This window comes from Balaenoptera borealis (genome assembly GCF_965194805.1).
Source record: "Balaenoptera borealis genome assembly, chromosome: 1".
Classification (NCBI taxonomy): Eukaryota; Metazoa; Chordata; class Mammalia; order Artiodactyla; family Balaenopteridae; genus Balaenoptera; species Balaenoptera borealis.
In genome coordinates this window covers 193,716,935-193,939,357 of record NC_138860.1, presented here as the reverse complement: position 1 = coordinate 193,939,357, position 222,423 = coordinate 193,716,935, and the positions used below count along the sequence as shown (strand labels likewise).

At 62.9% G+C, this 222,423-nt stretch overlaps 20 protein-coding genes and 3 long non-coding RNA genes across 67 annotated transcripts; 8 read left to right on the top strand and 15 right to left on the bottom strand.

Annotated features, from left to right (window-relative positions):
• Window positions 1-4,808: 4,808 nt before the first annotated feature.
• On the bottom strand, window positions 4,809-16,787 carry LOC309629145 (uncharacterized protein). 3 transcript variants are annotated; one of them, XM_082392858.1, is made up of 3 exons: window positions 16,361-16,787; window positions 8,528-9,325; window positions 4,809-8,171 (listed from the first exon to the last, which is right to left on the bottom strand). In XM_082392858.1, exon 3 carries the CDS (start codon window positions 7,255-7,257, stop codon window positions 6,202-6,204), a length of 1,056 nt encoding a protein of 351 aa, XP_082248984.1. In that variant the 5' UTR covers window positions 7,258-8,171; window positions 8,528-9,325; window positions 16,361-16,787; the 3' UTR covers window positions 4,809-6,201. The 3 variants fall into 3 exon arrangements, with proteins under 3 accessions (XP_082248984.1, XP_082248983.1, XP_082248985.1); XM_082392857.1 differs by lacking the exon at window positions 16,361-16,787 and adding an exon at window positions 10,944-12,058 and having other exon boundaries at window positions 8,528-9,415; XM_082392859.1 differs by lacking the exon at window positions 16,361-16,787 and having other exon boundaries at window positions 9,261-12,058.
• Window positions 16,788-28,273: 11,486 nt separating this feature from the next.
• Window positions 28,274-29,653, top strand: LOC309629180. The gene is made up of 2 exons (XR_014244910.1): window positions 28,274-28,359; window positions 28,831-29,653. It is a non-coding gene; the product is annotated as an uncharacterized lncRNA (long non-coding RNA).
• Window positions 29,654-30,228: 575 nt separating this feature from the next.
• LOC309629163 lies at window positions 30,229-42,651 on the bottom strand. 6 transcript variants are annotated; one of them, XR_014244898.1, is made up of 5 exons: window positions 42,539-42,651; window positions 37,533-37,637; window positions 36,276-36,491; window positions 33,989-34,087; window positions 30,229-31,213 (listed from the first exon to the last, which is right to left on the bottom strand). It is a non-coding gene; the product is annotated as an uncharacterized lncRNA (long non-coding RNA). The 6 variants fall into 6 exon arrangements; XR_014244899.1 differs by lacking the exon at window positions 30,229-31,213 and adding an exon at window positions 37,019-37,099 and having other exon boundaries at window positions 31,623-34,087; window positions 36,276-36,579; XR_014244900.1 differs by lacking the exon at window positions 30,229-31,213 and having other exon boundaries at window positions 31,623-34,087; window positions 36,276-36,579.
• Window positions 37,019-56,143, top strand: TTLL10 (tubulin tyrosine ligase like 10). 5 transcript variants are annotated; one of them, XM_082392845.1, is made up of 14 exons: window positions 37,019-37,645; window positions 39,587-39,990; window positions 40,470-40,550; window positions 40,631-40,763; window positions 40,880-40,998; window positions 41,080-41,209; window positions 41,923-41,994; window positions 42,502-42,587; window positions 42,939-43,110; window positions 44,045-44,216; window positions 44,733-44,873; window positions 54,775-54,891; window positions 55,241-55,334; window positions 55,657-56,143. In XM_082392845.1, the coding sequence occupies exons 1-14, from the start codon at window positions 37,155-37,157 to the stop codon at window positions 56,088-56,090; spliced, it is 2,646 nt and encodes an 881-aa protein (XP_082248971.1). In that variant the 5' UTR covers window positions 37,019-37,154; the 3' UTR covers window positions 56,091-56,143. The 5 variants fall into 5 exon arrangements, with proteins under 5 accessions (XP_082248971.1, XP_082248972.1, XP_082248970.1 ...); XM_082392846.1 differs by lacking the exon at window positions 41,923-41,994; XM_082392844.1 differs by having other exon boundaries at window positions 40,880-41,209.
• Window positions 56,144-61,366: 5,223 nt separating this feature from the next.
• On the bottom strand, window positions 61,367-65,064 carry TNFRSF18 (TNF receptor superfamily member 18). The gene is made up of 5 exons (XM_082392888.1): window positions 64,190-65,064; window positions 63,219-63,341; window positions 62,279-62,366; window positions 61,901-62,103; window positions 61,367-61,835 (listed from the first exon to the last, which is right to left on the bottom strand). Exons 1-5 carry the CDS (start codon window positions 64,362-64,364, stop codon window positions 61,708-61,710), a joined length of 717 nt encoding a protein of 238 aa, XP_082249014.1. The 5' UTR covers window positions 64,365-65,064; the 3' UTR covers window positions 61,367-61,707.
• Window positions 65,065-68,718: 3,654 nt separating this feature from the next.
• On the bottom strand, window positions 68,719-71,860 carry TNFRSF4 (TNF receptor superfamily member 4). 2 transcript variants are annotated; one of them, XM_082398868.1, is made up of 7 exons: window positions 71,399-71,595; window positions 71,017-71,139; window positions 70,467-70,574; window positions 70,143-70,209; window positions 69,311-69,507; window positions 69,019-69,147; window positions 68,719-68,919 (listed from the first exon to the last, which is right to left on the bottom strand). In XM_082398868.1, the coding sequence occupies exons 1-7, from the start codon at window positions 71,538-71,540 to the stop codon at window positions 68,849-68,851; spliced, it is 837 nt and encodes a 278-aa protein (XP_082254994.1). In that variant the 5' UTR covers window positions 71,541-71,595; the 3' UTR covers window positions 68,719-68,848. The 2 variants fall into 2 exon arrangements, with proteins under 2 accessions (XP_082254994.1, XP_082254995.1); XM_082398869.1 differs by lacking the exon at window positions 70,467-70,574 and having other exon boundaries at window positions 71,399-71,860.
• A 2,773-nt stretch (window positions 71,861-74,633) lies between these two features.
• SDF4 (stromal cell derived factor 4) lies at window positions 74,634-87,609 on the bottom strand. Of its 2 annotated transcripts, none has more exons than XM_082398830.1 (7): window positions 87,470-87,609; window positions 84,023-84,374; window positions 81,046-81,182; window positions 80,376-80,560; window positions 76,229-76,382; window positions 75,851-76,026; window positions 74,634-75,182 (listed from the first exon to the last, which is right to left on the bottom strand). In XM_082398830.1, exons 2-7 carry the CDS (start codon window positions 84,325-84,327, stop codon window positions 75,006-75,008), a joined length of 1,134 nt encoding a protein of 377 aa, XP_082254956.1. In that variant the 5' UTR covers window positions 84,328-84,374; window positions 87,470-87,609; the 3' UTR covers window positions 74,634-75,005. The 2 variants fall into 2 exon arrangements, with proteins under 2 accessions (XP_082254956.1, XP_082254957.1); XM_082398831.1 differs by having other exon boundaries at window positions 76,229-76,387; window positions 80,447-80,560.
• A 45-nt stretch (window positions 87,610-87,654) lies between these two features.
• Window positions 87,655-89,996, top strand: B3GALT6 (beta-1,3-galactosyltransferase 6). The gene has a single exon (XM_082398858.1). It carries the CDS (start codon window positions 87,730-87,732, stop codon window positions 88,702-88,704), a length of 975 nt encoding a protein of 324 aa, XP_082254984.1. The 5' UTR covers window positions 87,655-87,729; the 3' UTR covers window positions 88,705-89,996.
• A 10,570-nt stretch (window positions 89,997-100,566) lies between these two features.
• C1QTNF12 (C1q and TNF related 12) lies at window positions 100,567-104,911 on the bottom strand. The gene is made up of 8 exons (XM_082354675.1): window positions 104,513-104,911; window positions 102,462-102,578; window positions 102,270-102,381; window positions 102,020-102,171; window positions 101,520-101,628; window positions 101,178-101,268; window positions 100,902-100,980; window positions 100,567-100,758 (listed from the first exon to the last, which is right to left on the bottom strand). The coding sequence occupies exons 1-8, from the start codon at window positions 104,678-104,680 to the stop codon at window positions 100,660-100,662; spliced, it is 927 nt and encodes a 308-aa protein (XP_082210801.1). The 5' UTR covers window positions 104,681-104,911; the 3' UTR covers window positions 100,567-100,659.
• Window positions 104,912-107,740: 2,829 nt separating this feature from the next.
• On the bottom strand, window positions 107,741-119,128 carry UBE2J2 (ubiquitin conjugating enzyme E2 J2). 4 transcript variants are annotated; one of them, XM_082346215.1, is made up of 8 exons: window positions 118,922-119,128; window positions 118,014-118,103; window positions 115,123-115,253; window positions 112,442-112,482; window positions 109,610-109,712; window positions 109,392-109,530; window positions 108,995-109,075; window positions 107,741-108,394 (listed from the first exon to the last, which is right to left on the bottom strand). In XM_082346215.1, exons 3-8 carry the CDS (start codon window positions 115,251-115,253, stop codon window positions 108,110-108,112), a joined length of 780 nt encoding a protein of 259 aa, XP_082202341.1. In that variant the 5' UTR covers window positions 118,014-118,103; window positions 118,922-119,128; the 3' UTR covers window positions 107,741-108,109. The 4 variants fall into 4 exon arrangements, with proteins under 4 accessions (XP_082202341.1, XP_082202340.1, XP_082202339.1 ...); XM_082346214.1 differs by lacking the exon at window positions 118,014-118,103 and adding an exon at window positions 115,652-115,897; XM_082346213.1 differs by lacking the exon at window positions 118,014-118,103 and having other exon boundaries at window positions 118,922-119,125.
• A 2,061-nt stretch (window positions 119,129-121,189) lies between these two features.
• On the top strand, window positions 121,190-128,496 carry SCNN1D (sodium channel epithelial 1 subunit delta). Its single transcript, XM_082378604.1, is given in 13 exon segments — window positions 121,190-124,826; window positions 124,828-124,874; window positions 125,432-125,538; window positions 125,541-125,632; window positions 125,708-125,898; window positions 126,075-126,206; window positions 126,208-126,485; window positions 126,488-126,528; window positions 126,730-127,323; window positions 127,327-127,566; window positions 127,568-127,582; window positions 127,665-127,905; window positions 127,908-128,496. Coding segments are annotated over 13 exon segments (3,096 nt in total). The 5' UTR covers window positions 121,190-124,283; the 3' UTR covers window positions 128,483-128,496.
• A 433-nt stretch (window positions 128,497-128,929) lies between these two features.
• ACAP3 (ArfGAP with coiled-coil, ankyrin repeat and PH domains 3) lies at window positions 128,930-135,349 on the bottom strand (the record flags this gene model as incomplete). 3 transcript variants are annotated; one of them, XM_082342755.1, is made up of 14 exons in its annotated part: window positions 128,930-130,395; window positions 130,486-130,596; window positions 130,745-130,854; window positions 131,058-131,278; window positions 131,362-131,460; window positions 132,469-132,573; window positions 132,742-132,947; window positions 133,026-133,120; window positions 133,239-133,308; window positions 133,388-133,605; window positions 133,756-133,951; window positions 134,025-134,125; window positions 134,364-134,415; window positions 134,502-135,349. In XM_082342755.1, 14 exons carry the CDS (start codon window positions 135,347-135,349, stop codon window positions 130,248-130,250), a joined length of 2,580 nt encoding a protein of 859 aa, XP_082198881.1. In that variant the 3' UTR covers window positions 128,930-130,247. The 3 variants fall into 3 exon arrangements, 2 of the variants coding, with proteins under 2 accessions (XP_082198881.1, XP_082198882.1); XM_082342756.1 differs by lacking the exon at window positions 131,362-131,460; XR_014231666.1 differs by lacking the exon at window positions 128,930-130,395 and having other exon boundaries at window positions 130,527-130,596; window positions 130,745-130,811.
• A 76-nt stretch (window positions 135,350-135,425) lies between these two features.
• Window positions 135,426-143,876, bottom strand: LOC309606229 (arf-GAP with coiled-coil, ANK repeat and PH domain-containing protein 3-like). Of its 2 annotated transcripts, XM_082343046.1 has the most exons (10): window positions 143,354-143,876; window positions 139,491-139,548; window positions 138,658-138,777; window positions 138,396-138,449; window positions 137,172-137,230; window positions 136,554-136,737; window positions 136,074-136,118; window positions 135,836-135,931; window positions 135,681-135,755; window positions 135,426-135,562 (listed from the first exon to the last, which is right to left on the bottom strand). In XM_082343046.1, exons 1-10 carry the CDS (start codon window positions 143,398-143,400, stop codon window positions 135,542-135,544), a joined length of 759 nt encoding a protein of 252 aa, XP_082199172.1. In that variant the 5' UTR covers window positions 143,401-143,876; the 3' UTR covers window positions 135,426-135,541. The 2 variants fall into 2 exon arrangements, with proteins under 2 accessions (XP_082199172.1, XP_082199173.1); XM_082343047.1 differs by lacking the exons at window positions 135,426-135,562; window positions 135,681-135,755; window positions 135,836-135,931; window positions 136,074-136,118 and adding an exon at window positions 136,125-136,244.
• A 152-nt stretch (window positions 143,877-144,028) lies between these two features.
• PUSL1 (pseudouridine synthase like 1) lies at window positions 144,029-147,377 on the top strand (the record flags this gene model as incomplete). Of its 5 annotated transcripts, none has more annotated exons than XM_082342917.1 (8): window positions 144,029-144,230; window positions 144,503-144,560; window positions 144,671-144,858; window positions 145,018-145,167; window positions 145,256-145,429; window positions 146,206-146,260; window positions 146,340-146,502; window positions 146,854-147,377. In XM_082342917.1, exons 1-8 carry the CDS (start codon window positions 144,166-144,168, stop codon window positions 147,375-147,377), a joined length of 1,377 nt encoding a protein of 458 aa, XP_082199043.1. In that variant the 5' UTR covers window positions 144,029-144,165. The 5 variants fall into 5 exon arrangements, with proteins under 5 accessions (XP_082199043.1, XP_082199047.1, XP_082199044.1 ...); XM_082342921.1 differs by having other exon boundaries at window positions 146,831-147,022; XM_082342918.1 differs by lacking the exon at window positions 145,018-145,167.
• Window positions 147,096-159,968, bottom strand: INTS11 (integrator complex subunit 11). Of its 2 annotated transcripts, none has more exons than XM_082342827.1 (17): window positions 159,811-159,968; window positions 156,826-156,923; window positions 156,404-156,477; window positions 155,860-156,088; window positions 150,744-150,842; window positions 150,622-150,656; window positions 150,209-150,347; window positions 149,682-149,746; window positions 149,325-149,514; window positions 149,078-149,161; window positions 148,559-148,648; window positions 148,283-148,445; window positions 148,064-148,171; window positions 147,914-147,975; window positions 147,701-147,843; window positions 147,495-147,624; window positions 147,096-147,411 (listed from the first exon to the last, which is right to left on the bottom strand). In XM_082342827.1, the coding sequence occupies exons 1-17, from the start codon at window positions 159,836-159,838 to the stop codon at window positions 147,349-147,351; spliced, it is 1,800 nt and encodes a 599-aa protein (XP_082198953.1). In that variant the 5' UTR covers window positions 159,839-159,968; the 3' UTR covers window positions 147,096-147,348. The 2 variants fall into 2 exon arrangements, with proteins under 2 accessions (XP_082198953.1, XP_082198954.1); XM_082342828.1 differs by having other exon boundaries at window positions 150,239-150,347.
• Window positions 159,969-160,048: 80 nt separating this feature from the next.
• CPTP (ceramide-1-phosphate transfer protein) lies at window positions 160,049-164,038 on the top strand. 3 transcript variants are annotated; one of them, XM_082343068.1, is made up of 3 exons: window positions 160,049-160,141; window positions 162,191-162,323; window positions 162,487-164,038. In XM_082343068.1, exons 2-3 carry the CDS (start codon window positions 162,202-162,204, stop codon window positions 163,007-163,009), a joined length of 645 nt encoding a protein of 214 aa, XP_082199194.1. In that variant the 5' UTR covers window positions 160,049-160,141; window positions 162,191-162,201; the 3' UTR covers window positions 163,010-164,038. The 3 variants fall into 3 exon arrangements, with proteins under 3 accessions (XP_082199194.1, XP_082199195.1, XP_082199196.1); XM_082343069.1 differs by having other exon boundaries at window positions 160,058-160,161; XM_082343070.1 differs by having other exon boundaries at window positions 160,099-160,122.
• A 110-nt stretch (window positions 164,039-164,148) lies between these two features.
• TAS1R3 (taste 1 receptor member 3) lies at window positions 164,149-169,333 on the top strand. Its single transcript, XM_082343121.1, is given in 9 exon segments — window positions 164,149-165,804; window positions 165,807-166,120; window positions 166,197-166,512; window positions 166,515-166,923; window positions 166,925-167,253; window positions 167,256-167,306; window positions 167,309-167,704; window positions 167,707-167,950; window positions 167,952-169,333. Coding segments are annotated over 9 exon segments (2,811 nt in total). The 5' UTR covers window positions 164,149-165,527; the 3' UTR covers window positions 168,427-169,333.
• DVL1 (dishevelled segment polarity protein 1) lies at window positions 169,298-181,240 on the bottom strand. Of its 5 annotated transcripts, XM_082342785.1 has the most exons (16): window positions 180,947-181,239; window positions 175,523-175,592; window positions 175,274-175,395; window positions 174,888-174,991; window positions 174,507-174,645; window positions 174,184-174,277; window positions 174,036-174,105; window positions 173,814-173,953; window positions 173,662-173,738; window positions 173,511-173,578; window positions 173,224-173,376; window positions 172,472-172,603; window positions 172,220-172,387; window positions 171,926-172,132; window positions 171,188-171,227; window positions 170,525-170,658 (listed from the first exon to the last, which is right to left on the bottom strand). In XM_082342785.1, the coding sequence occupies exons 1-15, from the start codon at window positions 181,114-181,116 to the stop codon at window positions 171,217-171,219; spliced, it is 1,725 nt and encodes a 574-aa protein (XP_082198911.1). In that variant the 5' UTR covers window positions 181,117-181,239; the 3' UTR covers window positions 170,525-170,658; window positions 171,188-171,216. The 5 variants fall into 5 exon arrangements, with proteins under 5 accessions (XP_082198907.1, XP_082198908.1, XP_082198910.1 ...); XM_082342781.1 differs by lacking the exon at window positions 171,188-171,227 and having other exon boundaries at window positions 169,298-170,658; window positions 180,947-181,238; XM_082342782.1 differs by lacking the exon at window positions 171,188-171,227 and having other exon boundaries at window positions 169,298-170,658; window positions 173,299-173,376; window positions 180,947-181,237.
• A 2,835-nt stretch (window positions 181,241-184,075) lies between these two features.
• On the bottom strand, window positions 184,076-188,415 carry MXRA8 (matrix remodeling associated 8). 3 transcript variants are annotated; one of them, XM_082342886.1, is made up of 10 exons: window positions 188,271-188,415; window positions 187,214-187,237; window positions 186,810-187,115; window positions 186,616-186,717; window positions 186,036-186,515; window positions 185,746-185,904; window positions 185,525-185,561; window positions 185,368-185,444; window positions 185,194-185,274; window positions 184,076-185,017 (listed from the first exon to the last, which is right to left on the bottom strand). In XM_082342886.1, the coding sequence occupies exons 1-10, from the start codon at window positions 188,317-188,319 to the stop codon at window positions 184,947-184,949; spliced, it is 1,386 nt and encodes a 461-aa protein (XP_082199012.1). In that variant the 5' UTR covers window positions 188,320-188,415; the 3' UTR covers window positions 184,076-184,946. The 3 variants fall into 3 exon arrangements, with proteins under 3 accessions (XP_082199012.1, XP_082199013.1, XP_082199014.1); XM_082342887.1 differs by having other exon boundaries at window positions 184,076-185,014; XM_082342888.1 differs by having other exon boundaries at window positions 184,076-184,972.
• Window positions 187,687-192,176, top strand: LOC309606257. Of its 2 annotated transcripts, none has more exons than XR_014231734.1 (3): window positions 187,687-187,845; window positions 187,955-188,140; window positions 189,625-191,405. It is a non-coding gene; the product is annotated as an uncharacterized lncRNA (long non-coding RNA). The 2 variants fall into 2 exon arrangements; XR_014231733.1 differs by lacking the exon at window positions 187,687-187,845 and adding an exon at window positions 192,092-192,176 and having other exon boundaries at window positions 187,852-188,140; window positions 189,625-191,351.
• AURKAIP1 (aurora kinase A interacting protein 1) lies at window positions 191,493-205,607 on the bottom strand. 10 transcript variants are annotated; one of them, XM_082342966.1, is made up of 5 exons: window positions 205,480-205,607; window positions 205,048-205,137; window positions 204,328-204,773; window positions 192,089-192,327; window positions 191,493-191,762 (listed from the first exon to the last, which is right to left on the bottom strand). In XM_082342966.1, the coding sequence occupies exons 2-5, from the start codon at window positions 205,097-205,099 to the stop codon at window positions 191,699-191,701; spliced, it is 801 nt and encodes a 266-aa protein (XP_082199092.1). In that variant the 5' UTR covers window positions 205,100-205,137; window positions 205,480-205,607; the 3' UTR covers window positions 191,493-191,698. The 10 variants fall into 10 exon arrangements, with proteins under 10 accessions (XP_082199092.1, XP_082199091.1, XP_082199089.1 ...); XM_082342965.1 differs by having other exon boundaries at window positions 205,345-205,540; XM_082342963.1 differs by having other exon boundaries at window positions 205,331-205,534.
• A 1,693-nt stretch (window positions 205,608-207,300) lies between these two features.
• On the bottom strand, window positions 207,301-215,638 carry CCNL2 (cyclin L2). 3 transcript variants are annotated; one of them, XM_082342876.1, is made up of 12 exons: window positions 215,158-215,638; window positions 214,688-214,762; window positions 214,301-214,410; window positions 213,406-213,526; window positions 212,395-212,459; window positions 209,841-209,940; window positions 209,549-209,653; window positions 209,325-209,466; window positions 208,769-208,880; window positions 208,591-208,683; window positions 208,094-208,459; window positions 207,301-207,435 (listed from the first exon to the last, which is right to left on the bottom strand). In XM_082342876.1, the coding sequence occupies exons 1-12, from the start codon at window positions 215,449-215,451 to the stop codon at window positions 207,321-207,323; spliced, it is 1,698 nt and encodes a 565-aa protein (XP_082199002.1). In that variant the 5' UTR covers window positions 215,452-215,638; the 3' UTR covers window positions 207,301-207,320. The 3 variants fall into 3 exon arrangements, with proteins under 3 accessions (XP_082199002.1, XP_082199003.1, XP_082199004.1); XM_082342877.1 differs by having other exon boundaries at window positions 208,094-208,444; window positions 215,158-215,637; XM_082342878.1 differs by having other exon boundaries at window positions 215,127-215,263.
• Window positions 215,639-218,479: 2,841 nt separating this feature from the next.
• Window positions 218,480-221,119, bottom strand: MRPL20 (mitochondrial ribosomal protein L20). The gene is made up of 4 exons (XM_082343111.1): window positions 220,946-221,119; window positions 220,750-220,860; window positions 220,014-220,091; window positions 218,480-218,899 (listed from the first exon to the last, which is right to left on the bottom strand). The coding sequence occupies exons 1-4, from the start codon at window positions 221,030-221,032 to the stop codon at window positions 218,726-218,728; spliced, it is 450 nt and encodes a 149-aa protein (XP_082199237.1). The 5' UTR covers window positions 221,033-221,119; the 3' UTR covers window positions 218,480-218,725.
• Between the last annotated feature and the right edge of the window lie 1,304 nt (window positions 221,120-222,423).

Here is a 222,423-nt window from a genome sequence, read left to right as displayed (position 1 = left end):
TCAGGGGTCCTGGCCGTGCAGCCTTGCCCAGGTGCCCTCTTTCCTCACTGCCCCTTGGGTGACCACCATGCCAGCGGGCAGGCCCTGAAGGGCCTCCCCGGCATGTGTGTCCCTGGGGTTTATTCCCAGCACGGGCCTGTGGCTGCCCAATCCACCCTCCTGATCGCCCGCTGTGCCTGAGTAGAGCCTGGGGTGTGCGGGGGTCGCCGATCGCCCGCTGTGCCTGAGTAGAGCCTGGGGTGTGCGGGGGTCGCCGATCGCCCGCTGTGCCTGAGTAGAGCATGGGGTGTGCGGGGGTCGCCGATCGCCCGCTGTGCCTGAGTACAGCCTGGGGTGTGCAGGGGCCACACGCTACCGCAGGAACGTGGGGACCCCGGTCGGGCGGGGTGGCGGGGCCGCTCTCCTGCCCCACCTGCCCAGGCCCCTCGTGTCTGGCCTCCCTGATCAGCCTCACCTCTGGCTGCTGCACAGGAGCCCCACCCCCAGCCCCGCGCCAGCTCAGCCTCCAACGCGCAGGGCTCCCTCGGGCGGGTCCTGGGGCTCTGAGTCCAGCGCCCCCGTGGCGGCACAGAGCTGGGCCGCCTGGACCCCCGTCCTCTGGTGGTGGTGATCCCGTGTCCTGGGGAGTCCAGTGCCCTCCCTCACGGGGTCAGTGGGCCTTGCCTGGGCCACCTTGAGCGTCAGTCACTCCTGTCCCAGAGCTGGAGAAAATCGAGGTCTTTTTCAAGGAAAGCCCTGGTTTCCGAGCTCACTGTGTGAAGGCCATTCTGGGGGGCAGGGGGGCGGCCAGACTGCCCCTCCCCCGTCGTGGCCACAGGGCCCACAGGAGCTCGAGCGGCCCCTGCCACGTGCTGCTGCAGGGTCACGGGTCCAATCTTGGACGCGCACAGAGCTAACCGCAGGCTGGAAGCGGGCGTGCAGGGTGCAGGGGTGGCACCGGCTCGGCTCCAGCAGTTTGAAATATGAGGCTGTTGGAAGAAATCGCAGAACGGGTGTGGGGTTAGAGGCCAGGGAGGTGGGTGCTGCGGGTGGGAGAGCAGTCGCCGAGGCGGTTTCACGTCCAGAGAGCGAGACGAGACCGGCTTGCTGCTCGCCTGATGGCCAGCCGGCTCCCCGAGCCCTGTAACCACTTCTTCTCTTCTCCTTTCTCTTTTTTAGCCAAGGCAGGTTTCCCTGTTACTATTGAGGGCTTTGCTCCTGAGCGAAAGCCCCCTGGCATTCTGTGTAGACAGACACTGCACACAACCTTGGTTTTCTCCCAGGCAGAAGTTAAAAATTATTCAAGGCAGAATTCCTGGGCTGTGCCGCAGGGGCCGGTTGTACCAGGCAAAGGCTTCCACCGCATCCCCCGGCCGGGCCGCGATAAGGCAGCCGGGGAGCCGCGTCTCGGCGACACCGCCCGCCGCCCTCATGGGGACCAGGTAGGACTGCGGCTCCCAGGCAAGCGCTGGGGGGAGCTTGTCTCGTGGGGTCTGCGTTTCCCCCGTGGCTTCTGAGCACAGCTGGCTGGAAACATCCCTTCCCCCCAACTCTAAAGCTTTTCTTTCTGAGCGGCCGTCCAGCCCTCGGTCTCTGGGGCGTCCCGGTGGGGCCACTGGGGACGTCCCAGCGGTGAGCGCAGGGGCCATGCCCTGGGCCGGGGGCGCCTGTGGGGAAAGTGGGGGTCTCTGGGAGAGCTTTTTTCGGCTGGAGGGGTTTTCCAGAGAGCCATCTGTCTCTGCTGTTTGTTGGGCAATGGGGTGGGGATCGTGCCCTCGGCACACATTTGGGGGAGGTGGAAATAGCTGGGCAGGCTGGAGCTCCCCAGCGGGCGACGGGGGACGTTCCGCCCCACTTGAGGAGATCCCTGGGCTCCCCCAGGAGAAGTTGGGGACCTCGGTGACGTTTGTGGGTGTTTTTGAGCTTCCAGTGGGCAAAGGTGACTGTTAAGGCCTGAAACTGTTCATGGGGCCTGCCTTTGACCAGCCACCTCTGAGAACAGCCCAGAATCCAGGGCCCAGTAGGAAGGGGGCAGGTCTCAGACACCTGAATTTACATGACAGTGGCCAGAAGACTCTTGTAAGGGAACCAAATTTATTCCACTTAACAAGACGCGTGTGTCTGTGAATTACCCCAGAGGTGTGGAATTCGGAATTGGCTAGAGCAGGACCAGCTTCCTTCATCAAAGCTGAAATTCAGTCCTACCCCGGGTGTCGCGGTAACAAGAGGGCACAAAAGAAATAAGACGTGGGCCTAAGACCCGGGACCGCTCCACCACAGCGCTCGCCCCGGGGGTCTCCTGGCAAGGTGGGCAGGATGCGGCGGAGGCAACAACACCTGACTGGGAAGGTGGACTCGGGGTGGAGGTGCTGGACCCCACGTGGCCTCATGATGGGAAAACCTAGAGAAACGGGCTCTGTCCCAGCAGAATATCAACTGTCAGAGAAGAGGCGGGGAACATGGCAAGGTCGGGGATGCAGAAGAATTGGACAAGGTGATTAGAGACACAACCCAGAAAACACAGTGAAAGCAAACAGGTCCACAGCCAAGTTTGATCACAGGTCCTTCCAGCATTATGGAAACAGTTCCCGGGCCGCAGAGTGGGGGTAGGGCACCAGATGAGTTTTAATTTCATTTTTGTCAAAGTTATACTTGGTTTAAGAGTCAAGCATTTCTGGGCTTCCCTGGTGGCGCAGTGGTTGAGAATCTGCCTGCCAATGCAGGACACACGGGTTCGAGCCCTGGTCTGGGAAGATCCCACATGCCGCGGAGCAACTAGGCCCGTGAGCCACAACTACTGAGCCTGCGCGTCTGGAGCCTGTGCTCCACAACAAGAGAGGCCGCGATAGTGAGAGGCCCGCGCACTGCGATGAAGAGTGGCCCCCGCTTGCCGCAACTAGAGAGAGCCCTCGCACAGAAACGAAGACCCAACACAGCCATAAATAAATAAATAAATTAATTAATAATAATTAAAAAAAAAAAAAGAGTCAAGCATTTCTGCAAGATTCAGACAAATGCAGTCCCCGCCACCCAGCCACGCCGGCCACAGGGGCCACCGTTTCTGTCTCCCAGATAATTCCTGCACTCTTTACCAGCATCTATGCAACAGCATGATTGAATGACAACTTCTTGGGGTTTCAGATTTAGGTATTGTCTATTGAATTCACCCCAGGGAAGCTGGGTTTATTTCTTCTGCCTCGCCCCTCTCCCCCACATACTCGGGTCCCCCTGTTTTTCCAAAGGAATGACGTTATAATTTTAGTTAGCTCTGAATTCAGAGGTTAGCTTTGTGTTCCCGCCGGGCCTGTGACAGGCCATGGTTACTGTTCCAATCAGAACATGTGTTGTTTTCAACACCTGTTGAAACATGTGTTGAACACATGATGTTAATCATCGCCTTCCTTTTTCATGCGTGCTGAGTTTTCTCTGCACTCATGACTAATTCATCCTCAGACTCTCGCCAGTGGCTTAAGTTCAAGCACACGGGTATTTCTGAAATGGTCCGTCCAGGAGCCTCCACCCTTTGCCCCTGGTGGCCCGTCCTCCGGGGTCTACATCAGGGCTGCTCCCTTCACCCCTGAGATCTCCCCTGGCCTTCACCCGGAAGATTCCCTTTGCTTCTCCTGGTTGGATTTTCCTGGCCCCCACACCCTCCTTTTTCTCGGTTCCCTCCTGCCCTGGTGGAGCACGGCCTTGCTGAGAAAGGTCGCCTGGCAGACATGTGGCTTTCGATGCCTTGTCCCTCCCCCGACGTGGAGGCACGTTGCTGGGTGTAGAGCTCCAGCCCAGAGCCACGTCCCCCCACAGTGGGACCCCAGCTTCTGAATTTACCTGCTGCTGTGGGTAAATTCAACCCCACTTTAACTCCTGATCCGTGGTGTGAAACTGGCTTGTCTTTTCTTTTTCTTTTATTTATTTATTTATTATTTTATGGCTGCGTTGGGTCTTCGTTGCTGCCCACAGGCTTTCTCTCTAGTTGCGGCGATTGGGGGCTACTCTTGGTTGTGATGCAGGGGCTTCTCATTGCAGTGGCTTCCCTTGTTGCAGAGCACAGGCTCTAGGTGCGCGGGCTCTAGTAGTTGTGGCACGTGGGCTCAGTAGTTGTGGCTCGCGGGCTCTAGAGCACAGGCTCAGTAGTTGTGACGCACGGATTTAGCTGATCCACGGCATGTGGGATCTTCCCGGACCAGGGCTCGAACCCGTGTCCCCTGCATCGGCAGGTGGATTCCCAACCACTGCGCCACCAGGGAAGTCCTGACTTGTCTTTTCTTCCTGGAAGTTTCGAGGCTTCTTTTTGTCTTCGGTGTCCTGACAGTTCGTGCAAATGACCTTCGTGTGGGTTCCCTTTCACCCTCTGCCAGGTGCCCCATGGCTCCGCCAGTCTGGAAATTCTTGTTCTTTATTTCCAGGAAATTTTCTTTAATTATTAATTTTAAATTGTTTCCTGGCTTCTGTTTTCTCTGTTCCCTCTTTCGTGGTAAATATCACTGAGATGTGGGGCCTCATAGGTGGGACCCAGGGACCCGATCTCCTTTTCTGGGTCTTTCAGCTTTACTTTACAACTCCTTTATTGAGGTTCATGTTTGAATATTTATTTCTAAAGCATTCTGATCTTTTTCCGTGATCATAATACTTTCTCTTGTCTCTTTGAGGAGATCGATAATAGTTGTGTGGGGTTTTTTAAAGTTTTCTTCTCCTTGTACAGACTCTGCCTGGAGAACTGCAGTAAATAGATTTTTCCCCTATTTCCTTACAGTTACACTTACTATATCAAAGTTAAAACTTGAACGTAGCAAAATAATCCATAAGCAAAGTCAGCAGACAAATCATCAATTTGAGAAAATATTTTAATGTATGTGACACATGGTTAAAATAAATATTATATTAAGAACTTATAAACTGTCAAGAAAAAGACAAGAAACTCTGCGGAAAGATGGATGAAGCCTGTGACCGGGCAATCCACTGAGCAAATCCAGGAGCTGTTAGACTTGGGAACGTCCAGATTCGCTGGCGTCAGGGAAGCGAGAATCGCGGACACCGGATCAGTGTCCAAGGAGCAGAGCCTGGGACGGGGTCCTTGTGCGAGAGGCATGTGGAGAGGGCTCTCGGGAGACGGCCTCAGGGAGCAGGGAGCAGGCCAATCTACCCCACCTCAGTATGGGTCACCGCCCCAAGGGTGACCTCCCAGGAGGCCTCAGAGAACCCTAGGCAGCAGGGGCCGTGCACCTGCCAGAAGGGGGCCTGGGGAGGGCACCTGGCTTCTTCAGAGGTGAGATATTGCTGGGGATACGTCACACTGGCAAAAATGAAAAAGCAAAAGCACGTATCACTGGAGGGGCCGGAGCATGGGGAGCTGGCTCTCACTTGTAGAAGAGCTCAGGGCTAGGCCGTCTGGTCACATCACACGATTAGAAGCATCTGCAAATCCCGACTCTGCGGGATGCCTTCAAGGACACCAAGCAGGGGTGATCCTGCGGCACCTCGTGGCCTCTCTTGGCGTGGTGGGTGCAGAGTGAGCGCCGGGTGTGCAGTTGGCCTGGGGTGCCCGTAACAGAGTGCCACAGACCCGGGGCTTATACAATAGAAGTTAGTTTCCTCCCAGTCCTGGAGGCTGGAAGTCTGAGATCAGGGTTCTTGTGAGGCCTCTCTCCTCCGAGTGCAGAGGGCTGTCTCCCCATGTCCTCCCGGGGTCTGTGTCCTGATCTCCTCTTCTTATAGGGACACCAGTCAGATTGGATCAGAGCTCACCCCATCGGCCTCATTTTACCTTAATCCCCTCTGTAAAGGCCCCATCTCCAAACACAGTCACATTCCGAGGTTCTGGGGGTCAGAGTTTCAACATATGAATCTGGGGAAACACAGCTCAGCACAACAGGGGGTTAGTGTGCAGCCCCTCCAAGGAGGGAAGGCGTCCAGGTGGCCTGGAGGTGTCAAGACACAGGTGAGAAGTGGGACGTTTATACAACCCGTCATTCTTGCAAAGGCCCCAGTAAAAATCCATAGTTACAGAAGCATACGCTGCAGATCACACGTGCTCATGTTCTACATGTAAGTATCGAGTTTTGTGCACAAGGAGAAAACACAGAGGAAAGCGAGTTGGAGTGACACCTGGGGACTCGGGACATTGGTAGAGGGAGGGGGCAGTATGGGCCACCCACACGGTCACGCGAAATGATTTGGGCACACGTGTCTCTGTGAAGAACAAATACATTAAAATGCCATTTACAAGAAGAGAGAGGGCAGATGCATGGGGTCCAAGAGGTGACCGAGGTGGAGGCCCTGGTCTCTGCGTGGGGTCCCAGTGGGGGCTGGTCTGTACGTGGGGTCACGGTGGGGGCCCTGGTCTGGCTGTGGGGTCCCGGTGGGGACTGGTCTGTCTCTGGGGTCCCGGTGGGGGCCCTGGTCTTCCCGTGGAGTCCGATGGGGCCCTGGTCTGTTTGTGGGGTCCCGGTGGGGGCCCTGGTAGCACCGTGCTGTCTCAGTGCTGGCTTGTTTACCTGGGTATCCCGGTGGGGTCCCTGGTCTGTCTGTGAGGTCATGGTGGGGACTGGCCTGTCTGTAGGGTCCCAGGGGGGGCTGATCTGTCGTGGGGTCCAGGTGGGGACCCTGGTCTCTCCTTGGGTCCCTGTGGGGGCCCTGGTCTGTCAATGGGGTCCCGGTGGGGGCTTGTTGGTCTGTGGGATTCCGGTGGGGGCCCTGGTCTGTCCGTGGGGTCCTGGTGGGGGCCCTGGTCAGATTGTGGGATCCCTGTGGGGGCCCTGGTCTGTCTGTGGGGTCCTGGTGGGGGCCATGGTCTGTCTGTGGGGTTCCGGTGGGGGCCCTGGTCTGTCTGTTGGGTCCCGGTGGGGGTCCTGGTCTGTCTGTGGGATCCCCGTGGTGGCCCTGGTCTGTCTTTGGTGTCCTGGTGGGGGCCCTGGTCTGTCTGTGGCGTCCCGGTGGGGGCCCTGGACTGTTGTGGGGTCCCGGTGGGGGCTCTGCTCTGTCTGTGGGGTCCCATTGGGGGCCCTGGTCAGTGTGTGGGGTCCCGGTGTGGGCCCTGGTCTGACTTTTGGGTCCCGGTGGGGGCCCTGGTCTGTCCGTGGGGTCCTGGTGGGGACTGGTCTGTCTCTGGGGTCCCAGTGGGGCTGGCCTGTCCTTGGGATCCCGGTGGGGGCCCTGTTCTGGCTGTGGGGTCCTGGTGGGGGCCCTGTTCTGTCTGTTGGCTCCCGGTGGGGACTGGCCTGTCTGTGGGGTCCCAATCTCTCTGTGGGGTCCCGGTGGGGGCCCTGGTCTGTCCATGGGGTCCCGGTGGCGGCCCTGGTCTCTTCGTCAGGTCCCGGTGGTGACTAGTCTGTCTGTGGGGTCCCCGTGGGGACTGGCCTGTCTCTTGGGTCCTGGTGGCGGCTGGTCTGTCCGTGGGTTCCCAGTTGGCTCTGGTCTGTCCTTGGGGTCCTGGTGGAGGCCCTGATCTGTCCATGGGGTCCTGGTGGAAGCCCTGGTCTGTCCATGTGTCCTGGTTGAGGCCCTGGTCTGTCCGTGGTGCCCGGTGGGGGCCCTCATCACTCTTTGAGGTCCCGGTGGGTGCCGTGGTCTGTCCCTGGGTTTCCATGGTGCCTGTCTCCTCGCTTTGGCCCCCGGTGTGTCCGTCCCTAGTGGGGTCACTGTGAGGATGACACACCCACCTGGGTGGGTGTCATTTGCTCCATTCCACAGGGAGGCTTGTGAAGGGCTGGGAGCCGGCCAGCGTGCGGGCCTCCCCGCCAGCCTGGATCTTCAGTGGACGCCAGCACCAGGCCAGCTGCCCCAGGGGACTAGGTCATACTCTGGACGTGGTCTCCGTTCCCAGGCAGCGCGGGGGAGCAGCCAGCAGGACCACTCATGCTCCCTCCTCCCCAAGGAGTAACCCTGGACGGGCCCTTTAACGAGAAACCTGCCCCCAGGAGCAGCCCTTTCCGTCTGGCCCGTCGGGTCTGTGCCGGGGTCAGAAGCAGGAGCTCAGGGACGGCCAGGGTGTCTGTCTGTCCATGAAGGGGTTTGGCACAGGGTAGATCTGTCCCCAGTCTGTATGGACGAGCCCAGCGGTTTCTGGAGTGCGAGCCAGTGGGTGGGTGGTCTGGGGAGGGGAGGTGTCCTAGAATGTGGAATTGGTGTTCTGTTTTCTCGCAAAGGAACAGTGTGATCACGGTGCCCGTCTTGGCTGTGGGTTCCCTCACCTGTGAGAAACGAGGGGTCGGGAGGGCTGACGTCTTCTCTCCCTCCTGAGAGAGAGGCCTGGTGTGAACCGCACGGGGCCACCGCCTCACCGCCCGCAGCCCGCTCCCCTTCCAGGGCCACGGTGGGCACCCCCGACCCCTCCGGCCGGCTCCCCCTCCCTCCCCACCCATCCCCCTCCACCAAAACCAGGACACACCAGCAAGCCATTCCTCACGTCCTGTTAACACCAGAGGGGCCACTGGGCCCCCCGGGACGTCACACGTGGTCCCCAGCAGGCAAGGTGACCTCGAGGGAGCAAGGGGCCCCAGCACTGCGCCCCACACAGGCAGGCAGGCTTCGGGCCACGGGGTCTCACCCTGTCCTGCGGAGGTGCCTACAGGACCCCAGGTCCTCCGTGGGCAGGTGCCAGCGTTTCCCAGTGTCCTGCTGAGCAGGTGTCCAGACCGTGGCCACACAGAGCCCCCGGAGGAGGCAGCTACAGCAGGGGCCTGCGGCAGGACCCACGTTCGTGTGGGCAGAGCTCTCCCCCAGGAAAGGGGCTGAGGTGGGGGGGCCACTGCAGCCCTCGGCCTATGGCGGGGGAGGGGCCAGCTGCGCTCTGAGAATCGGGGGTGGGGGGCCGGAGACGCGGGGGGTGGAGGAGGTGGCCCTGGAGGGCTCTGGGCTGAGTGTTTGGGGGGCGGTGAGTGGAGGACTGCGGGGCCGCTGGCTGGGCCGGTTGGCGGGTGTTGGGCAGTTGCGACCACCTGGCAGAGAAGGGCGAGCTCAGCCGTGGTCTCACTGGGAAGGCGGTGTGGAGGGGCTGCTGCGTCCTGGGGGGCTGGGGCCTGGGGGGACGGTCAGCCTGAAGCCTCAGAAGCAACGTCTGAGCTCCAGGCCTCACTGAGCGGGGTTTCTCCCTAGAGGCGGCTCTGGTCACGCCCAAGGACAGAGCACGGGGTGGGGCCCTCAGCTCTCGGGATGCAGCTCGACCCCGGGGCTCCTGGCAGCATGGGGGGAGGCCTCTGGGCAAGCACCCCAACCTGCCCCAAGGTAGAATGGAAACACAGAACTTTGAACTGCTCTGACGTAAGCAGATAGACGCCCACCTTCCACGGCAGGTTGGAGGTGGTGCCGGGGCTCTGGTCCCTGGGGGTCCCCACCCGGGCAAGGCCTGTGGGAAGACAGGAGAGGGTCCTTTTTCTGGTGGGATGCATGCAGTCCCGCCTTCCTTTGCCGGGTGGATTGGAGCGCAGGTGCAGATCTGCAAACAAAGGTGCGGTCGGCCAGGCCGGCTTAACCCTTCCCTGGGGTGGGGCAGAGCAGTGGGGGCAGAGGCCAGCGGGGCCAGCGGTGCTTTGCCCTGGGCGCCCGGCCACGCGCCCTCAGTGGGGATAGTGGAGCTGCACCCGAGCCCTGGCCGAGCAGCCGTCTGCCACCCCCACCCGGGCCTGCCCCTCGGTGGTCCTGCTGGTGAACAATGCGGGCGGGAGCAAGCGCCCTGCGGTGGCCTCCCTGTGGAAAGCGCCCCTCCCAGGGTAGGGAGGGCGCGGCTGGGCGGGGAGCTTTGTGTAAGGAAACCCGAGCCCAGCCAGGTGCCCAGGTGCCCAGGTGCGGGGGCGGGGCTGGGTCTCCGCTCAGGCTCCGGACGGCGCGCAGGAGGGGCGGGAGGGGAAGGGGACTTCTGAGCGGCCGAGGTTCTCCCCAACCCCTGCGAGGCCCCTCCCTCGAGCGCAGCCCCGCACCCGTGAACCGCAGGGGGCTTGGAGCAGGGCAAGCAAACACTGGCTCCTCGGGGACCATCCTTTTGGCCCCGTCACCAAGTCAGTCTCGGAGAGGGTTCCCAGAAAAGGTCAGACCTTTAGGTTGAAGGGGCTTTGCTGGTGGAGTGTCCTGGCTCCCCCTCCGCCCCCCTTCCCAGCCCTCTGTGGATCCTGGGGCCCCTCACAGGCCCTGGGCCCCCTGGCCCTCTCCAGTGTCCAGAGCCGTGGGTCCTGCTGGGACCTCGGGAGGGTCCCAGGCGCACGGGACACCCTGAGCCTGACTGTAGGAGCATCTCCCAGGGGGTCTGGGGACCACGGGGGCTTCTTGGAGACAGGACCCCTCCAGCCCCGCGTGGCCCACCCCAGGGGTGTAGCACAGCCACCACTGGGCCCAGGTTCAAACCACTGTGACCTGGGGAGGTCCAGACTCTGCTGTCACAGGAGTCAAGGGAAGCCTTTGGGACGAGTGGCCGCAGGCATTAGGGGGAAGGGGGTGGGGTCTCCTGAGGCTCTCGGTGCCCTCTGGGCACAGCCCACACCCCCAGGGGGTCAGGGGTCAGGGGCCCCTCCTCCTGTCCCTTCCCAGTGACTCTGCCTGCTTCCTCCTCTGGGTTCCTCACGCTCCCCATCCACACACACGCTTCGGTCACACACCCACAATCCCACATTCCCCACGCACAGCCTCGTGCACACACGCACACACGCACACAGAGGGGTGTGCAACTGTGGCTGGCGGCCGGGTGACAGCGCGCTGCAGACGCTCCCGGCCCCGTCCTGGATGCCCGTCTCATTCAGCCCTCAGGACCAGGGGCTGGGCAGCCCCACTGAAGCCTCCCAGAGAGAAAGGTCTCACCAGGATGGGGCTCTTGCATGCTCTCGCCCGGCCGGGCGGTCGTTCTCACCCGAGGCTCCACCTGACTAAGCCACCGGCTCCTTTCAGCCTCCACCTTCTCCAGAAACAGGGCACGACCCCTCCTCCCCCCACCCCAGGTCGACCCCTTCAGGAAACCCTCCCTGACTGTTTCCTACCTTCCATCACACGCTGGACATCCGGCAACCTCGTCCACTCCTGACGGCAGTGAGAAGACAGAGCAGAGGATTCAGAGGACGAGGGGGCGCGGGGGAGGGAGGTGCTGGCCGCAGGTCTGGAGACCCACAGCTGCCGCCCCTCGCTCACCGGGGCTCCTGGGCAGTGTAGCGCACCTGCTTTTCCAGGAAGCTGAGTTTAAACTTGTGCCCCTTAAAGGCAGCATCCTTTGTCCTAAGACCGCGTGCCCCCCACTGTGAACATGTTGTTTGCTCTGTAACATGTGGGCTGAGAGATGGTGGCATTTGTCAATGTCAATGTCCTTTTCGTCAGATTAAATACGTGCTGGTCCCCAAAGTCCAGGACAGTGGGGCTGGGCCTGCGCTTTTGAGGGGAGGGACAGAACAGCAGCCAAAAGCTGGGCTCCAGTGTGACTGGACGGACAGATGGAGGACGGGGTGCCTCCCGACGTCTAGAGGGTCCAGGGGCGGCCCTGCCTGGGGCCTGCCAGTCGGGAAGCCTACTCACTACCCAGCTGTTCTCACGGGTGTGTCCGGCTTTGGGTCAGCACCATCCTGAGTGTGGGCGGCCGTGGGGAGGGTGGTCCTGGGGAGGGTGCGTCCTAGAGCTCAGGGTGCCGGTGTGGTGGCCACCGGCCTGAGGTCAAGAGAGCCCGCGGGCAGCGTGATCTAAGACGGCAGGAGCCACCAATTCGAATTTAGATGCTTTGCTTTTCGATAGAGATGTGCTTTGTTTCTATTCACCAACCTGTGTAACAATAAAAGGCTTTGGGCGGAACCCAAAAGCTCTGGGCTTTCAGGACGTGAACCCCCTTCACTTAGGGCTGCTTTTTGCTTCCGGCTCTGGCCCTCAGCTGGGATCTGCTTTTGAAAAGACAAAAGGCAGAGGAAGGGGTGGGAGGAGGGGTGGGGACTGCGGGAAACGAGGCGTCTCAGCTCCTCTAGGTCTGTCCTTTCTTCTATCTCCCCCCCTCCACCGCCGTTTACCACCCCCCTTCTTCCTGCATGAAATCCCACACCCTGTGGGTCTGTTTCCGGTCTCTGCTGGGGCCACTGGCCTGTCCTCCTGGACTCGGGCGAATGCCCCCACACTGCCTTTCCCTCCAGGCTTGTCTCGGCTGGTTCTGCCCCACCCCCCACCCCCGCGCTGGCCCCGGGGTCCGTCCTGGTGCCGCAGGCTCCTCCAGGAAGCGTCTCATGCGGCCCCAGCTCAGCGCCCCGCCCTCCCCGCAGCACCCGTTCCCAGGCCAGGGCAATCCCTAAGCCCTCAGGCCGGCACCCCTCCCACCCTGGCAGACCCCTGCCCAAGGCGCCAGGGCCTGAGCTGGTCTCCTCTGGGGACCTCTGAGGAAAACTGTCACTTTGCAAACAGGATAGGAACGCAGAGGCTCGTGCCAGGTGGACCCCCCTCTGCCCGGCACCTCTGATGCGTCGTGGTCCAACCCTCGACCCCGAACACCACACATCCACTTCTCCTTGGCCGTTACACTCGAACACCCGAGGGGGATGCCCCGGGGACACCCCCACGTGCACCTACCCTCATGAGCCTCCCTGAGTTGACACACTTGTGTCACACACCGGTGTGCAGCCTTGGCTCCACCGCCTGCACCCCAGGCCTGAGCGCCGTCAACACAGCGTCGGATCAGGACCACGGAACCCCAGACGAGCCCCTCAGAGGTGCTCTCTGGGTCCGTCCACGGGACGCTGGGGCCCAAGTGCACTCCTGTGTATACCTGCACCTGCCACCGAAGACCCCGGGGTGACCAGATGCAAGAAATAGGTCGATTCCCCAAGGGGTCTGGGGCAGCAGCCGGGGGTGAGAGCCCATCCCTCAGAGGGCAGGACAGGTGACTCAGACCCCAGTGGGGTGGAGGAGACCCCTTCCATGGATGTGTGATGATGGGGGTGGGGGCCATGTACTCCCTGGGGGGGCACAGGGGTGCGGCCTCTCCCCTCCTGCTGGGGCTCTCTCCTCACGGGGTGCTAGACCCCCTGAGAGGCAGGACCCCCGCATCTGACTGTGAGGATGGAGGGCAAGGAGCCCGGCTCTGAGCAGCAGAGCGAAGGAGGGCTGGCAGCGGCCCCCCCTCTGGCCCACCCCCCGGCGCTCTCAGGAAATGAGGTGCAGTGCCTGGCGCCCACAAAGGGGACCTGGGTGCCCCTGGCTGTGGTCACAGTGGCTTCTCCCCGACAAGGCAGAGCCCGGGGCCAGGCTCAGCCGGGCGGGGGCTGGGGGCACAGCCACCCCACTCGGGGGAGGCTCTGGGAGTCTGTAGGGTGAGACCTGAGGGGGGAAGCTCCCGGGGGGAGGCACAGCCATGTGGGGAAGGGTGGGACAGGTCAGTGTCCTGGGGTGACTCGTGTCATCTCGTGGACACAGGGACCCTCCTGGGCCGTGGGCGGGCCGGGAGGAGGGGTGGAGAATCCCCAGATTCTTTTCCCCTGAAAGACCCGGAGCCCGGATGGAATCCGGCAGCTGAAGGTTGAACCGTGTCTCGAAGCCCCTTCCCAGTCGCCCTTGCAGCCAACGGCAGGCGCAGGAGTGTGGAGCCGGCTGCACGTTTAGATTTTGTGAGCGTTTTGCCCACGAGGTGTAACATTGTCCTGAAGTCCACGCTCCCTGCCAGCCTGCCCGCTGGCTCCAGTGCAGCTTTATCAGCAGCTCGCGGGTCCCCACGCCTCGCTGCGGCATTTCACGGTGGCAATGACAGTGAGACACCTCTGTGCTTTGCTCCCATGGTTCTGGAGCCGGTGGGGCCACACTGGGCCCCCAGCACAGGCCAGCAGGCATCGTGCCCCGCCCGGCTTTGTTCTCTGCAGCCCGGGACGTTACTTTGGCATCCAGCCCCGCCCCACCCAGACAGGAGCCCTGTGGCACCAGGCTCCAGGGGCAGCCCCCACGGGCCAGTAAACAACCAGACCGAGTGGGTGGAGGGTCTTCCAGAGGCTCCTGCATCCCTGGGCCCTGCCCCGGCCCTGCCCCAAGGCTGGGGGCGCCGTGGATGCTGGCAGAAACAGGTGGGGCCGCAGAGGACGTAAGGAGCCGCGCTGGCTTGGGGTGTGAAGGCCCGTGCGCCTGGGTCCCCGAGGCGTGGTGCCAGGCAGGGCCCTGCGTTGCCCCTCAGACTGCGCCTGGACCTCGGGGAGGGGGCGGGGTCCACCGCCAGCGGGGACTTGGGGCACCACCCAGCCCACCTGCTCCTTCGGGCCGAGCAGGACACGGGCCCATCGCCATCATCAAAGCACCCCCAGCGTCTCCCTCCAACTGTACCCTCCCCCCTGCCCCCCGAAGGCCTCCATGTCCAGAGCTGAGTGCTGGCACACCCCCTCCCCCGGCCTGCCTCTTCCTGGGCCCCCCACCCGTGCAGTTCTCCCAAAGGGCTCTCACCGCGTCCACCGCCCCCTCCCCCATCCTCACCTCCGTGGGCCGAGCGTCCAGCCCCGTCCGAAGGGGCCTTCCCACACCCTCTCATCACTTGCTGCACCCACGGGGGTCTCTCCACTGGGCCCTCGGACCCCAGTGCCCTGCTCGCCCCCCAGGCCTGGCCTCCCGGGCTGCAGCCTGCAAGGCACCCCACTACCCGCAGCTCACTGCCCCTCAGGGTCAGTCCGTGCTGCTCCCCACAGCGTGGTCGCGGCCTCAGGAGCACAGGACCCTGGCTGCCCCTCGGGGGGACCCCACCCTCCCACGGCTTCTGTCGGGTTTGCCCCTGGTCCCCAGGCCCCACCTGTGCCCGCCCCTCCCGGCACCATCTCAGCTCCGACGGCTGACCGACGGTGGCTGCAGGAAACGCCATCCGGCAGCCTCCTCCTCATGTGATCAGGCCCAAGCCATCCCTCGGGGTGAACGCCATGCTCCTGCGAGGGAGCCCCACTGGGCCTGTTCGGGGGCCTCCTGGGGACCCCACTCTCCCACCCCGTCGTCTTTAACCCCCCCACCTCAGAGGCCCTTCCAACTCCTGCCCCCTCTCGGCCTGCCCCCCCCGCCCCCCCCGCCCCGTCAGTCTCCTCCCTGCTGCTGCTCAGCCCGCACCCTCTCCAAGGTCACAGTGACCTTCCTCCCCCTCCTGGCCTGGCCCCGGCTTCCTCCCCCCGCTCGGTGCTGTCCTCAGATGCTGCCAGGCCCCTCCCGCTCCCCCCACCTCCCTGCCGGGGCCATCTCTGCCTCCCCCCACCCCCCGTAACGTTGCTGGCCTGTCCTGGCCAGGGCTGTCCCTTCCCCAGCTCCTACATCCCAGACCCGGGCCCACCAGTGATGCTCGAATCCGGGGCTAGAGTTCCTGAGTGTCTCGGAACAGGCCAGACCCAGACCTAGTGCGGCCAGGCTCCTGTGCTCCATTGCCCCGGCCCCCCAGCCCCCACCTCCCTGTCCCCACCCCCGCCCTGCCACCACCCCATCCCCTCCGGGCCGCTGGCCGCAGATTTAAGCCGAGTCGCGTCCACCAGGGAAGGAGCCTCAGCAGCCTTGGTCCTTGTCATCAGACCTCTCAGCATCTTTCTTAAAATATCAACCAAGAGATTCTTTCCCAACTGCTGTCGCACATTTGGGGGTCCCAGCTTTCGGTGCCCCTCCCCGTGTCCAGCGAGGGGTCTGGGCTCTCGTGTCCAGGGGAGTGGACTCCTCACCGACTAGGTCTGATGCCCATGAATCTTACGGGAGCTGACCCTCCAGCCACCAACACCTCGGGGTCAGCTGGCCGGCCTTGCAGGCCTCACCTGGCTTCCAGGCCCACAGACCCACTTCCCGCCCTGGCCCCAGCTGACCTGTCTCACCATCACCTCGCACTTACTTGCCCAAAGCTGGGACCTTGTTTCCCCCAACCCTGCCCGCTCCCCTCTCAGTCGCCCCACCGGCCCCATCCACGCGGGGACCCCTCGCTCTCGGGGCGCCCTGCAGACCCCACCACGGCCCTTGCAGGCTCCTCGCTGCCTCCTCTACTGACCATGGGCGTCGGGGCCCAGACCATGAACAAGCGGCGGGTGAGGGGATGCCGCGTCGCCAGCCGTCTGGCCCAAAGGGCAGGCGGGGGTCTCCTGCTGGAGCCTTCAACAGCATGGGGTGGAGGAGAGGGACCAAACTGAGCTGTGGGCACGTGGGGTCCATTGATGGGGACGGGACGTGTCCAGACCACGAGTCCAGGAAACGGAGGCACCGTGGTGGTCCCCAGGCTGCAGGGCTACCTGGTGGGTTTTCCTTCAGGGCTCAGGAACTGGATGCAGGTGGTGGCCGCACAACGCTGCGAATGCACGAAGTGCCCCGGAACCGCCCACTCCGAAGCTGTTCATCTTATGTGAACTTCACCTCCATTAAAAAAACAAGCTCCCTTGCGAAACACGCCCCCACCCAATCCCATCAGACTAGGACCCGGGGGCTGCATGGGTCCCTCCCCACGACCCACCCCGTGGCGGCTGCCCCCCACCATTTCTGTTTCAGGGACCCCCTGAATGATCCCTGGGCTCAGAAGACCGCCTTTGCCCTGGAAACAGGGAAGCCAGTCTTCCCTCCCGTGCATCTTCCAAACAAACCCGCTCAGTGCCAGGTGGGCGGCCCCAGAGCACAATTAGACTCCAGCGAGTGGAAAAATAGGGGTGTAATTTTTCTTGAGCCCCATCCCCCGAGGCGGCCCCGGGCATCTCGGTGACACTTCCCTGCCTTTGGAGACCAATTACCCAGGCGGAGGGGATGAGCGGGCCCAGTGGCCTTGTTAACTCACTGCCCCCGTGGGAGGGGGCCCAGCGAGGGCGGCTGGTCCAGGGCCCTGGGGCAGCTCAGCGGGGCCCCAAGGGCCTGCAGGTGCAGAAGGAGCCTGGCTGCGCCCCGGCCCCCCGGCGGGCTCAGGCCCTGCCAGCAGGAGCCTCCCTCCCCGGAGGCTGAAGGCGACCAGCAGAGCCCTCCCCGCCGTGGCAACAGCCCAGCTGGTGCCTGTCTCTCCTGGTGACTGGGGTGCTTCAGACAGGCCGCCCCACAAGGGCCCTGGCAGCCCCTGAGGCCGGGGATGCGCCCCGCCCAGCACACCCGGGCCCCCGGGCCCAGGCCAGAGCTGCCCGGGCTTCCAGGGCTGTGAGGGCCCCCGCCTCGCGGGCTGGGCTCGGCCTCCCTCGGGATCGCCATAGCGGCCCCTCCTCCCCTGCTGCCGCCCAAGCTGCTAAATGCAAGGCTTCTGGACGGTTCCCTCTCTGTCCTCTGTGAGGCAGCCGCTCAAACTCAGTCAGGGGCAGGGCCAAGCTACAGGCTGGCTCTAGAACAACTTCCCCCGCGTCCACTAACCCCTTAGAGACCTCTCAAACTTCCCGTAGCCGGACCCAGCATCCAGGGCCCAGAAGCAGAAGAGGCCCAGGGTCTCACTCCCCGTCACCAGCCCCTGCCCGGTGGCACCGCCCTCCTGGTGGCACGGCCCAGGGTCTGGCTCTGACGGCCCCGCTCTGTCCCCCTCCAGGCAGAAGGGGCCACAGACGGGCATTTGTGGGCAGAGGTGGCGTGGCTCCAGGACCCTCCCCTGGCTCGGGGCAGCTGCTCCCCAAAGGGCGCCCAGAAAGTTGAAGGGGGCCTCACCCCACTGCACACGTGGCTCCCTGCCCTCCCTCCTCCCTGGAGGTCACCCCACCGACCCCATGCCCCTTCTACGCCAGCCGCCAGCACCCCCGCCCCCAGGGCCACACCTGACTGTGACTCAGGGCACAGGATGAGGCTCGGTGCATCCAGTCTCTCCCCCTGCACTGTCCGTTCTGCCCCTAAGAGGAGACCCCGTAGAACAGGCCCCTGCAGGGAGAACAGGGCAGAAACAGCCAAGGGGCCACCCGGGAACGGGAAAGAGGGGTTCCCAGGTGGGACCCCAGAGAAGGGATGGAGGACGGGGGGCTGCACAACCCAGAATGATCCCCTTGCTGACCCTGACTGACCCCTCCTTGACCTTCTTGCTGACCTCACTGACCTTCACCCCGACCCCCTCCTGACCCTCTTGCTGACCTCACCTGACCTCCTCCTGACCCCCTCCTGACCTTCTTGCTGACCTCACCTGACCTCCCCCTCCTTCCTCTGACCAGGATTTCCGAGCCCTCACTTCCCGCCGGCGCTGGGGACAGTGGGCTCGTGGGGCCTGCAGCCTGCTGGGGGTAGGGAGCTAACAGGGAGAGAGAAGGGGACCCTCCCAGAGGAAGGGCAGCGTGTCCACCGTCCAGGAAATCCCCCAGAAGGCCATGGCTGGGGCGGGACGAGGGTCGGGTAGAGCCAGACGGAGCGGGCAGTGGGGCCTGGGCTGCAAACGGCGGGCGCTCGGGGCTCTGACTTCCGCTCGAGAGGGTGGGTCAGGGTGAGAGGGGAGAGTCTGCACTGCTGGCAGCCACGTGGGCTGAGCCAGGCAAGGACCAGAGGCTGGACGCCAAGGAGGCTGCAGACCCCTACGGGCACAGCTGGGGAGCTCCTGGGCCAGCACCAGTCCAGGCGGGGGTCCTGCTGGCCCGGGACCCCATTCAGAGCAGTGAGGGGACGAGGGAGGCAGACGTCCCCTAGGAGCCCACCGCCCTCCCCGCTGTCCGGGGGCTGGTGGGCAAGCTCCCCCATCATCAGTCCACCCTGGCTCTGGAGCCCCCACCCTCTCCCCCGAATCTGAGAATTTTCATGCAAATTAGATGCTAATGGTGGCTGCAGCTGATGATTTGGGACGCAAATCAGAACCACCTGCACAAACGCTGCCGCCCATCCTGCTGGCCTGGGTGTGGCCGCCCGGCCCGGCGAGGGGTGGGGAGCAGAGCGGAGTGGGGCGGTGGGAGAAGGGGGGGGGTGTGCCTCTCTCAGGCTCCCCAGGAGGCAAAGTGGCCCCCGTGGGTGGTGGGGCCACTGGAGTGTGGGCGCCAGGAGGGGCAAGCGTCCCTCACGATCCAGGGCCCTTCCCAGGTGCCCACCCCATCCCTGCCCGCCTCAGAGGGGGGACTCTGTCTCCTGACCCCGCCTGCCCTGTGGGGCCAGAGCCGGGAAGCCCAGCCTGTGGGAGAGGCCGGAAGTCCAAGGCCGCTTTTAAGTAAAGCCAGCCCTAGTGGAAAGTCGGCCTTGGATGCTCGCTGTCGCTTCACCTTGTGGGGAAATACCAAGACCGTCCCTGGCACCTGGCGCCAGCGGGGGAGGGGCGCAAAGACCCACCCTCCCATCCCGTGTGCTCCGGCCCGAAGCTGGGCCTGCGCAGCTTTGCGTGTCCCCTCGAAGCGGTGGGAACTCCGGCGTCACTCACTCACTCAGCCGTCACCTGCCCACCCATGGGGGCAGCCGCGCCCAGGCGCCTGGTTAGCCGTGAATGAGGCCAGACCCACATCCCACGGGGCACATAACTGACGAACGCCGTCTGGGTGCGGCTGCCGGGTGGGGTGCGGGCCGGGCTCCAGGCAGCAGGTGCCGAGGCCGCACTGAGAGGTCACGTGGGGCAGAGACGCCCAGGGTGGGCGTGAGGGGCCCCGGGGGGGTGGGCGCTGGCGGGGGGCAGGGGCCGGTGTGTCTCGACTCCGCTGGGCCGGCGGCCTGCAAGGGCAGATGCAGGGGCAGCGGGGCCGTGGCGCTGACCCAGGAGAGACGGCAGCAGTCAGAGCGGACGGTGCTGGGGCCGGGGCGCTGCAAAGGCACAGCCAGCACTCCCAGGGCTGGGGCGGCAGAGTCCAGGGGACCGGGGGGCTCCTGATGGACACAGGGTGGGGCCGTGGGGGGCAGGTCCAGGAAGGTTAGTGTCTATTAGACACGGCAGAGGCAGAGGACACGGGGCGGGGCGATGGGACTTCCTGGGCTCAGCGGCTGTGTTTTGGGGGGGTCCTTGTTCATCAGACAAAGACACAAGTGTCAGGGGTGAGGGGTGTCCAGCTAGCAACTCTCTCTCGAATGTCCTAGAAGAAAGAAACGGTATTTGCTGTGGGCTGTGCCCCCCGAATCCTTGTGTCGAAGCCTTGACCCCCAGCGTGATGTTGTCTGCAGGTGGGGCCTCGGGGAGGTGATCAGGGTGAGGGGGCCCATGAGGGGATCGGTGCCCTGATAACAAGAGGAAGACAGAGACCCCCCTCCCTGCTCACACACCAAGGCAAGGCCAGCAGGACCACGAGAAGGCGGCCGTCTGCAGGCCGGGAAGGGCCCTCACCAGAGGCCGGATCTGCCGGCACCTGGGCCTTGGGCCTCCCAGCCCCGGTTCTGTGAGGAACAGTGTCTGTCTACGCTGCCCCGGCTGTGGCCATTGGCTACAGTCACCCAAGCTGACTGATTTGTATTGTACTTGCCACTTTTCTGTAAGTTTGGAGTTATTTCTAAATAAAAAGGGTAAAAATGCCAGGAAGGAAAGACTGAACCAAACAAGACCCCAGACAGTGCTGGGCCCTCCCCGGGGCTCAGCAGGCCTGTGCCCGGTGGGGTGGGGAGGTGCGGCAGCGGGGAGCTGCGGGGAGCTCTGAGGGCACTGTCGCGCAGGTAAGGCGTCGGGACCCTTGGCGGGAAGCAGGGAGCGAGAGGCCGCCACTGACACCATCCAGGAACTGACACCGCGTGGCCTCGGAGGCGCCACGTTCAGTCTGGGCTAAAGGCATCCAGAGACGGGGGTGGGCATGACCCGAGGGCCCCGGAAGCTGAATGGAAGCGGGGAGGGAGGCCCAGGCAGGAGCGGGCCTTGGCGGCTGGGGGGCCAGGCTGCCATGTTGGGGTCAGGCTGCGGGTGGCCAGGGAGCCTGGGGCTCCATGTGAAAGAGTAAAGACGTTGGTTTGGGGGCTGCAGTGGCCCCCAGGCTGTGAGGAGGGCATCTGGCACTCCCCCACCTGGAACGAGGATGAGGCCTGGGGCCTGGTCTGAGATCCCGAAGGAGGCCAAGCGTGTGCTGGACGGCTGGCGATGGAGCTGGGGCTGCAGGGGCACCCCCCACCCCCCCCGCTCCAGGCCCTGCTGAACGGTGGAGAAACGGGGGCCTCGGTGGATCTGCCGAGAGGGAGGGCTGTGGCCCTTTTCCAGAGGGTTCCTGCAGGGCCGGCAGAGGGACATGGGCGGAGGCCTGGGGCTCCCCAGCCAGGCCACCCCTGGGTCCGAGGCCCCCTGTTGCACCCGGCAGATGGGGGCCGCTGTCAGTGCTAGCCTCTGGGGAGGGGCCAAGAGGAAAGGGCCACCCCTCCTTTCGTGAGTGCTGGGCTTGGGGCTGACGCCCATGGAAGTGGGCTCTCTGGGAGACAGTGACGTTCGGCATCTCTGGCTTTGGCCGAGGGTGGGGCAGCTGGGGCTGAGCTTCCGGTCTCCTGAGGTAAGGGCGTGACCTCAGGCCGGCCACACCCCATGGGCAGCGAATGCAGGTGCCCAGGTCATTCCAGCCCCAGCGCCAAGGGCCCCACTGCCCCCAGGCTCTCTGTTTCTTCCTGGGGTCTGCTGAGTCACTGGGCCCGCCCCCGCTATGAGGGCTGGACCCCAGGCCAGGGCGGGCCAAGCATGGGCCCCGCAGGCCAGGAGAGGGCAGGGGGCTGCCTGCCAGGTTCCTGGCATCAGCCTGAAGCCTCTCAGTGCTGGCAGGGCAGGCTCAAGCCGTGGCCTGTCCCCCCAGGGCCCTGCGCGGCCATCACCACCAACCAACAGCACAGCGAGAGCCGGCTCTCGGGCCCTGACCCCTCCCCAGGGCCCCTGTGAGCCCACAGAGCGTCCCCACCTGCCCAAGGGCACTGGCCTCACCTGCGCGGTCAGGGCCAGAGGAGCCGGAAGGAGGCGTCACTGAGGGCCCAGCAGCCCCTCAGCCTGGCTCCGCTTGGGGCCCTCAGTGCCCGGGGCCTGCTGGACACAGCCTTGCCGGACAATGAGAGGCCTCTGGTAGAGGCGGATCCCCCACCTGGCCGGCCAAGCCAGCAGGCAGTTAGAAACAAGGGCCAAGCAGAGAGGAGGCTGGGAAGGGTTGGACGTCACGAGGCTGGGGTCAGCTGGTCTTCCTAGCCGTGGGGTCGGGCCCCACCCCGCCAGGGCCCCGCCCCAGCCTCTCTGACCTGGGGGCTCCTAGGGGTCCTGATCTGTGGGGCTTTGGGGGAGGTGGGTAGGACGCCCCTTGCTGCCCCTCCAGGGGGTCCAGACAAGGCCCCAGCTCTGTGGTCAGCTCTCCCAGGACAAAAGGGCCACCCGCAGGCCCTCAGACCCTGGGCCGGGCTTTGCTCGGAGCCTCTGGGCGAGGGGTGCATGGGAGCCCGTAGGCAGATGCCCGCATCAGGCCTCGTCTCCAGAGTTCCCTCTGGACCTCCCAGAGGTCAGAGGTGAGAGGAGGCATGCAGGGCCCAGGCGGCTGCAGGGGCAGCACCGCCCGTGGAGTTTGCCTGAGTCATTTCCCTCTGTGCCGAGATTGCCCTGCCAGAGCCCACCCTGCAGCTCTGCTTCTGGCCAGAGCCCCTCAAATGGATGCCTGTGAACCCCTGAGGCCCAGGAGCATTGGCACACAGCTCTTACTAAGCGCCCACGGCCCTGAGGTCCCTGCACATCCTTGGAAGGGCCCTTGGTTTGGTGTGCAGGTGCCCTGGTCCAGATCCTCATAGCTCACGGTGTGTTGGAGGACGGGGCCTGTGGCACCTGGGGTGGGTCCTGGCCCGTCTGCTCCACCGGAATCTGCAGGCAACACCTGTGCGCTCAGCCTGACACCTGGGGCCCCCGGCTGAAGGGCCTCCCGGCTCCCCAAATCTGTCCCCTCCAGGGCCTGCTCCCAGGGCTTGCCCTCCTGCCTGGCCAGCTTTATTTCCAATAGTTTCAGATGTGCAGAGCCATTGCAAATTCCCGTAGGCCTACAGCCAGCTTTCCCCGCTGTCAGTGTCACAGTGATCCCACGTAGGCACGTTTCCACGAGCTCAAGCCCCACCTCACTCGGGTTTCCTCAGTTTCCCCTCGTGTCCTCTTCACACCCGGGACCCCACATGACATTCAGTCGTCATGTGTCCTCGGGCTCCTCTGGCTGCGACAGCCCTCAGATGCCCTTTGTTTTTGTGACCTTGGCCGTGTGCAGGAGTGCTGGCCAGGTGTTGGTCAACGGCCCCTCTGTTAGGGTTTGTCTGATGTTTTTCTCACGCTTAGACTGGGGTCAGGGGCTTGGGGAGGACCCGTGGAGGCGCCGCCCTTCTCATCACGTCACGTCGGGGCACCTGCTCTCACATCACCAGGCGACAGGGCCTCGCTCACCCGGCTGGGGTTTTTCCACCAGCAGGACTTTTTTATTGCCTTATATTTTAATTTCAAATACTTTCGAACTCCACAGTTCTGGGTCCTCCCTAGCTGTAGACCCCAACAGGGTATACCTGCTCCCTCCATCCCCACAGCACCAGAACCCCACCCACTGGCTCCCAGGGTGCCTTGGTCTCAGGTGGTCGAGTCGGACAGAGGCTCTACGAGCAGAGTGACCAGCTGCTGACAAGCTGGCCAAGGAGGTCCAAAGGGCTGACCACTGGATTTGGCCCCTAGAGGCCTCTGGGGGCCTCAACATGTCTAAGAATAATGGACGCAGGGTTTCAGACTTCTGGCCCAGTGTTTTCTGGACACTGTGACCAGGTGTGTCCCTCAGGGAGACAGGCCTTCAGACAACACAGATGCTTCCAGGTCTCAGGCGCAGGGGGTCAAGGTCAAGGCCGAATCCGGGCGCAGGAGCATGCCACAGCACTGGCACGGCCTGCGGGTGTTGCCGCCAGGCCCTGCCTGAGCGCTGGGGTCTGAAAGCGTGGCCCAGGGCGGGGAGGCGGGGACGAGGGGGCCAGGACACATCCAGGAGGGCCAGAGAGAAGTCCCAGCTAACCTGGGACTAACTGGGCTACCCCTAACCCTGCCCGTGGGCACCACCAGGCCCCCAGGGCAGCTCGGTGCAGCCGAGGAGGGACCTGCAGTGAGAGCGGGCCAAGCTTCCTGGCTTGAACCCTTTCACCCTGAGCTGGGGGCGACCAACAGGTCCTGTGCCCTTGGGCCAGGTGGGAGGAGCTGAGGCCAGAAGGGGTGGAAAGAGAGATCAAAAGGCCGGTGAAAGAGTGTCCGCTCTCTGTGCAGCAGTTAATTATGGCAGGGCCCAGCCTCCTGCACCAGGCCCAGGCTGTGCTCACCTGTCAGCACAGTGGGAGGGAACGGCCTGGGCAAGGAGACACCTGGCCCCACAGATCAGGGGCAGGAAGCGACCGGAGAGCAGGTCCAGGGGTGCAGGCGCTGCAGCCCCAGCCCCACCCTGGAACACAGCGGCCCCTGCACGGCCTTCCTGCCGACGTGGGAGGGGGTCTCTGCTGCATCAGACACCTCAGTGTGGGCAGGGGTGTCCCCGAGGAGACAGAGTGGGTGCCCCATGGGGAGAGCCCTCTTCCTGGGCAGAACCTCCAAGTCCGAACCCCAAACACCAGGGTCCTGCCCTGCTGGACCTGTGACTAGACCTTTCTCCCAGTTTCCTGACACGAAGCTGCCTGTCATCTAGGGCAGTGCCAACTGCAGTGGCCAAAGGCAAAATTAGCCACGGCCCCTCCCCAGTCCAGGGCAACACCCTTGACTCGGTGGAGGGCCAGGGACGGGTGAGCGACAGAGCTTGTCCCCCGCCATGGGGGGTGCTGATCCCAGGGACAGCCGCCCAAGCAGGCCCACATGGGGCTAACCGGCAGCCCCAATGTCTAGCCACACCTGCCCCAGGTGTTTGCTCTGCTTGCAAGGAGGTGGGCCTGAGGAGCCTGCAGAAAATCCACGGCCTGTGCAGAGGAGACATGGCCTGTCCCAACTGGAAGTGCAGGGACCGGTGAGGCGACTCGGAGCTTGTGTCCCCTAGGAGCCCAGAGCTGGCTGAGAGCTAAGTCCAAGGCTGGGGCGGGATGGGGGGGGCAGGGGGCGCTCCAGGGCCCTCCCCCTGCCCCAGCACTGTCCCAGCAGGAAGGCCATCCCTTGGCACCGAGGCCTGAGGCTGAGCCCTGGGGGTGTGGAGAGCCTGCGCCCAGATGGCCGCCATGCCGGAAGTAGCCGGGAGCCACAGCACAATGGCCCTTTGTCTCGCCTGCCCCGCCCAGGGAGGACTCAGCCCCAGGCAGGGCTGAGGGGCTGGGGGCTAGCTCACCACGAGCTCTACCACCAGCCTGACTGCGTCCCCAAGTGTGTGTGGGGGGCTTTTGTCACCCCTCCCAGTTCGGGCCTCCCTGTCCCTGGAGAGCCTGTCTCGCTGGCCCCGCCCCCTCCTGCTGCCATGACAACATCTGCACCCAGCAGGTGGGCCAGGCTGGAACATTTGTCTGGTGGCCACTGGTTTCTCCAGTGATCCTGGCACCCAGTGCAGCTGCTGCCCGCCGGGCTGGGATGACATGGGTCTGGTGTGCTGTGGGGACAGCCCCACGCTGACCCTTCAGGGCTTGGGTGCCTGCCTCTCCCTGGCCAGTAGGACCAGCACACCTCTCCCCTTGGAGGAGGGCAGAGGCCCCGCCCCGCTGACCCCCTTGACCACATCTATCCTTGCAGGGTCAGGGTGCTGCCTCAGAGGGACCAGGGCCTCTGCACAGGGCAGGAGCCAGGTCCTGCTGCAGCCACAGCTGCTCCGCTAGGAGTGACGGCCCCAGCTCAGGGCCTCGAGGTGGCCATCATCAGAGCTCAGAGGCGCCAGAGCGTCCTTGAACCCAGCCTGGGCTGGTGGGGGCTGCCTGCAACGACTATAGGGGCAAAGGGAAGATCTCAACTGATCATTCGTTGGAAACCGGGGGATGGGACGCATGCAAACCCTGCCAAGACCCCCTCGGTCATCCCGCCAGCACAGGGCCCAGTCTTGCCCTGGGTCATTTTTCTTCTACTCGAGACTTAGGCAGAACAGGCAAGGAGAGCGCTGAGTGGTCACTGCAAGGTCAGGGGTGGGCGGTCAGCCAGACCAGAATCGTCCTCTTCAAAGTGATGCACCAGAGGAGACGGTCAAAATGGCTTTCGCTTGCTGGGGGCACTCGCTCCCGGGGCACTCGCTCCCGGGCCACGCTGCACATGGGCAAAGCTCAGCTGCTTCCTGACCTTTCCGACCCTGGGCTAAGAGCAGGCCTCAGCGGCACAGCTCTGGTCAGCTGGGGTGGCCTCCCGCCGGGACCTCAAGTTTCCCGAAATAATTGTCTATGGCAGGGGGGTCTCCCTCGCCCCCAGGCGGCTGCCTGGTAGAGCAGCCTCAAGAAACTCCCACAGAAAACCGTGTGGCCTTTTAGCTTCGAGTGAGACAGACACAGACTGTGCCCAGGTGTCTCTGAGTCAGCGTGAGTGTCTGAACTGGTGGGAAAGTGTCCCCACCTGGTGACAAGAGGATCAGAGCCACAGGCAGCCCACGCCGGCCAGAAACTCAGAGGTTTACTTCTGCCTCAGGCCAGGCGATCGGTCAGTCGGCCCCTCGGTCGCCCCCCTTCCAGGGGCGGGGGCTCCTCCCACGTCCGTCCCCCTTCCTTGACACCAGCTCATGCTCCTTCCTGGCAGAGCTGAGCAGGGCCCCTTTGGTCCCCACTGCGTCCCGGCCCTCGGGGCTCAGCGGCCACTGGCCACGGCTCCCTCTGGTCGCCCCTCGTCCTCCTGGGAGCTTCTGAAGTCTGGCGACACCGTGCGCATCAGCCCCAGCCTGACATCTCTGGGCTAAGCCCCGTGGTTCGGACGCGTCCCCCCGCCCCCGCCGGCCCAGGCAGCGCGAGGAGGGCAGGGTGTGAGCCTGAGGAGGGGGTCAGCGCCAGCAGCCCCTCCTCCCACTCCCAGCCAATGGCAGTGCCTCAGTCTCCCCAGAATGTGGTCCCCACCGGAGACCTGTGTCCTGCCCCACCGCCACACAAACGCGGACACCTGAGTGGGCATCGGGGTGGGCGGGCGTCCTAACAATCCCAAGGAGGGGCTGGGGGCTGGAGGGCTGGCGGGTTAGAGGTCACCGATGCTCCCAGGACTGGCTTCCAGATGCCCTGCCCCTCTCCAGGGGCCCGTGGCGGATTTCTGGTTCCCCCACCGTGACCACAGTGATCCAGGCCCACGGAGGCTCCTGGGGGCCGTACCTCCTCTGGGTCCCCCGTGTGGTGGGCACGGCGCCCCCTGGAGTTGTGCGGCTGCACCCCCTGGAGATTTCTGCAGCGGTGACTCAGCCATCTGGCCTCGTCCATCCTTGGAGGACAGCCTCTGGGCCACAGAGCCCAGCTCCCAGGGTGGAGTGAGGCCAAGTGCCGGTAGCCCAGGGACAGCCCTTGTCGCTGTGAGTTTCCAGCACAGCTGCCGGGTTCGTTACGGAAAGTAGTTGGCCCTATGGGATCTCTCCGCTGGTCGGGCTAATTACTGGGATCACAGTCGTTTCATTACAGGCGCTTTTGTCAGGAGCAGGGAACAAGCATGAAATCCTCAGGATGTGTCCTGCTGGACTGGGGCCCTGTCCCTCCCACCCCGTGGCCACGGGCCCCCAGGCCCTTCCAAACCCCATCACAAAACCTTGCATCCCTAGTCCAGGGGTTCCCAAATGGGGGTCCCAGGGGCTGCCGAGGCCTCGGTCGCCAGACAGGCCCCCAACCCTGCAGTGGGGCCCCCTTCCCGGCAGCCTGGCTCCCCCAGCGTGTGGGTCAGTGTGACACATGACCTGATTCTGGGGCCACCTGCCCACAGGGGTGGGGCTGGGGGCACGCAGGAGCAGGATTCTGAGAGATCCATGCAAAGCAGACCCTCCGCTGCCATCACGACTGGGGCTGGGGGCCTGGAGCTGAGGGGTCAGGTCCAGCCTCTGCCCTTTGTCACTGGGAGGCCGCAGCCCCAAGGGGCAGGGGCGTCGCTGGGGCCACCGGGCGGCAAGCAGGGGTGCAGGGCGTGACCCCCTTCCACTCCCTCCCTGGTCCAGCGAGGCCACGCCCAGCGCCTGGACAGGAGCTGCTGCCGCCGTCCCGCCACCAGCTCACACGCTCCACTGCAGCCCCTGCCCTGGTGTTTGTTCAACCTGGCCCGGCGGGCGGGCGAGTCGGGCGAGGCGGGGGCAGGAATGTGTGCAGGCCCGGCGCCCGCCCTGCCGCTGCGTCACTAGCTGCCTCCCTGCCGGCCTATGGGAGCCCGGGGGACACACCTGTCGGCCGCCAGGAGTGGAGATTGGTCGGCCCGGAGCAGGCACCTGCGTGGGGAGGGGGGAGGCCCTACATGTAAGGCGAGCCGGGGCCTCGCTGCCTCTTCCCTGCCCTGCCCCGCGCCACCTCCATTGTTCCCAGTCGCTCTCAGCACTTTCCCCAAAGGCCCGGCGAGCCGTCCACTGCACACGCGTGGACCTCGGGTTCCTTTGTGCGGAGTCTCCGAAGAGGGCGGCGGGCCGCGGGTCTCCCCAGGCAGCAGGCGTCCCATCTTGGTTGTGGGCAGGTCGGGCCGAAGCCAGACCTGGGCGCCCAGGCCGCGGACCAGGGGCTGACAGGTACTCGGGGCGACCAGCACCAAGGCTTCCCTGGCGTCCGTGCACAGGCCCGGTGGGTCCCAGGTGCAGGGACGGGGCTGGGCTCGGGCCGCAGGCAGGGGTGGGAGCGGCCTCCCACCCTCCTCCTCCAGGCCCAGAACCTGTCGGGGCAGGTCAGTGCGGGAGGTGGAGGTGGAGGAGCCTGAGGGGGCCGCCCTGGGCCGCGAGCCTCCCCCAGCACCGTGGGCCCCTGCGCCGCCCACCCCGGGAGGAGGAGGGCGAGCGACGGTGGCAATGGCCCATTGGGCCGCAGCGTCCGGTGGGGCCAGGGCTCGGGGAAGGGGGGCCCTTCCTCTGCGAGAAGGTGGGCCCCGGGGCCGGGTGCGCCGGGGGCGTGGGGCGTGGAGCCACCCCACGGCCCAGGGCGGTCAGGGTGCGCAGGCCACGTCCGCAGGGCCAGCCCCGGCCGGTGGGGGTCTTCCCGCCCAGCCAGAGGGCAGCCTGGGCTTGCCAGCTGAGGGTTCCCGCCTTCCGCCCGCCACAGGACCTTCTGGAAAGCCCTTTCCTGAGTCAGCCACCGAAGTGCCGGTCCTGAGGTGTCTTTCCGCCCGGAGCCGGGCGCCGGGAAGGCCCGAGACGCGGGTGCTCTGGCCGTGGGTGTCTGTGCGTTCGCTCCCGGGCAGGGCTCGGTTTCGCCAGTGGCCACGCTGGTGACGGCCGGAGCGCGGGCCGCAGCCGGTCTGGCCCGGATTCGTGCTCTTCCTCACCTGCCCCCGTCTGAGGCTCCAGCTAGGCCGGAACCGGCTCGGAGGAGGTGCAGGCCGGCCCCCGCCAACGACTCGGTTACTGGGGTCAGGTCCAAAGTCTGTTCTGAAGATCCTCCACCTGAACTCGAAATAGCAGCCTCTGCAGCAGCCACGCGAGCACCCTGTCCTGGGAGGGCGGCCGCGCTGCCTCGGCGGAGCACACCCAGCGCCGAGCCAGGCGGCGCGACAGCGGCTTTCACAGCCCAGCCGCCGGCTTTCTTGAGCAGCTTTGAAGTTCAGGAGACGATAACCTCGATGTGACAGAAGGCCAGCTCTCTCTGAGGCATAATATAGGGTTCATTGTTCCTGATGAACGAAACTTCTAGGGCAGAAGGATAGGCTGTTTTAATTAATCCACTGGCAGCATTTTAGGCCTTTTTAGGCTGAGCATCTAGAAAAATAGGTCGGTTTGGTTTTCTTTTACTTTTGTCTAGTAACTCAGATGAAATGCTTCAGAGTTAGAGCCATTGGCAGCACGCTGAATCAGGCAAAACAAGTTTTCCATTTATGAAAATGCAAAACACCATAAAATATGGACGCAGTCTACTGTGCATTTTCAGACATGTTGATCACTTGCAAATACCTTATTTGCAAAATCTGTTTGGTGAATTTAGGAGACGGCAAAACAGCCCGTGGAAGCCACCAGCCTCCTGAGAGGCCTGCTCTGGCCTCTGGTGTGGGGAGGGCGCCGCAAAGGGCTGAGGCGGGGAATGGCGGCCTGGCCTCAGACGCGCAGCTCCGGCTGTGCCCTGCGTGCAGACAGGCCAGCTCCGGGCCACCCCCGCCCCAGCGTCTCCTTGCCCGCTCCGCGCACAGGGGTTGGGTTTCTGTGCTTTGTTCTCTGTGCGGCCTCACCATTGATTAAGGCCCGTCGGGCAGGTTAACCAGCCTGTTGGTTTTTCACGCTGGGATCGTGTTCCCCACCCGACCCTGTCCTGTGCAGGTGGGTCCTGCCGGGCCGGGCAGGCTGGGCGCCCTCCCGGTGGGCTGTTTGCTCTCCAGACAGGAGATGCTCTGATTCCTCGATGTCCCCGCCTGAGCCTGGTCGGAATGGTGACGGTTAACCACACCCCGCACCCAGGGGCCACACGCTGGCTTCACTCCTGCCAACTACTGGCTAAGAAAGCACCGTTGGGGGCACTCACAAACAGGCTACGTTTATTTTCACTTTTCATTTCAGCCAGTAAGACTCGCCTGACTGCCCCAAGCCAGGCACACGGCAGTCCAGGCCCTTGACCCACACGTGAGCTGTGCTGGGGCCCAGGCTGGGCCGTGGTCTTTCCTTGTGTATTTACGGGTTCTGGGTTCAGGAGGAGAGTGGGATTCTGTCCTGGGGCTTAAGAAGGAGCACTCTGCTGCCCACCAGCCCCCGGTCTCTGCCTCCGAGGGGAGAACGTAGCAGCCGATACGCTGGTGGGCAGCGGAGAGCGGGACTGGCCTATCCATCTGGCTTGCAGCCAGGCTGGCCGGGGCCTGTGGGGTCTCCCGGGCCCTCGGTGCTCCCCAAGTAGGGCTGGCCGTGAGCAGCCGAGGGCGCTGGAGGCCAGGCAGGGGAGGCCACCTGGCACGGTGGGCTGTCTGCAAGGAGGGATGCTGGGCCCCTGTCCCAACCCTGTAGCCTGGCAGCCAGGAGTGGAGCTGAAACTGGAGTCAGCTCTGAAAGTGAAGTCTAAGTGGTTTCACTTAGCTCAGAAAAAAGTGAATTGACTTTACGGGTCTGAAGGATGGACACTGAAAGGCAAGGTTGAGCCAGGAGGGGCCGGAGGGGCAAAGGCCTGGATCCCGGCCATGGGCACCACTCTCTGAGCCTGGACGTGGCCGCCTGGAGGGTCCGGGCACCTATGAAGCCCACTCCCCGTGTGTGTCCCCCAAGGCCAGGCCTAAGTCAGGTCAGGCCCTGTGAGAAACGTCGCCTGTTCCCGAGCATGAAGCCAGAGAACCGGGTGGACCTGGCTGAGGCCCGGGGCTGGGTGGACGCAGTCTTTGTTGTGGTCAGTCTGGCAGCCTCGGGTGGGGGGGATCAGCACAGGGCCCAGGCCCTCCCCCTGCAGCCTCTGTGGGTGGAAGTTGCCGGAAAACTTGAGAAGCTGCTCTGGCCAGCTCTCCAGGCATGCGTGCCACCTGCATGGGGACAGGAGAGAGGACGGGACCCCTCAGTCCCCCAGGGCAGGGTGCCGGGGGTCTGTCAGCTCCCTGCAGGGGCCCCAGGTGTGGACCCTGAGCAGGGCAGGGCCACACCTGTCCTGGGGGTGCCTGCGAGATTGGCTTGGCCGCCGCAGGCACCTGGGGGTTGTTGCCCTGTATTCTGCCTTTGGGGGCTGCTGTCCCACCTGCTCTGGGGCTGGACCTCAGACCAGTGGGCATACAAGCCACAGTGACCGCCAGGCGCAGTCTGGACCGGGCTACCTCTCTTGCACCCCTCCTGCAGGCCCAGCACCACCTCGCCCGCCCCTGGACCTCACAGCCAGCAGCAGCCAGAACCCCAGGGCCACGCAACAGTGGGGCGCTGGCGACAGGCTGCTCGGTGAGAGGTGGGGGCCCTGGGCCCCGGGAACACCATCCTGCTTGCTGGGTGGGGGGCTGAGGAGGGCGGGGCCTTGGGAGCCATCCTCCTTCCTGGTCCCGACGCTCGTCCACGCTCCTGCCAAGGGCGGGGCGGTGGGCACTGGAGACTGTGCTGGGGCTGCACCCGAGAGACAGAGCCTCATACACGCTCGTGCTCACCCAGGACCCCGGGGCTGGGCCTGTCCCTGGGTCGGCTCAGAGGGAGGGTCCCGCTCTGCTCCCGCCCTTGGGCCCTGGCCTCCTGTGGGCAGGACACCCTGCCCCCCACAGGCGCCCACCCCATGCCCGGAGCTGGTGGCCCCACTGGGCCGGCCAGGGCTGGCTGGGCAGGGGTCACCCTGCGGTCCTGGCCTCCGGGGGCTTCTAGGTGCTGCAGCCCCGCCTCCCCCCGGGGCTGACCCCCCACAGATGGGGCCTGCCTGGCACTGTGGCCTCAGGGCACACACTTGCTCCAGCCCCGGCCATTCCGGGTCCCTCCCCACCTCAGTGCCCTAAGACGCCACGGCTCCGCCTCAGGCTGCCGGGCGCCCCTCCATCGAGTCCCCGTTTCACCCCAGGCGGGCGGCCCCCAGACCCAATTCGGGGCGGCCATCGCCATCTTACTGGGCAGCATTGGATGGTGCCTGGTCTCTAATACTGCCTGGTAATGATGACGGTGGGGCCCTGCTCGCAGCGACGGGGCCGCCCTCCCCCAGCCTGGCCCCGGGCCCCGACCTCTCCCCACGCAGGCCCCATGCCAGCCACAGCCCCTGACACCCTCAGTCAGCTCCCCACCCTGTCCTGTCCCAGTGGCTTCCGGGTGGGGCTCTAAGGCAGAAAACTGACTTCGGGCAGGCCCCTTCCCCAGGCCCGACGTGTCTGCGCCCCTTCTCAGCCTCCAGAATCAAAGGCTTCCTGCAGCTGCACCGGGTGCCCCGCCCCCAGTGATCCAGGATTAGGATGCTCGGGTTCCGGGCCCTGCATGGCGCCCAAGCAGGTGCTGCCACCACACCTGGCAGGTGTGGGCCAAGCGGAGCGGCAACAAAGGCCTGGGCCCGGGTGGGTGGGCCACTTCACAGGCCAGCAACACCTCCGGCCTTGGTCCCGGGTCCGCGGCCCCAGGTGCCCTTGGCTCTGGGAAAACAGGGAGCAGCGCGCGGGCCTCCCTGCCTGCACCTGGGCCCTGCCTGCGGGCTGTGGGGCGCTCACGTCTGTCCCGCGTCCTCGGGCCGAGGCGTACCGGGGCCTCTGTGGGCATCTTACTGGACAGTGCTGGATTTCTCGGCTCGACTCTAACACTGTCTGGTAACGATGTTCAAAGGTGACCCACCACCTGCCGGGAAGTGGCCCGAAGACACGCGGTCCTGAGCTCCTGGACTCCAGAGCTGGGCCGAGCCCCGGGCCAGCTGGGGGACGGGCAGACGGCCTGTCTCAGCTCTGCAGCCCGGCCCAACCAGGGAGGCCTCTGCCGACCGCTGCGGGGCCGGTTCTGCCACATCGGGGCCCTCGGTGCCCCCCAAGGGACTCGGGATGCTAGGGCCTGAGACGGGCCGCCAGCCTGCAGGCTCCTGCGCGTCTGCTGTGGCTGGGCCTGGGCTCTGCCCACAGAGTGGCCGGCGGCCTGTCAGCAGCCGCACAGAGAAGCGCTCACCGCTGGGAGGTGGCCCTGCCCTGAGAGGTCCCAGTCAGCTGGGGCCGTGGGCGGTCACCTCTCTTACTCCCTCGGTCCACTGGGGACGCGGGGGACAAGGGTGTGTCCGGGTGCCTGGAGCAGTGGACGTTCCGTGTTGCTCTCCCCGCCCCCAGCCCCCGCAGTGTCGTAGGCGAGACTGGGAACGTTGTCCCAAACCATCAAGGCCGGGATGATCTTTTGTTTTGTCTTTTTGATCTGAAGCCAGGACACCAGCCCCCAGACCTGCCGGCGTAGGCACAGGGGTGACCCTTCTGCCCTGGGCCCCGGTGGCTCTCCCACAGGAGGAGGGTCTGCCCCTGGCCCGGCTGTTACTCATTAACCAGCCGAGGGCCGTTCAGAAAGCTGCGAGGGTGCCACAGCCACCTTGACCCGGGACCAAGAGCAGGGAAGCCAGACTGCTCCCCAGCTGCGCCCACAAACACGTGTTTGGGCTGCTGCCCAGACGGGGTCTGCAGGAAAGCCCTCCTCGGAGCAGCCCTGGGCCAGGCCACCAGGGCTCTGGGGCCGCTCCACAGACTAGGGGGCTCTGGGGGTCTTGCCGCTGAACCCTCCCACTTCCTCGCGGTGCGGCGGGACAGGGGGTAGGGGAAGCCGCAGGCCCTCCCAGAAGGGCCGCCGATGAGACTGCCTGCACCAAAGCCTGCCGATGGGTGTCTTACCAGACACGGTTAGATCTGGTCCTTCTGTCTAATACTGTCTGGTAATGCCGTCCATCCATGGCCTGATCGCCACCGGAGGAGGGGCTGCTCACCGGATGCCTGGTGGAGGGGAGGCCGGGGTCCGTGGGTCCCAGCAGTGGGCCTGAGCCAGCTGTACACTCCTGCCCAGGCGCAAGCCCTCGTGTGCCCCCAGGGCACAGGCCACGCCTGACCACCCAGCGCCAGTGTCCCTGACTGGGGGAGCCCTGTGACGCCCCACGGGGGATTTCCGTTGCAGACACAACAGACTGTTGGTGTAATAGTGGGGGGAGGGCTCCACGGGCGGTGGGCCCCACGCTGAAGGCTGGCGAGCAGTTGGTGCAGCCCCCGTGCTGCTGGCACTGCCACTGGGACGCAGGCAGCCACACTCCTGGAACCCCCCAGGAGCCTCTCCAGGAAGGTGCCCTCATCCCTTGCCACCCCCCACCCATACCAGGCAGGGGTGGGTGGGTAAGGAGGACAGGACAGAAGCAGCCCCGGCCCCCTAAACCCCCAGCCCAGGCCGTGGAAGGGTGCCCGTGGCTGGCAGTGCCCCAAGAGACGCCCCAGGATGCCCTCTCCCCAACCCCAGGTGGCACCAGGACGCTGGAGGGTGCTAGGTTTGGAGAGCCCACAGGTGAGACCCCTCTTCTTCCTTCCCCTGGGTCCCCACAGGCCCGACTCGGGGCTTGGGCGGTCGGGGGACTCTCCAGGTGCCGGGCCAGGCTGTCACCCACGCACGCTGGGCAGAAGGCCTGGCAGCCCCTGCCCGCTCCCTTTTACCCACAGAGGCTCAGCAAGACGTCCTCTGTCTACAGCTGCCCCCAAAACCAAGCTTCCGGATGCTGGTCCCACTCCCAGCCTCGTGGGACCAGCCCCTTCTTTCCCCTGAGAATTCCAAGAAGGTCCTAGGGTCCCAACCCACGGCTTCACAAGGGACTGGCAGATGCCTCCGACCCAGGGCTCTGCAGCCAGAGTCAGGGCAGAGGGGCCCGTCCCTCCTCCCTCCTCCCTGCCTTCCCTCCCTCCTGAGCGCCCTCTGGGAGCCGGTGCAGTTCCAGACACTGGGGGTGGGGGGGGGGAGGAGGGATGTCCCTGAGAGGGAGTCACAGGCAGCAAGGGGGCTCCGCAGGACGAGTCAGCTGCAGGGGCTGCCGGTGCTGCAGAAGCCAGGGCAGTAGAGGTGGCAGCAGGGTGGCGTGGGGTGAGGGCAGCCCAGGAACGTCTCTCTGAGCAGGTGGCCAAGCGGGAACCATGCAGGAGCCCAGCAGAGGGGCCCGGAGGCCGCACGGGGGCCGGTGAGGAGGGCTTCCTGGTCCAGCCCTGGCAAAGGCACCAACTCCCCGTGGGGAGCCAGGGCCTGAGCCTGCCTGAGCCAGGGCCTGAGCTGACCCGCACCACAGCTGCAGGAGGGGTGCTGGGCCTTTACCCAGCGGGGCTGGACCGCCCCTTCTGCCTCCAGGCGCTCGGGCCGAGCCCAGCCAAGCCCTGTGGCACCCGGGGAGAGACATCCGCCCTGCGGGGCTGGCCGGTTAATGATTGGCTGCCTTGCTTGGGGCTGTAGATGCGACTGATGGCCCAGTCCCAGGCCGTCGTGGGAAAGGCTGCCCCCGGCCTGGCACCCACACCAGTTTTTTTGGGTTATCAGGCAGTTTTTGAGTTTGAGCTCTCGCTGTCACCACGTGGGCAGGGGGCCGCCTCCCCAGAACCCATGGGGAGTCATAGGGCAGCAGGGTGGTGGGCTGGCCCAGCTCCTAGGGGTCTGGGCCTCTAGAAGGGATGGGGAGTGGGGCACGGGCTCCGGGGGAGGACGACCTGGGGGTTCTGAAAGTCTGTGCTCCAGCCGAGGGGAAGACAAGTGGCCTGCAGGTGACCAGGCGCCCCACTGCCCGCCCCCGGGTGCTGCCCCCAGCAGGCCCAGGCAGGGGGCCACCAGCTCCTGAGGTCAGGCTGCCCCTCAGTCCAGGACTTGGCTGGAGGAGCTCTCCGTCCCTCCAGACTAACCAACAGCTACTCTCGGGCAAAGGGGTGTCAGACCACAGGCCAGCAGAACGGAACCCGGCAGGCCCCCAACACCTGGCGCAGGCAGGCACACAGCTGGGAGTGCGTCAGCCTCTGAGCGGGGTCAGGGAGGCCTCCCCACAGTGGGGAATGCCACCCGGGACCCTCAAAGTGAGGGGGCGCTTAAGGGGTGCATTAATTTTCTGGGGTGGCCACAGCAAATTACACAAACTCGGTGGCTTGAAACAACGGAAATGTATTCTCTCACGGTTCTGGAGGCCACCTGCTCCCTCCGGAGGCTCTGAGGCGGGTCCTTCCTGCCTCTCCCAGCCTCTGGGGCTCCAGGCGTCCGGGAGCTTGTGGCCGCGTCCCTCCGGCCGCTGCCGCATCTTCAGCTGGCTTCTCGCCTCTGTGTCTCCTCCGCTCTCCCTCCCTCTCCCGAGGCCACTGGTCGCTGGATTTAGGGCCCATCAGATAATCACATCTGCTAGACGATTTTTCCAAGTAAGGTCACACTGCACTTTCTGGGCCTTAGGACGTGGACACACATGGCACGGGGGCCACTATCCACCCTACAAGAAGCAAGTGAAGGCTCCCTAAGGAGAGACCCCCGGTGACCCATGCAAGGCTCCGGAGGACGGAGCGGGGGCTGTGCACGGCAGCCAGCGGCCCTCCCACAGGCCCTGGCCTCCCAGCCCTGGGTGTGAGCCCCTCTCAACCCCTTGGGGAGGCGTGGGTTTGCTGAGCGCCCACTTTCTGTTCTGTAAAGAGGCCGTGGTAAGGGGAGATGAAATAACGCAGGTAAAGCACACTGAGCACAAAAACATAATGGGTCAGGTCTGGGGTCCTGGCACAGATTTGGGGATCCTGAGAAGGCTCAGGAATGTCCCGGGAGGACGGAGGGCCCAGGTGGGGGCTGTGCCCACGACACCCCTCCTCCAGCCTTGGTCGCTCCCCCTCCCCGCTCCCCCTGGTGCCTGGCCTCCTGCGCCTCCCCATACACCTGCTCACCTCTGGGCCACTGGGTCATGGTTGCTAGGAGACAGTTGCCTGGTCACCACTGTTGTTTCCCTGGCACAGGGCTCACACCACCTTGTCAGGCAGGTAAGAGGGGCAGGCGGGCCACCCGCGGGGGTCCTGGCTGGCCATGAGGGCTGGGGCCTGCCGTCCCTTGCCCCGCCCAGCCCCTCGGCCCCAGGAGCCCTGTGGGTCCTCTCGGGACTCTGCCCAGGAGCGTGAGGGAGGCGAAGGAGGGGAGCGGAGGGGTGTCTGGCTGGGCAGAGACCCCCAGGCCGGGCTGAGCAGGGCAGGCCTCCGGGGGTGGCGGCCCCTCAGGACCAGCACCTTTGCTCAGGACCAGGTCTGTCTCCCAGGACCGACCCCCAGAAGGGACGGCCTCCTAAAGTTTGCGGGGACCCACGTCCCCCCAGACAGCTCAGCCCTGGCCAGAAGGCACCAGCCCGACGAGCAAAGTCAACACCTCCTTAGCACCCCACGTCACCAAACGTGTATTTGGAGGAAGGACCTGGCAGGACACAGGCGTCATCTCGTTTTCTTGGATGTTTCCTTCAGGTTCTCGAGGGTCTTCCGTTCATCACACCGGAGCGCCATTTCCCGCCAGTCTTTTTACCTGACCAGGTAAAAAGTTTATTTAAAAATTCGTTACAAAGTTGCTTCCACCGACCCCTCCCTGCAGTCCTCACGGAGGTCCTGGTGCCGTCACCCCCCTACCCCCGGGCAGGGCCACTGCAACCCGAGCTTCACCACCATAGATAACGGCTCGGGAACACCTTTCAGCACAAAGCTTTCTATTTAGAATTAGTCCTTCAGAGAGACTCTGAGAAAGGCGATTGCTCGGCCAAGGCTCTGACCCCTGACCCCACCCGCAGCCCCGCAGGCCACCACGTCCTGGCACCACGTTCACCACACGCGTGCACGCCCAGGGTACGGATTCTTTTTCTTAATTTGTGTTAACTTGAATGACAAGAAATGGTAATTCATGGCCTGTTTAATTCTTCGTGGAAGTAATAAGATATACAGAGTTAAGACGAGGCAAACAGAGGCACAGGCTTACAAGGCTTGTTCTGAAACCCGGCAACTCCACGCCCACCTCCCGGCTCCTGTTTCCCGGAGCACCCACTGCCGGGTCCGGGTTACCCCGCAGAAGTTACACTTCGCTGGGCTGTGGGTGCCAGGGGCTCCCTCCCACCCCCCACATTCACACTGTAACCCCCAGTAACGCCCCTTGCAGGCGGGTCACCGCCCTGCTCGGCACCAGCCTGGCCCTCTCCGGCCTCACCGTCGTCACACAGGCCCTCCTCCAACATGGGTGACCAGGCAGCTGTGGTACTCCCAGCCCACTCTGCAGGTGGGGAAACCGAGGCACAGAGCTGATCCACACCACAGCCCCAGCTTCCTTTCCCAGGTCCGGCTCCTCTCAGGAATTCCCTGAGGGGGGGTCTAGAGACCTCCCACCATGCTGGGCGGGTCACAGGAGCCTTGCCTGCGGCTCTGAGATGTCTCCAGGCTCCCGCTGGGTGCCTTTCCTTCTTTATATTTTCCTTTCCAGCACACTTCCATGCCTTGAACTTCTCACAAGGCTGTACTGCGTATTTCCATGAGCTCGTCCACCTTGTCTGTCCCTTTGTTCTAACCGTCCAGCCCTCTTCTCGGGTGAGGACTCTTGGTCCTGCCCCACGGTATTCCCAGGGCTGCGTCCTCTGCCTCGGGCTCCGCCACCACCCCCACCCCCCGCCCCCTCCTCGCAGGGCCCTGTCTCTCTGTCTCTGGGTGTCGACCTGTCGCTCACACCTGGGGGCCTCCGTCAGATGTCTGTTGACTCAGTAGCCACTCACGTGGGAGTGCTGAGGGAGAGTACTGACCGTCATCCTCCTCGGGGGCCCCCATCCCCAGCAAGGTGCGGGCCTCCCAGGCAACGTGGCGACCCACGCGCACGCGCACACGCGCACCCTCCTGTGCTCAGCAGGCCCCCATCCCCGCAGTCATGCTGGGCGGGGTCCAGCCGCCACAGAGGAGCCCTCCCGTTCTGGGTGGGGCAGGGCTGGGGAGGAGGCTCCAGGTCTTCCTCGTGGCTCGGCCCACCCTTGGCAGGAGGGTGAGACCCTCCCCGCACCCGGCCCCGCACCCAGGCCCTGTAACCGTGTTGACAGCTGTTCTCAGTTTACCCTCTTCTGTTCTAAGTGGGGACAAAGGTCTTGGTCAGCATCTCTTGGGTGACCAGCTGGTTTGTTTGCAAAGCGACTGTCCTCTTTGGAGAGCACTCTGCCAGCTCCTGGTATGCAGATGCAGGAGTCCCTCTCTGCCTGCCAGCTCCCAGGGTACTGGCCTTTCCACTGCTTGTGTTTCTTCAATCTTTCGGAAAATCCTAGCCTCCCAAGCAGCCCCCAAACTGGGAAGGACCTGTCAAGGAATGGCTAAAATTCCCTAAAATGTTCCCGAGTTAGCCACACAGGAAAGGAGCCCTAGGGAGGCATCATCCTTGAGGCAGGGCCTCCTCACGGCCCCGCCCCGACTCTGGGAGGGGCCTGCTCAGGGCCGCCGCCCCCCCCAACCCCACAGGCCTGACAGCAGCCCTCCCTACGGCCGGCAGGGAGGCCAAGCCCAGAGATGCCGACGCCAGATGGACAGTCCCTGCAGGCCCGACAGTCACCACAGAGACGGGAGCCACCCACAAGAGGAAGCCCAAATCCAGGACGCTGGGCGGCACCCCTCCCCGGGCAGGGCGGGCCTGACTGTGTGCCCAGTTCAAGGGCTAGGACCACGGGCTGCCCGAAGGGCCCGCAGAGGGGTGGGGGCCGCGTCTTCCCAGAGATGCCCCCGCCCCAGTGCCCCAGCATCTGCGGCCCGCAGCCGCACCCACTTCCTCCACCGCTGGGGACCGCCTCCTCGGACCCAGGTTGGCACAAAGAGAGGCAAGCGGTCAAGGATGGCAGGGGTCCGGCGGAGCCGCCCCCGGGCAGCAGGTGAATGCAGCCAGGGCCTCCCCAGGGACTGGCACCCCATCCCCAGGAAGGCCTTCTCACGGGGGGACCACACAGCCATGCCCTGGGAGAGGGGCCAGCAGGAGGCCATGTGCCGGGTGTGGGATCTGGGCCAGCCGAGTAGGGCAGGGGACAGCAGAGTCGGGGTCTGAACAGGCGGAGAGGGGTCTCCCCTGACTGCTGTGGGTCACCCATGATGTCATGATGGACATTGTGACCCCCACCCTCTGGGCATGTCCCTGCGTCATGTCTGCCCCCAGCTCCAGCCTCACACCTCAGCCTCTGCCCCACACAAAGCCCCTGCCGTTGGTAAGGAGGGACCCTGCCCCCTTTCTCCTAGGAGGCCCTCTGATTGGGCCTGAGACTGGGCTGAGATGGGCCGAGACGGCTGGGGGGACTGCCCAGGGGCTCCGGTCAGATTCTGAGTGGACGCCCCCTGTCTGACCCCACCTCGTTCACAGGCTGGGCCCATGAGAGATCAATGGGGAGCCACCGAGAGGAGGGGCTCCTACAGGAGCTAATCCAGCTGGACCAAGATGCAGGTGGGCTCGGGCAGGGCCCAGGAAGGGGCAGAAAAGCCACCAGCTGGGCCAGAGCCTCTGACCACCCACTCTGCCCGCAGAGCTGGACGATGCTGACACCGCCAGGCCCCGGGCTGCCCTCCTGGAGAAGCACCCGCTGGAGGGGGAGAAGCAGCCGCCCGGCACCGGGCAGGGCCCCTTCTTCTACATCGGAGGCACCAACGGGGCCTCAATGTGAGTGGGGGCCTCAGGCTGGGTCCAGCCCCACCGCCCCCAGGCCCCGGCCCAGCCTCGCTCCGCGGCCCACAGCCCCGCGGCCCCCAGGTCACCGCCGCCCCTCGCCCCTGCAGAATCAGCTCCTATTGCAAAAGCAAGGGCTGGCAGCGCATCCAGGACAGCCGGCGGGAAGACTACAAGCTCAAGTGGTGCGAGGTCAAGTGCAGGGACACCTACCGCAGCTTCCGGGAAGGTAGGGGCGGGGCCGGGCTCAGCGGGCGGCCCTCCACGCGCACATGCGCGGTCGCACGCTGCCCGGGCTCTGTCGCGCCAGGCGAGCAGCTGCTGTACCAGCTCCCCAACAACCAGCTCCTCACCACCAAGATTGGGTTTCTCAGCGCCCTGAGGGAGCACGCGCGGGTCCTCAGCAAGACCAGCAAGCCGGCCCCCTGCGCGCAGGCCAAGTGAGGATGCCCTGGCCCCCCGCCCCCCACCCTGGCGGCGCAGCCCGCACCGGACGCGTCAGTCGCTGCTCCTGACCGCCCTCCACCAAGTCCGTCCGCCTACCCGCCTTCCCACTGACCCAGCCGCGTGTCACCCATCTGTCTCCACCCCCAATACCGGCCACCATTCCAGCCACCCAGCCCACGGCCCCCAGCGGTCCTCACACGCTCGCCACAGAGCCGCCCACTGGTGTCCTGCATTCAGTCACCACTGCCTACCACACCCACTGCCGTCCACTGCACACCCATTCCTGCCCTTTGGCCCGCCCCCGCCCCCCCGAGCCGTGCCTGACCCACTCGATGTGCCCACTCCTCATCCACTCACGGCCCGGCCATTCACACGTCCGCCCACCCATGCAAACAACCACCTACCATCTGCCTCCCCCGTCCACCCCCCACCAGGCAGGCAACCACCCGCTACCTGGTCATCCACGACACCACCCAATTCTGTCAGCAGTTCTGGGCCAATCCCCTCCAGGCATCCGTCTGCCCACCAGACCACTTGCCCAGCCACCTACTTCCATCCAAAATCCACTTATCCGCTCCCCACCCATCCACACACCACCAGTCTACCGCCAAGCCCCCACCCACTCCCCACCTCTCGACGCCCCCCATCCATTCCCCACACACTGAGTAGCCACTCAGGCCAGGTCCTGTGTCCTCCTGGGGCACAGATCTGGAAAGGACACGACAGCCGCCCCAGAAGAGCTCATGTGGAGCAGCCCAGGACGCCTTGGGCCACAGAGGTAGATGCACCCAGCCATTCTGCCCTAAACTGAAGGATGGCCTGGTGGTCGGTGAAAGGGGTTAAAGGGCATCCCAGGCCAGGGGATCCATGCCGACCGCTCATTGCATGCTGGGCACGGTCCTGGCCTGGAGACCCAGCTCTGAACTGACCACTCCCGAAGGCCCTAGAGCAGCAGGGGAAGAGCAGGGAGGCGGGAGGGGTTGGGCGGTGGGTGAGGCAGCCTGCAGAGAAGCCAGGTGTGCAGAGCCGGAAAAGTGTGCCTCTGGCCAGGGAACAGAAGGTGCAAAGGTTCTGCAGAGGAAAGAGCTGGGGGCCGGGGGTGGGGGGGTGGCGTGGGGGTGTTTCAGAGGAAACCAAAGGGGGCAGGAGTGCCTGGAGCCCAGCCCAGCTTCCTAGCAGACACTCTCCCTCCAGCCTACCCCAGGTCAGACCCCTAGAATGGCTGGCCAAGCTGGGGGAGGGGGACAACCCTCCCAGTGTCTTCCCCACCTCCCTGCCTCCCCAGGGTCCTGAAAAGGGAAGACTTTTTCCCAGAGACCTACCGTCTGGACATCAGGGATGAGAGAGAGGCTTTCTTCACCCTCTTTGATGGTGAGAGGCCCCTGGACGCCAGGCCCTCTCTGGGTACACCGGTGCAGGGCTGGATCAAGGTGGGAGCGTGATTAGGGCGGGGCCAAGGCCCTGGCGGGGCCGCGGTGGGGCGTGGTCAGGGAGTGGAAGGGTGGAGCCAGGGTGGGTGAGGTCAGGGCTGGTGCTGAGGCGATGCTGGGGAGGGTCATGGCCGGACCTTAGTGGAGGCCGAAGCCTGCAGGGGCGGGGCCGTGGCTGGGAGTGGTCAGGGCGGGGTGGGGCTGGGAGGGGCGTGGTTGGGGCCAAGGCGGGGCTTTGGCAGGGATGGGCGGGGCGAGGCAGGCTCCCTGGCTCAGGTAGTTCTCTCCGCAGAAACCCAGATGTGGATCTGCAAGCCCACCGCCTCCAACCAGGGCAAAGGCATCTTTCTGCTCCGGAACCAGGAGGAAGTCGCCGCCCTCCAAGCCAAGACCCAGAGCATCGAGGACGACCCCACCTACCGCAAGATGCCCTTCCGGGCGCCTCAGGCGCGGGTCGTGCAGAGGTTTTGCGCATGGGCACCCCGAGGGGCGTTGGCCGGGTGGGGCTGACCCAGGCCCGCTGGTGCCTGTGAGGCTCGTGGGCGTCGCGGGGCCCACAGAGGAGTCCTTGGCGGTGGAAGGCTGCGGTGCCCCCAGCTGGGCCCCTGTGTAGCCAGAAGAGGTGGGGTTTTCACATCCAGTCAGGATCTCAGAGGATGTACCCTCCCCCCACCCCCCCCCACACACAGGAGGCTCCTGGACGGTGTGGGGCAGGGAGGGCTTGGTCAGCTTGTGCCCCAGCCTGGGTCCTGCGCCCTCTGACCTGCAGGAAGCCCGGCTTCTCCCCCATCCCCCACCCATCCAGCTGCAGCCTTCAGGCCCACAGGCAGAGCTGACCACCCTGCCTTGCTCCCTCTGCCTCTGGGAGGGGTCCAGACCCTCAGCCTCACACCAGGGGGCACAGTCTAGCCTGAGAAATGTCCCTTCGGACTTCCCTACCTGCCAATGTGGACCTCACTCCTGCCGCAACTGCTGTCTGCCACCCCAAGCAGCTGCTCCCAGCGGCTGGGTCTCTAGACCTACAGCTCTCTCCACTGGGATGTCCCCTCCCTGCCTCTCCAAAGCCACCTGCCCTTCAAGGCCCAAGGTCACCCCTCCCTCCTCCTCCAGGCAGTCTTCCCAGTCCATAGGGCCCAGTCTGCTTCTGCCTCCCAGGCTTCTAGCGAGGGCTGCGCCCTGGGGCGCCCCAGACACACACCAGTGGGCTGTGCTCTAGGGGCCAGGCCCTCCTTCCCAATTCCCTGACGTGTTCAGGCTCGGAAATGTCCCCTGACCAGTGGACACTGCACCCAGCCAGGGTAGGGGACCCACAGCTCACACCTGAGACAGGTGGCAGGGGTGCTGAGGAACTGGCAGGCCCAGGTGGGGGCACGGGCCAGGCTAACCACGCCTACCCAGGTACATCCAGAACCCGCTGCTGCTGGACGGAAAGAAGTTCGACGTGCGCTCCTACCTGCTCATCGCCTGCGCCATGCCCTACATGGTCTTCTTCGGCCACGGCTACGCTCGCCTCACCCTCGGCCTTTACGATCCCCATTCCAGCGACCTCGGTGGCCATTTAACCAACCAGGTAAATGCCCCCCACAGGTGAGGGCCCTCCCTGCAGCCTTGGACAAAAAGCACTGCTCAAGAATGGGAAAAGAATCCCGCTGTAGACATGGCCCAGACCCCGAGGTGGCCTGGGCTGCCCCCGCCTGCAGCCAGCACTGCCTCTCATCTTCAGCCTCAGCTGGGCATCCTGGTGGAAAGACTGAGAGCCGTGGCCGCGACCCCCAGCTCAGCTCCCTCTGGGTGTGGATCAGGCCCAGCAGGGGTGGGAGCCAAGGGCAAGGGCCTCCATGAGGACCTCAGTGCAGGGATGCTGTGGGCAGAGGTCTCCAGGGAAGGGTCTCAATGGGAGGTGTCTGGGCGGCGGCCCTCCGGGAGGATCTGGGGGTACTTCTCAGGGGCAGGAGGTGCTGGGGGACAGGCTCGACGTCCCGGAGGAGCGGGACCCCTGTGGGGTCGCTGGTGGCCGCGTCGGGGTGAGGCTCTTGTCGGGGCCCCCCGTAGGGGCAGGGCCTCCAGGCGCTGCCCTGCCTCCCAGTTCATGCAGAAGAAGAGCCCCTTGTACCTGCTGCTCAAGGACGACACGGTGTGGAGCATGGAGCACCTTAACCGCTACATCAACGACAAGTTCCGCGAGGCCAAGCGCCTCCCCCGGGACTGGGTCTTCACCACCTTCACGGTGCGTGCACGCCCCGCCCACCCGGCATTGGGAGGGGCCGGGGGTCAGGACCGGAGGGCCCGAGGGCTGGGGGCTCTGGGCCCCAGGCACGTCCGTCCCTGGGCGGGGCTGCCGTTGGGCGTGCGCGCAGCGGTGGGTTCCAGGGACCCTCTCCTCTCCCTCTTTCTGAAACAGATCGTTCACACGACACAAAAGTCACTCTGTGAAAGTACAGTTCAGTGGTTTTTAGTGGATTCTCAGAGTTGCAGGGTGATCACCACTCTCTAATTCCAGAACGTTGTCACCTCCGCAGAAAGGAACTCGGTACCCACTGCCCTTGCCAGCCCCTGGCAACCACTAATCCACTTCCTGTCCCCATGCATTTCCCTGTTCTGGACATTTCATGTCAATGGGATCACACAATATGTGGGTTTTCCTGGCTTCTTTCACTGAAAGCATAACATTTTCAAGATTCCCTTCGTTTCTTTTTATGACTGAAAACTATTTCATTGTGTAAATGGACCACGATTTACTCGGATAAACATTCGTCAGTTGATAGACGTTTGGGTTGTTTTTACTTTTTGTCTATTATGAGTAATGCTGCTATGAATATTCACGTACATGAACAGATATTTTCAGTTCTCTTGGGTATAGGTCTAGGAAGGGAATTGCATGGTCGTAGGGTAACTCATGTTGAACTTTTTGAGGAACTGCCAAACCATGTTCCACAGTGGCTGCAAGGTTTCCCATTCCCACCAGCAATGTATGATGATTCCAATTTCTCTATATCCTTGCCAACACTTGGTATTTTTCTTTTTTTAATAGTCATCCAGTGGGTGTAAAGTGGTATCTCATTGTGGAGTTGATTTGCATTTTCCTAATGATAATGATATTGAGCATCTTTTTACGTATTTGTCGGCCATTTTTGTATCTTCTTTAGAAAAACTTCTGTTTAGATCCTTTGTTCACTCTTCCTTCTTAGGCTGTAGAGCTCTTTATATATTCTGAATGCTAAACCCTTATCAGATGTGTGATTTGCAAATATTTTCCCCCATTCTGTGGGTTCTCTTTTCACTTTCTTGATAATGTCCTTTGTTTATTTGTTTTGTTTTGTTTTGTTTTGGCCGTGCCCCTCGGCTTGAGGGGTCTTAGTTCCCCGACCAGGGATTGAACCCCCTGCAGTTGAAGCGCAGAGTCCTAACCACTGGACCGCCAGGGAATTCCCCATAATGTCCTTTTTTGCATAGATTTTTATGAAGTCCAATTTATCGATTTTTTTCTTTGGTTGTTCATGCTTTGATGTCATACCTAAGAATCCATTGCCAAATCCAAGGTTGTAAAGATTTACATCTATGTTTTCTCGTTTTGAGTTAATTATTGTGTATGGTGTGAGGTAAGGGACCAACTTCAGCCTTTTGCCTGTGGCTATCCTGTTGTCCCAGGACCATTTGTCAGAGAGACTGTTCTTGGCGCATTTTTGAAAATCAATTGACCAGATATGTATGTGTTTATTTCTGGACTCTCAATTCTATTTCATTGGTGTGTATATCTGTCCTTAAGCCAGCACCACACTGTTTTGGTTGCTGTAGCTTCATTCTCTTAATGTGCTGTATCACATAAATTGATTATCATGTGTTGAATCACTCTTGCATTTCCGGGATAAATCTCACTCAGATATAGCATATTGTCCTTTAAATATGCTGCTGGATTGGGTTTGCTAGTACTTCGTTGAAGATTTATGTGTCTACCCTCATAAGTAATATTGGTCCACAGCATTATTTGCTTGTATGTCTGTCTGGTTTTGGACATATTCCCTTCTCTTCCATTTTTGGAGAGTGTGTGAAGGGTTAGTGTTAATTCTTTAAATATTTGGAAGAATTCACCAGTGAGGCTACCTTATTGTGAACTTTTCCTTTGTGGGAAGAATTGTTATTTTTATTATTATTACTAACTCAACCTTTGTTAGAGGTTATTCAGATTATCTATTCCTTCTTGGGTCAGGCTTATTAGTTTGTCTTTCTAGGAATTTCTCCATTTCTCCTAAGTTGTCTAATTTGTTTGGAATACAGGTACTCATGGTATTTTATGAACAATTATAATCGTTTTCATAATCATTTTCATCTCTATGTAAGGTCTTTCTTTCTTTTTTTTTTTTTAAATAAAGGTGGGATGATTTTATTTATTTATTTATTTATTTATTTATTTATTTATTTATTTATGGCTGTGTTGTGTCTTCGTTTCTGTGCGAGGGCTTTCTCTAGCTGTGGCAAGCGGGGGCCACTCTTCATCGCGGTGCGCGGGCCTCTCACTATCGCGGCCTCTCTTGTTGCGGAGCACAGGCTCCAGACGCGCAGGCTCAGTAATTGTGGCTCACGGGCCCAGTTGCTCCACGGTATGTGGGATCTTCCCAGACCAGGGCTCGAACCCGTGTCCCCTGCATTGGCAGGCGGATTCTTAAGCACTGCGCCACCAGGGAAGCCCCAAGGTCTTTCTTTCTTGATTTTAGTAATTTGAGTCTTTCCTCCCCTTTATCTTGGTCAATTTAGCTAAAGGTTTTGTTGATCTTTTCAAAGAGCCAGTGTTTGGTTTCATTGATTTTCTCTGTTGCTTTCTATTCTCTATTCCATTAATATCCACTCTAATCTTTATTATTTCCCTCCTTCTTCTTGCCTTGGGTTTAGTTTTGTTTTGTTTTGGTTTGGGTTTTTTGTTTGGTTTTTTTTTTCGTTTTTTTTTCTTCTAGTTTCTAAAGGTTGAAGTTTGGGTTATTGATTTGATTTGAGATTTTTCTTCCTGTTTAATGTAGGTGTTTACAGCCATAAATTTCCCTGGGAGCACTGCTTTCACTGCATCCCATAAGATTTTGTGTGTTCTGTTTTCATTTGTTGCTTAAGAGTGTGTTAATTTCCACATATTTGTGAATGTTCTAATTTTCTTTCTCTTATTGATTTCTAATTTCATTCCATTGTGGTCAGAAAACATACTTTGTATGATTTCAACCCTTTAAAAAGTATTGAAACTTGTTTTATGTTCTAACATATTGTCTATCCTGAAAAATGTTCCACGCACACTTGAAAAGAATGTGTATTCTACTGTTGGGTGGAGTGTTCTATAGATGTCTTTTAGGTCTAGTTGGTTTATAGTGTTGTTCAAGTCTTCTATTTACTTGTTGATCTTCTGTCTAGTTGTTCTATCATTGAAAATGGGATACTGAAGTCTCCAACTATTATTACTGAATTGTCTATTTCTCCTTTCAATTCTGTCAGTTTTTGCTTCATGTATTTTTAGGCTCTGTTGTTAAGTATATGTATGTTTATAATTATTACATATTCTTGACTTATTAGAAAATGTTCTCTTTTTTCTTAATGGCCTCAATTTTTGTCTTAAACTCTATTTTATCTGCTATCAATATAGACATTCTAGCTCTCTTTTGGTTACCGTTTGCCTGACATATATATATTTTTTAATTAATTTATTTATTTATTTTTGGCTGTGTTCGGTCTTCATTGCTGTGTATGGGCTTTCTCTAGTTGCAGCGAGCGGGGGCTACTCTTCGTTGCTGTGCGCAGGCTTCTCATTGCGGTGGCTTCTCTTGTTGCAGAGCATGGGCTCTAGGCACGTGGGCTTTAGTAGTCATGGCATGCGGGCTCAGTAGCTGTGGCTCAGGGGCTCTAGAGCTCAGGCTCAGTAGTTGTGGCGCACGGGCTTAGTTGCCCCGCGGCTTGTGGGATCTTCCTGGACCAGGGCTCGAGCCTGTGTCCCCTGCGTTAGCAGGCGGATTCTTAACCACCGCGCCACCAGGGAAGCCCTGATATATCTTTTTTTTATTCTTTTACTTTCAACCTATCTGTGTCTTTGAATCTAAAGTGAGTCTCATAGATAGCATATGGGGGGGAGGGGAATGCATCTTGACAGGGGGAGGGGAATGCATCCTGACAATCTCCGTCTTTTAATTGGAAAGCTTAATTCATTTATATTTAACATAATTACTGATAAGTTAGGATTTACATCTTCTATTTTGCTATTTGTTTTCTCTTTTTTTTGGAATTTTTGAATTTTACTTTATGTATTTTTTTATACAGCAGGTTCTTATTAGTTATCCATTTTATACATATTAGTGTATACATGTCAATCCCAATCTCCCAGTTCATCACACCACCCCCACCCCCCACCACTTTCCCCCCTTGGTGTCCATACATTTGTTCTCTATATCTGTGTCTCTATTTCTGCCCTGCAAACTGGTTCATCTGTACCATTTTTCTAGGTTCCACATATATGCGTTAATATACAATGTTTGTTTTTCTCTTTCTGACTTACTTCACTCTGTATGACAGTCTCTAGGTCCATCCACGTCTCTACAAATGACCCAATTTCGTTCCTTTTTATGGCTGAGTAATATTCCATTGTATATATGTACCACATCTTCTTTATCCATTCGTTTGTTGATGGGCATTTAGGTTGCTTCCATGACCTGGCTATTGTAAATAGTGTTGCAGTGAACATTGGGGTGCATGTGTCTTTTTGAATTATGGTTTTCTCTGGGTATATGCCCAGTAGTGGGATTGCTGGGTCATATGGTAATTCTATTTTTAGTTTTTTAAGGAACCTCCATACTGTTCTCCATAGTGGCTGTATCAATTTACATTCCCACCAACAGTGCAAGAGGGTTCCCTTTTCTTCACACCCTCTCCAGCATTTGTTGTTTGTAGATTTTCTGATGATTCCCATTCTAACTGGTGTGAGGCGATACCTCGTAGTTTTGATTTGCGTTTCTCTAATAATTAGTGATGTTGAGCAGCTTTTCATATGCTTCTTGGCCATCTGCATGTCTTCTTTGGAGAAATGTCTATTTAGGTCTTCTGCCCATTTTTTTTTTTTTTAATTTTTATTTATTTATTTTATTTTTAATTTATGGCTATGTTGGGTCTTCGTTTCTGTGCGAGGGCTTTCACTAGTTGTGGCCACTCTTCATCACTGTGCGCGGGCCTCTCACTATCGCGGCCTCTCTTGTTGTGGAGCACAGGCTCCAGACACGCAGGCTCAGTAATTGTGGCTCACGGGCCCAGCCGCTCCGCGGAATGTGGGATCCTCCCAGACCAGGGCCCGAACCCGCGTTCCCTGCATTAGCAGGCAGATTCTCAACCACTGCGCCACCAGGGAAGCCCCTTCTGCCCATTTTTTGATTGGGTTGTTTGTTTTTTTAATATTGAGCTGCATGAGCTGTTTATATATTTTGGAGATTAATCCTTTGTCCGTTAGTTCGTTTGCAAATATTTTCTCCCATTCTGAGGGTTGTCTTTTCGTCTTATTTGTAGTTTCCTTTGCTTTGCAAAAGCTTTTAAATTTCATTAGGTCCCATTTGTTTATTTTTGTTTTTGTTTCCATTACTCTAGGAGGTGGATCAAAAAAGATCTTGCTGTGATTTATGTCAAAGAGTGTTCTTCCTATGTTTTCCTCTAAGACTTTCCAGTCTTACATTTAGGTCTCTAATCCATTTTGAGTTTATTTTTGTGTATGGTGTTCGGGAGTGTTCTAATTTCATTCTTTTGCATGTAGCTGTCCAGTTTTCCCAGCACCACTAATTGAAGAGGCTGTCTTTTCTCCATTGTATTCTCTTGCCTCCTTTATCAAAGATAAGGTGACCATATGTGCATGGGTTTATCTCTGGGCTTTCTATCATGTTCCATTGATCTATATTTCTGTTTTTGTGCCAGTGCCATACTGTCTTGATTACTGTAGCTTTGTAGTATAGTCTGAAGTCCAGGAGCCTGATTCCTCCAGCTCTGTTTTTCTTTCTCAGGATTGCTTTGGCTATATGTCTTATATCATTTTGTTTCTCAATTCCTCCATTACTGCCTTCTTTTGTGTTAAATATTTTCTAGTGTACCATTTCTAGTGTCATTTCTTTTACTACATATTTTTGAGTTATTCTCTTAGTAGCTGCCCTTGGGATTACCATTAACATCTTAATTTATAACGATCTAGTTTGGATTACTACTATGTTAATTTCAATAGTATTTTTTTAATTGTTCCTATATAGCTCTGTCTCTCCCTTTATGCTGTTACTGTCACAAATTACAACTCTATAAATTGTGTGTCCATCAACATAGATTTATAATTATTGCTTTACACAATTGTCTTTTAAATAAGATAGAAGGGAAAAAAAACAATTACCAAAAAATGAATGTATACTGTCTTTTATATTTAACTGTGTAGTTACTTCATGGGTGCTCTTGATTTCTTCATGTGAATTTGAATTATTGTCTAGCGTCCTTTCATTTCAGCCTGAAGGACTGTAGGGAAGTTCTACTAATGATAATGGGTTTTTTTAATATAAATTTATTTATTTTATTTATTTATCTTGGCTGCGTTGGGTCTTCATTGCTGCATGCGGGCAGCAAGCGGGGGCTACTCTTCGTTGCAGTGAGTGGGCTTCTCACTGTGGTGGCTTCTCTTGTTGCAGAGCACAGGCTCCAGGTGCACGGACTTCAGTAGTTGTGGCACGCGGGCTTAGTAGTTGTGGCTCACGGGCTCTAGAGCACAGCCTCAGTTGTTGTGGCGCATGGGCTTAGTTGCTCCGTGGCATATGGGATCTCCCCGAACCAGGGCTCAAACCCATGTCCCCTGCGTTGGCAGGCTGATTCTTAACCACTGTGCCACCAGGGAGGCCCTAATCTATGTTTTTTAAATTTGGGACTGTCTTAATTTCTTTTTCATTTTTGAAGGATGATTTTGCTGTATATACAATTCTTGGTTGACAGTTTTTTTTTTTCCTTTCAGCATTTTGAATTTGTCATCCCACTGCCTTCTGGGCTCCATGGGTTTTTTGTTTGTTTGTTTTGTTTTTTAATAATCTTTATTGGAGTATAATTGTTTCACAATGCTGTGTTAGTTTCTGTTGTACAACAAAGTGAATCAGCCATATGCATACATATATCCCCATATGCCCTCCCTCTTGAGCCTCCCTCCCACCCATCTAGGTCATCACAAAGCACTGAGCTGATCTGCCTGTGCTATGCTGCTGCTTCCCACTAGCTATCTGTTTTACATTTGGTAGTGTATATATGTCCACGCCACTCTCTCACTTCGCCCCAGCTTCCCCTTCCCCCGACCCCATGTCCTCAAGTCCATTCTCTATGTCTGCATCTTTATTCCTGCCCTGCCACTAGGTTCATCAGTACCATTTTTTTTAGATTCCATATATATGCGTTAGCATACAGTATTTGTTTTTCTCTTTCCGACTTACTTCACTCTGTATGACAGACTGTAGGTCCATCCACCTCACTACAAATAACTCAATTTCATGTCTTTTTACGGCTGAGTAATATTCCATTGTATATATGTGCCACATCTTCTTTATCCATTCATCTGTTGATGGACATTTCCATGCTTTTTAATGAGAAACTGGTTGTTGGTCTTATCGAGGAGCCTTTATGATGAGTCACTTCTCTTTGCTGATTTCAACATCCTCTGTTTGTCTTTGTCTTTTGAAAGTTTGCTTATGATGTGATGGATCTTATTGAGTTTATCCTACTTGGAGCTCACTGGCCTTCCTGAACGTGTAGATTACTTTTCATCAAATTTGAGAAGTCCCACTGCCATTATTTCTTTAGATATTCTTCCTGACTCTTCCTCTGCTCTCTTTCTGGATCTCCTTATGCATTTTGGTCTGCTTGACGGTGTCCCACAGGTCTCTGTAGCTTTATTTTTCTTCATTCCTTTGACTTTCTGTTCCTTAGACTGGATAATCTCAATTGACCTATCTTTGAACAACTCCAATGGACTGTTGAACCCCTGTAGTGATTTTTGTTTTCAGTTCCTATAATTTTCAACTCCAGAATTTCTATTCAGCTCCCTTTTATAATTTCTATCTCTTCACTGGCATTCTCTATATGGTAAGACATTGTTCTTGTATTTTCCTTTAGTTCAAGTGAGGTCTACCATGGAACCATCAGACACATCACAACAAATGACTCCAATTCTTTTTTTTTTTTTTTTTTAATTTATATTTATTTTTGGCTGTGTTGGGTCTTCGTTTCTGTGTGAGGGCTTTCTCTAATTGCGGCAAGCAGAGGCCACTCTTCATCGCGGTGCGCGGGCCTCTTACTGTCGCAGCCTCTCTTGTTGTGGAGCACAAGCTCCAGACACGCAGGCTCAGTAGTTGTGGCTCACGGGCCTAGTTGCTCTGCAGCATGTGGGATCTTCCCAGACCAGGGCTTGAACCCGTGTCCCCTGCATTGGCAGGCAGATTCTCAACCGCTGCGCCACCAGGGAAGCCCCCTCCAATTCTTTGCCAGACAGGTCTATTAAGCTATCTCCAGTACCGAGAACACAGGATTTTTTCAAGGCACTGAGCTGGGATGCCAGGGATAAAACCAGGGCAAGTTAAAATGCTACAAAGCTTGCTGTTCTTACCAAGATTCAAGATTTTACTTGAGTAAACACTCTTCAGGTTGCTGGATGCCTTTGGTTAATTTCCAGCATTTTGAGAAGGTTAATTCTGACAAATTTGGCCAGTTTGGGCTGTTTTTATGTTGTCTCTCTTGAACCTGCTCAGCAAAGCTTCTCCCTGTTGTCTCGCTGAAATGCTCGCTGGAGTGACCTCTATGCTGTCAAACCCAGGGGTCAGTCCAGCCCTCTTCTCCCTGACCTGTCAGCCAACTTTGGACACAGCTCTTCACTCCCCACGGCTTCCAGGACCTTGTCCACCCCCTCTCCGCCCCCTGTGCTGGCCCCTCGGCTCCGCACAGCTGCTCAGGAGGCCCAGGGCTCAGCCTGGCTCTACTCTTTATCTGCTGTACCCACTGTTATCTACTCTTTGTCTTTATCAGACAACGCCTGAGTTTAAATTCCATCTATGTGCTCAAGACTCCACATGAAACATCCGGCCCTGACCTCTCCCCTGAACTTGAACCATGGCCTATCAACACCCCATCTGTAAGCTCACAGATGTCTCAGACTCCATGGGCCTCCTCTCCTTCTCCGTTGATGGGGGCTCCATCCTTCCAGAGTCTCAGACCAAACACCTAGGGATAACCCTTCATTCCTGTTTTCACAGCTCACCATCCTTTCATCAATCAACCAGGTTGGCTCTACCCCAACACAGACCCAGCATCCAACCCACCACCTCGGCTTACACAAGCCACCCACATTTCTCACCTGGATCTTTGCAATGGGGCCCTTCAGTCTCTCTCAGCATAGCAGCCAGAGGACCCTATTAGGGCACGGGTCAGATATGCCCTCCTATGCTCCACCCTCCAACAGCTCTGACCTCAGGGTGAAAGGCAAGGGCTTCCCATGCCCCCGAGATGTGACTGGTGCCACTCTGGTCTCATCTCCCGCTGCCCTCCTAGCTCGCTCGAGCCACAGCAGCCGCACTCTGTTCCTCCAACACCTTGGGCGTGCTCCCACTTACAGCCGTTGCTCTACTCAGGTGTCCCATCCCCACCCCACCCCACAGCTCTCCCCTTCACTCTTCACCCATTGCTCACTCTCTGGCCCGCCCAGATCAGACCCCTTTCCACACCACCAGAACCCCCCACCGCTCACCCTGCTTCATCTTCTCCATCAGCGTGTATGGCTTCATGTGCTGTGCAGAGTGCGTAACGACTTACACATCACAGCTGTTGTCTCTCCTGTGAGCGAGCTGCCCGAGGGCAGAGACTCCTCGTCAGCTCTCTCTACTCTCGACCCCAGTACCTGCCTGCCGCGCAATAGGAGGTCCACACGTTTGTGAAATGAGTAAAATGAGCGTGAAGGAGTTTCTGCCTGGGAGCCTGTGACCCTGAGAATGTGGAAGTGCGGGCACTGGTGGCATGGGGCTGTGGCTGTCCAGGCCTGGAGGGCGTAATCAGGGCCCACAGGTGACATCCTGTCTCCACCCCCTCCCCCGCCCCCACCCCCACCCCCACCCCACCCACAGAAGCGGATGCAGCAGATCCTGGCCCACTGCTTCCTGTCTGTCAAATCCAAGCTCAAGTGCAAGCTGGGCTACTTTGACCTCATTGGCTGTGACTTCTTGATCGATGAAAACTTCAAGGTGCTGCTGAGGCGTCCCGGGGGGGGCGGGGCCCAGCAGGCAGGTGCAGGAGGCAGGGGCCCTCTGTGCACACCCTGACCACTCAGGCGGGCCCCTGGAGCAGGCAGTTAGGCACCCTCCCTAGCCCTGGGGGTGGTGTGTCCACAAGGCTTCGCTCTTCCTGCAGCTGGGGCAGCCCCCAAGGCCAGACTCTCAGACCCTCAGAGTCTTAGCCCCTTGGGCAAATGGGGGAGTGAGGCCATGGAAAAGAAGTGACCTGCCCGGTCACCTGGCTTAGTGGGGACCAGGGCCTCAGCCTCCTGCTGGCCAAGTGGCCGGTGGGGAGGCGTGCTGAGCAGTGTTGGCCCAGGTGTGGCTGCTGGAGATGAACTCCCACCCTGCCCTGCACACCAGCTGTGAAGTCCTGAGAGAGGTGATTCCAGGCGTGGTCATGGAGACCCTGGGTGAGGCCGCTACCCAGCCCCCAGGCCCCGCAAACCGACCCCTCTGCCTGCCCACCCTCTCCCCAAGTTCAGATATCCACAAACCTAGCTCTCCAGCACCCGACAGGCTGCATGGCCACCCCACCCTCTGCTCATGCCCCCACCTCCCAGCCAAGGCGATGCCCGCCCACACCTCACCCCAACCCCGGTCCCACCCCTCACCCCCCCACGCCCCGTAAACTCCAGCCCCGGGAACGCGATGCCGGGGAGGCTGGGTGCCCGCCCCTCCCTTCCCCCCACGCCTCCCCCGCCCAAGCCGGGCTCACCCCCAACTCCTCCCCAGACCTGGCACTCGAGACCTTCCAGAAGAGCCTGCGCAGCCAGAAGATGCTGCCGCTGCTGTCCCAGCGCCGCTTCGTGCTCCTGCACAACGGCGAGGCAGACCTGTGGCCGCGCCTGGGGGGCTCCCGCAGCGTCCCCCGCCCGCCGTCGCCGCCGCCCCCGCCCCGGCCCGCCTGCGACGCCGCGGCCGCCGCGCCCCCCGCTCTCCGCGCCGCCGGCAGGCCGGGCGCGCGCAGGCCCGCGCCGCGCCGGGGCCCCAGCGGCGCGCCCGGGCGGCCCTCCTCCGCACAGCGGCGCCCCCGGCCTCCGACACCCGGGCCCGACGGCGCCCAGCGCGGGGACCCCGAGGCCCCGGGCGGCGGGCAGCCGGCGCGGGAGCCTTCCCCGGGGTCGGCGGAGGAGGAGCGCAAGAACGCGGGCCACCGCGGCTCCTAGCGGGCGGCCACCGGCGCCCTCGCGGGGACCTATAAAAGCTGCTTTGTTACAAACGCGACGTCTGCAGCTGGTCCGCGGGTTCCCCGCACACCGGGCCCCGAGACCCCCTCCGGCAGCCTCCCTGCACCCCGTGAGCTGCTACTCCACTGCTGGGGCTCGTCCTTGGGAGGACACGAGGGCAGAGGGATGGGGGTGTCTGCCCGGCAGGAAAGGGAGATGAGGCCCCCCGCGCCCCTGACTCTGCCCACCGTGACCTGCTTCCAGTCCCTGGGCCCCATCACCTACGGCCCTCGTCCACCCGCCCTGCAATCTCACAACCCACCTGACCTCTACTGCCTGGGTCGGTGGTCCCCAGGAAAGGCGCCCAGTGTCCCCCAGTCAAGGGTCTAGAGCCTCACGGACCCCCCTCGATTCCCATAGGAAGGCTTCCTCACACCCAACGTGTTCCTCCAAGCTGCGGTCCCCGCCCTGCCCAGGCTCAGCTCCTTTCTGGGCCTTCCGAGCGCCAGCACCCTGAGCTCTCCTCCACCTGCGACGCCCGGACCCTACGGCAGGCAGAGCCCTGCGGAGGCCGGGAGGACCCAGGCTGTGGGTGACGGGCGCATGGTCGTGGCAGGACAGCGCCCTGAGGGAAGTGCCGAGCCAGCAGGTCCCTGTGTGCCCTGTGTGCCCTGTGTGCCCAGCCTCGAGGCTGCTAGGAGATTCAGGGCCTCTCATGTGTCCACGCCCCCACCACCAAGCGTCCTGGGGCAGCCATAATCCCCTCTTCACCCCGGCCTTCCCCACCCACCCCAGCTGTCACACCGTCCTCCCGCACTCCCTTTCACGTGCCCTGCCCTCACCTCTCCAAACGGTCACCACCAAGTCACATGCCCTCCTCCTGCCCTGCCCACCCTCGCTCAGTACCTCAGTGGGCTCTACCAAGGTGGGAGGGGCTGCCGGGACCCCTGCTGTGCCTTGCATTGGCGTGCTGGTGGGACCTGAGGGGCAACGACCTGTCCTCCCCCGCTGCCCCCCCTACTCCTTTCCCAGGGAGGCAACGGCCACAGCACTGCTAGAGGGCGGGGGGCACTGACCACCGAGCCCCAGGCCAGCCCACTGGAGGTATGCAGCCCGGGAGCCAGGGAGAGAAGAGCCAGATGGAAAGCGGGGCTCAGAGAGGTAGAGTCACAGAGCCAGTGAGGGGCCCAGGCCAGGACTCACCTGCCCTGTCACCCACAGCCCGCCCACCCTCCCACCACCACTGCACCCCCTCGTCGTCCTGCTGCTGTGGCCCAGAGTGTGGGGTCCCCAGGCCAGGAGCACACTTGTCACTGGGTGACTGGGGTCCAGGAACCCTGAGTCCCCTCCCAGTGCGTCTGGTGGTCTCTCCATGAGGGGTCAAGCTCAGCACTGCGTCCTCTGCAGCCTGCTGGCCAGCTCTGTGCCCGAAGACCCGTCTCCATCAGGGAGAGGTGGCCTCCTGGGTGGGCAGAGCACACCCAGGTCTTTGTAAAACCCACGCCTGTGTCTTCGGGGTCAGGACCACTTTCCTTGCTGGCATCCAGGACACTACACAGCCACGTCACCTCGGGGTCACCTTGGGGTCACCCCCTTAACTCGCCCGAGGGGCCTCTATACCCCATGTCTCATCTCTGAGGCCTCTCCCACCCCCTCCTCACATCCTGCCCACGGGTCCTCTGCCCACGCTGTCCTGTGGCTCATGATGTGGCTCATGATATGGCCCGTGGTGGCAGCAGTGCTGCGCCAGGACCTCCCAGCTCTCCTCCAGCCTCGGCGGGACTGTTCCCCTGCTGGTCAAGGCGGTGTCTACGGAGGCGACCCGACCCTCAGGGAGCAGCTGCCCCTGCCGCCTCCATCACGCCTGGGCCCTGCGTGGGTGCAATGGCCCGCGGGGACCGTGATGGGCCAAGAAGTGCACATCCTGACTGGGCCTCCGTCCCCGGGATCCCCCAAAGCCCTGGACTGTCTGCTGCTCTTGGGCGCCTGGTACCCCGAGAGCCTGGAGTTCAATAAATGAGGTTTCCTTGCTACTCATTCATCCCCAGGGGTGATGGCCACACCCTCACACCCCCATCTGGATCCTCTCCTAGCCCCACCCAGCCCGCAGTTGTGCTCCAAAGTGTCCTTGCCAGAACTGTGAGGGCTGCCAGGGAGAGGCGGGCAGGGAACTGAGTCTGGAGTGCTGTCGGCTATGGGGCAGCTGGGCATCTGGAGGTACAAGGTGCGCCCCAATATTCAAATGATGTGCTGGGCGCCCTGTGGCAGCTGAGGAGCAGCCTCAGCAGTGGGGAGGTGGGGGGGCGAGGCGGGGGTGGGAGGGGGGCACTCCTGGTGCCTGGGACGGAGCTGTAATCCAAGGTGAAAGCTGAGGGCCTCTGCTTCCCCTCCCCCTCGTCTACCTGCTTTGAGCCAGCACCACCCAGGGACCCCCACCATCCCTGCAGCCTCCACTGGAGGCCCTCACCCTGGCGCCCACGGGGCCTCCCTCAGCTCCTGGCAGTCAGGGTTCTGCCCTGGCCAAAGAGCCCACGAAGCCCTGAGGACTCAGAGGACCCCCCTCAAACCACTCTTCCCTGGAATGTGTCTCCAAAAAGAGGGGTCCGGAACAGCCATGGCCCGAATCACTGTCTCTGGAAAGCACCTCAGCCCCAAAGCGTCCTGTGAAGATGTCTGCCTCTCCACCGAGGCATGGCTACTTCTTGGTGGGAAGGGGGGATCCAGGGCCCTGCAAACCACAGGGGGCTGGGAGCTCAGCCCAGCTGCTGGAGGAGTAGCCCTGCTGCTGAAACCGTGGCGGGGGAGCGGGGGGAGGAGTGGTGACCCCAGGTCCTGGTCAGGGCCCTTGAATGGCCAGGCTTGGCACCCAGGTCCTGGTCAGGGCCCTTGAATGGCCGGGCTTGGCACCATGGACCTATCTGATAGATGGGTTCACATCCCAGCACCTGGGGGCAGCCAGGGACCACCTGCCCTTGGAAGGCCCCCTGAAGCTGCCCTAGGACTGGGGCTGGGAGGGGCTGGCACCCAGTTCTGCTAGGGTGGGTTCCCTCCCTGTGTCCCCCAGGGGTCTCTCGGTCCGCTTGGGGAGGGGCCGTGTCTCACACCGGCTGAGTCCAGATCTCGGTAGAGGGAGGGTCAGGGCCTTTCCCAGCCAGGTGAGGCGGCGTGGCTGCGGCGGAAGCACTTCTGGGAACAGAGGACGGCCTCTCGGCCCTTATCTGAGGCTGAACAGACACTGGATTCCGACCCCAGGGGGAGGAGTTGTGGTTTTCCGGAGCAGCTGGAGAGCCCCTCTGGTTGAGGGGGGGGGGGTTTCCCGGGGGGAACAGCGAGGAGTCTGGAGCTGGCGTGGGCAGAGTCTCATCTTGGGGTCTCTCTTGGGCTTGGTGACCCAGGTGGGTACATACCAGGAAGCTGGGCTGAGTGGGGGTGGGAAGGAGCCCCTCGCAGCACCAGCACCCGCCGTTCCCCACACACCAGCACCCTTGAGTCTCCTGCGCTTCCTGCTGCCCTGGGGGGGTCTCCCTCCTCAGCCTGGACTTGCTCAGGCCTCCCCCACCCAAGTGCCTGGTGGTAGCCTGTGCACACCGGGCCTGGGTACCCCACCTGAGCCTCCAGCCTTGGCCTTTAACCGAGCCCCTCCCTGCTCTGTGGGATCCCAGCTGGGGAGGGAGGTGAGTCCGGGAGGGAGGGAGAGCGGGAGTGAGATGCAGCTGGGGTGCCCAGGGTCGGGGCAGGCCCGGTGGGGGAGGCGAGCGCGGCGGGAGGTGGCGGCTTGGGCGGCAGCGGCTCCCCGAGCCCTTCCGACGCGCTGAGCTCCCTGGGCAGGACCCCCTCCCGGCCCCCCACAAGCCTGGCCTCACCCTCCCAGTCCCTCCGCTGGGCTGGGCTGGGCGAGTCCCACCGTCCCCGCCCCCCCGCGGGGCAGGAATCCCCCCGCCCGCTCCGCGTCACCCCGCTGCCCCCGCACTGACGTCCCAGGTGCTTGTTCCACGCAGGCCGCCCGCGAGGACTTTCCGCGCTGCGTCAGCAGAACGCACTCTGCCGCCAGGCCCTCGACACCTGATTCACAGCCTCAGCGGGGGCTGGGCCAGGGCTGGGGACCCCTTTCCCATACGAGGGAGTGGGGCAGTCAAGGGACCCAGAGGTGGGTGGCGGAGGGGTTGGCAGGACAGGAGATCTGGCCTGGGGACAGAGGGGCCAAGGGGTGTGGCCGGCAGGTCCTGGATCACCTGGCTGTCTCCCCTGAGGTTGCTCACTTGGCCCCAGGGGCTGCCCAGAGCCAGGAGCCAAGGGGCTGGGAGAAGGGTTTGAGGGAGGACTCCTTCCCCTGTGGGTGGTCCCAGAGCCTCCCCGCCTCCTTCCAGGGGTGGAAGCGGGCTGTGCCCCATGCGGTGGGGGATGGAGGACGAGGCAGAGCCCTCTCTCCTCCACCTGCCTGCTGTGAGCTGGGCCCACCTGCCCACCGGGACTGGGTCGGGGTCAAGGGGCTCTCCTGGGCAGCGCGCAGGTGGGAGGGGAGGGCATGGTGGGTGGGGGAGGTGCGGTGCTGGAGCACTGGAGCCACAGACAGACAGGTGGCCGGGTGGCCAGGTGTGCCGGCACCTGGAGAGTGCCGCTGCTGAGACCGGCCTCCGCTGGCCCGCCTGCCACGCCCCGGATGCCACGGACTCCTTATCAGACTCCCCAGGCGTCAGCCCTGTCAGGAGGCTGAAAAAATACTGCTCGCCCCTGCTGGGCAGGACCCCAGGACCGTGCCCCGAGGGAGAGGGTCCTGTGAGGTGATGGAGGCCAGTAGGAGGGCTTGGAGAGAGGGCGGGAGCCATGCCAAATGAACCAGGCCATTCTGAGGCTGTCCACATCCGCCAGGAAGTGTTGGGTATAGAAACTGACCTTGCCCCGGATTGGGGACCCCAGTGACGCAAGGGCCGGTGCCTCACAGGGGCCAGCAGCATGTGCAGCCAGCCCGGAACCAGAGGCCGGAGCAGCGGTGGCCCAGAGACCAGACACACACCGAGGACCCCAGTGTCCCAGCAAGTGCCAGGCAGGCCACTGGAGGACAAGGGTTGGACAGGGCAGCCAAGCGGCACAGACGGCACGTGTGCAGCGCAGCAGGCCCGCCCGTGGTCTCGGCTGAGGGCTTGTGTCTAGGACTGGAACGGCCCTAGCTTCTACCCCAGCCGCTCTCCCACCCAGGCTGGGAGGGGGCTGTGAGCGCCGGCGGGGGAGACCCCGGAGCCTGTCCCCTCCCCGCCCCAGCACACGACCACTCAGGCCCCTGGACGAGCGTTTATTGAGTGGCGCCTGCGGCCAGGCCCTGCGGTCTCACAGCCTCCCGTCCTGGGAGCCAAGGACTCACAGGCCCCACCCCGGCGGGCCCAGCGAGAGAGGCAGGCAGCCACGGTGCGCCTCTGTCCCCCTGGGGTCCAGCCACAGCTGCCGCCTCTTCTGCGTGATCCGGGGCACTGGTCACCGTCACCATCCCCCACCTGCTTCTGCCATTGAGGGGAGCAGGGCCGGGCCCAGAGCTGGGGCCCCACGGCAGGGCCCAGAGCCCTTGCTCCTGCGGGCCAGCCTGGGCCAGCTCCGGGAGGGTCTGGCACGGGCCCTCTGGGCCTCACACCCACAGGTCCTCCAGGCGGCCCTTGTTCTCCGACAGCGGCTCGCCCCGCTCCTCCTCAGGGAACGGGCAGCTGCAGGCGTCCTCGGGCGGGGGTGGCGGGGCCTCTAGGAGCAGCTGCGTCTCTGCAGAGGGGCTGCGGTTAGCAGGCAGGCAGGGCCCCCCTCCCCGTCCCCAGGGCACAACTGACCTGGGGGCCGCGCTCTCTGCCTCCTCAGCTGCCAGATGTGCAGGCTGAGCTGGGTCACGGTCACGGCCAGGATGCAGGCGGCCAGGGCGAGGAGGATGGCGGTCAGCAGGCCGTGCGGCTCCGTGGGCGGCAGCCCTGGGTTGCACACAGCATCGTGCGTCTTGTTCCCGGGGAACGCGGTGGGAAACCCAAGCTTGGAGCAGCTGGGACGCACGGACACAGAGCCCTCGGTCAGCCCTCGGCCACCTGAGCAGCCCCTCAGCAAGGCTGCTGCCCTCCGAGCCGTCTGGGGGTCACTGCACCAGAAGGGACAGCAGAGGCCCCACCCTAGAGCCCGCCTGGACCACCCGGCCACCGGAAGTCCCCACCAGGACTCACTCTGCCCAAGGTTTGCAGCGGCCCTCGCGGCCCCCAGAGAAGGTCCCCGCAGCACAGTCGATGCACTCGAAGCCGAAGTTGAACTCCCCTGGAGACAGACGGACAGACAGACACAGGCTGCAAGGGCGGCTGGGGTGGCCGAGGTGAGACCCACCTGGTGTCTGGGTCCACAGCACAGGGACCCCCACCTCATCCGTTTGACAGGGGCCCCTGGTGGCCACAGGACCGGGACCTGGGATAAATCAGGTCCCCCGTGTGCCCCTTTCCAGGGCAGGCCATGACTCTGGGCTGAGTGGAGGGTCCCTGAGGGGATATGGGGGAGGGGAGGGACCTGCCTGCAGAGGCTGGAGGGTGTGTGGCGGGAGGAAGGGGTGGAAGCCGAGGCCAGGCAAGAGCCAGGCTGGGCCTTCGCTTGGTCCGGAGGCCGGAGGGCGGGAGACTGGGGAGGGTCCCGGAGAGAGGGGTGAGGCTCTGCCCCAGTCTCCTCTAGGCCCGGCCCCGTCCAACCTCACACAGCCCCCCCTCCGCCCTCACTCCCCCGGCCCACATGTGCTCAGCCAGGGCTCCCCCATCGGGTCAGGGTGGGTGCAGGACCTGGGCGTAGTCAGAGCCAGGGCCTAAGGGCCAGACAGCCTCTGGATACCCCCACTGTTCCTCACAACCAGCACTTAGGGGGATCGTCTCTGGATGGAGAAGCTCAGGCCAAGAGGGAGAAGGAAGGGCTCCCAGAGCCACACCAACAGGAGGCACTGTGACCCCAATGTGGGCTGAGATGCTAAAGCCAGAGAGCGCCCCCCTGCCCCGCCAGGGCGCTGCGAGACCCCCAGCGCTGGCGCCCACCTGCCCGGAGGACGTGTCCGTACCCCCCACTTGCGAGCTTCCTTGCACACCTGCTGCTGTGAGCTCCGGCCTGCCCGGGCCACCCCCACCTGCCACTTACCTACAGGCCGCGCCCACTGGCCAGGCGGACAGGAGTAGTACTTGCAGCTCTTACACTGGGGGTCTCCACAGTGGAACTCAGGCTGGACACACTGGCAGCCCAGCTCAGGACAGACCCCCTGAGCTGGGCAGGGGACAAACAGCCCTCTGAGCGGCTGGGCCGAGCCGCCCTCCCCGGGGCGCCCCGCTCCTGGCCCTCCAGGGAGATGGGGGTGGCAGGGCAGCACGCCTGTCTGGCAGCCAGGGCCCTGGCTCGGTCCAGCTGTGCCCCTCCCTCCTGGGCACCCAGCTCCGCCACCCACCAGGCCTGGCTGCACCCCCCAACTCTCCCAAGCGCTCCCACCCAGGGTGGCCATGACTCGGCATGTGACCCTGAGCCGCTCCTGCCGGATAAGGGAGTCGCCTGGGAGACCTACTCCCCCTCCCCTGTCCGGGTCCTGCGCTGCCCTCAGCTGCCAGGACCCTTGAGGCAGCCTGCCCGTCCCTCCCTGACCGCCGTCCATGGCTCTGCCGAACTGAGACCCGGACTCTCAGAGCCCCCTTCCCACTCCCCACGTCCTGGCAGGGGGACACTCTGGGTGTTTTCCCTGCAATACTGTCCCCAAACTGACCCATTCCACCTGCCCCTCACCCATAGATGCAGGTCTGAGGCAGGGAGCTGGGAGAAAGAGGGGTGCAACCCCAAACCGGGCAGGAAGTGGCCTGAGTGATGGCCAAGGGCTCGCTCCCCACTCGGAAGGAACGGGGACAGCCCTCCTCCACCTCGGGACGCCAGACCTGCCTTGCGGAAGGCTCCTCCACCCCTCGCCCCCCACCACCCTCCACCCCCAGGCCACTGGCCCGGTCTGGGCCGCTTCCGCCTCCCCAGATTGCGCTGGGATCAGGGCTCTGGACCCGGAAAACTCGCCCTGAGCACGGGGGGACGGGGCGCCGCGCTCTGCCCTCCGCGCAGGGGCTCCCGGCCCGCCTTACCTGGGGTGCACGAGCGGCAGCAGCGCGCGCTGGTCCCCGTCCCATGCAGATGGCGGCCGGGGCCGCAGCTCAGACCCCCGGGGGGGCGCTGGGCCAGGCCCAGCGCGCAGAGCAGCGCGACGCCGCACAGGGCTACGCGCGCGACCCTCGCCCCCATGGCACCCGCGGCACCCATGGCCGCGCGCGGCTCCGCGGTTTTAGGAGGCCGGCCCCTCCCGGACACGCCCAGACCCCGCCCCGCAGGCCGACCTGCCTCTGCCACTCCCCAAGGGGGCCCGAGGAATTGTTCCCGTGGGGGACCCCCAAGACTCTGCGACTCCAAATCCAGGGCATGGGCAGAGGTTTGCGGCAGTGAGACTGCTCTGGAGAGTTCCACGGCGGGCACGTGTCATCACACGTCTGTCCAAATCAAGGGACGCACGGCACGGAGGGACCCTGGTGTCAACTAGGGACTCTGGGTGACATGACCTGTCAGTGCAGGTTCGTCGTGTGTAACAAATGCACACTCTTTGGGGATATTTATGGGGGGTAGGCTTCCCCTCACTGTTGCCGTGAACCTAAAACTGCTATAAAAGATAAATTCTTTTTTTAAAAAATTCAAGGGATGGGAATTCCCTGGCGGTCCAGTGGTTGGGACTCAGTGCTTTCACTGCCATGGGCCCGGGTTCGATCCCTGGTCAGGGAACTAAGATCTGGCATGCCCAGAGGGACCCCAAGGGAGAAGAGAAGGTCCCATCACAGGCTGCAGAGCACCTGAACACGGAGGAGGGGGCGTGCGGGAGACCCACGTGGGGGGGTGACCTTGGGGGATTCCTAAGTGATCATGGCCTTTGGCCCAGGCATTCTTGTCCAGAAACTAAATATGACCCAAATGTGTGTGCCTGTCGGGGGAAACACCGCACGTACCCCAAGCCACATCGTGGGGGGGGGGGCGGGGGGGAGGGAGTCAGAAATGTTTTCTATGTAAAACTTGTGGCCGCAGGGCCTGAAGGAACTGGAGTGTGGGTGGGCACGGGATGCGGGGTGGCAGACGGTGCCCTGAGTCATTGGGGGTGGGGTGCACCCCCAACAAGGGTGGACTCAGCCGGGGCCATTCCTGGCTGAGCCCCCTCTCCACCTTCCTCAGGGGGACCCCATGGGCTTTTAAAGATCTTCTCTGACGCCCAGAGCAGATGGGATGAGGCACTTTATCCTCTGTGAAGCCTCCAGACCCCAGACCCCACACCTACCAGAAGTCCTCGAATCCCAGCACTGAGCAGCCTCAGAACCCATCCAGGCATCAGGACAAGCCCCCTGCCCCCGCTTTCTGGAGATCAGAACAAGCTCCCCGCCCCCCGCCCCAAACTGGCCAATTGGGCCTGGCCGGGCTCTTGACATGCAAGCCCCCTCACAGCCACACACACACCTGTGGGCTGCAGCCTCGCTGCCTGCTGGGAAGAGCTGGCGAGGAGAGACCAGGGCATTGATCGAACCCTGACGCTCGGGGAAGAGGGCACTGCCCAGGCTGCAGCTCTGCTGGGCAGATGTCAACCCAGATCTCCCTACACAAATCCAGTCATCCTGGAGGATGTGGACGGCCGGCCCCGACGGAGCTCTTGAGCCACAGAGAACTCAGCCTCCAACTCACCGTGAGACTGTCTCTTGTCTGTCTGAGCCTCAGTTTCCCCACCTGGCACCAAAGGGCTTGGGGGCCCGGCCTCCCACAGGAAGCCTCCCCAGATTGCTTGGCCCTCCAGTTGAGGCTTGGTACAGGAGCAGGTGGAGACCTCTGGGAACGCTGCAGGGGTGGGCAGTGGGGTGCCAGGAATGTGACTCTGGTGGCGCCCACGGGCTGGAGGTGTGTTGCCGGCTGTGACCTGGTGACCTGGGCAGACCCAGAAGACTTGGTTTGAGACCCTTTGAGACCTGCAGCTGCCGCCTCACCTGATGGGGCAGCTGTCCTTTTCAGAGGGAAATGACAGGGAGTAGCAGTGTTGTGACTCAACTACTGTTCTCAAGTCCCAGGAAGCGCAGGGCCCTCCTCAGAGAAGCAGCTGGGCCCTGCAGGAGACGGAGCGGTCTCCAGCACAGCTCCGGCTGCTAGCGGGTAAGGTGAGGCCACGCTCTCGGAGGAACCCCCAGACCTCGGCTCAGCTCCTAGATGGGGAGGAGGGGCTGAGCCATCCCTGGACCCCAGGGAAAGGTGAGGAGTGGAGAACCCGGCAGTCCTGGACCTTCTGCGTGTGTTAAAGGCCTGAGCAGTCCGGTCTGTACCAGGATGGCGTCACCCCAATTCTGGTAAGCGCCTGAGAAAATATGATAAATCCCCTACAAATGACGCTTGTCCGACGAGGTCATATCTGGTGGCCCTTCTGGAAGCTGGGCCAGCCCAGCAGGCACCAGGGGGCAGCTGTCTGCCCGAGGGGGGCTGCCAGCCGCGGCAGCAGGAAACCAGAGGCAGGGTTGTGTGTAACCAGAGGCAAAAGCGCCGTCGGGGACGGGGGCCGGCGTCTGCCCCCCTGTCCCTGAGGCTCCGGAAGGCCCCTCCCACACAGACACAGGGTTACTGCGGAGCTTCTGTAACCAGGCACTGCGGGGAGATGACTTCTATCTGCTCGCGGTATTTTCCTGTACTCTTTGAGCAGCTCACCACATTTTTCATCATTTGTCTCAGCTCACACAAGTGACGCGCGTTCACGGGGCAGAGGGTCCCAAGCAGAGTCCAGGGGTTAACCTGGAGGTCTGTGGGGGGGGGATGGGGAGCCAGGCGGGGCCCTGGAGCAGGGAGGGGCCAGGGTGGGTGCCTGTGGGCCCCCCGGGGGGTGGGGGGAGCTCTGGCGGGGTTTCACGCGGGAGGGGCGGTTGTCAGCAGAGACAGGGAGTAGAGAGCGTGCTTAGCGGCAGCAACCAAGGAAAGTGAAGGTGACCAGCCTCCTTCCACCCACCCGTCAGCTGTTCAGAGGTGGAGCCACCAGGCCGGGGGCAAGGTGGGGGGGCTCGTGGCCTGGGGAGCAGCTGGGAAGTTTGGGGAGGAAGCCCACGACCTTGACCTTCCATTCCCCAAGGACCTGGCCCCTCCCCCAGGCCCCTCCATCAGGTCCCTTAGCCTCTCTGCACAGCCTGTACACTGCCCAGGGACCACAGGCCCCAGGCCAGTGGTGCCTATCTGCTGCCCATTTCCAGGGACGTATTGTGTTCACCGCTGCAACCCGAGATCTTTCCAAGAACACGTGGATGGTTCGGTCTTCCCTTTGCCCCCGGGAGGTCCGAGGGACCAGCCAGGGGTCAGAGGTTTGAGGAGAGGTGGGAGGGCCTCCAGGGCAGCTCGGCGGAGAAAGCCAGCCTGAGAAACTGGGGGGCGGGGGGGAGGCGGGGCGGGGCGGGGGGGGGCAGTACACGTGTCAGGGGCGGACCTTTGGGTGCTGTGAGGGCGCTGGCCTGTGGCATGGTGCCCAGTCCTGGCCTGCAGGTGGGTGAAGGGAGGGAGCACGCTGGGAGCTCAGAGGTGTGCGTCTTTGCCAGGTCCACCAGCGGGGGGCCTCGGGTTGTCGCATTTCTCTGCTCCCCCCTCCCACCCCCACCCCACGCCCAACCCCCCCCCCCCCCCCCCCCCGCCCAGCACCACGGTGGTCTTTTATTTCCGTTCGTAGTAGCTCTTAAATCTATCACAAACCCCGAGGGCGCCAACTATGGGCTGTCTATGGGCTGTGGAGCGTTTCCACGCTGGCCCGGGGCTCCCTGCGCTCAGCTGAGCCGTTTAACCCGCCCGCCTCGCCTGCACAGAGGGGCGCTGGGGGGCGGGGGGCGGGCCACAGCCCACAGCTCAGTCCTGTGCCCCCGGGGCGGGTTCGGCCCCAAGTCTGCGCAGCTGCCAGAGCAGGGGCTGCCCCCAGTGCCAGCCAGCGGTCCTGTCCGACCACTCGGCCTTGTACAGCCGACGCTGGTGCCCACGGACGCTTGGGTTTCCCACCCGGGAACCTTTTCACATAAAGCTGCACACTTTGTTCGCGCCCAGGGTGGACGAAGGGTCAGCCCAGTCAGGGCCTCCAGTTTCCCTGAGACACGGAGCTGGCCTCAGGGGACTCAGGGGCCCTGCAGGCATCAGTGGGGGTCCCAGGGTCACCACACACCCAGGTCTAACAGGGCGTGGGGTTTGAGAAGAAACAGACACTCGTGCCCCCTCCCGGGAGGGGCCCCAGAGACCCTGAGGGCATGTCCTAAAACCCCCTTTGGGACCAGGGCCTCAGGGTTCCCTCCCACTCCCGCTAGCACCCAGCCCAGCAGCCCCTGCCGGCCCCTCCCAAGTAGCCCCGGAGCGGGAGCCTGGGGTCCACTAGGCCGGGTTAGCGTAGCATAGCGCTTGACAGGCAGGGCTCGCGACTCCCCAGTGCACTTAGTTTGGCTGCCACGCGCCCCAGAGGCCCTGGGATGTGCCCGGGGAGCAGGACAGCAGCCCCGGAGTCTCTGAGGGAGCCGGGCGAGCCCCTACCCCACGCCCGGCCCCCGTGGTGTGCAGCCCTCGGACCACTGGTGCCAGTCAGAGGCCCACATTCGCCAGCGTCGTTTATTGGGGGCCCACCCTGGGCGGGGAGTATGCACAGCACACGTAGCGGGGCCCGGGGCGCCTAAAACGGCACAGGGCGGGGGCGGGGCGCCAGCTCCTACGCCAGCGGGCGTCGCTCAGACCTTGGCCGGGCTGGACTTGGCATCGGCGTGCTCCTCTTGGATGGGGGTCCGGAAGCTGTTTGCCCCTGGGGAGGAGGACGGGGTGCGAGGTGGGAGGTGGGAGGTGGCGGGGGTCCCACGCCTCCCGCGGGCAGCGTGCTCTGGGGCCCGCTACGAGCACTCACCGGGGGGCTTGGGGGCGTTGGGCGTCAGCCTCCAGGCCCTGTGGTGCAGGAGCAGGGCCAGCGCGGCAGCCACGGGGGCGAGCAGGCCCAGGCCCAGGCCCAGGCCCAGGACAGCGGCCAGCTCGGGGCCTGCGGGGAGGCAGGGCCCGCTGGGGTGGGGTCCACCAGGGAAGGAGCCCACCGCAGGAGGGCCGCACCGAGGCCAGAGGGCAGCTCCACCGGCCCTCCCTCCCCACCCCACCCCCCTTGGGCTGGGGGAGGGCCCTGCTGGGGCGAGGCCAGGCCCCCTTACCCTTGGGGGGCTCTGCGTGGGGCGTGGAGGGCCCCTGTGAGGCCCTCGGCCAGGTGGTGGTGGGCTGAGCGGGGGTGGACCGGGCTGCGGGGCCCTGGGTCTCCCAGGCTGGTGTGAGTCGGGGGCTCCTGTCCTCACAGACAGCGTCCGAGCTGTTGCTGGCCGCCCGCAGTGTTCGCTTTCCTAACGAGGTGCAGCTGAGCGGGGCAAGGGTGTTGATCAGGCCAGAGTGTCCCCCACCCAACTCGTGCCCCACCAGTGGGACGGGCCGAGAACGGGGGCAGGACCAGGGAGATGTGAGGAGCGACGGGGGTCCACCGCGGGTCACTCAGGCAGCATCAGAATCCAGCCCAAAGGCGGCGAGGAGAGAGGCCAAGGGCCCTGCCAGCCCCCAGGAGCCTGGGCCCCCCGGCCTCCCCCGCCTGCTCAGCCTGCTCCCCACACCCGCTCCCCTGACCTGTCCCCGCCTGCGCCTCTCTCTCCCAAACCCCCGCCTGCTCTTTTCCTGCTCCCACCGGGTCAGCTCAACAAGGACGGGGGCCCCTCAGCTGTGAATGAGTGAGGGTCTCACACCCTCCCGGGCCTGGGCTGGGGTCTCACGGGCTCCCCACTCCAGCCCAGCAGGAAGGCCAGTGGGAGGAGGCTGGGCCAGGGCCGAGCAGGGGTCATGGGGGCGGGGCAGGGACCATCGTCGGGGGGCCTATCATGGGGGGGATGGGGCCACGGGGTGCCGGGCCCCGGAGCTCCCAGCCAGCAGCCTCCTACTCCCAGACCTGACCCCTGGCTCCCAGACCCCAGGCCGCCCAAACCCTCCAGCCCCGGGGACACTCACTTGGTCCAGGGCTGGCAGGCCTGGTCGTTGCCCAGGGAGAAGTGTCCTGGTGGGCACGGGGCACAGTCTGCAACAGAGTCAGCAGGCTCTGCCCATCTGCCGCCCCTGGGGGGCCCAGACGCTCACCCCCCCAGGGCCTCCCACAGCCCCTCTCTGCCTACATGCCATCCACTGGCCACGACCCGGGAGGCCCCCAGCCCCTGTCTTGGCCTGACCTGCTGGGGGGAGAGGGCACTCGGCCAAGGCTGGGGTCGGGGTGCTGAGGGGAGGTGACAGCGTGTGAGGGACATGCTCCTTCCACATGGTTCCAGAGGCCCCCCTCACCAACTCCACGCTTGTAGCCATAGCCGTCCTGGGGCTGGGTGCCCGGCCTGCAGCCGCAGACCGTGTCTCTCGTGGGTGTGCATCTCTGCTTGGGCTCGCTCCCACTTCCTGGGGGTCGGGTAGGGTGGGCGCAGTCAGTGGGGAGGCCAGAGGCACAGAGCAGGCTGGAGGACCGAGGCTGAGGGTCTGCAGCTGGCTCCCCCAGACCAGCAGCCCCCTCGCAGCTGGGTGGCCTCTGGTCCTCTCCCATCCCCGGATGCCATGTCCCTCTTGGCCACACGGCCCCAGGGGTCACCCCGTGGCAGCTCTGCCCGCCCTTGCCACCCCTCCTCCAGCCTGCACAGGACCCTCTGTGGTCCTTGACTCTGGGTCTCACCCACCCAGCCACGTGGCCCTGGCCCTCTGGGAGGGGGAGGTGCCCTGTGGGTGGCCTCAGCTGACTGTGGGACTCTGGGGCAGGGGAGGGCAGACCCCGGCGTGGTCTGGGGTTTGCTCCGAGGCCCCGTGTGACGTGGGCACCAGCGGGGCCGGGGCGCCTGGCGGTGCTCACTCTGGTTGCACTGTGTGCAGGGCTTGCAGGCCTCGTAGTTGACCGCCTCGTTGTAGAAGCCGGGCTCACACGGACGGCACACCGTATCCCGGGCGTGGGTGCAGCGGCTCTCCATCCCATGACCTGCCGCGGGAGGCCGGGCTCAGAGTTCCCCACGGCCTGGCCTTCCCCGCAGCAGCCCCCGACCGCCTCTGGCTGGCCCACCATCCCAGGCGTGGCTCCAGGTCACCCACTCGCCCTAAGTCCACACGCCCCACGATGCCTGCACCACGTGACCCCATCTGTAGGTCCCTACCTCTTCATCCCTGTGTCCCCTGACCCCGTCTCCTCATCCTGGGTCCCTGCAGGCACCCCTCCCCAACTCCACGTCCAGGCCACTCACCTGGCTGGCACTCCTTACAGCACCTGCTGCCACTGGGGTAGGTGTCCCCAACACAGCTGAGCTGGGCCGCAGCGCCCAGCGCGAGCCCCAGCAGCAGGAAGGCCGAGCCCGGCGCCCTGGGTGGCTGGGCTCCCACGCACATTCTCGGCTCCTCTCAGCCCCACAGCTCGGGAGTCTGGGGTTTTTCCTTGCAGGATGTGGCTATAAGGGCTGCGGGGGAGGGGTGGGGAGGGCAGGAGGAGGGGACCAGGAGGAAGGAGGCCCCAGGAAGCGCTGGAAGGCAGCCTGTCTCCCGGCTCTAGGCTTCTCTTCTGCCCTGGGCGCCAAGGCCCCCAACCCGGCAAAAATGGCCATGGGCCTCAGGCTCGGCCCAGCCAGCAGCTGCAGTGTGCAGATCTGGGGCCTGAGTGAGGACCCACAGCCCCCCGACCCCTGCCAGGGCCACCAGGCCAGGTCCTCCAGCCCAGCTGGTCTGCACTGACCCCTCCCACTGGACCCCTCCCACCCCTGTCTCACGGGGATACTGGAGCCCCTTCGGCCAGGCACGCTGGCTGTCCCCCTGCCCTGGCCTGCCCAGCCTGGCCACGCTGTCCAGACTGGGATGGTCTTGGGATCCCTCCACCTGGCTCACTCCTGCTGGGTCCCCCCTCTCTCTGCAGGGCAGACCCCTCAAGAGGAGCGGGGGGCCCACACTGATGCCAGTCCTCACCCCTGCCCCACAGAAGTGTGCCCAGAGCACATGGGGGAGCCAGGGCAGCACACTGGGTCAGGCATCAGGTGCAGGGGGAGGGCTGGCGGTGTCCAGGGCTCCAGGGCACGGTCACTGGCCCAAGTGTCCGAAACTAGCTCGGACCAATGTCCGCAGCTCTGGTGGGTCAGGTGCCTCATGGCCAGTGCCCACAGTGAGTGCGCAAGCACGTGAGGACGTGTGTGAGGACGTGTGAGACAGAGCAGCTGAGCATCCGTGACCACAGCAGGCAACAGGGACTGAACTCACATTAGTGCCCTAAACCCACAGGTGGAAGCCTGATCCCCGTGCAGCTGTACTGGGAGACGGGGGCCTCTTAGGAGGCCATAAAGGCTGGGTGGGGTCACAGGGTGGGCCTGATCCAGTGTGACCTGTGTCCCTACAAGAGGAGGAGGTCAGAGCACAGACACGCACAGGGCACGACCACGTGAGGACACGGGGAGGAAAAGGGCCTCAGGAAACACCTACCCTGCCCACTCCTGGGTCTCTGGACGTCCAGCCTCCAGGACTAGCAGAGGGCAAACGTCTGTGCTGCAAGCCACCCGAGCAGACCGAACATGTGCTGCTGGGCAAGCCCTGCCCGGTGCCCTGGGGGTGGCGTGTGCCTGGGGGCGTGTGCCAGACGTGTGTGCAGCACGCGTGTGTGGCGCGGGCTCCACATGCCGGGATGTGTGTGTGCTGCTCCCATGAGCACCTGGGCATATGCCCGGGGCGGGGGGGGGGGGTCCCGTGAAGACAGACTCTCTGCTCTGCCCCCTGGCCGGCCAGGGGCCGTCTCCCTAAAAACTCTGGAGGCCAAGCCAGGCTCTCCCTGCGCCACACCCACCCCGGGTTTGGGGTGTTCCCACAGCACTGCTGGGACAGGAAAGAGAGCTCCCATGTCCTCAGGACAGGTGGGGAGGGCCTTTGTGCCGGCCCCCCGTGGGGCACGAGGGAGAAGGAGCACAGGTGCCCACGCACACGTGTGCACATGCTCCCTCCCAGGCGAAGCTCTGATCCTGGTGGCCCAAGGCAGGGAGGCCGTAGTGTGTCTTTGGTGCTTTTAAATCTGAACCACGAGACAGGATTATCTGCTTAATGGTTAACCTGAAGTTTCAGGCTTGTTGTGGGGGGGAGGGGGGGCCTCCCGCAGTGTCTGGAAACCCCCCTCCTCCTGGGGGCACAGGTAGGATGTGGGGCTCCCTGCCCACCTGCGGGAAATTCCGCCAGCCCGCTCCGCCTGCGCCTGCGGGCAGGGGCCACCGCAGGGTCACCGCCCTCAGCCTCCAAAGAGAGGGAGGGTCCACGGGGGAGGGGCAGAGCGCCAGGCGGCCTGCTGTGCACACGTGTGCGTGCCCGTGTTGTGCCCCGTCTCCCACTGACGGTGAGAAAAATTATCTTAAGACAAACCATAGCCGCTGAGGTGGAGGTAACTCGGGGTCTGGCGGGCAGCACCCCACGCCTTACGGGGGCCATGGTGGGGGAGGCCGCCCGGCCCCTGCCCAAGGCCCCGACTCCGGGCCGCGCACGGGCAGGCCCGCACCTCTGCCCCAGCGTCCCACCTGCTGGTGGCCACCCGCCCACACGCCCAGAGCCACGGGCCCCGCCCTCCCAACCCGCCTTCTGGTCTCAGTTCTGAAAACAGTCTTTCCTCTTGTTTGTCTGGAAACCGGCCCAGATGTCGCAACACCCTGCTCCTCTGCGGCGGCCCCTCCCCACGCTGCTCGGAAGCAGGTCATGTGGGCAGCTCAGGGCGGCCCCTCTGCCCACCCGGCCCGAGCCTCCGGACCCCCTGGCCCGGTGAGCCGTCCACCGAGGCACCATGGGCCACGGCTCAGGGCTCTGAGGGGGGCCCGGCGGGGGCGGCGGGGGGCCAGGTTCGTGGGTACATAGAGTGGAGACCCTCCCTTGTCATTTAACCCTCACTGCCCACACTCCCCCCAGCCCGCACCCCAGCCAAGCCAGCGGGCATGCCAACCCCGGGGGAAGGGCCCGGTGTGGTGGTGGGACCGCAGCCGGGGGGACCAGGTCTCGCCCCTCCCGCCAGAGGCTCCTGACCCCCCAGGCCGCCCCTCCCCGCCCCCCCACCACGCCCCAGGCCAGGACTCTGGGCGGCTCTTGGGGACTCCCCCAGTTCTTTGCCCCCAGCCCCGCGCCCTGGGGGCCCAGGGCTTGTCCTCAGAGCCCCCCCTCCACCCCAAACTCCCATTTCCTCCCAGCCCCTCCCAGGTGGCCTCACCCAAGCCTGGACTCCAGCTCCTGACTTTAAATCTGCAGCCCAGACCCCCAACTCCCACCCTGCAGGCGGCCCCTCCCTGTCCCCCACCAGGACGCCGTCCCGCCTGGCCGGCCCCATGTCGTCCTCCCCGGTGTCGCAGGTGACCACCGGCGCTAGCAAGCCCCTGTTCTAACCAAACCGCCCACCGCAAAGCTTCAAGTGGAAGCCGCCTGGCCACAAACATCCGAAGTATCATCTCCGTGTTTTTTTTCCCACCAAAAAAATGAAGCTGGGAGAAAAAGGCAACTATATTTTAAAGTAAATTAATGTGATTCCTGTCACCAATATTCGCGTTTCCTCGGAGACTGAACGCCACGGGGCCGGCGGCTCTGAGGCCCCTTCCTGACCCCCCAGCCGCCGGCTGCTGGTTTCCAGCAAAGCCTTCATCTCTCAGTTTTCAAGGAAACGGCAGGAGCTGCGTTATTTCCCACGCTGTGGCGAGCCTGCAGGGCCTGATGTGGTCAGTGCCTCCGGCACAAGGGCTCCCAGTTCTCAGAAGCGAGAGGCAGCGAGTACGCGGGAATGGAAGCGCAGCCAGCCGGCGAGGGCGGCGGGGGGCCCGGGGCGGGGGGCGTGGGGGGCGCGGGGGGCGCGGCCGCGGCTCAGAACTCCTCGTGCACGCTGCGGGCATAGTCCACCAGCTTGCTGCCCGTGAAGAACTCGCTGTACTTGAGCACCTCCTCGGGCTCCAGGAAGTGGTTCTGGTTCTCATCGGCGATGGCAATCATCTGCTTGGCCTCGTTGAGGGCGCTGAACTCGTTCATGGGGTCCATGTAGTCCTGCAAGGGCACCGGCTCAGCCCCGCCACAGCCCGTGCCGCCCCAGGCCGAGGCGTCTCCTCACGTTCAGCCCGCGCCCGGCCTCGCGGCCGAGACCCCCCGCCCGGAGGACGCCCTGCGCGGGCTGGCACCCCTGCCTCGGCAGGGCTGTGACGCCACAACCAGCTACAGGAGGTGAGGCCTTGTTTGAAATACCCCGTGAGCTGGCAGGACAGAAGCTGCGGGGCAGGGAGGTAGGAGTGTTCTAGAATGTTCTGGAAGGTGGGCGCCAGGCCGGAAGTGGCTCAGGGCCAGGCAGCCTTCACTGGCATGGGTAGCTCCCCGCCCACATCAGGGTGCCCGGCCACGGAAGGGCAGGACAGGGAGGAGGCTGGCCCTGGAGCGGGGCACACGCACGTGGACCAACTCGGCCGCCGGGATGGCAGGGCTGACGGGAGGGAGCTCCGGAACCAGAGGTCCCGCCAGCTGTCAGCAGGGATCAGAGAATTCTGGCTAAAATGAAATGACTCATCCAGCGATGGGGAAAAACAAGCCCCACGCAGCACCTACACACGACACCAGTGAAGACACTCCCGAGGCAGGAGGTGGGTCCAGCGGCGCGCGGCCTTCCTGCCCCAGCGTCCGGCCAGGCCGACCCTGCTTCCCGGAGCGGTGGGCCCCACACCCACCTCCAGCTCCGCCATGGTCACGATCCCATCGTGGTTGGCGTCGATCAGCTCCTCGAACTCTCTCTTCCTGTCTCGCACCCAGCCGTCATCCACGTCCTGGCCCTGCTGGTTCTCCACGGTGCCCACGGGCAGAGAGATGAACTCGGACAGTGAGAGCTTCTTGTCACCATCCTGGTCTGCGGGACACGGGGGCAGTCGTCAGACTCCAGCGGGCGCGGGACCACCGAGGCCACTCAGGAGAAAACTCAACTGATGGGGCTTTGCTGCCAGGTTTTCAGTTTGCGCGGTTTCGGCCTGACCCCAAACAGCGGCTGGACAGCCCCCCCAGGCCACCCAGCCCAGGACCGGCCCGTGCTGCCCTCCGCGGCCGGGCCTCACCCAGGTCCCGGATGATCTCCTTGACCATGAACTGCAGCATGCCGCGGCTGTGCTCGGGGTGCAGGAATGACAGGAACTCGCTCTCCGTCAGCAGCAGGTCCGGGGGCGGGTTGTCCGCCTGATACCAGCGGTCTTTGAGGTTCTCCAGGACTTCCTGTGCTGAGAGAGGCGCATCCGTCAGGACCCGCGCACACGGGACCCCTGCACGCATCCAGAAAATTCCGAGACACGCAGCCCGAGGACGGGGGCGGTCAGCTCGGGATGTGGAGGCACCCGGGGCCAAGGGCCTTGCCCTCGGAAGGGTCCTCAGCCCCCGGGGGGCAGATACACAGACGCCCCAAGATGCAGACGCAGACCCTCAACCAAAACAGACCCCCACCCCGGACACAGACCCCCTCAGACACAGCCCCGCGCCCGCCCGGCCCCGGGAGGCGGGCCGCCAGCTCCGTGGGAACAAAGGCCCACCTGCTTCCCTTCCATCTCCGCCCGTGTGCGCACTGTCCACCGGGCAGGGCTCTGAAGGAAAACTCAGTTTCCAGATATGACTCACGCGTCCCCTGCGCGATCCCCGCTACCCCTGCCACTGTGGAAGGCCCGGCGCGGGGCCCCTGGGGCCGGTGGTCGGTGACGACCTGGGTGTCCCGCCGGGGAGCGGGGAGAAGCCGGCGCAGCGCTCCGCACGCTCACCCGGGGCCCAACTCCAGCTTCCGGCTGAGAACAGGGACGCCCGGGCCCGGCCCGGTCGCGACAGGGAGAATCCCACACAACGCCTGTGGCCTCACACCTCGTGCCTTCTGACGGACAGAAGAGCCGTGGCAACTACAGGTTCGCCCACTGCCTACCTGCCCGGCCACGGGGACAGGAGTGGCGGGACGGGCACAGGCTTGCCGTGTCTACCCGGAGCCTGCGAAACGCGACCTGATCTGGAAAAAAGGTCTTTGCAGATGAAATTAGTAAAGGATCTTGAGACGAGACCACCTGGGATTCAGGTGGGCCCTAAGCCCAGGTGTCCTTGTATAAGAGGAGATGAGATTGGAGAGCAGTGGCCACAAGCAGGGACGCTGGCAGCACCAGAAGCTGGAGGCGGACTGGAGGGACCCCGTCCGTGGTGCAGGGGACGGCGACCCCGGGGGGGCCCACCGAGCTCAGCCCTCCCCCCCACGCTCTCCCCCCTCTGGGACCCTCGACAGCTGCTTTTCATTTCTGATGCCCCAGAGCTGCTCACCCCCCGTCCCAGACTCATGAACACACGGGAGTGAGGTGAGGGCTGGGCGGGTGGAGACACCATGAACTCCAGATCCAGGAAGAACACGTCCCGACCCCACACACCCCCACGGGAAAGGGCGCTGAGGACGGACAAGCAGGCACAGGCGGCCGGCAGCCGCCCCAGGAGCCAGTACTAAATCCCCAATGCTGGCAGGAGGACAGGGGCCCCCCCAGGCACCTCTACAGGACACGTTCAGGGGACAGCCTGAACCCAGGACAAACAGTGGAAACACAAAATGGAGACAAACATAAAAATGGCCAACAACCATTTCAGGAAGAAAATAACATCTTATTTACAGGGTTTAAAAACCAGCAGAGGGGCTGCCCTGGTGGCGCAGTGGTTAAGAATCCGCCTGCCAATGCAGAGGACACGGGTTCGAGCCCTGGTCCGGGGAGATCCCAAGTGTCGTGGAGCAGCTAAGCCCGTGCGCCACAACTAGTGAGCCTGCGCTCTAGAGCCCACGAGCCACAACTACTGAAGCCGCGCGCCTAGAGCCCGTGTGCCACAACTACTGAGCCTGCGCTCTAGAGCCCACGAGCCACAACTACTGAAGCCGCGTGCCTACAGCCCGTGCGCCACGACTACTGAGCCCACATGCCACAACTACTGAAGCCGCGCGCCTAGAGCCCGTGCTCCGCAACAAGAGAAGCCACCGCAATGAGAAGCCCGCGCACCACAACGAAGAGTAGCCCCCGCTCACCGCAACTAGAGAAAGCCCGCGCGCAGCAACGAAGACCCAACACAGCCAAAAATAATAAATTAAATAAATAAATAAAACCCAGCAGAACCAAAATCCTGGGTGACACCACATGAACTACGAAGGAGGCCTCTATACCGCCCAGAACAGAGTAAAATGGTCTTGACTTAGACTCTGGTCAACAATACTCTGAGAAGAAAAAAGTAAAGCTGTAAGATACAAACCCCCTGCCCACAATGGGCAGCCCCCATGGGCACACCTGGAAAGCTGGGTACCCCATTCACACCTGTCAGGCCACCAGACAGGATCATGTGACTGCTGAGAAAAGAAAGTGGGGTCTCTAAATCCCACACTAGCAGAGAGAAAGATGAAAGGAAAAAAAAGAAATATCAATAGAAACAGAAATGAGCTTAACTCATCTATTACCAAGAAATTCAGACTAGCTCACAATATAAAGCTAACCTCTACGTAGTCCATAAAAAAACAAAATGCTTTGGAAAAACCAAGTCTCAAGGGCAGTTCACAGGTGAATTCTACCAAACATGTGAGGAGGAGGCCATACCAATCTCCACAATCTCTTCCAGAGGAGAGAAACAGAGTGAACACTTCCTAACTCATCCTGTGAGGTCCCAACACTAAAAGCAGAAAGGACACAAGAAAACTACAGACTGATGTCTCGCAGGAATATAGACGCAAAAACATTCAACAAAATATTAGCAGATCAAACCCAACGACGTACAAAAAGAATTACACATTACGACCAAGTGGGATTTATCCCAGGTAGGCAAGGTTGCTTCAACGTCTGAAATTCAACTGATATTCACATCAACAGGCTAATGAAAAGAAATCACGTGGTCGTATCAATGGATGCAAAAAAGCATCTGACAAAATCCAACACCCATTCATGACGAAAACTCTCAGCAGACTAGGAACAGAGGGAACTCGTCACCTTGATAAAGAACATCCACAAAAAACCTACAGCTAAGATCATAATGGTGAGAAAGTCGAAGCTTTTCCACTAAATTCAGATTTAAAGCAAGGATGGCCCTTCTCACCACTGCTCTTCAACGTCGCACTGGGAAGTCCTAGCTGATGCACTAAGACAAGAAAAGGAATAAGAGAGACACTGATTGGGAAGGAGGAGATAAACCGTTTTTGTTCAATGATGTCACGATCGCCTATGTAGAAAACCCAAAAGAATCGACAAGAAACTCCTGGAACCACTGAGCAAGCACAGCACGGCTGCAGGATGGAAGGCTGACATACAGAAGCCAATCGTCTCCCTGCACAACAGCAGGGAACAGCGAAACTTGGAATTAAAAACTAAAGAGCAAGCGCACACAGAAAGACGGCACAGACTGCAACCCTGATGGCAGACAAGAGAGTCCCGTGCTAAAAACACCGACCCTGACAGAGGACAGTGGCGCCCACAGCACATCTACAGACATGACAGTAACGAACATCCCTGGACCAAAGAACACAGTGGCAGCCCTCACAAAGCCGAGGCGGGAAGGGCCACAGACACCAACAGGAGGCCATGACACAACCCCGACGGCCAGGTGGACGTGAGACAAACAGGGTAGCGCCACAGGTACAGAGACGTCCCAGTAAAAATCCAGCACACACGTGTCCATCACGAGAAAACGACACGCTGGATGACAATGGCAGGGACGACCCGCCGAGTAAAGACCGAACAGGAGAACACAGGAAGCACACGGCGCTCTGACAAAGCCCCCAACGAGCCGAACTCGACACCCGGCTGCGAACGAACCCCCGGGAGGGACGGGATGGCACAGAGCTGGACACAGTAACCAGTGAAGGTCACAAGTACTCTTCAGTGGCGCTTCAGGACTTAGCTAAAAGGCATCAAATTTTGTACCAGGGAGACGGGTTTTTAAAGGAACGTCTCTGAAAAGCTAAGGGGAGAGCTGGCCGGGACCGCGGCCTCCAGGAACCTCAGGCAGGAGCCCCCACTGGCCTCACCGACTCCCGGGGTCGGGTCTCGTCTGACGCTGAGGACCTGTCCCAGCCGAGACTTGCTTCCCGGTGCTTCCGCCACCTCCTCCCCGGAGCTCAAGCCCACCTGAGGCCACCGGCCACCCCTACCCATCCACGGCACCTGGAGGGTCCTGGGGGCTCTGCCAAACGGCCCTGCAGGAGCGCCCGGCTGTGGCCACACCCACCTCGCCCACTTCCCTCCCAGCGTCTGTGCTGCCACACGCGCCACACTGGCCACGGGAGGCCAAGCCCTTACTCTCTTCGTCGACGTTCAGGTCCCACTTATTCTTTATCTTATCGGCAACTTCTCTCTCATCATGGCCTTTGCTCGCCAGAAACTTCACCTTGTACTCATCCCATGACACACGGCCTGAAAGAGCAAAACAACTTGTTAGGAGGTTTAACAACGAACGTTTTTTTTTTTTGGCCGTGCTGTGGGGCACGTGGGATCTTAGTTCCCCGACCAGGGATCGAACCCGAGCCCCTTGCGTTGGAAGTGAGGAGTCTTAACCACTGGACCACCACGGGAGTCCCAACATCGAACATTTTTAAAAAGACGTATCTAGTTACTTTAAGCCGTTGATCCAAAATCCTTGTGATAAGGGCATCTGTAGAGGCAGGGGCAGCAAAACACGGCTCCAAGCTTCACGCCAGAGCCTAGCCCCGCGGTCCTCGCCTGGTCCTCGCCTGCACGGCAAGCTGGCGTCTGTCTCCCAGGCAGCACCTGCAGGCCCCTCCTGCCTCTCACCTCCTGTTCCTGGGCCCTCGGCCTGGAGCCCCGCCCCCCACACACCTCCAGGCACCGCCCTCCGCCGGCAGCCTCAGGCCATCAGGGTCAGGGCGAGGTTGGCCTACCGTCACCGTCGGGGTCCACGGCACGGAAGTGCGCCCTGCTCTCCGCGATGGCCTCCTGGAAGTGCTCGGCCGTCTTCTCCATGATCCAGTGCTGCATCTCCTTGGCACTGATCCTTCTGTCGGTGTTCAAGTCCACCCTACAGGCCCACGAGACGTGTCAGGCGAGGCCTCCAGGACCCCGACAGACGCGTGGACGGACAGAAGGATGGCCAGAGGGGTTCTGCAGGCAGCCGCAAAACCACCATGAACAGCAACACATCCCACCCAACGGTGACGCAGGAGAAGTCGGGGGGATGTGGGGGACACAGTGGGGGAATCAGGGAGGACGCTGGGCAGTGTCACTACCCCATCAGTCTCGGGACCACTGGGAGGGGAACAAACCTCCCCCCCCTGCTGCAGGACGGGGAGAATCGTCAACCCAGTTCCACAGACCCACACACTTGGGACTCACGATGAGTCCCTGGTAACAGGACCGGAGCTCAGACACCGGAGCGCAGTCGTGTCTACTCGCACAAACACAGCCAGCGAGACAAAGAAACAGCTGTAGGTGCAAGTGTGCCGGCAGCTGTACACTCCGCACACACTCACGTGCATATGGGGGTGTGTGCATGGCTAGTGCACACCTGTGGACATGGCTCAGAACACACGTGCATGCATCGGTCGGCACACACACACATACACACAGGAGAGGACTACAGACAATGACACCCCAGCAGCAACGCCCACACCCGCTGCCGGCGCCTGGCGTCTAAACCCCACTCTCCCGGGAAACGAACCAGCGCTCCCCGGAGAACTGGCTGATTCTAGGGCTGAGGCAGCAACACAACAAGATGAAGCGAAGCTGGAGCGGCTGGCATTGCAAGGAACAAGGAAGCGCTCACGAGGGGCGGGGCGTGGGAGGGGAGAACAGCGACAAGGTCCGGGCGGCCAAGGCTGGCACGAGGTGGGCGGCCAGACCAGCAGCGCGAGCTGCGCCCCCGCCACAGCGCAGACGCCGCCCACGAGGCCGCCCTCCTCACGGGACTCCAGGCCACAAGGCGGGTCCTCCCCTGAGCTTCGCTCCCACCCCCGGGAGGGTGCGCTGCCCCCGAGCGGCTGCCAAAGAGACGGGAGGACAGGACGAGGAGCGACTCCCCACGGCAGACACCCCCCGAGCCAGGTGACCAGGCCGACAGCCCCCGTGACGTCGTGCGGACGTCAGGTGCCCTGATGTGATGTGACGCGAGCGCCACCTCACCTCTGGGCTCTTCTTTCCAAAAACCACAACCCCTGTCTAACCAGGAGAACACACAGCAGACAAACCCCAAGTCAGGGACATGCTACAAAACACCTGAGCGGTCCTCCTCAAAACCGTCAAGGTCACGAAAAAGTCGGCTCCCGGATGGGATCCCGGGCAGAAAGAGGGCCCTGAGGCAGCGCGTGACCTGCAGCCTGGGGCGCGGGGAACAGCAACGGAGCGCCGTCGCGCCTCAGTTTCCACACATGCGCCTGGGTCTGCACCTTTCTGTAATCCTAAAACCACTCCAGAATAAAAACCTCACTTAAGAAGCGCTGTGCAACATTACTTCTGTTTGTTCAAAGCTAGGTCTTGAGGCTACGTGTTTGATCTGCCCCGGGCGGGGGCAGGGGAGGCAACAGCAGCTGGCAGGGGCCCCACAGGACCCATGGTGGCACCTCCAAGCGGGATGGCTCTGGGGGGGTCTGAGTGAGAAGGTGAACACGGGCTAGGCGCTCCCCGATGACAACCCTGCGAGACACGGGACGTGTAAGGAAGACACACGACACGGGCTGATGCAGCCGAGCGCAGCTGCAACGGCCCCAGGACACCCTGCCCCCCCGCATTTCTCCGTGATCTGCTCTCCGCACCTGAACCCCACTCCCACCCCCAGAGCGGCTGTGAGGGAGGCTCTGTCACCACTCCTCCCCACTCCAGGGGACCCCTCGGCCCGGTGCACGCGGCTGGCCCTCCTGATCCCTGGAAGAAGCCACGTGCCCTGTGGCCCCGCTCACAGCTTTCTTCCTGGCTTCACGAGACAGTGAGGTCTGGGCGCCGGACGAGGTTTCGGTCACTTCAGTCGCTGACAACGATCAGTTCCTCAAACTGAAGAGGGAGCACCCAGGGGGCCAGGCCGCCGGCTAGGCGCATCGGGGGACCACTGCCCCCGGCCCCGGTCCCCCACTTCACAGATGGGGACGCTGCCTGAGCTGGTCCCCCGGCCGCGTGACCCCTGTGTGCGCGCACAGCCCCCCACAAGAGAGTCAGTCTCCTTTCTGAAACCAAGAGCCACCCATCCTGGGTCCTGGCACGTGACCCTGGCGGCCACCGTGTCGCCAGTACCGAGAACCTGGGACCTGCCAGGCCAGCGCTGAGGCAGAGCCCCGGACCAGCCCACGGCCTGCGGGCGCCTAACCCACAACGTGGGCAGACAGCAGACCCATCGGGCCTGGCGGACCCATCCGGCTGGTGTCCCCGGGCCAAACCCCTCACCCTCTCCACCACCTGCCCCGTGGGCCCTGTTCCCCCATCACCTCAACCTGTCGTGGCTCCAGGCCAGTAAAACAGTACAGGCCCGTCTACACACGCTCACTGGAGCGCTGATGGCGGAGCGGAGCCGACGGCCGACCGTGCCCAGCAGCAGCTCCGCACGCGTGTGGCCAGTTGGCTCCGCGCCCACGGGCCCTGCCTCTAACTGGCACTGCGACCAGTCCCACGACCAGCAGGGTGCTGGCACCTCCGCCCCACGCAGCCCTCCCCACACCCTCTGAGCCCCTGCCGGACACAGGGCGCAGCTCAGGGCTGCACGTCCCGCGGCTCAAACGCTGCCAACTTCCCAGGAGCACGTGTCACGGCACCAGCTCCGCAGCACGTCACCGAGGGGGGCCTTGTCACCTCTGCGCCGCGCGAAGCCAGGACTGGACCAACAGGGAGGCCGAGGCCAGCCACCCCACGCGCCCCGCAGGCCCCGCCGGCACCTACTTGGAGAAGATGAGCATCAGCTTCCTCCGGCTCCTCCGAGGCCCCGCGTCCTCTTCAAAGCCGCCCGCGTCCTTGCCCAGGAAGACCTCCTGGTGGAAATCCCTGTTCAGGTGTCCGTCCATCTCCAGCTTCACCCCGTTCAGGTGGTCCGGAGGCAGCATCTCGTTTTCCTCCCTGTTAGCCGCCCTCTCCCGGGCCGACGAGTGGTTGGCGGGCCGGGCGGACGCGTCCATCACAAGGACAGCCCCCAGGAGCCAGAGGCAGCGAGGGGCCAGGCCGCCGAGGGGAGCCTGCCTGGAGGCCATGGTGCCGGGGTCTGCGCTGCAGGAGGGCCTGCGGGTGTGGCCGGGAGCTGGGGGGGCGGGGGGGGGGTGAGGAGGCGGTGATCGCAGCCCGCCTACCACCCAGGGCAACGCAGGAGGCCCTGCAGCTGGCACAGCTGCCTGCGGCCAACGCCTGAGGCTGCCAGGTCCCAACCAGCACTTAATGGTCCGCGAAGAGGATCCAGGGCCATCGGTTGATGGAGCCCCAGCAAACACTTCGCTAAAGACACGTTTACTTTGTAACACGAAATAGAAGTCCTTGGTTTCCAGGACCTAGGCTGGGCATCCTGTTTCCTCCTTTTTCCACTCCCCCCTCCAACCACGATGAGGTGGCCCTGCCTCAAGGTACGCCCCGCACCGCTAACCCTGCCCCTTCTCCAGGCCCACCGCAGCTGTCCCCAGCACGGCTATCCTTGGAGGCTGGCCCCAGAGTCACCGTAACTCACTCTCCGGATGCCAGCTCGGCACTCACGAGCTCCGGGACCTTGACTAAGGCACCTGCCCGCCTCAGCCTCAGACTCCCCGCCCCAAGGCTTTGTGAGGGCCTGGTGCCAGCGAAGCCCAAACCCACCGGGCAGGGAACCACCCCTCCCACTCCCCACCTCCATGACCCTTGTGCACACACACGTACACACGTAAACACAGCGTATACACACACATACACACACAGGTGCACGTACACAAGTGCACTCACGCACATATACACGTATGCACACACATACACAGGCAAGCATACACACGTACACACATATACACACGTACGCCCACATGTGCTCACGCGCACACAGACACAGGCGTCCTTGCTCATGTTCACACACACGAACACCGATAAGGCCAGAGTGCCCAGGAAGTCTGTCACCCTGGGTGTGCCCAGGCTTGGCGGTGAAGGAACAAGGCCACCCTCTGTCCACGTCAGGGATCCCAGGGCCACAGGCGCTCACACCCAGCACTCGGCCGCCCGGCCTCTCCCACACCTGCTCCTCCCCCAGGCCGCCTGCCTTCCCCCCCCCCCACCCTATGGCTCCTCCTCCAGGTCCCCTCCCCACGTCCCACTGGGCTCCTCCGGACCTTCCTGCCCCTTAACGTGTTCCTCTCGGAGCTCGTCCACCCAGCAAACACCTGCCGGCCCTCCCAGGTGCCGCGGAGGCCCCCCTCCAGCAGTCCTGACCGGGAGCCGCAGAGGGAGGCCCCCCCAGGCCAGGTGGTGTCCAGGGTGAGGCACGAGGGGTTCGAACCACGGTGCCCTCCAGCAGGCCAAGCAGGCACCTGTGCTGGCTGGCAGCGCAGCCCACGGCCAGGGCCACAGGCTCTCCCCGGCTGGCAGCCGCCACCACTTGCTTCTCTGATGCCTCCTTTCTACCCTGCGTGCTCCTGACTAACGTCTCCCCTGGCAGGGGGACACCTCAGTCAGTCTGACAAGGACAGAGTAAAGGGACAAAGCAGGTGACTAAATAGTTAATCCCACTAAGGGATCATAAATAAAGGAAAAAGTATGGGAGACCCCTGTAAGTTAATGATCACTCTAGAAAGCAGGTTTGCTTAACCACAAAACCAAGCAGGCTTGCTTAGCAACAAACCATGCAACATAAGCACAAGACATGCCCCAGGACAATAAAATGGTGGAATGAGACCCACACCCTGCCCAGTAAGGTCAGTAAGTTAATGATTCCTAAGACACGCTCCTCTGCGCAGGCTAAAAACAAAAATATAAGGGAAAGGTGACACTATACTGAAACCTGAGATGCTTTACCATATTTTAGTACGCGTTACCGCCTTTTTGCTCATTTCCACTGCGCCATGACAGTCCCAGTTTGACAATGTAGGGACAAGAAAACTCCCCGCCCGACGAGGAGGAGGAACTGGTGATGGAAGGGTGACATCTACTCAAGCATGAGGAAGAAGGTGGTCTTCTCCCCTGCCCACCTTCCTCTGGCTATAAAAATGTAGCTTAGTTCTCAGGGCAGAGCTCCCACCTGCCCGCTTGCATCTCTCACAAGCGTCCTACAGTAATAAACTCTTTCCTTAACTGTCACTCTGCTGCTCAGAACTGTTTCTGCGCCGAGACAGGAGAACCTTCGCTCTACTGTCTCCCGAGACGCGTTCCGTCGGTTTCAGGTCCTCTGGGCCCAGGTGCTATCTGGACCCCTGGACGAGATCCTGCTCTCCCAGCTCAGCTGGCTCATTCCTTGGAGGAGCAACTCGCACGGAAGGGCGGCCTCATGTCCCTCTTTCCGTGTCTGTGAGGGCCTGCACCCTCCCCACACCCACGAGAACCCACCAGCTGTGCTCTCTGTGTGGTCACCATCCCCCAAACCACGTTTACTGGAACTCCCACTTGTCCCTCTCTGAGGGCACCGCCCCAGCACCCATCACACTGTCCACACAGCAGGCCTTTCTGCTCTGCCACGATGCATATATTCCCCAAGCCCACGAGCAAACCAAGACAACTTCCTCCTGGTCTTAACGCCACTCTGCTGATTGGTGGCCATAAACACCAAACAGACTGGACTTTTCTTCTGGGAAGAAGTCAATCCCACATTCTGCTTATCTTGATGGGTAGTACAGGGAATGTTATTTACATGATATTTTGCACAAAGAGTAACCCCAAAATAACCGTGTAGGCATCAGAAGGTCGGGAACTTCCTCCCCTCCATTCACAACGTTTCTGTGCTGTGGTGAGCACAGGAGTCAGCCGCTCACTTCCCGCCCCAGGGGAAGAGATTTCAGAGCAGGGTCTGCCCCGCTGACTGGGGGACCCATCCCGGACTCCTGGACAGCCCTGGTGCCCGCTCTGGTGAAACTGATAAGAACATCGTCGTTAAAACGCAAACGCTTCTTCTAAAAGCTCCGTCCTCGGCCTCAGGAGTCGCACACGGCGTTGGCAACGACTGCCCCGGGCCGAGCCGGGTGTCCCGGGCCTCACCCGGACTTCGGACCCTCCCCACCCCCCGAACGGCGGGGCCGCGGCCGCCGACCCGGCTCCACGGACCCCCGACCCCGGCATCCGAGGGGCCCGGCCGGCAGCACATGCCGGCCGCCCGAGGCCCCGTCGGCCTGCGGCGCGCCCCCTTCCCGCCGCCCCGGGGCCGGGCAGGGACTGTCACGTCCTGGGACCCTCACTCACCGGCCTCCCTCGCCGCACCCAGGATCCGCCGAGCGCGACCCGAGCGCCCGCGACGCCTCCAACGGGCCACCGCTTAGGCCGCGGCCATCATTCTTCCGGGAAGAGGCGGGTCGCAGAGCGGTGCGACCTCCCCGCGCCGATGCCGGCGCCGCCATCTTTCCCCCGGGCGGAAGCGGCCTCACCACCCTCCCGGGCGGCCAATGAGGAGCGTACGCGGGTTCACGTAACCCGACGGCGCGGCCCGCGGCGCTCCCCGCGCCATGAAGCTGCTGCGGCGCGCGTGGCGGCACCGAACCGCGCTGGGCCTGAGCGCCCTGGCGCTGGGCGGCGCCGCGCTGCTCTACCTCGCGCGCTGCAGGGCGCCCGTCGACCCCGCCGCGCCCGCGCCCTTCGGCCCCGCGCGCGCCGCCGCTTTTCTGGCAGTACTGGTGGCCAGCGCGCCGCGGGCGGCCGAGCGGCGCAGCGTGGTTCGCAGCACGTGGCTGGCGGCGCGGCGCGGCGGCCCCGGGGACGTGTGGGCGCGCTTCGCCGTGGGCACTGGCGGGTTAGGCGCCGACGAGCGGCGCGCTCTGGAGCGCGAACAGGCACGGCACGGCGACCTGCTGCTGCTGCCCGCGCTGCGTGACGCGTACGAGAACCTCACGGCCAAGGTGTTGGCCATGCTGGTCTGGCTGGACGAGCACGTGGCCTTCGAGTTCGTGCTCAAGGCAGACGACGACTCGTTTGCGCGCCTGGACGCGCTGGTGGCCGAGCTGCGCGCCCGCGACCCCGCGCGCCGCCGCCGCCTCTACTGGGGCTTCTTCTCGGGCCGCGGCCGCGTCCGGCCCGGGGGCCGCTGGCGCGAGGCCGCCTGGCAGCTCTGCGACTACTACCTGCCCTACGCGCTGGGCGGCGGGTACGTGCTCTCGGCCGACCTCGTGCGCTACCTGCGCCTCAGCCGCGAGTACCTGCGCGCCTGGCACAGCGAGGACGTGTCGTTGGGCGCCTGGCTGGCGCCGGTGGACGTGCAGCGCGAGCACGACCCGCGCTTCGACACCGAGTACAAGTCCCGTGGCTGCAACAACCAGTACCTGGTGACGCACAAGCAGAGCCTGGAGGACATGCTGGAGAAGCACCGGACGCTGGCACGCGAGGGCCGCCTGTGCAAGCGGGAGGTGCAGCTGCGCCTGTCCTACGTCTACGACTGGTCGGCGCCACCCTCGCAGTGCTGCCAGCGGAAGGAGGGCATCCCTTGACCGCCCCGAGCAGGGCCGGGACGCCTGGCTCCCGACGCTGTTCAGCCATTCTGCTGCGCGTGGCGGTGCGTGGAGGCCGGACCGAGTCACTGGGGGCCGCCCGCCGGCCTTCCACTGGTGAAGCTGACAGCTTCTGGCTGGTCGTCAGCATGAGGCCGGCCCTCGAGAGGACCCAATTTCCCTGGTGACCACGGGCCAGATGCCAGGCAGCAGTGGACAACTCCTAAGCCCCGGCTCCGCTAAGCGCCCATACCTGACAGCCTATCCGAGAGCATCTTGTTCTGCATCTGGGGCCAGCATCCTGTCAGACAGAAATGTCCTGTTCCTGGATTTCAGCATTTTGCCTGGACGTGGGCGAGTCAGCAGGCAGCCCCACGGGGCCTGACCACTCAGTGTCCTCTCCCAGGCCGGCGCCAAGGAGCCAGAGGATGGAGCTGACAGGACTTGCAGGACATGACCCCAAAGAAAAATGCCCCACCCCTCAGGGCTGGGGACAATGTCGTGTCCTGCCTCCACTGTATTGACCATACACCTGCACCTGCTGAGGGCTGTGACTGCTGTTAACTGGGCCCTGGCACTTGGAGACTGGCCATGTGATGCAACCCAACAGCTTTTATAGAAGTTACTGTTGCTTTATGCGGTTAGGTCACCTCTTGCGTCTCCTGCTGGTATCGCTTGTCACATGTACGTCTAGGATTTAAGTTCGTTTTATGTGAGTCAGCTTTCATGGTATTTTGGTCTGTGTGTTTGTCTGGAGTGAATTCGTGGTATGTGTAAATCAGAGCTTGCCTGCTATTTATTTATAAATTTTGTGAATTTGCGAAGATAAGCGTTTGAGTTGAGAGTGGGGGGGTTTCATATATTTTGGTATTTAAGAGCTTAAGGACTTTTCTACGAGAACTTGGAATTTGTGGGTTAATCTGTTTTTCCAACTTGAATTGTAGACCCATTGCTGCTTAAGAGTTGAAACATGGAAGAACTCATCCACCTCTCTTCTGTTTACACGGAAAGTGACCCCACTGTCTCTCTCTAAAAACACTTTTCTTTAAGGCTTCCTCTCGGCCGCACAGGGCAAGTGTTTCTGGAAGCATTGACGAGGTTTCCCAAAATCTGTCTTGAGACAGCCTTGCTGTGGCATGTCCCCTTGGGGACACAGCAGTTCGTGGCTCCCTTGCACATCCCCAGAAGGTTGGGGCTTCCTCTTTTTCCCGTTAAATGTGAAAAGTGAGCACTGTGGTCATTGCAGAAGTTAAATAAAGTGGCTCCCGGGAAACGGGGAGCCCTTCTCAGGCTAGGGGTGTGAGAACTCTGTGCATATTCTGTCTGGGTCCGGGCTGTGCTGCCACCTGCCCGCAGCCCAGGCTCTGGGGCACTAGGAACAGGAGGGCACAAGTCTTTGACTCGCCTGTTTACTGCCATTCCCGAGCCCTCTCAGGCTGTGGATTTTAGGAGCGGTATCTTGGCCCAGATGGCTTACACATCAGACGGCTCTCTCCTGTGGCTTCTGGAGGCTGGGGGCCTGCGATCGGGGTGCCGGCGTGGTCGGGTTCTGTCAAGGCCCTCGTTCTGGTGTGCAGAGGGCCACCTTCCTGCCGTGCTGTGGTGGGGGAGCCGGGGTGAGCTCTCTGCAGTCCCTTCTTAGGGCATTAATCCCCTCATGGGCCCCCTCACCCTGATCCAGACGTCACTGCACCAGGGCATTGGGGCCTCCATCTGATTTGGGGGGCACAGTCAGTCCATAGCGACAGGTTTGGTTATTTTTGTCTAAAGGTAGAAGAATAGCAAGAACTCTGGGTCTCAAGGGCTTCCCTGGTGGCGCAGTGGTTAAGAATCCTCCTAGCAATGCAGAGGACATGGGTTCGAACCCTGGTCCGGGAAGATCCCACATGCCACGGAGCAGCTAAGCCTGTGCATGCCACAACAACTGAGCCTGCGCTCTGTAGCCCGCGAGCCACACTACTGAGACTGCGTGCCACAACTACTGAGCCCGCGTGCCTAGAGGCCATGCTCCACAGCAAGAGAAGCCACCGCGGTGAGAAGCCCGTGCACCGCAACGAAGAGTAGCCCCCGCTCACTGCAACTAGGAGAAAGCCCGCGCACAGCAACGAAGACCCAAGGTGGCCAAAAATAAATACATAAATAAATAAATAAATAAATAAAAACTGTGGGTCTCAGGCCAGAAAGACGGGGGGCGGTCTTGTGGTTGGTGACCTGACCACGATTCTTCTGCCTTGAGAAGGCAGAGGCTGGACAGCAGAGGCCCCAACCTCTGACCCGGCTCTGATTATGAGGTGTGAGCCTTGCGCCAGGACTGACTGCGTGGCTGAAGGTTTGGGGACACCAGGGTGAGCAGGATGGGGCCCTGCCCTCCACTGGGTGAGTGCTGAGGGATGCTGGCCACGGCAGGACCCAGTTCCTGCTGACCGTCTGGGATGATGGTCCTGGGATGTCTCGTCTGAACCCCGGGATTATCAGAGGAATTGGTGGGCACACATGTCCGTTTCTCAGAACAGGATAAGGTGCCTCGAGTGATGGGAGGACCTGCAGAGGCTACATGGCCAGGGCAGAGCCGCTGGATCCTCAGATCCCTGCCCGGCACCAACGTCCAAGACCCCCTGGTAAAAAATCTAAAATTCCAGGCACCTGTCTTAGGGGTGGGGCACTTGTGAGCTTTGGCATTTAGTTGAACCATGTGAAAGTGCCAATATGCAACCAGTTTTGACCTACAAAAGTGGAAATTTCATACTGTTCAACCTGAAACTTGAAATTTCGGAACAACACACACACCCTGGGCCGATGGTGCCTGTCCACACTGTGGTTGATGAGAGGCCAGCATGTTGGAGCTGAAGGCCAGGATCCCTTCCTAGAGGGACCCACAGCCACCCCATCTGTGGTCCTGGAGCCCGTGCACGGGCCACACGTGGGCGTCACGGAGCCCAGCCTGCCACCGGCCTGGAGGAGGCGGCCCTCCTCCAGCCTCTGTCTCTGCTCCTGCCCCGTCCGGCCTGGCAGGTTCTCCTGGCCGGGGGGCCAAGCCCTCACCCTCCCTGCCTGCTGGCACCATCCCCTGCATGTGGACCGGCCACGGCGTCCCCTCCCAGGCAGCCCTCCTGGTCTGCACCTCCCACCCGCCAAGGCACTTGCCATGAAGTCCACGCCGTCTGGGCATGGGTGCCCTGTGGACCAGGGGCCGAGCCCAGGCCGTCCCGGGTTCAGGAGGCAATAGGTCCTTAGGAGATGGGAAGTCAGACCACCAAACTGGCTTTTCTGGGGGAATTTAGGGTACAGGACACCTCAAGTGGTGAACAGCCCATGGGGACCCAAAACTCAAAGTTTAATTTAAAAATACGATACGATATCACTAATTAATAAAATAGAGAAACGTGGGACCCAAGAACCTAGAGGACACGGTGCCTGCCAGGATGGCCCAGGCATGGGGGCTGGTCTGTGGCACCGCACTGCTGGGGTCACCACACGGCCACAGGTGGGCCCTCTCCAGACCCCCCCAATCCTGGGTCCACCTGCTGTGGCTGAGTTAGCAGGACCAGTGATGCGGTGGAGGCCAGGGGCTCACCCAGGACACACGGCTGCCGGAAGAGACCCGAGGACAGAAAGGGGCCGAGGCTCCCCTCAAGTGAGCCCAGAGGTGCGCCTGCCCTCGGCGCTGGGGCTTCCCGGCCTCCGGGCCCTGCAGGGCAGGCTGGCGTGCAACTTGCAGCTGGGAAGAGCCAGCCGCCCAGCCGCCCCCTTGTCCCTGTGCGCTCAGCCAGCCCCTGACTCATCCCAAGGGGTGGCGGCGGCCTCCCTTCCCTGCCCACCCCCCAGTGTCGCTGTATATACCAGGTTTAGCCAGTAAGTTCTGGCCTTGGGAATGTCCCCATGATAAAAATAGAAACATTCAGATTCAAAGACCCCTGGTGTTTGAAGAGCCGTAACCCTGGGGGGTCTGTGCCCAAAGCCACTTGCTGGATCTGGGAGGGAGACATGGGGAGGGGGCGATGCGGGAGCCCCCAAGATGCTGGCCCCACTTCACCACCTCCAAACCAGCCACTGAGCAGTGGGGCTGCTGGGGGCCTGCAGGGAACCCCGGAGAAGCCCAGCCTGGCAGTTGGAGCAGGAGGAGCCAGCAACGGGACTTCCCTGGTGGTCCAGCGGTTAAGACTCTGCACTTCCACTGCAGGGGGCACGGGTTCAATCCCCGGTCAGGGAAGTAGGATCCCACAAGCCATGTGGCACAGCCAAAAAGTAAAATAAATAGATAATAGATAGAAGCCAGCAGGGCAGCGGGGGACCTACAGCCGCTGTCCCGCAGCCTGAGCCACCACGTCGTGGGCTGTGCTTGGCCCTGCTGCCCGTCCCCCCGTCACCTCCCCACACTCAGGCTACTCTCCCGGGCTCCGGGCTGCAGTCTTCTCTGCCCTCCACGCCAGGCTCACTCCTGCCCTGAGCCTCCGCCAGCCCTTGCTCACTCCAACATCCCTTCCTCGTCCTCGGGGAGGCCCCGTCCAGGTCACCCACCAACCGCTCCCCCTGGCCTCGCGCCTTCCCCGGCCTTCACCTGTGTACCTGGCTGTCCCAGGGTCTGTGCTGCCCCAGGAGTGAGACTGACCCGGGAAACAGGAGCCCCTTGCCTGCCGCCTGCTGGGCCCAACGGCTCGGAAGACGCCTCCCGGGAGGCAGAGCTGGCGCTGCTGGGCGCCCAGAAGCCATGGCTCGTGCTCAGCCAGCCCCGGGTCCTCTGGATGTGCCTGGGCGGCTGCCTCCGGATACGGAGTGCTGCTGCGTGTGGGTCCTCCTAGGACGTGTCCCCATCCCCTCAGACCTTCTCCGTCCACCCACCTGCCTGGGGGGGGGCCCATATTTAGCTGTGGTCAAGGTTCTCAGGGGCCGGCTACAGGCTGTGCTGTGTCCCCCAGAAGACGTGTCAGGTCCCAGCCCCCAGGACCTGCAAGTGTGGCCTGGTTGGGAAGTAGGGTCTTTGCAGGTGTAACTAAGGTGAGGACAGCAGGTGCAGCCCTACTGTAGTATGACTGTGTCCTCGTAGGAAGAGGAAGCAGAGACCCAGGGAGGAGAAGGCCCTGTGCCGACGGGCAGAGTCCGGAGCGACGCAGCTGCCAGCCCAGAAGTGCCCCGGCGGCTGGCTCCAGCAGAGGCCCAGAGGAGGCCGGCAGGGGTTCCACCCAGAGTCGCAGAGTCTGCTGAGCCCTGGATTTCAGCCACAGGCCCCAGACTCTGGGAGACGCCATTTCCCTGTGGACAAGCACAGCTCCGACGCCACCTGCCCAGTCCTCCCAACTCTGGGCGCTGGGCGGGTGCCTGCCGGGGCATCCCAGAGCCCTCAGCCACTGGCTGAGCCCAGCCTCCGCCACCTCCCAGGGCTCAGCACAGACCCTGCCATCTGGGGGCACAGGGCCCCCGCGGCCTGTGCCTCATCTGCCTGGCCCCACGTTCCCGCCATCCATCGGGCCCCCCGTGCCCCCGTGGACTGGGTCTCAGCCCCGTATCCGCAGGGTCTCACGGGGGTGGCCAGCCCTCTTCTCGGGCCCCCTGCCCCAGGCACCCTGTCCACATCGTGAGACCACTGACCCTTGCCATCCAGGGCCCCACGGAGCCCACAGCAGCTGCTGCAGACAGGCCTAAAGCAGGCCAGCTGCCTGGCCCCCAGCAGGGCCCCCCTCCAGAGCAACTTCAGAGAACCCCAAGGTCAAGGTCACATCCAGCTGTTCCTTGGTGCTTGTGCTCTGGTTCCAGGGGCTTGACGAAGGGTGTGGGCTGTTTTTCCTCCTTATAAACACGCTCTGGGCTGAGCCGACATCTCTCTGCCACCATGAGTCCAGGGAGGTGGTGAAAGGCCGCCCCGCCCACCTGCCCAGGCCCCCAGGCCTGGGTCGCCCCTGCGGTCACCGTCCCCACAGCCCTGGGAGCTGGAAGAAGACCTCTCACCCATCACCTGGCCTCTGTGGGCGCCCACCACGGCCAGCCTGGGCCCCCCTGGCCCCCCACCTCGGTTCTGCCCCCCCAGCTCCTCCCTCTCCCCCCACCCCCTCCCCCACTGGCCCCCAACCCCCTCCTCCAACCCCACCCCATCTGTGGATGGTGCTACTGGCTCCCCACCCCTCCCCAGCACCCCCCCTTCAGACCTCACGGCCTCACACAGAGGCAGCACTGCCCACCACGGCCACACTGTGGCCAGGCGACCCCTCCGACGGCGCTGACCACTTCAGGGATCTCCCAGAGCAAACGGCAACCGGCCGCCCCACGCGTCCCCAGGGTCCCTCCTCGGCTGGGGGTCCCGGGAACCCATCCCACCCTTCCTCCCCAAGGACCCTGAGCCTCCCTTGCCGTGGGGCCCTGGATGGGTGATGAGAAGAGAGCAGGAGGGGAGTGGAAGACGGCCAGCCTCAGTCCTCTGCTCGGGCCACAGTGACCAGCAAGACCCTCAGTGTGACCTTGTGGACGTCCCGCAGCCCGTGGCTGCAGCACCGGCTCTGCCCGGGGCCCGGGTCTGGTGGGAGTCACAGCGGAGGCCAGTGGCCAACGGCCGAGTCCCCAGTGATACCCCTCCCGGCTTCTGGAGCCCCGGAACAGGACGCGAGGAACGAGTGACGTCAGGAAAGGTGAGCAGTTCCCGTGGCGCTGGGGCAGGGCCAGACCCCACTCTGGACGTCAGCCTCAGTTGGCCGGGTCAGAAGACCGAGCAGAGGTCCGCCCCCGGCCCAAGCACCGGCAGGCACCCCGGGTCCAGCCAACGCCACCCGACTGATGAGGTCTGCCCAGGAGACGGAAGCGGGGGCCTGGGGGGGACCCAGGAGGTGGTAGGGTCATGGGTCTCTACAGAGGGGTCTCCACTGGAGCCTAGAGATGGCAGCTACCCGAGAGCACACCCCCCGCCCTGGGAAGGGGGCTCTGGTGGCCAGGTGGGCAGCTGGACCCTGGAGCTTAGGAGGCCTGGGCAGTGGGGACAGGGGTGTTAGCAGGGGGCAGTCTCTGACCTGGCCACTCGGCAAGACATCAGGGACCCTCCCACCACGCGATGCCCTGGGCTCACAGCTGGTGCCCCATTGCCGCTGGCCCCGGGTCATGCCTGCCGGCCGGCCTGCAGGGTCCACCGGGCAGGGCTCAGCTGCCCACGGCGCTGGGTGGCGCTCAGGGCTGGGGAGGAGCCAGGAGCCAGGGTGGCCGTGGCGACCAGACAGCGGTTGACTCTGTCCTCTAAACGCCGAACCTCCACGGCCCTGCCGGCGGGACAGGCGCCCAGGGAGGGCCCTCGTCCAGCTCCCACTTCCCACTAACCCAGGGCCTGACCCGGCCCGGTGACCCGAGAAGAAGAAACCCCAGCCCCGGCCCCTCCCTCTGGTGGCGTCTGAGGGTCTCGGCAGCCCAGCCCACGAGGGGGCCCGGCACCCCCGGCTACAGCCGCCCGCCCAGTCCCGCGCAGCGTGCCGGGCGGATGGCCAGAGCCAGGCTCGAGCCCGGCCAGCAGCGCCGGGTCACCGTGTCCGGCCCTCTGACTGTGTTCCCAGACGGACCCCCGCCTGCGCCTCCGGCCCCAGAGGCGAGAGAGGGCAGCCTCCACAGTGAAGGCCAGGCCGATCCCGCTGCGGGGCCTGGTGCGGGCGGCAGGGCCGCGGGGCAGCAGCAGGGGCTGCTTCTGGAGACACTTCGCTTCAGAGGCGGAGCTCTGCCCGTGACGCCCCTTCCTGTTCAGTCCTGTTCTCACACGCCCGGGTCCCACCAGCCGCCCAGAGGGGCTGCGGGCACAGGTGGCCATCTCTCCTGGCCTGGCCACTGCCCCACTGCCCCAGGTGTGCGTGTGACGCCAGCTGTTGCAACACCAACGTCATCGCACCAGAGGAGCCCATGAGTCACGGCCCCACAGCAGGGCTGCACCCAAATCCTCCCGAATAAAGGCCCTTGGTCCCCACGCCCCAGCCCCCGCCAGGCCTGCCCGCGTGCACCACAAGACACGCCGGCAGGCGCACCGAGGGGCAGGCGCGCTGATGGCGGCACGCACAGGCACAGGTGTGGGAGTTGCCAATACCCAGGCGGGCTCCCCAGCCTGTGTCCACCCAGCTCCAGGGCTGGGCCGGGGGAGGCCCCAGGGGCTGGGCCAGGGGAGGCCCCAGGCTGCTGGAGGCGTCAGCTCCTGGGTGAGCTCAGGCACCCTGGGCCGGAGACCCAGCACCTCGATGACCTGGGTCAGGGCCCCGAGGTCATGCAGGGCTTGGAGTGGCCTGAACACGGAGCCCAGAGGGCACGCTGGCCGAGCCCGGTCAGCGAGCGAGGGCCGCCGGGTGCAGCCAGGTCCCAGGTCAGAGCGCTGAGTGCAGGCTGGAGGCCTCGGATGAGATAAGGCTCCCTGCTGCCCGCAAGGAGCTTCTGCCCCAGGACAGGGGCCGGGAGCCCCTCTCCCCTCCCCCATCACCCAGAGTCCCCGGCCGTCCCGGTGAGTCCAGCTCCAGGCCCTGGGCAGTGGCCCTTCCCCACCCAGCGTCCATGGCTGTGCGGCCACCAGCCCGACTGTCCAGCACGACGGCCTCCCCAGCTGGACCAATGCCAGCGGGTCTCCCCAGTGCCAAGGACCCTGACCGTGGCTGTTCCTGAGCTCAGGGACCGGCCGGCCAGGGCCTCCAGCCACCGAGGCCTGGACACCTGCTCTGTATCCGCTCCCAAGGGTCCTGGTGATTCAGCTCTGCCGAGAAAGCCCAGGCAGGCTGCAGGGCGGAGAGAGAGGACACACAGAGACCCCCACACGCGTCACCCAGACACCAGGGACCACGGGGAGCTCCGCTTGGACCACAGGTCAGGGCGGAGCTCCCAGAGTCACCAGCGCAGCCACCACCGGGACACGCGGGGTCAGCACGGCGGGCCCAGGTACACGCAGACCCAGGGAGAGGCGCACAGCCACACCGAGGACACGTCCACCCAGGTCCCAGCGGGCCCCCTGCGCTCCCCACACCCACACACCCTCGGGCCGTTTTGGGTCCTTGGCCCAGGCCACAGGAGTCAGAAGGTCTGGGCTGGCTAAGGACGGGGGCCCCGGTGGGGAGAGGCAGCCCAAGGGGCCCTTGGAGCAGATCCCTGCGCCCAGCCCAGGCCCAACCTGAGGGGACGAAGTCACACCCAAAGCTGGGCACTGGCCACAGACGGCCACAAAAGGCTGCAGAGGGCCGGCGTGTCCTGGCCGCACCCTGAGGACCTCACCCTCCCCGGAGCCCCAGCCCAGGCCAGGTGGGCAGCCTGTCCTGCTGGCCTCACCCCGACCCTGTCCCATCCGCAGCCCTCAGAGGGGACCAGGGGCCACCCCTGCCCCAGCCAGCTCCTGCGGGGCGGAGCGGGGGGGAGGGAGGGGGGCCGGCAGCTGCTCCCGGACCTGAGAGAACTTCGAACTGCCCTGAGCCAGAGACCCACATTCTTGTCTGCACGGAAACTGGACCGCAGGCCGAGGGTGCCCAACCTGGACACACGCGCCCCCAGCACCCCAGAGCCGCCTCAGCCTCAGCGCCGGGTGGGGCGGTCAGGAGCAGCCCGGCTGCGGCCGGGGACCAGGGCTTGGGAAGCCAGGGCTGGAGTGCTCCCAGGAGGAAGCGCCCTCCCTCCCGGGAGCCCCCAGCACAGCAAGTCCCCAGGCCCGGCTGCAGGCAGAAGGGTCAGCCACAGGTTCTGGGAAGGGAACCTAGAGGGGCCAACGGGGTCAGCCCAGCACCTACCGCTGCTTCAGAGCAGGGCTCGGGGTCAGGGCTCAAGCTGAGGCCGCCCAGCGCTGTGCTGGCCACCCCAAAGCCCAGCTCCAGAACCAGAGTCCAGGACAGGGAAAAGAGCCCCGTCCCCAGGCCCCCAACCCGGAACCCCCAGTGAGCCTGAGGGGCAAGAGCTCCTACAACCCAACCCAGGAGCCCCTGCTCCGACTGGCTGGGTGTGACCGTAAGGGCCCAGGGCCCAGGGAGCTTAACAAACACCCCAGTTTGGGTCCGGCTCCACGAGATGACAGGGCTGAGAGAAAATGATGCCGCTGGGTCCAGGGCGGGGCCTTTGGGGGCTTCACCCCACGCTGGCCCCTTGTCCGCACTGGGAGGACAGCCTGCGTCTTTGAGGGCCACCTCAGCTCATGCCCCTGGGCCCGCCGATAGCAGCCACTGCCGCCCACCCCAGCCCCCCACTTCTTTGCTTCTGCTCTCGCAGCGCCGGGCCCAGCTGGAGACAGCACATTCCAAGGGAATTAGAGCTAAGTGGTTAATGACCTCCCATTAGGGGCAGAGACCGGGAGGACGAAGAGACAGACCGGGAGGCGGCGGAGTCGGGCGCCGGGTGCGGGCCCTCCGGCCCTGGCCACCTGCCCGCAGAAGCCCCGGGCGGCCGGCTTGTCCGTCCTCTCCGTCTCTCTTCTCCTCATCTCCTGTCTCCCGTCTGTCGCCCCAGCAGGGCCTGGCCCCGACCTCTGTCATCACAGCCCCTCGGCAGGTCTGGGTGAGGAGGTGAGCCCTGCCCCCTCCCGGGCCGGGCGGGGTGGGGGGACCGGCCGGTGTTGAAGGACAGTCAGGAGAGCCCCGGGGGTGGGGGGATCTGGTCCCACCACTCACAGCCTCAGTGAGCCCCGTGCACGGGCGGGAACACAGAGTGGTGCCTGCAGCCAAGCTGGGCTCCACACAGCAGTCCCAGGAGGCCTGGGCCCCACGGCCCACACAGGACCTCGGTGATGGGGGGTGGGGGCGGGGCGGCCTGCAGCCTCCCCCGACCTCCCAACAGAGACCCCAGCGCGCCACTCACGCCTCCCCCTTGCAGGCGGCGGGAACATCCCTCTCAGACCAGGCCGGCGGCGCCATGAAGCCGAGAACCGCCCCCAGACCCGGGGCCCCTGATGCCACCCAGGGGGACCAGGGAGAGAGGTGGGGACGGGTCAGTGGCCAAGCCCGCCGCTGCATGGACTGGCGCCCTGCCGGCACCAGAGCTTTCCTGCCTCATTACCCAGCGGGCTGCAGGGAGGGTCTGGGGGAGCGGGTGATAACTCGCCCCACTCCCCACGCCAACCCGAGCTGGCAGATGGACGCCCGAGCCCCTGCCCTTCCCTGCTCAGCCTTGGAGACGGCTCTCCGGGCCCCCCTGCGGCGGAGCTGATCCCCCACCCCCAAGCCCCAGTCATGGGCGGAGGGGCCAGGTGCGGCCGCCCACCCAGGGCCCAGGTGCCAACCAGCGATGGTATCTTAGCAGCTCTGCAGAGACCCGGACGTCCACGACCGACCAATTTACATTCTTCCGTCTGAGTTTGAGTGGTGCGGGCAGGGGCCGAATCTACAGGACCCACAGGCAGGGCCTGAGCCCCCTGTCCAGGCCGCTCTGACCCTGTCGCCGGGGGGGGGGGGGGTGGGCAGCCGCCAAGGAGAAGGTGGCGAGAAGTAAGGTCCCTGGGGGAATGAGAACGCCCGGGCCGCGGGGACACCGTCCGCGTCTGGAGGGTATGAGGCTGGTGGCCAGCACACCTGTCTGCTCCCCACCAGCCCCGTGGGGCGCCCCGCCTCGCCCTCTGCTCCCCGACACGCACTGTGCCACTCACCAGCCTCGAGGCCTCCCAGGCCCTGTGAGTGCCCACGGGCTGCTGCCCTCTGAGGCTGGACCGGCCCTGGGCGGGCCAAGTGGCGGCCTGAACAGACACCTGTCCTTGTCCTCAAGGTAGAGGTGGCCCCCGGCAGGCACAGGGGCCGTGGGGGACACGCCCCGGCTGCCAGGGTGCTCGGCCGGAAGCTCCACCTCCAGGGCCAAGCCCGCACCCGCACCCATGGGTGTCCTGAGGCCGCTCCATGGTTGCTTCTGGCCCCACCCTCCCCCACCCCTGCCCCTACAACGCCGCAGCGACCAGGCGACAGGAAGGGCTGGGGGCTCTTTATTGCTGTGACCCCAGGTTCACCAGAGGGCAGCGGGGTGAGGGTGGCGGCATCTCCCCCGCGGCCCGTCGGCCCCTCACGTGCCCAGGAGCAGGCCGGAGAAGCTGGAGCCGCTCTGGACGGTGAGGGCCGCGCCGGAGCCGTTGTCCACGAAGACGGAGGTGTATTGTCCCGCCTGCAGACACCCACCGTGGACGTCACCACCCACAGGGCCCGGCTGCCGGCCAGGCGGCACCAGCCCATGCAGTGCCCGGGCCGAAGCCTGGAGGCCCAGGACTGCCCCCCGCCCCCCGCTGCCCCACCGGCCCCCGGCCTCACCTGCAGCTGCAGCAGCCCCTGCACGTGCACCGTGAAGACCCTGCCGCTGCTCTCCAGGCCGGAGATGGCCTCCAGGGACCTGGACGCGGGGCCGCAGGGGTGAGGGCACAGTGGCCGTGGGGTGGGCCCCCCCCCGCCGCCGGCGCCCAGAGACTCGCGTGCTCCCGCCCCGGTGCTCACCGCGGTCCTCTGTGTTCAAGGCAGCCCCCCTCCGTGGGCAAGATGGCCCCTGTGCCCCTCAGGATGCCCCCACGACCCCCAGGAGGGCGCACTCACGTGTGGCGATGGCACAGGGACTCGATGCAGACCAGCACACGCACTGTGTCCCGGGCCCTCAGCCGGGCCCTACCCTGCAGCTCCCTGGGGTCTGCGGAGACAGGCCAGGTCTGCAGCGCCTTCAGGGAGGACGGAGCAGGGGGGGCAGGGGCTGGGGGGCTTCGGGGCACACTGCGGGTTGGGGAGGGTGGGCGTGAGGACCCGTCCAGCCCCCAGGGGAGTCAGGGTGGGAGCCGGAGGTGCCTCTGCAATGGGACCCAGGCCTGGGGCCTGTAACGTCGGGGGCCACCCGGAAGGCCAGCCCCCACCCCCCCACATGCACCCTGGCCTGGCCCCGCTCACCCACGTGCAGGCTGGCGAAGAATTGGAAGATGGCGGTCACCGGGGCCGTGAACCGACCGGAGGGCAGGCTCAGGCCAGACCCCCGTAGGAAGGCGCCCTGGGCGGCGGGCTGAAGGGACAGCAGGGGGACGCAGGCTACAGGGTCTGGACCCTCACCTCCCACACCCAGCCTGGGGGAGGTGCCTGAGACCAACAGCCCCCAACCCAAAGAGGCCCCAGGTGGGCAGGACAGAGGGGTGACCCGTGCGTCTGCACCCACCCAGGCCTCTGGGCACAGATCGGGGCCCCAAGAACCTCCACAGGGGAGGGTGTGCCTGTCCCTGGCCACCTCGGACCCCTCCCCGAGCCTCGGCGGGGCGTGTGCGGGTCCAGGGTCGCCCGGCGGTAGCTGTGGGCCTGCTCGCCTGTGGGGCCCGCCCAGCGTGCTGCCCCCCAGCTGGCGTGCTGGGGCCTGAGCGCCCGCAGTGGATGCCCCCAGGCCGCCCCCCACGCCCGCTCACGGCCTGGAAGCCCTGCAGCTCCACCAGCGTCCTCTTCTCCACCAGCACCGGGCCCTTCAGCCGACAGTGGAAGGCCTCGGACACCAGCCACCTCTCCGTCCCCTCGGGCAGCAGGGGGCCCAGCAGCGCCGAGGACCGACGCTTGGTAGCCTCTGCGGGGACGGGGTGGAGGGGCGGCTCGGCTCAGCTTGGGGTACCCCCAGGGTGACCTCCTGAGCCTCGCGAGAAGAGTGGGCGGAGGGGGGCCTACCCTTCAGCATCCCCTGAAACTCCCGAAGCACAGCTTCCTGGGTGACTTCCGCACCGGGGGGTCCTGGGGGGCCGGGGGGCCCGGGAGGCCCTGGGGGGCCAGAGAGGCCTCGCTGGTGGGAAGCAGGAGAAAATGAGGATCGTGGTGGGACCCACAGCCATCCCCATCCTGCGCTTAGACCCCGGGGCTCACCGACTTCTTGTCCTGGCCTCGGCACCGTTTCTTTGAGGCCCCGTCATCGGGGCGCCGGACAAAGTTCAGCCATGTCATGTGGGCATCTGTGAATTCAGGCCCTGAGGCCTCAGGCAGCTGAAGGGTCAGAGGACAGGGCTAGAGTGCTGACCACCGGCCCCGCTGGGCCCTGCCCCACTGCCCCCGGGGGAGAACAGGGAACTGTGGGGCCCTGGGCAGACACAAGGAAGACGGCAACGGGGCACCGCAGGCCACCCCCGGGACTCAGGCCAGGGCCCGACGTCCAGGAGCCTCGGGTCTGCTGCTGTGTTGCCGCAACCGTGGCCCCCTCCTGCTGCTCCCAAGCAGATGGGCACACCCGTGTGCACACGGGGCCGGGCCCCACGTGTCCTGACAGGGGCCCAGCCCCGGCTGAGGCAGGCAGTGGTGGGCAGGAGTGAGTTCTCCAGAGCCCTGTGAGGCTGGGGGCAGTGGGCAAGGTCCCGCTCTGTGCTGGGCATCGGGTGTGCCAGCTGGCAGCCCAGGATCGGACCCTGCAAGCCCCCCTCCTACGCCCAGTTTCTGCAGCAGGGCCGCGGGAGAGGCAGGGGCACGCCCAGCCCCAAGGTCAGAGAACGAGACAGCGTGCCAGGGGAGGGGCGTGTGCCGGGGGCTTGGTCCCTCTCTGCGTCCAGGTCTGTGTGCCAGCCTCACACAGAGGTCCCTGAAGTGGCCAGGAGCGCAGCAGACTCTGGTCTGGCAGGAGAGAGCCACTGCCACGAGGCCAGTGGAGCCCTGGCTACTCCCGGCGAGCCGTCCAGGCAGGCAAGAAGAGGGGTCCTGGCCAAGGTCCAGGCCAGCGGTCAGCCCCCAGCGCCAAACACGACGAAGGCCCAGGCTCCCAGGGCAGGCCTTTACCCTGGGGAGCTGGGAGGGGCCCGCCAGGGAAGGGAGAGGAGCCAGGAACTTCCGAACGTTCCAGGTCCTCACTTCTGCTATCCGCCTGTTCCTCTGGCCGCCACAGACCCAAGCCATGTTGGAGGACCCGGGGGGGCCGGTGGGGGAGGAGCCCAGCCCCAGCAGGAAGAGCAGGGCTCCTGACGCCTGGGGAGGGCCGTCTTGTGGCAGGGGTGGCATGGCCAGGGACACCCCCTTATCTGCCCCCAGACTGCCCTGCCTTGGCTCTGGAGGGGCAGGCCGGGCAGGGTGGGCCGGGCAGGGCAGGAACTGTCCCCAAGGACCCCTCCCCCAGGAGCCTGGCTCAAGAGCTTGCGTGCCTGCCCCAGAGCCTGCTGGCAGCCCACTCCCCTGGCAGCAGGGCCCGAGGAGGACTCACTCTCCTCAGCCTACCCAGCTGGAAAACGACGCCTCCGGCTCCAATGGGGCCGCGTGGGCCGAGAGCAGCCGGGATGGCCGCCACGGAGACGCCCTCGGGAGGCAGGAGGCCGGGATCAAAGGCTCGAGGGCTGGCAGGGGGCCTGGCCCAGCAACCGCCGCTTCACTCCAGCGGCCACCAGGCCTGCGCTGCTGGGGTCAGCTGTAAGATCCCCTCGGGGAGCCCCAGCCCAAGAGGGTGGAACCCTAGGGCTGAGGCATGTACAAGAAACCCCTCTCAGAGGGCCGGGGGCAGGCTGGGCCGGGGGCCTCCCAGGCCTGGAGCACGTCCCATGCCAGAGGCCGTAGCGGGTGCTGGCTGCCCAGCGGGTCAGGCGAGGGCGAGCCTTGGCCTCACCGGCGGCGGGAGTTGGGGCACCCGGGTGGCAGCGGGGGCTCTTAACTGGCTGCCCGAAGCACCTCCCCGGTTTGCAGTCACACCGAATGGCAGCAGGTTGCTCAGGGCATGATGGTCCCTGGGGCTTCAAAGGGTTAAATGTAGCCCACCGGGAAGCCCCTCCACGCCCCCACCCCTCCCCAGGCCCAGAGAGGGTCCTCGAGGCCGGCCCGATCCACACTGCCGTGGCTCCTGCCCAAAGCCCCACCCCACCCAGACGGGGAGGGGAGGCCTGGAGAGTCCAGCGGGCAGAGCCTGCAGGTGGGAGGATGGCGCCCACGTGCGCCCAGACCCTGCATACCTTGGGGAAGCCCAGTAGCCCCTCGCTGCTGGACGTAGTGGCGTTCGGGGCTGCGGGGTGCTGGCCGGGCTTCCGTGGCCTCTTGGGCTCCCGCCGGGCCCTCACGCCCCCGAGGAGCGTGAGCTGCGGCCAGAGGAGGGCTGCGGCGGCCGCCCAGACCCAGCGCATGTTGGCTGCCGGGTCCGGAGCCGGCAGCGGCTCAGTGATGTGAGCCCAGGCGCCCGAAGGCACTCAGAGCCCAGACGCGGGAGCACAGCCCCGAGGGCTGCCCGGCCACCACTGGTGCATGTCTGCGCAGGATGAGCCGGGCTAACAAGTGAAGCGGGAGGACGCGCCCCTGTCCCTGCAGGTTCCCTCGTGAGCAGAGTGCCCTTGCCGCCGCCAAATAAACCTTCCCCTCCTCCCCAGAGCTGGCGGACTCCAAGGGGGAGGGCTCACGGGCGGCCCGGGGCGTGGATGGGGGCGGAACCCACACTGCTACTGCCCGAGGGGCGAGGCTGGGCCTCCACCCCAGCCCCTTCAGGGTGGGGCCCCGAAGCTGCGGGCGGGATGCACTCCATCACAGCCCCTCTGCCGCTTCCTATGACCCCTCTCCTCACCACCTCTCCCGGACCCTGATCCCTCTGGCCCCGCTCCCGGGAAGGGCAGGGTCTGGAAGCAGGACAGCCGACCCACCGGGCTCCCAGCCTGTCCCAGCCTAGGTGACCTGGGGTGAGCGGGGCCAGCAGGGGAGACTGGTTGACCTCAGAGGAAAGGTGTGGCACATGGCTGCCCCAGAGCCCTTCTGCCCCCTCCTCTTCTTGGGGCACAGGGCCCACCCTTACTGAGGGGCTGCCCTCACCCAGCCAGGCCCCTTGGGCTCTGCAGTCCCCAGGCCTGTCCCCCCAGTGGCTGTGCGCAGCCAGATGAGCCAGCCGAGAGCAAGTGACAGTGGGCAGGTCCCCAGGGGGAGCTGGGGCCCTTCCTCACCTCTGGGCTGCAGGCAGCAAGACGGAGGAAGGTGGCATGGCTCACTACCCTGGGGGGCAGCACAGGAGACACTCCAGACCCTCCCCCACTGGCAGACGTCCAGCAGGAACAACGGGGAAGGAGACCCCGGCCCCAGGCCACATCTACAGTTGGCAGCTACAGGCAGAGCTGCCCCAGAGACAAGCTGGGTGGGATGACGTGAGGAGCGTCTGCCCGAGGACACCCAGCCCCTCCCTCCTGGATCAGGTGGAGGTGGTCACCTCCCAGGACAGCAGCGGCCGGCCCCGGTGACTCCTGAACTCAATGTGGGGGATCGAGTGTCCGGCTGGTAAGCCCGGGTCTCGAGGAGGTCATGCTGCAGAAGCCCCCTCTGTGCCATCCCCGCTGGGACCTTCCACGTGACCTGCGGCCAACAGCCGGCCAAGGGGCTGCCAGACGGACCCCTCCTCTCCCAGGCTGGGCACCTGTGTCCTGCTGGCCTGGGCCATGTGGACACGGCAGCCGCGCCAGGCTCCGGCACCAGCCCGTGGGCCCTGTGGGTCCTCTGGGCCCTGTGGGTCCTGTGGGTCCTGTGGGTCCTGTGGGCCCTGTGGGTCCTCCTGTGGGCCCCGTGGGTCCTGTGGGTCCCGTGGGTCCTGTGGGCCCTGTGGGTCCTCCTGTGGGCCCCGTGGGTCCCGTGGGTCCTGTGGGCCCTGTGGGTCCTGTGGGTCCCAGCTCCCCCAGTGAGGCCGGACCAAAGGGAGCCTGCTCGAGGCATCCACGCCTCCCAGCCACAGCCACCTACTGCCCGCGGGGAGGCTCAGGTCAGCTGCGCGCGACCCGACCATGGACACAGCGCCTCCACAGGGGAGGACGGGACCTCGGAGCCCCGGCACAGCCCTCAGCAGGCCGCCTGCCCACCGCCCGGGGGGAGCCGCACCAGCCCCTCAGACCGAGACCTCCGAGCTGCGTCTGCCAGGTGACACCCCAAACCCGGGCCTGGGAGAAACTTCTGAGGGAGAGACACAGGCCCGACAGGACAAGGTCATCTTTTATTTGGGGGTCACATCAGACAGCAAGCCGCCACGGGCGCCAGTGGGAGCCTCTGTACAGCACAGATCTGCTCCCACCGCTGACTGGTTTTTAAAAGTTGAGATTTCACACACAGAAAAGAAAAAACACGTGTCAAGTAATTTCTAATTCCCAAACGTTCCGCCTCCGAAGAACCTCAGGAAACGCGGCACGTCTGGAAGGGGCACCAACCTCCACAGACGCACCCTCGGGCCGGCAGTGGACGGAGGGAGGTCTGGCAAAGCCGCACCCATCGGGGCCCGGGCCCAGCAGCACAGCACCACCCCGCCACCGGGGTCCACCGTGGGTCGCGGGACACCCAGCTGCCCACAGGCTACCCAGTACTGGGCAGAGAGGGACCTGTGGTATACAGACCCCAAGAGCACAAAATTTAGGAACAAAGACAAAATGAAAGACTCTTTTTCACAAGAGCGGTTGAACACACACAAGCGGTAAGTCAAAGAGCAATTTTAAATAAGTTGATCAAAGAACAAAGAACGTCAAAGATGCACCAACACCGGGCTGCACGCGGCTTCCCTGCCGGCCTCTGGAGTGAGGTCACAGGGTGTCGTGTGGTGGCGCCTGGACACGGCGCCTTCCAAACACTGTGCAGGGACGTCATTAGCAGAGACAAGAACAGGGAAACGTCGGCGATTCAGGAGGCGCAGGCCCCAGGTCTGAGACGGCACCCACCGGCGCTGCCCCTGAACCCGGGTGTCCTTCCCGGGCGGCCAGCCTCTAAGAACCGGCCACGGATCCGCTGTGAAAGAGAACGTGTGAGCCTGTCTCCAGGGCAAACCAAAGAGCTGGACCACGTGTGTGGGAAGCCCCACGTGCGCAGAGCCCGCCCGGCGGGTGGGACCCCGGCGCCCGCTGGGAGGTCTCCTCCTTCCATTAGCGCAGCCAGTGGGAGCCCGCAGGAAGCCATGGGGGTGAGAAAGCCGGCAGCGCGACCGCGCAGGACGCACAGCTCAGCCCCGGTGACAGCCTGTGGTCAGAAAGGAAGCAGATTCTCAACTTCAGCAAAACAGAGCACACGTGCTTTTTCCCAGGAGGAACCTGCTTCGTTCTAAGTGAACACAAATGCCGAAGCCCAATCCCCCTGACCCACCCATGGCCGTCCCCGGCCAGCGGGCCCCGGGCCACCCTGCCGGGCCCCCGGCACTGCCTGCCGACTCAGAGCTCCACACTAAGAACGCACACAGAGTGTTGGATAGGCATCGAGTTTTATATTTTTAAGTGACCAAATCTAATAAAATGAAAAACAGGTTACTAAAATAGGTCCAAAAGACAATACAGGAGATAAGCTATAAAACCAAAGCGTGAGGCCCTCTCGTGGACATGCAGCCTCACAGCCCCCGACGGACGCCAGGGCAGAATGGGGGCTGGGAGTCTCGCGTCTCCTCCAAATCCAACTACACACTTTGGTTTTTGTTTTCTTTTTGAAGGTTTTTAAAAAGCTAACCCCAGGAGTCAGGCAGGCCCGCCCAGTGCTCGGCGGCACGTCCAGCCAGCCCACGTCGAGCTCGGGCCCAGCGTCCCTTGTTTCCGACCACCTCTGCTGGTCGTGGCGGCGGCTCACTCCTGTGCTATGCTTCTCAGCACGTACTTGACCGTGTAGGCGAAGGCCGCAAACCCAACTATAACAAACAAGTTCGCCAGGGCACCGCCCAGGAGTCCGTGGTGCCGGTTGGCCTGCTGGAGCCCCGCGAGGTGCGGCCCAGCCCCCGGCGCGTGCCCGTTGAGGAGCGGAAGCCCGTGCTGGCCGTGGTGCGTCTCCCCGTCTGGAACCACGTCTGGTAAGGGGAGAGCCTGGGGTCTGCTACTGAGTTCGTCTTGTGCTCTCTGTTTCTGCTTAATTTCCTAAGACAAAAACAGCAAGAAACAAGGGTTGGTTGAAACAAGCCAGCTCCTTCAGGGCCAGGGAGGGGACTGCGGTCTACCACAGAGACCCTGCAGGGTCGGCGGGCAATGGCTGCACACGTTTCGTCCTGACAACTGCCCTCGGAGGCAGTGCCACCGCTAATCCTGTTTAACAGACGTGGAGGCCACGTGACTTGCCCAAACCGCCAAGCCTACGCCTCACGAGCTAGGACTGAGCCGGGTCTGAGCTACCCTGAGCCACCAGGGCCCCGACCTCCGTGCGGCTCAGCCTCCGGTTCACGGCCAGGTTCTCTGCTCCGGCACCACGACCAGCAAGCATCCCTGCCCCTCACCCCCGGCCCGCCCAGGACCTCGCCAGGCCCAGCGGCCTTCCCCTGACCTCTCCCCGTCTCCGACCCACCATCCAGCCCCCCCGGCCCCGGAGGAGAGGGTCAGGTCTTTGCACCTAAACACGTCGCCCCCACTCCCGGTCTGCAACACAGGGACACACAGGAGCACACGTTCTCTGTGGAAAGTATCGAATCCAAGTGTCCCTGACGCGGGGAAAGCAAAACTAATGGCCAACTTTCACTTTCTTACCTCCACGACTTCCGGAAACAATTCACAAAACACTTTGTCTTTTAAATTAAACACTAAGCTTTGTGCAGCCAGTTGTCTTTTCTAGGAAGAAAAAAGGAGAAATATCAGCCCGAAGGCTAATTTCAATTCTTCCACATTCTAACAAGAGACGGACTGACAGGCGAGGGCTGCGGTCTTCACGCTGTGGAAAGGACTCCACAAGCGTGCTCCTCGTGACAAGCTGACGTGCGGTCTCCTAAGGCTGTTACCTTCCTGCGGCATCCGCTGATGATGCCAGACCTGACCCCTGCTTGACACGGGAGAGACATGAAAGCCCGGTAACGAGGAGTCGCCGTCCCGACTGCGTGCAGCAGCTGTGGAGACCGACCGCACTGCCCCCCTCCCGCCCCCCGCTCACTGTGAAGTCCGACGTCTCAATGCTGCCCAGGGTGGGGCCCTTCTCCACCATGAAGCTCAGCAGCCCCGTCAGGATGGTGGAGACGGACCAGGCCGGGTTCCACGTGTCTGGGTGGAAATCCGTGATGGAGAGACACAGCCTGAAGAAAGGGACCCAGTCAACGGGGTGCACACCCCTCAGCACCCCAGTCCCACTTCAGAAGCACCTGGACGCCTTACCTCGTGTTGCACTTAAATCTTCCATTGGGAGTTATCATATAAATACTAGGAGGTTTAAAAGGAAATTCTCTGGGAAAAATTAGTTTTCCATGATAATAGCCACCTGTATCAGAACAGAGAAGGAGCCTCGTCATCGTTCAGAGCGCGACAGGCCCGCACCCTCACCGCCCTCGGGGTCCCGGCCCGGCACGCCCCCGCCCCGCTAGGTCTCCCCACCCCCTACCCACCAGCCGACCATCCCTGGAACTCACACACCTCACTGGGGCTCACGCCCACCAACCTGGGGGGGCCCTTACCCCCCATGCCGACTACACGCCCCTCCTCCACCCTCGCACGCCCCCTCCCCGAGAGCAGAGCATCAGGACAGAGCCTGCACAGTCTGCTCGCTGGCCCACGTCCACCCCGCGAGTGGCAGCTCTTCCGGTCCCCTCACTCCTGCACCACCTGCCTCTCCTCCCCCAGACCACACCCAGCAGCAGGCAAACGCGCCGTCATTTCTCCCCCTTAAGAACAAGTAAACAACGAAACTCTGCCCCCCGCTCCCCTCCAAGCCCTGCCAGATGCTCCCTCTCCTTCATGTAAAATTCCTGGCCTTGAAGTCACGACATGCCCGCGGGGCCACGTGACCCCATCTCAGGCCTCACTACCATTCCTCAAGGCCCCACCCGAGCCTGGCTCCTTCCGGTGTCCCCACCCCACCCCCGTCACTGTCACTCCTGCTCCGTCACTGTCACTCCTGCTCCGTCACTGTCACTCCTGCTCCGGAACGCGCCGCGCCCCGGCCACACCATCCCGTCCACACGACACCGCGAGTCTCAGAAGCAGGCACGGTGACTCCCCTGGTTTTATGATTTTAAAAAACTATTTTAGCTATTCTAGGTCCTTCGCCTTCCCGTGTAAGTTTTAGAACCAGTTTTTGAATAAGCCTGTACTCACCTACAAAAACCTCTGTCAGGGTTTTAATGGGACGCTGTAAAACCTCTAGACACAGATCAACACTCGTGGACTACCGGGAAGCCCGCCTGAACTGCGAAACTAGTGTCGCAGTTTCAGCACCGGCAGAGCCCAGCGCAAGGACCGGGTCAGCGGGCAACCGACACCGAGCCAGACTGACGTGGACACGGGAGGGAAGGGTCAGAACATCCAGAAGTCAGAGGAGCAAATGAGGAGGGAGCCAGAGTCCACACAGGCCCAGACCCTGAGGCCTGAGAGCCAGCCGCCAGATGCGGCAATTCTGAGGGTCCCTCCGAGACCCTGATGGGAACAGGGTCGGCAGAGGATGGCACTGCAGCCAGCAGAGCCCTGAGCTGAGGAGGGGACAGGCACCAGGAGAGGACACAACAGCAGGTGCTGAGGGGAAAAGGGGAGCAGGGCAGTGGGGGGGGGGGGGGGGGCGCAGCGGAGGAGGGGGAGGGCAGCAGAAAAAGCTTTGGTCTCCGAAGGAAACCTTGACAAGGAGGATGACGATTTTCCCAGCCTGACGACCGGGAACAGCAGGGACACAGAGAACAGATGGGGCAAATGAAAGCAAGAGTGACAGGGTTGGGTCTGGAAAAGGAGAGCCTTTCATCCAGGTCAGAGGGGCTGGGTGGACGGGGGTCTCCTGCAGCCGCAGCCACCACACCGCTCGCTCGGGGCTGCCCTCTCCTCTCCCTGCCACCTCTACCCTGCCCAGGTGTCAGCCTCACTTACGCCACCAACAGTGCTGGCTGGTCCTGGGGGCGGTGTGTGTGGGGGGCTCTCGTCACACAATTAGTAAGCGAGTGTTCACTACTGTATGGGAAACACTAAAACCACAAAGAATAAGAAAACTTTAAAACCAGGCATAATCCTACTTGCGAGAGAACACTGCTCATTCTCGGTACCTATCCAAGTTCGCTAAAAACGTATTGTGCGTCTCTTAAGTGTTTTAACACGAGCTGTGCAAGCTGTTCTGCAGCCTGTCTTCCGCCCTTTCTCCTGGAACCCCACGCAAGGCCATCGCCGAGCCGGTTACCCTGTGGTCATGACACGCCCACCCTATAGATACGCTTCTGCACACTGTTTCCCTAGGGCAGGTCATCCCCCAACAGGGATTCCTGGGCCACAAGAGTCCCACGAGGCTAGTGACTTGTCTGCCCAACTGCCCACAACACTCCTGGGCACCCAGAGCACCCACGCCCCCTCCCCAGCAGCACGGGTCCTCCAGTGGAGTCGAACGCACAAGCCCACAGTAGGAAGACACAAGGGCGCTGCTCCGGCCACCCAAAATCAGGAGCCAGGGACTAGAGTGCCCACCTGGCCACGGCTCTGCCCCAGGCTCCACCACCCGGAGGCTGGCGCCAGGCTCCCCTCGGGCCCCTGGAGACTCACTGACAGGCAGCTCCGAGGTCTGTCTGCAAACACCAGAGGATGCTGGGTGGCATCGCCTGACCACTGCAGGCCCTGCGGCCCCTACACCTCAGGGCCCTACCCGCACAGGGGGCCGCCCCTCAGCTCACAGGACTCAGCACAGAGTGAGCGCTCAGGAAATGCCCTTTCTTTCCTTCAACAATACACATGTTGGTCTTACTTTTTCCCCGTCTGTTCTCCCAGCTCTGATCCCATTGACGTCAGAGGCTGGGTAAATTCGATACTCACAGCAGCCCCTGAAGACGGAGGCGCAGGGGCAAAACCAAACTGAGCAAACCCCTCTAGGACTTGCAGGAAACCAGAAGGGGCTCCACATGCGTGCGGTCTACCTCACGCACATCCAAACCAGAAACAGTGTTATTTACAAATAGAAAGTGTTTCTCAGGCAATGGCAGTTCTGAACACAGACACTTGTTCCTCTAACTCGGGGCAAAGACTTACCTTCGTAGGGAGTCATCTCAGGGCCTCGGACCACATAGTGCCTGAGGGAGGGAAGAAAATGAGTTGGCTTTGGGGACGGCAAATTCTCCAAAATCTGAGTCACTCCAAGGCCGAGGTTTTTAGCACCCACCCGAAACTAGACATTCATAGACGTTCAGTAGGTGAACTGAAGGGTGAACCCGACCAGCTACCCAGCTCCCCAGTTTCTCCAGCTGCTGGCGTGTTAGCCGCTCTGTAACGGGATCAGAGAGGCTGCATCTCCCAAGTTTTCCACAGAGTACTTTTGTATCCACAACACAATATGCAAAAAGCTAATCCTCTCTAACCGTTAGCGTCAACTGACGATTTAAAAATTAACTTCAGGGCTTCCCTGGTGGCGCAGTGGTTGAGAGTCTGCCTGCCAGTGCAGGGGACACGGGTTCGAGCCCCGGTCTGGGAGGATCCCACATGCCGCGGAGCAACTGGGCCCGTGAGCCACAACTACTGAGCCTGTGCGTCTGGAGCCTGTGCTCCGCAGCAAGAGGGGCCACGATAGTGAGAGGCCCGCGCACCGCGATGAAGAGTGGCCCCTGCTTGCCGCAACTAGAGAAAGCCCTCGCACAGGAACGAAGACCCAACGCAGCCAAAAATACATAAATTAAAAAAAAAAAAAAACTAACTTCACAATTTATTCTTGAGACGCACCTGAAATCTGGTATTTTTCAGCATGCCCAAATATCACGCAGTAGCTAACCCGGGAACAGCTGGAGACACGCAGAGGCTGGGTCCCCGGCCCTGACGTCCTGGAAGAACCAGACTCGACCTCAGAGCAGCTGCCCTCGAGCAGGAGGGACAGGGACAGCCCGTGATTGTCTCCAAAGTCCTCACACGCAGGGAGCCTCAGACCAGGAGCACCAGCCCCATGGCCTCTGCTCTCCACGCAGATACACGAGGCCTCGTTTCTACGTCAAGAAGCGTTTGAGCTTATGAATTTTTTTTTTTTTTTTTGGCCGCACCTCTCGGCTAGTGGGATCTTAGTTCCCCGATGAAGGACTGAACCCGGGCCCTCGGCAGTGAGAGCGCAGAGTCCTAACCACTGGACCACCAGGGAAGTCCCTGAGCTAATGAATCTTCAAAAAAGACAGAAAAGCACAAAGAAGAAAGTAGACCTAACGAAAAATACCACACCAGACACACTGTGCACAGGTCAGTAACCACCCCTTCAGGCACTGCTTCCCACCAGGACACTGCGACAACCCCTACCGTCTGCTGCCTGATAACGTCTGACTCAAAAAATACTGTCGTCCTATGTCAGCAGACCAAGAACACACCAAGGAACGTGGCCTTAATTTGTTACTGCTCCCAATTCCTGTGCCCAATCTGAGGACACCGGGAAGGGCCTGGGGCAGCAGAGCAAGGAAGGCTTGGAGGACAGGTCTCTTCCAAAAAAGCGCGCTCTTCTCCCAGCTGAAGCGACAGACACGCTCAGCTGAGCAGAGGGGCCCACGCAGCAGGCCTGACGCTGCCGTCCTCAGCCAGCATCTGGGAACTGGATTCCAAGGGGTTCTCATCACCCCAAAGCATCTCAACTACTTGTGCAAAAAACGTGGTTAATGCCGAAGGGAAGCCTGCTGTCCTGCTGGGAGTCTGGAATACCGGTGGGCACCAGGCAGAGGTGCCCGTGCCCCACGCCACTGAAATCCCTGGTGCTCAGTCCCGAAAGGGCTTCCCCGGCGGCTGCACCTCACACGGCTTGTCACAGCTGGCCGCAGCGGAGGGGAAGCTTGCGTCTGGTCTCCAGTGGGCTCTGCCCCGCGCCTCTTCCTTTGCAGCGGGTCCTCCTAGCGAATGATGGCGCGTAGGGCCCGACGCACGGGCAGCAGGGGCCCACACAATGAGGATGTTCCCCTCGACTGCCGTGGAACCCATCTGTCCCCCTGCCAACTACGTCCTGGGGGCCACGCTTGGTTTTTGTCGCCTGGGGGCAGGGAGAGCTCTGCTGCGACGCTGATGCCTCCCCCTGGGACCCTCCACCCCACCTGCCAGCGCTGGCCCTTCTCTGCAAGCCAAGGGAGGAATGTAGACCCAGGATCCTCGAACACCTGTCCAACTTGGAAAATACTTTTTAACTCAGATCTCTTTTCTCTGGATTTTAAAAAAATTTCTAAGTATTTGTTAAGAACAAAACATAACAAGGAGAAAACACTCCTTAATATTTCAGCCCTACACTTTGTCTCTCATAAACTCACCAGCAAACCTGGTAGGGGCACTACAACACGGCGAGAGTCACTATGAAACGCATATTCACAAGACACAGGGCTGGAGCATGAGGACCCGTCCCCCCGGCACCAACTCGCCAAAGACAGGGCAGCTCACAGCACCAAGAAGCCAAGAGCAGAGAAGCAGAGTCTAAACGTGTAGCTTCTCCAACAGCCGTGAGGCCTGCAGGCCCCAAAGCCTCCCCCAGCAACGACCTCCTCTCTGGCCTCGGCGGGCAGGGGTCAAGGACAGCCCACCACATCCCCGTCTGCTGCCCACCGTGGAGACAACCGGACAGCGTCTACAGGCCTCACAGTCAACTCACACCCGCCAAGGGCGCAGGAGGCCCTTCCCTGAGCCGAGATGGCCCATCCGGCCCACGCAGCCCAGCCAGAGAAGCCGGGTGACAGTCGGTGTGGGCGAAGGAGGACACAGAGCCTTACCACTCAAGGATGTTGGAAGGGAGGGGCTCGGCACAGATGTAAGGCACGGGGTCCTTCTTAATCCGGAGGTAGTCCTGCTTCAGGCGCTGGGTCGCTGTCGTGGGTGCTCTCTTAGCGCTGTTGCTGCTCATCTGTGGAAGACAAGGGTCCACGATGACGAGGACAGAGGTGTCCCCTGCCGCCCTCCCTACAGGCGGCCTCCGCCACCCAGAGTCGAGGCCCATGGGCCGCGCTGACTTGCCCGCGCCCTCAGACACCCGCGGGCCTTGCGGAGTCCCCTTTCCTGTCTGCCCCGCTAGGATCTTCGCTGACACGACGTCATCAGACGGAAAGGTTAAGAAAAACGCTGCAGCCCCGCTCCTGCTTTCAAAGAAGCTCCATGGGGAGAAAGAGCTCTATCTGCAAGGGTCGCGGGAGGGGGCCCTGACCGCCTGCCATGTGGGCATCTCCCCAGCGCCATGGTGGGTGGTGCCACTCCCCCGCCACGGCCCACCGAAGCCCGTTGTTAAACATTTTGCAGCACACCTACCACGGGTCACAGGTGGGTGGGAGGAACAGAGGAGCAGAGGAAGAGCCTCTTCCTGGGACTGGAGAGAGAGATGGGGACCCCAGAGAGACTCGGGAAGCGGCAGCTGGACGGGCAGAGATAAGGAAGCGTGCTGCGTCCAGGACACAGCACTGGGGCACCGCGGCAGGTCAACAGCGGCCAATGAGGCCAAGCAGGGATGCGAGGCCAGGCCGTCAAGCGGTGCCCACAAAGACTTTAGGCCCAAACCTTAAGGCAAATCAGATCTTCTGTTAGAAAGGTCAGGCTGGTGGCCCAGCAGAGGATGGATGGGACAGCATGGGACAGACAGGATGGCACAGGACAGCACTGAAGGCTGGGGACGGGGAGGGAGGGAGCAGCCATCATTCAAGGCAAGAAACCTGGCCTGCTCAGGGGACCCTGGGACACCTCAGCTCTGCTCCAGAGGCGGGAGGGCGGGATGAGGATGCGGAAGACAGGGCTCCCCACTCTCACGGGCACCAGAACGGCTCCAGCTCAATCCACTTAACGTACTAGAATTTCTCACAACGTGAGGTGGAAAGGCAGAAAAGTTCTACCGCTAAAAATAAAGCGTGAAAGCCACTGGTGTAAAACACGGTGGAGACAGAGGACACACCAGGGTGTGCAGCTCAGGATGGAAAGGAGTGTCCAGGCTAGAGGGGAGGCCAACTGGATGGGGCAGTGAGGGAGGAGTCACTTTGCCCGTGTTCCCAACCTGTCCCGCCGCAGCACCGGACGACAGTGGCCAGGGTCTCCACCTGGAGCCACTCCCCGCACCGGGCCGGCCCCTCCTCACCTCAGCCAGGGGCCTCTGCCCGCGTCGCCTCATCAGAGGCCACGGACTCCTGCCCGGTGGGATCCTCCGCAGAGCTCCCTCTCCACCAGACGACCAGGGCTCGCTGTCTCACTCTGCACCCCCGGGGCACCGGCAGTGGTCCCACCGCACGCATCACAGCGCAGCCCTGCTTCCTGCTCTGGGGCCCCTAACCCTCGGATCCCCATTCGCCCCCACTCTCCCCAGCGCCACCACACCCCCCGACGCAGGGCCCGCTGCGCTCTGCCCGTCAGAGACCGCGAGACTTCCGCCCAGCCTCCCGGCGCGCAGTCTCCCTCCATTTCAGTCCATCCCGTTCGCTGAAGTCGGGTGACCCTTCTCCCCGCACAGCTCTGATCGCAACCCTTCAGGACGCACCCAGAACTGAGCAAATAAACGTCAACACTTCCAGCACCTGCCAAGTCCTCTCAGGAGCAGCCCCAGACCGCCCGCTAGTCCCCGACCCCCAGGGCCCCTGACACGGCCTGAGCCGACCCCTTCCTCATCCCAACCACACGGCCACTTCCCGCTCCAGCCTCTACTGGCAGACGACTCGCCGAGGCCCTGGTCAAGTGCCTCCACGCCACCCAGCTCCGCTCCGCACAGGTGACCGCCAGGCCCCAGCACACACCACTGGCCGGTGTGCCCCCTGCAGGTGGCTAGACCAGCTTGGGGGGAGCGCTCCCCCCGCAGCCCCGCCCCAAAGGCCGGAGAAGCCAAGGGGACCAGGGCGATGTGTAGTGACAAACACAGCGACGGTCCAAAAGCAGGGCCACCGCCCAGGACTCGTTTCCTTTAACTGCTCGCCGCAAAGTTAACTCTGCCGACGCAAAGCAGCTCCCCGGGTAATTCAGACACAGCCGTGCGGGACTCAGTCAAGCGGCCAGCTGGGTGCTTCACGGAGGATCGGATCGTGCACGGCCACAGAAAATAAACAAAACAGATCCTGCCGGGCTGGGCGCAAATGCACTTTTCTCTCGCTTTTGCTTCCAAAGCCGACTTGCAATCCAGCTACCGGGTCCCTCAAAGGAAAGGGCTCCCTCTGCGCAGCGCCCTCAGGCTCCTCTGGGTGACGTGAGCTGGCCTCTCCCAATCTGCCCGTGCGCTCAGACCAGGAAGCGCTCCTTGAGGTCCCTTCGGGCCAAGTCCCCACGGAGAGAGCACGTAAGGCGTGTTACACTGAAGGAAACAGGGCACAGACGTCCAAAAACATAACAGAACAAGAAACGGCCCGAGGACAAAACTGCAGGGCAGAGAAGCTGAAGACGGGCAGCCTGAGCCAACGTCTCGGGCACGGGTCCCTCCGGGACCGCGGGGAGACAGACGCGCCGCCTGCCCCTTTCTCCCGCTCGGCGGCCGAGTGCTCCGGTGACGGTGCGGCACGAGACCTTGGCCTGACCCGCCAGAGAGCACGTGACACACCCGTGCCCGGGACTCGCATGGAAGTCTCTCCCTTCACCAGCAGGATTGCTTCACAGGCTGGACGGAGGCCCGGGGCTGATGGGGGCCGCCCCGCCGCCACTCCCGCACCTGCCAGAGATCGGCGCGGCCAAAGTGTGCAGATAACTGAGCGCCAGTTCCAGGTGCCGAGATCCAACGGTGCCTGCAGACATGCGGGACCTTTCAATCAAGCGAGACCCTTAAGTTCCTCTCCGCGGAAACGAGCCTACACCGAGGGCCCCTCACCTCCAAAGAACAGAGCCCCGACCACCGCCCTCACTAGCTTCGCTCGCCGCCCCCTCCACCGGCTGGGGCCTGACCTCTCTGTTTCATGCCTGGGCCCGCGTGCGGTCGGGAATGCATGGGAATTAAACACAAACCAACTACGTCGTGCTAACTGGAAAAGGGGCGAGACGCTTACACCTGGCCAGGCGGGAGAGCGGGCGTGCACAGGTGAGGAGCCGGCCCAGGGCCCACTCCGGCCGCCCGGCGTGGAGCTTCCCACTCTGACAGCCCGGATTTTCTCTCAGTTACCACCCCAAAGGCATCAACCAGGCACGCTCACTGCTGGGGGGACGTAAGAGGCGGTCTGGGGTCCTAACTGCTCGGGGATGAAGCGACGGCGGGCTGGACGGCAGTCACCCCATCCCAACACGGATTCCCAGGACAGTTTACGAACCAAGCTCTACGCCGGCCCGTCCTGACGGCGGCCGCAAGTGTGCCACTAACGGGAGGCCTTTCCGTGGGACGCCAACCGTGTAACCACCCGAATCCCCAAGCTGGCCGGAGGGAGGACAAGCCGCCCCGGAGCCCCGGGCGCCCCGCCGTAACCGAAATCGGGTTCCGCGCACGGAAGCTCCAGGCCGGGCCCCACGAGCGCGGACGGGGCGGGGATGGGCCGTGCGGAGGCCCCGCGCCCCCCGCCCGCCGCTCGGGCCGGCTCCGGCGGGGCGGACGCGCGGCCGAGGCCCCGGCACAGGCCCGCGGCGCGTACTCACCTCTCCCCGTCGCCGCACGTGGGCCGCCGCCGCGCTCAGGCTCGCCGTGCTCGAGGCCAGAGCAGGGAGCGGGAGAGTGGGGCCCGCGCCGCAGAGTTGCACCGCGCCAGGACCGAGCCCACCCCGACTGCCGCCGCTGCCGCCGCTGCCGCCGCCGCCTCTGCTTCCAAGATGGCCGCTCGAAGGGGCGGGGCCATCCCCGCTTCCGGTTCCGGGGCGCGGTTAGTTTGGGGGGGGGGCGACCGCTCTAGGCGGCCGGGCGGATGTCGCCTGCGTCTCGCTGCCGCCACCCTCCCCAGGAAGCGGAAACAGTCGGCGCATGGGCAGTGGCTTGCAGCCCCGCGGGGCGGGGCTCGAGCCATTCTGCACGTCTGGTCGGCCAGCGAGGGCCCTCCGGTTGATCCTTCGGCCGCAATCCTGTCCGGCTGGCGGCCCCGGGGAGAGTCAGCGGCCACAGCGGACCGGGGCCCCCCACCCAGCACGTTCCCCTCCTCACGACCCTCGGCCTTACGCGGGAAGACAGGTCCTGTTAGAGGGTGACCCCCGCGGTGCCGGCGTGAGCCCCGCCCGACTTCTCTGGGACGCCGACCCTCCCACCGGCCCCCTTTCAAAGGATCGGCCCAGTGCGGACTGGAGGGCCCAGTTCTTGTGCCCATTTAACAGGAGAGCGCGGGAGGCACTCTGCGTCCCCGGGCCTCAGTGACCGAACCACCCGGGGCCCTGAGAATCGAGTCCTGGGTGTCCTTGTGTGGCCGCGGTGTCGCGTGGGACCCGGAGCCACTCCAGAACCTGTGCCAGGTGGGGTCCGCCGTGGGAAGCCTGCCCAGCCCCTGCCCAGGGGGAGAGCTGTCCTCATAAAAAGCGTTGCAGTGTTTCCCGACCGAATTTTCTACCCAGCCCATGAATAGGGTCATTACGCACCGTGGATGCCGCACTGAGGCTGGCTTTCCGCTCCCACGGTCCCCTCCCTGGCCCTGGGGGAGGGGGAGGCAGAGCAGGGCGGTGGGGCGGCCAGGGAAGGCCCCGGGGAGCAGAGGGTACTGCCGCTGGGACAGCATCGAGACAGCCCTGACCATGGGGCCTGGAGGTGTCGTCTGCACCTCACATCTGCCTTGGGGAACACTGGGGGGCACGTGAGGATGGCACACAGGTGGGTTTCTGGAAAAGGGAGGGCTGGGCAGCTGGGCAGGCCGACACACTACCCTTCCTGGTGAGTGGGGCTGGGGGTGCCCACACAGGCTGTGCCAGTGCCGGCTCGGCTCTGAGGCTGGCGGTGGTCATCAGCCAGGACCCATCCAGAGGGGCCGTCGCTGGGCAGAGCACAGGGCTCCGTGCAGCAGAGCTGCGGTTCAAACCCCGAGTTCTCACCCCTGACCACGACCCTGACTGCGTCTCGGAATAGACCACCGGGCAACGGGGTAACTGACCACGTGGTGATTGACGGTGGGCTCCAAGCACTGACGGGTCTAGCCATGGCCACTGGCAGAGGGCGGGCGGGCGGCCACGCTCACCCCCGAGGCTGGCCCACCCAGGGCACCTCAGGCAGGATCTGAGCGGCCACTGCAGGGCTGGCCCCAGGCCCGGGGCGGAAGCAGGAGTGCCTGTCGTCCCTCGGCCCAGCACCAGGCGAGTCGGCCCGTGGGAAGCCAGCCTGCTACGTCTCTGGCCCCCAGTGTCCCCCGGCGCTGGCCCTCCCTCGTCCTGGGGAGGCTGGCAGTCCCCAGGCCCCACCTCCTGCTGCCACGCTCAGGAAATAGCTCAGCCTGCCCTTCACTCCCCCGCCTTCCCCCCAACCCGGGCTCTGCCATCCCCACACAGGGTGGGCCCAGCTGTTTTTAGCTCACGGAGAGTTCTACAAGGGAGGCCACCATGAGGCACCAGGGTGTTTCAAGCACAGGTGTGGGGCAGACCCACAGCCGGACCCTGAGCCACACACGGGCAGCGTCACACACTCTGCCCACCGCAGCCGGCCGGAGCCCCCTCTGTGGTGGCAGGAGCCCCTGCCTGCCACTGCGGTCAATGCCTGGGGGATGGAGAGTTTCTGCAGTTGCACCGAGGAGGCCCCTTACCCTCCGGCGGGCACGGACTCCAGATGGTCCAGCCCCAGGGCGGGGAGGATGCCCCCACCTGCCCACCGCCCCAGGAATCCCGCACACACGTGCAAAGCCCATGGGCTCAGACTTCACGTCTGTTGCACCGGAATCCCCCCAGGGCCAACTCTGAGCTGTCCCTGAGGGCGGGGCAGCCCCCGGCCTGCAAGGGGACGCCTTGGTGCCTCTAGGCCCAGCCTCGGTGAAGGCCACCACTTGAAGGCCCACTGGGGCCGTGCTCAGCAGGCTAGGGCCAGCCGTCCTTCTGGGGAGAGGGCGGGGGACGGGGGCCCTCCACCTGTCCCTTCTCTAATCCTTTCAACGTACAGTCGTCAAGGAGGGGCCACATGGGCCCATGTTGTGCGGGAGCTGGGGACGCCCTGTCCTGCCCCAGCCAGCACCTCCTGCTCCTCCGGGGACTGGAGGGGCCTGGTGAGGCAGGCGAGGGGACGGGCCCAGAAGGGAGGAGGGGGCTGCTGGCCTCGCTGCCACTGGATGCAGTCTCTGTGTCTCTGCCCTCTCAAAGGCAGGCTCTGGGGTGGCCTCCTCAGGAGGAGGAAGGAGGGGCTCTGACACTGGCCCAGTGACATCAATTGGTCTCACCTCTGAGCCTCGAGGAAACTCAGTCCCACTTTGTACTTGAGGAAACGGGCTCAGAGAGGTTGAGTAACTTGGGCAATGTCACACAGCCGATGAGTGACAAAGCTGTGATTCGCACTCACGCCCAGGTGAGTCCAGGGTCAGCTCTTCCCCAAGCGTGACTTCCCTCTTCCAGAGGTCCCCTCTGGCCATCTGCCTCCTTGCAAAGCCACGAGGCTGGTGACCTCACGCCTCCTCAGAGCCAAGGCCCCACCAGAAGGGCCTGGTGGAGGTGGGGGCTTCCTCCCTCATCTCAGCCCAGGTCCTCAGCACCGATTTGGGGTGGGGTGTCAGGAACCCAGAGCCTGTGTGGGGAGGGGCAGAGGGCCTGAGCCGACCCCTCAAGCCTGGGACCAGGCTGAGGGTCTGGTCATTTGGGATGGCGAGGCCTCTGGGTCATCCTAGAGCCATGTTGGGTCCCCCAGCGTGTCACCCTGGGGCTGTCCTGCCTTCAGCACACTGGCTGGCCTCATGCAACCACACTGAGGCCGAGGGTTTCAGCATCCGAGATGGTGTGTCCCTAGGGTGTGGTGCCATCTTCGTGGGTGGTGCATGGTCTTAGTATCTCCTGGGAGGCTGAGCTGTGGGCGCCACCTCCCACCCAGGCCCCAACTCCTTCCCACATTCTGCGCCTGTCCCAGGGGCTGGGCAGCCAGCCCTGGGGGACCCCTGTGTTCTGGGAATGTAGGCCCCTTCCCAGCGACCCTTGGCCACAAACACCTGTGGTCAGAGGCCTGGCAGGTGGAGGCGAGCAAGCATCCTTGCAGGCCAGGCTGGAGGAGAGTGGACAGGGGAGGGGGCGTGCAGGGTCTGCTGCAGCGGCGGTCCCTCCTCGCCCTCCAGAAACCTCGGGCCCCTCACCCGAGCCAGGGCCAGGGCCCCAGGCCTGGCTCCAGGAACCTGGGCAGGAAAGCTTCCCCCGGGGAAGGACGCCGGTGCCTGCAGCCAAAGGCTTCCCCTTCCAGGACCAGAGCAGGTGTGACTGCCCCCAGCCGGGCCCCTCCCCACCGCCACGCCCCACGCCCAGCCTGTTATAAATAGGAGGCTGCCTGGCCAGCGCCGGCCGCGGTCCGCTTTGTCACCTGCTAGAACCACCACCAGCACCGCCACTGTTGCAGCCACCCAGCACGGGAGGTTGGAGGCACCCACACAGGGAGCGCCTGAGGTGGCCCGTGGCCGGGGCAGTTGGGGCAGGCCATCTCTCGGGGTCTCCCCTGCCTGAAGTGGAGGGGCCACATCCCACGTGAGAGGGCAGGGGCTCCCGTACACACCTTCATCACGCCACCCCCACTGACAGAGGGCTTGCTGTGTGTGAGAGGTGTGTGTCCGTGCACGTGTGTGTGCGTGCGTGTGCCGCGTGAAGGGGCCATGCACCCTTGCTCCTGGCGCGGCTGAAGCGTTGGGGACCCGCGGTGCCCACACTCGCCCCAGCACATCCGCCCTAGTGTCGGGACCCCGCCCCCCGTCTCAGGAAGCCCTGGACGTGCCTGAGTCTCCAGAGCCGCCCTCCTCCTGCCCCGCCAGCTCCAGCGGGGGTGGGAGGCGGCCGGTACAGAGTCCGAAAGAAACTTCTGGAGCCCCTTTTGCCTCGCGAGTATCACAGGGCTGAGGGTCCTGCCTTCCCTGTGAGGGCTCAGTGTGATCACGGGCCACACGTGTGGGCAGCGCTCTGACCCGTGTGGGACCCACCATCAGCACCCCGTGCTGGCACGTGCCCCTGGCCAGGCCACCTCCACAAACCCGAGGCCTGGGCCCCACGCAGCTGGCTGGCGCTCGGGTGTCCAGCCCAGCAAGTGCCAGCTGAACGCACCAGGCCCTTCCTCTGGCTCAGCCCCCTCCCCAAGCGCCAGCCCAGGCCCCACTGGCTGGAGGGGCCAGAACCCAGGGGGCTACACCCCAAGTGTGAGAGGCCTAATGATTCAGACCAAGATGGGGACACTGTGGGAAGTCCGCAGGAGGCCCGGGCAGTGACTCAGTGCGTGTCCCGGACCGGCAGGCCTGACCTGGTCAGGGCTCCTGCGCACTGGGGGACCTGGGTCCTGGGACGCTGGAGCCTCCGGGTGGGAATGGGGGCCAGGCAGACCTCGGGTCCCCCTCCTTGCGGCCCTCAGATCCCCACCACGTCTGGCCCATCAGCCTGTTGCCTACTTTTCCGGAAGCCCGAGGCCCACGAATGGAGCATCCCTGGGGACTCAGCTCGGTGGACGACACCCCACCCCAGGCCAGCAGCGCCCAACGGTCTACGGGCCTGACCCTTGGCCCAGATGTGGCCAGACCTGCCTGGCTCCACCGGCCCCAGTCAAGGTGGCCATTGCTGGCCGCTGAGGGTGGGTGGAGGCCGCTGAGGCCCAGAGTCCCGTCAATCCCCAGCGCTGGGCTCTAGGCCCACCCTGAGCAGGTCACCTGGCTGCCCCTCCCCAGAGGTCCCTGCCCCACTTGGCAGAGAGCAGCAGAGACCCACCCAGCCTCGAGTCTGCCTGCAAACAAGGCCAGGTGTGGCCTGAACACCATGTCCCCTGCTGTCCCTGCCCCACCGCCCAGGCTCGGCTCTGGCCATGACAAGACACACCCGCGGAGGCCGCCTGGTGCCCCGCCGGTCATCACAGGGGAGGGCCGCAGCGTCGGTCCCAAGTATGGACCAGCTTCTGATGGGGCCTCTCGAGCCTCAGCAGGCCAGGCTGGGCCACTGGCGGCTGAGGGACGCGACGGTCCCGGGAGTTCCCAGGGACAGAGAATGGAAGTCGATGGCATGGCCCCGGGTGGGGACACCTGGGTGGGGTCAGACCGGACGGTGGGCTGGGACCCCACTGAGGCTCGCTTCTGGGATTCAGGCTGGAGCCGTGGCCCAAGCAGCTGGTGGGGGGCCGGGGACCCGGACATGCCCCCAGCTGCCGCCATCGCCACCACCGCCACCGCCCAAGGAGGAGCGTGGGGAGAGGCTGGTGGAGCTGCACGCCTCGTTCAGGGAGCTGGTCACCTTCTTCTGCACCAACGCCGCCATCCACGGCACCATCCGCCTTGTCTGCTCCAGCCAGAACCGCCTCAAGACCGCGTCCTGGGCGCTGCTGCTCGCGGGGGCCCTGGGCCTGCTCTGCTGGCAGTTTGGACCCCTCTTCGAGCAGTACTGGCGCTACCCGGCCGTCATGACAGTGTCCACGCACTCGGAGCGGAGCACAGCGCAAGCTCTTCCCGTCGGTCACCCTGTGCGACATGAACCCACACCGGTGAGGGCTGCGGCCAGCTTGGGGGCCCCTCCCCAGGTGCAGTCACAGCGGGAGCCCCCATCGTGGACGACTTGCCTTCCCCAGACCTGTGCCCCGGGAGCAGGCTAAAGGGCAAGAAGAGCCAGCGGAATCTTGGTGTGACCACTGCCACCCTGGAGGGACACTGAGGCGCTGGGCAGCCCGGGGAGGGGGAGGGGGGCGGGGGACTTTCCAGAAGAGCAGGCCCCCCGAGAAGGGAGCAGGGCAACGCTCCAGGTGGAGAGGCAGCCGGAGCAAAGACAGGGAGGGGCCGTGAACGAGCCAGAGGGTGGTGGGGTCCACGGTGGGTGGGGCAGGCAGGCTGGGGGTCTGAGTTCCCTCTGCAGCCACGGCTCCCGATTCAGAACCCCCTCCTAGGCTTCTGAGGACGGCGGGGGATGGGGGTCGCTCTGCTCTCCGCGACACCCGGGTCAGTGCCGTGGGGACCAGCGTGGCTCTCCCCGCAGTGCACGTGGCTGTCGTGGGGACTCGGGGCCTGGCTCTGACTCCGCTGCCCCCCACCCTGGCCCTGCCCCCAGGCCACACCCAGCCCGCCGCCCCCTGCGGGCGCTGGACAACTTTGCCCGGGAGAACATCTACTCCTTGTATGGGTTCAACTTCAGCGACAGCGTGGACGTCCCGGGGGCCGAGGCCCCGAGCCCACCCTCCAGCTGGACCACGGGATCCGCCTCCAGAGGCTGAGCCCCCTGTGGGGCCAGAACAGAGTGGGCTGCAAACTGGTGAGTGTCCCAGCCCTGGGAGGTCTGCATGGGACGCGGCAGGTTGGAGCCCCATGCTGACCCCGTGCCGCCCAGCGTAACAGCACCGGTGGCGACTGCATCCAGCAGGCCTACTCCTCCGGCGTGGCGGCCGCCCGGGAGTGGTACCGCTTCCACTGCGCGAACACTCTGGCCCTGCCGCCTGCTGCCCACGAGGACAGCCACCACAGACGCGGCAGATGCTTCGTCTTCTCCTGCCGCTACGACGACCAGGACCGCCAGGCCCGGTGAGTGCAGGCGGGTGGCTGATCGCCCCGCCACGTCCCATGCAGTGGTCTGCCGGCCCCACGGCTCCCTCCAGAGATAAGGCAGCTGTGGTCCCCTCCCTGCAGCCCCGGGGCTGCACGCAGCAGGGTGACGGGTCGGGGGCATGTGCGGGTCTGAGCGTGGCCCCTGGTTCCAGACGCTTCCAGACCCCCCACCACTCCAGTTACGGCAGCTGCTACACCTTCAACGGTGTCTGGGCCGCGCAGCACCCCGGCCTCACCCATGCTGAGTGCCAGCCCGGGCCGGGTGTGGGCGGGGTGTCCAGGCCGGCCTCCCCCAGGGATCAGCCTGGTCCTCGGGCCAGAGCAGCACGATCATCTCCCTCTGCTGTCCATGGAGGCCGGCATCGAAGTCACGAGCCACACGTGTGACCACACGTCCCTCCTGGAGCACCGGGGCTTCAGCATCCGGCCAGGGACGGAGACCACCGTCGGCATCCGAGAGGGGCTCCAGGGCAGGGCGGCAGAGCTGAGGCGCACCCCCTCCCCCCAGGACGAGGTGCACCGGCTCTGGAGCCCCTGTGGGCACCGCACAGACAGCACGGGGGGCGTGACGGGCAACTACTGTACAACACCTCCTGCACCAGGTGGGTGAGGCTGGGCGTGGGGGGCATGAAGGCAGGGGGAGGGGCCCAGGGAAGGGGTCGGGGAGTGGGGGGTGCTAAGTCAAGGAGCGGGAGCTGGGGGGGCGGACAGGCCAGTGGGAGGGAGGTGGGCAGGCGGCAGGCAGGCAGGCCCGGGAGAGGGGCGGCTGTCCTGGACCCACAGCTCCAGTCCCCGCTGTTCCCCCAGGCCTGCCTGGTCTCCTGCTTCCAGCCACTGGTGGTGGAGACCCGCTCCTGCGGCTGCTGCTTCTACCCCCTGCCTGCGGGGGCCCAGTACTGCAGCTCTGTGCGGCGCCCGGCCTGGGGTAGCCCCCCACCCCGCCGGCCTGCGTGGGCTGCAGGGGGCAGAGTCCCAGGCTGCCCCGTCAAGGGCAAACCTCCCCACTGCCCCTGGGTCATTCCTAGCAGGTTCACCCATGACCCCCTCCCCAGGTCACTGCTTCCACCGCCTCTGCAAGGACCTAGAGACCCACCGGCTTCCCTGCGCCTCCTGCTGCCCCCGGCCTTGCAGGGGAGTGGGGAGTGCCGGGGTGGGGTCCACCCGGAGGCACCTCGCAGGGATGTGATGGGGTCTGTCTCTCCCAGGGAGTCTTCGTGTAACCTCTCCGCTGGGACCTCCAGCTGGCCTTCCTCCAAGTCAGCCGTGAGTCCCGGAAGCGGGGTGAGGGGTGGGCTCGCAGTGGGGCCTCATGGGCAGAGAGCCCTTCCCGGACTGACCTGTGTCCCCGAGGCCCTGCCCTCACACTGCCCCGCAGCGCCTGGGGAGGGGCTGCGGCCACAGTGAGCCTTGTGTGTGCAGGGCAGGCCAGGCCCCCGGAGCCCGAGCCCCAGGTGGGTGCAGCCCCCTCCTGCTGAGGTCACATCCTGGCCGCTCCCCCTGCCATCCTTGCCCTCCAGCACCCCCAGGGAGGGCCCCACCAGCAGGTCCAAGGCCCTGCCCCTCTCGCCTGCGCCCCGCCGCAGGAGCAACCTGGCCAAGGTGAACATCTTCTACCAGGAGCTCAGCTACCGCACGGTGGACGAGGACACCCGTCTACTCCATGAGCCACCGTGCCTAGCAGCGGGGGTGGGGCAGGGCCGGCGCCCCGGGACGCGCTGCTCACCGCCCGCCGACACCCACAGGTGCCGCAGCTGCTTTCAGCCACGGGCAGCCTCTGGAGCCTGTGGTTTGGCTCTTGCATCCTCTCAGTCGTGGAGGTGCTGGAGCTGCTGCTGGACGCCGCGGCCCTCGCCCTGCTGCTGTGTTGCCACCAGCTCCGCGGGGCTCGGGGCCAGCCCAGGGCAGCCACAGGGGTGCCCGCTCCAAGTCAGAGGCTGGCTGGTGGCCGGGTAGCTGCAGGCATGACTTTGAACGCCCGGGGGCCCAGCTCCACCCCTCACGATGTTGCAGGGGCTCTGGCAGGGGTCTTGGCTGGAGGTCAGCCCGGTGTGGGCCCCGGAAACTCCTGACACCTGAACCAGCCTGCGACTGGCCTGACCCTGGGAGCCGTGGCAGCAGTGGGCTCTCCCGGCTGCCCAGGGCCGGCCAGTCCCGCCCCACAGGGCCCCCCCACCGGCCAGCCGAGCCAAACCCGGGGCCCAAGAAGCAGCGGCACCGGAGCCCGAGGGCGGGCAGGCGCCAGGCGCCAGCACACGGGGCCTTCCTTAGCGCAGCTGCCTGCCCGGCGGTGACCTCACAGGTCTCAGGGAGGCCCGGGGCAGGGAGCAGGGGGTGTCCCCACCGCTCGGGATCCTCGCGTTCAGGGCGTGGCGGAGCATCTGCCCGTGTGCAGGAGCGCGCGCGCACGCGTGAGGTGGGGGGCGCCCCAAGGGAGTGTGTCTGTCTACACCTCTGTGTAGGCGTGTGCAGGCATCGGGCAGAGCCTCCCTCGCTCAGGGCCAGTGGGAGGAAGGGCAGGGCCAGGCCCGGGCACTCAGTGACCTGGGCCCGTTTGCAGTAAAATGGGTGATTCTACCCGGTGGCTGGAGTGTGTCCTGCCGCGCCCACCGCCGCACCCCCCCCCCCCCCCCCCCCGAGCGAGCTGAAACCCTCAGGCCACACCTCCACCTCCTCAGTCACGGGCGTGGTGGGAGCTGGGGAGCGGGAGGACGTGGGGCCAGAGCTTGCCCAGGGGACCAGGCCAGGTCCAGAGCGTCCTCGCCGGGTGGCGTCCACCCCAGAGCAGGGCAGAGGGGCCAGGGAACGGGGTATCAGGAGTTGGTTTTAATCAAAGCAGCCCTGGCTTCCATCAGGCCGCCGGTGGGGGCACCGGGCTCTGGCTTACATCCTTTGGGGGCACGACTGGTGCTGTCCCACACAGGGCCTCCCCTTGGGGAAAGCAGGGGACACAGAGACCGCCCCCCTCCCCAGCCGAGACAGAGCGGAGTGAGGTGGGTGAGGCGAGGCGGCAGGTGCAAGCGGCCGGTTTATTAATCGTGATCTGGAACGGAGGCGGGTCCCGCCAGCCGAGGCCGCAGCAGAGGCCCTGATGCAGGCAGTGGGGCGGGAGGTGGGGGCAGAGCTCAAGCAGGGAGAGAGGAAGGCGTTAATGCTGCTCTCTAGGGGTCACAGCCAGCAGGCGAGGGAGCTGGGGGCCCAGTCCGCACCCACCTTACTGCCCATGGGGCCTCCCTGGGCAGTCCTTGCATAGTGAGCAACCGACTGGCCTTGGCCTGGCCGAGGGCCCGAGCTGGGGAGAGGCCCAGCCAGTGCCCCAGGGCTCTGGGAAGGGGAATGCAGAAGGCATCAGAAGGCCCTGGGGAGTGAGCCGAGGCCCCATGGGCCAAGCCGGCGGTGGGGGGGAAAGGCTGGTGAGGGGGCAGGGCTGAGCTGCAGGCGCCTCCCCTAGCAGCAGGCAGAGCTGGGGGTCAAAGTGGTCCTTGAGTCCAGAGAAAAGACGCGAGACAAAGTGAGAACGAGGTCATTGTAGAAAACCCCTCAGTCCGTGACAAAGGAGACAAAGGACATCGGATGCAGGGGTGGGAAGAGCCACACCCCTGCCACCCGCTGTGGGAAAAGGCGGGCGGGCGGGCGGGGCGGGGGGGGGGGGGGGGATGGGCGGGGCTGCGGGGCACGAGGGCCTGCATGGCCAGCCACACGGCCTCGGGACATCCGCACCCAGCCAGGGCTGAGGCCCCAGGCCAGAGCCCCCCAAGCACCCAAGAAGCCCAGCCTGGATGCTGGGGTCACTAAGTGAGGTACGCGGGTTGATTCCCTGGATGGGTGGCCCCTTCTGCCCTCGCTACATGCTGGCGGCCAGCCGCCAGCCCCAGGGCCTAGTGGAGGGGTTCCGGGGGTGTGGGAGGGCCCCTACTATCAGGTCAGTGTTCTTGGGCAGTAAAGTGGGGGCACAAGGTGACACAGGCCCTGAGGGCAGAGTGGGGCACCAAGCGGCATGGGCCCCAGGGATAGAGGGTCATGAGGTGACACGGGCCTGGGGGAGCAGAGAGGGGCACGAGGTGACGTGGGGCCTTGAGAGTGGTTTGTGACACGAGCAACCCAGGCCCCCTAGGGAGGGGTCACCCGAAGACACAGGGTCCCTGGGTGGGGTGATGCAGCACCTCCCGGGGGAGACATGGAGCTTCAGAAGACTCAGTGCTGGGGTCCTGCTCCGGGCCGTAGGGGTCAGGGCAACTCCAAGCGGGGCGGAGCAGGCAGCAGGGCTCCAGGAGCTCCGGGGCTCTCGGGAAATGGGCCGGTGGGGGTCCCGCCAAGGCCCGGCCGCCCTAGCTCTCATCCAGGTGGAGGCTGATGAACTCCTGGATGCACCTGCGGAACTGGAGCTCGGTGGGGCTGCTGCCAGCCAGGGGGCCCGGCTGGCCGGGGGGCGCCTCAGCCTCACGCATCTCCTCGGCCATGCGCGCCAGACGGAGACTGGAGGAGGGAGAGCCACGTGAGGCGCTTCCACCCGCCGCCCACTTCCCGCCGCCCACCACCCCCCGCCACCCCCCGTGCTGTGCTCACAGCGTGACGATGTCTGCGTTCGCCTCCTGCACCGCGATGCTCAGTGGGTCCTGCTGCGCGTGGTCCAAGGCGTGCTGGTCCGCCCCCCGCTTCAAGAACAGGCAGACCTGGCTGAGGGCGGAGGGGCAAGTCGGGGCGGGCCCTGGGCAGGTACCGGCAGGCGACCCGGGCCCACGGGGGCGAGGGGGGGTGGGGGGGAGGGGTGGGAGGGGAGGGGAGGGGGAGGGGGGAGGGGTGGGGCGGCCCACCCACGACTTACCCAGTGCGGCCCAGGAGCGTGGCATGGTGCAGGGGCGCCCGGCCCCGGCTGTCTCTTTGGTTCACGTCTGCTCCGTTTTGCAGGAGGAATTCACAGATGATCAAGGAACCCTGGGGGGTGGAGGGGGGTGGGTTCAGACCAAGCGGAGCCACAGAAATGGTCCCTTGCAGGGCCCCTGTCCCCCCACCCCCCTACCCCCCACCCCCACCCCGACGCCACCCTGGGCGCCCCAGCAGGACCAAGACCGGTCCTCAGCGGAGGGCAAGGGCCCCGCGTGCGCGCCGTGGAAGGGTGCAACCCTGCGCCCACTTACCCCCAGCACAGCCTGCACCAGCGGCGTCTTGCCCTCGTCCTCCGCGTCGGCCCAGTTGACCTCGGCCCCTTGCGCCAGAGCCGCGGCCAGTGCGGGGAGGTCTCGAGTGCGCGCCGCACGGTGCGCCAGCAGCCCGGGGTGCAGCTCGCGCACGTCCGCCAAGCCCCAGGCCTCCGCCTCTCCGTCCGCCTCGCCGCTGGACTCCTCCGACGCGGCACCCTCTGCGAGGAGCGGGCGGTCAGGGCCGGCGACCCGGCCCGCGGTGGGGGACAGGCGGGCCCAGACTGGGGAGCTGCGCACCCACCCTCCTCAGCGACGCGGTCCACCACGGAGCCCACGCCGAAGGCCAGGACATCCGAGCTGCCGTCGGAGCTGCCCCCTAAGCCGCTGTCGCTGCTCAGACCTGCAGGGTCCGCAAGCAGAGGAGGTCCTGAGCGCTTCTGACTGCTCCCACGGCCCTGCGGGAAGGCTGGCACCCCACCCGCCCTCCGGGGGATGCTGGGGGGTGAGGCAGACGGGAGCCCTGCCCAGGATGGGAGGAAAGGGGAGAGAATCAAGTAACAGCCTGAAAGAGCCAGGATCGCCGGCCCCCCAGGAGGAGCACAGCCACAGGTGGAAGCCCACCCTCTCAGGTCAGCCCTAGCTGTGGCCAGTGCAGGCGGGGCGGTCACCGCCCAGAGGTGGGGTCTTTGCCAAACCCCAGACACAGCCCCAGGCAGCAGTGAGCGAACTTGGCCCTGCTCACCCGAGGGCAGCCCTCACAGATGAGCCCAGGCTGAGGGATGGTGAGACAGCGCCCTCTGCTGCCCGAGGGGACCCCCGTCACCCCAGCAGCCCAGCCAGTTCTTGGCCCCAACCTACGTCTTCTGCCCACACGCCCCAGGCCAGTGGGTGCTGACAGACGGTTAACAGGGGGAGAGCCCTGACTTGTAGCATTTGCACCCCAAACTCCAGGAGGGGTTGGGGAAGATGCACACAACTGTCTCTCGGGATCCGGTCCGGCCCCCAGCAGGCACGTGCACATGTGCATGGGCACACGCCCACGCATATACACACGTATGCACATGCACTCACACACGTTCACCTGGGAGCACAGTCATGCCCTTACACACACATTCCTGTGTGCACACAGCACACACGCCCACATCACTCCTGAGGGTCATGGCCCCAGCCTCCAAGCCAGTGGCCAAATTACCCCTGGCCCCTCGAGATACTGTCCCAGCCTCAGCCCTGCTTGACCTCCAAACTCTCCCCATCCCCCGACCAGTCCCTCCTGCGAGGAAAGCCCGTCCCTCCGGTCCCTGAGCGAGTGGCCGCGGCTGTCCCGCACTCATCCACCCTCCAGGCGAGCGTGCCTGGCCCCTGCCACGCTGCCCCGGCTGAGCGGGGGGGTGGGCAGCAGGGGACTTACTGCGTGGACCGGCTGCAGCAGCCCCCGCGTCGAAGTAGGAGAAGAGGGAGTCCAGCTCATCCGGGCAGAAGAGGGAGTCCCTGCGGAACCTGGGCTCTGTGGAGCCTGCAGGGCGGGAACCAGGCCGCGGTGGGAGGTGGGCAGAGCTTGGGGTGCCCGTGAGCCCTGCCCCCCTCCTACCCCCCTCACCCCGGCCTCCCTGGGATCCAGGGTCTGGAGGCTCACGCCCTGCCCAGGCCTGTGAGCTGGGGCGCACCTGCCAGCCCCTCCCACCTGAGCACAGAGCAGCCACAGAGGGCGGGACGGGCTCCATCCGGATTTTGCCGCGGCGGGTGGTGTGGGCACGGGGGGAGCTGTGGTGGCGCTGGCACTTCTGCGCCCGCCAGCGCCGTGGGGCCTCCCGGGCCGGTGCCGAGGGCGGCCTCCGCACGAACTTCTTTTCCACATATTTGTCCTTGATCCAAGCCTCCTTGTCCTGCCTGGACCAGGACCGGACGTGAGGCTGCCCTCGTGGGCCGGGGGTCCCCTGGCCCCGCCCAGGCTGCCCCCGACCTCACCTGGGGCTGCTGGCCGTGGGCTTCCTGCTGCCCGGCCCCTCGCACTGGGCCTCGTAGATCCGGTTCACGGTGCTGTTTCCCAGCTCACACATCAGCTGGCAGGAGAGGGTGGTGCGGGCATCAGCCCAGCTCACCGAACGCCCCCCAAGCTTGCAGACCTGGCTCCCGCCCCCCGCCCCCCGCCACCCAGCGGCCTGTGACGGCCCCCCACACCTTCAGCAGCTCCGGCTCCCACGAGTCCAGGGTCAGGGACCGCACCTTGGAACAGTGGACGCCCAGGCTCCTGGATGGCAAGGCGGGGGGAGGGGGAGTCAGGGCACGTCTTGGCCCCCGCGCCCCGCCTGGCCGCCCAGTGGTCCCACCTGTGGATGCCCGAGCACTCGATGCAGAGCAGCACGCCCAGGTTGATGCTGGCCCAGCGCGGGTCCGGCTGCCCACACTCGCCGCACTGGCTGTTCCCAGCCACGCGCTGCACGCGCTGCACACGCTGCAGCGCGCCCTCGCCCCTGACGCTGCGTTCCCGAGGGTCCGTGGCAGAGTCGATGCTGCTTGTGGACGGGGACGCCGTGCGGTCCAGCCTCTGGAGACAGGGTGAGGGGTCGCTCAGCCCTCTGGGGGCTCCAGCCCCAGTCTCCCCAGCGGGGCCCCTCCTCCTCCCCAGACGCAGGTGCCGGCACAGGCCAGGGCCCCTGAGGCCCGAGCCTGCGCCCGCATGTGTGCACACACTCACGTGCGCGTACACACAATGCACACACGTGCTTGCGTGCGGCCTGCGGGAGCTGTGCACGCGTGTGCAGGGCGCTGGAGGGCCCACCTCGCTGTAGCAGCTGTCAGGGCTCTCCCGGTAGGCGGATGCGATGCTGGCTTGCACAGCCTGAACCCACGCCTGCCGTAGCTTCTCCGAGTCGGCCTGCAGCATGCAGCTCCTGTGGGGAGGGGGCCGTCAGGCCGGGCGGGCAGGGGCTCCCTCCGCACCCGCCCTGGGCTGGGCCTCCTCACTTGGTGGGCGACACGACCTCAAAGCAGAACCTCCGCTCAATGTCCTCACAGGGCTTCACGGAGCAGAGCCGGAGGTCGTCCACCACCACGGTCAGCACGTCCTGCGGGCGGCACCGCCGTGGCCCTTGCACTCAGCACCCAGCCCTGCCCCGCACCGACCGCCCATCCACTGCTCCACTCAAGAGAGGCGGACCGGCTGAGACTTGAGTGGCCTCTGTCCCTGGCCACTCGGGCTTTGGTGCCCATCAGCGTCCTCAGCCCTGTGACGCCCCCCACCAATCGCCCACCCCAAGGCCCGGTGGGGAGGCCCCGGGCGTTGCTGCCCTGGGCCCAGCGCACCTTGAGCTTCTTCTGGTAGACCAGCTGGCTGTTCTGGATGGAGAACCAGCGCCTGGGCAGGGGGATGGGCCAGGAGGGGTCAGGCCGGGCCGGCCCCCATGTCTGCCCTGCACCCCCCGAGGAAGGGCCCTCCCTTACCGGTTCCACGTCTTGAAGGCGTTGCTGGCCCTCTTGAAGAGGTAGCCCTCCATCACCACACCGCTGGGAGCGTCCACGTCAAACTCCACCTTGGGCTCATCGTAGGAGAAGTCCTGGGGGTGGTCGGAGCCCGGCCCCCAGTGAGCACCCGCCCGCGGCTGCGGGGACACCGCCGCCCTCTCCGGCTGCCCCAGAGGCAAGGTGGAGGGGGGGTCTTCACAGCCGCTTCCTGACCCGAAACCCCGTGGGGGCAGACGCCTCCCGTCACAGCTGGGGGCCCGGAGAGCTCCAGCCCCCACCCCCCAGCCTGGCAGAGCAGCAGGCCCTGGCATCAGGAAGGAAGCTGCCCCCCATTCACGTCGCCAGCTGGGCTGCCCCGGCCAGCCTGACAGAGCTCCATTCACGCGGGCTGGGGAGACACTGAGCGTTGTCCTGGGTGTCCGGCAGTGGGAGAGGAGGCCCAGCCACCTGCTCCCCTGGCTGAGTGGGGGCGGGAAGGGACAGTTGCAGCTGCTCCCGAAGGGGACGAAGGGGACGAAGGGGACGCAGGGGACGCAGGGGACGCGGTCCCAGCTCAGCCACCTCGGCTGGAGCGGGCCGCGCTCTGGGAGCTGCTCAGGGCCGCCGCGCTGGGGCCGTGGAGGTGTCCTTGGTGCTGAAACGCCGCGGGGCGGGAAGGGCAGAGGCCCTGCCCACCGGGGGCCCCCTCCCCCCAGGGTGGGCGCCCACTCACCTGCAGCAGCGTCTGAGGGCGGGAGCAGGAGAGGCGGGAGGGAGAGAGAGCCAGTGAGTGAAGCCCTGCCCCCTCCCTGCCGGCTGGGGACGGCAGCTCCCGCCCCGCAGCCCATCTCTGCCCCGGGCCGCGCCAGGCCAGCTGTGGCCGGCCAGACGAGGCCGCAGTAGAATCCCCGTCCCAGCTGCAGCCGCAGCGTCTGTGGGCTGAGGGGGCTGGCGCTGGCGTCTAAGTGACCGTTCCACTGTGCTGAGACCCTGAGGGATGGGGACCCCCTCCTCTGACTGCAGTTCAAAGACGATCAGAGTCAGCCTGAGAGTGGGTGGGCCTGGGAAGGGACGGGGCGCGTGTCTGTACGCTGGGCCCCCCAGGTCCTCGCATGGAGCAGGGTGAGGGGCAGTGGACCCGGGGCCCCTCGGGGGGCGGCCAGGGCTGCAGGGCCTCACCCGCTGCTGGATGGCGGCGTGCTTGCGCTCCATCTCCCGCTTTTCCACTGCTGAGTCGATCACCAGCTGGTCCAGCTGTGGGGAGGGGCACAGAGAGGGACGTGGACCCCCTCCCCTGACAAGCTGGCCCCGGGGCCCCCTCCCCACAGGCTCACCTCAGCCGCCAGCTTCTTCATGTAGGGGTCCAGCTGGTGCAGCAGGCTGTAGCCCTGCTGGAAGAAGCTGTACTGGGCGTGCATGAAGGACAGCATCTGGGGGGTGGGGGGGGGCACGCAGGTGAGGCCCCGCCCCCAGGGGCAGTGGCCGGGGCCCCAGCTTTTGCACCCACACCCAGCACGCCTGCGGCACGTGCCTATACTCGAGGGCAACCCCTCCCCCTCATCCAGCACTCACAGAATCCAAAATCTCAAACTTCTTCTTGGCCTGGAGAACGTTGATCTGCCAGGGGAGGAGTGAACAGGTGAAGGGGTGTCAGGGCCAAGGTTGGGCCACGACCTGGACCTTGCCACACTGTCCACTCAGGGTGCTGTGGTCCCCCGAGACCTCCAGCTCATCTTCAGCTCCCTGCACAGGTGCGCATCCATCCTCTCATGGTCGCAGTTCAGGACACTGGGTCCCTCCCATAGGCAAAGCCACAGATTCTCTCCCGTGCTCCAAGTCCCTCCAAGGCCTGCCTCAGCAAGGTCTTCGAGGCCTCCGCCCCCGCAGCCCACAGCCCTGGCTTGTCCCTAGCCCATCCCCACCTCCGGGCCTTTGCGTGGGCATCCGCCCCCCATGTCCGTTCCCAAGCATCTCAAGTTCTCTCAAGCCAGAGGGGCCCCTCCAGACACCAGCTCCCCGTCTGCAGGGACACGGGAACGCCCGGGGGCTGACCTGGAGCACGTAGTCCAGCGCCAGGTGGCGGAAGCACTTCCGGGCAAGGATCAGGGCCCCCGTGGCCTCCTCCACCTCGTGGGGCCGGTGCCTTGGGGCCTGGGCATTCCTCACCAGGGACAGCTCCATGTCCTCCCGAACTCTGTCGAACTGCTTCTTAGTCTCCTTAAACTTCCGCACATCTCTGGAGGCCGGTGGGCGTCAGGCCAGGGGGTCCGAGGAGGGGTGCACGTGGGGTCTCCCATCTCTCTGAAACGCTCTCCCTGCTCCCCGCCCCTCTGTGCTCCAGAGCTCCCGCCCTGCTCCCCCACCCCCGCAGCCATCGCTCCCTGCCTCTTCCTCCTCAGGCCCCTCCCCTGAGCTGGGGCCCCCTCCCCCTTCACCACCTCACTCCCAGGATTGGTCCAGCCTGGGGTGACCCCCAGCCTCACCCCGGACTCCAGACTCTCCACTCGGGGGGTCCCCAGCTGTACACACAGCACTGGGCTGAGACCCCTGCCAAGGCCCCTGGACCCTCCCAGATCAAGCGTAGCTGCGTCTGCTCCCCCTTCCAGCGTGGGTGTCACCCCGACACCTCCCGGGGCCGGGAGAGGCCAGGCCTCCCTCGGGGCCACTCACTCTTTGACGAAGTTGTGGAGCTGTTGCCGCACAGACCTCTGGGCCTGGTCAAACAAGATCTGGGGGCAAAGGAGGGTGCGGGCGTCAGGCGTCTGTCCCCACATGACCCCAGAGGCCAGGCCCCTGTCCCCTCAGGTGAGAACCAGGGAAAGGCCCGCCCAGCCCCACCCTCACAGAGCCGGCCTCACAGGGTCACGGGCCCCCAGGCCTGGGTCGGCGGCCAGAGGCGACAGCTGTGACCACCTTCCCGTCCCCCCAACCTGGCTCTCAGCCAGACTAGAAGCCAACGCTGTCCCAGATGGACCCCCTCCTATGGCCCACCCCACATCAGCCCGGACAGGGCAGGCGCACACAGAGTCCCGAGGGACACCCATCGCCCAGGCCTCGGGAGGCCACGTGGGGGATGCCCAGCCCTGCAGTAAGAGGGATGGAGATGCAGCCGGAGCTCCCGAGTAATCTGGCCTGGGGGCAGGGTGGGGCCTCCCTGCAGCACCGGCTGGACCCGGAATCAGACCCCTCGATGCGGAGAGAGCACTGGGGCCTGACCAGGAACAGACAGACAGACACATGGGGCAGGACGAGCCATCCGGCGCTGGTTTATTTCTGAACTTCCCCTACAGGGGATGGGCCCCTTGTTTAGTCTGGGGCTCTGGTTTCCAGGCCACGGTCTGACCACCCACGTGTGCCTCGGTCTGTTCTGTGTGTCCACACTGGGGGCCCCGAGGGGCTCGAGGTCACGCAGACCCAGCCCGGGTAGCAGCGGTGTTGGGAGTCATCCGCTAGCTGTGGGGTCAGCCTGGGAGATGCTTCCATCGCCTGGCCCATGACCCCTGCCGGGTGGCCCTGGATGACCCTCTAAGGCCTTGCCCACCCCAAGCCCCCGCTGCCCTCAGCCCCGGGCAGGGTCGAGGTGCCTCCCCGCTAGCGGTCCGGCCCTCACCTGGGACACAGCAGTGTCTCAGCGATGTGCCCCCCCGCGGGCCAGACTGCAGGAGCAGAGACGTGGCCGCCCCCACCGCCCGCCCCTGCCAGCTCAGCTCACGCGGAGCCAGCCCAGAGCCTTCCAGGCTGGGCGGGGCCTGCAGGGAGCCCGCAGCGGTGGGGGCGGGGGCTGCCTGGGATGGGGGTGGATGGGACGACGATCAGGAAGCCGGGTGGGTGGGCCCTGCCCTCTCCTCCCCTCCCCTCCGCCCCCCCCATCGCCCCCACCCGGCCAGGGCTCACCATGTGGTAGGTGACCATCTCCTGCAGGCTGTCTCCGAACCTCTGCAGACATTCCTGGGGGCAGGGTGGGTGGGTGGGGGAAGACCCTTGCTCAGATGGGACGGCCGTGCCCCCAGTGTCTGGCACCTCCCACCCACAGGCCACAGAGTGGCCCCCGCAGCCCAGCGCAGACGCCCACCTGCTCCCAAGGCCAGGGCACCCTGAGGGGCTGTCTGCCCACGCCCGCCCCTGACTAGAGGTCAGAGGTCAGCTGCCCCCTCACCGAGATGACGGTGTCGCCCCGGCACTGCTGGGACAGGTCACGGACGCCACTCACGAAGAGCCTGTTGGTGGTGACGTAGGCCTTGCCAGCCTCGATCACGCCACTGCACAGCTTCACCAGCTGCAGACAGGACGATGGATGGGGCGACACTCACGCCACCAAGAGGCCAGGCCACACGGGCAGGGACCCGGACAGGGCAGCCGGAATTCAGCTCAGGGTCCGTCAGTGCCCATGACACAGCTGCCCCTGAGCAGCCCCGGGCGGGAAGGGAAGGCCACTGCCCGTCCGCCCGCCCACCCTCCTGAGCCCACCTGGTGCTGGGGGACAGCTTGGCGTGCCCCAGGCCTCGGCTCCAGGGTGGGAGGTGGGAGCAGGGGAGGGAAGCCGGAAGCAGGGAACCCAGGGCCCGGGGGCGGGTGGGGGGGCGTGTGGTCCCGGACAAGGGTCAGCAGGACCAGCCGGCAAGGGGCTCAGGGGTGCCGCCCCTCCTTCCTCCCTCTGGCTTTGAAGCCTGTGCCCTCCTCCCTCCCCTGCCTGTGCCCTTGGCCCCTAACCCAGGCACTCGGAGGCACAGCCCCCTGGCAGCTGCCCCCGCCCCCCGCCAAGGCCCCCCACCCTGCTTGGCTTGTCGGGAGGAGACCCGGCAGACACAGGTGTGTGTGTGGCATGTACACCCCGGTACGGGTGTGACAGGCCGGTGATGGACAGGCCCACGTGCTGTGCACACGCACACTCGTGCTCACACTGGTGGCCGTGGGTGAGCTGGGCCAGGGCCGCGCGGGGGGCAGGGAGAGTAGCCCCGGGCCCTCCGTGTGCCCCCAGGTCCCCCTCACCTTGTCCAGTTTGGCCTCGATCTCAACCACGTCCGTTTCCACCTCGTCGATAGTTGCCCTGCGACAGCGACAGGGTGGCTGGAGACCCGCCTGCAGCAAGCCTCCCCCACCGACTCAGCTCGGCCTCGCCTCCCGGGCACCTCCCCAAAGGGGTCAGCGGTGGGAAGGGGCTACTCTGCCGACGGCCACTGGCCCCTGCAGGCCCACCTGCCTCCACGCGCCCCTCAAACAGACCAGGAGGTGGAGGCTGGCGGTGAGGGGGGATGGAAGAGGGAGGTGGGGAGGTGGCAGGACTGGGACGGTGACTCCAGAGCCGCAGAGCCACCAGGGCCCACTGCCACCCCAGGCAGATAGAGGCCCCCATCTGGGGTCTGTGGATGGGGGGAAGGGGGTGGCCAGACAGGTCCCTAGCACAGAGGGAGGGGCCGGGGCCCCGTGGAGGTGCACATACAGGGCCTCGCTGGTCACCCCCCCAGCCCAGCCCCTGCCCCTCTCCAGGGCTCAGAGTTGACCCCAAACCCCATCTGGACCCCCCCACCCCTCAGCTTCTGCTGCAGCCCACCCTGGCCTGGGGCTGGCAGGCGCTGGGCAGACCTGTCTCAGCAGAGCCCGCAGCCGGGAGCTGCTCCACGACACCGTGAGCCGCCTGCAGAGGCGTGCCCCTACCTCCTGCCTACTCCCCAACCTCAAAATACCAAGTAGGTCCTGTCTGCCTGGCAGGAGCAGTGGGTCAGACCTCGGAGGAGCCCACTCCCGGGGGGCGGCCTGGCAATGGGGCTGCCTTGGGGAGGGAAGAGTTAATGTATGACATCACCAGAGAAGCCAGTGGACGGAGAATCCCGGAAGGCAAGGCGAGAGGCAGATGGATCAGGCACGTGACACCCCCCAACACTCCGGGAACAGGAAACAGGGAAATAGGGCCAGGATCCTGCCCTCCCCACCCCACTCAGCTGGCGAGCTGGGCCCATCTGGCCTCCTGGGGACCAGGGACAACAGGGAAGGAGCTCCGGCCAGCGGCCAGAGGCAGGGCCAGGGCCAGGGCCAGGGCAGGGCCGGGCAGAGAGGAGGCTGTCCAGGTGTAGCGGCCCCTCGCGGCCCCCGCGGCTGGCAGAGGGCACGTTCCAGGGTTTCCCAGGCCTGGGGGGGAGGGACTTAGTCCCTCACGTGGGGTGCAGCTCGGGATGCCCTCAATTAGGAGGTATGGGGTGAGTGCCAGGCTGCCCCGTCAGGGCCCTTGGACCGTCCCACCACCCTCCTCCTCTCTGAGCAGCCCCTATCCCTTCCCCACGGGCTGAGGGGCGTCTGAGTTCCAGAGAAGGAAGGGGTCAGAGGGGATGTCTGCTTGGACCGGTGGTGGCCCACGGCCCGCAGGTGCCCCCGCCTGAGACTGCAGGACCCTGACCGCTGCTGTAGCCTCCCCCTCCCCCTCCGAGGGTCCCAGGGCAGGGAAGGACCACCCACCCAGAAGAAGGGGACGCAGCTCCTGGAGGCCCAGCCACCCCAACTGCCCTGGCCAGCTGCGTGGAGAGCTGTCACCCTTGGGCCGGGATGGGGGGTTGGTCCCTAGAGAGTTGGTGAGGGTGGGACGCACCAGATGCTGACAAGTGGGCTCACGGGGACCAGGTGGGCGCTCAGCAGAGTCCGTCCCGGGGGCCCCACGCCCCTCAGGTCTCTCCTCCCCACCCCCATGGACCAAGGCCTCCTCTCCTGCTCTCCCTCCAGGATTTCCTCAACAGCTTGGATGCTGGGGAAGAGGGTGAGGCCAGCTCCCCCACCAGAGCCATGACTCAGCGCCTGAAGCCCCACCCAGGGGAGGGGGCACCAAGAACAAGGGGTGAGCGGCACTCCGCCGGTCTGAGAGAGTCTGGACCCCTCCAGCCACGTGCATCCCGGGGCTGTGGGGCTCCCCCAGGCCAAGGGCGCGTACGCAGTGTCCCCCTTCCCAGGGCTGGGGCTCTGCATCGCTGACCACACTCTCCTGCCTGGCCCCGCCCTAACCCCCTGCCCCCAGGCTGGCCTCCAGGAAGTCCAGGTTACATCCTCAGCAGCGCTGACGAGGGGACCCCAGAAAAGCCTCAAAAGCCATTACATCTCAGCCCAACCAAAACCCACCCGGTGCAGCTTCTGTGGCCCAAGGTCGGGGGATCTCCTTGGACCCCAGCCCGGGCTTGGCTGGGCACTCTCAAAGGAAGCCTGCCAAAGCCCAGGCGCTGCTGCACCCACTGCCGCACCGTGGGTGCCACCCGCGAGTGGGCTGGTGTGGGAGGGAAGGCCTGGAGGTGAATGGGGTGCCAGTGGCCCTGATCCAACCAGGCAAGCTGGGCCTGGGCCCCTCCGCGATGGGGAGGAAGAGCACGAGGCTTCTCAGCCAGGGGCCAGGGTGACGCTGGGGTGCTTCAGCCAGGACCAGGCCCCCAGCTGAGGCCCCGGCTACACCTCCGCCCACCGCCTGGGCCGTGCTGGGGGCCCAGGATCACGGGTGCCTGAGTTGCTTACACCGTCTCCCTCAAGCAGTCAGGAACAGAAGATAGGAGAACACAGAGGGTGGCCCTCAGCACTCTGCCCAGGGCCTGGGGCCACGCTCTGGTCCGACCCCTACCCCTCATCCAGCCTTCCTTGGCTTTTGTTGCTGACCCCTTGTGTGGCGGTTGGGCAAGGGGCTGGCTCTAGGGAGTCAGGGGTAAGGGCACTGGTGCTGAGGCCCGCCAGGCACCCACACACAGGCCCTCCGGCTAACACACCCCAAAGACCCAGCACACGCGCGCGCACACACGCACGGCCAAGTGCGAGTGTGCAGAGGCATGGCAGGTATGCACACATGCCATCAGACATGCATGCACGCAGCAGCGCAACTCACACGCAGACGGGTGTACTCGTGGATGCCGTGTATAGACACGTACCCCGTGCTGAGATCCACACAGGAACAAACTAACACATGTTTAGTGCCTAAACTGATACTTTTATGATACACACCCACTATGCATCTGTATTCACACCCAGAGGTGACACATGCACACGTGTGCGTGCACCCATCACTAGTCTGGACGTACACATCAAGCAGCCAGTCCAGGGGTGCAGCTCACCCACACATTCACGTCCAAGGTCTGGCACCTCAAGGGAGGGTGCAGAGGGGCAGAACTCACACGTGTGCACCCGAGCACGAGCACAAGCATGAGCACCTGACACACGGGAGGTGCCCCGTTAAAGCAGATGCGCGCGCAGCATGAACGTGTCCACACGAATAAGCCCGCCTGCACTCCCAGGAAGGACTAAAAGCACAAACCCAGGGCCGGCCACAGCGCAGGACCTCCACCAGTCCCTAGAACCCAGTCTGCTCTGGTAGCCCCCACCCCGCCAGGTGCCTAGGTCACCCCTGCCAAGCAGCCGCCCGAGGCCCTAACCGAGGCTCCAGCTGCCTGCCCCCTTGACTGCTCTGGGCACGCGGACCAAGACAGATTCCATGGGCAGACGCCCCACGCACCCAGACGACCCTGGCCACAGCCGGGCTGCAGCGCCCGGCTAGGTCTCAGCCCTGTGCAGGTGGCCAGCACGGAGGTGCAGACACAAAGCGGGGCGGACACTCCCACGGAGAGGTGGCCGCGCCGGCGGCCGCCCCGCCCCACGCGCGCACCCTCCGCGCGCGGCGAGCAGCACAAGGGGCATCTTTTGTTCCGGGCTCTCGGGCCGGGGCGCTGCGGGCTTTGTACAAGACGTGTCCTCCTGCTCTCGCCTCCGGCCCCGGCGCCGGGCACAAAGGCGGCACCGGCACCCCCGCCCGCGCCCATCCCCCGGCGGCCCCGGGTGCCCCGAGGGGCGGCGACCCCGCGGATCACAAAGGGCCGCGCCGCGCCCCGGGGGCGCACCTGAAGCGCGGCGAGTCCTTGATGCACTCCTCGAACTCCACCGTCATGGCTGCGGCGGCGCGAGGCGCTCACTGGCACGAGGACCGCGGCGCCCCGAGCGGCATCCCCTGCCGGCCCGCCCGCCCGCGCCGCGCCGCGCCGCGCCGCGCTCGGCGCCCGCCCGCTCCGGAACGAGGCCGCCGCGCCACCGCCCCGCCCCGCCTGTCACCGCCGGGGAGCGTCGCCAAAGTCCGCCGCCCGCGCGCGCCGTCCGCTGTCACCGCCGGGGAACTTCGCCAAAGTCCGCCGCCCGCGCTCGCCGCCAGCTGTCACCGCCGGGGAGCGTCGCCAAACGCCCCGACGTCCCGCCCCCTTCGGGCAGGCTGTCGGAAGTGTGGGTGGGCCCAGCAACAGCCGCGGGGGCCGTCGGGCCCCGCGCGTTCCAGCGATCCGGCCGTTAGGCAACCCGGGGGATTGGCAACAAGCGCTCGGCCGGACTGCGGCGGGAGGATGGGGGGGGCGAGTGGCCGCGGGAACGTGCGAGTCTGCGTGGTGCTGTCTCCCCTGGGTCGGCACTTTGCACCCGCTCCCTAAGTCTGGCCCCGCCTCCGCCCCCCGCCCTGGGCGGCCAAGCGAGGCTGCCTGGGCGGGGCGAAAGCCCAGGCGCAGGCGCGGGAGCGGCTGGGGCGGGGGGGTGGGGGGCGGCGTGACCAGGCTGGGTTCGCGGGCGCGCGCGGGCTCAGCCCCACGTGCCGTCCCAGTCCGCCTGGCGCTCCGCGGCGTCCGGTTCCGCCTGGCCCTCCGCCTGCCCCGATGCCGGGTCCGGCCTGGCCATGGGCGCGGGCTCAGTGCGGGCGCGCTACCTCGTGTACTTCCAGTATTTGGGCACGGGCTTTAAGTACGTTCTCTGGGCCTCCCACCCGTGCCCGCAATCCCCTCGTGTAGCCCGGCGCCGCGGGGAGCACGCGAGCTCGAGCCGGAGAGCAGCCGACGGCCGGCGCCCGAGGGGTTGGAGGGAGCTAAGTTTAGGGCCCGCACCTCCGGCCTCGGGCCCCGGCCTTCCGGGGATGGAACGGCCGCCTTTGGCCGCAGAAGACGGGACGGGCGGGGTCCGGGGCGGGGCGGGGCGGGGCGGCCTCGCGCGCTAATCTCCGCCCGTCCTGCCCACAGCGGGGTCGCGGCAGTCAGGGGCGCCCAGCACGCCATCGGAGTCCAGAACTACCTGGAGGTGAGCTCCGCCGGCCCGCGCCACGGAGGGGGGAGGGAGGAGGGCGACCCGGGGGAGGGGCAGATGGGAGCCCCGCCCGCGGCCTCTGTGCGCCCCCCCACCCCCCTCAGGAGGCCGCAGAGCGGCTGAACTCGGTGGTGCCGGTAAAGTTCACTATCTCCAGCCGCACGGATGCTGGGGTCCATGCCCTGAGCAACGCGGCGCACCTGGACGTCCAGCGCCGCTCAGGCCTGCCCCCCTTCTCCCCTGAAGTCCTGATGGAAGCCCTCAACACCCACCTGAGGCACCCGGCCATCCGGTAAGCACCTCTCTGCTCTCCCGGAACTCGTCCACTATGGTGGAGGCGGGAGGTGAAGAAGGACTCTGTATCTGGACGGAACTCCTTGGGGGTGATGGCAGAGGTGCCAGGGTGTCACATGGACGGGGCAGGGGGTTATTCCTGGCCTTGTTCCCGCAGGGTACTGCAGGCCTTCCGTGTGCCCAGCCACTTCCATGCCCGCCACGCAGCCGCGTCCAGGACCTACCTGTACCGCCTGGTTACCGGCTGCCGCAGGCCTGACCAGCTGCCCGTGTTTGAACGAAACCGGTGCTGGGCGCTTCGGGCTGAGTGAGTGGGTGTGAAAGTGAGCCTGAGGGGCTTGCCAGGCTCGCCTGGCCGGCCATTCGCTCCTGACCACTCACCTGGCTTCCTGCAGCTGCTTAGACGTGGCGGCCATGCGGGAGGCCGCCCAGCACCTCCTGGGGACACATGATTTCAGGGCCTTCCAGTCAGCGGGCAGCCCGGCCACCAGCCCGGTGCGCACCCTGCGCCGAGCCTCCGTGTCCCCCGACCCTGCCGGCAGCCCCTTTGTCCTCCCCGAGGAGAGCAGGTGAGAAGGGCAGCCTACACTCTGGCCTGGAGGCTGCAAAGGCTGGATTTAGTTCCAGCACCTTCCCTGGTGGTGCACTGGGGGCTCCCTGGGCACCCGTCCAGCCTTGGGGGAGAAGGAGGTGCCGGTCAGCCGAGTGGTGTGGCCCCAACACCCGTGAGCCTGCAGCTGTGCCCTCCCCTGGGCTAGGGTCCTGCCAGGCCGGGGGGGCAGAGGGCAGAGAAGGCTGCCTGCCCGGCCGAGCTCACTGCCTCGTGGATGGATCCAGGCGGTCGGTGGAAAGACTCCACTGGGGGAGAAGCACCAGGCCAGTGGTTCGGGCCCAGGCTGGCAGGGGGTTGGTTCCACTGCCCCCAGCACTGTCCCAGGGGCCTCCGGCCAGACCGCAGCTACTGACTTCCAGAGCCTTCCCACTTAGGCCCAGCACTGAAGGGAGGAGGAACTTTGCACAGCCAGCTTCCAAGCCCCCGACTCCTGCTAAGGAGCCCAAGCCTCAGGGCCTGAGTCCCTGGGAGAGGAGCTGGCCACACCACCTCCCTCGCCGCCCCCGAGCCCACGCCAGGACCTCGGCCTCCTCCTGCAGCCAAGACCCCGGAGGCGCTGCTGTCCCCGCTCCCAAGCAGCAGTCCTCTGGCTTTAGTCTCCCTTCCACCGGTTTCATCTACAAGGGGTTGGGGGGGAGTAGGTGGGGGCCCCTGGGGTGGGACGCGGGGAGACCACACTGGAGGGTTGAGGCTGCCCTGAGGCCCAGACCTTATGGGCGCCTGTGTCCCCAGGCGGTTGCGGTTCTGGAGCCTGGAGTTTGAGAGCCAGTCCTTCCTATACAGACAGGTGGGCTGTGTCCTGGGGCCCTGCCGGGGGCGGGGCCTGGGGCTCAGGTGGCTGCAGCAGTCTTCACCTTGGGTCACAGGTGCGGAGAATGACATCTGTGCTGGTGGCCGTGGGGCTGGGGGCTTTGATGCCTGCTCAGGTGAAGGTGATTCTGGAGAGCCAGGACCCCCTGGGCAGGTACCAGAGCCGTGTGGCTCCCGCCCACGGCTTGTTCCTGAAGGCGGTGCTCTACGAGGGCTTCGGTAAGAGGTGGTGGCGTGGAGAGGTCCCTGCTTGTACCCTGTTGACTGACGGCCCCCTCCCAAGGCTGAGTCCTTGCCGCGGGAGGGTCTCTCAGTGGCAGTGCTGTCCCAGCCTGTGGCCAAGAGGAAAGCCAGAGCCCAGCAGCCCAAGCCCCAGCCTGGCCCTGTGGGGAGGGAGGCTGAGAGGGCGTTCCAGAAGGCAGCAGAGGGTAGAGAGGGGCTTGAACTCTGGGGCGAAGGCAGGGGGCTCTGCAGTCCTGCTGAAGGCTCTGGCCTGGCCCCTGCAGAGACTGTCACGCCCCCAGGATGACCTGGGGTCTGTTCACAGGTCCTGCCTCTATGTGCCCTCAGAGTCCACAGCACGGAGGTCACAGGTGACCCCTGATACGCAGCAAGGTCAGGGCAGCCGTGGCACGCTAGGCCCAGCTGCTGGACGCTCCCAGCTCTGTACACCACCGTGCATCACACACGGACCACGGCAGGCCCCACGCCTCCTGTCAGCCTGGACCTGCCCCAAGTCCCCGCCTGCCCGGGTGGGCTGCCAGAGGTGGGGTGCAGGAGACAAGCGCAAGCACCGGAAAGCGAGACACCCAAACAGCCTGTGGTGGTTTTTACTGGAAATCAACACCCCGGGAGCCCCCCCCCCCCCATCTCCTGGGAGCCCAGGAGCAGAAATAAAAAGTGAAAAGCCCCCCAGGTCCGTTTCTTTCTTCGGCCAAAAGCAGCCACTCGGGCAGGTGTATGGCACCGTGGTCTCTGCACAGATGAGGGTCGTAGCCAGCTGTGGGCTCCACACCCGAGGACACAGGGAAGACCCAGGGTGCACACGGTCCTGGCAGCGGGGCCTCAGCTGGCCTGGGGCAGGCCCTTCTTGAGCAGAGACGTGAGATAGCTTCCCAGCTCCTCGTCCTACAGCCACAGGCAAGAGGGGCCGTTGGTCCAGGTGAGGCAGCCCAGGGTAACGGGGTGACCCCACCAGTCCCTCACCTTACCTGGTAGGTCCAGGAGACCAGCAGCACCTTGGTGCCTGGGTCCTCCGAGTGGGCAGCGGCCTGAATGAGGATGGACTCCACGGTCACGGAGCCGTCAGGAAGGTGCTGCACGCAGTGGTCCTTGAGGACGCTGCGGGGAGGCACGGTGAGCCCCTGCCTGGCGCCCCCCCGGCGCCCCGCCCCCCGGGTCCGGAAGGCGCGTCTACCTCTTCAGGTGGCTGTACACGCGCACGGCTGTCTCCTGCTCTTTGCGCGTGTCGTGCAGGTGCACACGGCAGGTGAAGCGCAGCTGGTGCTCGGCCAGGCCCAGCTCCTTGAGGGCCTGCTCTGAGGACACAAGCCGGAAGTTCTGTGGGGCAAGGGCAGGTCAGGGACGGCGGGGGCGGCCCCCACCGCCCCCAGTGATGGTGGGCACTCACACTGTCCTTCATGATCAGGGTGCCATGCAAGAGCCGGGGCTTCTTGGCGTCAGGGAGCAGCCCTGTGGGGAAGGGGCAGCGGTCGGAGCTGTCGGGGGCCCACCTGCCCAGCAGCCGCCCCGCCCCCGCTCAGCGGGCCCTGCCGCTCACCGTGCGCCACCTCCCGCTTCAGCAGCCCCAGCGAGACGCCCCCGGGGATGCTGGGGCTCGTGGGCAGCGCCACCGTCTCGCCGTTGGCCGGCATGTAGCAGCTGACCCCTGGGCCAGGGTGTGGAGAGAACCTCAGTCCAGGCTGGCGGGCCCCGCCTGCGCCAACCCTGCCCGCATACCCTCCGTATCACCCAGCCCGCCCTGGCCTGGGCTGCCTACGGAATTCCTGCTCGATCTTCTGCTTCAGAAACTCCATCTTCTTGGCCTCGCCGTGCACCAACAGCACGTTCTCCGGCTCCGCCTGACCCACCAGCTGCATGATGCCCTTGGCGTCCGCGTGGGCGCTGAAGGACATGTACTCCACCTGCATCTTGACCTCCAGCTGCGGCATCACGGCAGGCAAGCCATCAGCACAGGCGGTGGCTCCGAGGGCCGCCCCCCCCCCCCCCGCCCAAAGAGGGTCCACAGAGCTGGTGAGGGAGGGTGAGGACTCACCACCTGCCGCCCCTCCATCTCCAGCTTGCGCTGCCCGCTGAGGATCTTGTGGCCCACGGTGCCCTGCACGCAGTAGCCGGGCATGATGACCTGCAGGAGGGATGGACGGACGAGCAGCTCCCCTAGCACCCCCTGCCTACCACCCCGGGGCTTCCTCCCGGCACGCTCCCCCCACCCGGCCCTCTGCCCACCTGAACCCAAACCCTTGGGGGAGGCCCCTCCCCCTTCCAGGCCCCACTGCAGACCAAGGCAGGCTCAGGGGTCTCAGCACAAGCCCGCCCAGGCCTGACCCCCATGACGGCTACTCAGGAAGCCGGGGGCTTTCTTGCCTGGTGCAGACGGGCCAAGACACAGCAAGAGTCTGAGCCTGGGTCCGACACCAGTCCCCACGGTACCAAGCCTCCTCCTCCTCCTCCTCCTCCTCCTGACAGCAGCAACGTCCCCCCAGCCAGGGGGAGCCCCTGCCCCTCAACCTCACCAGCCCTCCAGGGAACCGGCCCTGGAGCCCAGACCCCTCACCATGTTCTTCTCGTTCCCTGCCCACTTCCTGAAGATCTGTAGGGACTGGCCGGCGTGCAGCATCCCCGGGGTGGCAAACACGACCTTCGGGGCAGGTGTGGGGACAGTCAGGGCATCAGATGCCCCCCTGCCCTCAGCCTTCTGACCGCTGGTCCTCCCGGCACAGAGGCGCCCCGCTCCCCTGCGCGACTTGCTGGCAGGGCCCCGGCCCAGCAGAACCCCACCCCCAGCCGGCACTGGGCCGCACCATGGGGCCCGGGCTGTCGGCAAACGCCCGATCGAAGGCCTTGATGTGCTTGAACTCAAACATGTTCCTCTGCACAAAGGTCTTCCGGATCTTCTGGTTGGTCCAGGGGATGAAGAGCTTGTAGTAGTGGTTGGCCTTCTCCGTCAGGCCCGTGGAGAAGTAGATGGGGGCCTTCAGGTCCATGCGCTCCCTGTGGAGGACGGGGCTGGTGGGGAGGCTGCCGGGGCAGGGCTGGCCTGCAGCCCCCATGTGCCCTCAGCCTGGGCTGGGTCCAGTGCCAGGAAGGGCACTCCCCACCCTCTCTCACCCCACAGCCAGCAGGGCAGGGCCTCCAGAAACCGTCCCGGCCACACCTACCAGAAGGTCTCCAGCAGGATGCAGAGCTCCTGAGCGCGGCCCAGCGCAAACACGGGGATCAGCACCTGCAGGGGGTGGGGGTGGGGGTGGGAGGCCAGCTCGGGAGAAACCCCTGGCCACGCCGCCCAGCCATCGAGTCCACAGCTGTGCACAGTGGCGGACAGTTGCTCCCTGTGGCCACCTTCTGAGAAGACCACCCCTGCCAGCAGCTCTGATGGCCGGAGGCCCCATGCAGACTGCGGGCAGCCCCCCACATTCTGTCCCAGCACAGCCTGCCCAAAAGTGACGGTGGTGGACGCTCTGGCCAGCCCTTCATTGGGACCTGAGACACGAGCGGTAGATGAGCCCCCGCTAAAGGGTCTTCAGGGGAATTTGTCTTCCCAGTGCTGAGCAAACCTTCCTCTCTCTGTGCCCAGAACACAGCACCCCTGCCCCTGACCACATGCCGGGGCAGCCGAAAGACCCGTGCAGCGTGGCCAGAGGCACACAGCCAGCCCCGCCTGGGGCACCCGCCGCCCACCAGCTACCTTCCCGCCACGCTCCACGGTCTCATGGACCTTCTTTAGGAAGTCTCGCTCCCGGCAGCGCTTAGAGTCTCGGATGGTGGTGGCGTATGTGGATTCTGTGATGAGCAGGTTGGGGCGGCACTTGTCAATCCAGGCGGCTCTAGAACACAGGGGTGTGTGGCCAGAGTGGACAGTCCACACGGTGGCGAGGCTGTACACAGCCATGGCCCTCCTGGACCCTCCAGCAGGCAGCCTGCCTCCTCTGCACAGGCCCAGGCCGCCGTCGAATGACACAGGCAGCACTTGACGGGACAGGAGAACACCCGGGGACAATGACCCGCAGACGGCTCCGGAAGCCGGCACACCCCTCAGGGTCCCTGTACCCCTGGGGGGACCCGCCCAATAGGATGAAACAAATGTACTGGCCTACTTACCCCAAATGCCGGTCTGGGGTCATGTTATAATCCCCCTGGCAAAGAATGTGGCAATGAGGAGGGTGCCTCCTTCCTCTGCCCGGCCAGCCAGCCCTTCCTGTGCCCCGAGTGCTTCCACTGACCGTGTACACCACAGACTCTGAGCCCACTTTAATCTGGAACATGGCCGCCCCCAGCACGTGGCCCGCATAGTAAGCCTTGATTTCCAGCTCATCGTCCACCTACAGAGAAGAGGGCTGACCTCAGGTCTGCAGGCTGTGCCGAGCAGAGGGCAGAGGGGCAGGGAGGTGGAGCCTGGGGCAGTGGTGGGCGCAAGTTGATGACATCATTCTAGCCTTTCATCATCCCTGTTTTTTCATACACGACATCCAGTTCTCAATCAAAAGCAGACACAAGAGATGAGACAATAGGGATGGAAAGAAGAGGAACAACAGTCCAGAGAAGCAGATTCAGGGCTCCTGGAGTTTTCAGACACAGGCTTTAAAAGGATTGTGATTAAAATATTCAGAGAGAGAAAGAATTAAGAATGTTGGCAAAAAACTAGAAACTATTAAAAACAGTGGAAACTGTAAAACCAGAGACTATAATAACCCAAGTTAAGGATTCAAAAGAGCCATACTATCCCAGGCAACCTATATATTCAATGTAATCCTTATCAAAATACCAGTGGCATTTTTCACAGAACTGAAACAAATAATTTTAAAATTTGTGTGGAAACACAAAAGATGCCAAATAGCCACAAGAATCCTAACAAAAAACGGAGCTGAAGGAATCACGCTCCCTGACTTTATACTACAAAGCTACAGTCATCAAAACTGCATGGTAAAGGAAATCGGAGCTGGAACAATCAGGCTCCCTGACTTCAGAGTATACTACAAAGCTACAGTAATCAAAATAGTATGGTACTGGCACAAAAACAGAAATATAGATCAATGGAACAGGACAGAAAGCCCAGGAATAAACCCACGCACCTATGGTCAATTAATCTATGACAAAAGAGGCAAGAATATACAATGGAGAAAAGACAGTTTCTTCAATAAATAGTGCTAGGAAAACTGGACAGCTACATATAAAAGAATGAAATTAGAACATTCTCTAACACCATACACGAAAATAAACTCAAAATGGATTAAAGACCTAAATGTAAGACCAAATACTATAAAACTCCTAGAAGAAAACATAGGCAGAACACTCTGACATAAATAGCAACGGTATTTTTTTTGGATCCACCTCCTACAGTAATGGAAATAAAAACAAACAAATGGAACCTAATTAAATTAAAAGCTTTTGCACAGGGACTTCCCTGGTGGCACAGTGGTTAAGACTCCGCGCTCCCAATGCAGGGGAACTGGGTTCGATCCCTGGTCGGGGAACTAGATCCCACATGCATGCCGCAACTAAGAGTTCACACGCCACAACTAAGGAGCTGGCGAGCTGCAACTAAGGAGCCCACCTGCCACAAGTTAAGACCCGGCATAACCAAGTAAATAATTAATTAATTTTTTAAAAAAAGGATTCTTTGTTATTAAAAAAAAACAAAACAAACAAACTTTTACACAGCAAAGGAAACCATAAACAAAGACAACCTACAGAATAGGAGAAAACATCTGCGTATGATGTAACCAAAAGCGTATTAATCTCCAAAATATACAAACAGCTCATGCAGCGCCATATCAAAAAAACAAACAACCCAATCAAAAAATGGAAGGAAGATCTAAACAGACATACAGATGACCAAGAGGCACATGAAAAGATGCTCAACACCACTAATTAATACAGAAATGCAGGGACTTCCCTGATGGCACAGTGGTTTAGAATCCGAGCTCCCAATGCAGGGGGCCTGGGTTCGATCCCTGATCAGGGAACTAGACCCCACATGCATGCCGCAACTAAGAGCTTGCATGCCACAACTAAGGAGCCCGCTGGCCACAACTAAGGAGCACATGTGCTGCAACTAAGGAGCAGGCGAGCCACATCTAAGGAGCCCACCAGCCGCGACTAAGACCAGGTGCAACCAAATAAATAAATAAATAAAATATATTTTTTTAAAAACACAGAAATGCAAATCAAAACTACAATGAGGGGGGCTTCCCTGGTGGCTCAGTGGTTAAGAATCCACCTGCCAATGCAGGGGACACGGGTTCGAGCCCTGGTCTGGGAAGATCCCACATGCCGTGGAGCAACTAAGCCCATGTGCCACAACTACTGAGCCTGCGCTCTAGAGCCCGTGAGCCACAAATACTGAGCCCACGTGCCACTACTACTGAAGCCCGTGCGCCTAGAGCCCGTGCTCCAGAACAAGAGAAGCCATGGTAATGAAAGGCCTGCGCACCTCAACGAAAAGTAGCCCCCACTCGCCGCAACTAGAGAAAACCCGCACGCAGCAACGAAAACCCAAAGCAGCCAAAAATAAAATAAATAAATTCTAAAAAATTAAAAATAAAAACAATGAGGTACCACCTCACACTGGTCAAAATGGTCATCATCAAAAAGTCTACAAATAATAAACGCTGGAGAGGGTGTGGAGAAAAGGGAACTGTCCTACACTGTTGGTGGGAATGTAAAATGGTGCAGCCACTACAGAGAACAGTATGGAGATTCCTCAAAAAACTAAAAATAGAGTTGCCATATGATCCTGCAACCCTACTCCTGGGCATATATCCAGAGAAAACCATTATTCGAAAAGATAAATGGACCCCAACGTTCACTGCAGTGCTATTTACGATAGCCAAGATATGGAAGCAACCTAAATGACCATCGACAAATGAATGGACAAAGAAGATGTGGTACAAGGACTTCCCTGGTGGTGCAGTGGTTAAGAATCCACCTGCCAATGCAGGGGACACGGGTTCGAGCCCTGGTCCAGGAAGATCCCACATGCCGCGGAGCAACTTAAGCCCATGCGCCACAACTACTGAGCCTGCAAGCCACAGCTACTGAGCCCACGTGCCTAGAGCCTGTGCTCCGTAACAAGAGAAGCCCCCGCAATGAGAAGCTGACGCACCGCAGTGAAGAGTAGCCCCACTCACCACAACTAGAAAAAACCCGCATGGAGCAACAAAGACCCAGCGCAGCCGGGGCGGGGGAGGGAGAAAAAGGGACCTCCCTGGCGGTCCAGTGGTTAAGACTTCACCTTCCAGTGCAGGGGGTGTAGGTTCGATCCCTGGTTGGGGAGCTAAGATCCCACATGCCTCGTGGCTAAAGAACCAAAAACCATAAAAAACAGAAGCAATATTGTAACAAATTCAATAAAGACTTTAAAGATGTTCCACGTCGAAAAAAAAACAATCTTAAAAAAAAAAAAAAAAGAAGCTGTGGTACATATATACAGTGGAATACTACTCAGCCATTAAAAAAATGAAATCTTGCCATTTACAGCAACATGGATGGACTTGGAAGGTATTATGCTAAGTGAAATAAGTCAGACAGAAAGACAAATACTGTATGATATCACTTATGTGTGAAATCTAAAAAATACAACAAACTAGTGAATGTAACAAAAAGGAAACAGAGTCACAGACGTAGAGAACAAACTACAAGTGGGGAGAAGGAGGAGAGGAAAGGCAAGACAGAGGTGGGGGATTAAGAGGTACAAGCTATTACACACAAAATAAGCTACGAGGATATACTGTACTACAGGGAATATAGCCAATATTTTATAGTAACTATAAATGGAGCATAACCTTTGAAACCTGTGAATCACTATGTTGTCCACCTATAACATATAATATTGTAAATCAATTATATATCAATTAAAAAAAAGAATTCAACAGACAAATTTAACAACCACTTACGTATAACCAAAAAGAGAATTGACGAACTAAAATATCTAGTAGAGGCTATCCAGCATGAAGCACAGAAAGACAAAAGGACGATGAAGGCTCTGGAGAAGCAAGACCTACATTCGGCCTGGAGAGAGCAATGGGCAGACCCGGAGGCCTCAAACCTGAGCAGGCGCAACAGGACGAGAACAGGTGGGGCCAGCATAGCACCCCGCCGAAGTCCACAGGAAAGGACATAATCCCACAAGCAGCCAGAGAAAAGATTCTCTTCCAAACAGCAGATGGGAAGACACATTCAAAATACTGATAGTAAACGCTGCCCTAGAATTCCGAACCTAAGGGGAAAAGTCTTCAACATTTGCAGACAAATAAAATTTGAGAGCATTCATCACCAGCAGATCCACAATGGTGTCCTTCATCCCAAATACAAAGTGAAGAACACAGGCAGTAGAGGGGAACAGCGGGAAAAGCAAACAGAGACGGCGCCTGGCAAATCTGACTTTACCAGCATCAGCGGTGAGGTCCCAGGGGTCTCGCACGCTGAGGGAATTAAAATACATGGAAACAAGAGCCAGAGAGTCAGGGGAGGAGTAAATGCATTTGAGGTGCTCTGAGGCTCTTGCATTGTCCAGGAAAGAGGCAAAAGCTCCAAGTACCTTAGAGCTGTGTTGTCATGGATGTGTTTTGTAATCTCTACCACTACAAAAATTATAAAACAATATTTAATTACTTACCAAATAAAAGGAGAAATCGAGTTTTTAAAAGTCAATCCAGAAAAAGGCAATAAAGGAAATAAAGCATAGAACAGACAGCACAAATAAGAAGCAAATGGTAGGAGGATACAGCTAAATCCCAAATATTACCCACACGGTCCAAACCCTCCACCTACAGGACCGGTTATCAGGCTGGATTAAACCCAAACTACTTAAAACGTGACGCAGAAAGAGAGAAAGTACAAAGATGGGCAAGGATGCCCCGTGCAAACGCTAACTAAAGGCGGGGGAGGGGGAACGGTGACCCATTCACCAGAAAGGTGGGCTCAAAGGTAAGAGTGTCCTTGAGGAGAAATGCACTACTTCATCTCGACAAAAGGTTCAACCAGGATAAGACGACCCCAAATGTTAGACACGTGGTAACAAGCAAAACCCAGACTCTGAGGAGAAGCAGACAACTCCGCGAGCCTTGTGATAAATTTCTCCACATCTGATGTCACTTTCCTGCCTCCTCGCTGGCCCGCGGACAACTGTCACCGAGCCACAGCCCACACTCCGGTCTGCGTCCCGCCCAGCCTGCCCCCCCGCCCCGGCCCCGTCGTGCTCACGTGGCACAGGTGCCCTCTCCCGCCTCTTCAGTGCGCTCAAGCAGAGCCGGGGAGCAGCAGAGGCCCTGCCGAGTGCTGCATCCGCCTCCGGGCAGCTCCCCGCCGGCAACAAAGCGGGGTGGGGGGGGGCCTGACCTGCACCGTCTGGTGGAGGTGGACGGCCACCACCTTCTTCATACAGTCCTTGATCATCTGGGACGTGAAGAAGTTGGCCTCGCCCTTCTTGTCAACGGCAATCTTGCGGTAGTCCTCCAGCAGGATGGGGCAGATCGCCTGGGTGGGCTGGGTCATGTAGATGGGCCCGTCGTAGCCCACCATCTCGCTGAAGTAGGGCAGCGCCCCGCAGTGGTCCAGGTGGAAGTGGCTAGGGAAGCAACACGGGTCAGCCCGGCATGCCCTCCGCACCTCCCCCCGGGGGGCACCCGTCCCCTCGCTCCTCGCTGGCTGAGGGCCTGCTGTGCATCAGACGCCGCCCCGAGAGCCGCGGAGCAAGAGGGAGCAAAGGGGACAGCGTGCTGTCGTCCTGGGACTCAGCGCCTGAGCATCTAGTGATGCCACCAACAAGCCGTTGCTCTGGGGTCAGCCTCACGCTCCGGGGAGGAACAAGGAGGGGCTCAGGGGGACACATATCAGGCATCGCCATTTGGGTGGGTGGGCGGGTCCTGGGGAAGGCGCCCACCTGATGATCACGCAGTCCAGGAAGTCAGTCAGCCGGCCGCTGCGGGTGATGTAAGAAAAGTCGGGGAAGCGCCTCTGTGGGGGGAGGGGAAGCGTCAGGATGCCACCGGGGCTCAGGAGACACTGGGACAGCTGGGGCTGCGGGCACGGCCCCCGGGGGTCAGGCTGAACCTGACCCCCACATCCCCACCCTGCAGGCCCACCAAGACCGCCAACGGCTCAGAGCCTCGGAGCGTGCAGGGAGGGGGTCAGCTGCCCAGCTGGTACCTGAGCCGGCAGCCCCGATCTGGTACAGACCGGCCCCACGCCGGTGCCCCACCTTGCCCCCCTCTGTGGGTCAGAGCCTGAGACTCCGAGGCCCGGGTCCACGTTGGTCATGCCAGGGAGCAGGCTGGGTGGCAGCCGCCCGCCCGAGGGACTCACGTCGTCGCTGAAGCCCATGTGCATCCCGCAATCCAGCATGACGTTCTTGCCCGCAATGGAGACCAGGATGCAGCTTCGGCCCACGTCCTGGCCAGCCCCTGAATGGGAGGACGGGTGAGAGGGGCCGCCACGCTCCTCTCCCCACAACTGCCCCTGTGAGGATGGCCCCAGCCCCAAGGCCAAGGCCCAGCCGCCTGCTCCAGACCCCGAAAGGACCCTCTGGGCCCCGGCCCTGCAGAACCCTCTGCGGCTGCTGTGTGGACGACGTGTGAGGTGAGAAGCATTGCCACCTCTGCACACGGGCAAGGGAAACGCACAGGGAGGGGACAAGGCACCAAGGCCACCTTGGACCCTTCCCCATGGCGCCTCCAGCCCTCCAGCCGCGGGCCCTGCCACTCACCTCTCGCAGCAGGGGCCCACAGGCTAGAGGCCGGGAGCTGAGTAAGGGGTGCTGGACTGTGGTCCCAGCGCTCAAGAGAGGCAAGCCAGGGCTCCCTGGGGCCTCACCACCCCTCCCAAAACCTTAGCTGGGGCCACATCTGAGCTGTGACCATCAGCCACCTCCTGGTGGTGCCACTGCAGAGGGACACCATGTGGCTTTAGCCCAGCCACGGGGAAACATGGCCCTAGCTGTTCAGCAATGACCAACTAGAGTGGCCGCAGTACAGACGCCCCACCACTGGGCCCCCTCAGGTACCCCCAGCCCAGACCTTAACCCGAATCCCATCCACAGTCCTGACCTCCAAGCCCTGCCCAGATGCTCCAGGCCCAGCGGGGCATATCCCGGCCACCTCATACGGCCATCTGTCACCTCCTCTAGGGTCTGGGGGCCCAGAAGGAAAGGGACACAGCCTCACAAGGCCCGATGACAGCAAATGACCTATTTTTCATCTTGGATCCTACAAGCCTCCCTCTGCAAGGAACCTTCTGAACCTTCTGTTAGCACCACATACACCAGGGTGACCAGGCCACCGCCCAAAGCGGGCTGCAGCTGGTCCTCAAGAAGCTTCAGTCACCTGTGACAACGGCAGGTGAGAGCAGCCACGAGTTTCACCTGTGTGCCTCAGGCAGCCCAGCCACAGACAGTGGCCTCGAGGTCTCTCACAGGCCTGCTGCCCCCACCAGGATGTGAGCTCCCTGAGGGCAGGGTCTCAGCCTGCTTCCTATTGCACCTCCAGCACCAAGCCATGCCCCACTCAGAGGCACTGCAGATATGTGTGGGAGGGAGAAGGGCCGCCCCTCTTCACAGACAAGGATGTGAAGTCCCAGAAGTCACGGGATCCGCCCACGGCACATGACTCCTAAGCGTGGGGCCAGGGACAGTTTTCCGGACTCCGGAGCTCAGCTCTGAGGCACTGGCCGCCTGCTCCCAACAGGAACACCCGCAACAATCCCAGGGAGTAAAGACAGTGGCCCGAACTGGGCAGAAGAGGTGGGGACAGAGCCTGGGACACACAGGAGGGTGGGAAGAAAACCAGGAGACACGTGGCCGCAGGGAGTTTAGGTTCCAGGTGTGGTGTGTGTGTGTGTGTGTGTGTGTGTGTCCAAGAACATGGACAATTACCACCTAGATAAACTTGCATTCGGGGAGATCAGCGCCTCGGGGAAAAGTAAGGCAGGGAAGGGCACACAAACTTCCAGTCCTCCCAGAGAAGACGAATTCCGAGCAGGGTGGAGAGGGAGAACTGGGATGAGAGGGGCAGCTGTGCAAAGGCCCTGTGGTGGGAGAGACCAAGGGGGTCGAGAGGCAGAAACTGGCAAAGGCAGATGGTGAAGCAGAAGTAGTTCTGCTCTGATGGTGCTGTGGCTGAGTGACCTTGGGGGCACACCCAGGTGCAGATCTGGGGTAGACGAAGCAGTAAAAAGATAGGATCATTCAAGAATGAGCGGTGACGGAGCAACTAAGCCCATGCGCCACAACTACTGAGCCTGCGCTCTAGAGCCCGTGAGCCACAACTACTGAGTCCGTGTGCCACAACTACGGAAGCCCGCGTGCCTAGAGCCCGTGCTCCACAACAAGAGAAGCCACCACAATGAGAAGCCCACACACTGCAACCAAGAGTAGACCCCGCTCGCCACAACTAGAGAAAGCCCGCGCCCAACAATGAAGACCCAACGCAGTCAAATAAATAAATAATAAATAAATAAATAAATAAATAAACCTTTAAAAAAAAAAAAAAAAGAGGATGATTGGTGAGAAAGGGGCCACCTGGGAAAGAGTCAGGCTGGAAGCAGGATCCTGCAGAGGCCCCTGGAGAAGAACCAGGCGCGGGGAGAGCGCGGGGCTGAAGCAGCCAGAGGAGACCCGGAGCCAACAGCTAGGAGAGGCCGTGGGGGTGACGACACCTTTAGTGGGGTAGGATGTGCGCTGTGACCCAGCAGGCCAGGGGCAGGGGTGTTCACTGCAGCTGTCAACAGCTCAGTGTCCACGCTGGGGGCTGGGTGGGCTACTTTGAGGAGAGCTCACCACAAAAGAAAGGATGTGGAGCTGCGGGGGACATCCCTAGGAGAAGATGCTTCCAACACACGGCCAGGGCAGGGGGCAGGTTCCCGAAAAGCCCCTGGCACGTGTGCACGGAGACCCCCAGCTGTTTCTGATTCTGAGCGATCTTTCCTCCTTCGCACTGTTCTGTACTGTTTGAGCCTTTAAACTGTGCACTTACATCTTTTGCAAAAAGCAAAGTTTTGGGATGCTGTTGTTTTTTTTTTAACGCTGCGGCAGTCAAGTAAAACAAGGGCTGACTTGGGGTGGACCGCAAACGGGTAAACGGGTAAACGGAGGCTGCAGGGAAGTGGGACGCGAGACAGATGGAGGAGGTGGAAGGGCAGGAAGTGGCGAGGATGCAGAAGCAGAAGAAAGGCGCCCTAAGCACCGGCTCCGGGCAGGGGGCCGCGCGCCGAGGACGACACGTCCCGGGGTCCCCGGCCCTCCGAGCCTCCCACCGGCCTTCTTCGGGCGCTCCTCCCCCGCCGCGCCGCACTCACCCAGGGGCGTGACCCTGATCTCGGGCATCCTGTCGGGCGCGCTCAGCGAGCCGGCGGGACCACCACTGCCTCACGAAACCCAGGCGCCTGCATCCCAGGCGCCGCCATGCGCCTCCGACTCGCGGCGACGCACTGCGCAAGCGCAACCCCAAAGGCGCGAGCTTCCGGCGCGCCCGACGGAAACGCGGGCCCGCGCATCGGACCTTCTGATTGGGCGGCCGACAGCCAATCCCGGGCGGTGGGACGGTGGCCGGGGGCGGGGCCGCGGCCTCCACGGCGGCTGCGCGGCGCAGGTGAGAGGCGGCGGCGCAGGTGAGAGGCGGCGGCGCAGGTGAGCCGGACGCGATGGGGGTGAGCCGGCCACGGTGGGGTCGAGCTGGCGCCGGGGAAACCCAGCCCAACCGAACCGGGCGTGGGAGGGGGCGGCCGAGGACCCGGCCCCTGCGCTGGCCCGGACTCCGGGCCCCTGACCCATCCCTGGGCCTCAGCTGGAGCAGGACCCACCCGAGCCCCGGGTCCCAGCTCGGCGCCACCCGGAGCCCCCTTAGTAGGCAAGACTTGCAGAACTTCCCGGACAGGGCCCCGCTCCCACCCGCTGGGGCTGGGGTGCCGGAGGGTTGCCCCCTTTTTCCTGGGGTCCCTCAGCTTGGTGCCAGCCACAGGGCTCCGGTGCTCAGGCCGGCCTCAGGACGAGCCCTGACCTTGGGACCGTGGACTGCCCCTGGGGGAGCCTTGGCGGTGCCCTGCATCACCTTCCCAGAGCTGGCAGGCTGCCCGCCCCCGGCCGCGCCGCCCCTGCCCTTCCTGTTGTTTCCAAGCTCTGAAAGGCTGCTGGCACCTCCTGTTGGCTGCTCGCTCAGGTTCTGGGCAGGAAGTCCAGGCCCACAGGATGTCTGGTGACCAGGAAGGTAGCCCTGAGGGCCTCAGAGGCCATCTGCTTGGTGGACAGAAGACTGAGGGCCTGAGAGAGGGTAGGGGTGTTCTGGAAACCTCTGGAGTGTTACCTCCCTGAGGCCAGGCCCGGCTGTCCCCCACACCTGAGGACAGGGTGAGCTCACCTCTGGGCACTCCACCCAGTGCCAGGCATGCGGCCGAGCCGTGGGGCCTGCAGGGCCTCAGCAGCACCTACTGGGCCCCATCAGATGCTCCCAGCAGCCTGGGTAGTGGGCAGGGAAGGGTGTGCGGGCCCATTTTCCCCAAAGATGTAGGACAGGATCTTAGAACAGTGCATGAATTGCTCGCAGAGTGGAAGGCAGACCTGCCCAGGCACACAAGTGTGCTCTCCTGGCTGAGCTTTCACCACACCTCGGGCGACCGGGCTCCCACAGTGCTCCCAGCACCAAGAGCACAGGGACCCTCATGCCGCCCAAAGGGGTGAGAGCTTGTCCTGGACATGAGGTGAGACACAGCTGAGTCCCCAGGGCCTGTCAGAGCCACACCGCAGTGCAGGCCCCAGGCACCCAGGGAGGCAGGGGCTGAGGTGCCCAGCGGCACCCACTAACACTTGGGCACTTGGGTGTTTGTGGAGTGACTATATGAATGTCAGCAGAATCCAGAGCAGGCGTCTGGCCTGGGGCACTTCTGGACTCCCTGGGGCTGGGGGAGGGCCTGTGGTCCAGCTGCCCTTCTGTGTGGGATGGGCACAGTTACAGTAGGAGTGAGAAGACTCGTGTCTGTCCATCTGTCGGCAAATGCTGACCCCGCAGCCTCTGCTCTGGTTGTTGTGATGCAGCTTCAAGCAAGGAAGGGCGTGGCCCTCCGGCTTCAGCCCACAGTCTGTCTCTCCATGGTGCTTATCCTTTTACCTACTGTGTTGGACTTCCTGTCTTTGTTATTATCACACATACACACGCACACACACACACACACACACACACACACCTGCCACTAGGATGTCGCCTCAGCGGGGCCGGGCTGTCGGTCTCACTCACAGTGCACTGGAGTGGGCGCCTGGCTCTGGGTGGGGACTCAGCACATACTTCTCCAGTTACTAGGAACAGACATACACTCAAGAGAGACAGACTATAAACAAGCAAGAAAACCTGAGCAGAGATACGTCCCGCAAGTGAGACGTGGTAGTGGTTTGACAAGTCTGAGTGTCAGGGGGGCCGTGCTGAGAGCTGTGGGCCGTGTGCCCGGCAAAGGGCCCGGCTGGGCCAGGCCCATGTGTCTGCGAGTGTGTGACCCGAGCAGAGCAAGGTGGGCTCCTGGGGAGGAGGGGCTGGCCTGGGGATGGGGGTTACTGTGGGCTTTCACTGGGGAGCAGCGGGGCCCCAGCTGTTTCTTTCCAGCTGCCCCTCCCTCCCTCCCCGAAGTAGCGGCCCAGGGAGGGAGCCTCCTCGCCGGGAGACGACCCACAGCCTGACTCCCTGTGTTTCAGCTCCTGCGGAAATGGATGACTTGGAGTCAGAGTTTAATCTGAAAGTCGTCCTGGTCAGTTTCAAGCAGTGTCTCAATGAGAAGGAAGAGGTGCTGCTGGACCACTACCTCGCCAGCTGGAGGGGGCTGGTCAGGTGCGTGCGAGGGCCTTTCCTGGCCACGCGTCCCACTTGCATCCCGCCGGCACTTGTAGGCACCTGCCGGTCCGGTGCTGGTCGGCTGTCCTCCCTCGCGGCCCAGAAGGTGGGGGGCGCTCTCCCCCGCACCCGCAGCTGAGCGCCTGCCTCCCTCGCGCAGGTTCCTGAACAGCCTGGGCACCATCTTCTCGTTCATCTCCAAGGACGTGGTGGCGAAGCTGCAGATCATGGAGCAGCTGTGCGGTGGCCCCCAGCGGGAGCACTACGGCACCCTGCAGGCCATGGTGGCCTACGAGGTGGGCAGCCAGCTGGTGGACCTGGAGCGGCGCTCCCGCCACCCCGACTCGGGCTGCCGGACGGTGCTGCGGCTGCACCGCGCCCTGCACTGGCTGCAGCTCTTCCTGGAGGGCGTCCGCACCAGCCCTGAGGACGCGCGCACCGCCGCGCTCTGCACTGACTCTTACAACGCCTCGCTGGCCGCCTACCACCCCTGGATCATCCGCCGGGCCGTCACCGTGGCCTTCTGTGCACTGCCCACACGCAAGGTCTTCCTGGAGACCATGAATGTGGGGTCCCCCGAGCAGGCCGTGGAGATGCTGGGCGAGGCCCTGCCCTTCATTGAACGCGTCTACGACATCTCCCAGGGGCTCTACGCCGAGCACGCCCTGCTGGACCTACCCTAGGGGCTGGCGGGCCCAGGTGGGGTGGGCTTCCCCTAATCCAGAGCTGGGTGGGGGCAGCCGGGACCCATCAGTCCCACTGTGGAACTTTCTGGGTCCCCCTGTGAGCTGAGCTTGTCGGGAGCCACTCAGAGCCTCCAGCCACTGCAGACAGGCTTCACGGAGAAGGCAGACGCTGGCCGTCTGCTCCACGCCTGGCCTCTCCTTTGCCCGGGCACCTCATCTTTACCCTCAGCTAAGTTACACCCGTGTCCAGTCAGGCCTCTCCCGGGTGGATGAAGTGCAGGAAGCAGGCAGTGGGGGGCAGGATCAGGGTTCATGGAAAAGCTGCCCCTGCCTGGGGGTCAAGTCTGTGAGCTACGGGGAGTCATGGGGCCCAGGACGCAGTGTCTGCCCAGCTGGGCTGCCTTGGGCCCCTCTGTAACGGCTGGCTGTCCCCAGGACAGGGAGAGAGTCCTGGGCAGGGGTCAGCACTGCAGGCTTTTTCCCCGCCCCTCGCCGCCGCCTCAGTCAGGGGCCCACGTGTCCTCGGCAGTGACAGCAGGACCTGAAGCCCCGGGGGAAGGCCTGCCCTGCTGCCACCGCCCTGCACACATGCCAGCGGCCGCCTGCAGCCTAGAGTCTGCACAGCACAGCCCGAGAGCCCCCAGGATGCCAGGACTCCCCTGGGCCAGTGCTGGCCTCTCCCTCCCCAGCACCCAGCGAGATGCCGTGTTCCCTCTTCCCTGCCCCTTACTGCTCCATCCCTGTGGAGCTCAGGAGACCCAGGATGACATAGCACAAGGGAGGGGGCCTCGACCGCTTTGCCTCAGTGACAGGCTGGCAGGTGGCCACACCCAGCCCGGCCATCACCCAGTGCTTGGGGGCCTGGCCCCACCCGCTGCCTCTTCACCGTGAGGCCAGGACCTCAGGTGCCAAGGGGACATTATTCACCGTGAAGCAAATGTACATAAGTGCAAGCTTTCAGGCGCCCTTAGAAGCTGTAATACGGGTGATGGGTTTTCCAAAATAAATAAACTGCACTTAGCAGAACTGCTGCTCTCCAGGGCGGGGGTGTTGGGCGTGCCAGGCGGTCAGGGCCGTGTCAACCACAGGGACGTGAGGTATGCCCTGGCCAGTGCTGGGGTCCTGCCCGTCTGTGTGCACGCTTTAGCCCTGCCAAGCCCCGTCTGTTGCCAAGGTCCACAGTATCCCCACTTTACAGGTGAGAAAACTGAGTCACAGAATCACCTAAGTGGCTGAGTTGGAAACGCAGGTCTGAGGCCAGCCACACGCCGCCGTGTAGAGAGAAGGAAATTCGCCTGGACTGCAGCCAGTGGAGGGGGGTGCTCGCGCCGTGGCAGTGGCCTGGACAGAAGGAGGATGCCTGTCAGGGAGGGTCCTCTCAGCCGCTGCCCGAAGGCCAGAACTGAAGAGCAGTGCCCAGCACAAGCCACCTCCCAAGTCCCCACACCCAGCGGGGACCAGAGTCTGGTATGGTGCCTGCAAAGGCCAGTGACTCTGGGGGAACAGCCTGGGGTTCCCCCGGGCCAGAGAGCGAGGGCTGCACGTGTGTGCACGTGTGCGTGCAATGGTGCAGATGCAGGTCCTGCGCGTGCATGTAGCGTATGTGCTGTGCCATGTGTGCGCGCCCCACAGGGCAGTGGGGACAGGCAAGGACTGGATCCCTAGACCACGTCCCATAAATGTTTGCCGGGCCCCACCGTACCCCAGGGCCATCGCTAGCCTCCCCCAGCTCCTCTGGGTGCCTGTGGCCTAGTGTCAGTGAGGCCCCCAGCCCTAGACTGGGGGAGACGGGTCCTCGGGCACCCGGAGGCTAAGCGGGAGCTGCTGGCCTGGCCCCCAGGTTCCCGGCACACCCTGGGGCTGACCTGGCTGCAGCAGCCCGTTTGGTTACAGCATTTCCTCCCTCGCTTGCCTGCCGCTCCTCAGGCCCAGCTGTGTGAGCCCGGCCCGCACAGGCAGGGCCCAGGCCCGTGTGAGCACGGCCAGCCACGGGGCCCCGCAGCTTCTAGGCCTTAGACCCTCAAGGTGCACTGTCCCCAGGCAGGCCGAGAGCCCACGGCCTCCCCCTCGGGACCCTCCCCACCCCAGCCGCGGGGTGGAAGCCGGGCCAGCCAGCCATCCATTGTCCTCCTGGCTGGTCTGCAGGGCTGTGGGACACCCCCCCGCAGGCTGCCCCTGGGCCTGCCGAGGGAGCCACTCCTGCATTCCCCCGCCCCGAGTGCCGACTGCCTCCCCAGGGCTGGAGGGAGTGTTTCTGTGCCTACTCCCTGGGGCACTGGCACCTCCAAGCCTGTCTCAGGCAGCCGGAGAATCCAGGCCCCTCTGGCAGACGGGTCCGGGGTGACTCCTCTCCAGGAATAGGTGGGTGCCAGGGGCTTGGGCACAGGCAGGTAGCAAGGTCGCAGTCAGTGGCTGCCCAAAGCCTGCCTGCCCGGGTCACTGTCAGCCAGAGAGCCTAGTGGTGGCATCAGGATAAGAGTCCAACGTGAGCACACCTGTGGGGCCCAGGAAGGAGATGGAGGACGTCTCCAGGGCCCCGAGCTGGCAGGTGAGGACAAGCAAGTGCTTTGCTGAACAAATCCTCCGCCCCTCCCCGCCCCGACTCCCCGTATCTGGGGCCCCGGTCAGTCTGCCCACTTGCTGTCGCTGCTGGAAGCTGCCACCTGCCATGCCAGGCCTGGCTCTCCTGGGCCTCGTGGCTGTCCTGGGCGTCAGGGCAGGGGCCCCGCTGTGCCTGTTCCGGCAGCTCAGCCGGCCAGGGGACTACGTGCTGGGGGGGCTCTTCCCCCCTGGGCTCAGCTGAGGACGCTCTCGTCCCCTGGGCTGCTCTGGGCGCTGGCCACGACGATGGCCGTGGAGGAGATCAACAGCGGGTCCACCCTGATCCCCGGGCTGCGCCTGGGCTACAACCTCCTCGACACGTGCTGGGAGCCCGTGGTCGCCGTGAAGCCCGGCTTGGTGTTCATGGCCAAGGCCGGCAGCCGCAGCGTCGCCGCCTACTGCGATTATATGCAGTACCAGCCCCACGTGCTGGCCGTCATCGGGCCCCACTCGTCCGAGGTCGCCCTGGTCACCGGCAAGTTCTTCAGCTTCTTCCTCATGCCCCACGTGCGACCCCCAGCCCGCGTCCCCCCTCCTGCCCGCCTCGGGAGCCCCTGCGTCAGGAGCTGCCTTGGGCCCGCAGGTCAGCTACGGCGCCAGCACGGACTGGCTGAGCAGCCGCAACACGTTCCCGTCCTCCTTCCGCACGGTGCCCAGCGACCGCGTGCAGGCGGCGGCCGGGGTGGAGCTGCTGCGGGAGCTGCACTGGACCTGGGTGGCCGCCGTGGGCAGCGACGACGAGTACAGCCGGCAGGGCCTGAGCCTCTTCTTTGGCCTGGCCGACGCCAAGAGCACCTGCATCGCGCACGAGGGCCGGGTGCCGCTGCCCCGAGCCGGCAGCCCGCGGCTGGGCTCCGTGCAGGGCCTGCTGCGCCGGGTGAACCAGAGCAGCGTGCAGGTGGTGTGGTGTTCTCCTCCGCCTGCGCTGCCCGCACCCTCTTCAGCTACAGCATCCGCTGCAGGCTCTCGCCCAAGGTGTGGGTGGCCAGCGAGGCCTGGCTGCCCTCAAACCTCGTCATGACGCTGCCCGGCATGGACCGGGTGGGCACCGTGCTCGGCGTCCCGCGTCAGGGCGCCCAGATGCCCGAGTTCCCGTCCTACGTGCGGACGCGCCTGGCCCTGGCCGCCGCCCCCACCTACCGCGCCTCGCCGGACGCAGGGCAGCCAGGCCTGGAGGAGCACGTGGTGGGGCCGCGCTGCCCCCAGTGTGACCGCATCACCCTGGAGAACGAGACCGACGGGCTGCTGCACCGCCAGACCTTCGCGGCCTTCGCAGCCGTGTACGGCGTGGCCCAGGCGCTCCACAACACGCTGCCCTGCGAGGGAGCCCGTGCGGCCCTGGCAGGTGAGGGCACGGGAGCTGTGCCCCCAGCGCCCCCAGGGAGGAGGGACGGTGGGGGCAGGTCTGGGCCGGGGGGGGCTCCCCGCCCGCCCCCACCCCCGCCAGCTCCCGGAGAACACGCACCACCTGAGCGTGCGGTTTGACACCAACGGGAACGTGGGCGTGGATCACGACCTGAAGCTGTGGGCACGGCGGGACGGGACGCCCACACTGCGCACCGTGGGCACCTTCAACGGCAGCCTGCAGCTCTGGCACTCCCAGACGAGCTGGCACACGCAGGGAAGCCAGGTGAGCGCCAGCCCTGCCTGAGGCAGCCCCAGCGCTCGCGGCAGTGCAGGGAGGGCCAGGTGCGCGTGTGAAGGGCTTCCGCTCCTGCCGTTACGGCGGCGCCGACTGCAAGGCTGGCAGCTACCAGCGCCACCCAGGTGAGCCCTCCGGGGGGCCTTCCCACGCCGTCGCACGAGCGAGGGCGGGTCCCCGCAGGGTCGGGGGCACAGGCCTGGCTCTGAGGCCAGACGCCGTGGCAGGGGCGAGGCTGGGGGAAGCCGACGGCCCCCAGCACCCCCCTCTCCTCCCCCCGCCCCAGACGACGCCCGCTGCAGCAAGTGTGACCAGGACCACGGGTCCCCGGACTGGAGCACCGGTGCCTCCCCCGCCGGCCCGAGTTCCTGGGGCTGCTTCTGCTCTGGGCCTGGCTCTGGGCCTGGTGCTGGCAGCCCTGGGACTCCTCATCTGGCGCCGGCACAGCCCATGGTTCGGGCCTCGGGGGGGGCCGCAGGCCTGCTCTGCCTGGGCCTCGTCTGCCTCAGCGTCCTCCTGTTTCCCGGCCGGCCCAGCCCTGCCAGCTGCCTGGCCCAGCCGCCGCTGCACCACCTCCCGCTCACCGGCTGCCAGAGCACACCCTTCCTGCAGGCGGCTGAGATCTTTGTGGGGTCAGAGCTGCCGCCGAGCTGGGCAGACCAGCTCTGCAGCCGCCTGTGGGGCGCTGGCTGGTACCTTCCCACCGGAGGCGGCGACAGGCTGGCAAGTGCCGCCCACGGAGGCGCTGGTGCACTGCCACTTGCACTCCTGGGTCAGCTTCGGCCTGGTGCACGCCACCAACGCCACGCTGGCTTTCCTCTGCTTTCTGGGCACCTTCCTGGTAAAGAGCCAGCCCGGGGGCTACAACGGCGCCCGCGGCCTGACCTTTGCCATGCTGGCCTACTTCATCACCTGGGTCTCCTTCGTCGCCCTCTTTGCCAACGTGCATGTGGTCTCCCAGCCCGCCGTGCAGATGGGCGCCATCCTCTTCTGTGTGCTGGGCATCATGGGCACCTTCCACCTGCCTAAGTGCTACCTGCTGCTGTGGCGGCCGGACCTCAACACCCCTGAGTTCTTCCTGAGAGGGGGTCCTGGCGATGCCAGAGGGCGAGGCGGCAGTGGGGGCGGGGAGGAGACTCAGGGAAAAAACAAGCGACCCCTGACCCAGTGACCTCACCCCAGTGAACTCATACGCAGTCAAGGTGCCCCCAGACCGAGTCCCTATGCCGCAACCTGCAGACTGTGCTCCAACTCCGCTGCGACTCCCCAGCCCTACGTTCTGCTGACCTTGACCCCACAGTGACCTCCAGAGTGCATAAGGGGCCTCAGCTCCGTGGGATCTCAACCCCTGGGGCCCCAGAGTCAGGCTCTGTCCCTGTACCAGCCAAGCCCTGGCCTGCACAGATGACCCAGCGCCACTGTTCCAGACAGAGGCTCATGGAGGCTTCCTCGGGGCCCCCCGTAGCCCAGGCTGAGCGTTCAGGAAAGCCCCCAGCCAAACCATGTGAAGGCAAAGCTGGGTACCACTTGCCTGGCTGGGCCCAGCCTGGGGCCCCCACCCAGCATCCCGTCCAAGCATCGTAGGAGTGGGAGGTTGGTGGGTGGGGTGGGACTTTCTTGACCCTTCTGCAGGGGTGTGTGCCTGACTGTGGGCCCCAGTGCAGGGCAGAGACCCGCTCAGGAAGGAGGGGGCACCCAGCTTCCTTCTCTGTCCCTGGTCAGTGAGCCAGTAGAATGTGGTCAGTCACCTCCAGCACCGCGGACAGAGCCCGGCCAGGGTGGGGGGTCAGCACCAAGGCCAGCACCAGCCGCAAGGACAGACCACCCCTCCCCCCTCCCCCCTCCCCCCCAACCCCAGCACCACGGACAGAAGACCGCCCGCCAGGACTGCTGCAGCCAGGGCCTTGTCGCTGAGCTGGCACCCAGAGGACAGCACCTAGCCAGTCCTGGGTCAGCTCTCGGCCGGACCCTGGGGAAGCTGACCCGGCCCCTGCACCCCAATCTCCTAAAGTGGGAAAAAAGAGACACAGATCACACATCAGTCCCATAAAATTAAATGCTTTTTAGTGTTTAAAATAGCATTTACACAGAAGCAGCTCTATTAACTATCCGGACGACGCTCCAGCTCCATTCGGTATCTACAGTGCAGACGTGTGCAGGCCAGCGACGCTGGGCGGGAGCAGCGTGCGTGCGTGCGTGCGTGCGTGTGTGGGCGGCCACCCCAGGACCGCGGGGAGGGGCGAGTTGGCCACGCCCTCTGCCCCAGGCCCCGCCCCGGCAGCAGCTGTGTGCATCTGTGGCCCTCGCCCTCAGGGTCACCTTCCCTCTCCTGCCATCTCCCCCTCACCGTCCTCCCGCACACCGTCCGACACACCGTGTGTCCCTGCGGGGTGCGGGGGGAATACATGAAACTCTGCTCCAGTGGCTGGGAGTGGGGGACAGCTGACTTGGCCGCCACCCCGTGGAGCACACAGGCCAGGCAATAAATAAATAAATTAGATCCCTACCCTGGGCAGCCACAGAGAGGCCTCGGGGCTAGGACCCTACCCCCGAGAGGGCCCCCCACCCCGGCCTGGGCAGGATCGGGGGTGGGGCCTGTGAACCGGGTGAAGAGGGGGGCCCAGGCCTAGCGGCCACCTCTCAGCTCAACCTGAGGCCCTGTGCACAGCACTGTGGGCGAGTGCGGGTCCCTGAGGCACACGCCAAGGGGGGCAGGTCAGACCTGCCTGAGCACAGGGAGATGGAGGCCCCCCCACCAGGGTCTGCACAGACACAGCTGCTCTGGCCAGGAGTGGACGGGCTGCCATCCAGGTTACGGTGGCCTGGGCTGCCCTCAGCCCCTCCCCTCTAGCCTGCTGCCACTCTGGCCAGGCCCAGACCCCATGGCACAAAGCAGAGGCTGGTCTGGCCCAGGAAAGCCACGAAGGCCACAGCTCCAGGTGCAGCACCCTCCTGCAGGGGCAGCAGGACCACTGGCTGCCCCACGGCCAGGCTTGGAAGCACTCTCTCCTTGGTCACATGATATCGACAAAGAACTCACAGGGGTTCCCCATGGCCTTCTGGAAGGACTGGCGGCTGCCCGTCAGCTCTGGGGGGACAGCGGCCAGCTCCCGGACAGGCGGCCCCCCAGGCGGCCCGCCCACCACCGAGTACGCCTTTGTCAGCGGGTGCAGCGGGGGGAGCCCTGGGGCGGCGGCCGAGGCCTGGCTGCGCGGGCTGCTGCCACGGCTGAGCTGGCTAGCAGGACGCTCCCGCCAGCCGCCGCTGCCCACCCCGCTTGGCACTGTGTGGTCCGACTCGCTGCCACTGCCCCCAGCTCCAGCCGACCGGCTCTCCTTCTCGCGCCCCAGGGCCCGACGGCTGCTCCCGCCAGCGCTCCGGGTGGACCCACTGCTTTTGCTTCCTGGGGTCAAGAAGGGGGGAGAGGAATGGGACGGTCAGTGCCAGGCCTTGCCTCTTCCAAGACAGCCGGCCATTGCGAAGACAACCAGGGGCAGAACCTGGTGGTCCTGAGCCGGGGTGCAGGTGGAGGGGGGGAGCCATGCAGACACGAGGGCTGGGCCGGCCCCGCCCAGGGAAGCAGGAGCAGCTACAGCAGGCTGGGGGGGGGGGAGGGGGGGGTGCGGGGGGGGGCAGTGGCAGACAGGCAGGGACACTGGGGCCAGCTCAGTGCCCCCACTCCTCACCCCAGTGCCTGAACCGAGGGCCTGGTCTTGCAGCTGAGAAACTGAGGCCCAGAGAAGGCCGTGTGTGCTCGGCACACCTGCCGGCCATCTTGGGCTCCCCACCCAAGACCCGCCTTTCATCTGACCCCGGAGCCCTGGCTGGCCACTCGGCTCAGCCCCTCCTGGGCTCAGGAAGTGTCGGGAACCTGAAGACGCCCACTGGCTGGGGACGTGCCGGGAGGGACGCCGGGCAGGACCCTGGCTTACCGGCCCCGAGGGTCCGTTCCGCTAGTCCTTCAGTCTAAGGCTTGCCCAGCACAAAGCAAGGGATAGACGAGTTACACAGCAGGCCCGGCTGGGCACCCACACCCTGCTACCAGGGCGTGACCCCGCCGGCTGGGCCTGTCCAGGGTCCACAGGTGCCCAACACGGCTTCCCCTTGGATACCGCTACCCTCCGATCCACTCTCCTGTCTCCCCATCCCTTTCTGGGTCCACTGGGCCAGCCACCAGACCTCTCCCCGGACGCTGGGGGCATGGGCCCACGGGCCTCACTGACCCCACTCAGCCTCGGGACACTTCCAACAGGTCCCCTCCTCAGGGACACCCCAAGCTTCCCGCTCAGCTGCCCCACACATCCCAGCATTGGGCTGGGCCGTCTATGAAACTGTCACCTCCGGCTGCATGTGGAAGGCGGAGGTCTCTGTCCTCCACTGTGTCCTGGGGTCCCCGTGCCGCTCCCCCACCGGGGCCACCACACCCCGACGCCCCCATCCTTCTCACACCACCTCCGGCCTCTGCCACGGCTGAAGCACCGGCCCCCACACGCAACCCCTGAAGCCTCCGGGTTCTTCTCCCTGGCCCCCTTCGACCACTCGCCCCTTCTAGAAGGAGCCACCCAGGGCCCAAGCACAGAGCGGATGGGAGCGCACAGGGTGGGGGAGCCGGCACACAGGGCAGAGCCAGGCGGTGGGGAAGGTGTGGCGGCCGGGCGGGAGGCCCTCACCTTCACTCTGCTGACTGCCAGCACTGCCGCTGCCGTAGCCGAAGCCGGGGTCCTGATACGCGGGCGGGAAGCAGGGTGGGGGCCCCGGGTACTGGTAGGGGTAGCCCTGCCCCAGGGGCCAGGGGGCGGCCGGGTGGGGCAGCGGGGCCAGCGTGTCCTGATCCGAGGCCCCGCTAGAGCCGCTGTTGAGGTTCAGGGCCGCGAGATCTGCGGAGGGGGAGGCGGGGGTGGGGGTGGGGGTGAGGGCGGGGTGGGCGGGCCCTCTGGGGACCCCGCCCCGCAGCCCCTACTCACTGCTGCACAGGTCCCCGAAGACGTAGTAGCACTGCTCGGAGAAGGTGATCTTGTTCACCGTGTGCCGCAGGAAGCCGCGCTTCAGCATGCTGCTGGCATACTTGCGCGCCTCCCGCCGCTCACGGAAGCCCTCCAGGTGTGTGTACAGCCAGTCCACCACGTCCGCCCCTGGCATGGCAGGCGGACGTCAGGCAGGGGCCCCCGGCCGCCCCGTCCCCGCCCCGCCCCCTCTGCTGGCCCTGGGACCCTCACCGATGACGGCGTTGGCGATGGTGATCTTGAGCCACATGCGGTCGCGGATCTCCAGGCCTGAGTCCGGCAGCTGCATGACCCGCACGACAGCGCCCATGTCACTCTTCACCGTCAGCGGCACCTCCTCCAGCTCTGCAAGGCACGGCCTCCTCCTCAGCCCGGGTGGCTGACAGACGGGGTGGGGGTCAGACGGACCCCAGGCCCCACCTGCCGCAGCCCTCAGAGGCCAGGCTCTGCTGGCCCAGTGACTGGGGGGTCCAGCCCCACTGCTTGACAGCCCCGCAGGGTCAGGGAGCCGGCACGGGGGTGGGCCTTCGTCTCCTACCCTGCAGGCGCTTCCTCAGAATCTCGGGTCCAACCAGGACGAGGCCCCCCGGCCCTGCAGACCAGAGCCCCATGGGCGGAGATTGGGCCTCTTCAACCCCCTCCCCCGCAAGCTCGGGGCTATTAGTCTTGTTAGTGGCAGGAAAGCAGGATGAGGGCCCCACGCAGACAGCCGCCCCTCCCCGCCCCGCACGCAGACCCCTGGGCTGGCTGGGCCCCTCCAGGCGTCTTCCGCCTCCACCACGTGAACAGAGGCCGGGAGGAGGGCGGGGCCCAGTCGGAGCCGCACGCGTCTGACCACGCGGGCCTGGCAGCAGCGCAAACGCTCAAGCCTGGCACGGCCCTCGGGTGCGACCGTGCCAGGTGGGCGCCGCGGCCAGGCCCTCGCCTGGGGCCTCAGTTCCCTGATCTCGTGAGCCGCCACTTACGCGGAGCGCCGGGCACCGAGCTGGTTAGTGAGGACGAGCTGGTGCGCGTGACGGCGCTGGAGCAGGGGCTCGTACCGTAGCGGGGCAGGGCTCCGGTCAGCGCCGCCGTGTGGGACAACCAGGCGGCCGGGTCGATAGGCCGGACGGGGTCAGCTGGGCGGCCACCGCGCGGCAACAGACAGACGGCGGGAGAGAAAGCAGAGCACAGGGGCGCAGAGGAGAGAGGACCTTCAGGCTGCGCTGGGCACCCCCCGCCCCCGCCCCGCTGGCCCCGTGGGGTCACTCACCCCTCGGGATGGTGAAGTAGCTCCGGGGCGTCGGGTCCCAGCACTTGGCCACAGTGAGGCTGATGGGCCTGCAGGGAGGGCGGGTCACACGGCGAGGCCCCGGGGGGACCCCCCACCCCTCAGCCCCCGCCCCGCCCGCCCCGCGCCTCACCCTGTCTGAGACACGATCTCCCGCAGGACCCGCACCGCGTCGTCGTTGCTCATGTTCTCAAAGTTGACGTCGTTCACCTGGGGGCGAGGGGTCAGCGCGGTGGGTGCAGGGGCCGGCCCCCTGGCCCCCCGGCGGCTCCCCCGGCCCCGCACCTGCAGCAGCATGTCACCCGGCTCGATGCGGCCGTCGGCGGCCACGGCGCCGCCCTTCATGATGGAGCCGATGTAGATGCCGCCGTCGCCCCGGTCGTTGCTCTGGCCCACGATGCTGATGCCCAGGAAGTGGTGCCTCTCTGCAGAGAGGTGGGGTGAGCAGGTGCCCCCCATCCGAGGACCCCGTGCCCGGCCCAGGGACCCGCCCCACCGAGGCCTCACCCATGTTGAGCGTGACGGTGATGATATTCAGGGACATGGTGGAGTCCGTGATGCTGCTGAAGGAGGAGGCCTGCGGGGCGGCGCCAGGTGAGGGGCTGCGGGTGCGACCGCGGCTGGGACCCACCTGCCCGCTCGGGCCCACACCTACCCGGTCTGTCTGCCGCAGGCGCTGCTTCCGCCGCCGGCGCTTGTGCTTCCGGATGAGCCGGGAGGAGGTGCTCTGCTCCGTGGAGCTGCTCAGCCTGGCGGGGTTGGGGGTCGGCGCAGAGTCAGGGCCTGGCCACCCCCTCCCCCACGCAGCTGGGGAAACTGAGGCCAGGGGGCGGGGGTGGGGCCAGACCTGGGGAAAGCCGCCCCCCCAAGACAGCGAGCCACCAGCAGGGACCCTGCCCACATGCACATGCACACGGACACACGCGCGCGCACCTGCGCACACGCCCCGCCCCACCTCGCGCCCCCGCCCTCGCCCACCGGCTGGTGTTGTCGTCCTCCTCCGAGTCGATGAAGCTGCTGGACTCAAGTTCACTGCTCAGCACGGTGGACGCGCTGTCGGGGGGCAGCCCCAGGTCCCGCCGCCGGTCCCCCCTCGGGTGCCCGTTGGTCCGGGCGGCTGTGGGGACAGCAGGGAGGGGGGCTGGCCGTGGGGTCCCCTGGAGGTCACGGGCGGCCCTGCAGCCTCGAGCACCTGTTGACCTGGGAGCTGGCAGGGTGACCGCTGGGTTGCTGGGGGAGCCACTAGGGTCCTCGAACCTCTGCCAAGGGACCCCCGCTGGACAGGGCAGTACCTGGGGGTCAGCAGGGGCTTGGGGTGCCCTTGGGGTCCCGGGGAGGTCAAGGGTGTGGCCTCGTTACCCTCCTCGCGGTTCCGGCGTCGGGCTCGCTCCCGCCGGTGGCTGACCAGGGACTCCGTGCCGGTCTCGTTGTCCATCCCATCTCGGCTGCCGGCCACATTCGGGCTGTGCCGACGAGGGGGGCTGGGCTGGGGCGGCCGGGCCACTCACGCCTCGAACGCCCTCCCAGCTCCTCTGCTCCCCTCGTCTGGTGGGACCCCGACTCCAGCAGGGGCCCCCATCCGCCCGCTGGCCCGCTCCAGGCCTCTCCGCCCGCCCCTCCTCCGCTGACCAGCGCCTACTGACCGCGGGTCCCTGCTCAGCTGCCCCTCCCCACCCCTACCAGGTCTGGCAGGACGCAGGCCCCTCAGAACCACTGGGCTCAGCGCCACCCCTCAGGGTCCTTACTGGAAGGAGGGGGGCCGGGAGTCCCCGATGCCACCTGTCCGCTCGAGAGGCGGGGGCAGGTCTGCGTGGCCGTCAGTGCCCTGAGACCCTGCATCCGAGTGTGTGCCCTCAGCCAGGACCAGCTGCGGAGGAGAGCAGGGCTCAGGGACCGGCTTCCAGGCGACCCTTGGCAGGGCACCGGGGCACAGATGACCAGCCTCCTCCACTCCCAGCAGCCCAGGGCCCTCTGCCAGCATCCTGTGGACTCACCCAGGAGACCACGCGGCCGTTGAAGCAGGGCAGCCTAGCATTATCGTCGGAGATCTCCTCCTTCACAACCCTGCGGGCGGACGCAGCCGTGAGGTCACTGCAGGGGGGCCTGCTCCCAGGACTGGGCTCTGGAGGAGGGCCCCCAGCTCGTCCGGGGTGCGGGCCACACGGGCTGTCCAGCCACACGCCCAGGTGTCAGCCTGTGCGGACGCCCCCACCCAGCACTTCCCTTCCCAGGAACCTTTACCATCCTTCCAAGGGTCCCTTCCAGGGCCCAGGTCCAAGGGGGCCCAGACACTCCCAGCACCAAGAGTCACTGCCTGGAAGGCCCTAAAATGCGAGTATCTGCCTTGCTCTGCGCCTCTGTGCCCCCCCGGCCTGTGGATGGTGAGGGCAGAGCCCACCGCACCAGCCTAGAACAGGGCCTGGTTCACAGCAGGCCTCAGCAAAGATGCGGACGCAGTCAGACCCCACAGATACGGGCAGGTCGAGAGGGCACAACACACAGACCCACACGCACACACTCCGAGGGCAGGCCACCGCCCTCCTGGCCCATCGGCCCAGCCAGGGAGACAGAAACAGACCCCCACTCATGGCACCAGCCCATCTCGAGACCTGGAAGGGCAGCCAAGCTCAGGGCCAGCTGGGCCCACAGAGAAGCCTCAGGCCCTGGAGGGCAGCAAGCCCCACCAGCCATACCCACTGCCCAGCGGCTAGCCCTGGCCTATCCTTTAATGCTGCCCACAGTCAGGTGGGCTTGGGGTGGGGTGGGAGAGGCAGGTCGCCAAGGGCCAGGGCAATGCTAACTGGGAAGGAGGCCAATGACCCTGGGGTCAGAAACTGGTTGGGGAGGTCCAGGTGTCAGGTTCAAAAGGGTGAGGAGGGCAGCAGGGGAAGGGCCACGGGGCAGGGCGGGCAGTGCTGTGGCCCAGACACATCCCACACTGCGGCCTCCGCCTCCCTCCCGGAGGCCCGGAGAGCAGGGCAGGCAGGGCGGGGCCTGCAGCAGGAGTGCCCCGAGGCCCCGCCCCCTGGAGGCCAGCCCTGCCCGGCGTGGCAGGTTCCTACACCTGGGACTTGGGCCCAGTGCAGGAACAGGAGCCGGGAGACCAGGCGGGAAGCGGCCTTGTCGCCCGCTGGGCCCAGACACCGCGACTCGGCTAGTCCTCGGCAGCAGCAGGTGGCACACGACACTCCCACCCACCAGGAGAGGGCCCAAGGCCTCAGGGCAGAGTGGACGGAGGAGACGGGCCAGCCTGGGAGGGAGGGCGCACCCCGCCAGGGTCCTTCGGTGACCCCCCCAGACGCATCCCAGGGCCAGCCACACAGGCACAGATGAGGTGGACAGAACAAGGGACAGAAAGAGTCGTTTCTCAGGACGCCCCTCTCCCCAGTGAGGAGGAGACACTGTGCTTGTGGCCCCCACTCACGCAACACAGTCTGGCAGAGCTGAGCTCTGGGGAGGCCGAGGCCCAGCCCAAGATTTAGTCAAGGAGGCCACACTGAAGGCTGTCACCCCAGGAAGACCTGCGGTGGCCTGGGGACGCTTGGGGTTCTGCCAGCCGCAGCCAACAGACAGGGGGCTGCAGCAAGCCCTCCCGGGGGCCCAGCAGGCCCCGAGCACCATCTCTGAGTGACTGCGGCAACAGAGACCCGGGAGGGACCTGGTTCCCACTTCACAGCCCAGGTGGCCTGGCCGGCAGCCTCCCCTGCCGCCCCCCGCCCCCGCCCTTTCTGACTCACACCATGGGGCCTGCCTGGCTCCCCCAGAGGCGGACACCCCAGGCAGGGGGGCCCAGGAGCACCCTGAGTGCCCACACGGCCAGGGCCTCCAGATGACCCGCCGCCCGGGGCTGCCTGAAGCCCCCATGTAGCCCACCCACACACGAACGCCCCTCCCAGGGCCCAGAGGCCCTGCTTCCCTGGCCCTCTCCAGCCTGCGAACGCACACCTTGCAGCCTGCACTACGGCGCACCCTGCCCTCCGCCGGGCGTTGGGGCGCTGAGGGGCAGCTAGGCCGGGACAGCAGGGAGGAAGGGGCAGGTGCCCCAGCCCCCAGGACAAAGGGCACAGGGGCACAACGCTGCCCACCCCCGGCGATGGCCAAGGATAGGGACAAGGTCGGGGGTGGGGTTGGGGGAGGCCTCGGTCAAGCCTGGGGAAATGCCCCCCACACAACCCCAGGGCTCCCTCCCGAGCTGGGCCTCCCGGGTCTGAGAGTAGACCTCAGGAGCGGTGGTCAGTGAAGACACTGAACCTCGTGGTGGCCACCCAGGGGCACCCCCGTTGGCATCTTGCCCACAACCTCAGAATTCCTGGCGAAATCCCAGTTACCCTAGAACTTGGGCTGCCCAGCCCCACCCGCTGCCCCCGCAGACTCGCCCCGCCAAGGAATCTGCTCAGAGCGGGGCCCTTGGAGCTGAGTCAGGGGCCCAGGGGGACCCTTGGGCTCCCAGAGGCCCAGTGGGATGGCCCCAACTGCGTCCACAGAGGCACAGGGTTCCCCCATGGGTCGGGGTCCTCAGCTCCCACAGAGCCTTCCTCTGTCCCCTCACTGCCTCCTGCCCAGCCTCAGGCTCTGCAGGCCTCAGGGTGAGCGGGTCCCAGTCCTCCAAGCCCTGCCACAAGCTCCGGGGGTGACCCAACACCACTGAGGGCACTGACCCCAGATGGCGGGCAGAGTGGGAGCTCGGGCAGCCTGGGCCAGGCCAAGCGCAGCCCCCCACTGCACCCCCCAGGGCCCACAGACAGATGGCCCCACAGGCCGGAGCTCCTGGTGCAGAGATGCCGGGGCCAGGGCCACTGCCAAGTCCAGCCAGGCCTGGAATCGGCAAGGCAGCTCTGGCAGCAGAAACCTGTGAGCCAGACACCCTCCCCCTCTGCCGCTCAGCCCAAAGGTTGGGCCCAGACGTCTCCCTGCACTGCCACTCACCAAACCCGACGCCTGGCACCTCCAGGCCAGCCCAGCACAAGTCCAGAGACCCTCCCCAGCTTCGCTGGGACACAAAACCTGCGACCTGCATGGGAAAAGTGGGAGGTGGGCGCAGGACTCGCCACCCACTTAGCCAAAGATGCCCATGGGGAGTGGGACCCGGCCCAGAGCACGTGGCGGTGGCCACACCTTAGACTTAGTAAGGGAAGGGGTTCCCTTCCTGGCCAGCCGTGGCCAGGAACAGAGGCCCCAGGAACTCAGGGCCCAGCCCACAGTGGGCTGAGGGGTTGGGGCAGGAAGCCCAGGCTCACCAGTTGCCCTCATAGTCCCCAATCTGAGGCCACCCCTCTTATGAGGGGGCTGCTGCCCCAGCCCAGCCAGGACCTGCCGCCACTTTCCCCAACCTCCATCTACATCCACTAGGTATCTAGGGTGAGCCTCCAGCTCTCGTTTATACTAAAGTGTGAGTGACTATTCAGCCCCTCCCAGAGGAAATTTATTACACTGAGTAAATGATTCTACAGAATAAATAAAACTTGGAGCTCTGTAGGTAGACCTCAGGGGAGGGGAGGAAGGAGGCAGATCCTCTCCAAGGGTCCCTGAGGCCAACAGGCCACAAACCAGAGGTCTGGGGGGTGGGGAATAAGGTGAGCCTCCCCTGCTCTGTCTGCCCATTGCACCTTCCAGAGTCACCCCAATCCCTCCCCCTGTCCCAGTCCAGTTTACTAGCCCAGTCTTGTTCTCTCCCCCCGCATCCCAGTCATGCTGAGACAACCTGAAGAACTCCTACTCGTGCTTCAAGACCCAGATCTCCCTGCCCACTGACCTCCTAGGTCAGGGCACCCATGGGTCCTGCAAATCCTCCAGCAGGCCCAGCCTCTGCTGGGAGTGCACCTTGATGGGGGCAGGGGTCTCTGCAGCTCAGCAGCTACCAGACGGAGGACCAGGGTCAGCGCCCTCAGGATGCACCCCAGATCATGGTCCAAGGGCAGCAAACTAGGGGGCTGGGCACACACTGTGCCACACATTCCCTGCTGGTTTTGGTTTGTGACAAAGTGTGTGTGACTTCAGTAATTTTTGTTGAAATAATAAACTAAGTTAAAAACAAAAGCACCCTTTCACATACCCAGTGCTCACAGCCAAAGCAGAGCAGACCCAGAGCAGTGAGACTGCAGGAGATCACCCAGCGAGGGCAGGCTCCCCAGATCAATGCCCCACCCTGTGGAGCCCAGCCTGGGGGTGGCTCCTAACACGAGCCCGGCAGGGCTGGGGGCTGCCAAGAGCACATGCCCCCTTCTCTGCCTCTCCCTGGTGTTGGGGAGGTATGAGAGAGTCCAGCTGCCCACATGTCCCTCAGGCCTTCCTGAGAGCCACAAAGTGGCCTCAGCCTGACCTGACCTGGGCCTGCCCAGGGCCCATGCAAACCGCAGAATCCAGGAAATGGCCTCAATGTCAAAGTCCCGAGACGCAGCCACAGACAAGGACACGGGCTGCCTGAGGGCACCCAGGCACACCTGCTCGGCGCACGAGGCCTCTGCGTGCCCCCCCCCGCCCCCCCCCAGCACCGCTGAGCAGGGGACTCAGGTTACCCGTGGCTGTGCCGGGTCAGGCCTCAAGCGGACAGCCAGCCTCCAGCTCACCGCTCACCGTTCCAGAGGCCCAGCCCAGCACAAGCGGGAAGTCCCCACGGCCAGGACAGCCACCGCTAAGGGCAGACATGGGGACGCTGACACAGAAGCTGCCCCGAGTCAGCAGTTGGCCTGGGCCGCTCCCAGGAACCCAAGTGCCATGTGGCTCAGCAGGGACAGAGGCTCTGTGGCCAGCAACCCCAGGGCAGGGGCGGGTGGAATAAAGCCCCATGTTCCCCAGTGACCCTTGACCTCTGCCCTGTCCCGAGGGCCCTGGAGAAGGGGGTCAGGAGGAGGCTATCCTGAGCCTCCAGAAATGTCTGCAGACCCCAGCAGACAGATCTGTGCCCCTGTCCCAGATCACCTCATTTCCCCCATGCTAACTTGGGAACCCACTGGGTGGCCGGCACCCTGTCCCCACCCCAACCCCTCCCCCCCCAATACTCGGACACTCCTCTGACCCCAAGCCCCATGAATCGCAAGCTCTCCAGGCCATCCCTAAGCATCTGTCCTCCACATAAGGGGGGCAGAGAACCCTGAGCCTGACAGGTGCCAAGGTGGTATTTTCGAGGTCGACCTGGACTACAGACCTCCACCGCAAGTCACACACACTCAGGACAGGACCCAGGGAAGGTGGAGAAGCCAGGACCCTCGCCTGCCCACCGTCCAGAGCTCTCAGGCTCCTGGGCAGGCAGTCAGGGGCCCAGGCGTCCCCTGCTCAGGGCACAGACAGGTGGGACACACCGCACCGGGGTGCGCAGGCACGGGGAGGCACCGCCCGGGTCACAGCCCCAGGATCTGCCCCGCCTGGCGCAGACAGGTGCCCACACGCGCGCCCGCGCACAGGCCCTGTGGCCCACTGACCCGAAGTCCTGGTCCATGGACTTGAAGAAGAATTTGTAGGCGTGCACGGGCCGGTTGCTGAGCACGTTCTTGAAGTCGGCCAGCGTGACGCGCTCGGGCGCCACGGGCAGCTTGACCAGGTACGGCGTCTCCTCCTCGTCCATGTGATAGATGATCTTGGTCTCCGCCATGGCGCGGCGCTCAGGCCCGGCCCGGGCCTTGGACGCGGGCGCCTCCCCGCCGCCGGCCCGCGCCCCGCCCGCGCGCCGCTCCCGGCCCAGCCGCGACCAGGCCCCCGCGCCCCCGCCCGGCCGCTCCGGCCCCGCCCGCCCTGCCGGCCTCAGCCCCGGCCCCGGCCCCGCGCACACCCCGGCTGCTGCCCCGCCGCCCGCGGCCACCCATGCGCCCCCAGCCCGGGACGCAGGCAGGGAGGGCGCGAGGCCCGCCGCGTCCGTGCGCCCCGCCGCCGCCCCCTCGGGCCGCGCGTTAAAGGGACCGCGGGCCCTGCTGCGCGCGGCCGCGGGGGGCGCCAGAGAGCGGCGGGCCTGACGTCACCGGGCTGCCCGCGGCCCGGGGGCGGGGCTGCGCACGCGCGGGCGCGGCGAGGGCGGGGCCTCCCTGCCTGCGTCCAGGCCCAGAGACCCTGGCGGGCGCGTCTCCCGGCCGCGGCGTGCACAGGCCGGCAGCCCTCGGCGCCCGGCTCTCGGCCCTTGGGCGGCCGGGCGCGCCCCGCGGGGAGGAGGTGGGTGGGGGCCCTCAGGAAGCTCTGCACCCGGCCTGGAGCCCTCGGAGGGGTTCCGCGCGGCCAGGCTCCGGTCCTCCTCCTCTTCAGAGTCCGGAGGCGCCGTGGTCACATCGGCGGGCTGCGGGGGCACCGCGGGAAGCTGAGAATTGTGTCCGGGCCGGAGCCGACGACACTCGGTCACATTGCGCCCCCGTGCCAGCTCCGAGCTGGCGCGCCCTCTGCCGGGTCGCACGGGGGTTCCGAGAAACACGGGCCAAGTGAATGCCGGTGCACGCGTGGACGAGGGAATGCAAGTGTGAGCACGTGTATGTGATGCTCAGGCGACAGCGGGGTCAGTGCGGGCAGCTGTGCGCACGCAGGGGCACGGTGCTTCTGGCAGCAGGTGTAGGGATCCTTTTCCCGGCCGCTGTCCATCGAACCTGCCTGGGGTCCTCCTGCCTGGGGTCAAGGGAGACTCGGAGCAGCGCCCCTCCGGCTGTGAAGGGTCCAGCCCAATGGGGAGAGCGGCTCTCCCTACCCCACCCAAGGAGGAAAACTTGAGGCCACTAGAAGGAGGCCCACGCTGGCAAGAGTGAGAAGGGAGAGGCCCTAGGATGCGGCCTGAGAGTTTTGCCGGTGGGCGGCACATGCTGCTGTGAGGCCCGTCCCCAGCGCCCCGCCTTGAAGCTGGCTGGAGCTGGGACTCTCCCATCTGTCAGGTCACGACCATCCTCACGCAGTGGGCCAGCACAAGAAGAGAACTCATTAGTCCATCACTGACTGGAGGAGCCAGAGTTTGGCCATAAGTCCCTGAGTCCAGGCCGGGGACCACCCCCAGGTGAACCTAGGCAGGGGTCCTGACCTCCACTCCCCTGGGCTCTGTGAGGTGGGCACCCGCTCAGCCAATCCCTGGGCTTTCTCCCCTCGGGGCTCAGTTTCCCCAGGCAGGACTGCCTTAGAGGAAGGGTACACCATGGCTCTCTTCTGGGTGTTCAGGGTTAGGAAGACTCTGAGAGCTCACCAGGGGACCAGATCCCCCAGGCCAGGCACAAATGGCTGCCAGTCACACAGATGCAGGGGCTCTGATGCCTCAGCTGCACTCCTGCCCCTGAACCTCTCTCCCACCTGACCACCTGACCCTCAGCCCAAGTCACAGGACAGAGGCTGGTAGCCAGAGGCCAATCCCGGGACTGATGCTGATGTGGTCGGGCTGGGGCCCTGCAAGGGGCCTGAGTGTGTGGCCAGAACCTGAGCCCTGACAGGAAGGGCCTTGTCCAGTGGCATGTGGCCACTGTGGGACCGGGGGTCACTGGGCTGGGGGGAGTCACAGCTCCGCGCCCCAGCCTCCCTCCCTGCCTTTGCCACTGTGGGGTCCTTGTGGGGGTGTGATGAGAAAGCAGCTATTTTGAGTTATTGCCCAGGTATTTTACTGTATGACAATCCTCACATCCAGAACCTGGACATTTAGATGAGGACCCAAGCTCAGGATTCCCACCACAAGTTCCTGCCTTGCTTTTTTCCTGGGCACCTTTTAAAATAACCACTCAGAGCTGAGCCCGTGAAAGTCAGTGACTGCTGCTGCAACCACCTTACAAGTTCTAGGTGCTTGCTACCCTGCTGTCCATCTCCTGCTCACTGGTGACCTGGATGGAGGACTGCCCTTCCCCTGGCTCCCCGAGCACACACGCCCCCCTGGATCTGTAAGGAACACATTTCATGACTCTATTTCTTTGTGTGAGGGCTTGAAACTGGGCCTTCATCAAAACGACCCCGGGGTTTTCACCTCCCCCAGGTGAGAGCTCGGATGCAGAGGGAGCCACCTGTGGACCGTCCCCCCCCACCCCCGGCCCGTGTGGGTGGCTTGTGCTTCCTCATTCAGCAGGTCATGATCTCAGCCCATCGCTCTGGGTTTTCCAACTTAGGGTGACAGTCGCCCCCTCCTGCCCCCTGCTGTCCCTGCCGGCCTTGGAGGATGGGGTCAGGGTTGGAGAAACAGGCTTCTTCCTACCGCAGCTCCCCTCCCTCCCCCTCCTGTCCTGGCACCCCTCTGAGGGCTCTCCCACTACCTGCTTCCTCCCCCTTTTTCCTCACTCACTGAGCCCATCCTGGCATCTGCTTCTCTTCTCAGAGGACTGAACTAATACAGTCTGCCCTCTGTCCTCACGTCCACCAACATGCTCCCCTCTCTCACGTCCAATAAACCCTCAGAAGAGGATCTGAAACTGCTTCACAACCAGGAGTAAGTGCACACAATCAGCTCTGATGTTGCCCTTCTCAGGACACCCAGACCCAGACTTCCCACCCAAAGGAATGGGTGATGACAGTAGGACTTCAGATGAAGGAGAACACTTGGGGGTCCCCAAGGGCCAGACTCTGCCCCCCGGGGAGATGGAGGGGAGCTGTAGAGGCATACCTGGGGCCAAGTCTAAAATCAGATGTGGTCTTTATTGAGATGATAGCAATTCCCCAGGATGAGCAAATGTGGGGTGTCAGGAGTGGCAGCACTGGCCACTCTAAAACCATCTTCACACCCCCTCCTGTCCTCAGCCAGAACAGAGTCAAATGAGGCCTCACCCCCAGACTCCAGCCCAAGGAGGGGCCGAGGGAAGGGAGTCAGGATCAGAAATCACATGGAGCCTAGTGACTGTCAAGGCAGCTTGCTGGAAACAGGGCTGAAGCAGGGTGGAAAGCAGAGAGGGGGCCCCAGGAAGCCGGACGCAGCACAGAGGGACACTAGCCCTGGGCCTGGAGTGCACGGTCCTCGGGTTACCATGCAGAGCCCAAGACAGCCTGGCAGCGTAACTCGGGGTGCCGTTGAGGGGAGCTGGCAGGCAGCTCCCCTAAGGACGGGGCAAGGAAGGGGTGGGAGTGCCAGGCCTGAGGCTGACCCCAGCTCCAAGAATCCCCACTGAGCCCCCTCACGCCCCTCTCCCTGCAGAGGTGGGGCTCCCAGGCCCCAGTGGGCAGAGGCCAGGAGAGCCTGAGAGACTGGTGAACATCAGCGGGGTCTTGGCCATGCGAGGAGGGAAGAGCACCGGCCGAGGGCTGCTGAAGGGGCCCGGCTGCAGTGCCGGCAGAGTCCTAAGGAGCCCACGATCGCATATGAGGATCCGGTGGCCCCCAAGAGGGGTCTGGAGGCAGCCTCACCCTGCACCAGTCCAGGCCAAGTTCCAGGACAGCGGGACCAGCCGCTGGAAGGGGGGCCAGGTGAGCTGCATGGGGGGCAGGAAGAGTCTTCCGAGGTGGACAGACAAGAGCTGGCAGAGCTGCTGGCCCAGCCAGGAGCCCGGGGTCGCCTTATTTGCAGTACTCCTTCCGGAACTCTGGAAGCCAAGGGGACAGGCGGGTGTCTGCCCTCTGCCCCTCTGCTGCGGGGGAAACAGGGCAGACTACCATCAGGACTGCCCAGGGACTTCTGGAGCACTGAGGTGGCAGGGGACTCCTGCCCGCAGGGCTGCCTGGTGTGTTGGGGCTCTGAGTGGGTGGCAAGAGGTACAGCCCAGCTCTGAGATGGGCAGGGGTCTCCCCCCGCACCTCAGCTCACCTTTGTCCAAGTCGATGCTCTTGGCGGGCAGGGGGCTGTGGGACAGCTCAACCCTCTCCTTCAGGAGGTTGTTTTTGTAACCTGGTGCAGGGAGAGGGCAGGGTGAGGCCTCAGAGACGTGCCTCCCTCACCCCAGGCCTGGGAGCCACAGTCTGTCCCTTTGGTCTCCCTCACCTAGTCGGATGTCCTCCCTCCTGTAAAGAGCCTGGTCCCTGGCAGCCGCAGCAAACTCCACCATGTTCACATCCTTCCTGGAAGCGGGAGGGTGGTGGGAGGTTAGAGCGGTGGGCAGGTCTGCCTGGTCCCCGGGAGAGCCGGAAGGGGCACTCACCCCTTGGACTTGGACTTCTTGTCGGAGTATTCGTAGCCTGGGGAGGGAGAGTCGTGTTGGGGGCAGCCTCCCCCTTCCCCAGCCCCCCCAGCCCAGGCAACGAGGCTCATGGGGCCCTCTGCTCGGGCCACTGCGCCCCAAGTCCCGCCTCCGGCCGGGGAAGACCTCCTAGCGCTGGCCTCAGCCCCGGCGTCGCGAGCCCCCGCCACCCCCCCGCTCACCTCCGCGGCGGCGCTGTCGGGTGGCCAGGATGACGGTGATGAGCAACAGGATGAAGAGCAGCAGCGTGGCCAGCACGTAGCCCAGCTGCTGGAAGAAGTGGGCCCGGCCCTCGGGCACGATGACGTTGATGACGCTGCGGCCGCGCGCCAGCGTGGGGTCTGCGGGGATCGGGCGGGGACCGCGTGAGGGGGCGCGCAGCGCGCCGACCCAGGCCGGCCTCAGCCCGCGGGGCCCTCCCCCCGCAACGCTGGAGTCCCTGATTTGGGGCCGGAGGGGGCCGCAGACGTGCCTCCTGCACCCGGGCCGGGCGCGCCGCTGTGGCTGGAGCCGTTGCCCGGCGAGTCCCGCGGGGGCGGCCGGGCAGCGGGCTCGGTGACCTTCAGGTGGAAGACGCGGCGCTCGTGCAGGCCGCAGTAGTGGTGGTGCAGGTGGCAGGAGTAGGTGCCCTCGTCTGCCGGCTCCAGCGGGTCGATGCGCAGCGAGAAGTCGCCGCGCGCGAAGGCGTCCGCCCCCACCGCCACGCGCTCCCGCAGGAAGGGCGGCCCGTAGGCGCGGCGCTCGCCCGACGCGTACAGGTCGAGCAGGCGGTCCGCGCGGTCGTGCGGCACCCCGGGCGGCTGCCGGTCCCAGTGCACTACCTGCTGCGCCTCCTCCAGGTGCCGGTCGGTCCACACGTGCGCGCGGTTCACGCACGTCAGCAACGCGGGCGCGCCGCGCTCCACCGCCAGCACCTCCTTCTCGCCGTCCCAGTGCGCGCCGGCGGCCCGGGCTGGGGGAGCGAGGCCGGTCAGGGAGCCCGGGCCGGCAGGGGGCCCGGAGGGAGCGGGGCGGGGGTGGGAGCGCACAGGCGGGGGTGGGGGCACACTCACGGTCGTCGGTGACCTCGAGGCGCACGGCCAGGCTCTCGTAGAGGTGGCAGTAATGGTGGTGCAGGTTACAGGTGTACAGCCCCTCGTCTGTCTCCTCCACCGCTACAGACCGGACCGGGGGAACCCAGCGATGAGCTCCGCGGCCTCGCCCGCGCCCCCGCAGCCCCGCCCCCGCTCGCTCCCTCGGGCCGTACCGCGGATGAGCAGCGAGAAGTTGCCGTCCTGGAAGGCGGAGGGGGTCAGCAGCAGGCGGCCGCTGTCGCGCGGCTCGTACACGCGCTGCTCGCCCGCCGAGTACATGTCCACGAGTCGGCGCGCGGGGCCGCCGGCCGGGCCGCCGCTGAGGTCCCAGTGGACCACGCGCTGGCGGTCGTGCAGCCGGTCTTGCGTCCACACCATGCGCGGGCTCTGACAGCGCAGCACCGCACGGGCGCCGGCTGCCCAGCTCACTGCAGACTCGGACACCACGGAGCTGCCGGGGGTCGCGGGCCCGGCTGGCCCTGGTGGAGAGGGGAAGTGACCGCGGGAGGGGTGAGACCCAAGGGGACAGGTACAGGGTGGGGCTAGCAAGGGTTCCCAGGGGAGGGTGGTCACTAACCTGAGGACAGAAGGACAGAAGAGCCTGGAAGGAGAGGAAGCAAGAGTCATACTGGGGAGGGGTCACCCACCCGAACCGGCCCCCACTTGGCTCCCTGGGCCCTCTTCGATAGTCCTCGCTGAGGTCGGTGCTAAGGACACCCTCTTAACAGGTGGGGGTAAATCCAGAGAAGCCAGGAGGGCAGAGGCGGGGGTCTCCTTCCCCCCACCTCTCCCAGGCCCCCGCTTAATCCTCATGGCCACCTGCCCAGGCTGCGGGTGAGTGGTGGGGCCAGGCCAGCTCTGGATGTGTGCCTGTCACCAAGCGCCACATTCAGGAATGGCGGCCACCCTAACCATCACTGCAGCAAGGCCACAAGAGCACCAGCGCCTGACACCTCGGGCTGGTTTGCGGGGCTTCTGCACGTGCATATCCGGTGTGGCACCTGCCCCGGGCCATGCCGCACAAGCCCTCCAGGGTCCTCAGACGGCTGGCGCCCCACCCAGCAGCCCCCTCGGCCTTCCCAAAGGGCAGAGGTCTGAAGCACGAGAAGGCTGGAAGTGCGGAGTGACCCCACCATCTGCCACCCCACACACCAAATTCCTGCTCCAGAGATGTGGCCGGGTGCCCAGCCGGATGGAGGAATGTGCCGGGTCAGCAGGCCAGCCCGGAAGGGGTGGGGTGGGGGGGTGAGCTCAGGGGCCTGGGAGCAGACCCTGTGAGCCCCCCTCAGTCCCCCACCCACTCCCCTCCTGACAACAGAGAAGCACAGGCCTGAGGGGCGTCCCAGAGAAGTGGGGGGCGCCAGGGACCCCAGGAGGAGCCCCCGCCTTGGCCTCCCTCCCTGCCCGGCCCGTCTCCAGCGTCCAGTGAGGGGAAGTTCTGTGGGACCTGACCTGAGGCCTCACCACCTCCACGTCCTGGGAGCCTTCTGGGAGCCTTCTCGTGGTGAGCAGCTCCCTCTGAGGCCCCCAGACCCACCCCTTCCCGGCTGAGGCACCCCCCCCCAACCCTGGGCTCGGGCTCAGACCCACCGGCAGCTCCTGCCCCCCGATCCCGCCCCCACACCCGAACTCACTCTGCAGAAGCACAAGTTTCCAGAGCAGGACCCAGGCCCGCAGCTCCATGGCGCCTGCCTGGCCCGCCTGGCCCGCCGGCGCTTTGTCTCACTCAGGCTCTAACTCTCCAGAAAAACAGCCCGGCCCCCCTCCCCCTCCCCCTCCACAGCACCCGCTGTGACATCACGGAGCAGACCGCCCCCCTCCGCTCCTGCCCGGCCCCTTGGCCTCCCCGCCTTCCCCCGGTCCTTGGTCCTTGGTCCTTGGCCGGCCTGGTGGGAGGTGTCAGGCCTTGGCCACTGTGTTCCCAAGGGTGAGGGGAGTCACTCTGGCTTGGGTCCTGGAGAAGGTGGCAGTAGCCCAGCCCAGAAGGGGCAGGGGGGCCTGAGGGTATGGCCCCAGATGCCTTGTGGGTGTCTGTGACATACATACGGAGCCCTTCTGGGGCCACTGCAGGTCTGGGGTTCTGGGGGGAGCACCTCCTCACCAGCACCTCTGTAAGGGAACACTGGCCAAGGCATCCCCCCACTGCAGGCCAGCAGAAAGGCATCCTGGGCCCGACCCCAAGGACCCCAGGCTGCCAGACCACCAGGTCTTCCCGTTGGCCCTGTGGTGACCCTTCGCCTCTGGGGGCTGCATTTCCTCAACTGTGAGGTGGGGATAAGAGTCGCACGGGCCCTGGGGAGGCAGGGGTCCCCTTCCGGAGAGCATGAGGGCACTGCTGTTCATCAGTCATCTTCAGCCAGCCAGGGGGATGAGGGGTGAGGCGCCTGAGAGCTGAGCGGGGAGCCGGTGACCCCCTGTCCTGGTGCCCCACCCCATCTGCTCACCATCAAGAGCAGAAACACCACCCAGACCCGGGTACGGTGCTCCCAGGATCACCCCCCGCCCCTCCCAGAGGGGAGGAAATGAAGGAGGGTATGGGAGCCTTCCCAACAGAAAGCACAAATTTGAAGCTCTGGGAAAACTTACAAAGTCACGTAAACAAATGTGAAATAACAGAGCATGCACCGTGTATCAAACCCACTCTTTCTAGTTAAGCAAACCTCAAAAAAAAAAAAAGAAAAAAAATCCACCAAACTACCACAAAAACCCACGGTGCATTTTTGGACTGCCCATTTGGACTGAATTATGGTCACAGGCCCCAGGCCCTGGTGGGCTGGAGTCTCACTCTTGAACCCTGCCCTGGTCCCCAAGTCCTCAGACAAGCAAGGAGCCCAGCCCAGCCAGACTCTTGGGCTCCGGGCAAGGGGAGGAGGCTGCAGCTACTGCAGCAAGAGGGAATGAGGGTTGACAACAGGTAGGACCGGCTGGGAGGACACAGGGCTGTGAGGACGCCCCACCCCCAACCTAACGGACCCATTTCCTCAGCAGGATCCAGGCCCTGGGAGGCGGAGCCCCCTTTCCAAACTGGAATCAGGACTTGTCTCCTCACCCCACCCCCGGCTCCTCAAGGGCCTTTCATTCTGGATAAACAAGCCCTGCCTGGCTGGCCTTGAGGCCTGGCCTCTCCTCCTGTTTTTCTAACTGGTTTATATTAGCGCTGGTGGCCTCCTTCCCAGCCCTCCTCCCTCCTCTGCGCCCCCGCCCTTGTCTGTCTCTCTCCATAGGCCTCGACCGCTCTATTGCTCCATCTCGGGCCTCTGTTCCTGCCTCTGGCGGCCAGACTGTCTCTCCTCCACAGAGGGAAGGTGTCCAGGCAGGGCTGAAGGGAGGCAGAGACGGCCCAGGTCCGGCCCCTCAGTCTGCAAGGGGAGTGGGGTCAGCTCCCAGCGCTGAGCTAGGAGCCTGGAAGCACCCGGGCCACACCCTAAACTCCCTGCAGAGCCCTCCCTGTCTCAGCCCTGCGTGGAGGTCGGTGGATTCCTGGCATCGCAGATCCAGCCCTCGGCTCAGCCCCAGTGCAGAAGTCTGAAGGAGGAAGCACACTCCTGGCACCCCTGGGCAAGGATGGACAGGGCAGGGGAAGGCTGCAAACCCCTCCTCCCTGCCCCATCCTGTTCCCTCTGCTTGAGCCCACCTCCCCGGTCCTTGGCAGGAAATAGCCGCAGATGAGAACAGAGGCCCAGGAGAGAACAGACCGGAACTAAACGGCCACCGCAACATCACTGTGGTCCTCCTGAGCTCCAGCCCAGCCCCAGCCGGACCAGAGCCCTGGACCCACATCCCCTCTCCTAGGAGTCCAGGCCAGACGAGGCGGGTCAGCCAGCGAGCCCCACTGAGACCGAGACTCAGACTCCGGCTCCAGTCCTGGGGACCCGGACATTCCAGGCAGCCAGGGTCACTGGGAGGAGAAACCACAGGCACTCAGAGGCACAACCAGACACACGGACACGTGTTCACACATGCTGTCATTCAGCAAACGCTGCGCACCTACTGTGTGCCCGGCACTGGGATTCAGCACTGCACCGGATGCCGAGCTCCTGCCCTCTTGGAGCTGTTAGACGGCAGGCAGCCTGCAGACCCAGGTGCTGATGAATGAGGTCATGTTAAACACGGCGAGATTAAAGCAGGTAAGGGGCTCCCTCCGCCAGACCAACCAGGACAGCCTCTCGAGGACCCACACCCACAAGTGAATAGCTAGGCTGGGGCCCAGGAAGCTGCCTGCCGGGTAAGGGAGAGCGTGCTGGGCTCTCACGTGAACTACGATGAGGCCTAAGGGGGTTTACGTGCGGGAGAGATGTGGTCTGGTGATGCAGGAAACGCCAAGATGGTTAGTTTAGAGCTGTCAGGATTTAGACGAACACACCAGGGAAATGGACAGAGTTCTGAGATGCTCCCCAGGGCACCCAGCCCGTTTCCTCCCCAAGAGTGTGACCAACCTCGGCGGGATAGCCCTTCGCACCCACGTGACAGACGTGACTGCAAGTTGCTCCCTGAGGCAGAGTATGCATCTAGGCGGCTGAAAAGCCTCAGCTTCTCTCGCCCCGCTGGGCTGTGAAAGGGCCCATGGGGTTGACCAAGTGCAAAACCCTGAGGCCCCAGCCACCACCACCCCACACCCCCGCCCCCGCAAGAAGAAAATGGATCTCAGTCCTACAACCGCAAGGAACTGGAACGAATTATGCCACCCACCAGATTAGCCTGGAAGAGGACCCCAGGTGAGGACGCAGCCCTGCCGACACAGGTTTCACCTGGTGAGACCCTGGGCCGAGCTCCCAGCAAACTCACATCCAGACGCGTGCCCCATGCAAGCCGCGCGGTAATGAACACGTTGTGGGAAGCTGCTGAATTTGTGTTGATTTTTTTTTTTAATTTTTATTTATTTATTTATTTATTTATTTTTATTTATTTATGGCTGCGTTGGGTCTTCGTTTCTGTGCAAGGGCTTTTCTCTAGCTGTGGCAAGTGGGGGCCATTCTTCATCACGGTGCGCGGGCCTCTCACTATCGCGGCCTCTCTTGTCGCGGAGCACAGGCTCCAGACGCGCAGGCTCAGTAATTGCGGCTCACGGGCCCAATTGCTCCGCGGCATGTGGGATCCTCCCAGACCAGGGCTCGAACCCGTGTCCCCTGCATTGGCAGGCGGATTCTCAACCGCTGCGCCACCAGGGAAGCCCTGTGTTGATTTTTGATGCAGCAACAGGAGACAAATGCGACTGTCTCCCTGAGCAAAGCAGGGGCAGGACTTAAAAGGACAAAAGCACAGGTCTCAGGGATGGTGCCTCGTTAGGGACTGGCTTGTGGGTGGGTCGCTGAGCAGCAGGGTCCCCGGGGTGTCCTCGGGCGCTGCACTGACCCACCATCATCAGCACGAGGTGAGGCCAGAGCGTGGTGCCGTGTCACAGGCCACGGCACTCGCCATTTCCCCCTCACGCTGCTTTTCTGCTCATTCTCACCAGGTCTCGTAGAAGCACCAGGTCACTTGTGAGTGTGTTGGTCCTTCTTCTGGGGACCTGGTGGCCTGCCCGGTGCCGGGGCTCACCCGGTGAGGCAGGGGCTCTGCAGGCCCCGTGTCCGAAGAGCCGGGTGTCCCGTGGAGGCTCTCTTCTCCTTCCGGTGGAGACCACAGGTCAGACAGAGGCTGGGAGATCATCAGTCCACTGAGACGCTGATTCGAAAATACAGACGAGAAAATCTGGAAATATAGATCCATTATTTCATGGGCCAGCCCTTTTATCCTGAGAAAATGTCAGGGAGCCAAGATCAAGGATTTTAGCGGTCATGGTCAAACCCACATCAGTGGTTTCCTGCGTGGCATTAACAGGGTTCAGGCACCCCTCACTGTACTGCGCTTCACAGACCCTGCCCTTTTTACAAACTGAAGTTTTGGGGTGACCCTGTGTCAGGCAAGTCTATCAGTGCCATTTTCCCAACAGCGTTTGCTCACTTCATGTCTCTGTGTCACACTTTGGTAGTTCTCACATTATGTCAAACCTTCCACCAGCAAAAAATTCTGACTCGCTGAAGCCTCAGATGATGGTTATCATTTCTTAGAGACAAAGTAGTTTTAAATTAAGGCATGTAAAATTAAAAAAAAAAATTATGGGACTTCCCTGGTAGTGCAGTGGTTAAGAATCCACCTGCCAATGCAGGGGACACGGGTTCGAGCCCTGGTCCGGGAAGATCCCACATGCCGCGGAGCAACTAAGCCCGTGCGCCACAACTACTGAGCCTGCGCTCTAGAGCCCGCGAGCCACAACTACTGAGCCCGCGTGCCACAACTGTTGCCACAACTGTTGAAGCCCGCGCGCCTAGAGCCCGAGCTCCACAACAAGAGAAGCCACCGCAATGAGAAGCCCGCGCACTGCAACGAAGAGTAGCCCCCGCTCGCTGCAACTAGAGAAAGCCCACGCGCAGCAACGAAGACCCAACGCGGCCAAAAATAAACAAATAAATTTTTTTTAAAATTAAAAAAAAAAAAAAAAAAATTAAGGCATGTACGTTTTTTAGACATAATGCTATGGCACACTTAATAGCCTACAGTTTAAACATAACTTTTATACACGCTGGGAAACCAAAAAGTTTGTGTGCCTCGCATGACTGCGGTGGCCTGGAACCGAGCCCGCAGCGCCTCTGAGGCCTGCCTGCGTCCCCTCCGCTTGGCTCATTCCGTTCGTGAAGGTGCAGGGTCGCCGGCCGGCTTGTATGGGTCATAGACTCGAACCATGACCTCAGGCTCCAAGGTTGGCCTCTGTATTTTCTTCTCTCCCATCACGCCAGAAGTGTTTCCTTATCGTTCTTAACGATTCATCAGTTTTGCAGCCAGGAATCAAGGACCACAGACTGACTCCTAGCAGATTTCACCCGTGGTGCCTTCACTGCGGGAGCTGTCACAAAGTCCCCAGGTCCAGCTGGTTGCTGGCACCTCGGGCAGGCCAGGGCTGACAAGCTTAGAGCAGCCATCAGGCCGGCTTCCTGGGGGCCGCGAGCGCTGCTTCCACATGTACGGGCGCCCTGGGTCCCCGGCGCCTCACCAAGGAGACTTACCTTTAAATGCGATGCTTCAGCGAGGGAACCCCTTCACCACAGGCTCTGGCGACACCGAGGCTCCTTTCAGCAGCTCTGCTTTATGAAGAGGGGCTCGAGCTCCCCACAGAGGCTGTGGGGGAAGCCACGGGAGGGAGGGAGGTCCGTGGTGTCCTGCCCACAACACAGTCCCTCAGCCTCCCCGAGGCCTTGACCCGGCCTCCCTGCGGCCCTCGGCACGGCCACCAACGCCCCTCGGCCCTGCAGCCTGGAGGGCGCCCACCTGCCCTGCCCGCCAGCCTGCCAGCCCAAGGACTCCTCTGCTGTCGGGGTTAGGGGGGTGGGAGGAGTGGGGGTGAACCAACCACCAGACTCCCCGAGCTTCCCGGTCCCGACTGGACCCAGGGCCACCCCTCGGGTACCACCGTCCTGAGCGGTTTCCTTCCATCACTTCCCACAGAATTTTCAGTTTTTCTGAAGAATCACTGGCTTCACACCTGTATTAAGAGTTTCTTGTGATATTTTCTCCTGAACTCCGAGGGCCAGTTGAATGAGATGCGTTTACGGACACTTCGTTACAGCCTGTGCTGTCTCATGCCCACACCACCTCAGCGAGACACGTCCAACTCCCCTGCCTGCCCTGTGGACTCGGGCCGGGCTGCAAGTTCCGGGTCATCTGCTTCTGGTGCACAGGGGCCCCCGGCCCTGACCTGGCCCCTGGGGACAGTGTGGCAAGTGTTGGCCTGTCTGGTGAGGCTGTTTCCTGTCGCGTCAACAGTCAGGGACCCCGGAGACGGCCCCCGGGAGGCCACCGCTGCCGCCCGGCCGCACAGAATGTCCAAAGGCCAGAGAGCAGAATCTCTTTTAAGGTGTCACGTACTTCCCCAGGATTCAGTCACGAGAGTGTGTTTACCTCGCAGAGCCTTCCGACCTGCAGGTACTGGCGGGGAGGGCCTCACAACACAGCAATCAGAGCCATCCTCGCCGCGCATGCGAACGTGGCAGCTTCCCGCCGACGCAAGATCGCAAAGTTGCTCCAACACAGTCATAACAACATTCCTTTTGTGTATAAATAGTCTGACTTTCCCATATTACGGGCTTCGTAAACAGGGGGGCTTCCAAACTTGCGAAGAGGTGGTTAAATATGGCAGTAATAAATATATTCCATTGTCTGCACTGTTCTTCATTTTACCCAAGGGAGGAGGCCTTGTGTTGCCAATGGCGGTCTGGGGGAACCCCAGAGACAGGTGAGGTTTAAGACACGTTGTCAGTTTTTCAGAGTCTGGATCTCAGGCCTGAATTTGGGGCAGGCACGTCGTCACTGTTGACCACACACAAGAAATGATGATCATCTTGGCGAGAGTTTTAATCCAGGTGACAACATCTAAAACGAGCACAGCACTGAATGATTACTGGGAGTGTTTGCCATCTTAGAAACAAGGGCCATCTGGTAAAACAGAGTCAAGTCGTGGTGGGAACTGGAGGGGGACAAGGGCCCAAAGCGGGATAAGCCTGGGGGAGAGAAATACACTCCCTGACCCAGCAGAGGAAACAACAGCTTTTCTTTTTGTTTAGAATATGCTGTGCATGTAAAAGACAACTCTTTTCCTCTTTATTATATAATATATACACTTTCTCCACTTAATGATATTGATATACCTCTCTATGAATGTTTATTATAAGTACACAAATATTTATATTGTTATTGACAAATTTAAAAAGAGAGCTTTAGTTTACGTTAACTGTATATATCACACAACGTATGTGTTATCTTTACCATCCAAATTAGACGTAATTTGGACAAAGAATGAATATTTTTAGATAGTAACCCACTATTTCTGTAATCGCTCTCTTTGTGAATTTCAGTATCTTTAGAAATGCTCCAGATATTTGCTGCATAACAAGCACCTTAAAACCACAACCCGGGGGCAGGGATGAAGAGGTGGAGCACAGGGGATTTTTCAGAGCAACGAAACTGTTCTTTAGGATCCACCGTTAGGGGGATTCACAGCACCATGCGTTTATCAAAACCCAATGAACTGCATGGCACAAAGAGGGAATCTTAACGTGTGAGAAGTCTAAACAACTCATTTAGGTGGTCAGGTAATCAGAATGTGGCCAAGAAAACTGGCTGACTCACCAACGGGGTAACATCACTGAAGGGGTGTGGAAGTACCAACCTGAGGACCTCGGGAGTGAGCAGAGCCTGTGACTAAAGGCAGAAGGCCTGCACGCAGCACTGTGCTTGAGCTGACACGGTGTTTCCCACCGGCTGTGGTTTTTCAGCTCTGATACTGCCGTAGGGGACGTGGACCAAACAATTAGGTGACAGGTTACGGAAAAGCAAGAGAGGGGCTGGGATGACCCACGAGGTCAGGATCACAGTTGGAGACACTGCTGTGAAGTCATGTTCAGTGTAACACAAGTAAAGGCGGACGCCTGTGGCAGCAGTTTTAGGTGTGTGGATGCGTGGTCGGCTCTGTCATCTGAGAAGGCCCAAAAGCAGTGAGCACACCCAGCTCCAGATCAAAATGGTTTCTAAGACCATTTCCGATACAAGGAACCAGGGCTCCTTGGAGAAATGGCTGGTCTTAGGGTGCGGGAGGGAACGCGAGATAAGCCTGGAGTGCTGAAAAGGAAGGAAGTGCTAAAAAGTGAATGATGGGGACTTCCCTGGTGGCGCAGTGGTTAAGAACCCGCCTGCCAATGCAGGGGACACAGGTTCGAGCCCTGGCCCGGGAAGATTCCACATGCCACGGAGCAACTAAGCCCGTGTGCCACAACTACTGAGCCTGCGCTCTAGAGCTCACGTGCCTAGAGCCCATGCTCCGCAACAAGAGAAGCCACCGCAACGAGAAGCCCACGCACCTCAACAAAGAGTAGCCCCCGCTCACCGCAATTAGAAACTAGAAAGCCCGCGTGCAGCAACGAAGACCTGACGCAACCAAAAATAAATAAATAAAATTGATTCTTAAAAAAAAAAAATTACTTGAACTTTTTCTAATACAAGTTGTTAAACTCCACATTTTCCAGCCCAACATTTAAACAATATTAATGTTTATATGATGTAAAGTCTCCTTGGCAATATTTGCTCTCTGCCAGAATTCACATCTCTCTGCTTCCTATCCAACGATCAACAATTGTCCCAGGTTTTATTTTTTTAGCTGTGGATTCTGCAAGAAAATGACTTTTTTTTAAAAGGGTGAACACTTCTAAAGCATTAGAAGTTCAATTCCTTTTTTCTTTCTGGAAATCTAATGTTCTCTATTTCAAATCTATGAAAGCATGCATTAGTCTATTTAAGCCATCAGCATGGGAGCTTTATAATCAATATACATTATTTTGGTTTCCAGGAAGACGGGCAGTTATACTAAAATGCTCAGAGAATGTCCCCAGTCATACGGCCCAAGAACCTAATAGAATCTCAGCCGAGACCCTGGGACTTGGGCCTCTGTATCCTCCAAGGCTGCCCAGTGGATGGGTCTCAACACGCTTCCTGTGCTTCAGCCCAGTGTGGACACGTCTTCACACGCTTCGTGTGCTTCAGCCCAGTGTGGACGGGTCTCAACACGCTTCATGTGCTTTAGCCCTCATATTGTCCCATCTTTGGCCAGTGAAGCCCTTTGCACCCTCCTGGCGCCTCCCGTGGCCTCTGACATGAAGAGACACAGCAGGTTCTCGTGTGCTTCCTGCCACAGGCCTGGCGTTAGGGTTTCCAGGTAAACATCGCACAGGACATACTGAGAAATTATTTGTTGTTTATCTGAAATTCAAATTTAATTAGGGGCCTGTATTTTTATTTGCTGAAGTTGGCAACCTTACCAGGAACTAGCCATGTCTCCAAAGAGTCCTGGCTCCCACCAGAAGTGGGGGAGGGCACTTAGAGCCACTTCTGGGGGTCTTGGTTGGCAGACCTCACTCTCAAACATAAGCACACAGCCAAGTGCCACCAGAGGAAGCCCACTGACGTGGGAAACAGAGGCCAAAGTCAACAGAGGAACGCACTTGGGAGAAACAGAAACTAGACTTGGTGGTGGGGGGCAGAGAAAATATGTAGCATTAACATCCCCACAAGGAGATGCCACCACACCCATGAAACATAAACAGGGCACCGCTAAAAACACTCAAAAATCAAAAGTCTCTTAGAAATTAAGAAGGTAACAGAAATGAAAAAAATTCATTAAATGGATTAGAAGAAAATGTTGAAGATGCCAATGAGATAGAATATAGAAGAGAAAATCATCCAAAAAACAGGAGTTTCAGAAAAAGAGAAGAAAGAGTGGAGGAAATGACAACAAAACGGTTCGAGAAAATGTCCCAAAACTGAATCCCAGAAGGTTAGGAGTTTCCAGATTGAAATGGGCTCCCGTGGGGGCGAAAACAGATCCACACCAAAGTATATATGTCACTGGGAGTGTCTCCACCAGTGAAGGAAAAGAGGAGCTTCGAGAGAGAAAATCACAAAGGCTCTGGACTCAAATTGGGTTCAATTTTCTCAACAGCAACACTGGGAACCAGAAGACAACAGAGTGACGCCTACAGGGTTTTATAGGAAATAATTTCCAACCTAAAATTCCATATCCAGCCAAACTGTGAACCAAGAAACAGGATCCAATAAAGATGTCTGCAGATTTGCAAGGTTTCAAAATTTTCTCTTGTGTTTCTTTCTGCAGGAGACTGGAAGATATGCTCTTTCAAAGTAAGGTAAGGAAAAAGGAAAAAAAAAAGTAAAAAATGAAGGGAAAAAAAAGGGAAGGAAAAGGGAAGATGAAGGATCAGGGGAGCAGAGAGTCTGCAAGAATCCCCAGGGTGAAAGCTGGGCCCAGATGTGATGGGCAAACAGCCAGCTGGACAGGTAAGAAGTCCAGGAAGAGACTTCACTCTGAGATGAACGAACCTCAGCTGTTTCTGGGAGTTGGGCTGAGAACTTGGTGTTGAAATTGTGATGAGGGCACAGAAAACTAAAGCAACTGAAAAGAAAGAAAAAAAAAAAACAACACAATTACTGATTCCAGGGAAAACAAAAACTCACAGGGAAGGAAAAGCAGTGACAGTGTCTCCTTTTATGGTTACAGTCACGTGAACACAGACACTCACGTCCCCCAACTCACAGGCCACCGAGTCAGAGGAGGGGCAGTGAGGAGGGGCAGCACATGACACCCACGAGGAAAACAAAATGTAGTGCCACGACAGGGCACACAGGTTCGAGCCCTGGTCTGGGAAGATCCCACATGCCGCAGAGCAACTAAGCCCATGCGCCACAACTACTGAGCCTGCGCTCTAGAGCCCGTGAGCCACAACTACTGAGCCCACGAGCCAAAACTACTGAGCCCGCATGCTACAATTACTGAGGCCCGCGTGCCTAGAGCCTGTGCTCCACAACAAGAGAAGTCACCACAATGAGAAGCCCGCGCACCGCAATGAAGAGTAGCCCCCGCTCGGCACAACTAGAGAAAGCCCGCACACAGCAACGAAGACCCAATGCAGCCAAAAGTAAATAAACAAACTTATTTTTTTTTAAATTAAGTTTTGAAGTCAAAAAGAGCTGAATCATGGCTTCGCAGCCATGTGACTGTGGGCAAGTTCATCTCTGTACTTAAGGGTCCTCCCTTATCAAACAAGGTTCATTATAGATTTGTTGTGACATAAGTCCTGTGAAGAACCTAGCACAATGCCTGTGGTGAAAGGAATCTCTCAAACATGTCAATTATTAACTGTTTAAAAACATAATTCTTATTCTACAATCTATCTCTGACGCACCTTTTCTCAGAAAGCCATTCTAGGATGTACTCCGTGAAAACAAGAAAGTAAACCACAAGGCAGGAAAACATGGCATTCCAGAAACAGAGGCTCCAGCTGATGAGGCCAAGGGTATCCCAGGGAGACCCTGATGGTGCCATCAAGGGCCCGGGGCAGCCCAGACAGGGCGCCAGGAGGGCGGCTCCACCTGAGCAAGAGTCACTCGAGGAGCTGGACGGAAGTGAGAGTTTTTAAATTCCGTCAGCAAGTTTGGAGCTGAGTTAGTGATACATAGAAAAACGTACAAAAGAAAAAACAAGACTGGAGGATAAAGAGCTGAAGGAGAAAGGAGATACAAGCTTGCTGAGCCGTGAGGCCATTTACACTGTGGTGGGCTACACCGGGAGGAGGCCGAGGCCAGCAGAGGAGCTGAAGTTGCCGGCCCTGGGGCAGGCTCGGGGTGGGTGAGGTGAGGTGAGGCAGGAGCTGACAACTCCACGCTGAGCCACATACGATCCTACCTGGCCGGCAAATCAACAAATAAGAATTCAACTGTAAATACAAAGTAACAAAACCAACAAGAACAAGCAAAGCGAAAGGAGAGGGTGCCCTTGCCCGGATTCACAGGGACGCCCAGGTCTGAGCCCCAGAGGACCCGGGGGTGACCCACCCACCCTGTTCACGTGAGGGCTGTGGTGTTCCCAGCCCTTGGGGACTCCAGGCTAGACCCCCCGGTCTTGGCGGCTTCTGGGGCCTCCTCCACCCACAGCGGGGCCTCGGGGTGGCCGGGTCCACTCGGCAGGACTCCAGGCTGAATCAGTCTCCTCCCCTGCACCTCAGATCACCTACACCAGAGTGGCGAGGGTGTGGGGTGCCAGGTCACAGGGCAGTCACCCCTGTCCGGTGCTCCCAAATTCACTGGGTCAATCTACACTCCACACAACACAGGCACGATTAATGCCGGCGACCCGGCTCACCCCGATCGTGAGTCTTGGCCACGGCTCAGAGGCTCCCACGGAGGTGTCACAACTCCCACCCAGCCTGCAGGTTGAGGCCTCCCCTCCTCTTGGCCTCAGGGGCCCTGACAGCTCTGCCACCGCACAGCTGAAGCGAGGGGGCTGCCGGCCCGGTGCTGCCCCACCTGAGTCTGCAGTGCTTCCCTCCCTACTCAGCCGGGAGGGATCCTCAAAATACGCACAGGCCGCCCACACCCCACACAGAGAACTCCAATTTGGGAGGTGGCAGTCTCAGCTGGGGTGAACTCGAGCCCCAGCTCTGTTGCACGGCTGACGTGTGACCCCCAGGTGAGCGACCCAATGCCACAGCTCAGCCTCCTCGTCCAAAAATGGCCCAGCAGTGCCCTGTGAGGCTGAGGTCAGCACTAGAGAGAATCCGACAGGGAGCACGGGCTGTGGCTGCCCAGCCAGGCGGCAGGGGCTGTCGCCTCCCGGCCCCCACCCTCAGGCTAACTCCAGACCCAGGTCTGGGCTCCTCCGCCCCATCCTGGGGGCTGCAGCTCAAGAGCCCTTCAGCGGCTTTTTCCAAAATTCAGACCTGGAGAGGAATGTTCCCTGCCTCCTCTGTCCCCCCAGGTTCCAGCATCCTTCCAGGCAAGTTCAGCGGGCCGTGGCCAGGCCAGGGGAGTGAGGCCAACCTCTGCCCCACGCCGAGGCTCTCTGTCACCCTCGCCAGCCTGCAGGCTCCTTGGACGGCGGGGAGCACAGCTATTCGCATGCGGTTTGGGGGCGCACACGTTATGTGCGCGTCTGATTGGGGCAGGGGGCCGGCCCTTCCCAGGGCCCAGCGTCCAGCCTCACATCCTCCCGCGGGGCTTGAGCCTGCCTGGCTCCCTCTTTGGCCCACTGTGTGGGCAGGAACGCCCAGGCCAGAAGACACTGGCTGTGCCCCAGGCACGGAGGAGCACAGGGACGAGGGGCGGCGGCTGAGCTCACTGAGGTGTCTCCTCACTGGGTCCAAAAGGCAGACCCCCGTCAGGGCCCAAGACCACCCCCATCAGCTCGAGCCCTCGCCGGGGCCTCCTCTGGCTGAATCCAAGCCCGAGGCGCTGCTTTGGGTTAAGGGCAGACCACAGGCCAGAACCACATCACACAGGAGGGGCCCTCACTCCGCGCCCCGCCTCAGGGGGCGCCCAGGGCTAGAACAGGAGGCAACGGGGAGGAGGAGCTGGGGGAGGGTGGAGGCCCCATCGGGAAGAGGGGAGGAGCAGCCCCTTGCGGTCCGGGAGGGGCTGCAGAGTAAAAATAAACCCCCCAAACCACCTCCTGAGACTGAGATCGTGGCTGGGGCCCAAGGCACCCAAGCCACGGGCAGGATGAGGTCTGCACACACGAGCTGGGGCAGCGAGAGGGCTGCCAAGGTGCAGGGCCTGCAAGGCAGGGGAAGGCACGGGGACTGAGGAGACAGAGCGGGGCTGGGCCAGCCCAGGAGCTGACCCGACAGGACCGGTGACCTCAGGATCAGGGGCCTCGACCACGGCACCACTGACGTCCGGGGCCCCCTGCTCTCGGGCAGGGGCTGCCCCGTGCACTGCAGGGCGTTTCACAGCATCCCCGGCCTCCACCAACTGCGACCCCCACTGACGACCAAAACTGCCTCCAGATGTAGCCGAATGCTCACTTAAGAACCACTGTTGTGAAGGAATGGTGAGGCCGCGTGGCCTGGAACCAGTGGGCAGCCCGCCTTCTGGGGGCGCCCCAGCTGGCACCCACCTCACGGTGGAGGAGGCTGGAGCAGGTGACCCGGGTGCCAGGGCCCTGTGGCGCTCTGCCGACTGGCAGCCTCCAGGCGTCTGGGTCTGCACCCCCCTGCACGGGCCGGCCAGTTGCATCCCCAGCACTCATGGCCCCAGCTGAGCTTTGTCTCCAGACTCAGCCAGGGAAGGGTGGGGTGAGCCACGGGGCAGCTCCCGCAGGGGTGCTGGAAGGAAACACCGGGAGCAGCTGCTCAGCGGCCGTGGGCGTCAGCCAAGGGCGTCACTGGCAGGCCAAGGCCCTGCTGGGAGGCCTGGGGGAGCTGGGGCCAGACTTGGCACCAAGAGGGCATGGTCCATTCCACCCGAGGGAGGCTCCACTGCTGAGGCCCAGGCCCTGGCCCTGGGACCCCTGCCCCACCCACAGTTGAGGAAACTAAGACCCAGAAAGGATGCCCGTGTCCTGGTCCTCAGCCGGAACCCCAAGGGGTGCCAGGAGCCTAATCACTGCCCCCTAGTGGCCACCCGCAGAAGCAGTCCTGTGCCCTCAAGGGCCTCTGGTCTCCTCCAGGTCAGGGTCAGCATCACCCTTCTCACGTCCACTCCACACGGCTACTCTATGAGCCCATCTCCCCTGACGGACAGGGACTCAGGCAGGCCCCACGGTTAGAAGCCCGCTTACCTGGCTGGCAGGCACGCACAGGACAGGGGCCCACCTGGCTCACTGAAGCATCGGGGCTGTCCGTTCCCTTCCAGGAGAAATGCTGGGAAGCCCGTGTCCAAGCACACCCCCTGCCCCCAGATCTGCTCGACCTGCAGGGAACCCAACCCAGGCCACAGACGCATCTCTGACAAAACACGAGGAGCGCGCACCGCCCTGGTGTGAAGCGGGTCGGGGGCATCAGCAACAGAACTGTGCCCCTCGCAGACGCCACTCTGGGGCTCAGGAGAGACGTACCCACCTTCCCCTCCTTGAACCCAACGTCAGGAGCAGGGCAGACGCTGAGGATGAGAACGAGCCTCACCTGCACTCACGGCCTCTGACCAGCTCCTCCGCCTGCAGTCCAGCCCCCCAAGCCTGGATACAGAGGCCCAGGGGCCCCCCACTATTAGCGATAACACGTTCCCCTCCACGCAGGAGAAACCTGGAATATCTGAGGACCACTGGCTCACACTAAGGCTCTGGGCTTCCCCAGCTCTATAAACGGCACCCCTTCCTCAGCCGACCCGACCCTGAACCTTCCAGAGTGGGCCATCCCTTCCTGGTGAGCCCCTCACCACCCCCCTTCAGGGCCCCAGAAAGTGGCAGAGGCCAAGGAGCCCACAGCAGGCCACGGATCCCCAGCTGCAGCTGAGCAGGACGGCTCAGAGAGTCACTTGAGGCCCAGGTAGCAAGACCTGAAGGACCCCAGCCATCATCTCTGAGGACAGGGCGTCTTTCCTGCCTCCCCTCCCCATCTCCCCAGTGAGGCCCTCTCTGCCCCCTCAACTGTGCGGATCCAGCTGCACGCATGTTTTTTTTCCCAATAAACAGGCCTTACAGCACCACACGATGCATAGTTGGTTAAACCTGGCACCACAGAGGAGCGCTGACTACGAGCTCTGCTCGGGTTTTTCGACTGCACAGAGGGTCAACCGTGTACCCTAATCACACCACCACCTCCGTCGGGGCACTCCCTAACCTCCAAGCCGGTCCCCTTGGCACAGTTCCCATCTGCGTGCTCTTCAAGGGCAAGGCTGGGACTCTTCTCAGTGTCCCCACGGCACCGGTGCGTGAAGAGCCAGGCTGTCACTCCTGCAGCCCTGGCACCAAGACAAGGGCCAGCTCGGGGAAGGGACCGCCAATCTGCCACCCAGAGCCCTTGTGTCTCTTGTAACAGCAGACGCTGGCGCCAGCCTCAACCCCAAGACAGCTCACCCCAGGCAGAAGAGGGTCCAGGCCAGCAAAGATGGCTAAGTTCTCCGAATTTTTATTACAACGGGTCATCAGCAGTAACAGGGCTGGGGGAGAGACACACGAGACTCATTTGCCCTTCAGGTAGATCTTGGGGGTCTGCCAGCCTGCGGGGGCTTCCTTCAGGCCCGCCTTCCGCCAGATGCGCCTCAGGTCTCTCTCGAACCTCATCTGCGAGGGCAGAGGGAGGGACCACCAACAGATCTGCGGCACAGCCACGCACCTCAACCACCCTGCCCAGCTCTGGGCCGAGGGCCCTCACTCACCTGCTTCCGTTTCAGGCGTCCCTCCCTGACCTTCCGCCGCAGGAACCGGGTCCTCTTGACCAGCTTGCGGTACTTGTGATGATTCATCTTCCGCCGGCGGATCTTGAGCACGTTCTTGCACTGTATCTGGGGCGCGTCCCAGACCTCCTTACCCCCCTGCGCGACCCCTTCCCCCCCCTGGCTGGGCGGACACTCATAGACTTGGGCTGGAGACACAGTCCCTGGGGCCCCAGCGTCCAGTCTGGGCAGGAGGTAGCGAACGGTCAGCCAGCTCTCCAAGGGGCTGATAGACATCTTCCTGGGGACCAGCATCTCCTCAAGCTCCATGTGGACCCGCCTGTCAGGAAGGGAGGCAACCCCACTTGGGCCTATTGGTTGCATGCTGTAGCGAGGCCTGCAGGCATGCCTGCCCAACACCCCGCAGACAGGCCAAGGCCCACTGCAACCTGCAGGAGACAAAATGGCACAGTTAGTTACCGCTCGTGGGGCTACATGACCTACGCACGGCCACCGGGCCTGGGGAGCAGAACCTCCTGAAGCCCTGCTGACATTCTCAGGCCCAGACTTCCCCTCTGTGAAATCTGGACGTTTACGAGGTCGTTTGTGGCCGGGCCCCGCCTCCAGCTGGTGAGGCACAGCAGCGGGGGGGACTGAGCTGCTGACCCCATATTCCTAACCCAGGTGCGCCTCCCGCCCATCTGCCCCCACGGGGCCTCTCACCTGCCCGGGGAACAGCCCTGAGCAGCTGGGAGGTCAGGCGCACCATGAACATGGTCTGTGCTTGGCGGCGGCCCCAGGCACTCAGCGGAGCTGGAACACAGGTGCACGCCTAGGTCACTCCGGGGACTCCGGTCTCGCCCTGATTCCCGCACCCCGTCTCCCTCACCACCCTATCCCACCACGAGGACGCTGCTTCGAGCACGGCTCCCTCCCTCAAATCCTCCGCCGCTCCCCAGCTGCGCGACTCTGGGCAGGTACTGACTCTCCCTGAACCTAGTTTTACCCCGAGGCGCCCACCGCGCGGGTGGTGTCGACGCTCGGGTCTTAGGTCCCGAGCCCCAGACGGCCGCGGCCGCCTCCGCCGTCCCTGGAGCCCGCACGCCGCGGCCTCACGCCGACTCTTCCCAGACGCAACCGAGAAGCTCAACTAACCATCCCGCCGCCGCGCTCAGGCACTTCCGGTCCGTACCTAAACTGGCCCCCAGCCCGCGTGCGGCCGCCCGCTGGTTCCCACGGCCAGCGCCCCCTAGCGCCCCACGGCGCCCTGCTCCGCGTCGGTGCAGGTCCCACCCGGCCCAGAAAGCGACGGTTTCCGGCCGGAGGAGCCGCCCCCCGCGCCCCGCCCCAGCTCCTCCCACGGCTCGCCGGCTCCGCCTGTCCCTTGCGGAGAGCTAGAAAACTACATTTCCCACAATCCCGGGGGGGGGGGCCCCTCTGCGCCTGCGTGGCCCAAACTCCCGTCGCCCCCCCGACTGGTCAGGGGCCCGTTGTCCCGGGAGGCCGGAAGTGGCATTTCGGGACTGCGGAAGGGACGTTATCCCGTCGACGGAAATAGGGTTTGCGGGGGCGACGGAAGTGGCTCGAGATACTGCGGCTGCTGGGGCCGGAGGGGAAGAACCGGAGTTGCCGGGCCTGCGGGGCGTGGCCTCCACCCCCGAGCCCTCCTGCCGAGGATGAGAGGGAAGGTGGCAGACAGGTGACGGCGGCTCGGCCCGGGCTCCCGCAGCCCGGACGCCAGGAGTGCCGTGCCGGGCGTTGGGGGCAGAGCCGGGGCGCCGTAAGGAAGGACTCGAGGGTCTTGGACCCGCCGCCCCATCCCTTTGGCTTGCAGCCTCCTGTCTCTGCCAGTCTGGATAAGCGGAGGAGGCCCCGCGTCTAACGCGGGATGGATAGTACGACGCTTTTTGCATAGGTGGAGTGTTTTTTCCTTCCTCAAAGCAAACAAGCTCCCATCCTGTGCCCATGGGAAGTTTTTGTCCGAAAACCAAAAGCAGCCTCCGTGGAGCATGGTGTTTGGCTAAGACCCAGTGTTGCTCCTCAGGGTAGGGGGCTCCGAGGGCACCACTTCACCCATCTAGTCCAGAAAGGCTCCGTTGTCCTCGCTGAGGTTGGCTAGGATGGCAGGATCTCAAGAATGGACGTGCGGGGGCTCCTGCTGGCACTGGGATGTGGGGAGCCCCATTGGCTCTACTGGGAGGCTTGCCCTGTAGGAGGGTCTTCCAGTGAGGCTTAGGCAGGAAATGGCCAGGCTTGGACACCCCCAGGCCCCAACCTGGCTAAGCAGGGAGTGGACGATAAGCCAGTAGGAAGGCAGAAACCGTAGGCTCCCGGCCCAGCTCCGTAACTGAGTCACCAGAGGACAGACACCCTTCCGCCCAAGGGACTGCTTCCGGTTCCCAGGTCGGAAGGTCTCTGAACACGTCCTGGAGCCCACCCCTCCCTCCAGCTGCACGGCCTCCCCAGGCTTTTGTGGTTTGCTCATGAGTGAGCCGCCTGCACCCTGGGCGTTGACCCTGCCGCTTTCACACCTTCTTGGCTGTACTGACTTCAAGCACCTTTCGCCAGGCCCACTGGCTCCAGGAAGGCCACGCCTCCCACCCGCACATTAGTGCTGGTCTGGGGAGAGCCAACACGGGGCATAGGACAGGCCCCCCAACAGCCCTCGATCCGCACAGAGCACACGCAGCACCCAGAGACAGGCCCGACGCCCATCCTGCTCACCTGCACCACCAACCTGTCTACTCGCCCGCCACCCACTCTGACGGAGGACCCCTCCGGGGTGATGCTCCTCTGGGGTCCTTGTTCCTGGCTGCCGCCAGCCTGACAAAACCTGCAGCGCATTACAAACCAATGTCCCTCAGGCACAAGGGGACTCCAGACCATTGTGTCCTTTTCAAACCCTCCCTCTACCCCCCCAGCAGCAGACAGCTCAGACTCCTCACGAGCCCTCACAGAAGAGCAGGTGCACAAAACTCAATACAAAACCCAACGCTTTAATGAGATGAGAGGCGGCAGCGCAGACGTACCGCTAGAACCGGTACTGCCGGCTGTGCACAGGAGCAAGCACGCACGTTGACAAACCACAAATCCTTCAACGTTCCAAATAACCTGAGTAGAGAGAATTGTGTTTATTTAACCACATAAAATGCATATATAGGAAACTTCTCTATTTAGGAGCTGGTGGCCTGCACTCAGCATTGCACAGATAAAAATATACGACTTTCAACACAGATCTAAATACCTTCACATTTTAAAAATCAGAATTCTCTACACAAGTTTTAAGCTGACAGAATTCAAGTTCTGAGTTTTCATATATAGCTTTAACTTGTATTAAACACATGTTTATTTACAACGTGGACAGAGAGCGAGGGGCTGTTAAGGCCATTTTCTCATAGTGAAACATTGCAAAATACGGACATAAGTACAACCTAATATAGGCAAAGGTTCGAAAAGTCATTGTCTTGGTTTAACGTAATTGAGTATCGGAACGGAAGTGAAGAGACAGCCTGTCGTAGCACCAAGCCACGCCACCGGGACGTGCGCGCCCGGCCTTTGCAACCAGCAGGGCTGCTGCTGAGGCGGGCTGGGGTGAGCTAGGCCCGGGCCACACTAAAGGGCGGCTTGCTGGCCTCTCCATTCCATCTCCAAATTCATCACACGGTCCCGAGTCAACAACCATTTCCAGAAAGAGTCAGGCCCAAGGGCCAGTGGCCGAGGTGAGCATGCCGAGGGCCAAAGGGCAGACCTTCAGGGACCCCGCCCTCACCTCCGGTGCCTGCTGTGCCCAGGGTGGTCCCGCTCGTAGCGATGGCCCGCTCGCTCGTACGACCGAGAACGCTCCCGTCGCTGGTCTCTACAGTAATGACTTTTCTTCTTGTATTTTCCAGAATTATCTGCCCGTTCCCGTGAGCGGCTCCGAGAGCGGGAGGAGCTCCGGCTCCGAGACTTGTGTGGCTTCTGGGCGGAGTACTTGCAGTCCTTGGACCTCCGGTAGCTCCTTACCTTGGAGCCTTTGTAGGGAGCGCCCCGATGGGCCTGTCTGGGTGGGGAGTCACTCCGGCTCCGCGAGCGGCTCTGTGACTTGGACCCGCCAGACGTAGAGCCGCTGTCGCTTTTCCTGTGAAGGAGACCACTGGGCGGGTGACCGCCCACCCCGACCACCTCTGGGTCAGGAGCAACTGTCCTGAGGAGAGGCCACACCACCTCCCAGGGAAGACACCCACCCTGCCAGGTGCAGCCCCAAGCGCCCCAAGCGGCACACACCTTCTCTTAGGAGAAGCGGATGGCGACGGGGACCTGGAGTAACTCTGCTCGTGACTCCCACTCCGACTTCGAGCCCCTCGCCCCCTCGGCAAGCTGAGAACAGGGCGGAGAGCAGAGTTTCAGACCCCACGTCTCTGCAGCCAACCCCAGCAGCCTGTCGGGGCACGCGGACACTCACCCGTTCACCGGGCTGTCGGCCTTGGCTCTCTTCACGCCCTCCACTTTCCTCCTGGCGTTCTTCACAGAGAGTGGGGAAGGCTTGTCTCCTTGGCCTTCCTTGGGGGACTCCGCTAGAATCAAGTATGAGAAGTTACAACCCGACAGCTGTTCTGCTGAGAAACGGGTCAGCCAAGCAAGGTGGGGCCTCTCCCACAGGACTGCCGCTGCCGACCGTGACTCCCTGCTCCCCGCCGGGCTCGGAACCACCAGACGCAGGAAGGTCACCTGTCCTGCTCGCCTTGCCTCCAGGACCGGGGACAGGCGTCATGCTTAACTCTAGGATCTGACAACATGGTCTACTGCTCCAGATTTATGAGATTTTCATCAAACTATTTGGCTAGGCTGGGTAAACAGCCATTTCAGGACCCTGTCCATATCCCTTCCTAATGAAAACAGAAAAACAGACTTCATAGGAGCCCCCCGGAGTGCTCAGACTAGCTGCAGACGTGATTCTAAGAGAAATCTGGAGGAGAGGGCCACCCCTGAGAGGAGCACACGCGCGCCCTGACGCTCACCCGGCTTGGGGGCAGGTGAGAACCGCGACGCGCTCTCCAGCACCTGGGTGCCGCCGGACAACAGGCCCTTGGCTTGTGCCTTTGCCTCGTCGAGGGCGTACCTGCGCTTCTCCACTTCACCTTCCAGGTGGGTCAGGTCAACCTAGAAAAGCCAGAGGGCAGGATTCAGACCAGATTCTTCCAGTCAAACACAGAGGCACACGTGACGTGAAAAGACACAGAACCTTTTTCCGAGTATATAGCTGCAGAATTTTTAAGCAGATTTCTTGAATCTCTTCTTCAGTTGCTCCAAACAAAAGAAACCAATGGGGACGATTGGGCAAAGGGATCTGTAAACACAAAAGTCATCACCATTATACTTTTCTTCATTGCTGACAAGATTCTCAGGGCAATAAAAACAAGCCTGCTGGTCACCAGCAAGTAGGCTTTTTACTGGCTCCAACGAGCATAATTTGAAGCACAGTACGCAGAAGTTCACTGGGGTCGGTGAATCCCCCGGGGTGGCCCAGCACTGACCTCCAGCGTCCGGGCAGCAAGATAGATGCAGGCACAGGCGATGCTCTCAGGCTGGAACCTCACAAAAACGTCTGTGCGAAGGCTATCATTCATGTAATTCCTGAAAAGCAAACGCAGGAAGAATTGCAACACCCACGGCAACGCGCACAACACCTGTCTGCACTGTCTAAGTCAAGTCACTGCTCCGCTAAGTAGTCTACTGCCAGGACTTAGAGCTAGACAGTCCTGTGAATCTCACAAGTTCATGGAGAAACGGTCTAGCTGCTTCTTCTGAATACAGGACAGGAAGACAGGGAAATAACTGAAAAAAATTTTTAAAGCTGGCTGAATGTCAGACAATACGTGTTGCTATGAAAGAGAACCAACTTTAACTTTACTTTTCCCTCTCAACCTTTGGCCTGCTCTCATGCAAAACACAGTGCCTCAGAAAGACGTCTACTGTGGCAGTTCAACGTATCTGATTAAGGAAACCTAAATGCTCAAAATCCATAGTGCAGAGAAACATGCAAACTCAAATGAATGGGCTCAGCACAAAGCCTGCGAGGGCCTTTCTGAGACAAGTCGTCCTCTTGCGCTCCTTTTCCGGGGAGAGGTGCTCACGGCGTGGCTTCTTCCACACGGGAGTCCACTTGAAAAGGGGGGAAAACGCCCTTGGGTGTATGGGAACGTCATGCAGAGGGCTCAGCGCCCCAAGGGAAATCCTCTTCTCAGGCTTATCAAAGAACCGTTTCCAAACTGTCCCATTTCAACAAGGAGTCTTAAAATGAACATTCATAAAATCAGATAAAAGCAACAAAATACTACAAGTTTCATCACAATCAGGACATTTTTAAAACTTTATCACATTTTAAAAGATATAAAAATACAAAACATTTGCATTTTTTAAAAAAATTAAAGAGTTTTGACATTGGCTACATTTTCAACATTTTCATTTAGATATATTTCTCTAAGATTTAAAAGACCAAAAATCAGATCTCACCTTAACTTTATCAACATTGCAAAAACAAAAGATTAAATTCACAAGAAAACAGTTGCACAGGTCACGTATTTAGTGCTCGTAACATCCCCCAGTGGTACCAGGCTCCATCCAAAGGGGAGCCAAGTTGTGCTGGGGTCTGACTGATGCACCCCCCACCCTGGTTATCTCTGCCCGAAATCCTGGAGAAGGTGACCTACAAACCCACGGAGAAATTCCTCAGTGATAAATTCTCCATCTGCCCACTAGCAGCACCTGGCTCTGAAGCTCTCGCTCCAGGCACCCAGAGGGGACCAAGGAAAAGCCTGTGTGATGGAGCCAAGGCCACATGTCCCGAGAGTTGCAAGTAAACGGTTCAAACATTTGCTAAACATAACCGTCAGTAACTTTTTTGGTTCTAATAAGAAAACCTTTAGTACTCGGACAGTGATAATATTATTAAACCGTTAACTCTTACGTCCTAAAAAAAAAACAAATGAAGTCCTCAAAACATACATTTAAACTTAACTGCTATTTTTGAAATAAGTTACAATATAAAAAGTGTCCATGGAATGATTTAAAGATGCACACCTTTTACTAGACTGTGTCAACACTTAGTGCTGAAAAAGCAACTCTAGGACTTTCAGAAATAAAAACACCATCCCACACTAGTCTGAACTCCCACCAGCCAGTTTTCACAGCTTCCCATTTTTTTTTAAGAGAAAGGTACTGCATCTTTATTGCACAGGTAGGGCAGTTTCAAATGGACAAAATTCATGTCAAGACAATTATCAACTCTTATCAATACAATTACCAAGCACGACAGAGGATTAACAAGAAGCACAATCGTCAGAGAACCACAGCAGCAGTGGGCCAGCACTAGACTATCGTGCGCATACCACCATCTAGAGCCAGCCTTCGGCGGAGAGCCTGCACTGGATTGGCTGAGGACGGCCGCTGTCCCTGCACCGAAGCGCTTGGACAGGAGAGGAGAAGTCTTAGTCACTTACCCTCAGAGGCTACCCTTTGATTGAAAGAGTACAGAAAAGAAAAGTCAAAATAGGTTCTCCATTAGACACAGCACAGCACCAGACAATTCAGGCAGCAAAAATATGACCCTTACACACTTCACTCTGTGGGAAAGCACCCAGCTCTGAACCGTTACTTCAGGCTTCACTTCTAGCAAATGCATTGTTAAAATCAGTCCCCAGATTGTAGAAAGGCTTTACACCCCCTCTTCCTCCCATAGGATTCCCTTAACCGAGGCAGTCAGAAGCAAGTTCACGCTACCGTGAACCTCTAAGTCCACGCTGGCAGCTGCGGTAAAGACCCCGACGTGCCAAGTCCACAGCCCCCAAAGGGCAGCCCAGTGACTGCCCTCCTCCAGGGGCAGGGCGGGTACGGGCCACCTTACCGTTCCACCAGTGCCTGATATCTGGGGAGTCTGGCTGGAATTTACATGGCAGGAACACTGGGCACTCAGACAACTCCAGCCCACAACCAAGTCATGGGACCGACTACCCACTGCCCAAGTGCCTCAAATCAACATACTCCTGCACTGCCCTGGCTGGTCTCATAAAACAAGGAAGGCCAACTCACCATGAGGTCTGGACCAGGTGTCGGTTACGCTCACACTCTAACACCTGAAGGTACATAACGATTATCTGGAAGATATGGGTCAGGCAGTTATTACCACGCACCTTGAGAACGCAGAATTCAGATCTTGAAGGCATCCATGCAGCAAACGAGAGCCTTGTGCGAGATGCCAGGGTGGCTCCTGGGCACACACCCCATGCACGGCTCAGCTGGAGGGGGGTTTCTGCTGGCGCGCCGGCTGCCTGCTTTTGCAGCCAGGTGCCACGAACGCGCGCGCGGACCTAGCTGCACCCACGTCTGTCTCGGCCAGGACAGGGCTGAGGCTCATTCTCGTCTTCGACACACTCTCCACCAGTGACATTAGCCTGCCCTGAACGCTTCTGTACCCCAGTCACCAACTTACACAAAACGTGGTGTGAAAATACTTTCAGCAAATGAAGAAAAAGTTCTTAAATCTATGGTGAGTAATCTACCGAGATTCTGAACTAATGCCAGAAAATCAAACGAGAGAAGATATGAGGAAACCCCGAGTAAAAAAAAGATGGAAACAGAGATGAAAATAGCACTCTTCACGTTTGAGTGTAACATAGAAGATATACGTGGTATCGTATGCTCAACTGATACACACTGCAAAATAGCTTTCGTTCATCTCCAAATAAAGGGTTCAGAATTCTTCCAATTGCCCCATAAAAGAAAATAAGGTTATTACTAAAGCAGCTTTAGAAAAAGAGCTGTTGAAACAGAAAAAGTAAACTGACATATTTCATTTTTACAAGTTCATCACCATTTTTGAAAGTTCAAACTTAAAAGATGCAATTTCCAAAACTTTTAAAAACATACTATTAAAATAAATGCAATACAAAAAGGCTAATAAGAAAAGAGTTATTTTCCAATTATAGATAAAAACTGGAAAATCAAATCAGGGACACATTTAATCCTTTTCCGTTTCCAATCTAGGTGAGAATGAAGCAATGACTCTGGTGGGCTCACGTGGCAGCTGGGCCTCATACCCACCTTGTGAGGGTGCTTCACATGGACGCAGAAACCCAACTCTTTGAGAACTCGCCTTTCCGCCTTTATAATTTGATTCTTTAAGTTAACATAATCTTGATCCAACAGTAGAGGCACAGGTTTTCTACAAATACAAAGCACACGATCTGCATAAGGCTCAAATAAAGCCTATCAAATCCCACGGTTACCCCCAAACAGTGACAATCTACCATAAACACGATACAGAGTCAGGAAGTTTGCTTCCTGTAAGTAACAAAACCACACAGTTTTCCTCAAACCCCAGCGCTGACCTACTCACCCCGCCTCAACGACCCTCTCCCTGTTTTCTTTACGGATGATAAACGCCGACTGAACAGAGTGGAGGGTCTCACGATCTCATGGCCCAAGGACTACACGTCCTCCATCCGCCTCAAGATACAAGCGGATGTATTGAGGATGAAGGGAAAACCAAAACACCAACAGAAGCATGGCGTTTAAACAGCCAAGGCTGTATTTTACAAAGGCCCTCCATTAGCTGGAGCGTTGGAAAGCCTGGGCCAAGGATGCTTCTAAAGATCCTGCAATGCACACGACAGTCCCCACGGCAAAGAATCATCCAGCCCAAAATGTAAACAGTGCTGAGGCTGAGAACCCAGTTCTAGAGCATTCAGGCTGACGTGGGCAAACCACGAAACCACGGCCAGCCGAACTACAGCCACAGCGCCCTGTCCTCCTGACTGTGGTTCCTTCATTGATTAAACAGCATCTGCTGGGTACACCCCCACCCCCAGGCACCAGGCCTCCTCCTGGGCACAGGTTTAAAACCTCACCCCCTACACCTTGTTTCAGAAACGTTAATGGAACCGAATAACCATGAAAACAGACACGGATATCTACGACAGGTCTGATAAAGACTCACTTTTTCTCTCTCAGGTGTCGAAGGCGATGAAACACGTTGATGACGTCCCGTATCCGTCTTGGAGCCTCTTCTATCTTGGAGGCCAGGTGAACACAGGCCATTGACACGTGCTGAAACGTAAGCGATGCAACACAGAGATGTTTGTTCCAAGGACGACAGTAGTCTCCAACAGCTAAAGAACGGCGGTTAAGAGCAGAGGGGGTGCACCCTGAGAAAAAGGCCACTTGGAAAAAACCCCTCTGCAGTACAGGGGGCTTCCCAACCCCCCAAGTACAGCGCTGCAACTGGAAGACAAGTACTCGTTCCTCTGAGCAACGGGCAACGCAACAAACCCAGGTTTCCTGTCAACACATTTCTGGGGGAAAGAAAGACGGAAGAAAGCCTCACCTCCATGGAATGCTTCACAAAGGACTTGGTGTAGAAGAACCGCTGGAACAACACCTGCCCGGTAGCCATGGCCACCTGCACAAGAGAAAGATTCCATCCTTTTCAAAACCCAATTCAAGGGTCTCAAAGTTAAATTATTAGGTTTCACGAGACTCCTAACAAAGAACCAAAAACTAAAATGTTTCCGCGTCCACAAAGGCTCTTCGAGTCCCGCTGCCTCGCCTCCCTCATCACCTCCGGTGGGCGGCAGCGGGGACGCCCTGGGCCTGGGTCGGCCGGTGGGCCCGGGGCCAGGTGGGAACAAGCAGCGGGGTCGGGGTCCGAAGAGGGGATCGGCGCTGCGCCCGGGTGCCGGGCGGAGACACGGAGCGGGCTCCGGATAAGGCCCCCCCGCCAACAAAGGGCCCGGCAGCCTTCCCGGCGCCAGTGCGGCGGTTACCTCGGCCCGAGGCTCGCGGCCGCTCCCTCACCTGCGGCAGGCGGAGCAGGATGCCGGCCGCCTGGATGAGCTCGCAGCCCACCACGCGGAGGTCGGTCTCCGTGTCAGTGTCGAGGCCACTCGACATGGACGGCGTGAAGCGGAGCTTGTCGTCCGGCAGGAGGCAGTTCTCCAGCGTGATGAGCACCCCGGAGTACAGCCGGTCCCCGATCAGCACCCCCTGCGACCCGGGGGCTGTGCCACCGCAGCCCGGCGTGCCGGCCGCTGCCGCGGGGGTCGCCGGCCCCTGAGCCCCGGCCCCGGCCGTCGCCGTCGCCGCCGCCATTTTGTGCCGCCGACTCTCTCTCGGGCTCCTTCCCGGCAGGGCGGCTCCCCGCGACGCACTACGGCCGCGACCGCCCCGCCCCGCCGCGTGCCATTGGTTCGCCCGGCGGGCCGCCCGGCGCCCCCTTGCTGCGACTGGCTTGGCCGCCTATCCGTCAGCGGCGCGGCGGACGCCGGAACCCGGCGCGGGCGGGAGCGGGCTCGTTACCCAAGAGGCCCTGCGGCGCCGGGCTAGACCGCGGTCTCGGCCACGACCCGGAAGCACTAGTCGGAGCTGCCAGCCCCGGGCACGTTTTATGGGCTAACCGCCCCGGTCTGGCCGTGCAGTCCGCGCAAAGACCCGGGAGCTCTCTAGGTTCCCACCGCAGCCCCAGGCTCCTTAGGGGCCTGGCGGGTGCTGAGGGGGCTCAGGGGGCCCGGGGGCGACCCCGGGTGGGCAGGGCCAGGCGGGACGCCCCCTGCCCCGAGGGCCCGCGCGGCGGGGCCGGGGGGCGGCTCTCCTTCCGCCTGGATTGCGTCCTTCGGGCCAGTGGTCCAGGGCTTGAATGGAGCTGTCGGAGGTTTCCGAAGCCCCCGACCTGAAAGGATGGGCGCACGCGCTAGTAAGTTGTCCTCCAGCCCACGCCCAGCAGCAACGAGATGCTGTTTCCCTGAGTTAATTTGTGGCCGCCGGCGCGATCAATTACTCTCTAGCCTTTACTGAGTCCACGTTTTGGGGTACAGGTATTAACGACAGATTCCCAAAGTTCTCGCCTTCAGAGCTGAGTCCAGAGAGGAGAGAGAGGGTAGCTGTAAACGTTTAATTCGATGTTTCTACAAATCTACAGCAGCTACGAAGTTGCAAGAGGCATGAGTTCCCCCAGGGTTGGGAGGAAAGGAGCCAGGTTGGGATGCCCCGGGGGCCATGGGAAGGGGCTTGGACTTTATCCTGCCAACAGCGGGGAGCCATCCAGGGGTTTGACCCTCCATTTCCTCATCTGTTGTACCAGGCGCTCTCGGGATTAGTGACCGCCAGCTTCTGGTGGTTTTTACGTCACCGGACAGCAGTGTTGCTCTCGCCTCAGCTGCGACAGCATCTGAGTTATCTAGTTATCCGTTGCTGAACAGTTGTCCCAAACTTTCACCAGGACCAGTGAAAGAACCTGTGTGAGGATGATGGGAAAGCAAGACTGGGTGAGGGGGAGCTTGGGGTGGGGGGCAGGTTGGAGAGGAGATTGCAGGGTAGGAGCCTCGGTGGGGGCAGGTTCAAACACTTGGGAGCTGCCAGTGATTGCACCCAACTCAATCCTGCCCAAACCCAGTGGTTGACATTGACTTTCACTCCTGCTGAGACTTGATCCTGCAGCTCAGACCTGTGCGAACTAAGTGCCAGTGTCCTGTCTTCTCTTCACCTCCGTGGGCAACATGGCTAGTGCCCCACCTCCCCTACCCCAGCCGGCAGCTCAGGGAGGTTTCCTCTCTGCGGGCCACAGCAGCACACTGTCCAGGAAAGGAAACCCCAGGAAACAACTTGTTTCTCGTGGGCCTGCCTGGGCTGCCTGTCCATCCCCTAACAGTGATTGGCCAGAGGAGAGGGAAAAGCTGATGGCTCTAGACAGTCAGGGCCAGACTCTGGAGCTGGGGACATGGCCACAGCACAAAGGGAAACCTGGTTCTGTGGCCAGGGCAGGGGTGCCAGGAACAGCCCACAGCTGTCTGCCACGTCCCCACCTGCCTTTATCAAGATGAACGAAGAGAAGGCAGCTCCTTCACAGCAGTGCATCTTGCACAGAACTTGGTCTGCCCCGCCAGAGAGCTCTTTGTATCCTCCACCCTGTTGTTTTCAATAAGAGCCATTTTCTGACAAGGTGCGTAGTCAGGCACTGCACTCGGCATGGCAGAACAGGACTCAGCCACCCGCCTCCAAGTGCTTGGTCCAGTGGCCATGTTTGGACACAGCGACAAGGGCCAGGAGGAGGGGCCTCTTAAGAAGCCAGAGCAGTTATTGCAGCTGGAAGAGATGTTCACCTGCATGAGGATGGAGGAAAGTGGGCAGAGTGAAAAGATTTGACCGGCTCCGTACTGAGCTGGAGGTGGGTGTCTGAGGGGGGTGACTTCCAGGGCAGGGCTGGCAAAGAGTGGGGGACGGCATCGCCACAGGGCCCAGCATGGGGGTTCGGAGTGCGGGCATTGCCAGGTAAATGCAGGGGTCACCAGCAAGCAGACAGCGACTGCTCTCGTGGGCCTGAAGAGCTCTCCTAGAGCACAGCGTGTGCGGGAGGGAAGGAGGGCAGAGTCCTGGAGGGAAGGGAGCGCATGGTCCTCTGGGGCAAGGGCTGACTGTGTCCCTTGGACTTGGGGACCAGGAGACGGCTTTGGTGAGAGCTGTCGGGGCGTGGCAGAGCTGCTCACAGACCCAGTGACAGGAGGCCAGAGCTGGAGGGGGCTCAGAATGCAGACGAGGCTCCCGGAGAAGGCCAAGGGGAGGCCCTGTTCCTGAGCCAGAGGGGCACACAAGTTCCCTTCCAGCCCGAGAGGAGGGTGGACGCCTCTGCGTGGGAGTGCTCAGAGGGGGAGGACGGGGGAGGACGGGGCTGTACGGGAAGGGGAAGCGCAGGGCTGGCAGACCTGCTGTGAGGCGGCCCTCAGAGATTTCTGGGCTTGACTCCGGAACTAATAAAGTCAGGTATTTGGGGGAGGGGCCGAAACCCTCACATTAAGGCTCCCCAGGTGATTTGATGGTCACCCTGCCTGCGGGGGGCTAAGGTGAGCCCAGGACCCGGACAGCCACCCTGCCTGCTGGTCTGGGGAGTGAGGGAGACCAGCTGGTGCTCAGTGGCTGAAGAGCTGAGCCAGGGAGTCCCTGCTGGAAACCAGAGGAGGGGGAGGGGGAGGTCAAGCACCAGCAGGGCCTGGCGCCACCCCCCAGCCTGCAGAAGGATCTAGGGTTCCTAGGGAAAGCCTTGCCCTAGTTACCACCCAGCACACGGGCACTCAGGCAGAGCCCACCCAAGGTGTCTGTGCCAAAGAACGCAACTCTCAACGTTGCGTTTGCGTTCCACACAAACTTTATTTACACAATCCATGTGAGATTTCTGAACCCGTGCCAAAAGAGGCAAGATAAGGCCTTTTCTCTCAGGCCTGTTACTGAAATGTAAATTAACACAAATGCAAATCAAACTTACTCACTGTTGACAAATCTTAGTCCCTATTTTAGTATAATCATCACATGAGGGAAAAAAAAAACTTTTCCTAAGATGCTCCGCCTCAAAGGGCAGTGGGTGTCAGCATGCCCCTCAGAGGTGCTGTACCACCCTGGAAAAAATGCCTTCGGGCTCCTTCCCGTCCCCCAAGGCAGCAGCAAATCCTTCCTGTCTCCTCCTTTTGGCCAAAGCAGCCAAAGATTTAAAAGTCTTTGGTTCGTAGATGGCTAGATCTGCAAGTACTTTCCTGTTGAGCTCCACCTGGCACTGGGAAGAAAATCAGAGCCTGTATCAGCATCAGAAATGCATTTCAGTGAAACACAGGAAGACTCGGAACACGGCTAAGCACCCTGTGATTTGAATCACCTTAGCACACACCACTTGAGCACCAGTGGGGGAGAGGGAGTGGTGACTCCTGTTCAAGCAGGACATGGGAGAAGAGGGGCAGGGGGCAGGGGGGGAACCAAGGGTTGTCAGCCAGACTTCTGGCCTGGAGTACCCTTTAAGGCAGCTGGGAAAAGGAAACCACAATTCCCATTTCACAAACGATGAAAAATGAGACACAGAAAAGGTGTGTGAGGCACAAGCAGAGGAACTAACATCAAAACCGGGCACTCCTTACTTCCATGAGAGAACCAAAGTCATCTATCGAGTGAAGCAACAGAAAACGGACAGACAGTGCCAGTGAGTCTGGGGTGCAGGAAGAAGGGGGGATGGTGTCCTGGCATCAAAGGCAGCTGTGCAGGAGGAGTCAGTCCTGTTCTACCACCTGGGACCCCTGTGCTGCGGGCAGAGTCTCTCTCCTTTTGAGCCTAGTTCCCCATCAGTAGAATGGAGGTGTCGCACCTACACTTACCCCGAGGATCTTTGTAAAGTGCCAGACACAGGGCCTGGCACAAGGACCCATTCCCCCTAGCTTTTTAAGAAAAAACTTAAATGCACACAAAAGCAGAGGGAATAGCATACTCACCAGATGCAAGTGACCAAGATTCTGTGGCACATGCTTGCTCTATCCCTGCCAAGATGTTTCCCTCCTTTTTGACTATGATTCAACTTGATCTGCTACCTCACCAGAATTCATTCAGTGTGAAAACTTTGAAATTAAACTTTAAAGTTAAAGCCAAGTTTTTCTACCTTTTTCTCTTGATGGGGAAACACCAGGGCTTATGTCTTGGTGCCACAGACCCTATTAGCAATTCCGCTACCAGCAGGGCAGCGGCAGAGCCAGTGTGGCGAGTCCCCGAACCCACCAGAACCCCACTCCAAGAATGAAAGCAGTGTTGGGCTGTGAACGCTCCACTGCCCGCGCTGCTGGACCACGGCAACTGGACAGGTTATTAAGACGTTTAACGTCTCGGCAGGACCACATCCTCGACCATACCTTAATCAAGTTGAGGATGAATGCTGGGTACTTCAGGCCGTGTTCCTGGGAAGCAGCTGTAACTCGACTGATCCAGAGCTGAAATGAGAAACACTGAGATGCTTAAGAACCAGTTGTATGTTACATCCACACCTCCCAGCTAAGGTTGTCACTGGCCTAAAAGATTATTTTTGTAAGAACAAATACAAAAGTCAGTGTCCTATTCAGGCTGAAGTACAAACAACAGTGAGCAAAAGCTGATGCTCTTTATCCAAATGCCGGCTGTAAAGCATTAACTCCACACACATCTTTAGGCGCTGAGGGAGGATACAAAGATGAGCAAGATATTCTGGGGCAGACACAGCTCCGGGCGTAGCAAGGGTCCAGGTGGAAGCTTCAGGGAGGTGAAGGCCTGGAGGGGAGGAGGCAGGGGCTTCGAGAAGGGCCAGGCTGGCGAGGCAGCGGCGTCCGCTCCAGGCGCAGCGAGAGATCTGAGCGCTGCAGGGGAAGCCGGGCTGGGGAAGCTCTGCGTGCATCTGTCCAACAGGTTCCGTGTGAGGCTGCCGCGCCGGACCCGCTGCCACCCTCGCGCCCCCGACACCCGCACACCGCATCGGGCCCAGCCGGTGCTCACGGGGCTGCGCGCGAACCGCGTGCACAGGAGCGGTTCGCCGGGCCCGGTCCACCTGCGGCCGCGAGGCCCCGCGGGTTCGGGAAGGCGGGGGCGGCGGGGCGAGGCCGAGCGGGCCGCGCTTACCATCCGCAGGTTCCTCTTCTTCAACCTGCGGGCTCGGGTGCACTGCACGAACGCTCGCGTCACAGCCCTGACTGCCAGCCGGTAGCACCGATTCTTCCTCCCCCGGAAGTGCTGGTCAAGAAACGGGAGAGGAGGCGGTCGGCGTGGCCCGCGCGCGCCGGGCCAGGCGGGGGCGCGGGGCGCACGGCATACTCACCCGCGCGTGCTTCAGCACCTCCTGGACCCGCCAGTAGCGGTCGGTGACGCGGTTCCGCAGCCACAGCTGCGCCGTGAGGAAGACCATGGCGCCCGGAGCCCGCGCCTCTGCTCACCAAGATGAGCGTCGCGCCACCGCCGCCACCCCCCACCCAGCAATTCCGGGTCAGCTCCTCCCTCCCCCAGGGGAACTTCCTGGGGGAGGTCACTGCGCGTGCGCCCTGGGTCCACGCCGCTATCCCTCTCCTGTGCGCATGCTCGAGCTCAGGGGGCGGTGCCGGGGCTGGGCAGTGCCTAGGCGGTGGAAGAAAGGATCCCGTCCCCCCCTCCCCCCTCCCCCCTCCCCCTCCCCCCTCCCCCCCCCCCCCCCCCCCCCGGCAGCTTGAGGGCGGGCCGCCGAGGGTGGCGTCCTGCGGAGCGGAGCTGAGAAGCGCTGCCTCCCACCGAGGGCCCTGGTCCTCTTTACGCCGCGGAGCTGTGCACTTTATTTTTTTTAATAAATTTATTTATTTATTTTGGTTGCACTGGGTCTTCGTTGCGGTGCGTGGGCTTCTCATTGAGGTGGCTTCTCTTGTTGTGGAGCACCGGGCTCTAGGCGGGCGGGCTTCAGTAGTTGTGGCTCACGGGCTTCAGTAGCTGTGGCTCGCGGGCTCTAGACCGCAGGCTAGTAGTTGTGGCGCACGCGCTTAGTTGCTCCCCAGCATGTGGGATCTTCCTGGACCAGGGCTCGATCCCGTGTCCCCTGCATTGGCAGGCGGATTCTTAACCACTGTGCCACCAAGGAAGCCTTCCATAAATGTTTATAAGCACATTATTGGGGTTTTCTTCTGGTCCATTTGAAAGGAACTTGGAGATAGCTAAATACTTCACTGTGTATTTCCTAAGAACAAGGACGTTCTCTTACAAATCCCAGCACCATGATCAAAATCAGGAAATTCAACATTAATGCAAGACTGCTCTCTGGTCCACAGTCTGCATTCCAGTTCGGTCACATATTCTTACCGCTTTTTTCCCTGTCCAGGATCACGCACCGTGTGGAGTTCTTATGTCTAATTTTCAGTGTTAACCTGGAATGGTTCCTCAGCCTTTCTTTGTCTTTCTTGACTTTGGAATTCTTGAAGAGTACAGGCTACTTACTTTGTAGAGTGCCTCTCAATTTGAGTCTGTCTGATGTTTCCTCGTGATTAGAATCAAGTTACACATTTGTAGCAGAATACTGCAGAAATTATAGTGTCCTTCTCGGTGCGTGGCACCAGGAGGCCATGATGGCAGCTTGTCCCAACACGGGTGATGTCAGCTTTGACCATTTGGTTACGGTATTGTTTGCCAGGTTTCTCCACCGCGTTTACGTTTGAACTAACACATAGTTTGTAGTGAAATACTTCGGGAGTCATCACAGGCTCTCCTGTCAGCAGATGTTGAGGTAGGAGCACAGAGGTGTACTATTTTGTGCCTGTGAAAGAAGGAGGATGCAGACCG

Excerpts from the sequence above, each read along its gene's own strand:
- CCNL2 (XM_082342876.1), bottom strand. The coding sequence starts at position 215,451 with ATGGCGGCGGCGACGGCGACGGCCGGGGCCGGGGCTCAGGGGCCGGCG. Across the intron at positions 209,941-212,394 it reads CACCTGGTCCAGACCTCATG|GAATTACATGAATGATAGCC; the intron begins GTGAGTTGGCCT and ends TTTGCTTTTCAG. Across the intron at positions 207,436-208,093 it reads GGGCACAGCAGGCACCGGAG|GTTATTTGGAACGTTGAAGG; the intron begins GTGAGGGCGGGG and ends CTCTCTACTCAG.
- UBE2J2 (XM_082346215.1), bottom strand. The coding sequence starts at position 115,253 with ATGAGCAGCAACAGCGCTAAGAGAGCACCCACGACAGCGACCCAGCGC. Across the intron at positions 112,483-115,122 it reads CCTTCCAACATCCTTGAGTG|GCACTATGTGGTCCGAGGCC; the intron begins GTAAGGCTCTGT and ends TCCCTCCCTCAG. Across the intron at positions 109,713-112,441 it reads TGAGATGACTCCCTACGAAG|GTGGCTATTATCATGGAAAA; the intron begins GTAAGTCTTTGC and ends GTTCTGATACAG.
- LOC309606229 (XM_082343046.1), bottom strand. The coding sequence starts at position 143,400 with ATGACGGTGGAGTTCGAGGAGTGCATCAAGGACTCGCCGCGCTTCAG. Across the intron at positions 138,778-139,490 it reads TCGAGGCCAAACTGGACAAG|CTGGTGAAGCTGTGCAGTGG; the intron begins GTGAGGGGGACC and ends TCCTGTCTGCAG. Across the intron at positions 136,738-137,171 it reads CTCCACAACTTCGTCAAAGA|AGATGTGCGGAAGTTTAAGG; the intron begins GTGAGTGGCCCC and ends ACCGGCCTCCAG.
- TNFRSF18 (XM_082392888.1), bottom strand. The coding sequence starts at position 64,364 with ATGGGTGCCGCGGGTGCCATGGGGGCGAGGGTCGCGCGCGTAGCCCTG. Across the intron at positions 62,367-63,218 it reads CCAGTGGGCGCGGCCTGTAG|GGGAGTTCAACTTCGGCTTC; the intron begins GTAAGTGGCAGG and ends GTCTGTCTCCAG. Across the intron at positions 61,836-61,900 it reads GCAGAGAGCGCGGCCCCCAG|AGACGCAGCTGCTCCTAGAG; the intron begins GTCAGTTGTGCC and ends GCCCCTCTGCAG.
- B3GALT6 (XM_082398858.1), top strand. The coding sequence starts at position 87,730 with ATGAAGCTGCTGCGGCGCGCGTGGCGGCACCGAACCGCGCTGGGCCTG.
- SDF4 (XM_082398830.1), bottom strand. The coding sequence starts at position 84,327 with ATGGCCTCCAGGCAGGCTCCCCTCGGCGGCCTGGCCCCTCGCTGCCTC. Across the intron at positions 81,183-84,022 it reads CTGATGCTCATCTTCTCCAA|GGTGGACTTGAACACCGACA; the intron begins GTAGGTGCCGGC and ends GTGGGCCTGTAG. Across the intron at positions 76,027-76,228 it reads GGAGATCATCCGGGACCTGG|ACCAGGATGGTGACAAGAAG; the intron begins GTGAGGCCCGGC and ends CGTGTCCCGCAG.
- DVL1 (XM_082342781.1), bottom strand. The coding sequence starts at position 181,116 with ATGGCGGAGACCAAGATCATCTATCACATGGACGAGGAGGAGACGCCG. Across the intron at positions 174,992-175,273 it reads TCCCGGCCCCCCTCCTTCCA|CCCGAATGTGGCCGGCAGCC; the intron begins GTAAGGACCCTG and ends TCGTCGGCACAG. Across the intron at positions 173,739-173,813 it reads CGGGTGACATGCTGCTGCAG|GTGAACGACGTCAACTTTGA; the intron begins GTGCGGGGCCGG and ends CCTCGCCCCCAG.
- LOC309629145 (XM_082392858.1), bottom strand. The coding sequence starts at position 7,257 with ATGGACAGACCAGGGCCCCCACCGGGACCCCACAGAGAGATTGGGACC.
- AURKAIP1 (XM_082342966.1), bottom strand. The coding sequence starts at position 205,099 with ATGTTCATGGTGCGCCTGACCTCCCAGCTGCTCAGGGCTGTTCCCCGG. Across the intron at positions 204,774-205,047 it reads CAGGGCTGTTCCCCGGGCAG|GTTGCAGTGGGCCTTGGCCT; the intron begins GTGAGAGGCCCC and ends TGTCTCCTGCAG. Across the intron at positions 192,328-204,327 it reads GACGCCTGAAACGGAAGCAG|ATTTTCTCGTCTGTATTTTC; the intron begins GTGAGTGAGGGC and ends CTATATTTCCAG.
- TNFRSF4 (XM_082398868.1), bottom strand. The coding sequence starts at position 71,540 with ATGTGCGTGGGAGCCCAGCCACCCAGGGCGCCGGGCTCGGCCTTCCTG. Across the intron at positions 70,575-71,016 it reads CTGCACACAGTGCAACCAGA|GAAGTGGGAGCGAGCCCAAG; the intron begins GTGAGCACCGCC and ends CCCGACCCCCAG. Across the intron at positions 68,920-69,018 it reads CAACGCCCCCAAGCCCCCCG|GGGCAAACAGCTTCCGGACC; the intron begins GTGAGTGCTCGT and ends CCTCCTCCCCAG.
- MXRA8 (XM_082342886.1), bottom strand. The coding sequence starts at position 188,319 with ATGGAGCTGCGGGCCTGGGTCCTGCTCTGGAAACTTGTGCTTCTGCAG. Across the intron at positions 185,905-186,035 it reads GCCCGGCCCGGGTGCAGGAG|ACCCCACGCTGGCGCGCGGC; the intron begins GCACGTCTGCGG and ends CGATCCCCGCAG. Across the intron at positions 185,562-185,745 it reads CCGACAGCGCCGCCGCGGAG|GCTACGAATACTCCGACAAG; the intron begins GTGAGCGGGGGG and ends CTCCCTCCCCAG.
- CPTP (XM_082343068.1), top strand. The coding sequence starts at position 162,202 with ATGGATGACTTGGAGTCAGAGTTTAATCTGAAAGTCGTCCTGGTCAGT. Across the intron at positions 162,324-162,486 it reads AGCTGGAGGGGGCTGGTCAG|GTTCCTGAACAGCCTGGGCA; the intron begins GTGCGTGCGAGG and ends TCCCTCGCGCAG.
- MRPL20 (XM_082343111.1), bottom strand. The coding sequence starts at position 221,032 with ATGGTCTTCCTCACGGCGCAGCTGTGGCTGCGGAACCGCGTCACCGAC. Across the intron at positions 220,861-220,945 it reads AGGTGCTGAAGCACGCGCGG|CACTTCCGGGGGAGGAAGAA; the intron begins GTGAGTATGCCG and ends TTTCTTGACCAG. Across the intron at positions 220,092-220,749 it reads AGAAGAGGAACCTGCGGATG|CTCTGGATCAGTCGAGTTAC; the intron begins GTAAGCGCGGCC and ends TTCTCATTTCAG.
- INTS11 (XM_082342827.1), bottom strand. The coding sequence starts at position 159,838 with ATGCCCGAGATCAGGGTCACGCCCCTGG. Across the intron at positions 150,843-155,859 it reads ACCTCCACCAGACGGTGCAG|GTGGACGATGAGCTGGAAAT; the intron begins GTCAGGCCCCCC and ends TCTTCTCTGTAG. Across the intron at positions 148,172-148,282 it reads GAAGATCGAGCAGGAATTCC|GGGTCAGCTGCTACATGCCG; the intron begins GTAGGCAGCCCA and ends ACCCTGGCCCAG.
- C1QTNF12 (XM_082354675.1), bottom strand. The coding sequence starts at position 104,680 with ATGCGCTGGGTCTGGGCGGCCGCCGCAGCCCTCCTCTGGCCGCAGCTC. Across the intron at positions 100,981-101,177 it reads TCCCTGTGCCATCGCCACAC|GTCCCTGGAGGCCATCTCCG; the intron begins GTGAGTGCGCCC and ends CCCCGCGTCCAG. Across the intron at positions 100,759-100,901 it reads AGGGGCTGCTGCAGCTGCAG|GCGGGACAATACACCTCCGT; the intron begins GTGAGGCCGGGG and ends GGGTGTCTGCAG.
- TTLL10 (XM_082392844.1), top strand. The coding sequence starts at position 37,155 with ATGAGGGCTGGGGCCTGCCGTCCCTTGCCCCGCCCAGCCCCTCGGCCC. Across the intron at positions 40,764-40,879 it reads GGCACCAACGGGGCCTCAAT|AATCAGCTCCTATTGCAAAA; the intron begins GTGAGTGGGGGC and ends TCGCCCCTGCAG. Across the intron at positions 44,217-44,732 it reads GTGGCCATTTAACCAACCAG|TTCATGCAGAAGAAGAGCCC; the intron begins GTAAATGCCCCC and ends CCTGCCTCCCAG.